This window comes from Nipponia nippon, unplaced genomic scaffold (genome assembly GCF_047370975.1).
Source record: "Nipponia nippon isolate SJK-2023a ecotype South Korea unplaced genomic scaffold, ASM4737097v1 scaffold_17, whole genome shotgun sequence".
NCBI classification, from domain to species: Eukaryota; Metazoa; Chordata; class Aves; order Pelecaniformes; family Threskiornithidae; genus Nipponia; species Nipponia nippon.
In genome coordinates, this window is record NW_028262333.1 from 12,757,617 (window position 1) to 13,010,124 (window position 252,508).

Below are 252,508 nucleotides of genomic sequence, written 5' to 3' on the forward strand. Positions count from 1 at the left end.
CATGTTTGTCATTAAAAGTTCAGGAAAGGAAAACGGTTTGACCCGATTTGTGCCAGATTTCCAGCTTTTTGTGTTCTCTAATTATATCCCCCAGCCCATTAATCTCCCGTGCGTTACAGCAAGCAGCCGCCACAGTACGCAGCAAAGATATTCCTGTGAAACATTAGCGAGCTGTTTTCATATTAACCAGACAGAGCTGGGTTAGAAATGTCACACCCACAGCTGTTGCCTTGACTGCAGCTCACACGGTAACTGGTGGCGGCTTCTTGTACAGACACTATAACTGAGGCACACAGATTTTCTGGAAATTACCAGGTATTTCTTGGTCTTTTGCAAGCAAGGAACGAGTTGCTGGAGGACTGGGTTACTGCAGCCCATCACCATTTAGCACAAGGCTCGTTTGCAGGAGCTGAGCTCTCTGGCCAGCTGGGAACACGGGTGGAGTCCTTTTGGGAAGCTTTGAAAAGGCTTGGAGTGATTTAGGCACTCAGTTTCACTGGGATTTCAATTAAGCTAGGAAAATGACTCCAGGGAGCCTTCGCTGGGAGTTTCTAGGACATGCCAGTGTCACGGGTTCGTCAGCCTGGCTCTCATCGGCTGCCCACGGCCGGCACAGAGCTTGGTGGCAGTGTGGACTGTTTTTAGAGTACTTTGAAGTCTCAGAAAGTGCAAACTGTAGTGGCTGCTTGTTGGCGACTTCCCCTGGGAATCCAGCCCAGGATATTTATTTGAAATAACATAAATATTTTTATTTATATTATTACAGGTCTGCATAAGGTTACATTGTATCTTTTTATGCATGCATTTTCCCATACATCATTTTAGATTCTAATAATGCACAGCCAGACTCCAACAAAACACCTAACCACCTCCAAGTGCCTGAATGCTGATACAGATTCATCCCTTTTGGACGTGCCCCATGAAAAGGCTGGAAAGCTGAGCGCTGTCGATCATGGCAGGCCTCGGTGAGGACACTGTGCTGCCATCACTTGAAAGCCTTCGCCTACCTGGGGTCCCATGAAAACCCCTGCCTGGGGTGCTGAGGTGCTTGCAGCAGCTGCTGAAGCCCGAACCCATCAGTGTGGCCCGGGGATGCCAGCGGTGGCTGGAATATCAGAAATCTGTACCAAGGGAAGCAGCAAGCCATGCAAATGCTGTTACAAGCAACAAGCTGTTTCCTGCCAGTCAGGCCTTGCAGAGAACTGCACTTCACTTGCGTAGCTCCTTTCCAAACCCCCTCTGGAAGTGCTGGCTGGGGAAAGGGTCTAAACGTGCCATACTACTGATCCACCTCTCCTCGTGGTGAAAATAAACCAGACGGACCAAGGTCAGAGTAAAAACGTGCTGTACAGAAGAGTGGGTGGCTGCTCAGCTCCCGTGTTTTCTTCCCTTTGCTCTGAAGACCTCAACTGCACAGAAGTCCAGCTTTCATGTTTCAGGCCGTGGGATCTCCATCCTTTAAAGATGGAGATCAATTTTATTTTGGAAGCTGTGCCAGTCAGTCCCATGGCAGAGCTCACAAAGGACCCAAACAATTTGAGTAAACCTGCCGTAAATGACTTCTGTGGCATGAGAGATTCTTTAATCACAAACAACAGCAAGAACATCCCAGTCAGTTGCAAAAAGAAAACGGATCCCATTTTGCTGAATAAATGATTTGTTACAAACTGCTCAGCATTTGGCTGCTAATCCAAGCTGCCGGCTCACCTGAGACAGGTTTGTCTTCCCATAGAATCATAGAATCGTTAATGTTGGAAAAGACCCTTAAGATCATCAAGTCCAACTGTTAACCTAACACTGACAAGTCCACCATAGCTGTTGCATTTCTTTAATAAAAGAGCTTTGCCTGACTAAAAAAAACCTGCAAGACCAGTTCATGATAACCGTCAGTGGAAAACCCTGCAATGTTACTATTCTCTACACTTTCTGTCATCAGCTGGAGGTGGGCTGTGTTTAGATGTCCTAAGAAATAGCATTCCCAGAGAATAACTTAATTCCTAAACTATTTTCTGTGGTTTGGGTAGCGGGGCTGATCATGGCTCTATTTCTCCGCTGTTGCTGCTGTCTCTGTTTCTTTCCTCCGGGCTTCATGCTTGTTCTTCAGACCAGTACAAAAGCATCTTCGAATATGTTCATGCTACAGTGGGGATCGAGCTGAGTGGGTTTTACTCCATCTGGTCCTTCCTGCAACGCTGGGGTGCGGCGAGCCCTTCTCACCCAGTCAAGGGATTTTTCACCCTGGTGCCAAAGGCCAGCAGCTGTTTCATAACCGTACTTCTTGTGCCGTGCCACCATCTAGTGGTAACTCAACTAGAAATTCTGCATCCAGATAGGCAAAGCAGCATGAGTGGCTCCTCCATTGTCGGTCTGCCGGGAACTCAAGCTCTGCTCGGGGTAGCACAGATGCAAAGTGCAATTTCATCGCATAAGACTGGTGGGAGCACTCTGCTGATGAAGCATTAAAAACCAGCAGATTAACTATGATGAGGTTTCTCCCACGTGTCTTCCTGCTCTGCTTCTTGCTGTAATGAGTTTTAGAAGTGTGCTTGAACTTCATGTGGTTCTGTGTCTGCATTGCTTCAGTCCCCGCTCGGCTTTGGAAAGCTGCTAATGGAGGAGGCATGTGGAAGGGTGGTGGGGAGGGCTCCAGGGGGAGGGGGAGCACAGGAGAGCAATGGACACACACGCACCACATGCACATCCACACGCATCTCCAGTGGGCTTTCCAGACATTCAGCCCCCAGAAGGGCTCTGCACCACTTTTTAAGCCCCTAAAAGCAAAGCCAAGTGTTGAGCCAGCAGCCCCCAGGTGGGTGGCTGGAAATCGCACTGTGCCCCCCGCGCTGTGTGGGATGGGGCAGTCGGATTTGCATGGCACTGTGAAAGACCTACATTCTGCCTGGTGTAATTGAGAATAACCTGAATAACTACTTTCCTGGGCTGGAATTGCTCCTTGAACTGCTTTTTTGGCTCAGCAGAGCCAGCCACGGGATTCCCCGACTCTGCTTGTTTCTGCACCGCCAAGCCATTAAGTCCTTCTTTCAAGACATGAATATTTGCTCAGGGAGGCTCTAGTTTACCAGCACAGGCTCCTTGCTCTGCCCAAACTACTGGTGGTAGTGGGATTGCAAGTGGATTTGGAGGGTCTCTGCTGAGAAACTCCATCCCTAACCCATTCCTCCTGTCTTTCTTGAAGTACTGTCCTCCAGGTAATCCTGCAGCACCTGTGACTGTGCATGAGTAAGGGATGCCCTTGCACATGAGGAAGAGGAGTGCACACACACCCCATAAATTAACTCATGCTGTATATCAAAAAGCTGATCCCCCTGATAATGCCCAGCACCAGCCCCCTTACAGTCTCAGCAGTCCACAGGCCAATTTTATTTCTTCCAAGGCCAGAGCAGTGGTTCCCATGAAGACAGTGGGGTCTTCTCTCAGCACCTCTTCAGGATGGGGTCCTCAGGCACAGAAGACAGAGGCTGCAAATGTTGAGACCCATTTTGCAGTGCAATGCATGGTTTTGGCATTTAGCTTATGGTTTGCTGCCAATGTAGCACACATGGTGGGTTTGCTTTTGTGGGGATGCACGGAGCCAGGCATGGCTTCCTGTTCAGGGACAGGCAAAACACCAGTATCTGGTGTTTATGGATGCTGTGGGAGCAGGATACTGTACGGACATCGTCTATGTTAAAAAGATAGACCATTCTCCCTACAGCTTCTCTTTTCTAGGATAAAGTTTCCTTTCCTTCCGCTGCCAGAGCGTCTGCTTTAATGCACCCACTGCATTGATCTGGGTAAATGAATGCCAGCTAGTGATGTACTCAGTGCTGTTTAACCTGCTGCCATCCTGCACTGCCTGCAGCGCAAGGCTTCCTGGAAGGAATTCATTATCTGCAATGAGACCTGAGCTGGGCCACTCGATTTTGGGGCATGAGCATAATGCCTACAACTGTATGAGGCTCCTGGAGCAAACACTCACGGTGCTGTTCCCAAAGCATGGCTTCCCAGGCACATCCAGCCCCATGGCAGGTACCTGCTTTCATCTTCAAATATGCTTGGAGAAAGAGGTATTAAGCTGTCATGGGCGGTCACTGCATGAAGCAGTGACAGTCCCTCAGCAGGGCCCAGGGGACGACCACAATATTCCCCTTAGAGATGAGGTAGATTTTTAAGTTAAAAAAATTCTGTCGCTTCCCTTTGCATTTGGCATCACTCCCATGCCAGGCAAACGATGCTCAGGAGCTTTGACACCTGGAGGGGCCAGAGCTGCCCCTGTGGGGCCATGTGTGTGTGTGTGTACGTCTGTCCGGGCTCCCACACGGGCACCAGTTATTGCCCAAGTCTGAAGAACAGATGCAAAGGGGCTAAAAAGCTGATGCAGGCCAGGAAAGGAAGAGATGGCCTCCTGGAATTGTCATCCTTAGGCATTTCAGACAGAGAGGAAGACTGGGAGGAGGGAGGGGTGTTGGATGTATTTGAACCCACCATGGGTGTTTCTCATGTCTGGGGTATGGACATGAGACCTTTTCCCATGGCCACTCTAAAAATCTCCAAATCTTTGTGTTGGGAAAGCAAAAGCCAATTAAATATAACCCTTGTCACAGCTCTAAATTGGATATTGTATGAATTGTCGCATGAAATGAAACCCAGGTTTTGGCTGCTTCGCTGTTTTATCAGGGCATTTAAATAAGTAAATGTATTTTTGGTATTGAAAATGCTGAGGTGGTTCGTTACGTGATTAAAGAACATGTTGGACTTGAATGCACTGCATGGTGCTAACTGAATAATCAAGGTAAGCAGGGATCTTTCAAATCCTCAAGCAACAAAATTCAATTAGATGGGAGAGATTCAATTACGCTTTAAAGGGAACCTGGCTATGAGCACGCAGGATATGGCAGGAAAATGTATGCAAAAGATTTCATGGAAAAGAGCAATTACATTATCAATGGGACATGCAAAGCAAAATTTGCTCATCAGTCCTGAATAGAAGCCCAAATATCTGAACCTTTTAATGAGATGATACATGGACCAGGATGGATTTCAGCTGAATGTAAAGGCTGAGAGCCTCAAGCAGGTTTAAATGAGTTTGATTAATTTCCATGCAGTTATCAACTGAGGTTTTGGTCCGGTGATTTCCGGGACTTCTGGCCTTGGATAACAGATGTTGTAACAAGGACGTAGGACTTTGGCAGCAAGTATCCCAATCCCAATTCATTAAGATAAAGTTTTAGAAACTGAATTGGTTTTGAGTCTGAAGATGCTGGTTCTTCCTCCCCCAGCATCTCTGCATAATGTTACTTCAATGAAAAAAGCACAGGGAAAAGTCAAACGCTTTGCAAAAGAACACAGACATTTGAATTTAATAAATTATAAAATTAAAGATTCTAATTTGTATATACATTTTTAATATACAAGAAATGGCTATTTGTTGCAATTTCTGTTAAGGCATATGTAAGTGAATGGAAGTTGCATATAGATATTCAGAAGAACATAGCTAATACTGCACATTGTAGGTGAGTAAATAAGACATTAAATGCATTACGTAATAAAACAAAACATAAACCCCTTTGAGTACTGGTAAAGCACCATTTCTAGAATTCTCAAAATATCTGAAAGCATTCTATGGAGGTGTTGTGAGATCCTAAATATTGAATGGATATATGAATATAAAAAGTGATGCATTCATAATAGATTACAGAAATTTTTAAAGAAATGTTGACAAAAAAAAAGGCAGTAGATTGGAGCCAAAGGAACCAGAATTGGTTTGGGATCTTTTTTTTTTCATAAGGGACTGTCACTTGGATTTTAAGTTTAGACCAACAGAAAAATGACAATTTAGAAAGCTGTGTACTTGATTGGTTAGATCACAAAATGCATTGCTTAATGGGAGCACATTGCTTTAGCGCCCAGATCGCTGAGATGATCTCTGCAGGAATATATTTACTTATAAATCTGCTTTAGTTTCTGGGGATTAGGTTACATTAAAATACCACTCTCTGCTCATTATGTCTCAAAATGCAGTACCTGGGCAATAGCAAAATGGTTACAGAAGACACACTACGATGATGCTCTTGCCCAGTTACAGCATTGTAGAAAAGAAGAAACAGTTGTCGAAGTTCAGCCAACCAAAAAATGACCAAAATTTCCACTGCATGACAAGGAATGAAGATCAGCTGACAGCAAAACCTCATCTATTGCCTTGGGCTGCTTTTACTTTATCAATAGAGCTCTGCTCTGTGTTTTCCAGTAGAAGTGAGGTACATGTTCTTAGGAAACCACCATCATGGGGAACTGCTGAAGAAAAACCTTCTGAAAAACTCATGCCAGCTTGAAAAGAAGGCATCTTTCCTGATCTGAAGAGACTTCTCCCCCCCCCTTATGCAGTAAGATTGTAAAGAGAAAGCAGCTGGTGGCTCTGCTCCATAAGGAGATGGACCAGTCTGTGTCCATCAGCATCTCACTGTCTTGAGCAACCTAGACTGAAGCTGCTCCTTTAAATATCTTTCAGTGTTCCCCAAATAACAGCTAGAGAAATATTCAGTAGAATTAAAATCAGCAAGAAATAAATCAAATTAAATCTCCCAAAAGGTGAGACTGAGAAAGGACCAAGCCCTTCCCAAATGCAGATGCCACTAGGTGTTGCATTGAGTCCCTAATGAACACCAGACCTAGCATGGCACCACACCAGCCTTCTGGGAGGCTGCTCCTGCTCCAAGATGCACCAGAAGTTTCCACCTTATCTGGAAAAATGCTTTTGTTTTGTTGGATTGTGAACTGACTCACTCTGGAGAAAGAACAAAGCAGTCAAGTTTTTGAACTTTGAACCAGCTTTGCAAGTTCAGCCAGGGTGTCCATGCCATGTGTGAGTGAGTGAACCCCTGTGAACTGACTGTGCATGCGCAGCCTACAGCAGTCCTGGCCACTGGGAGACACCGCTGGAAATGCTCAGCACAGAACCACTGAGACCTTTTTAAGCATTGGGCCTCCAAACTGTTTAAACATTGGGCCTCCACACTGGAACAGGCCTTTCCTTGGGCTGCTTGCAGAAAGGTCACTTGAAGTTGCACCAAATCAATTCCTGCCCCACTTGCTATTGGGACACAACTTAGAAGTCCTTTGGACAGAAGAGGCTACTTGTAAGACACCATTTGAGCTGTGGGCACTTCCTTCTGTGCCATTTCTTCACATTGCCTGGTTGACTAAGCCTATTCCTGATGCTAAGGAAGAACACAAGTTATTAGATGGGTTATCTCAGGCTTCTGGAGGTCAGAGAAATAGGCCTCCACAAAGTCCCAGAGAGTAAGACTGGTACCATCCAGGCAGCAAGCCTCTACCTCCCCACCTGCATAACTTCAGGCCCCAACCCCTCTCTACTCTTGGGTTTCTGAGAGTTTTTCCTAAGTTTATCATATGCTTGGATGTGCCTCTAGGCTATAAAAAAGCTGGGAGTTGTGGTTTATTTTTTGTTGTCCACAGAGCTAAAAGCAGAATAACTTGAAGGGGAAAAGATGAGTTTCACACTAACCACATCTGTGTAAAGGAACTGTGGAAGGCAAGAAATACTATGTCTACAGGCTGGGAGCCCAGCTACAGCTTGTGTCTCCCATGGCACAGCAGCTGGAATGATGTTGATTTAGACACATCTTCCTGGCTTATAAATAGCATGGTGGGTTTTTTCCCTTCAGTGCTCATTACTGTATTGCTCTATTTTGCACAGATGTGACCTGACCCTACGCTGTTACTAAAGCTTGGCTTGTCTGTAGGCAGCCACAAATCCCTTGGCACAAGGCTCCTGGGGCCAGCACTGGGCTTGCCTGGGCATTGTGGAAACGGCAGGCAGGCCAGCGAGCAGGGTTGGGGTGAGCAAAGGCTGCCACGTGGGCAACTAAAGATAAGCAACCTTTGACTGCAGGAAAATGCTTAGTGTCTCACAAGTTAAAGTCCGAGGTGAGACTCCTGACACTGCCTCAGCCAACTGCTGCTCAATGCTGCCAAACTGTGGAGTTTTAGTTTTACTTTTCAAAACCAGAACAGATTACTTTGTTGCTTGTGCTGGCTGCTGCTTTCACATCTGCAGCCACATCTGCTTGGCCCAGGAGATGTTTCCTAGTGCTCTGGACTTTTACCAGGCTAGTTATGCTTCCCAATCTTCAGTGTAACTCCCCCCCATACCATCTGAGCTGGACCTAAACACTCACCCAAGTATATCACCCTGGTCCACTGTAAGAAGAGATGCTTGATGCCATCACACCAGCTGAAAACATTCCTTTTCTGCTTCGGCTAGTATCTCCATAAAGTATTTTTCTCGTACCAGGTCTTGTCCTTTGAAGACTTCTGGCCACAGTTCTGGCCAGAACAGTTCAACATCTCAGTGCTGCAAAGACTGCTGCTCCTGCAGGCTCTCGCCTCCTTTCCAGCAGGACTTGCTTGTTCTGAAGAGGAGACTGAGCAGCTCATTCAGCCATGGTGGTCGAGGGCAGAAGGCAGGGTTGCAGGAAGCCATGTGTGATTCACCTTGCAATACTTCTGAAGCTCTTTGCCAGCAGCCAGGCCACAGAACAGCTTACACATTGATGGAAACTCCACACATTTCCAATAATTATGTGACTGTATATACACGTTTATTACTGGCGCTGCTTCAAACTGACCAGCTCAGGCTGGAGGATGAGATCTTACTCTCAGACTGGAAAATCTGAACTAGGAGCCATCAGACCTCCCTAGTGGTAAAAGGAGGATTTCAAGGAAGCCCTGGTCTCTGCAGGAGCTTTACCAGCAAAGAGGAAACAAATGGAAGGGTCCAAGCCAGGAGACAGGAGAAAAACTGCTCAGATGCCACCCGCAGCAGGAACCAGTGCATGTTCCCCGTCTCTGCGGTGTTAGAGCCAAGCTGAATTCATCTTCTGATCTCCAACCAGGAATTCAAAATGACCTATGAAAACCATGATGACCCTGAGAGGAAAGGAAGTACTCAAAGGGTTGTCAGGTTACACATCTTAAAGTTTCTAGCAGACCTGGTAGTGTGAGTACATGTGTGTGTGGGTGGATGTACGTGTATATGTAAAGGGCACAGCAAACAATTGTTCACTTCTGCACCAATAAAGCTCTCTTAAGGAAAGGAAGATAATACAAAATTATTTCCTCCAAAATAACCTCATCCTATGAGAGGAAAAAAAAATGTTTTCTTAACAAAGCACCAAAGAAAAGGCAACAAGAGTCCAGTCATCTTTAAGTTAAACAATATGTGGGTAGAAAAAAAATCAGACCAACAAAAAAAGCACCAACCAACAAAGATCACTGAGGCTGTTGCATTACAGGAGCTTAAAGACTATCAAACATATGGATAATTGTAAACAGAAAGCCTAGGATGTTGTCAGTCCAAGTTGGCCGGATCTACCCTACTAAATGCCTTGCATGTATTCAAAAGTTTTGGAGAATCCTTTGGAATTGTTTATGGAAATATGGAAACTACTGTTTGCCAGCTTCAAATTTACACATAAATATATGGCTACAGAATATTCTATATATTTTCTTACATAGTCCCAGTTAAGAAAGCTATGTAAGCACATGCCTAGCTGTAACCACAGGAGCAGCTCTACTGAAGTCAGCTGAACTCAGTCTGGCATGTCCTTAAGTACCTTCCTGATCCGGGGGCTGAGTTAGTGCCCAGGTTTATGCAATGCACAGAGGCATCACAGGATTGCTGACCACCTGCTTGTCAGTGTTAAAGGGATTTCTTATGTCTTGGGACTTTTTTCCTCCATCCTAAGTGTAACTCCCATTACTATTCCCAAGCAGTTTTACACAGGCATAGAAGACAAAGGCAAAGAGCCCATAAACAAGACACCTGCTAACCTGGCCTAGGTATTACAGCTTGTTTGGATTCAGTGAAACACTGTAATGATATTGCACTAACACTCTACCATACCCTGTAAACCTAGCCATCAAAGTGTTCAGATTAGCACTTATGAAACAATCCGTCATTTCCGTTTATAGTAGGCTTTAGAATTTGGCATCTCTGCCATAGCACCACTTTGATTTTTCCCCATTTTTAGTCTCTATATACTATGATGCAATACTATGATGTTGGTAACATCTCTATAAGAGAAAAATGTTGTTTGCACCATATTTCCATTTTAGTTTATTTTCCTAAGAGTCTCTTTTTTCCTTTTCTCAGCAATCAGCTCCTGAATTCTTTGATTCCTTGTCCTTTCATAAGGTATCCTCCTCCGTGTAATGATGTTGTGCTGTGGTACTTCGTTATCCAACCCATCAATTTTATAGGGAACATCATCCACTGCATTGATTTCTGGGTGCTCCTCAGTTGCATTGGAAGGAGGTGCACGGGTTTTGGAAACAAGAGGAGGGCTGGTGGCAGACTGTGTGGTGAACACTCCTATGGGAGAGCTGAGGGTTGTCAGGGGCTCCTCCTCAATGACATTATTCTTATTTACGTTAGAATCAGTTACATTGCTGTACTCTGTTATGTTGCTGTACATATTACAGGACTTGCAACACAGCTTATTGTAACCGGGAATCGAGCAGTAACGAGAGAGAACCTCCATGCGACAAAACATTGACTTGTCTCCTTGACAATGATCTTCTGAAAGAGAAAAAGGGAACAGATAAATAGAGAGCATCTTCACATTAATCAGAGAAAGAAACACAGCTGAAGCTTTGGCAGCGGGCAGAGGGTTTGGTATTTAAAGTGGGATGGGAAACTGGGAAATGAGCCTTCTATAAGCAGAATCAGGCTTAATATTAAACTTAAAACTCAACTCACTTCAAGGGATGCAAAAGCTGATCTGAACTGTTTGTACCAGCCCCATCCATGCTATAGACCATAACACTGTAAGTTTTGGCTTCGCATTCTGGAAGTGCTACCCTGAAGACCACGATGAATTGCATTCCTGGCTTGACTTAAGAGTTCAAAACAGACCAATAGCGCTGTGTTGTTGCCAAAGCTACATTAAACCCCCAGAAAGGCATCAAGGTTTATATTGAGGAATCTTTTTTCCCCACCTTTCCTCATTTTAATGCTTTTCTGCAATCTAACAGTGACTAACCACGGTCAGGGGTAATTATACTTATCTGGACTGTCTCAAGAAAGTCAAGTCTTATTTCAATGTGTACCATGTAACTCTCAGAATTAATCCATCTCCCATTGGAGTGATATTTTTGCCAGGTACCTCTACTCTGAAAACAGCAGCATTGCCTGAGCATGTCCCTTGCTCGAGAGAAAAGTGGTGCATTTAGCATAAGGCTTTTCTACTCCTCCTAGAAGGGAGCTGATATTTTCAGAATAACAAACTCCAGTGTGATGGAGCCAAGCCAGTCCGTTAATGACTGGGAGACTCAGTAACAAGTCCCAATTTTTGTGTCACTGACTGAAAAACTGTAATAAAAGAGAAAAAATTATAATCAATAGGTTTTAAGCTGTCAATAGCTGTTATGACAATCTGCACTATAATAGAGGTGTTATGGCAGATCCTGATCTTGCTGAAATACAGGTGGCAAAATGTAGGCTAAGGCATCAAAGGTGAACTGGTCAAACTGTATTACTGTCTGAGACATATAAACAGAAGCCTACTCAGAAGTTACTCAGGCCCTTGTGATTTCTACCTCAGAGGAGGTAGAGGACCATATGAATTGGCGGCGGATGGATGGTGAGGGGTTAGCAGGCTCCTTGGAGAGAAAGTTGCTTGTCCTCTCCTATGTGCATGCTCTACAGCTCCTGTGCCTCCAGGCTGAAGTGACGGAGCTGGGAACTATCGGGAACTGCAGTGAAGGAAAAATCCTAACACGCAGCCCATGCTGAAAGAAAGAGGAGTCAGAGGGCTTGTAGGAGAGGAGAGGGCTAAGGAGAAAGGCAGCCTGACCAACACTTGGCATAATCAGTAACAAAATATTTTCTCTGTGACCAGAGTGCTGAGACAGAGATGAAATCACTTCTGCCTCTCTCCCTGCTCTCACTACATCTCCACCTACTCTTACAGTAAAGGATGAGTAACTCCAATTAGTCGCCTTTATTTAGAGCGTACCCGATGGCAGACAGCGTGCTCAAGTCAGCGTGTTACTGGAGCTCGTATTTCACCATCCTGCTACAAACACTGACTTACCCTGTCAGCAACCTTACAGCAAAGTAGAGAACCAGAGCAGATTCAGAGATACCAAGTGAACTCAGAAAGTGTAGGTGTCGCCTCTTCACTCATCCTCAGTTAACAAAATAGGGCTTTATAGGTGTTTAATTGGCAAACATATCAGTCTAAAATAAACTAATAACTGTTGCTGCTGCTTTAAAATGCTAGTGCTGGCTGAGGAAGGTGGAAACACCTTCCTTGCATTGTATTTATGCATTTATGCATTTGTTGCCGAAAAGCAAAATTCTGGTTCCTATTTTCAAATGTGTCAATTCATTTTCATATTTTTCAAATGCCAAACTGAGATGCTGCTGGAAATAAAGAACAACTCCTTCCTTAGGAACCTAAGAATAGTACCTTGGTTTTGGAGACATTTTCAAACCAGTCTTTAAGAGCTGGAACTGTTCATATCTGCATGCACAGCTCTATACAAAGGACTGCATGTGTCTATACAGCTTTATATACACTTTTACATACCACGTAGAGTCCTCTTTGAACATTTTGCCATGACCTTAATGCAAGCTTCTCCAAAGGGCTTGCAAAATAAAAGCCAACAGATATAACATTTAAATGTAGTTCCAACACGGCAGATCTGTTCTTGGCTTTGTAAGAATCACTAAAAGCACCTTTAGAAAAATGCCTTTTTTTCCTATCAAAAATATGTAATGTCAAGCTTAAAAATACATGAAAATAAAACTGCATTATGTAATGTGTTTTGTGACATCTGATAAATTATATAAATAAACTCTGTAACTTATGAATGTCAGAATGAAATTTTTATCCTCTATCCAAACCAAAATATCCAGATTTGCTGAACTTTTATTTATTTTTACTTGCAGTATGCATGACAGACTGGAAGTATATCTTCAAAACATCAGTAAGAAAAAAATAAATCAGTTTCACAGTCACTTTGGTACACATTAGTCTCATAAAAAAATATTGAAAAGCGAACTGAATTGGCACATCTTTAATATTATGTTAAATACATACAAAACACTAATAAAATATCCCTGATAAACCAAAGTGCATATAGACATAGTGCACAATGCCCAGATACCTTATTGCACCATTCTCTATAGCCACCCATCTCTTGAAACATCACTAAACATTGTCTATTTAAAGGTAACAGTCATGAATATATTTATACAGTTAAACACCAATTATTTTACATAACAGTATTCAGTGCCAGATAAGTGTCTTTGCTTTTTCACCTTGTCATGTAAATTGTTAACATGTTTCAGGAAATTATCATATTAACAGCAAAATTTAAATATGTGATCACATGATAATGACAAGTTTGAAGTGCTACACTGTTGACGACCCAAAGATTCAAAAATGCCACTTTTCCAAAGAAGATGATCAATGCAATAAGGTAGTAATTAGCTCCAAGACTGCGGCTTTAAAGTTGATACAATTCTACTATTGGTACTGACTGTCACAAACAGGTTTATGACTTGTGAATTCCAAATCTTCAACACAAACACGGAAGGTGAAGCAAGAATTCCAGTTAAATTTCAGTAAGTCAGGTCACAATCCTGTCTTGATGAAGATATGGATATGCACTGTGCAAATTAACCTCGGATTAAATTTACTGCCTTCTAACAGTTATCATTCAAGTAAAAACACTCCATATGAAGATTAACTCAAGGTACCAGTGTATTGTTTATATTTAAAGCTGGATCTGGTAAATTAATGCCATTTACATTTCAACATTAAGGCATTTTTCTAAAATTCTTCTTCTAAGCAAAAAAAGCAATAAAAATTGAGGTAATTCTGTAGTAGTTCACACTGTTATGTTTGCCAGTTGACACATCTATAGAGTATACACACACACACACACACACACACACACACCCCCGTACCAGTCAAGTCAGACATGCACATGGTGAAAAAAGACCAAAGATGTAATGAGTATAAACAGCTCCATGCTGAGCAGCTGGAGACATTGTACTCGATGAAAACATCATATTGCCTCCGCCAGGTTAAGAAAAACACCACCACGCAACCTTCAATATGGACATGCCTGTTCGGCTTCGTTTTTTTTTCTAAAGTGAAAGTACGCAAAACTGGCAAAAATTGTGCGACGGGAAAAATGAAAGCAGCTTTCCTCAAGGAAAAATATTTCAAACCACCACCAGGAGTTTGGCGAGAGGAGACGGCATCATAGCAGCACGGAAGGTACTGACAGAAACTGAGCTTCTGCTTCCCAGTGAGCCCTCCATGGGTTACAAACATAAATGTGAGGGTCAGGAATAAAAAACAAGCAGCAAGGGTGAGTAAAGCAACAGCACCGCAAAGGAAAATGGAATGAAAAAATTCTTTCACTCATCAGACTACCCTGTCAGCGAACTCAAACTAAAGAGTTATGAGATTTAGGGTTTTTAGATAAAGGAGAACTTTAGCACTACAAGGTGTCATTATTGTGATGTGATCACATTCACAATAAGTTCTCAGTTTTGCTATCAAACTGAACATCATGAACCAGTAAGAGCCTTTTTTCACCATCACCAAGCAACAAGCAAACTGATCCCAGCTCCCTTTCAGAGGACTGCAACATACTATGGAGATCCAACTTCACACATCCAACACTTCAAGACCTCCACCACCAGTGCTACACAAGCTCCAGAGAAGAAAGACACCGAGCACCAAGTGCCTGGTGTGAAAAAAAGATTCAGCCCAAGATTTAAACTTGGCAAAGTCAAGGTAACTTTCCGCATAGAGAGAAGAAGAGAGCAAAAGGCAAAGTCCACATTCGATGTGGCATGCATTTAAGGGCAAAGGCAGAGTTATAAATGGGTCTTTTACTTGAAGATATTTTCTGGATGGGGTAGTCTGGATCAGGTCTTGACAGCCATTGTATCATGTAGGTTTTCTTTGAAGGATCAGAAACATTTCCTTGAATAGAGGAAAAAAGAGATGTAACACAACATATGTTAGCATTAAGCAGTTGACCTGTCAGAAGCAGATAAGCTAAGAGCGTGAGTGGGCTCCAATGATGAAGGAGCCTGGGGGGGATTATGACCAGGCTGTGTAGTTTTGGGCAGAGGGTGTTGTTTTGCCAGTTTGCTACAACTTGTGCCCAGCACTTGACAGCCAACACTGAAGACAGCCTGAAGGCCAGTTCTCCAGTAGTACTTCTCACAGTAGCATTAAGTATGTCCTAAGACACATCCAGTCTAGTTTAGTTATACTGTCTCTTTAAAATCTTTGTATTGGAGACCATAATTGACAGCTTGTTTCTAATTAATTAGGAATCAAAAGCTACCCTGAGAAATACATCAGGAATAAAAGGAAAATATGAATTACTTAATAACAGGCGTAGGGAAAATGATCTCACAAGTATCATTTGCGAACAGCTGAAAAACTAACAGGGATAAAGGCATTAGTGTCCTGGACTAAGTAGGAACAAGTTTATTACAGCTTAAAAAAATTGAGTTAGATAACCCCTGAAGACAACTTGTGCTTAACAGAATGGAAAAGAAGCCTGGGACTGTTGCTGGAGGTTGGTAAAACAAAGAGGCATCTTTATACACAATGCCCTTGATTAGCCACAACCCAGCAGCCTCTTGCCAAGCCCAACACGTCTCAGTGCTTCTCACCCAGGGGAGCTGTCGTCTGCTGGCCAGATCCAGCCATCACCGCTGTGCTGAGGTCTGCCCCAGCCTCTCATCCTGTCCTGGGGCAAGTGGTGCTCCCCACCGTGAGAACGACCATGTGCCCAAGCAGCCCATTGGCCACACAACAGCTCTACATTTGGAAAGCCTGCTCAAAACTGGGGCTATGGAGAACTGCCACCCCAGGCAGATGTAGCACACAAGTATAAATTCGAGGAAGGCATTTCAAATAAATAAAATCAAGAGATTTTTTTTTTCAGCAAGTAATATATGCTAGAGAAGACAAGCACTTACTTGGACATGGAGGTAGTCTGCAAATCCTTACGGTCTCTGGTTTATTTTCTTTACAAAGGCCAATAGCATTGTCCCTGGTCCGGCACAGGACCGGGCGATCCTGCGTGCCGTTGCCACAGCTGACAGAGCACTGAAAGGAGATGCACCAGTTAGACACCCAGCCACCCTTTGGAAACAATGGATTAGAAATTAGATTTTAAATTTTAAACCACTGCCCTTGATTTGAGCCGACATGGTACATTATGTGAACCACCACAGTACCTACAGTAACTAAGCAAGAGGGAGAACCACTGCTTTTTGTGATATACCAGTAATTGTGAAACACTCCAAGAAAGAGCTTATGGTCTGAGCAATAAACAAAGAACTGTAAATGTGAGGCATCTATTCACAGTGTGCACCAGGGACCGCATTGTTTGTGACACCTATTCAATCCAGTGAGGATAAAAATTGTTTGTGCTTATTTGCATGGCACGGTTCCAAAATAAAATGTTGTATCTCCAAATGCAGCCATGTTTTTTAAGCAATTTAAAGGAGAAATGCTGAGATGAACTGTAAGGATCCTGTGTATCAAAATTATAAGAACAATTTAATGTTGCAATATTCTACTCACATTTCTTGCCTTTTGATGACTGCAGAGGCTTGCAAATATGAATAGATGGAGCTTCTTATTGCTCTAGTAAATACTCCGGCAAGAAACAGTCTGTGCACAGTGGCATTGCATTTCTTGCTCACACGGTGAGTTAGCCAAAGAGCCAGCGATGGAAAACCCAAAATGCCCAGCTCTTGACACTTGTTATGGGAGTGACTGAATCCTGTTTTGCCCATAGCAATGGCAAACAAAAACAGGTTCATTAATAGGTGCCCTGTATTTCCATAGTAACTAGGAGAAAAACTCTGTCCTTTGGGTTACGGACAAACCTTATGAGGCTGAGCAGCTAAATCTGCTGAAGGCCTTTACATCAAAGGTGCTTGCACCTTTGAATCTCCATGAGTGTTGGTGCCTAACTTCCTTAGGTGCCCTTAATCATAGTGTCTGAAGATTTAAAGTCTTCTTTACTTGAAAGAAAATAAAACAGTGATAAAAGAATTAATCGCTCTTAACTCAGCTTAAGTCAACAGGTAAATGATTGCGAACAGAACAAAGAGCAGGTAGAAGTCACCGTTTCTGATGCTGACATCTTATATGGGTGGCTCACGGGGTCTGGATCAGCCAGCATCACTGCAGGATGGCTTTACTGGCTGTTTCACTACCACCATCTCTCCATCTAACTCACTTTCTGTGGCATTAGTAGCAGTGGATGCAATACACCCTCCGTGTAGGTATTATTGTGACAATGCATTTGAATAGAAAGCACAGAACAAACGCCAAGATTTTCTCCCCTGTGTTATAAGAAGTTAGTTGCTTGAGACCTCCAGAAAGAGACTGACCTGTGACCAGGGTCCTGTTCTCCACTGCGCTGGGCAAAGCTCCCGGTTGCAAGGCCTCCTGCCTTCTGGACGGTCGTTGTTGCAGTACTTGGTATGAACAGACCGATTTGTATTATCGTGTAGGGGTTGGATACATCGGACAGATCGTACTTGATATCCTGTTTTCCCACAACTTTTGCTGCAAGGCTCCCATTCTCCTGTAACCCATCTGGGTTAGTGAAAAGAGAATAAGTTGAGCAAAATTCTCTCTCTCCTACATTAGATGAGTTCAAACTGTCTGTTGAACCGTAGCTCTTAAACACAGGTTTAATAGGGTGTTAATACTAGTTCTGATATGGAAAACGAAAAAGATATGAACAACCATAAGCAGTTATGGCGAGGGTTATTTGACCGTGACCCTGAAAAATCAGCTGGTTCCCACAGAAGTGAATCCAAAACATCTGGGCTAGAAATGCAGCTCCAACCTGGCCCATATCTGGATACTCCATGGACCATGTCCCTGGCCATGCTAGACACCAACTGCTGAAGCACTGGCAAACCCAGCTACACCGTCAGTGCTGTGTGTGCTGAGCTTAGGCAAATCAGGGTCCTCAGCATCATAAATGTTTGGTTTTGGGGAAGGCAACACTCCACTGAAAATCAGAAGGTCTGAGTTCATAATCTGTCAATCAGTTTTGCCACTGAAAAATGAAACCTATGGTTTGTAATGTGGCATAGTTGAAAACTTCACTGATCATCCAAATTGGCTCAAGAATTACAGCTACAAATTGTACGGAACTTAGAGAAGAGCAACAAGGACAGACAGGACCACAGGACATTTATGTAGACTACTGAAAGGTTCGTTATAATCAAGTAAGTGAAGATATACAGCAGTCTGTAAATATTTACAGACTGCAGAGATCTGCAAGAAGGAAACATTGTTCAATGCAAACAGTATTCATGGGATAAACTTAACCACAAAATATATATCGTCTGAAGAAATATCCCGTTTGAAGCAATTGTCCTAAAGTACTCATAAAATCCTGGGTTTAGAAATAGTCAAGAAATAGCATGGGCACAAGGCAATGCACTAAAGGCTCGAGTTAAACAAAAAGCAAAGTGGCAATTTCACCCAACTTTCTTTGTAGCCTATTGAAATTACACAGCTGTGGAGGAAGGCGAGTGCTGTGGAGCACAAAGCCATGAATCCTAAGGTGACTTCTGAGACAAATGATTTTTTCCCAGCAGTGAGGAAGCAGCATATTAGAGTAGCGGGTGTCACAGAGCTTCATAAAATCTCTTCAATAATTGCCTCTCCTATGTACAAGTGCAAAATGCTCAAAATGGCTCCAGTGCCATTCTATGGAAACAGAGGTGACTGAAACATTCAGGAATCCAACTACAATTTAGGATCCTATTGAGTCTTTGTCGTACCTGGGTCCAATTATATTTGCAGCTGAAAGAAGAATACAGTCCTTTCCAGAGAGCCTGAGATACGGTTAGGTCATTACTTCAGTTTTCCAATAAATAAATGTTAAACCCTGACCCATGCTGAGTTTATGGGGCACAGTTTCTTGACTTTTCTCTCAAATCTTTTTTGAAAGGAAGTTAGGAAATATTGTGTGGTATGTTCTACTCATTTGCTGTGCTTCCTGGAATCTAGACTTCGTCCCCAGAGATAAAAGCTGGGATCAACATACTCCTTTCTTGTTACAGTAGCAACACGAGGAATATATGAGTCCTACATGTGGCAGGAGTAACCTGCTGCCAGTCAAAAAAAGCACCTGTAAAATATGAATTAAAATATTTATAACACTTGACTATGTATAGCAAAGGTGAAGGTACAACAGGCATACCATGCTGTACAAGGGCAGCCACAGAAATCTAGCAGGCCAAATATTTTTCCCTGTGTTTAAATGTTCAAAAATATGCTGTGAACTTTAGGAAGATTTTGATTTGAGAGGCTGTATGACATTGGTTTTCTTATGTAGCACTCTGTAAATTTGTTCTTACATGGTTAACTCACACTACGTAAAATCAACTGGTATAAATTGAATTTATGTCTATTTTTTATTACCTCAAGATGGCCTGAACACAAATGTCTGGATAAAGATAGCACTTCTTTTCTAATCCAACTTACTTCAGAAGTAATAGGAACCAGCAGTCCCAGAAATACTATTTCTACAAGCAGAATATAGCATCACATCCTCACAGTCCTGGGTCTCTGTAATGATGCATAGAGGTGAAGCTTAAGTCACCTTCTTTCAGCTGACAAGTGCTAGCGGGGTATAATGCCTCCGGCAGCTGCCGCCGAGCAGTGCTGGTGGGCAGTGATGCTTACATGGGCTGGGAGCACTCCTGGAGATTGCACACCCTGCGAATGGGCTTAGGCTTTTGGATCAACTCGCAGTAACTCCGATGAACCATCTTGTGGTCCGTCTTCCTCCGGCAGCCGTATTTTGTGAATTGGTAGCCTGAGGAAAGACACTCCTCTTATTTTCAGTACTGGGAGATCTTACACACGACTCAGGTTTCAAACAAACTGCCCATACACTGTTAAAGGTTGCAGGTGGAACTACAGGTGAACACACTACAAAAGGAACTGTAAATTGCACCGAATAAACACTTATTCATGTAGATTTAGCACCCAGAATTGCTCATTTCCTTTATTTTTCACTACAGGCTATCATGAGAAAAACAATAACATCTAACATTTCAAAAACGTTCTGCACAGCCACATTCAGGGGCTGCAACCTGCCCATCAGCCTGCTGAACAGCATCAGGGTATGCATCTGGCCCCAAAAGCAGGGGTCTTCACATTGCAAGGTCCACGTCACAGGATGCAGATTTACTAAGTGCTGCCTCATGGCACCTTGAGGTTTGGCACCCTTGCAGCTTGGAAACCCTCATCCAGATCTTGCACATTTGTACAATTTTTCAGTTTCATAAACACAAATCAGAAATGAGCCACCCCAGATCTGCCCCCAAAACCACTTAAGTCAGATTTTTAACTCCATTTGCTATTTATTTATCTATTTCTTAACTTAAATAAAACCCTCCCATACTCCTGGTCTCCCTAATGTCTTGTGGCAATGAATTCCACACATGGTGTTCATTCTTTCAGTTTTCTCTTCATCAGTTTTGAATGCTTTGGGGGTTTGTTTTTACCTCCTCCACAGGGTTTTGAACATTGGGACCATTTCTTCAAAGCCCATTCATATGACACCGAGTCCTCTTCCAAGACATTATTGTTATCTACATTCAAGGAATCTTCATGGATCATGTACTTGTAAGTCAAAGATACCTTGGCACCACCGTGAGGAATCACCTAGTAAGCAAAAGAAATGTAGGGAAAAAAGATTTGAAAGACTGATATCAGAAGCTATGTGAGATGCCGTGAAATAGCAATCATCATGGCTCAGATATAAAAACATCCCCAGAGGGATTTAAACCTTTTAGCTGCACTCAACACATTTTTTTTTTTCCCTGATGAAAAAGTATCTCTATCCTTATGACACAGAGTTTCTAAACTGGATATTAAGAAAGACTGTTGTTGATTTAGACTGAGTTTTCTTGCCAGCGTTGGACTGACTTCACAATACTAAATTTTTTCCATATCCCATCATAAAGGAAGGAAATGTTGTACAAAAATGATAATGGATAGTTCACTAAAAGACAAGGCAAATTCAACTGCACAGATAACTGAAAGCAGTGAAGAAAATTGCTTATATTTCTGATAAAATGCAAATATTCTTACGATAATCCTGGGAATTCTGTGAAGCTTGTAACTTAATCCTGACAGAAATATAAACTATTTAGAAAGAGTTTTTGCTATCACACTGCACTAAGACAAATCCCAGAAAACGGAACTCAATGTGAATGAAGTGCAAAATATTGGTCCTTTGAAAACATAATATTTATTCCTCCTTTGACATTCAGCTGGTGTAGATCAACATACTACAGCTGCTTTCAGAGGGATTCTGAATCAATCTACTCCTACTCATTGTAGTCTATCATTTGCTGGTTTGCAATGAAAAAAGAATCTAGTCGGGTGAGTTTGGGAACTGCCAAACTGGCTGTGCCCTGACAAAGTGAGCCTGGAAGCACAAGAATCCTGCATCTGCCTTTGCAGGATACATTTTCAAAACGTGGACGGGAGGAGGAGCTATTAGATCTATCTGATATGAACCATTTTGACTTTTTTTTAACTAATGCTCACATCACATATGGTAAGTAAGCTGGAGAGTCTTTACACAGTGGCCATTTGCTAGCCATCCAAAGGAAATTGGGAGAGTTAGTTGCTCAATGCATAACCCTGAGTTATAACAACTCTTGTACAGAGCAATGAATGAATTAGGAAAAAGGAATTAAAATACACCTTCTATTGTCTTATAATTGAAGCAGATGTCTTCTTGTAACTCACAAGTGGAATCTAAAATATATTATAGCACATTATGGCTCTGTAATCCTGACATTGTGTTCTGTGGAAGATGGTTTTCATTTGACTTACCAGAATAACTATTCCATTACGCAGTGGCCCCATGGTCTGCACGGTTTCTCTATCATCGTCGTTCCTATATTCCCACTCCACGCCCATGTCAATAAATACTTTAGAGTCTGGCACATAGTTGTCTTCGCTTAGAATGAATTTCCCCGTTTCACGATTTTTAATTGCTAGGAACAACAGAAGAAAAGTGAATACAAGAGGTTTGCTTCTCATCTCGTTTTGTTCTGCTCTTGTCCCAGTGGAAGAAGCAGAAAAGGCCAGTCTGCATTTTCCCTCCATTCCCTCACAGGTTTGGAAAGACTTTTTCAGGTGTTTCACTGAACGCTTTCCTGATCAGCTCGAGAAACATCAATTGTCCTTTTTTTTCTTTTTCATAGCCTGCCTTGCCAGAGAAATAAGGCCAGCGCGACTGCACTGTGTGTGTCCGTCTGCCTGCTCCCAACTAACAACTTCTGAATCCACTGGCCAAATCCAAGCCAATTTGACAGCTGGTGGGGGTCCCACAGCTACTCAGCTCTTTGACATGTTGTAAGGCAGCTCAGGCGGCTGTTACTGCTCCATGAGAGAAAGGCTACTGAGCTAACCCCCAGCGGGTCCCCACAGTGAGAGAGAGATGCTAGAAACTGTATAAATTCTCCTGCTCAGATCTAGCCCTGACACCGCCACAGCCCTGCTTAAGCTCCTGTTGCTTTGCAGGCATCTGCCATTGCACACAGCGCCTGATTCCTCTGGTTCAGCTGTAATCAATGCCCCATCCTTCACCCGGAGAGACTTCAGCCACCTTTGTATAAGGACTCTTGGTTTTCTCCCGAGATGGAAAATTTGCACTCCTCGTTAGAAGAAGCAGGGACTGATTGTCATTTACCACCAGATTTTAACTCCCTTCTCTCTCTAGCAGCTACCTGAGCATCCTGCTCTCTCAGCGCTGGCCTCAACAGAGAGCAAGCTGTTCATGTTCCTTGTGTATTGCTTAGCCCACACTGAAAGAAGAACCTTGTCTGAATTGACGAGCGATTGCTCTCCTGATCCACGGGGCCGGGCTGCACTGAGCAGCAAGGGAAGTGTTCGCTGGCGAGGAGCTGGGATGACTCACGATACAATTAGCAGGCCATTCACTGTGAATCTTCTTCCAATTAATAACAGCCTACTAGACACTGCTTCGCATTGATTACAGAGCACCGCAAGGAGCGGATTTCAATTACTTTCTAAGCTGTGTGATTGATCAGGCAGCCTTGTGTCGATGATGTTAGCAATGGGGCAGAACCTGAAACGGATTTGGATGTGGCTGGGAAATGACTGAGGATGGGAAGCATGTTATGAGATGCACACAAAGATAATGTGGTGCACCCCTTAATGTAATTCAGCTCTTCTTCCAGCAGCTTTCATGTGTGCACATGCCAATGCAGGGATCTTCCAGCTAGGACACCGGGGAATACAGCACAGGGAAATCAAATTGCCAAACAAGTTTCCTAATTTAACATACTTAAAGGAGGTATGTGGTGTGGGAAGATATTGGGTAAACAAACGCATAAACACATTGCGAAGCTCCAGAGACAAAAATAAACAGCTGAAAAAAACATGGTGACTGAAAATTTTCCAACTTGTTACATACTTACCGAGATTATGACTGGTGGCATCTGTTTCCTGTATAAGTAAATGTCTCGCACCAACAGGAATTTCAAACATCTTAATGTGCCCTTTATTGTAGTATTTGAAAAGATAGTAACTGGTTAGTATGCCATGAACAGGAAGAGTCTGTCTTAGGTTTTTAAATAAATCTTATTTTCTAAAAGCAGGGTGTATTACAGCAAGCTGAACCTAATCCAGTGTCATTCCCATCCCTATTTCTGTGACAGATGATGGAACATAACAGGGACAAAGGGCTTTGGGTCAGAAGAAAAATGCTTTAAGTATCATCAACAAACTGACTTTGCTTCAGACTAAAACAGGCCTCAAGTGCCATATGCACCCACAGAGAGAGACCATGCAAGCTCCTGTCTGACAGTGAGTGATGACGACATATTATGGCAGTGCTCCAGTGACTGAGACGGAGCAGCTGAGTGACATCAGCAGCACAGTAAGTCCATAGCTCTCCAACACGGAGCACTGAAGCCCTCCTCTATGCATGCGCAGGCCCTGATATCAGCAGACTTAACTGCCCACTGGACAAAAGTCTTATTTTCACATTCTAGACACATCTCAAAATAAAGTCCAGAGAGTTTATTGGAATTAGCGATGCCGTAAATGATTTGTGATTGCTCTGGTACTTTCCATGAAACAGAAGAGATCAAACAAAAATACCCTGAATTCCCCAGGACAAAACACACTGAATGCACTGACCTTGTTTCTTTGGTACTCTTGAAAATGTTCCTTTCACCACTTTGCAATGGGAATTATCTCCTCCACAAACACCACACTTATCTTCCTGCTTCGTGGAACCTATGACCCTGTCGCACCCAACTTTCTGTGCACAAAAGAGAAAACCAGTAATTCGTATTTATCCATGCTTCAATTCAAATGACCCTTCACTTCAGATATCAAAACCCAGACTTCTGCTTCAACAAAAAAAAAAATCGTAGTATTTTCCTGGACGACCAACATCTAAACAGGTTTTAATACTTCCAGTTCTTATTATAGCTGTCAATCAGGTGATTATATTTTTATATTATGCTTCACAGTGGTCCTCTTACTGAAGGAAAGCAGCACTGTTAAGGAAAAGCTCTTAAGCCTCAGCTTACCTTAAAGCAGATGCTTAAATTCCAGGAGAATCAAAGCATCTATGTGAGGATAAGCACCTCCACCAGTGCTTTGCTAAGTCAGAGCCTCTAATTCTGTTGAAAGATGACCTGTGGCAGATCTCAACTTAGAGGAACTGTCATTGATCTTTTAAAAATAGCATGATCAAATACAGAGAGAATGCACATCAGCCATATCTTAACACCACTTTCCTTGAAAGCTGTGGCATGTTCCTGTTTCATTGTACATTCCACTCCCACTAAACCTCAGCAGGAAAAGCTTTCGTTGAAAGCTAATGGTAAGAGTTCATCTTAAAATACTGCATTAAATATTACTTGTGTAGGTAGGTGCTGTTGGAATTGAATCACATGCAATGTAATGGCAACTGTGAATATCACACATAATATTGTGACAATAATCCTAATGAAATCTCCTTATTGCCCAAAGCGTTATTATACTTACTTAAATAGTCATTCTTGGAGAGAACCACTCAAGTTACCATTTTAATTGTTTTCACAATACTAAGTTCTGAAGCAAACCATCAAAAGCTTACCAAGCAGTCTCCCCGCACGCAGATGCTGTAAGCGTCTTTGTAGGAGCAGCGGGTCCCATCATGTACCATCCTTTTCATATACACCACATCCCCTGTCTCCTTTGATTCACAATACAGGTGGCACCTTTCCTTAGCTGAAAAATAAAATGACCCAAATTATGCGTGTTCAGCTCTAATAGTTTAGCTGCCGACTTTGTGAATTGTACTTGGAATAGTGTTGGCTCTCTCTTCTTCCTTGCATATATCACAGAACACAATACGGTACCCCATAAATCATTGATGTTTATCCCCTTTCAAAGGCTATGTGATCATTTGGAAACTGCTGAATCATGAAGCACCCATGTGTCATCATTAGGAGACAGTCTTAAAGATAACAGATCGTTTACTTTGATTGGGGGGCCTCTATTTAATCCTTTGTCGCATGATGCAATCTGGCAGAGGTTTCCGCAGTCTGCTACATGACTACCTGTGAGAGATGCAGGTTTCTGCATCATTTTCACCTGCACTGTACTTAAATCTGAAAAAAGCAAAAGTCATTTTGCCATTAAAAGCAGCTGTTCAACACTGAGTGAATCTGGCATCCAAAACGTCTTCAGAGACAGCTGGGCCATACCGTTTGCTCCTAAACATGAAGTTAATTCTCCCTCATTGTTGTACCTGTATTTATGATAGTTTAAATCATTAAACAAGATGAGATGTCAGAGAGATTCAGAAAAAAAACATTTTTTTACTGCTAACACATGTACAAACAGCCAGACAAGCATATCTCTTTCTCCTAATCTGTTCCAAAGAGCTAAGAACAAAAAATAAAGCTGAAATGACTAGACAGTGGCTGAATAAAGTTGTATGCCACCAGTGTATTTCATTTTACCCATATCTCTTGCTGTTCCCAGCCCCATAACAGGATTCACTATGCTTTCCTTGGCCGTGAAAAGCAGATGGCCCTTCTGTTAGATGAAACAAATAAAGATTCTGCTATTTTAACAAGATTAAAAGTTGGGACACTTTTCCCACCATTTAAAACAATAACGACCTTTCCGTTATAGCAGTTCAGTTAAAACAGATCTTCACAGGCCCTTTGCATTCTTCTCCTGTACAGTTCCATGGCCTCTGCCCTCTTTTAATAAAGTCCTTGTTATTGCTGTTGATGTCCTCATGGCCACTGGGTATTGGTATATCAGAGACCTTTGTTACTGCTCCTGAACAACGCAGAGATGTCATTCTAAAAATGTAGGGTCTAGACTATTAAAACAGGTACTTTACAGATTTTTTTTTACAGTACTTTTGCAGATTCTTAATAGGGGACTATTAAGATCATAATAATCACTGATCTAATGTATTTGCATATATTAGAAACATTAAACTATGCACAAGACATAGACGTGTGTACACACACACCCCCCCCCGCCTATGTACCCACACCCACCCCACACATACCATTCACTGTACGTGATTAAATGAAAATATCAGAAGGTCTGACTGGGTGCCAACAATTCTGTACAAGGGCTTTCTTTTAGAGAGGGTTCTCTTCCCATTGCTCCATGGGAACAATAAATGTGCAAGTGTCGTTAAATTGCACCCTGTTAATTGTAAAGAATTATTTTCTTTCTATTCACTGATGTTGGGCATAGTAGAGGTGCAGAAGCATGGATGTGACCATATACCTGTCTGCTCCCTGCTCCCCATGCATTTCCTTCTCATTTAATTGAGGCTGGGAGCTAATAGCCAATGTCACTCTACAGTGCTGTGGCAGATGCATGGCACAGGGGTATGTGAGCCCTGAGGAGGCTGGGAAATGGGGTGCTCAGCGGGCTTGGAGCAGGAGAGAGGCCACAGCACAGTGCAGCACCAGGGTGCTCAAGCACACACTGGGGTGTACCCCAGCTTGGTAGCTTTTCTCTGGCCACAGGATGAGATGCTCCTCTCTGTCCCCATCACATACACAATGTGTCAGACACGTCCAGCTGAGCTGTGTGTCAAGTGTATGGATTTATGTCGCTTTTGAGCCACGACTGCATTATCTGCACAAAGTATGCCACTGATATGCCTTATCTTTACAAAAGGGAATTTTAAATATATTGGAGTTCAAACATAAACCACCCTCTGGCCTTGTTTTCACACAAAAGCTGTTCCCTCTAATAACCCTACACTGGTAAATGTAACTCGCACAAAGGGGGCTGCAGTTATACCATAGTTATATGGGAAACCAGCGGTGCCCAGTGATCAGTGCTCAGACATCAGTGAGCTGGTTTCTGACCCAGGAGCCATTGAATGTAATAGAAAAAACATCTGATTAGTTTCAGTGGTCTTTGCAGCAGACTGTTCCAAAGGCTAAAGCAGAAGCAAAGGTCTGCGGGCCACAGTGTTCATCCCCTCTCCCTGTGCCAGCAAAGCTATTTCATGAAATTAAGCTGTGAGGCTGTGTCTGTGCCTCTGAAAATCTCAGACTGCACAAGATGGCATGAAAAGAATGAGGGAACCCTGGGAATGGTTCAGGAAGAAAGTCAGGCAAATTAATCACAAGGAATTTGCTATTAACTTCTGGCAGAGTATCGTCTCACTGGAATGCAAAATGATTCACCCGAAGTGACCCTTCCCCTCACAGAGATGGTTGCCTGGCTGAGGACAGCTCGGGCGCCTGGTACCTGCCCCTTGCCAGGCCAACCCTGCCCTGGAGCACCCGCCATTCTAATGAAGTGACCAGGTTTAAAAACGGCGAGCAGCCTGCACTCCTCACCAAACAAGCTGAGAATCATTGCCCTCTGCCTTTTTATTTGGTAAAACCTCTTCTTGGCATGTTTTCAGCACAACGTGGCAATAGCACGGCAACAGCCTTCATGGCCCAAATCAATCAGCTGCACTTTCATTGACAGTTAAGCAGAGGCATTAACAGGAAAAGGAACATTTTTGTTCTAAGAGGTGATCTCTGCCATGATGCCAGAACATTAGACTGACCATACTGGTTCAGACCCAGCACATGCCCAACCCAACGCCTGCCTCCAACAGTGCCAGCAGTGTTTGCAGTAAGATGTAAGAACAAACCTGACGCTTTTCTCAGAATATTCTCCAAGTTCTTCATAAACTGCAGCTTGGGGACTTCCTAAGTCATGGCTGGAGCTTGGTGTTTAATAGCTCTTAATGGATTATAGAACTTTCAAGAATTTCTCTAAATCACTTTCAAAACTTTCTGGCATCTGCAACTTCCCATGGCAATGAATTCCAGTTTAATTATATGCTGTGTGGAAAAGTATTTCCTCTTATTTGTTTTAAATCAGCCACCTGATAATTTTATTTGACCTTTCCAGCCTTGTGTTATGAGAAACAAATCATTCCATGTTCAGGCTCTTCATGCCACTCACAATTCTGTAACTCTGCCTTTTTAATCTAAATCATCACTTTTTCAGGGAGAAAAGTCCTAGTTTATCTAAACTCTCCTTATCCAGAAGTCACTGCTTACGTTTGCTTTATTTGGGCCTTTCTGAGTTCAGCTGTGGGTTTTTTAGCAATGGGGGCAGCAGTGAGATGGGCACAACCTGAGCTGCATTGGTGGGGCACTTAAAATGCAGAAACATCATGCAGGTACACAGAGGCAGATCAGTGTTCTGCACCCCTCTCTTGACAGTCACTGAACTGATGTTTTCCTAAAGCTATCCCCAACTCCCACACCTTTCTCTTCAGAGCCCACCTTGTGTATAGACCCATACACATATACACACATTTTTTTATCCCCATATCGATTACTGGCATTTATCAATGCCAAACTTCATTCGCCACATTCAGTCACTTAGCGGCACAATGTCCTTCTGCAGCTCTCACTGTGGGCTTTCTTATTTTAATTAACCTGAGTAATTTTGTATCCTGAGCAGATTTTGTCCTTTGCTCCCTTTCCCTGCTCACTGCCACCCATGCTCAGCAGCACCCATGCTCCCAGCATCCATCCTTCTGTGACACACACCCCCATGCAAGACCATTCCATTTTTTCTCATGATAACACAGTTTAAGAGCAGTTATTGGGGAACAGGGCCCAAAGCTTCTTGAAAATCCGAGTACATTATATGAATTGAATCACTCATACACTGATACTCACCAATCCCTCCAAACAACTTGTAACAGATTTGTGAGGCACGATTTCCCCAGAAGAAGTTTTACCCCTCCTTATATAATTTTTACTTGTGTTTGCAACTGATTTTACTTTTCATAGGAAAAAGGGACCGCTCACCATCGACGTGTTCATAGGGGAGCCAGTGGTGTTTCGTGTTCTGATACTCAAAGTAAGGATCCCACTGCCGGCACTGCTCCTCTCTGAAATCTTCAGAGTCCTTAGGACAGTCCTGACTGTTGCACAGCTGGAACTCATAGCTCGGCCCCACGCACGTGCGGCCTCCGTTGGTGGGACTGCGGGCAGGAGAGAAAGCCATTGTTATTTTTGCCATTGATGCATGAATCAAGCGTCTATCAAATCCTTTGAGGAGTAATTTAATTCCTAGTCATGTCAGTAGGCATTTGATGAAGCCAGTGATGTATTTCTGGTATGGAAAATATGTATTTCCTTTAAAAGCCCACTGTTGCTATTTAGCTCTTAAAAAGCAATTTCTGCAAGTAGAGCCTCAAACCACTTGATAAAGGCAAGAAAAGCCATTTTCTTGGTGTGTCCCAGGAAAGGACACCACGAGCAGATGAAGCGATTCATTCACATTCACCCCCTAAGCCAGCAGCAAATGCAGATACAGAGCCCAACTCAGTGCTGCATCCCCCGGGCAGCCGCGCATCAGATCACTGGCAGGTCTGGCAACGCAGAGCTCAGGAGTTGCAGCTGGGTTTGCACCCTCTTCCAGGAACACAGAAAACATTTTAAATAGTACATTAGGCTTTTCCTACATGAAAATAGATTTTACAACTAAAACCATGCCCACAATTATAAAGGTCACTTTCATGTTGCCAATGTAATAAAGGCTGAAATTAGAACTGGTAAATTTTTTCTTAACAGAACAATTTCCATCAGAAAATGCTGCTTCATAAAACTTGAGTGTTTTTTTTAATCAATGATAAGATGATTTTTGACACTAGTCAAGTTCAATGACTTTATCCGCACAAACTGAGAAAGTCAATGTTAAAAATATTCTGTCTGGTAAAATCATTTAATTCTGACAATTGTTTCAGTTCTTGCTGTTAGGATTTTGACATTTTATGGTATCACAATATAGCAATAATTATATATTTCATATCATTTGTACATACCAATCTATATTAAATATATTATACTACCAGTGTTACTGAAATTAAATCATTCTACATTATCTAGATGAGCCATATAGAAGTTATTGAAGCAAAACAATTCAATATTATTTAAATTAACTTTGGGGAAGGTTCTGATCTCTGGAGCTTTGTTCCAACTTGGAACGAAAACAGTCTGAAAGTATTTTAAGACCTTCTTGTTGAAATATCCAAAAAGGTGCATTTAACAAAAATTTTAAAAAGGTATACGCACTTTTTAAAAAAAATCCAGCAAATCATTGCCATTATTTCATGCTCACATGTTAAAACAAGACATATATAGGGCCCTAAACTTTTACTTGTGCTTTATGCAATAGTGTAATAGCACTTTCAAGATCCTTGTAACTCCATAACCAGCTTAATGGATGGAGAAACTGAGAAATAAAGATGATTCGTGACTGGCTAAGGGCCAAAAGTAGAATTTCTGACAACATACACTGTAGGTCAGATTTAACAAGTCAACATCCTTTATGGCATTACTGCACTAGTAATTGAGCAAGGATTCTTGCCATTCATTCACTCTACATCAGAAAAACATATGGGTGTATGTATACTTACTGCGGATTGTCACACTGCCGTGTCCTGTACTTCACCCCGGTGCCACAGGTGCGAGAACAAGAGCCAAACTTACTCCATGCCCCCCAGTGTCCATCCTGCTTCAGGATGTCTGGTGTTAGCCAGATGCAGTGACCTTTAAAGCAATGCTAAAACAGAAAATTAGATGTCAAAATGATTAGATGATCAAATTATATCATATGAGAAGCTGTGGTACAACAGATTTTATTTTAGGCACAAATTCTGGATTTTTTTTCACCTCTCCAGGGGAAAGTAGTGAGACTCACTGTCAGACCATGCCCACGGTCACACACTCGGATTTTATGAACTTACACATGTTAAGTATGCACTTTTATATGCCTGCAGGATTCAAGCCTACAAAGTTCTCTAAGCTGCTCTCAGCATTACATGCCTTTATCACATGTCTGCAGTGGTGACCTCAACATAACTAATACAGATTCATTTAAGGGAAATGGCGGAGTCCCAAATCTTGGAGGCTAAATGTAAAATTCTGCCTCTGCCATTGCATGCAGCCACTTCAGGCAGCAATGGCGAGAGCTCCTGCCACAGCACCACACTTCCCAGCAGCTCCTAACTCAGCATACATATTCCTGCAATAAATGCGGTCAGCAAAGTCGCATGAAATTAAAGCCAGCTCACATTTTAGACATTATTGCTATTAAATGAAGAACTCTTGCAGTCTTCTTGGAGATCTCATACTAAACCTGACCAAAACACCAGGAAGCATTCATCAGGCAGGAGCCCTGGACAGTCTCACTCTGGGCAATTAATCGTGCCCTACTAGGCTTTCTCTTTTCTTTTACCTGATTTTTAATATAGTTATTCTACAGAGGTTGAAACACGCAATTTGCTGCATTCCCCAAACCTATATGGTGTTTACGCATGTCTTTAAGAGCCTTCATAGCTGCAGTACTGATACTCTCTACTGTCTCCTCTCGTTAAAGAAATCCACCAGTGCCTTTCCACCAATTTCTAATCAAGGACTTTTTTCTTAGCTGAAGTCAGGATGAATTCTTCTCAAGGATCACAGATTCTGGCCCTTTCTAGTATATTTCTGCTTTCATAAAAGTCTACTGATGAAGTGCGGGTGCTGGAAAATATTTCCAGCCCAACAAATGACTTTGCATTACACTGTCACAGTTTGCCTGCGTTAACGGTTACTGTCGGGAGAAGAGCTCTGGCTCAGGCGCACAGATGGCTATAACAACAAGTGCAATCAGTCACTTACTTTCCTTAACATTCAAGTCAACAACAACATTTTACACAGCTTAACAAGCCCTGGAACGCAGGAATTTGGCAGGCAGCGCAGGCCGAGCATATGGCTAAATGCATGCTGCCAGCAAAAACAAAATCAGAAGAGCGTTCTTAAGCATAGAGCGATTAGTGATCTGGAAGACAAATTTAAAAGTGATGGCTAATCATTAATAATGCTGAATTTAAAGAGAGAATCATTAGTAAAATGGTGACAAGACACAGCTTACTGATTCGCTAATCTGCTCAATGACTAGCTCTTTATTTATGTCATTTATTTTGGTGCTGATTTGTGTGGACAAGTAGCAGAAAAGAGAGTAGAAATTAGGTTTCAACTACTCATTCTTTCTCATGACTTCAAATATTCAAAGTCAAAACCTATGAAATAGATGAGTTACCACAAAGCCAATTATACCAATCCTGCTCTGGAGCTGTAATGGGCCGATTTTTCTTGGCTGTTTGACAGAACAAGAGATAATTCGGCAAAGCATGAAAGAAATGCAAAATTCTAATATGTCCTTTGCTTTCTTCAGTTTTGAAGCTCAGCACTGTACCCTTCAGGGACTGTTTACTTATGGCTTTAGAGAGATTTGTTTGAACGAACAGTTTGAGTCGTCAGACCCTGTGTAGCAATGGGACCATTCAGAGACGCAAGGGAAGCTGGCAATGCATCAGCTTGTCAATACAAATTTCAGCTGGGCTTGGAAGCAGATGAGATGTGACAGCTCCTGATCTGTGCTTGCTTACACATCCTTTTATCAGGGTTCTGCATCCCTCAGGTTCCACAGCAATCACTGAATCCATTTCAAGAGCCAGGTAGTGTATGTTCATTATGCGATGATCCACAATCCAGCGCTTGGACTCCGTGGAGGAAAGGGAGAGACATGTGATGGTGTTGTTTTCCAGTCTCTTTTCCCTGTTTTAGCCAGGAACAGGGGGATGTGGGTTTGCAACAACCACTAATAAACCACCTATTTGACACTGTGACTGGTCCCTGAACTGGAAGGCAAACATGGAAAAGTGTTATTGACTTTGCTGCGTGAAGGAAAGAGCAGCACTGATTTTTACTGGAAGAAGCTGGTCATAGGCCGATTGTCGGGAAGCTGAGGCAGAGGTATTAGGAGACAAGCATTTGTATAAAATGAGTCATCTCCAGCTCTGCCTTTTTGTTTGTGGATTAAAAGAAAGGAGCCTACATAAAATGATTCACAACTGAGTCTTACGCTGTGCAGACCCATGCAAGAAAATGCGTGAAGAGGTAAAACCAGAGATGGAGCCATCTCCAGTGTAATAAAGGAAGCTAGAGCCAACCCTTCCTATCACTACTACATTAACTACATAATGAGGTGGAAAAGAGCCAATTTCAACCACTATTCCCTTCATAAACAGGGGGGGTTCATTTAAAGAGTGAAGCATATTAAAGCAATATTTTTGTTTTAAATGAGAAAAAAAAACCAACTGGGTAAATGCAAATTGTTTTCTTAGTGGAAGACAAGATGACTTCTTGCAGTCTCGCCTATTTTTCTGGCAAACAGGACAGTCCAAAACAAGTGCAATTTCCAGGAGAGGAAGCTTAAATCTCTTGCAGTAAAACATTCCACTGCTGTTTTCAGCAGTTCTTTGAAACAACTGCTGTGGATGCCAAAAAAAGAGCCAGTGTGTTCCTGTGGGCTTAACATATCTGCAAGTCAATTTTTCAAGAAAAGATCTGCAGATCTTCTGTGGGTATTTCTGCCTATTTTATACTGGGTAGCAACTGGCAACTCTCCTGTCTCCTCACTTGACACCCCAGTTGTCTAACAGGTAACCCCTCAGCTCTCCCCGCTCTCCTGAGATCGTATCAGGAGAGGGTTACTTATTTACTTGTATTTCCCATCACATGCAGTCTGGCCTGCTCTGCTCCATCTGTTTGAGAATAATTAGTTGCAAGGGATAAACCGAAAGCTCTAACACTAAAGTGTACTGTGAGCCAGTAAAAGTTCCTTCAGTGGAGAATCAAGTCTTCTCACTGTTTCTGTGGACTAACACAGCATACACTTACCCATCTGTCTCCTGTCTCCGAGAGAAGCTGAGGTCAGCTTTCTCAGTGGGAAATTATCTGGATTGCTTTGAGTACACATTAGTGTTCTCAGAAACCTTTTTTCTCGGTCCATTCTCAATAATATCTGTTTATTTCAATATTTAATCATTCCCTTCTTTTCCTGACAGACTGAAAAATCATTCCAAGTTTGACTCAGATTGTCTCATTAGCATGGTGCAAGCAAAGAGGATACCTGCTAGGTTTGTGCTGAATCCTTGGCATATAAGCCAAATCCAAGAGCAACATCAGCTCAGCTGGCAGGGGCAGGTACCTCTTACCTCTCTCCAAGAAAAGAAACAAAGGAGGCTGAGGTGGTGCAAACCTTTGTGGTAGTCACTGCAGCAAGCAGATGGACTCTAGCATGCAATATCCTTGCACGAATGACTTTGGGCTTTATTTCTGTCCTATGGAGAGCAGTTAGCTACCTCAGCCAATATAAATGTCTCCACAGAAGAGTAATAGTTTAAAAAAACAGAACAACAAAAACTGATGATATATTTCTGAAGGTTGCCTGGCTTCAGAAGCCCGAGGCTAACAGTGGAGCTGACATAATTGTATACAAGTAAATAAATTATCAGCTGAAAGCATATGTTTTCTTTTAATCCACAGAATGTTATGCAGAGTTAAGCTTTGCACAGTTATGCCTCGTCTGCATGGTTTAATGGAGCAATTTATGGAGTGTCTTTGACTTCACATTAAGACTCTGACCCTCCATGTGCTTAATTTTACACAGCAGAGTTATTTCATGGAAGTTAATGTGACCATTCAGACACAGAAGTAATTGCAAGTTGCTGCATCATCGAAGCTTCACAAAATTGACAGAATCTTCCCTCTTGCTACTGAAAAATCAATCTAGTTGAAAAAAATCAGGCTGGGAGCAAAATAAAACATTCTATTTCCTTTAGGATTCTATCAAAATAGTAGTTTTCTTCTCTGGCTGGGAAGCTCCAAGAGAATATTTTATTTTTCTGTCCCTAAACTGAGCAAATTATTAGTTTGCTGCCAAATAACATAATGGTTGTTCAATGCCTACATTTGCACAAGGAGACTTATTAAAAAGTCTTTGAAATGGCAGAACGTCATTCTTTTGGCAACTTATTTCACATAACAACATGCATAGAAGAGCTTACATACATTTACATATCTTTACTTAAATATACACCTATATGTATGCATACATGCATTCATACACACATATAGACAGCATCAGAAAGTCTGATCTTCCTTCCATTTCTAAGGGTCATTGCCTAGGTCCAAGACACAACCTGGGCATGCAGAGACACAGCCCTTATCAGCATGCTTGCTGAAAATGTGCTACAGATCTTGTGTCTCCATAGGTGTCTTGCCCCTTGATTGTCAGTTAGGAAGGAGGCAGTTGGACGGGATTCTCCTCAATAGCATCTGCTAAGTTTGGGAAAGTGAAGAGACCAGTTGTCTGAACACCAGGTTTAGGTGAGAACCTCTACGCACCATACGCCGTGTTAAGTCTCCCAAACATCGCTTTCATTTCTGGCATTCAGTCTCCTCAGCTGCTGCAAAGCCAGGATGTTTCTTTGACGCATCAGCAGTGTTGTGACTGGTTTGAGCTTAAAATAGGCCCTGGGAATTAGTGGTATGAAATCAGGAAAACTGCAAGTCCGTAAAGTGGGAAACACTTTAGGATCTTTTTGAATCAACATCTTTAACTACTTATGTTTCTGTTCTTTTCTGGCATTATTCCAAAGAAAACAGTGGATCAAGTTTGAAGTTATTTTCCTCTTCCTCATGTGCTGACGAAGTATCATGGGAGATGTATCTTAAAGGACACTGCCACACTGCAACTGAGTCCCAGCTTTGGGCAACATATGCATTTAACAGTCCTCACCCTTTCAAATAAGAGTCTCTGGTATTGTCCAAATCGATGAAGAGAGTAAACAACGGAAAGGCCAAATCAAAGGCAGGGATGAAAAGGAAAGGAACAGGTGGAAAAGGACTGATCTGATGTGCCTCTATTAAAAACACCAACAACTAATAAATACACTGGTCAAATGCTGAGCTCAGATATACAAAGTCAGTTGTATAACCTTCATAACTCATGCTATTTTTTAAAAAAATGTTTAGCTCAGACTGCTGAGCCTTATCTAACAAAATGGTTTTCATTTTATATCATTTTCTCGGGCTCTCCTGGAAGGTTGCAATAAGTTTATTTATCAAAAAACTGGGACAGCTCCTCTGGGAATAGAACAGTCATAGTCCTATCATCTACTGAAACTTCAGAATGTGCACATACTCTCTTGCATCTCCACTGAACTAAAAAGCCTGGCTGTCTGCCTTGTATTCCAAGTTTCAGTCCAGAGAAAATTTTTACAGCTGACTTGCATAATATCCTGACAAACTGTTTATAATGGAAGCACTGACAGATCCTTAACTGTATCGTTACAAGTTTTTTTTTTCTTCTCATTTCTGACTGAATGGCTTGGGGAAGAAGGTGATACAATAAAATGGAATAAAACTGTATTTTTCTGGGGGTTTCATGAATATTTTTAATGCAAAAATCAAGATATAGAAAAGTGAATCCAAAGAAACTATCTAAGGTTTTGGATTGTAATTTAAATATATATATATTTTTTAAACAAAAACCAAAGTTGTTACAACAGGAATAGTCCAAAGACGAGAAAACCAGAAGGGAGTGGTTTATATAGAGCGTGACTTGCTAGGGAATTAATTTAGCATTACATTATGTTTTCATAAAAAAGATATTTCAAACCATAACAGCAGCTGCTAATATGGTTCATTTATCACATAAATGATGTCATTCATTGGGTTTTACAAAGCATCTTTCCAAGTAGCGACATCTTCCTCTCCCCCTCAGTCACTGCATCCAAAGCCCAAGGAAGCCAGACTTTTTCAGCAGACTTCAAAGGACTTGGAGTTCATATCCACTATGAGCGCAGCATGACCTCCACAGAAGGATAACTGAGACCTGGAGCAGGTCCAGCATGGTGGCTGAGCGGTTGGAGCTATCTGAGCCCTTGCCACCTTGCGCCTTTCCTCCACAGTTCCTCATGCCTCCCTTGACGCTCATCAAGTCGGCAAATCCACCTCCGCAAATCTGCCTTTCTCTCGTCATAGTTCCTCGCTGCCATCGTGTTGGCTCCCTCTAGCTCGCACTCGACTCCCACATCCATCCTTTCCCTCAGGGCAGCCACAGCAGCCTTAGCTTGCCTGTCGTCTCCAGGACTTCACTGCTCTCTGCACCCTCAGCGCCAGGGAAGCCAGTCAGCATCACTACAACATCACTGATACAAACACAACCTCCCTGACCTCACACAAGTCGTGGGCAAGTGGAAATTTCCCCATTTTTGGTTCTGTCACAAAGACTTGCCAAGAAGTCCAGGACAATCTGCAGACACTTCCATGACTTGCATGAGATGGTCACAGAGCTGCCATGCAGGACACACCAGCCCTGGCCCCTGCCTCCTCCCCTCACGCTGCTCAACAGCCTTACTTGCACTCATGAGTTTTTGCCCCACATCTTAGCGGACTTCAAGTCCTCAAGATAGGTTCTTCTCGTCTTCCCCTTGATTTTAAGGGGAACATCCCCACCTGCACACAAACACACAGGAGCACACATGAGTGTGTGGGTACATGCAGCACCTGCTCTCACCTTTCCTGGTGCACACATGGTCCCGTCCAGCGGAGGCCCTTTCTTTGTTTTGCAGAAGTAGGGGTTCTCAGGGTGGCTACACCACAGCTGCTTGCAGGGATCAAACGTACGGAACTGAAACACAAGAAAAATCAGAGCAGATGATGCTTCAAGACAGCTCCCATTAGAAACTGCAATAGAAGCTGCAGCACGGTGGGGTTTTTCCTTTCCTAGCCATAAAATGCCAGCTGTTATCACTGATTCCTGAGGAACACCACGGTGTCTATGGATTGAGTATATCTGAGCTTTCATGCAAAATCGTCAGTGACTTTGAAGTGAGATCCCACCTGCATTCGATGGAATAAGGTTGGGCAAAAATACTGACCAAAGGCAGACTGGGCAAGGGGGAAACTAGTTCCCCCGGCCAGTAGGACACACACTGCCTTTTCTTACATTTTCTCCAAATGGTGCTGCTTCATTTGGCAAACAAAATATAGAATACTTGAGTACTCATGGGAGAGAGAAATGAGCTGCTCAGACTGTAGCTCAGCTGTTGCAATCACCTTCTTAGGAGCATGGGAATTTGAGCTCAGGACCCTGATCCAATGAATAAATCGGCATTTTACCTACAATGCAAGAGCTTGTGAACCACCCACCACACAATATACTAAAACATGATGTCTGGACATGCTTTTGGCTATTCTGAACAAAGAAGAATAGAAAGCCTCCATCTCCCAGGCTCTGGAGAATGGCTGTAAGAAAAGACCCTCTTTGGCTGGGACATTCTTCCAAGGCAGCATCAGTGGGAGTTGTGTCAAGACACAATACTACAGCTGATGCTTTAAAGGTTCCCATCCATTATCTAGAGACACCACTCGAAATACATATTCCTGCAGATGGGAATCAAAGCAGAAATGTTATGTGCTAGCAGCTGCCACACCAGCTGAAAACATCGCTTTCCATTTAATATTTTGTCCTACTTGAGGAGCTGGAGGTGGGAGGCACAGCCTTGCTGCAGGAAACTCTGCTTTCCGAGGCCAGTCCACTGAGAACTGCACTAATCTTGCCTTGCTTTAAATTTAGACTTTGTCTTTGTTTTCCCGGTACAAGAGAGCCAACCATGTCATCAAGAGTCCTTGCAAGTTGCTCTACTCACTGTCATGCTTATTTTCTCATGGTACGCATCAAAATGCATCATGGTTTCCGTAAAATTGGTTCATAAAAGTGTACTGCCCCGTGTTAGCACTAAAAGATGTGCTGCCAAATCCATCTCCTTCATATCTGGGTGGGACTTTTGTAGCAAAATAACTAGCTGCCAGCAATAGGCGGCTCAATAATGCAGCAAGCTTCTTTGCTTGAAGTCTACAGCTATTTATGAAACTACAGAATAATTATTTCTGTAACTCCAGTTTAAAAAAAAAAAAAGACAGAGATACTTAAAATAACATATTTGTCAACATTCAGTTGTTATTCCTTGCTCACAGCTAAGTGGCCACAACATCTTTCCTTGTGGGCTTCACTACACTGTCCGTATTAAGGGTATTTCAGAGACACTTACAATACTCCTGGATGAGAAATAGCAGAAGCCAAACGTAAGTACTCACAGCTGTGCACATCATGTAGCCCAAACCAAAATCAAAGCGGCACTGCTCATTCATGGAGTAGTGAATTCCTGGCAGCTGTGGAAGGGAAGGCCAGTCGTGTTCGAAGGGATCATCACGCAGACAATCATAGGAACTGCAACAGGCAAAAATTACCGTAACAGATGGGGCTGTGAGATTTGCGCAGTGTTTGTGGTTTCAGTGCCTTTTTGTTCTAAACAAAACATAGCCTACGATTTCTCAGACACTGGTTGTGAAGAGCAGCTAATATTGCAGTTACACTCACATTAACTTCATCACGTTGTATCCACCTTTAATGGATTCTATGTTTTTTTTCTGAAGGCCTTTCATTGTAATTTCCATTTAGCTTGCAGGTAAATTCCTATCAGTCTCCAGGTGCCTTATGTGAAAGGAATCAAAGGGAGAATGAGACCAAGAAGAAAAGAAAGTTTAATTAATTTTCCATTTGTGGAATTTCTTGCTGCCTGCAATCGTCTTTCAAGTGAATTTTTAGAAGCAGAAGCCAGGCTAACCATATGAGATTACCACTAAGCTTGCAGTTTTCCTGTGTCCTTGCTGAGAAGCAGTGACTCATTTACAAGCATGTGTACTTTCCTGCCTGCATTAAACGCTCAGGTTTGTTCCCTGTCTGTTTCTCCTGATAGCTCTCAGCTCCATCCATAATTTGCACAAAGTTTCCGTTCTGTGTGATGAATATGGGAGTTTCTCCTCTTGTCCTAAATAGTGAGGACAGCCTGCAACGTACTAGAATCATGTTTGACTAAAAGTCGCATGGAGAACAGAGGACTGATGCTAATATCAATGAATGGTTAACATGGTATGATCATTGGTTAATTCACAAGACCAACATGATCAACAGTATCTCTGAAATGTCCCCGAGTTATTTAACAGACATGAGGACACCATACAGGACTCTATTCTGGCAGTCATTCAGGTTGCCTTGAAGATACCAATAGTTGAAAGCAGAATTTTGAGGTTAGATTTACTTCAAAGCAAACCACCGTTCTGCTTTGTTATAAGATATTTAAAAATAGCTGTACTTAAAAGAATGTAAAGCAGCCCCCCAGGCCAGATGATTTTTATTGAATGACTAAAGCTCTAAACAATCTTGCTAACTGAAACAATCACACATCTCTCAGAATATTTTTATTCCTTATTGCCATACCTAAGATACCTAACATAATAAAAATATTGACAGAAAGACTAACTCATGTTTACTTCATGTATTTTGCCGCATTTTTTTCCTACTTATTTTCAGGTTTTGCTGGGTATCCTAGTAGTTTCCCCACATTTTTCCATACAACTTGCACATAACAACAAGGGAAAGATCTTTTCTATAAGGAGCAAAAACATGGTCATAAACATCAGTTTGTCAGGGAACTCCAGCGCAGGTCAGGTTCAAAGGGAAGGCAGGCGACATGGATGAAGCTGTTACAAGGACTGGAGAATAAAATGGCTTTTGTATTTAGGGTACTTAAAGAAAAAGTGACAACTAAAGAATTAATTCTGGAACCACGCCTTTTCTTTAGATATCTAAGTCAAGAAAAGCCCTGAGCACTTAAAAGATAGACTTTCTTCTTTAGGCAGCACCACCTTATCACTGACAGGTATCATAAGCAACAAATGGCCCTTGAAGCCAAATTTGGTATCTGTAAGATAGACACCATGCTGCTGGGTAGCATAGGCACTCTTCCACCTAGAGATTACATTAGGGAGGGAGGAAAGTTAGCAATGAGATTTGTAATAGTGTCTTCTCATAACCACTGAGAGGATAGCATATATACTATCAATATCCAGAAAAGGAATAGACATAAATGAAATAAGAACAATTTAAAATGGACTGAAATCAAACTAATTGAGAACCTGCATTGTTATTTGCAATTGATGGGAAAGCATCTCGTTCCCAATAGGATGGGGGAGATTCTTTGTTTATTTTATTCAACCCCATTTGAGTAACTAACAAAAGGAGAAAGCACAAACGCTAGATGCAGAATTGTTCTTACATGCTTCCTAATCAAAGGAGAGAGGCTGCTTAACAGCTACTCACTGGAGATATCGATTCAGCTCTTGCTGGCTGCAACGAGACCAGTGGAAGCGATGAAACGCAGCTTGCACGAGGGGGGCCATGATGCTCCCCAGGCGGACTTCGTCCCCACATCTGTTCCCTTGGCCGTCATGCTCCATGCCTAAACTGGCCCGCACAGAAGAGAGCCAGCACAGTTACATCGCAGGTGAACTCTGAGTGCCCAAGTGCTTTCACATGCCAAATGTCACCAGTGGTTGATTGCAACAAGGTTCTTAAGTCCCATGACCCTCGTCCACATGAGCAAAGTCATGAGAAATAAGACAGGGTGAGACAAGCTGAAGAGCTACTCTGTAGTAGCTCCCACATAGAAGCACTGACCCTTGAGAGTACTTTCATGTGATTAGCTTAATCCACTTTCAAGGTAAACTAAAAATGCTTTCTTTCGACTTCTGTGCACATCCACATTTGTGAATAACTACTGCTAATTGAATCCATTTCTGGATTAAGGATCTAGTCCACCCTCCAGGAGTATTAACAGAAATTTATTCATACTCCAATCTGGAGCTATTCAGGAGTTTATCTAACTTTTAAAAATCACACCTTAGCTTAATTTGAAGTAATTTGCAATTGTAAACAAGTCCTTTCGATGGAAAAAAAAAGACACCACACTGAAAGCCAGTTTAGACTAGCTGCTGCTATTGCGCAGTAGCAATTCCACATTGTTTAAATGTGGAACAGCTTGGAAAGTGTTGGGTGCTTTCTAGAAAATTACCCCAAGTTACAGATATGTTTAAATTTTCTTTTTGGCTTTATTATGAATATATTTTCTCTTTTCCTTTGTTAGGATCTTATATTGCATTTTTTCTACGAGCACTGTTTGACTAATATGGGCAATGCCTGTCCATAACTTAAACCAAATTAACAGATTGGGGCTGAATGTGATTTGAGGGATTACAAACATTCTTCAGTGGTGGCTCTTTTAAAGCTCACTGTGCATTCTTTTTAATCCTAATTCAAAAATTCTGGAATCAAATACCATCTGGATATCAGTTCTATGTCCCTGTCTCATTAAGATATGTTTACAGTGAGATTCAATAAACTTTGGCAACTTTTTGTTTAAAGCCCTTAATAATTCTGGTACAACAAAGAGAAAAGGGCCTACAGGCTTTCTTAGGGAAAACAGAATAGATTGAAACTGTTCAGAAAAAGCCTTCTGGGAACTGTTATTCTACCAAAGAGAAAATAGGAAATCTGTGGGTTTTCTCTGCAAACAGAGAAACTAAAATGCTCTGGGAGAAACCAAAGCTCTGACAACTGCTGCCCGGTCATTGGTTCTAATCACATCAATAAGTAAAATGATTGCATTTTTTATATGAAATATATAGAACAGTTGTAACCTCAGTGCTTGGCACCTCATTTCTATACGGTATTGTATCCTTTACCAGCAGTAACATATACAGATGATGTGCTTATTTAATATGGATTGTTTTCAAGAATCATGTATTCCACTGACTCCATGAATTCATATATCATTATGAGTACTTTACATTTCCACCAGGAGACTATAATACATCATTCAATCTACTCTCATAGCAGCCCTGGAAGATATTTTGGTATTAGTTCCTTTTTCCATTTGAAAATACCAAAATATAAAGCTTATTTAAGACTATAAAGAAAGCCTTGAGAGAGCTGAGATCTGAAGCCAAGGCTAACCCTGAATATTGATTCTTAACATAAACTGCATCTTTCCAATGTCATGGATATTTGTCAGTACCAAAGACACTATAAGGTAGGACACAGGATGTCCACAGTGCTACTCACACATGTCCAGTTTCATGAGCCACCACAAATGCAGATGAAAAACCATCTTCATGGTTGAGAGTGCAGCTTCGAACAGGATGACACATTCCAGTGACTGGAGCGTAGCCTGTGAGAAATATCCCGTGTTCCAGAAAATGAACAAGTATGGAAAGGCAATGTGGTCAGAAGCTCTAGGACAAATATCTGTCTTCTGTTGTGACACAAATATAGTTGAAGTGGTCCTCTCAAGAGACCTCTGCCCCCGACCATTTAATAACATGCTCCCTCATCTACGAAACAGATGAAACCAGCCTGTTGAACAAATTAAAGCTATATTTATATAGATTTTTATAGATATAGGGTTTTTATATATATATATTTTATATATATACACATTAAAACTATATTTTATAAACCAGAAAACTGCTGTCACCTCTAGGACCATCCTGCAATTGCCTTCTCCAAGTGCATGAGGCAACAGGGGAAAAGGACACCACACACTGCTATGTCACAGCTCATGAGGAGCCCAGTGCACTTCCAGCCCTCAGGGAATGCACAAGCGAAGTCCCAGCCCTGTGCTGACAGCAGATCTGGCCAACCCAAAAGGAACGGGAAAGCTCTGAGATTTATCCCCTCCAGTGAACAAACCTGATCTCACAGGAGGCAGAGCCCTGAAAAAAGGAAAAAGTGGACAGCACTTGGCCCTGCTGTTCCAGACCTCTCTGTAACAATAGCTCTGGGCAATCCTGCTGGAACACGGCAACAGCTTTGGAGACTTTTTAAACACAAAATCTATTCTTTAATCTTCGGGCATGTTCAGGACGGTTTACATAGGGATCCCATTTGCCTGGCTTCAGCACGAGCAAAGAAGTGATCCAATAAATAAGTAACCAGTAAGAAAGGATAAAATAGTGTAACAGTTACAACTGAAAATGGCTGTATGCAGAGCTCTCACAGAAAGAAAATCTTGACCAAAACTAAGCAAAAGATATACTTTGCATAATTAGCCTTGCTAAGTGATAAACACAAAAGCTGCTCAGAAGTCTTGACATTTACAAAAAAACCCCCGATGAACATCTTACCTTGCATGCCAGATGGACCAAAATCCTGCCTTGTGAGAAAGATAGCATGGTCATGATATTCTGCATGCCCAGTGTCAGGTTTCTGTTGCAAGTAGGCCCAGCGACACACATTTTCCAGGCTTTGTGAAGGGTTCCCAATCTCTATCAGATTCATAGACTGCATATGTGCAGGAAAAAACATTTATTTATTAAATGTGTCGCAATTTTTTTCCCAACTTTTTCAGGCACTTGAACAAACATTCCATGTCCATTAAAAGTCTGTTCTTAATAAAGACACAATTACACTTCGGAAACAAATTTTACTGGATCAAGAAAGTAAGAAAATAGCTAATGTTCATGGTTAGATTAAATGCAATTTCCATGACATACTCATGAGGTCTAAGATATAAAAAAAGACAAAAAAAATTGTATTTATTGTACTGTGCACTGTGTGTTATTATTTCTGTGCCACCATGGCACCAGCTCGCACCATCACTTCCAGTCTGGATATAGAGTTTCCATTGCAGCCTATTGGAACTGCAGCTGCTGTTGGCCAGCGGAGACTAACCCGGCGTGGGGAAGGGTAATGCCTAATGGCCAAGGTTCACCAGCCACTCTTGCCATGAAACCGAGCTGTTAGGGCTGTTTTGTCAGACCTTTGAACACTACTGGATGTTTTAAGCATAAAAACTAAGTGCGCTGTTTTCAGCTGTGTACTTTCAGAAACAGACTTTCCCAATGACTGTCTTTTAAAGTGCATTTTCTTTATCCCATTCCATATCTGAAGATGGTTAGCACACGTAACTTCCCACTGTGGTACGCCATTTGCCTTAGAAACTGCACATGGCTGGCGCCAACACAGCTTAGCTGACTCAAATGAGCTAACCTGTGTTAGGTGCGGTGCAAAGGACTATTCTCCTGAACAAGAAGGAGAAAGGTATTTTAAAATTCAACTACTACATTTTCCTTTTTTCAAAATAGTACTTTCTTAAGAATTCCCAGCTAATTCTGCTTAATACTGTGCGTTGCTAAGACTTAAGAAAGCTTATTGTATGTGGGATGCTATAAAATGTATGACTAATTGACCTATCCCAGGCCTTCCAGGATTTGTAAGAACTACATATGTGACCTCTGGCTTTTCATTTGCAAAAATTATATTACCATGACAACACTGTAATCATAACAAAACCCACTACAATTTAGATGCTATACGGTACTGTAAGCATCTGCCATTCCAAAATATTTAATGTAGAGCAAAACCTACCCTGGGCCAAAAATAAGAGAGAAGAAATATAGTTCATGTTTAAATACAGATGTATTTGACGTGTCCTCTAATTGAGTGCATGATGAAGTACACAGAGCATTGACTACATGAAAAAGAAAATCCTCAAAGGGCTGTGGAATAACAACTGGAATTGATAAAAGTCTACCAAATTGAGGTCTGATTTTGGCAAAACTGGGATATTACAATTCTGCAAATGTTCAGAAAAACAAATTAATAAACCAAATAGAGGCACAGTTTGGATTCTGATGCCACTGTGGAATGAAAAAGTTGTAATATAATCCCACGCTGGATCATACTGCTTCCAGCCATAATTCCCTTGGAAATTGAACCAATAACCATATTAAAATGGTGGGACAGTTGAGGTGCCTTTATTGCATCTTCGTATATGTCCTGGTTTCAGCTGGGATAGAGTTAATTTTCTTCTTGGTAGCCGGTATGGGGCTGTGTTTTGGGTTTAGGGTGAGAACAATGTCGATGATACACTGATGCTTTGGTTCTTGCTAAGTAGTTGCTAAGTGGCGCTCACAGTGGTCAAGGACTTTACAGCTGCCCGTGCTCTGCCGGGTGCACAAGAAGCTGGGAGGGGGCACAGCCAGGACAGCTGACCCAGGCTGGCCAAGGGGCTATTCCATACCATGTGACGTCATGCTCAGTATATAAACTGGGGGACTTAGCCGGGGGAGGGGCAACGATTGCTGCTTGGGGGATGGGCTGGGCATCGGTCGGCGGGTGGTGAGCCATTGTAGAGTATATCGCTTGCTTTGTATTACTATTGTACTATTATTACTTCTTGTTGTTGTTGTTGTTGTTGTTGTTGTTATTATTATTAGTAGTAGTAGTACTACTACTACTACTGTTCTATTTTTATTTTACTTTAGTTATTAAACTGTTCTTATCTCAACACACGAGTTTTCCCCTTTTGCTCTTCCGATCCTCTCCCCCGTCCCACCGGTGCGGGAGTGAGCGAGCGGCTGCGTGGTGCTTAGTTGCTGGCTGGGGTTAAACCACGACAGTATATTTATAAGGGCAGACTTAAACAAACTTTGGGTGACTATTACAGGGTAAAATCCTGGCTCTTCAAGCAAAAATTCTATTCATTTAAACAAGGTTTGACCACTATTGAGGTCTAATGACATCCATCAGTGGTAAAAAAAACCAAAACAACAAACCATACAAGCAAACAAACAAAAAACCTATCATCTACATCATCTCCACCTTGTTCTCATTTCTTCAGAGCTTCACAAAATAAACCAATCCCTTCAAGGAGCTCAGTGAGAAATCTTACTGCAAGATTCAAAAAGCAAAGACTGCTGTAAAATGAAGTTGAAAAATCTCAAGTTGTGTATCGTTTGCTAACAGTTCGTTGTCTCATAATGACCTCCTGTACATTCTACCAAATGAAAATCATCACATCTTCTAAGATGCATCGATCAGAAAACATACAAAAAATACGCAGTATCAACATGTGCTTTGTTTAAGGGTATCCAAATATTTGCAAAGAAATCTCTGCATGATCAGCAAACAAGCATGGAATATAAAAAAGGCAATGAACTCTAAATAACCACTGGTTTATAGCTCTCCTCTGTCATATGTCACCTCTTCCCTATCCCCTAAACCTTTGCAGGGGACCCCAGCACAAAAGCAAAAGACTAGTCTCTGAATGAACTAACACAGCAGCTTGCAGCACTTGCCTGATGAATGGCGAGTCTGCCAGAGACCAGATCGGTCTGCCGCAACGTACCCAGCAGTTCCCACAGTGCAGGCACTGCATTGGCATTTGGCATGAGTCAACAACTGTTTTCACTGTATACTGAAGTCCACTCTGAGAGCAAAACCACTGGCTCAGTCCAAGAGCATCTCAATGCTTATTTATCAAAACAGTGATTTTGGAGTTTGTCTTCAAGCAAACAAAAGGAGAACCAATGGGTTAATGTGGAGCATTGTGGGGTTTTTTTTGCATCCAACGCAACAGGGAAAATGAAGAAAATCCCTTTGGCGTAAGAGGAGAAACTGAGAATGCACAAGTCTATAAAACACTTTTCAGCTGATGGCCCGACTTCTTTGCCAATGACACAATTTTACACCAAAATATGGCACATGTAAAATTGAGCTTTACTGCTCTTTAAGTTGGGAAACGATGCATCCAGTAGGAAGTCAATTATTCTAGGTGCCTATGTGCTACAGATATAAATAGCAAGTTGAGGTCCTGTGTCAGTGAGGAGGACTTCCAAAGAGTAAGAGGAAAATCTCAGTCTACCTGCTGCGTACTCAAAGTCCACTGAGCACTCAAATCATCTGGCCACTAATCCCTTGTCTGTCTTCACTGTAATGTAGCAGCCTGAAAAGAGAAACCCACTTGATTCATAGCAAATTTTCACCGAAATTCCCACTTTCTGCAATTTGCAAAGGACTTCCAAATCAGAAAGGCTCCAACAGTGAATACTGCATGGCCAGGGAACTGCAGATCTGGGGTCCGAGTCATCCTCACTGTGCTACACAATTGCACTGATTCAGACCAAAGAGCCATATAAGCCATGGTCCTCTCCTGACAGTAGGCAATGGGATGCCCAGTGAAGGGAATTAGAGGAGTGCAAGTATAGTGTAGTATTTGCTCCAAATAATCTCCAAGGCTCCAGTGGTCTTTGGATCAGAGATTTCCTGAGCCAGACATATCTTTATACAGCATTTTTATTCACTTTTTCGGCTGCCTTGCCTTTAAAGATAAATGCTGGTGTCCTGCAAGAAAGGAGCTTAGGAAATCATGGGACCAGGCACAGCTTGTTACTAGACAGGGCAGATGTAATATGTTTTGGAAGGATGTTGTCCAAAAATTTACTCTTGTAGAGATATCAGATAACACTTGATAATATTTTCTGTTGGGAGTCAACGAGGAGCTTTCATCAGACTTGGAAAAGCCCTGCCCCTTATTAAATGGACAAAGCGAAAGGAGAAAGAGGAAAACAGATGAACTGTGTACAGTAATAAGGATTATAAACAAAGGTAAAATCCGTCTTTGTCAGTCTTCAAACAGAGAAAGGTTGGGGGCTAGCAGGCTGCATATGGAGAAGAGGTGTAGGTGTTACTGTTGGCCAGCAAAGGGCCCACACTGCCAGGAACACGCAGGTCCTGCAGCTGGCTAGGAGCTCAGACCTGGCTGGGAAGGACCTCTTTCCAAACAGGACAGCAGGCCTGTGGAGAGCATTACTCAGCTGATCAGCAGGAAAACTGCCAATGGAAAGAGAAACTTTCCTTCTCACAGCAAGAAAAGCAAAAAATCTGTGAGCATTTCAGAGAACTGCTGATGGAAACAGATGAAGATGTTGGCCAAGAAGTGGAAAGGCCTCAGCTCGGAGAACATCCCCCATGTGAGGAGACAACACAGAGGGTTACGAGGACAGTCTGCCCTAAAGAATCAGCCGAGATCTTTGCTCTGGAAAACTCAACATCTACTAATGCCTCCCATTTTCCTTCTTTTTCAATTCTGCTTTCATTTCTTCTCTACTCCCTTCCTTCTTAGACGGAAGCAGCAGAAAAAACTAAACAAAAATGGAAGACAAATGAGTTGCAACTACCACTAGTACGAAAAGGCAAAGCAGGGCAGTAAGAAATGGTTGAAAGTTGCTACTCCCTTGATCCAGAGGCCTTCGAGCCTTCTTTGCTGCCTGTCAAAGGTAGTTACCAGTGTGATTTTCAGTTCTCTATTATGAAGACACTGAAGAACAAGAATTTATGAAGCTGACTAGAAGGTCCTTGAAATACTTGTGGAGATTGTTTGGAAAGTAAGAAATATGGCAATTTTTTTTTCTTTAACAATTTAAAATACAAAGTTATCTTAGAAGAAAACTGCAAATTTAGTCTATAGTCTACCCAAACTTCTAAAGAAAGTTCAAGTTGCCAGTACATGTGAAAGACACACTGGTATCCCACATAGAATGGCAGCTTTCCTTAAACAACTCTTTTATTTATCTGCCATTTGGCATAACTGGGTACAACTTTGCAATGGTGTTGATGAGTAGGCACTGATGATAAGAACACAAGAAATTTAGGCTGTTCAGAAGCTTGCCGGAAAAGGACCTTTCCTAACTCATCCATTAGGTGGTGCTCCAAGAGTACCAACGGAGAAGGCTTTGCCACTCTTCAGTAGCTCCAGAAGGAGCAGAAATATGCTTAACTTGATAGGCTTCAAACTATGGTAGCAAAAGTTGGACCATAGCAGTATACGCATTCAGGAAAAAAATTTAACATATGACTTTCCCTTCCTGAATGTGTGAAGTCTCTGCAAAACACACTGTTTCCATTGCTTCTACTTGGCACTTCTATTGTTCATTGTGTATTGGATTAGATCTTCTATATTCTTGTCTCATCCTGAAGCAAGCAAAAAGTAAATAAATACAATTATTGAGTGTCCATGGTAACTGAACTAACAAAAACAGCTCATTCAGCAAACTGTCATTTTGCATTCAAAGGATTTGTGAAGCTTTCTTATGGCAGCAGTTTGTAAACATTTTTCAGTCTCTTATTCTGTATAAATGTAAGCAGATCAGGAATACAAAGTACTGTTTATGCTATCAGCCAGCTCTACGCTCTTCAAGGTCCCAACAAAACACATTGGGAAATTATAAGCTGAGTCTAATACATAAATAAGGCAATTCAACAATTTACCCAGATAAAAAATAAGAGGGACAATACCTCCATCCCCACCCTAAACATATGAAAACAGTGCAAAAATATGAACAGCAGCAAAAATGCTATGTAATATGTAGGTTCTGGCCTTGCAACTCAGTCTGTGCAGAATTGGTTACTGGAGATGGCCAAAGGCTGGGGTCAAGAACTCCATCTTCAGACACATTTGCATAGCACGCTTCAAGATCAGGGCTTGATTCCTGCTGATACTTTCAGGTCTTCTGCATCTACCAATGTCAGTGGAAAACTAGATACTCAACTCACATTAGTGACCTTCTAATACAAGCAGAGGCTGGAGAAGAGGAGGTTTGGGGGGATCTTGTCAGATTTAAGGGATAAACCTAGCTTGTCCTTCCATCTCAGCTGTGTCACCTGTGCCACCCTCTGGGAAACAGAGAGAAGAACCTGGCTCAGACCAAACCACTGCTTTCATCCTGGCTGAATTGAGAACATCTTCCCTGCTTGCATCGAGCTTAGACATGAAAAGGTCAGATGGCAGAGGTAAAGAGAACACCATTTTATGAAAACATCGAAGGTAAAATCTTGTCTCAAACGAAGGCAGCAGGAGCTCTGCTAATATCTCAGACATACACAATTGAAAAATCCTTCTCAGTTGAACAGTCCTGTGTTATAAGATTGTAGGCATCCATCCCATACTACCTTCTTCCTGAAGTGCCATCTTAAAGCCATTTGGGTTTTCTTCCCTCCCCTAATCTTTTTGAAAGGCTCTCTGCCTTGATGGTCAAGTTCCTCTTTCAATTTGACCAAGTTAACACATGGCCAGAGTACAACCACTTGTTCTGGGGCCAGCACTGGCCCCAGTTTATAGCGAACACGGATTTTCTCTCCCTGCTGGTTGCCATCCCAGATGCGTACAGAGCAGACACAGCATCCCTCAGCCTATACCACCCTGTTCCATCTGAATACAGGTGACTCGAGCTGTGCATGTTGCTCCAAAGGAGAGTTCAGGGGTGTCCTGCACTGCCAGGTTCACATTTCCCAAGAAATAACCCTCATAAATCCTCAGGTGGCTGCATTTATTGAAACCTCTGCAATTCCTGCAAAAGTCTTAGAATCATAGAATCATAGAATGCTTTGGGATGGAAGGGACCTTTAAAGGCCATCTAGTCCATCCCCCCTGCAATGGGCAGGGACATCTGCAACCAGATCAGGTTGCTCAGAGCCCCATCCAGCCTGGATGTTTCCAAGGATGTTTCCAAGGATGGGGCATCTACCACCTCTCTGGGCAACCCCTTCCAGTGTTTCACTACCCTCATTGTAAAAAATTTCTTCCTTATATCCAGTCTGAATCTACCCTCTTTTAGTCTAAAAGCATTCCCCCTTGTCCTATCACTACTGGCCCTGCTAAAAAGTCTGTCCCCATCTTTCTTATAAGTCCCCTTTAAGTATTGGAAGGCTGCAATAAGGTCTCCCTGCAGCCTTCTCTTCTCCAAGCTGAACAACCCCAGTCTTTCTGCCTTTTTTTATTAATAACTGTCTTAATTACACACATCCCCGCTAACGTGTATGCTTTTCTCTGCCGATGTGCAAGGGCAGCTCATCTGCACACAAAGTCACCATTGTCGATGGACAGAGCATGGGGCTGGAGCCAGGAATTTATGAGGCCTTATCCCCAGCCTGCCAGTGGCCTTCCGTGTGGCCTTGGAAAATAACACTTATCTTTGGTTTTTTAGCTGTAAAATGGGAATAATAGTCTTTATTCATCCACCTCAAAGAGGCAATGAGAGGATTTTATGCAGTGCTCAGAATTTAAACATTTCCAAACAAATTTTATAATAACCAGTCAGGGTTTTTAAATCCATTTTCAGCTCATCTTTTGCCACCTCCTCTGCACTTGGTGTTAGTGGTTGCTTTGCTTATTCCCCTGAGTATTCCAGAGCTAGCTGGATTACAGAGCCGTTACAACCAAAATAGGTCTAAATGGAATAATTTTCCCAAATGTTGAATTACATTAATCTCAAACGTATCTGCAGTTTCCAAAATTTGGAACCAATCTTCCTACTACTGAAGTCAAAAAGGCAGAAGCAAGCCAGCTCATCTTTTTCCCATTTGAAGAAAAATGCACTGCGTGTACCTTGTTTACTTATTTGCAGTATCACATCACATCAAAAAAGCCTGTGACTTTGGGAGTCAATTTAAAGAAAATGCAGAGAAACTCATGGTATCTTCTGAAGCCACCGCAGATATGGAACAGCCTTTGCAGAACACGTTTTTCTATCCTATTGATGGAATTGATAAACAAGCGGGCAGCAGCCAGGCATGGTCGAAGCCTTCATATCAGCCCCTCTGGTACATCAAATAGAGTTGTGCATTTGTTTGAAGTACTAAGAGACAAGTGGGGAGTCAGGAAAGGGCTGGTAGCTTCAGCACACCTACCCCAGACACGGCACAGCCACACACTGCCCTCTCCTCAAACACACCACCCAGCCAGTGTCCAAGCCTGGTGCTCCTTGGCAGGTCTCAACCTGCCATACCCTCAGTCTAAGCCCAAAGGTGATAACTTACACGAAGTGTTAATTCAGTAAAGCCTGTCAGATCTTTTGAATTTGCCCCTGAAGCAATTTCAACATGTGATCACCATGGAACAGATTCCATTTTTTCATCTTACCTGGGCAATTGATGCAATTACTGAAATTATTGAAACTTTTGAATGTACAGTTGCCTGTGTTTGAAAATATTAAAAAATAAGTACATTTCAAGGAACGGAGTACCTTCAAGCAAGATTCACTGAAAAGCTGGTTGCTATGCAACTCAAGTATTGTCCATATTATTCTTATCAACAGATGACATATTGTATAAAATAATATAATCCTCTTTAAAAAAAAAAAAACACAATACAGTAGAGGGCTGTTCAGGGGTGTAGAATTGGCAATAGCTCAGAGTGCTGTCATAAACCTGATGTTGATGGTATATGCGTCATCAGTTACAGAACCATAATGTAATTATTATGAATATTTAAGTGGCACCCTTGATAATACATATAAATTGCCTACAGTGAAGCAAATGAATCTGAAGATATCATTTCAAAAGAAATGTTTGCTCAAACAAGACTGAGATAATATTTTCACATTGTGAAGCCAACCAGGCTGCTTCATTCATGCACTGCCTTAACTTGGACATGCGCCCTTCCTTTCATTATGTAGTTCAATATATATTCCTAAAAATTGCTAGTGCTGGTGCGTTTTAGTGTGATATTAAAATATTGAAGGCTTTGTTCTAATTCCTCAGAACAGGTTCAGAAAGTAAGAACTATATACCTTTTCTTCTGCTTTTCCACTGCTAAATAATCCCAACCCTCTGAAGAGAATCCTCCTCACCTTCTACTCCCTGGTACTAGTCCTCTGATCAAGAGCTTTAAAAATATGAACATAAAAAAATTTATTCTTATACATCCAGGGCATGCAGGCCCCCACACCATAAGGTGGAGGAGCTCTGAAATTATACCTTTTACATTAATTTTACTTTTTTCAGAAAGCCATAAATTGTCTTTCATGTAAATAAGAATCAGATATAGAAATGAAAGAAAAATTATTTTCATGGTTATTTAGGGCAAGCTTGTGATACTAAAGTTATTCCATTTTATGCCCTGCTGAAACCAACAGGATAACTCAGGAACTAAAACGTCATCCACTGCAGATTACGGATCTAGAATCCAGAAGTAGACTATCCACAAGCAGATTATATAGCGCTACCTGCACTGGCTATTTTTGTGATGTGGCCAAAGACCCACCAAGAAGTGAAGGTGGCCGCACTCCACCCCACTCTCCTCTCTAAAGAAGATTAATATGAAATCGCTAACTTTCAAATTATCAATGGACAACACTTTATTCTTCACAAGAAAATAGATTCTTAAGGTGAAATGAGGTCTTTTGTAGCTATTGTCTGCCATCAGAAAAACAGCAGAAGTTATCACAGTTCAGACTACTGGTGCAGATTCGTAGAGCTAAAGATGGACATGCATAAACAATTATGAAATACTTATGAAATGAGGACAGCAAAGTGGTGACTAGCCCATGTGATAATTCTGCCAGCTTCTACCATTACTGCAATATCAGAATTTTTTGAGAATTATTAGTCAATCTGCAATCCCACAAATTGCTGTCATTACAGCAATCACAAGGATATTTCATTTATTTTGTAATTTAATGTTAACTACACACACCATGAACTTTCGATCACAGAATTCACAAAACAACAACAAAATGGCAAATGTGACCTTTTTTACCTTTTCTTTTAGGACACACATCTGATTGATTAAACTTATCCAAAACACTTAACTACATCACCATCTACATCACTGCAGGAAGAGAGGAGATGGATCGGTGTGTTTAATTCTCAGATGGGGAAACTCAGACAGAACACGGTATCCCAAATCCAGGTAACCGGTCTCCAGCAGAGTCCAGACTAAAACTCAGAGCTCCCTCATTTGCACCAGGGAGGAAAATTCTTAGCTGGTGTCAAGCAGGGTAAACTGGTGAACGTCAGTGGAGGTTCACCACTGACACCATCTGTGCTGGCTCTTCAATGACAGCATTTCAGCAACTTGCATGAACATACATGGAGTCTTCCAGAACCCAGGTTTATTCCATGAACATGCAAATGCCAGCAACTCTGGTCACAGAATGGGACATGAGATTTTAACACTCTGCTTTGAGCAGCTGGGCATGCATGTCCTTAACCAAAGCATTTATCAACATACTTGAAATGTCCTGTTCCTGTTTCCATGGAATTTGATGTTGATTTGGCAACACAGATACTAAGCAGTTCAATACTTTTGAAAACCATTTAGCATTTCATTCCTCTTCACATGAGTTTTGCTTGTAGAGTAACCCCTTCCATATTAACAGCAAGAGAACACTTGGTATTCTTAATTACAGATTTGATCTGCAGAGCTCTTGCCTTCTGGCCCCTATCCCAGAGAACTTGCTTAAAGAACTTTAAGCACACGTGTAGTCCCACTAATGTTAAGCCCAGGTTTAAATGAGTTCTTGGTATGAGGCTGCAGCCCCCAGCATCTTGCAGAACCGATCTTGTGTTTATTGTTACTTACATACAGTTCTACCACAACACCTCGTGTTTTCTTTAGGAACCAAAATGTTCACTATGTTTCATGGATTATTCCAAACAAATCTGAAAAGATAGACTGCCAGAACTAAGCAGCAACTTACTTAAAATGACACAGGGAAAACCCAGAAGAAATTGAAATTATTTGAAATGTGAAGATACAAATACATATAAACATAAAAGTTCTTTATATTCATGCACTGGTAAGGACAATGTATGAATTAAAATACAAACCCAATACATGTCACCAGTAACTACATTGTTCATAAAAGAATGAAGTTCAGAGATATTGATACCCTCCATTTAAATTAACCTTTACTTACCTTGCCATAGCTCAGCAGGATTATCCTCACCAAGACAACGTTAATGTGAGCACCCAGGGACTCATCATGATAAATTTCATTGACCTGCAAAAGAGTTCAGCAGTTTAACCACGGTACTGGCAACAAGTAACTGAAAGCAGTGATACAGCCGTACCTTTTATGCACTGTCATTAAGCCAAAGATCACTTTGTGATCATATATAAAATGGGGAAAATTCCACCAATGCGAGAAGGAATGTTTTATTTTCTAAACTCTGTTGTAGCCTCCCAACAGACCACAATTCAGGAAATCATTTAAAATCAACACATCATCAGAGACTTCATATTAACAGGTATTTAAGTATCAGCCTAAACCAACTTGTACGGCTCATGATGCACCTACACGATGCAACTGAGCTGATCTAACAGCTACTGTGGCTAAGAAGGAAGATTCCCAGCTCCTCCCTACCTCATCCCAGCTGTGTGTGCCCGCTGGAGCCCAGAGCACAGTAATCCAAGCAAAATCCTGAATAGCTCTCTGCTGGGCAAGACCATGCATGGGGAAGGGGACGAGTGAGCAGAGGGACATCATCTCTCCTGAGAGCCATTTGCTGGATTGGCTCAGCTGCACCCTGTAACTCTTCCATCTGGGACCCATCACATCACACTCTGACAAGAGGATATACCTCCCTCAAAAAGCATGGTCGGCCACATGGGCTGGCTTTATTGTGTGTCAAAACTAATTAATGTTAAACTTTGCAAGCAGAACAAAAGCTACAAAATGCCAGCAAATTAAAAGCTGTCTTCTTTTTTTATACGAGAGCTACATAACTGAACATGCACATGGGGAAATCACCCTAGGAACACTGAAAAGAAAACTGTAAATATTTAGAGTAGAGAATGAAATGTGGATGTATAAAGATTAGGAAACTTAGGAAACACTGCTACAAGCAAGCTAGGCAAATATTAACTGTTAAAGAGGCTGATTTAGGTATTTGGTGATGAAGACTGCATGAGACTCAGCCAAATGGCAGGGGTTCAGCTTTACAAATTAGAAGAGGCAGATGAGATTCCCTGCAAGGCAAGCATCTTTCCTAAAACCTCCTTCCCTTGGTAAAGGTTGCACCAAACTGGACTGCTTTGCTGGCTGGACCTAAATTTCTTTCATTCCTACAAAACAGATTCATTACTACAAGCTAATAAGTAACTTTCAGAAAACATTTCATTAGAAACATAGTAAATAATGTCCTGTTTCTTCAATCAGCCCTAGTTTTAATGGCCCATCTTTTATCTCTGTAAAAATCATTAAAACTAAATACATCAGTGTAAGTTTTGCTAAGCAATCCCCATTGACATCTTAATGTGAATTTTAATTCATTTTATCAGTATTTTTGGATATAAGCCTAATTTTAAGCCTGGTAAAAGTCCAAGCTTTCAAAAGTCCTAAGCATCCTGCACTGATGGTTAGGAGACAGGGTGGCTGAACTGTGGCTCCAGGAGCAGACTCGCACCCTTCAGGGCATCTGCATGGGCACCTGGGGAACATGCTGTGGGATGCCCAGGATCCAGGCTTGTTACTGGTTGATGAGCAGAACCTTGGCTGGAAGATGGTGAGTGAGGAGCCCGTGGCTATGACTGGCTTCAGGGGCTGCTATTTTCATTGCGGTGTAGCAGTAGCTGATCTGTTCAGTTGTAAACAATACCTCTGGAAATCAGATCACTTATTTACATATCTAAACAAAACTTTAGAAGACTAACTTTATATTCCTGTATTTAAAAAAATCTTTTACTTTTACTTTGAGGACCATTACTGAACACAGATTATAAAGAAGTAGACATAAACATGCATTTTACTTTACAAAAATTCTTTCACCCAGGAAAAAGACCCTTGTGTGTTGTCAAGGGAGGCAAGGATATTAATTTGCCTCACTCTTTGTGTAGTGGGAAGAGAGCACAGGCATCAAGGATATAAGGCTGAAATAAACTGTAAATTACCTATACATGAAATGAGTACTGAACAAAACCTCCTGTGCATAGAGGACAGTAAACACAGCATGTAAATAAGTATTTAATTAGTTCATAAAGCATAATCCAAATTGCTGCACACCGCTCTCTCATTAACTTCCAGAATTTAACCTAAGCCTCTTTTAACAATAGTTGAGTAACAGAACAACCATATCGCTGTTGCATGCCAAAATGAAACTTGGCTTGAAAACGTTGATGGAACAGAATTGAAACACTGTTTGACTGTTCATGCAAATGACATCTAACAAACAAACTGTGAATGAACAGAAAAGCACAAGCACTGTAAAAAGCTACTTGGTTCTCTTGGGATACTGGATTTTCTGCAAGACAGTGGGTCAATTCAAAGCTCTGGGTCTTGGTTTCATTAATAAGGATGAGTCCAACCCCTCTTCACACAGCATATGAATTGAACCCTCTGCGCCTTTCTCTAGGCTAAACTGTGGCTTTAGTAGTAGTGTCTCACTGCACATAGATAATAACGCTGAAATAGATGCTTTTCTTTTTTTCAGCATGGCCTAAATTGCACCTATTTGTTTCAGGACATTATTAAAGATATGAGAGCCAACTGACTGAATGTAGTGCTCTCAAACGCTCATGAAAAGTGCACCCACCAAAAGGGCCTCCACAATCCCTAGCTCAGATTCTCCATATTTCCACCTGTTATTTCAACAGGAAAGCAGAGTTAAGCTAGTGCAGTTCATTGTATAGGGCACAAAATGACCAACCAACCTGTGGAATAGGAAAGTTCCAGGCTCTCATCCAACACAACTGCTGAAATGTTTGTTTCAAAGCAGAGATAATCAGACAATGGAGATATATGTTCAGATGTCTGTGTAATAAATACACACAGGTGTGAAAATGATTACATAGTACTTTTACAGCACTGCATCTCCATGTACTTCAGTAGGACATCCTGGTTCATATGAACACAAGAAAAATCAGAATCGATCTCCTGTTGTTCTTAGATCAGTAAGTCTAGAATTCTGTTGCTGCATAGGAAAAGAAAGTACACAGAGATCATCCCAAAATCACAGCTCCTGAACTGAAGGCAGTGAATGCATTAAATCTTGTTAGATGTCCTGCAGTGATTCAGCAATTATAGAGGGTGATGAAGAAGGCTGGGCAAATCTCAAGGAATTCAAAGCATGGTGGAATACTGTAAAGAGACTTTCATCAAGCTATTGTAGTTCACAAACTATTTTGGGATAACTTTGGTTTATTTTTCTGGGATATCTCAATCAAAGCAAAACATGCATTTCTATTTCAAGTTTCTGTTCAGAAATCAGGCTGGCACAGAAGAAAAACAGAGTCTTTATTTATTTTTTTCTTCTGTCCCTCTCTGCTTATTTTATAATTCTTCTGCCCTAGCAAGTTTCAAGTCAGCACAGTAAGCACATAGAATACATCACAAAAACCCAAGTAAAGACAAGATAAGCACCTGTGAGATGCACCATGCTTTGTGAAAGAAGCACTGCAAAGGTTTTATTATTGAGAAAAGCAGGGTCCAATCCTAAAAGGGAATTTTGAAAATAATAAATGGCCTGCAGTTTTGCTAGTCTTTGTGCAGAGTGGGTTACCTGCTGATACAGATGGCAGGATTTTTTGGGGAAGTCAGGTGATTCCCTGAATCTCTAATTAAACCAGCACACAACAGGAGAAAGAATAATCTGCATGCTTTGGCAAGTCATCGGCAAACTCATTCATGCACTTTGAAGGAGTTCCCAGCCTTGCAAAGTTTGTTAGTATCTGCTATGCACAAGACAACCCACTTCAACACAACATGGCTCCATCCTGCTGAACCATAAATCATTGCAGCTGAGTTCATCCCGAGGCGCACCCTCTGCGGCTCCATGCATTGCACCGTACGGTTGGGTAAGCACCACTTCCTCAGGCTCTCTGAGCACACACCCCTGACAGACATCTAATAGTTTCAACCTCTGGCTACTATCAACCTCAAATGGATCTGATCCAGCTACAGCAGCCATCAGAGGGCATATCTAACCATTTGGAGAGGGCACAATACAAGATGCAGTTTATGCATCTGGCTTTTCAGCCACCACAAATTGCTGATCCATCCGACCCAATTAGACTACTCTTTGATCACCCAACATCCTTACGTAACTACTGTTGCAGAAACTACCAACAGCTAAGTGCTCTCGGGCAGAGCGGGAACCATGTGTGGATCTCCACCAGAGTGATAGCGGAGGAGCCGGAGAGCATCAGCGCCTTCCCCATGGGATGGCAGAGCTCCTGGCAAGCCATTGTTTGAGCCCAGCCGGAGATGGAGCTCATTCATCAGATCATAATTATCTGCAGCAAAGCCTCAGTGCCTGGTGGGCATCCAGTGATTGTCTATTTCTGTAAGAAACGGCTGTTTTGAATTACAGAATAGGAACCAGAAATGTCATGGTGGATACTGAGCACAAACTTTTGTAATCTGACCCTCCCAAAAGCGTTCCTCTCTCACTTTAATTTTCTGTGTTCCCACTTCAAACACCACTATCCTCTTCTATTTTCATCACCTCCTTTATGCTTTTGAAGATCCCAAACTAACATTTCTAACATTCCCAAAGCTTCATCTTAATCCCACAGGAATAATATTACATCAGTTTCTCGTGTGGATAAACTATGGTCACACAGAAAGTCATCAGGCAAAATCCAGGGCTCCCAGTCTCCCTTTCTAGTCCCTACAAGGCATTTCCTCATTTCCTCAGAGAGGAACTCTTTTTTTCTGAAATCTTTGTTGAGCATCACAAGGAAAAAAGTATAATGAAAGCACACAACACACATGAAACTTAAAGGTCAAACTGTGATTTCAGATTTGGAAAATATCTATCATTCTGCTCAAAACCACAGGCAACAGGCAGTTTTAGAAGAACTTGGCAATGTACATTGCAAAATGGAGATAAGAATCTGGCATTTTGTATGCAAATACGAGTCCGAGTCCTGATTTACCTTCCCTGGTGTGAGAGTCAGTAGATGTCACCAAGTCCAAGTTAGCTGCTTCTGATCAAAATGATAAACATTCCCCAGAGCAGATGTGTTGGCAAGGCACTAGGTAGCTTCATGTTATGGGTCTCTATCTCATCTTCAACTGTAACATTGGCTTTAGAAAGGTCATAGACTTTGTTTTCTGACTTTATGACTAATTTATTTTTCTTAGTTCCTCCCTCAGGTTCTTGGAACTCCTTATTCTTGCCCGTAAACCACTGCTCTGAGAAATTTCTCTAAACACTGTAAATTACCTTTGCACCAAAAGACTCAATACTTCCTGAATTACTGTCTCAAGATCACTTTAATAAAATCAACTATAGTATCATAAAATAGTTAAGCAGATTCATTTATTATATTACTACAAGGGATAGGGGTGTGGTGTCAGTGCAATAAATATGGTGACCTCTTCAAATCTAAGTGGTTTGGTTAAGAAAAGCATCCAAAATTTGAAAGTTGATACTAATTATCCATACTCCATCACACAAACCACACTGTCACAACTCAAAAGGCCCTGACTGTAACCTTTACGGCTAAAGTTCATGTTGGTATTTGGAGTAAAGGAAAAATCTATCTTTTAACAGTAACTACCCTCTACCTCAAGGATGATACCAAAACCTATGTAATGCTCTGTGCTATGTCCAACAGGGCACATTCCAGTTAATAATAATGAGCAATGCTCACCTAATTGACACTAGAAATAATACCTCTGTGAAAATGAGTAAAACCTGTAAGAGTTCAGAGAGGGTATTTCCTGCAGGACCTCCTGAATGCCCAATCACAAGTACAACTTCCACTATAGTGTGGCAATCAAGATAATGAACAAAAATAATCTCATGAGGCCTCTTCAGAAACTGTTCTTAGAATCATAGAATCGTTTAGGTTAGAAAAGACCTTTAAGATCATCAAGTCCAACCGTTAACCTAGCACTGCCAAGTCCACCACTAAACCATGTCCCTAAGCACCACATCTACGCAGCTTTTAAATATCTCCAGGGATGGGGACCCAACCACTGCCCTGGGCAGCCTGTTCCAATGCCTGACTACCCTTTTGGTGAAGAAGTTTTTTCTAATATCCAACCTAAACTTCCCCTGGCGCAACTTGAGGCCATTTCCTCTTGTCCTATCAGTTGTTACTTGGGAGAAGAGACCAACCCCCCACCTCGCTACAACCTCCTTTCAGGTAGTTGTAGAGAGCGATAAGGGCTCCCCTCAGCCTCCTCTTCTCCAGGCTAAACAACCCCAGTTCCCTCAGCCGCTCCTCATAAGACTTGTGCTCCAGACCCTTCATGTTGCCCTTCTTTGGACACGCTCCAGCACCTCAATGTCCTTCTTGTAGTGAGGGGCCAAAAACTGAACACAGTACGTGAGGTGTGTCCTCACCAGTGCCGAGTACAGGGGGACGATCACCTCCCTGGTCCTGCTGGCCACACTATTCCTGATACAAGCCAGGATGCTGTTGGCCTTCTTGGCCACCTGGGCACACTGCCTGGGCACACTGGACACACTTCTCACTAGTCACAGCCAATGGTTTATAATGAACAGTCTAAACATGGAGTTAACTCACATAAATATATTTAAAAGTCCCTCAGATGAACAGAGCTGGACTTGCATTTGTTATTTGTGGAACTTCTTAGAGTTAGTTCAGATCTGAAGTGTTCATATTGAAAAAACTGATTTGAAATAATGAGAATTGGTGCTTATGAATGTTTTAATTTTTTAAAATCTAGTCAATTCTATACTACTGAAATATCCTTCCCCCCTAAAAAAAAGCTTTTTAGTTTAAAAAGCACGATTCTGAATACAGGCTGCACCATTATTTCAAAATATTCAATCATCAATTTCTTTTTAACAGCTTGAATTAGGCATGCTTTCAGGTTTTCATCCAACTGCCAGATAGGAACCAACAGCATTTCTGCCCTTTCCTCTCATTAGGGACTTGCTGTTCTGTACCTGCAAAATCTTCATCCCTCATCAGCCAGAGATACGAAAGCAGAAATCTCATCTATAATAGTAGTATCATGTACATCCTATAAAAGAGGACAGGTAACATATTCAGAAGTGCCTCAGGGCCACAATTTCAAAGACAGACGTGTAGTGCTGAAAGATGCAGGTGAAAGACTCCGGGGACTTTCCAAAGCCCCCAGCAGCATAACTCCCACTGATTTCAGTTATTCAAATGAAAAGTTGTTTAATGTATTTGTTCTGGAGCTGAAGTTTCACTTAAAGTCTGGAAGAGACATAATCCTATGGGATAATTTTTAAAACTGATTCTCACTGGTTTCAAAGGCAGGTAAATGACTAAATACTCAGATAAGTCTAGGCCAGAGTGAGGTATAAAACCTATTTAGGGTCTATATCCCTTTGAAATAATGGCACTTAGGCACCTATCTACTTTGAGGAGATGGGTTTTAGCATGACAAACATTTTGGCCATATATCCATTACACATACGTAACAGAGGCTAAGTGCTAAATATTGCAATATCACATCTTCTACAGTAACGGAATGGAAAGGAAATTAAAGATTTTTTTGCCCCTGGAAATTGTCCAAAAATCAAAAAATGTGCATACTTTGTAGATAAATTCTTCCAAAAAATATACAAGGATGACAATCGCCAGCATTAGAAAATGAGGTAGTTGAGGAACTGAGGAATATTGTGGAGGAAGAAAGACAAGCAAAAGCTAAAACAGGGACCTCACTGGGAAAAAAATCCACAATTTGAAGAGGGGCATGAAAGTTGAAGACTTGAAGTTAAGACAGATGGAGCTAATACATTCAAAACCATTTACAATTGAGCTTATTTCATGAGACTTTGCTATTTGGAATGGCCAAAATATTCTAAGATCACATATTCTACCTCTGCCTCTTTAGGAAGTCTGTTTTGAAGATATCCATCCTGGATGTGACCCTAAACACAGGGTTGTAGAGGCTGAAATATTCACCCTAATCAATACTGCAGGCCTAGCCAGGTAAATGTACTGGTGAGTCTCAGGTCTGCTGGTCTTCCACAGCAGGCGGCAAAAGGCCTGCTGAATCCTGAAAACTATTTTAAAGAGGGTTATGAAACGATCAGAGAATTTCAGCCCCAGGGCTGGCTACCACCAATACCCACTTTAGCTCAATAACGTGCATTCAGCACCCTGCTCCTCCTCCCAAGGCGTCCTGCAGTGAAATCCTTTTGTTTCCCAAGGAACAAGATAATTTTCCAGCACTGCTTCTAGCCTTGCGCTTTTCTAATATTTCCAAACACTTGTACGAGCAGATAAAATCCCTGGGATTTTTAGCCTCCTTCTTGCTGAAATTAAATTACCTTCCACGTTCTTGAGTAAACTACAGAGCTGCAAGATACTGCCCAAATATCTCTCCTCTGTTGCAATGCTCCTGCATGCTATAAATACAAAGTTAATTTGTGCAATGTGTGGGCTCATGCTTGGAAATGCAGAGGACTGTGCAAGCTAATATCCTTCCCAAGAAAAAACACAGCATGACGTACGAAAGAAAATGATGCAAACAAAAGGCAGCCAAGGGTCTCTAATGTGAAAACGATGGCATATTTTCCGAAGAGGGACTGAATGTCCTGACGGTACTGAGCAGAGAAAAGAGAGGATGTCAAGAGAAACCTGAGTTTTTGTACGAGGAAATGTCTGGAGGATGAAAAGGGGGTGGCAAGAGGCCGAGCTCACTGCGGTGAAACGGCTGGCGTACAGTCAGGCGATACGTGGCTGCAGCCCAAAGTGTTAAAAATCCTCTGGCGTCTATCACCATTTGTTTGGGACTGACTTCATTTGCAAACTTTGGGATAAATATCAGCACAGCTATTCAAGATAGCCAGAACACCCAGCCCCTGTTTCTTCTCGCTTTATGGCTTTTAGGTGTGGACTGTAACACATCACTTAAGCAGCACAAACCAGATTTACTGAATAACTCATTGCACTGGGCTTGAAAAAAAAAAATGTTTTGATTGGGTTGGTGGTAGGGTTCCACCCAAGATCCCTGGGAAAAGTTAATTAAGGACAACTGCTCATGCCATCACACACAGTGAAATCAAGCAAAGTGGGGAGAAGCAGCCATGCTGGCAGTTGCTTCTGGGAAAGTGATGTCATGCCTCCAGGAGCCTGGGCATACGGAGGATTCACCTGGGATTTATTTCATTTTTAGAACCACAGAAATGCAACTATTTGATCACCCTCTTATCTCCATTAAATACTTCCACTATTATATTATTTACTTACTATGCATTCTTTGATTTTATGCTTACTAGCTTGTTACCGTACGAAGCTAATTGATTTTATGCTTAATGCCTTGTTATTGTACAAAGCTAATTGATTACATCCATAAAACTAGCATGGTACACACAATCTGATGGTTACGGTAGGATCTTCCACCAGATTTAAAAAGACATCTGGAATTTTTTGTAGCTGTCTCTTCTTTTTCAGCTACCCTTGGACCTACGCATCTCATTAGAAACATACTGCATACATGTAACCCCTAACAGCTAGAGACCCCAAGGCCTTTTATATCAGGCCCATTTTCTGCAAACCACCCCCCCAACTACTCAAAGAGGTAGAGGAGGACAACAGGGGCATCACTGTGAATTTCAGCAAAGGAGACCAAAGCAATGGTCTACACAGAAATACGCCTTGCATCCATCTAACAATGAGGGAAAGAGGAGCTGCTAGTTGGAGTTACACTGCTGAGGAGAAGTTCTGCGTTGCGATGACCCTCAACACGATATGGGTCCCCAGCATCACCTGGTATCTGCAGTAACAACCCCCTCTTGCCTCTCTATACTGGAGCAATGCTTGGACAGCTGGAAACAGAACTGGTTACCATCACCCATCCCTCTGCTAAAATACAGACTCTAGAAACCAGCTGAGTTTTGAAGAAGGAAAGGACAGGACAACACTGATGATTGCCAAAGACTATCCAGAGCCTCCTCAAGAGGCCTTGTGGATTTCAAACAGCTCCTCGTGTTTGGGCACAAGGCAAGGGACACAGCCTCGGTCCCCAAAAGACATGTTTCAGGTGTCCCAACAAAACAGCTACTACCTCAGATCTCCCAACAAAACAACTACTGCCTATGCCAAGAGCTGCTACAGCCCTGTGGGTACAGTTACAGAGGCTGCACTTTCTAAACCACTTGCAGAGACAGCATGCTGAAGAGCTGTTATTTCTTACAATTTGTGTGTTGGATGGTTTGCTAAAATTAGGAAAAAGTATATTTCAGAGCTGGAACATTTATGGCTTCTTTATCATTACTGTATATTTTAATTCTTAAACATAGATTTAAGTGACATGATAAGTAAAGAGTCCTGTTTAATCTATTTCAGCCTGTTTGCCACATTCCTGGTTTGGCCTGTTTGGCTTGTTAATTTAGAGATGTATAAAACCATCTGTTTCACTGTAGACTTTGTTTTAAGCCTCAGAAGAAACAAACCACACAAATAAATGGAATTCACTATGTCATTTCTGTTAGAATATATGTATTTACAGCCATCAGAGCAGACACTAAGTACCCTATAACTCAAATGTTAGTGCATGTTTTTAACTATTTACAATACTGTTATAAAAAGTCAGTGTAACTGAATTTGTATCACACAAGGGATTTTCTCAAATTGTATTCCACCTCTCATTTAAAGTGAAAAACAGTGACATTCTACACATTGTTAAAAGAATGTAATAAAGAAAGAAAAAAACAAGCTTCACAATTAAAAAAATATATCCTGGAAAAAATACATCCCAGGCAAATGCACATAATAGCCTGGATTTCTGTTCATATATCTGCCTCTATGGTTTGTAATGCCAAGAAGTCACCTACAGACGCTCATCCTCTTGACACAACTGTAAACTTCAGCAGTCATACTCAATTTGTCAAAAACAGAGCAGACCTACAATTTTTTATTCAACAATATTTCACTAAGAACACACATTCACTGAACCTAAAGTTTCTATAGAAGTGTGTTTTATTAAGAGACTCCTGTTCCAGATGAGAATGAGAAAGAAGAAAGTCATCTCTGTATCAGTTGCCTATCAAGGGGGTTACCACTCACTTCCATTTTTTGGCCAGAAGAATAAAATGTATTTTGATCTATAATAGGGATGATTTTTCAAAACTTGATTCTTTTCCCACAAAATAGAGTCCTTGCTTACTGACCGGGGTATAGAGGGCTGCTGTGTCTGCTGTGCTGATATTTAGAAAGAAAAAATGGTTCTTTCAAATATAATATTCTCTAGCGTCTCTTTTCATCACTACTACACTGTATAGTCTGTTGCACAGACTATGGTTCTGAAGATTAAATATTTAACTAAGGAAACCTAAAGATGTCAGTCATGGAGTAAATAGTATTTAATCAATTTAAGAAAGTTCAGTGACATACTGCATAACATTTTACTGCAGCGTGAACAAGGAGTAGGTAGGTGGCCTGAGACCTAAAGTGGTTGTTGAGGAATCAAAGAATTTAACTCAGTAGTTTTAAAAACGTATAAGCCAATCGAAGTTTCTAATAGAACCTTATTTGAAGACAGTTCTCCAAACCATGTTTTTCAGCAGGGAGCTTAGGTTAAGGGAATATACAGCTAGAATGTAATGACTTCCAAAAACCTGAGCCCCTGACCCTATGCCCCCATCCACCAAAGCACATAAGCAGGACTTTGAACATTTTAAGAGTCCCACAGTCAGCTTCTTCCTTGGCCCCTTTTTCTTCTTTTCCTTCTCCCCTTTTGGCTTTTCTGAAAGTGGCCTGGATTTTCCTCCTAAAGTTATTTTATCTTCTGCCGTGAGAAAAATCTGTTATGTCCTATTCAAATGGATAAACCAACCTACATTCACTGTCCTTTCAGTGCCTTCCCACAGTGCAGTTAGCGGGGTTGTACTCACAATATTCATCAGGGTCAGCAGGTACTTCTGAACATGTTCTTTCCCGTGGAATTGAACAACTGAGTCATCAACCCCCAGAAGGACTTCAATGTTGTAATCATCCTCCGTCGCATGCCTTCGATAGCGCTGCCTCGATCTATGCACCCGGTCTTCAATAAAGCTCAATGCACTGTCGAGACTATCCAAATTAGTGAGGTTAGCTGCTGAAATCAAACAGACAAATGAGTTATCAGCCAAGAGAGGTTCAGGCTCAGGTCTCAGCTAAGCTGGTATAAATTTGAAGTAGCAGCGTTTGTTATGTTCTGTGGGTTTATATAACAGCATTAGTTTCACTTAATGTCAATTAAAAATGACCTAAATGAGAGAAAAATCTGACCCAAAGGATTTTTACTTTGCAAAGTAAAAGGAATACTTTCTACAAAGTAATACTGCGTAATAAATACAAGGCCAAAAGGAGAGCAAGTCCTGCCAATGTCTTGACGAGAAGAATGGAGCTGTTTACAGTAAAATACTTGTTGCTTAGAAGTATTTGTAACAAAAATACACTGTTTGGGGGTTTTGTGCTACCAAGGATATCCTCCATTTCAGAACAATTAAAGATAGACACCATACTTCAAAATCTGATCTTACTGCCCACAGAATCCTATTTCAAGGCAAGTGTAGTTGCCAATATAGCCTTTTTCTATCTGGGCAGGTAGTAACAAATCAATCCCTCCCACTTCAACACATTAGCTCCTTTCCTAGATACACACATGCCATTCAACAGTAGTAACATGGATCCTCTTTGTCATTAAAACTCAGGAACACATTTTAGATAAGAAATTAATTAATTTATAGCTATGTTTTCAATTTTCTTAACACCTTTTCATCCTTCATTCCCAATTTGCCATGTCACTTTGCATTATTATATGTCAAAGACCAATCCATCAGGCACAATAGTATCCAACTTTATTACTAATGATTTCTAATAGTCCCTGTGATATGAAAAGCACGTTCTCTGACAGGACGGGATACAGTTAATGTGGCACCTACCTACTAAAAATTAACATGAAAATATGGAATCTTCACACTTCACCTTATAGAGTAACAATTATTAGCATTAAAATCATTATTATCATTTGCATTACAAGAGCCCTGGAAGCCCCACCGAGAACCTCTTGATTTCAGAGAATGTCAAGAAAAGACTTGCTCAGAGAGGTTGAAGAAAGGCAGCAAGAGCACTGTGCATTGATTAAAGGCTTCCAGTGCTTAGTTCACAGAAACATAATAGGAATCAAAGGGAAGAAGCTAAAGCCATCACCTTCAAAGCAGAAATAAGAAACAACTCTTGGAAATGTTACAAAAGTGGGTTCTCCATCTTGATTTATTGAAGTTTTCACATCAAAACTGGCTTCTTGGGAAGGGATGAATGAGTCACCAGATCACTGGGCTCATTACAAGAACATCTGTGCTCCTGCCTTAAGACCGCTGCCTCGGGCTGCCATTTCAGCAGGTCCTGTGCAGCCTGAGCAGAGCCCCCCGCAGCTCCTCACTGTGGAGACAGCAACGTACCGACCTGTACAGCCTCCTGCCAGGAGGGACGCACACCTGGCCTCCCTGGCCCCCATCACAGTGTTCCTTACTGCCCCATGCTTCAGGCTGTGCCTTGTGTGGCGAGATGCTTGTCTCTGTGCCTCCTAGAAGAGACCTCCAGTCAAAGGACAATCCCCGAGAGACACATTTGCATGGGCAGCTTCTTACCATTTCTCCACCAAGCTTCAAGGACATGCTTGTCATGAGACCCCCCAGCTGCAGGCCACCGCACTGCACTGGCAGAGCTCCCCTCACTCTCCAGACAGACAGAAGGCCCCCCGTGGTGGTCATACAGCCCCATGGAGCCACAATGTCCTTCTCCTGGGAGGGCAGCATTTAATGCAGCTAATAAGCACAACCATTCTCATTGCCAGCCTCAAGGTTCCCAGCAGCTTCTGCTCGTAGGGCTGCAAGTTTTTAAAATTAGTCTGGTCAGAATCCATGATTCAGCATGAAAATTCACTCTTCATGCAGAGCCCAGCTGTTGCTCCCAGGTTTAACGTGGAGGGGGAACGGGTCTAGCCGTGCAGCAATGGAGACAGTTCTTTATCAGGGCTCAAAACCTGCCAAGCAGCCAGGTCCAGCCCTACCTCATGGTTTGCTCCACCAAGAAAACTTCAGTGTTAATCCTTGCTAGTGCCCAGAGGTAATTACCTAGCTATCACAGTGGTCTCAGGGGATTTGCTATGGGATCGTGGGGCAATCATACATTCATGATCTATACGGCAAATCACAGTTACTGTAAATTTGACCATAAATCTTAAAAGCTCTCTAGAAAAGTAAGACTAGGCTGGCAGGGGCTGCAGGTCGTGTCCTCTCTCTGCTGCTCACCAAAAACTACAGTAATCAGCAGCAAGGCCAAAGCTGTCACAGCTGCTTTTGCAGAACAGCAGTGCTGGGCAGGCGGGGAGAGCCTGAGCCCTGCACTGCCGCTGCAGACAGGCAGCTCTGCTGGCTGGGGGTGCTGTTATTTTGGTGGATGGTTGGCTGTCAAGGTATCTGGAACATTTGTGCTTTCATTTCTTTCCTTTATGTGTCGAAGTCAAACTAACTCCTAGTGCGGTATCTTTATTCCTGCTGTGAGTAAATCAGCCAGAGGCAAAATGTGATCCTACCATGCTGCATTTACCTTCCTGCAGTGAAAACTGCCTGTCCTCCCTCTCTGCTCCTTCCTTCATCACTGTCACACTATAACCCTTGCAGTCCTGCCAGCTCCTGAGAAAAGTTATCAGGAGGTTCCCTGGAGTCATCTCGTTGTCAATGGGTGCCAACCAACGATTTTAAATTTTGCTTGGAGCATAAAAATTCTCCACACCGACATTTACCTTCACCCCTCGAGTGTTACCCCCTCAAGACAACAGGCCCAGTGGGCACTGGTACCTCTGAGACACCAACCTGATGTGCTTCCCAGCAGAGAGCAAGCCACACCAGGTCCAGCTGGCACTGAAATCATCCCAAGACCAGCAGCACAGCTCAAAATATTTAAAACATTAGCTGCAAGATTTTTGATTCATATCCCAACTTCCCACCAAGTGTCCTTTCCCAGGAGGCTCTCCTGGGACAGGCAGGGATGCCTCCACACACAGCCTGACCACACATTGCACGGACTCCTCCTCATGTGCTGCTCTGCCTCTCAGTCTCTTGGATGATGAGTTGTTGGATTTGATGGCCCATGCTGTGTTACTCAATGTTGGATTTGCTCCTAAATGACAGTTACATCCAAATCAAATTAATACCTGTATCTTACCAAAGAGGAAGTAAAACAAAGTTGCATCTGTAGTAAATGAGAAATTTGTCATCTTTTGGCATCTCAGCTTTCCTTAGTTAATATCAGTGACTTTGTTCTATCATTGTACTGCTAACAATATGCTAGAAAAGCTCGAGAGAAAAACTCAAAGAACTGAGACACCAAACTCCTCCTTCACATTTTCCATGTTACCTTCCTTCTGATCGCCCCTGCACTTTGCACAATAACATCCCAAAAGTCATCTCAAACTGCACTGTGTTTTACTAAATCATCCCAAGACCTCTCCATCAGATGTTCATTTTCAGCAACTTTTGCCAAATCAGTGCATCAGCCACTGATTATCGGTGCCAACTTTGTTCTCCATCTCCCAAGAGCAGACACTTGGCATTTGCAGGAGCTAACAATAGCCTGTGTTGAAACCTTCTCCTTGCTCCTGCTAGGAAAAATTCACATTTGTGAAAATTAACCACTGAGAGACAAGGTTGTATTTTTCTCTTGTGCTGCTCATCCAGAATAATTCAAAAGGACAGCAGCACTGTAACAGTTCACCCAAAAATCCCACAAAACCCCCTCTTTTTTCTAAAGTCAGCTAAAAACTCAGTGATATTTCAGTGATTTTCTCCTAATGCTGCAGACCATCTTCCAGTGAAGAAATAAAAAGTGCCCAAGTTGTCAATAAAAGGGAAACCTGTGCTTCTGGCTTAAGCATAAAATCAGGAGCAAGGCAGCCTGGCTGGTGCTCCTGCCTCTGACACAGACTTTCCCCGCAGTGCTGGGAGATGCAGAAGGCAGCCAAGAGCTGGGTAGCAAAAAGCTGAGGGAAAAGCATGTGCACAATCCCGCTTGATGCTGCAGCCTGGGGCTTTTTTGGGTGTCCTCCATTTTTGTTTGCAGTTAATGCAGGCAAGTGATCCTAACTGCTCCTAGGTAGCAAAGTCCTAGTCGTTTGCTGACTCAAGAACCAGACAATGTCCCTAGCTGTGACAGCCCCAACGACGCATTAATATATGTAGAGTACATCAAAACCTAGAGGATAGGTCTTTATACCATGCAGGTGCAAATTGCTCACAGCATTATACGTCATACAAGATCCTTCTTCTCTGCTCCCTTTTCCTGAGCCATGTGCAATATCCCAATCTTTTACCTAAACTGCTCCATTTTTCAATCTGCTAGTTTACTTTTTGTATCCGGGCTCTACCTGAGCGTCCACGTTTGCTGGGACTAGAGGTGTGAACACCCAGTACCACAGCAGCATCATGCAGCCTGGCTCCGATCCCCATCTCGAGGACAAGGAAAATTCACATTGACACAAACATCAGTTTTGCCTTTGCAGGTCTTCAGAAGAATTCTCCATCTGTGACAGTTTGAGATGTCTGACACCACCTTATTTTCTGGGAATTTTTGCCTTGCTCATTAATCTTTGATATCATGTGCTTTACAGAAACGTAATTACATGACATCTCCTGATTCTGCCTTACCCATTGTGGCAGGCAAAGCTCAAACAGATGCTGCGAGTTACTGAAGCATGAATGTGCTGCCTGCCACGAAAACTGCCTCTCCCTGTGTTTTCTGTCACTCCCTTTAGGACATCCACCAAAAACACAGTTGCTGGCTTGTGATCTTGTTTTGTTTTTTCATGATCCCTTTCAAAAAGGCTCAGGGAAATACGGCTGCACCTACAGTTCTTAAAGAGTCTCTTATGATGCTAATGCACTTTAAGAGTACCAGCTTTAGGGTTCCCCAATCTCACAGCAGCAATATTGTCCTAATAAAGCAGTTTCTAATTTTTTACCTCCTCTTTCTGGTAGGGGGAAGGGGACTTTCTGGCAAGCCCAGAGCAGAGACCAGGACAGGCAGCTGGGAGACTGAACTGCATGTGGTGTTCACAGCCATCATCTGCGGCTTGTCAGCACAGCAACTCCCTGGAATTTCGTTTCAAATATGAGTGTGCAGCATTCAGACCAGCCAGCCACCATTTCAAATGCAGCTTGTCTGCTTTTGCGGACACTTCATCTGTCACGGCAGGAGCAGACAAACACCTGAGCCGACTGCTGAGTATCTTCTCTGCAGCCTCACAAGGATCAGCACTTCTGACGTGCTGTTTTGCCACTGATCTCCATTCCTGGGACACACTCCCGAAGCGACTCCTGGCTTCCCATTCCTTCATGTGGCTTGCTGCAAGCCACGAACTTTGTTGGTGTTTGGGTTTTTTTGTTTGTTTTTTTTTCTTTTTAACGCCAGTGACTCAGACAGAACACCAGTGAAGCACAGCTGAAGCCCGGTCTGTTGCAGTGGCAAGCATATCTGCATGTGCAGCGCTGCGACAGCACAGAAGCACAGGGCACGCACTCCTGCTCAGCTGCACTGCAGCTGGTGGCAATGCCACTCCGAGCCTGGGACTTGCGATCACAGCATAGGTGTGACGCCATCCATCACTTGGTGTTGCAAATGCAGGAGGAACAGGCTGTGTGGTAGGCAAACAGAAGGAGGCAGGGTGGACTTGCTTTAGCTCTCAGCTTCCCACTGCTCAAGTACATCTGCACCTCTGGAAACGTACCAAATGCCCTCAACAGCTTGACAAAGAACTGCTCTTTTGGGAATTGCACTTTAAATCACAAGTCATCTTTCTGTAATGCTCCCTGCCACTCGTATGCTGTAGGCTTCTGTCATGTCTGGCCTCTGTGATCAGCTGACTCCCCGATTAGTCCCCAATTAGCCTGTTCGTGTATTCCACGAAAATCCTCATTTGTCTTCCATGGTAAATTGAAGCCCAACCCGTGGAGGTTGGAGGCAACAATGAACAGTCAACAAATCTTGCTTTTTATCCCCTGGCAATTTTTTCTCCCATTTTTAAGTTCCTCAGTTTGGAGTTTTGTTATTCATTCCAGTTGCACACAATTGTGATGTGTTTTGTTCATTTGCTAATCAATAGTTTTTCTGATTATTTTTTTTTTAAACGTTTTTTGTGCTGGTTTTACAGCCCAGCTCACCACCTTCTTTGCTTTCTATTTTGTTTTCCAAATGTCACCTATTTGTCTTTTTTCTCCCCCTTAGCCATCCTGCTCAGCTACATTGGTCTTTCATAATTTATAAATCCCTTTCCCATACTACAGTCTGCATTTGGACCCTTCTGCTATAGATCTTTCATAAGAAAACTGGGTAAATCTAGCAAGGTGAATTAAAATGGAAGAGAACTCCTGTGAGGTGAAAGCAAATTGCAAATAGCCTAAACAAGAGAAGGAAATCACACACAGTGCACTGGGTACATGATACAAAGTCAGCCCTGTTTGAAAGGCATCCCCAGGAGGACATTGCTTCAACACAATTTTAACTTGGAGCTCAATTTTCGTAGGAGTCTTGTGATTTCTTGAATCACAGGTTAACAGAGCGGCTGCTCCTTGGTAAATCCTTAACCAAGAGCAATTACTGCAGCAGAACTCTCTTTGGGTGTGTGTTCAAATTCCTCCTCTTCCACTTTTTTATATAAACCAAAAGCAAGATCACACTAGCAGTCTAAAGACCAGGCATGCACCAGGCATCCTCACCAAGGTTACAAATCCTCATCCTGCCCTTATCTACAAAGAAGCAGTAATTTAAAAGGAAACTTTTGGGCTGAATGCCTTGCTAACCATATGATCTCATTAAGAGCTCCCTGCCTCTTAATTTACGGTGAGGCCTTTTCTAGCCAAATCACATTTTAACACAGAGCCTGCTCCACCTTTCATCTGTCCAGGGAAGTTTGCCACGGGTGTCAGGGTAAGCTGGGTTGGGCTCTCAAAAATAGGTCTCAGACTCCAGCTGCAAGAAGGCCAGCAGATATGGCAGCTGAAATTCTGCTGGAACGATCTGGTTGTGGCATTTGAAATCAGGAGGACTGCAAAGTATTTAACAGTATTTCAAATACCGTATATTTGGGCCTTTATATGGCAATTCTTGTAAACTTGATGAATGCACATTCTTGCAAACACACAGGCACAGTCACCGTTCCTTTTCTTTCTTGTCACCTATGCAACAGCACAATGATTTTAAATCTCAGGACATGCTCAAGTGCCTGCCTGAATAAGAGTTATAAAGAATAACGAAGTTGAAACCTACCAAAGTGGCAAAATAGAGGAGAACTTTCAAAACTGAAAAAAAACCCTTGTCTTTTCCGAAGGATAAACAAATTAGCGCAGTGACAATGGCTAGGTGGATGCCATGGCAAATGGCCAGGTGAGAAGCACTAAGAATAACCACAGCTAGATGTTGCCAAGGAGATATTTTCTGGCATGTCACAACAAAGAGAAAAGGTATTACAATACTAAAAAAGAAAAGTTGAAAACTAAATTGATCTCATCAGGGCCACAGTCACACAATGAATAACATAAAGATGAGAGATAATTGCACTCTTAAAAGATTAAGTGAGAGCGAGGTAATAGAATACCTTGGGCTAAAACTTTTTTTTTTTTTTTTTTTGCAAAATGGTTTAATAGATTGTGTTACAATTTTAACTTTCCTATTACAACATAATAGTCAAAAAGGGGAAATGAAAGGAATGGCAAACCAACCAGGCAAACCAATCTGTGTGACCTGGTTGAAATGGAGCTTTTTGAGAACTGAGCATAAAGTTTTTCCAACACCAAAACTTATCCTTTGGAAAATTTTCAGCTATCAACCTTACTAATGCAAACACAGGTTTCACAATTTAGCACCAAATAATGAATGAGCAAGATGTTTTTAACTCAGTGCTTAAAACTAAGCTCAAAAAGGGGCAAAAAAAGCTAGTCTGTAGAAAATTAATTTATGGGCCAACTTCTAAGTTTCACTGACTTAATTGGTTGCATCTGGGAAATGCTTATCTTGCAAATATTTTGGCAAGTCATTGTAAACTGGCCTGTATTGCAGAGCCTGTGACTTGTAAAACATGTTGCCTGATTTACCACATCCCACCAGTTTCCAGAGCCCACAGCTGCCCCAGGAAAAGGGCTCAAGTGCATGTGTGCACCCGTGCAAAGCGGGCTTTGCTTTATGACTCACGTGGAGCTACAAAGGGAGCTCAGTGCTCTCAATCGCATTTGCAGCTATTGCGTAATTAATTAAACTGCAGAGTTCAGCCACATCCCCGTGCAGGCGCTCAGCATAGAGCCATGGCTCCACGACGCTGTACGAGCCCCAGAGATCCCACCTGAAGTCACAAACACAGAGCCTTCTTGCTTCCCTTTGAGCAAGGGATCCGGATCTGACCCACAACTTACTTTCCCCGACCAGGCTTTAACGAAGTGTTTATGGGCTATTTGAGTCCAAGTCTGCCACTGGGATACTTGAATGTCCTATCCATATTCCAAGCATGATTAAATTACAGCAAATTAGCACATTAAGTAAGGTGCCTAGCTGACCCCCTGGCTTTGTAGGTGACATGTCTAACAATCCCACTTGCATTTTTAACAGAATGAAATGCCAAACCATGGTACAGGACCTGAATAACAACAGGTTACTGCGGATGGCAGATGTCTTTCCATAAGCCAACTATTCTGCAAGAAGGGGAAATTAAGTTTAATTACAGTTTAACACACAAACATTAAAAACACACAGGTAAAAAAAAATTCAAATTCCTAGCCAGGGCAGGGGGGATGAGAAGCTGGAGAAAAGACAAAGAAATACATACAATAACCATACATCATTGGAAGTACTACTGAAAAATAATGGCTGAAGCAAATAGGTATCTTTCCAATGCCTTTTAGGCGTAACTACAGAAAAACAAATCTTGCCCTTCGGTAATGTTGCAAAGCAGAATTATCCCATCCTTTTAAAAGGAAGCTCTTTTGTCAGGTATAAAGTCTCACAAAGTTGTAAATAATCCAGTTAAATGTTTTCAATGTCAAGCATAACGAACACAGTATAAATCTCATCAGTGTAAATAATGTATGACACAAATGACAATGCAAACAGCCCCTGTTCTTCTATATAATCATAATGATCTTTTAATTAGACAAAGTAAACAGTCTGCTCATTTCACCTTGTGAAGAAAAGCATAGGAAGAAAGTTTAATAATTCTAGGGTGAAAAATGCGTGCAATTTGAACTACCTTTAAGTTGAGCCAACTTCTTGTACATCTCAAAATATTTCACCAGAAATCAGCAGTCAGTCAGGAAAAAAAGGTTAATTTGAGTTTCACAAGAAGAAAACATCATCCAGGCAGTCTGAGCAAAGGCAATGCGATGAACGATGCCTTGGCTACTTACACTGGCAGGATTTGAATCAGAGCAAGAAGGAGTTATAGTTTTACCTATGTTTTGAAAATATTTTTGTCGCTAAATCTGCTTGGACTTTCTGCAATAACCAAAACAGCTGCAATTGATTAGAAACTGCAGGAAAGACAAAGCTAAGTAAGTTGGAGGACGCAGGAATTTCTTAAACTTCAAAATGACAGTAAAAAACCCTGAAAGAGAGAATCAGTCTCTGCTCCAGTGAAAGCGCACGAGGTTTGTTCCCAAGGCGTTTCAAAATCAAGGGCAAAGGCTTCTTTTGTCATTTGTACAAGAGCTCTGAATCTGTCAGGCCAGACAAAAGGCAAACTGCTAAATGCTGCCCTATTGCAGTGTGTGGGTGGGAGACAGGGTCCCAAAGACAACGGCTGAGACGAGATGTTTGCAAAACGCAGCATTTCTCATGAGCATGTACTCGGGATGGAGAGGGGGGAAGGAAGGGAGAAAGGAAAGAAGCTGGATGGATGCATGGATATCAAAACCCTCTGGGAAGAAGGCAAATCAAGAGGCAGAAGATGGAACAATACAAATGCAAAAGAGGGAAGTAAAAAGAAATCATGGTTGGCCTTCCTACTGCAGTTCCCCACTGTCCCTAGGAAGGCAAAGCCAGGGCTTGCTCCCACCTCCTGCTCCCCAACCCTGAGAGCTGCAGCCTGCAAACAGCCTCCAAGCTTTAGGGAGCGCAGGGATGAGAGCTTAGGTTTGCAAGGCAATCCATCTCCCCAGCACATGCAGGCAGGGCTTTAATTTCTGTTTTTCAAGATAAATTTAGCATTAATATCTGTGGCTTTAGAGGGATTAGAGGCAGGTCAACATGCAGTTGTTTAGTTCTCTGGCAGGTCCAAGATATTTTGAATTCCTTTTGAGTCAAATGGACTTGGAATACTGATTTTTTTTTAAAGTGAAGAAACAAATAAATCATTTCAGTTCATCTGAAATCACGTTTTACTCATTTGATATGAAATCAAGTACTTCAAGTCTCAATTCAGAGAATAATTTCAAAATATAAGATATTTCAAGGCAAAGAAGGGAAATGGTTTGTTTCAAACGGACTGCCATGAAATCCTTCAACATTTTCAGGGTTTTTCTTTCTTTATCTGTGTGAAGTTCAGTGAAAATTCAGTATTTTTTATCACCAATAAAAAATTTCACCCAACTCAATTGCAAGTGCCAGGACTAAAAAGAGTTTCCATTTGCCTCTTTCCACCATCTACCCCCCTTCCTCCAAAGGAATGATCATCATTTCAGAACTCCTGTATTTTTGTCAGGTTATTCACGTATTATTGATAAGCAAGCTGTACTTAGTGCCGTCTGACTCGTCCTTGAGATTGGCTTCCAGCCTAATCAAACAGAGGTCGTTTGTCTACTAAATGAGATGTAGCTGGTAGGATGTAATGCTCCTTGGCAGGCGATAGAGAACTCTCCTATAGGGACAAATCAGACACAACGCACCTCAAAATAAAAGCCTTTCAAGAATTACGTAGCAAGGAATTTATCTCCTGAATTAAAGACAGTATCATCTTTGTCTGTGTAAATAAGGCTTAAAGTGGTCAGAAATTGCATTTGTATTCACTTTGCAGAGTGTTATAAAATTGCTTTAGTATTAATGACTACTCTGCTCTTACTACAGAGAATAAAATCAGACTTTGGAAAGTAAATGCACAATGTCCAGTAAGAAGGGCTGGGAAGCCTTTTACATATATATATATATGTACACACATACATAGGTACACACACATGTAATAATTGCTAAAAAGAAAGAACTCTGTATTTTAACAAGGTACAATGGTGGTTGGAGGGTTGGTGGACAACTCGCTCGTTAGCTAACATTTCTATTAGAAATGTTTTTAAAAGCTGTCAAACATATTGGAAAACTATCAGAAACAACAGTGAATGGAGATATTCAATTTTTAAAGATTCAATTACATTCTCTTTAAATGGTGCTAACTCAAATTGATGCTAAAAAGGCTAGACAAGTCAATGGCTGTTAGAGAAACAGTAGAAGCTGTTAAGGGGAAAACCAGACAGTTGCTCCAAAGCTTCAAGTAGTTTCTGCCTCCTGAACTGGAACGGTGTATAAAGACCATTTAGCCTCTAACCTGTTACTTTTGCAGACTAAACGGGAAATGTTAAAGCCAACACAAAAAAAACCCTTTCAAATCGCCTTACAAAGCAGTTGCTAGAGTAATCAAGAAGTTAACTGAGCACTCTGCTGGTGTTAAGTAGTAAAGGCTACCAGTCATTAAGACATTCTGTCTAAAACTGGTAAAACCAGAGTCACTCAAGATCTGAGTTTCTGCAATGGACTTGGATTAGTTGAATTCTATCATCTATTTCTACCTAGTTAAGAACTGGCTAACTAAGCTGCTCCTGGTTTACTTGATTTTAAAAATGCCTGTGATGAGTTAAACAATGACCATAGGAAGAGATGGAACAAATACAAAAAATTTCCACAAATCATCGGCTATAACACCATAGTTTATGTTTCATTTTAGGAACCAAAAGGTAAAAAGCTGTCCACAAGTATAACCATCTTATTTATTCTTTAAAAAAACTAAATGTTTAGATAAAAATACTGGTCATACAAACACTGAAAATATTAACACATACTGTGCTAACAGAAGTAGTAACATGGTCCCCTCATCTGAAGTCAGAACAGACTCTAGCCTCTTTCAATTCTTGCTGAGCAAGAGTATTACTCCTTCAGTTGTTCAACAGAGAAATTCTTTAGATTTTCCCATTACCCCAAAAAGAAGAGAAGTCTACAAAGCTAAACAGCAAAGCTAAACACTAACTGAACTTACTTTAAAGAAATAAAGTGCCATCTTGTAGCATGGGGGAAGCAAGGCTGGAGGGAAAAGTAGTATCTTTTGGTAGCTGAAGAAGGCACACTTTGGGTGTCAGGGTCTCTTCAACAGATTATTGTATAGCTCCCTACCTGTCTCCTGAGCAACACGAGTACCACAAATAAAGTCTCCTTCAGTCCTCCTATAGTATCTGTTCACACAGACCTGAGACCATAAATCAGTGCTGAAAAGTAATGTTTTTGAAAGTCAGACAACACAGCGTTTACTTGTCCAACAACAGTGCTATTCAATTATGCAATAAGAAAAAGACGTGGAAGTACCACAGTCAATAAAGACTCTGCTTGGCTTTGGTGCCCTGGAAGCCCCCATGAGTCCCCAGCAATTATTTTGGACTTGCAGGACTCTGCATGATCTTCTGCAGCGTGGAAGCTGGACATGTATTTATTGAAGCTGACACTAATCAATACCCATCACTTTCTCACTGGTTTCAACTTTATTAGAAAAATTATATCAACACCTGCTACTGTCCCACTGAGCTTCAAAAGAAAGCAGAGGGTTGGTGGTATCTAGGCGCTCTCATTGCCTGGTTCTCCAGCTTATCTTCATCTGAGCTCCAGGCTGCATTCAGTGCAAAATTTTCCATTTGACCTTTCCTATACTTCTCTTAGGATCAGAGAATTTTCATTTACTACTTTTTCACTCTTTCCAATCTATTTCTGGCTAATCTTCTCTCAAATTTCTGAAGCATTCATTCAGAAAGGTTTCTTACATTCTGGTTTTAGTCCAAGGTGCCTTAGTCTGAAATACTGCAGTGCAGCTGGGCACCTCTTACGTTTTGCTGAGTAACGGGTTCACCAAAACCAAGTTTTGATTGTTTTGAAATGATTTTCAAATTGAGCCACAGGCTTTTTGAGGAGTTAAAAAAAATAAAATAATGGAGCAAGGACTCATGTTTCGTTTCAGTGAACATCTATTCCACAACATGAAAGCGCCCAACCAGCTCAGGCTACAGCAGAGAGGAGGAGAGGAGGACATGCACCCATGCAAGCACCTCGGGGTGTTTATCTTCCAATGACAGAAGCCAGCTCTAGCTTGTCAAGTTGCAAATGTTGCAGTTAGTCCATGCCTTAGGTCTCTGAAATATAATGTGCATTAAAGGAGTCAGTTCACAGAAAGAATCGAAGGGCTGCACCTTGCCAAAGGACTGGAATTTTTGGGAGTTCGACACAACCAGGCAATATGAGGGAGATCTTCAACCCTCCAGCCCGAGAGCTTGTTTTTTGCAGAGATTGTCTAGCTTTAAGCTCTTACCTACTTCTTGACCCAGAAGGCCATTTGAACACAAGATTGTTATCCAAGCCTTTAGCAACATTTCTCAGCCTTGCTAAAAATCAGGAAGTACTGATTCTGAGCAACCAGCTGTGGGGGAAAAAACCCCACCACAATGAAAAGAAATCACAATATGAGAAGAAGGGAAGCAAAGCAGCTAGCAAAGGGAAAAAAACCTTTTAAAGGTGAAACCACAAAGCGGGAGTGTCATACTGTAGCTGTGGGCTCCGCACTGGGGTTTTTATGTTTGGGGGACTAAATATTTTTGAACAATTCCACTGAAATTGTGTTTAAAAAACTTATCTGGAAAGCCAAGGTCTCCCAATGCTCTGGGAGACAAAAGACAACATCAGTACTTGGATGACCTAAAGTATGAGAAGAGTCAGTGAAGAACAAAATGTCTGAAGCATTAACCTGCCAGGATTATTTCTTAACGTCACAAATTTCAGGTCCATTTGAAGTCTCACAACAGAGAAACTAAGGCAACCCATTGAACTTCCTTGTGAAAAGATTAAAAAAAATCCTATAGATTACAGCATGTGGTCTTGCAGATATGTCCTGAATTCACCCAGGGAGATCGACGTCTGTTGCAGAAACCCGCTGTTGCCATTAGTCAAGGCAAAGAGAGGATAAAAAATATACTTTCTTATCAAGCTGCAAATGCAGCTCCTCTCTCTTTGTTTCCCAGTCTTCCAGGCCTGGATCTAGCTCAATCCAGACATTACCTACAATTATCTATCTCATCAAGGCCAAAACCATGCCCGGTGGCCTGTGAGCAATATCCTGCCCCACTGGTATCAGCAGCTTAGTTCAACAGAGCTGCATTTCCACGTTCTCCTTGGGACCCAGAATAACCTCCAGAAAACCAACACCCTTCCCCAAAGACAAGCGATGGCAAAACTCCAACAGGTTCTGTAGATAATTATCTGGGCAAGGAAAGGGTTCACGCCAAAACACCTGTGTAAGGGGGAAGAGGGTTGTTTGGGTTTGAGGAGAAGAGTTGCTCTGTTTGGTAGATACACGTAGAATATGACGACGGAGCGAGAGGGCTTTGGGAAGAGACATTCAATGTGCTTCCAAGTGCTGGACCATGGATAGAAACACCTGGGAAGAACTGCAAGAAAAGAGGCAAAAAAGAGGTGCTGATGGCATAGAAGTGCAGGGGTCTGAAAACACACATTTGGGAGGAACAGGTGACTGAATAGGGAGAAAGAACCAAGTGACAAAGAAGCAACGCCCAGCTCCCAGAGTGCGGGCTGCTGACAACTGGTGGTTTCATGCTCTCCTGCACAAGCAGCTCATCTTTTGCAGGCTCTGGGTAATGCAGGGTAGAGCCAACTGAACACCTGCTAGGGATGAAAATTTCCTCTAGGAAACCTAAGCAGCTGGTGGATTGGCAGGTAATTCTAAAGGAAGGAGCAGCATTAAACCCCTGCCCCTGAAGCAGGTGCCCGGGGCTGCTCATTCTCACTGCAGGTGCCCAGGGCCTCACTGCTGCTCCTGACAGCGGTGAGCAAAGCAGGAGCACCTCTGCAAAGGGGCAGGATCACAGGCAGTGACACAAACATCTTGGAAGACTGACGAAAAATGCTGAGGAGAGAGACCACCACAACAGACAAGCATGGTGGCAAGGATCAGGCTGACAGGGCCAAATGGAGCCTTTTCGTGTATGCAGGATTATCACAGCCAGGCTGGCACCAGCACAGCCTTCTTCCTACCCCTGCTTCCAACACTCATTATCCTGGAATAATGTCCACGTATAGTCACACCAACTCACGGTTTACAGAGTTTGCCCAGATTTACTGCTCCCTGGGAAAGGAGGGGGCCACTACAGGAGTACGAGATCCCAGCTAGCATCCTCCACTTCCCGCTCTTCCCCTTGGCACCTTGGGAGGAAAGGGCAAGAGGCCAGGAAGAGCCAGGAAGGGACTGAGCTTGTACCAGGGCAGCTAACACAGGGCTGCAGGCAGCCCACGTGTGCACTGGGGTCTGCACTGCCTTTTCTCTGCTCCATGATGCGTGGCTGCTGCTAAAGCTCATTGAGGATGGGCTTAGACTGTAAATTCTGCAGGGCAGGGAGCGTCCCCCGCTGTGCTGGTACTGCATTATCATGAGGTGTTTCCAGTCCAGGCTGGGCATTAGGTATAACCATCATGTAAGCAGCCAACAGCAACAAGCCTTATTTTCCCTGAAGTCAACTGCTTCCTCAAACTTCTGTAAATCTCTGCCTCCTAACATGAAGTTAGCACGGCTCTGTAATTATGGATGTAGCATAAGGAGCGGACAAGCTGAATTAGGCTTCCGATTGCATGTCTAATTTATGTACAACTGCAGCAATTACAGATGCAAATTAAATAACTGTGCAGAAAATGGGTTTTATTAGCCATAACTAAAACCCAATAGAACTCAGTAGCTCCTGCACATCTCTGCACTGAATGTGCCTCTTTAGAATGTCAATTAGAAATGTGAGAAACAACTGGGATTTTCTATTTCCTAATCTGAAAAAAAAAAAAAAAGGATAATCTGTCAGAGCACATGTCTTTCTTCCACAACAAAGCAAACAGGAGCTCTCATTGGCAATTTTGGAGCAACACGTTGTTTTACAGACAGCAGTTCTATGCAGCTTTTAAACACATTATTTATACCCAGTCTTTCATGCCTGACATGGCTGAGAAAAGTCTCATCTAATAAAACCATATGCTAAATGTAATTCAGCTTCAGAAGAGGCCCACTCTGAGTGCCTGGCAGGTTGGGATTTAAAAGTTTAAACTCAAAGCTGAGGAACACCGTGCTTAACTTCGCAGCCCTTCGACATCTAGGAAGTTGGGGGCTTCTTAGCATCATGTCAACTGGGTCCAGGGCTGTGAAAGGCCTCTCTGGATGTTTTAATGCTGAAACCACTCAAATCTTCTGTCATTCAGACTTAGCATGACTGCTACCATGTCTAAGGAGCCAGCGCTAACCTGTCAATTTGTTTAAAAGCAATAAAAAAATTGTTCCCTTTAAATCAAGGTTAATCCTCCTGCATAGTTCTTATACAATTCCCTGCTCGGTGTGATTAAACCCACTCCATATATACGTAGCACAAGCACCTGGATAAAAAGTTTATATATACCATGGAGTGTCTACACTGTCCATTTGCTTCATTCCTTGTTTTGCAAGGAAGAGGGGATTTTCCTGGCTGGCTGCATTACATACACACACGAGTTAATCACTCTGGCTCTGACCAGGAGTGACTATTGGCTCTCAGCATGGGAACCGCAGCGTGTTCCTGCAGAGCCACCTATACACAGCAGGTCAGAGCATACCACCGATGCACAGCATAAAGACAAGCCAGGATTTCCAGCTACAGTATAGATAATTCCCACTATACATCACACATCCTTCCTTCCTTCCCCACTCAGCTGCAAGCAGAGGCTTAGGAAGGGCTCTGTTCCTTCCCAGCCACCTCTGTACGTCCCATGCTGGGTGGGATTGCCCAGGTCCCTTCCCCAGGGTGCTCTGGCAGCCACTGAGCAGGGCCAGCTCCTGGGCACCAGGATGAGACAGAAACTCCCAGCTTCTCGCATGGGGCAGGCAGCAGATGCCAGAAGGGGAGCAGGCAGCATGCCACAGTTAGCAGGTGGCCTTGTCTCCAGGCTCCCTTGCATGTGGCTTCCACTGGTGCCCTCTTCTCCCACTGATGTCCACGCATGCTCTCCACTTCCTCAGCTGTCCCACTTCATGATGCATTACTGCCAACACAGCCCTTCCCCAACGCACACAGTAATACAGGCAGGATCATTGCTATTCCCGCGCTGCTTCCCAGTGGACCTAGTCCTGCATGTGGTGCCTTCCCTGCCACTGCCCTAAGCTTCTCCTGCCAGGCCACAGCATGGACACTCACTCTGAATGCAGAAACCTCCTTCAAAATTTAAATATACCACATCCACTGACTTCCCCTTATCTCTTGTGGCAGTTATATCCTCAAAAAACTCCAGCAAATTACTTAAGCATGACCTCCCTTGACTGAATGTCTGCCAGGTAGTCTTAATTAAACTGTGCATTCCCATATACATTCTCCACAGCACCCTGAGGAGAGGTTTCCAAGATTTCCTCGTTTTGTGTATTCCTTTGGATCATCTATCATTAAACAGAAATAATGATAAGCAAAATAAAAAAGACGAGAATAGTTTTGTATCTGCAGGATGATAGCACAGAAAAAATAAATAACTAGAAATCAGTTATTAGACTGGCCACTGCGCCTCTCCCCAAATAGAGATCCTGAGATGCTGAGCACATCACTACAGCTACTGAAGTAGAAGATTTTCAAACATTGTGGTGATGAACATCTGAATAAAGTCTAAAGAAGATGTGTTCAGAACAGGTCTTATCATAGGAAGGATTATTTAAGTTGCTAAAAGAGAAGGCACCCCAGAAATATTGATTCTGCTTATGATTTAAATAATAGGAGCACGTACATGGAATCATTTCCAGATTTTGTAACAAAGAGACTCATATTAAAGGCATGATCATTTCATAATTAATTTTTTATGTTGCAGTTCTAGATTCAGATGTTCCAGATTCCATAAAAAGCTTTAAAAAAACCCAACACTCAATGAGCCCACTCCCCTTCCCACACTGGTCCTCTCCTCTTAAATCAATGTTAGATCTACAGCCAGTCTGAGCGGGTGCAGGAGTGGGGCCTTTGCGCCAAAGCCCGGCAGCTCTCCCGAGCGAGGCAGATGGGGCTTGGGCGTTGCCGGGAGCGCCAGCGACCAGGGCACGGTGTGGCAGTTTGCGCAGGCAGCCACCGAGCTCTACTTGTGGTCTTCGCCCTCCTGGGAGAGACCTAGCCATGGTTTCCGCTTGGGCAAAAGCCATTGCCAGAAGGGATGTGGTGACGCAGACAGAGCTCCCACTAAAACATGCAGCCAGCCAGGTCTCTGGCTGCAGGGAGTGCCAGAGCCTTGCTCTGGTAACAGAGGGCACCTGAGACAACATCTGCATGAGGTGTGAGCAGGTGGAGGATCTGCTCAGCATGGTGGCAGAGCTGAAAGAAGTAACAAGATTGAGGAGTATCAGGGAGTGCGAGAGGGAGATAGACTGGTGGAGCCACTCCCTACCATCCCTGAGACAAGCACGCCAGATGGAAGCATCAAGAGGAGAGGCTCCCTCACCCTCTTGCCACCAGGCAGAAGGAGGGGACCTAAGAGACGGAGGGGGATGGAAACAGATCCCTGCTCGGTGCAGCAGGCGAATCCTCTCCCGGCCGACCTCACTCCCCCAGGTGCCCTTACACAATAGGTATGAGGCCCTGGAACTTGAGGGCCAAGAGGATGATGATGCAGACAGTGATCCATCCAAGGGGTTGACTAGGGGGAGCCAGTCAGCCCCACGCATTACAACGGTCACTGGTAAGAAAAAAGAAGGGTAATTGTCATAGGTAACTCCCTTCTGAGGGGAACAGAGGGCCTGATATGCCGACCGGACCCATCCCATAGGGAAGTCTGCTGCCTCCCTGGGGCCCGGGTCAGAGACATTACTAGGAAGCTCCCTAGGTTGGTACAATCATCTGATTATTACCCATTATTGGTTGTTCAGATTGGCAGCGATGAGGTAGCTGATAGAGGTACAAAGACAATCAAAAGGGACTTTAGAGAACTGGGGCGATTGCTTGAAGGATCAGGAGCACAGGTAGTGTTTTTCTCCATCCCTTCAGTAGCCGGGAGGCATACGGAAAGGAACAGGAAGACCCACCTCATTAACACATGGCTCAGAGGCTGGTGCCAGCGGTGGAATTTTGGGTTTTTCAATCATGGAGCAGTTTACATGGCACCAGGCCTGCTGGAGACAGATGGGTTCACCTGTTGCAAAGGGGGAAAAGGATTCTAGCTCAAGAGTTAGCAGGCCTCATTGAGGGAGCTTTAAACTAGATTTGAAGGGGGAAGGGGATAAAACCAGGCTTGCTTGGGATGAGCCTAGGGGTGGCATGCCTGTGTTGGAGATGAGATCAATAGCGCAACTGAAGTACATTTACACCAATGCACACAGCATGGGCAATAAACAGGAGGAGCTGGAAGCCACTGCGTGGCAGGAAAACTATGATGTAGTTGCCATCATGGAAACATGGTGGGATGACTCGCACAACTGGAGTGCTGCAATGGATGGCTACAAGCTCTTCAGAAGGGATAGGCAAGGAGGGAGAGGTGGTGGGGTAGCCTTGTACGTTAGAGAGTGTTTTGATTGTCTAGAGCTCAACGAAGGTAATGATAAGGTCGAGAGCTTGTGGGTAAAGATCAGGGGGAAGGCCAACAAGGCAGATATCCTGGTGGGAGTCTGTTATAGACCACCCAACCAGGATGAGACAACAGATGAAGTATTCTACAAGCGGTTGGCTGAAGTCTCACAATCTCTAGCCCTTGTTCTCGTGGGAGACTTCAGCTTACCAGATATCTGCTGGAAATACAACACAGCAGAGAGGAAGCAGTCTAGGAGGTTCCTGGAGTGTGTGTGAGATAACTTCCTGATGCAGCTGGTAAGCAAGTCAACCAGGGGAGGTGCCCCACTGGACCTGCTGTTTACTAACAGAGAAGGCCTGGTGGGCGATGTGGTGGTCGGAGGCTGTCTTGGGCACAGCGACCATGAAATGACAGACTTTTCAATTCTTGGTGAAGTAAGGAAGGGGGTCAGCAAAACCGCTACCCTGAACTTTAGAAGGGCAGACTTTAGATTGTTTAGGAGTCTGGTTAACAGAGTCCCTTGGGAAGCAGTCCTGAAGGGCAAAGGAGTCCAGGAAAGCTGGATGTTATTCAACAAGGAAGTCTTAAAGGCGCAGGAGCGGGCTGTCCCCATGTGGCGAAAGACGAGCAGGCGGGGGAGAGGACTGGCCTGGCTGAACAGAGAGCTTTGGCTGGAACTCGGGGGCGGGGGGGGAAAGGGAGTTTACCATCTTTGGAAGAAGGAGCAGGCAACTCAGGAAGACTACAAGGATATTGTTAGGTTACGCAGGGAGAAAATTAGAAAGGCAAAGGCCCAGCTAGAACTTAAACTGGCCACTGCAGTTAAGGATAACAAAAAATGTTTTTACAAATATATCAGTGACAAAAGGAGGGCCAAGGAGAATCTCCATCCTTTGTTGGATGCAGAGGGAAACATCGCCACAAAGGCTGAGGTACTTAATACCTTCTTTGCCTCAGTCTTTAATAGTCAGACTGGTTATCCTCAGAGTATTCAGGCCCCTGAGCTGGGATATGGAGATAGGAAGCAGAATGAAGCCCCAGTTATCGAAGAGGTAGCAGTTAGCGACCTGCTCCTCCACCCAGATGCCCACAAATCTATGGGGCCAGATGGGATCCACCTGAGGATAGTGAGGGAGCTGGTGGAGGAGCTCGCCAAGCCACTTCCCATCATTTACCAGCAGCCCTGGTCAACCAGGGAGGCCCCAGATGACTGGAAGTTAGCTGATGTGACACCCATCTACAAGACGGGTCAGAAGGAGGATCCAGGGAACTACAGGCCTGTCAGCCTGACCTCGGTGCTGGGGAAGGTCATGGAACAAATCATCTTGAGTGCCATCACATGGCACGTGCGGGACAATCGGGGCATCAGGCCCAGCCAGCATGGGTTCATGAAGGGAAGATCCTGCTTGACCAACCTGATCTCCTTCTATGAAAAGGTGACCCACTTAGTGGATGAGGGGAAGGCTGTGGATGTTGTCTACCTGGACTTTAGTAAGGCCTTTGACACTGTCTCCCACAGCATTTTTCTGGAGAAACTGGCTGCTCACGGCTTGGATAAGTGCACTCTCCGCTGGGTAAAAAACTGGCTAAATGGCCGAGCCCAGAGAGTGGTGGTGAATGGAGTCAAATCCAGTTGGTGACTGGTCACGAGTGGTGTTCCCCAGGGCTGGGGGCCGGTTCTGTTTAATATCTTTATCAATGATCTGGATGAGGGGATTGAGTGCACCCTCAGTAAGTTTGCAGACGATACCAAGTTGGGTGGAAGTGTTGATCTGCTGGAGGGTAGGAAGGCCCTGCAGAGGGACCTGGACAGGCTGGATTGATGGGTCGAGGCCAACTGTGTGACGTTCAACAAGGCTAAGTACCGGGTCCTGCACTTCGGTCACAACAACCCCATGCAACGCTACAGGCTGGGGGAGGAGTAGCTGGAGAACTGCCTGGCGGAAAAGGACTTGGGGGTGTTGGTTGACAGCCAGCTGAACATGAGCCAACAGTGTGCTCAGGTGGCCAAGAGGGCCAACAGCATCCTGGCTTGTATCAGGAATAGCGTGGCCAGCAGGACCAGGGAGGTGATAGTGCCCCTGTATTCGGCACTGGTGAGGCCGCACCTCGAGTACTGTGTTCAGTTTTTGGCCCCTCACTACAAGAAGGACATTGAGGTGCTACAGTGTGTCCAAAGAAGGGCAACGAAGCTGGTGAAGGGTCTGGAGCACAAGTCTTATGAGGAGCGGCTGAGGGAGCTGGGGTTGTTTAGCCTGGAGAAGAGGAGGCTGAGGGGAGACCTTATCACTCTCTACCACTACATGAAAGGAGCTAGTAGTGAAGTGGGGGTTTGTCTCTTCTCCCAAGTAACAACTGATAGGACAAGAGGAAATGGGCTCAAGTTGTGCGAGGGGAGATTTAGATTAGATACCAGGAAAAATTTCTTCATGGAGAGAGTGGTTAGGCATTAGAACAGACTGCCCAGGGAAGTGGGGCAATCACAGTCCCTGGAAGTGTTCAAAAAACATGTGGATGTTGTGCTTAGGGACATGGTTTAGAGGTGCACCAGGCAGTTAGGTTAACGGTTAGACTCGATCTCAGAGGTCCTTTCCAACTTTAACGATTCTATGATCTATGATTCTATGATCTAAGGCAGAGGGACGGGCAGAGCTCAGCACAGACTGCCTTGGCATTCAAAGGAAACACCTTCTCTTGGAGGTGAACTGCTCTGGAAATGGTGATTTGGGAACAGCCAAAGGACAGAGACTGAACCACACTCTCCAAACCTCCAGCCTACAGTCACATCACTGGGACTGTAACACAATAGCAGCAGCATCCTTGGCCCCAGGAGCCTGCCACAGAGCATATAACATCCAAAGAAGTTGAGCAAGGTAATGTAAGGCACAGGCTTATTAATCCTGTAAAAAAACCTATTTTAAGGAGATTTAGGATTTATACTTCTCCCATGCCTGATTTAAAAAGATATTTTAAGTCATGCCTTTCTTTCTAGCTGTATTTTGTAGCTGACCTATTTCTGTTCATAATTGACACTGGGGTTTTGTTTTACTCCAGGATCAAGATATGTACAGAAAAATTATCTGGGTTGTATTTGGACTGATGCAACAAGATTGTTACCGAAGTTCTGAGTACAAGACTCTGTTGTTGTGATGAGTGAGCAGGAGAGAAATCAACTTGATTTTGTGATCCAGGTTTGACTTTGCATAGCTCAGCACTCAAAGAAATGCTCTATTTCTAACAACGCAATGAAATTTGATAGCATTTCCACAGCAAAGTATATGGAAGTCCACTATGTCCTCCCTGCAAAGTCATTTTTCACAAGAGAAGTACCCCCACAACTGAGCCACGCCATCAAAAAATTCCTTCACTGCAACCTAGCCCAGGGAATGTTAGGCAAATAAAAACCCAGTAGGTCAGATCACAGCTGTCCCATTCATATAACACAGGAGTAGCTGAAGAGAAAAAAATTATGCTTTTAACTGAAACTAATGTTTTAATAATTCAAGAAACTACCCGCTCTTACGCCTGCTGCTGGTGGTCAGTTGGCTGAGGACACCCATGTGGGGCAGAGGGTTAGGATGTTGGGGGAGCAGATGAGAGGCAAATGATGGAAAAATGGGAGGAGGAGAGTTATATACATGGCCAGACTTTGCCTCCTTAAATAGATGAAAAAATCAGGGGATACTATTTTATGGAGCAATGGATCTAATAGGAGGATAGTTAGTCATTCATTGTGTTCTAGAGAACAGGAAACTCTATGTGAGATAAATTAATTACACCACAGAAAATGCATGGGTACATCCATTTTGGATTTGGACCTTGTACGTGCAACTGGTGTAAAACCACAGACAAGACTTGGTATTGACACCTGTGGTTTGTGGGCAGCACTTCCATTACACAGGCAGGATACAGACTCACTGCAGCCAGAAGACATAATTTTCTTGCATTGCATACAGTGCATCTATGTTAAAAATTAATGAAGACTCAGGTACAGCTATCAATAAAGATGGACAAAAGTGAATACTGTGTGCAAGAGGGTTCTGTGCACCTGAGGAAAAGAGTCACTTTCAGTCTTTCAAGCAGAATACCACACACAATTACTTTGCTAGTGCAGCATTCCCAAAAGTCAGTGCACCACCAGATGCCATCGATCCGTGCCAGGTTATGCAAGGTCTAGAGCACACTTCCTACAGCAACTTGCCAAAACAGAAATCCTTTTAGTACTTAACTTGAGATTTTGTTAAGATTCACTTAATCTGCCTTCTTAAAGTACATTTACAAAAGCAAAAATGATCAATAACTCCACCATTAAATTGCATTACTTTGCATAAGTAATTTGGGACAATACATTAAGTAAATGAATGAATAATCCTTGAAATCTACATACAGTAGGACAACAGCTTTAATAGCAAATCCATCCTGGAAGGAAAACCAGCAATTCAGAAGACTCACTCAATCTACAAGGCAACTTACGAAAACCAGAAAACAGTCAGTTTCATACTGGAAGCAAGTGGATTAACTTCAAAAGACACCAGCATAGCAATTTATAGCTATTACAATTTTTTTGACAACATAAATTTCCAATTTCAGTAGCCAGAGTAGGTGAAGCTTTAAGCACAAAGAGCTCATTGATTCAATGTCTGTACAGTTTAATTCTGAAAAATCGATCATTGTGCATTTCCTCCAATACTTTTTTTTGCAGCATCCTCCTATACAATTCATTATTATTGCTTATTGCTAAAATAGAAACGGTGATTCCACCACTCTCAGCCCTTCTAAATCATTATTTAATGTTGCATGGCTGCCCTTCTGATATAAAGGGATATCTTGGTTTATTATGAAGAACATTATTATTAAACATTTCTCAGTTGTGTTTATAGTTGGTAGCTATTATTTTAAGAATTCTCTGTTTTCTTTGAATAGATTTCCCTTGCCCCACCTATGTTGTGTCGAGCTCTTGGAATCACCTCTAAGGGAAAGGGTCACTTTTGGCTTATGAAGTATTCCTGGGCAAAAGCCAGAAGCTATAAACATGAATTTTTCATTATATTAATTGTCCTAGTTCAACTATGCAATATGACTCTTCAAGATAACAGATACAGAATTTTAATTGTGTGTGAAATATTCAGTCTTTATAAGCCCCCCTCCTAACCTTTTTTATACTGGAGGGAGCTTCTGCCAACAAGCACTGCCTCTTAGCTAATGTTCAACTTTCTTTGTAATTCACTTTCCTAACCTTTTATTTTGACATTTTCACGTCATATATTAATTTCTGCTTGCACTGAATACTGCAGCATTATAATTACTTACATATAAAGCTTTCATCACATATTTCTTTGGACTTTGTTAGAAGATGCTCTATATCAAATAACAGCAAATTTCACATTAATCAGCTGGCCTTTCAGAAGAACAGGCTGCCAGCAGCCGGGAGATGATCACACCTAGAGCCTCTGTGCTGCCGAGCATGGGTCAGAGGAGCCTTCTGCTTTGAGAGAGCAACACAGGGCACTCGAAAGAGAGAAACCAGCCTTCCCAGACCTCCTGTGGCGCCTGCGGACATGTGCCCAGCCTTGGCCTCACCCAGCTTTGGGGCAGCTGTAAGTTAAGCAGGACACCGAGCACCCTCCCTGCACATCCCAGGAGCCCCACCGCCCCTACAAGCCTTCAGACAGGCTTGAGAGTTACCTTTCTCATCTTGCTTTCTGCATTAATGGATATTATGGGTAATTTAAACCACATTTTCCAGTGAGTTTATTACCCATATCAAGAAAAAAACCCACATAAATCATGCAGGTTTTATTGTATATTTTTATCTATGGCATATTCACACACAGTCTATGACAAACGGGTAAGATGCAGTGACACACTGAAGCAGTCACATTCAATAAACATTTTTCTCACCCCGTTTCCACACTAGAAACAAGGAACAGAAACTGCAACAAGGAGTAATTCAGGTGATCAGCTCTAGTAAGCCAGTGTCCATTGGACCTGACACCTCCTAAAACCAGCCCAGCAATCCACCTGAGGGTCTACTGCAGTAAGGTGACATACAGCAAACAGTGCTTTGTGCATCCCTGTACACACCAAACCACCATGCGCAAGTCCAACGTGCCTCACAGGAGGAGAGGAGACCTGTCCCATTGGTAACAAGCACCCACTTCAGCAGTTGTTCTCCATGGTATTTCTCATTCTTCAGGGTAGAGATGAAAGCCTCCAGACTGCCCAGGTGATTGCAATATCCCACAGTGGCTTCCATACACCAATGTTGATTTTAGCCCTCCTCTACCTTGCTGGCTCCTCTTCCCACAGCACAGCAGTGTTTAAAGTAGCATCTTTCCAGGGACAGGCACGTGTTGGGGTGACAACCCACGGCAAGCAAGAGAGAGATTTAATTTCTCAGAGTCCCAGTCTAACTTCTTTCTAGTCCTGTCCCATAAGATATCATAAAAAGCATTTAAATTTTTTCCACAGCAGAAGCCTTCAGAAAGTCTCTTGGATGTGATTGCTCTAAATACAATTCCAGCCTTTTTGGGTTTTTAATCTTTTAGTTGCACTGAAGGAATTGTAGGACCTTCACAGCTGTCACAAATTTTTGATACCTAGACAGAAGAGATTTTCAAATACTGTGTGCAAGCAGCACAGATGTTCTTGCATTGTTCTTCCAGCTTCCATTTGGCCAAGGCCCTTAGTTCTGTTATTTACCATGGAGACCAGTGAAAAACTAATCCAAATATGTGGGTGAATTGAAGTAACCTTGTCAATAGTTCTGAGAAGTGGGTATGTGCTCAGCGGAGCAAGAGAGACAGAAAAACACACCAAAGCCATTTCAAACATCATAGAATGTGAGCTGCAGTCACACTGAAACTATGCATCAGTGGAAAATATCCACAATTCTGTTATCCATCCTTTTATTTTACTAGCTAATAAAGATATAATCCAATTGCTTGCAGGCAGACACAGCTAAGTATTCTTCACATAGAGAACTAAGTCATCATCTAGTACTCTGAACATTAAACAGACTGAGATTCTGGAGTGATGCTTGATATTCAGGATAAAATTGCGCAAGAGAGAAAAAGAAAGATGCAACAGCTAATTATGTACATGCTGCCATATATTAAATAAATTTTCTGCAGTAGAAAAGTATATAGGGACAACATCACACAGATGTTCCTGGGTTGCTCAGCCTCTCCAATTCCCATAAGGCATTTCACATTTATCTTCCTTCCTCTTGTCAAGGTCCTGTCTTGTGCCCAGTTTAGTGCTAGTCCTTAAACAAAATCTCTGCTCCAAAATTTACAAGCACATTTTCACCTCCTGACACTAATAAGAGATTTTCCCACTAACTTAGAGACCCACAGTTTCATCCTAATCTTTGCAAAATAACCAAAATGCAACTATCATCATAAACATTAGTAAGCAGACATCCTCTGTGCCAGAGATAATCCTGTCGCTGAGAGGACTGTGAAGTATTTATCCCATATTTTTGCTCTCCAAGACCACCCGAATAGTGTTTTGTTAGTACACTTGGAGATATCATTAGCTCAAATGACATGCTATTTTATTGGTCTCAAATTCAAAGCTCAAAACTCCAACCATGATCTTTGCTTCTAACTTGCCAGGAAGAAGCAGAGAGCTCACAATCAATGTCCCACTATGTTTTAAATTCCATTTCAAATCTCTCTGAGCAGATTATTTCAAAGCTTGATTCCAGCTCACCACAGAGTGATGCTCTTGTGGAACTCCTGGTAATGGGAAAAGAACAAGCAACACAAAGGCTATTTATCAGAGCACATTGTAGGAGAGAACTTTGTGCCCATAAAAGCACAGCCAGGCCCCTTGGGTCTGTCCAGACACCAGCACTGCTATTTAATCGCTGGAAGCTGGAGGAACATTCAGAATCCTGGAATGCAAGTCAGTAAATTAAAGTGAAGCTTCTCTCCTCTTTAACCATTACAAGGAATTTTCAGCAAAATTCTGAAACCCATGCAATATGGATGCTTTAATCCCAGGACAAGGAAATGGTAAGAAACTTTCTCAGGCTTGGCAAAGGGCAAATGAATTAACCATTTTGGGGTTTGCTGTGTGCGTTCAGTGCATACCTGCACAGTCTGGGGGACATTTCAGAAGTCACAGCTGTGATTCCACACGTTAGGCTGAGCCAAGTCTGGAACTCGGAGTGAAGCTCCAGCCATCTCCATATAAAGGATACAGTATGTCATGCCCAAAGTTACAGAACTAAATCTCTAAGAATAGGACCCTGCCCTGAGAATGTAGAAGCAAATTAACTTACAATTAGAATGTAGAAGCAAATTAACTTACAATTTTAAATTAATCAAAAAGTTGGCCCTCCAAGACCCTTGGCACCACATATCACGCCAGATATTTGTTCTTTCTTACTAAACAATTGAGCTGTTCTCTTCAGCCTTCCCACTTATACAAAACTCACATCTTATGCCGTTTTTTGTTATTTTGTTTAATTAATATGAAGGGACATTTTCCTCTGTTATTCTTCAAAGACAAAAGTCTCCTCATAGAAGAACTAAAGCAAACAATTCTAATCACACCAACCTCCTTTATACAGCAGTTTGACAGAGACTGATTAGCAGCACTATGGATATCATCGCTGCTGCTGCTGCAGGTAATTCCAAGACAAACCCACATCCTTAGGAAAGGTTGCGTTCCCTTACAGCATGGAAATTTCCAATGTACCCCCGGCTATACAGGACAGGACATCAAGTGCCACAAATTATATCCTGTCACTAGCCCAACACTTCCCCACTGTCCAGGACAAAGCCCTTGGCATAACAGGCCACCTTCAGATAGGCGGAAAGCGGATGCTCAGCAGGACGCCAGGCTTGCTTCACAGAACCGTCCCCCTTTCATTGCTCATGATGAGTACCAGAGCAGCAGTTACAAGGAAATGGGCAGGTGGTGCCTCACAGCAGAAATCTCTTCCATCTTTTCCCGGTACTATCTCAAGGGAAAATGGATGTTTTATACTTCCTTTACATTTCTGTGTCTTCACTTGCTATGATTTCTGAGTTTAATCTCAATATTGGCTATACCTCATTTTTGTTACTTCTAATTTAGGGATAATTGCATCACCGCTAAAATATACCATCTTTTTTGATTACTCCCAGTTGTAATTGTAATACACTGTCATTTTTGGCAACATGCTATTACCAATCAAAAAATACTCTGATTCTTTTCTACCAGAGTTGGGAGTAACTGAAGTCAGTTAAATTGGGGCTAGGGAAAACCAAGGTTAAACTTATCTATCCTGAAATGCAAAAAGATGCTGTCTGCGTGGCTAATGAGACACTACTGAAAACCAGGAATATAACCTGTGCTATCCCAACCCCATATATTAACTAAAAGTTGGCTCAGTAACAGCATAAGCATTTTGTTTTGTTTAGTGCAGGAATGGCCTACAGTTAAGTGCAGTAACAGAGATTGTATTCTGCACAGAGGGTAATGAGCCCTGGGAGAGGCATACATAAAGCCATCACCATAAAGCAAAACTGTCTGCGCAAAAGTTTGTTAATCTCTGCTATGAGACATTTCCATTAAAACATGTTTCATAAAGCCACAGGTTCATTCTGCCAAAACCAGACAGCTAGACCGACTCGTCAGCAAGTAATGCCGTGGAAGACCTCAGTCTCTGTTTAACAACCATTTCAACAAAACTTGTATTTACCCAAAGACCAACAGCAAATCATGTTCTGCACCACTTCCCAAGCCAGATACCTGAATCCAAACCTATGTGCCCATAGACTTTTCTTTATTTTGCTATAGAAGCAAGGGATAAAGTCTTCTAAGACCTGGATGCTCATGAATCAGTTAGAAAGAGCACTCCAAAAGCAACTGATTTTTATATTCATCATAATATTCAACAAGATCCTTAATGCAGACTTTACTGTAGGAGATATAGTATAAATTTAAGAGAGTGAATTAAGATAAGGAATAAACAAGACACAAGACAAGGCTAAAGCCATTTATTACAAATGCACAAAAGAAATATCACTACAGCTTCTAGAAATGATAGATTACTTTTTTTTCAACAGGCCCCAAAGGTCAGTCAATTTGAATGACTTTGGAAAAAGGGAACACGTTAAGTCTGAAGCTGACAATCCACCGCAGAGAACGTCTAGACAGCGAGTCTTAAATCTCACTCCTAAATCAACTGAGCTGCAGCTCAGCCGTCCCTGCCATGCCGTCATGCCGGGTGAGAGACAAGTCTCAGTGAGGAGGAGTCCCCAAACACCACCGCAAAGATGAGCTCTAAGCGCCTGGGGTGCTGCCCCGAGGGCTGGCGAGAGCCCGTCCCACCCTGCAGCAGAGATGCTCTGCATAAACGGTACCATACTGTTTGTTTTTTTTTTTTAAAGAGTCAGTAATGTTCTGCCTGAGCTTCCAGGTGGATTTAACAAGCACATCTGCAGCAGCAGCAAAAGCAGAAGCAGCAGCCAACTTTTTAATCTACAGATCTCAAAATACTTACAAAAGAGACTTGTATTGTTACACCATGGTATATAGAGAGAAAAAACGTGGCCCTGGGAGGGGAGGTGACCAAATGGAGAGCTGATGTCCCAGCCCAGTGCCACCACATCCCCACCTTCACCACTGCACGTTCTCTGAAGGTGCCCACTAGCTATTCTCCACCTTTAGTAACAGCAGATCTTCCAGCTCATATTCGTTTCAGGTATACTCTGAAAGCAGCATAAGAAAACTCAACATCATCAGAAGTTTAGTGTATGTTTTTCCCCACAGAAAAGTATATATAAGTCCTTTTACTAATTTCTAATTCCACTGGCTTTGCAGACCTCCTTCAAAGATGCAGATACAAAGTTGTGTTGTATTTTGTACACCAGAGGGTAAAAGCTGTAAATTGTATCACTTTGGGTGCTGTCTTCTTCAAACATGATTTATCAGACCCAGCTCACCATGAGGAATATTATGCAAGGGAAGAAGAGTGATAAATGCCATTAATGACTGGCCTGAGAACACGCAGGACAAAACAGCAGAATAATGATTAGTGTGGGACTCCCACCTCTTGCTCATGGCTTTAGACCATTAGACAGAGATATTGTTTTATGTTACAACAGGTTCAGACACACTCCATTCTTTTGTTTAACCCATGAAAAATAGATTCAGCAGAGAAATAGACATGCAGTAACTCAAAAGTAACAGAGCAGCTTTTCCTTTTTCCCCCTTTTTCTTTTTTTTTTTTAATTTCTCCCTTCTATCCATCCCTTTACTTGTTCTTCCTCCTCTCCCCCTGCCAAACATATCCTTTTGTTGTTGGTGGTTTTTTTTCCCCCAGAAAAAGACAGAAAGAAGTCATACCATTGTTACTGAGCCTTAATCTTTGCCAGTCCTTGGTTTGACTCTCTTTAATGTCAGAAAAGATCCCGAATAATAAACAATTAAACCATAGAGGAAAGCCACCTGGAAGATGTATTGCAGAAGGAATTAAACAGTGATATTTTTTTTTTTTCGCTAAACAGCCAGAAAATGCAAAAATATTCTGAGCAGTCTGACGGCTTTGGGATTCATGGTAGCAATTGTATGCAAATATCAATAATTTCGTATAGCTGTTCCAGTGAGGAGAAATATATATAAATAATAATAAAAAAAATCTTAAAGAATAAATGGGAGAGAAAGAAACTAAGGGGTGGTACAGAAATCGAAATGTCAGAGAATGTCACAGGCAGAGGGTAGGTATGGGAATAACAGATCCAGAGCAAATCTGCCGAAGATGTTAAGAGCTGGCAAAAGATCAAAGTGATAAGAAGCAGGAATGGAAATAACCTTTAATTCTGTGCCTATAAGAGGACATGAAAAAAACGTGGCAGCAAAGGTAACATGGAAAGGGGCCTAGTCATGCGCTGGGAGTTGGGCTCTTCTCAATCCAAACCTAAGGCTTTTGTCCTACTTTAAAAAGCACTCTGCTAAAAACATAGCACAGAAAAGCTCGGAAACAAAGCTGAAATACTTTGGGGTTTTTTCAGTAAACTGAAGCTTTAATTGCAGTTTTCTAACTCTTCAGACATCCCAGCTCTGCAAAGATGCGTTTTCACTCCTCTTCCAGATATGGAGGCAAGCCTGTTCCAATGTCTATAAGGAGTGCTATTTATGGCACCGTGTTTAATTAGGTGACACAGTAGAGAGACAAATGACCAAACTCTGTCTTTCCTCCCAGGACCCTGTTGCACTTCTGAAGACATTCAGAAAGCAGTTACTCATCAGACACCAAATACCCACTGTTACTGAGAAGCTGTACACAGCCCTGACTAACCACTATTTGCTTACTAAGACAAGCAATGAGTAGATTGTCTTTTCATTTGATATATGGTCATTATTGCTTTGCTACAGAGCAGGTACAAATCTGCCCAGGTGCTTCACAAGTGAAGGTCCTACAGCCCAAGTCCCCTTCTTGGAGTGCACACAAGCTCAGCGATACCCTTATCTACTTGTCTTCAAAGTGGAGGAATGCAGCTTTGCTGGAGCACAGGCAAATGCTGATCTTCTCTAAACTTGAGCTAAGATTTTCCTGAATTCAGAAGAGTGTATGAAGCTGATACAGAATATAATCTCTGATCCAGGCATGTGTCTATCTTTGAAACACCTGTTTCTACCTTCCTCATGCCCATCCTAAAGTGTCAAAACACTGCCAGGGAATGGATGAGGATTTTACAGCTTGATCCCAATCTAGAAATCCCAAAAAAATCTTAACTTTACTAGAGTAACAAATCCAGTTTTGCAAAACTTGAGATGCTGCAAAAAACCTGGCTAAAACCTGGAGAATTGCTGAGCTTTTGAGCAGTATCTGAACTGAACCACAGGGAAAAACTGAGGTTCGTTCATCACTAATTAAGGGCTTAACTGACATTACCAATGCTTAGCATATGTTCTTCCCTATTAGCTTCCAAGAACAACAACAGGCCTGCAAGATTATTTTGAGCTTGAGTTGAAATAAGGTGAACCATACCTTAGGCCAACAAAGTTTTCCAGAAGGAACAAACATTTTGTTTACTCTGAAGTCAATTCTAAGACACAAGGTGTTTACCCAACTTCAGTACACACAGCCACTGATCAACCACACTTCCAGCTAACTGAATTCAGCTTTATTCTTACTTCTTCACTTCAGAAATTTCAACTTGCTCATATAAATCTGAACTGTGATACAAGATATTACAATAATGCCCATTCCATTAAATGAGCACATTTTTTGTAGTTGCAAAGTTTTTCCACAAGATAGTTGTACAGTATGCTGCTGGTTATGATAGGGCTGTTTCTGTGTACCTGCACAATGTTTGCTCATAGATTTTCACATAGATGCAACACACAATATGCAATACAATATACAATATATGCAATATATATTTGTGATGGGAACCACCTACGCCGAGTCCTATCAAAGAAAGACCCCAAAAAAGCTAAAATGAGGCTCTGTGCAGCACAAAACTTGCTCCCCAGGAAAAAGTTAATCCTAAAGTGGATTTCTTGCCATATTATGGTCTAAAACTACACAGTGCTCACTAATGTCCTTATCTGTAGGCACATATGGAGTTCCAGAGAACTTGCTATGATGCTTTTATATTTAGAGGTTTATACGGTCAGAGGCTCAGATGTTATTATTCATGAGCAAATAAAATTTCAGAACTGCAAGGCACTATGGAAAATGTCAAATGCAGTTCGTCTCATTTTCACGTAAGTTTTTATCATCATCATTTCATCAACATAATTTAATGTTATTGTTTGTTATACAGGGAAAAAATATCACTCCTATTTTTAAAATGGAACACTCAGTTAATAAAACAGCATATTTATTTATCTAGTTTTAAAAATCAATCTGGATCCTACTAAAGCCAGCAGAAAATTTAATTGATTCCACTGGGAAATAGGTCAGGTCTTCAAATACAAGCCAAAAAAGTAAGGTTTTCTACAAATGTAGAATAGGTATATCGCTGAAAGGCCTAAAGCCATCAGGTGCCAGCTCTCCTGCAAATACTGGGTGATGAGACAGGGTGGGATGGGAGGTTTCTCCCCTGCCTGGTTCAGGATCACCTGACTCCAGTGCAAGGGGAAGGGCTCAGATGGTTTTGTAACGCAGCCCGGACTTAGTACGTGCACCTGAACTGAAAGCAAGCAAAAATCATGTAATTTTCTTCAGGGATCAAAGATTTCACCATTCAAAGGTGCTGACATTTATTTTGTAATGTCCTGCCACGTACCAGCTTAATACGCTTACAGCTGAAATCCTGCCAGCCCTCCCTACCACCACTCTGGTATCTTTTGCTAGAAAACCAGTATCACTGGCATAAATAAATAGTTGGCACCAAGCAGACTTCCATCCACTGTGAAAAGGTCAGACACATCCCAGACTTTTTTTAGTGCATATTTAGGGCCCATTCAGGCTTGATTTATGCCTCCTTTTAATTCAGAGAGTTAAGAATAGCATAAAGTTAAAGTACTTTAAAACTCATTTAGGAAACATCTAAATGGAAAACCTAATGACCTTGCAGTGACCCAAGACGGATTCAAGTGTCACTAGTAACAGAAATGAAAATTCTTTTTCGTGTGATAAAGGACAGTTGGCTTCATCATTATGATGTTATAATTTAGTCTTAAACCAATTATATTTATAGCCTTGCTGGTGTCTTACGCCATGTCTGGTGAAATAGTTTTATCTATCAAAACCCAAACACAATCTCCGTAGCTAGGATCTTCTCAGGCAGCAAGTGTTTTTTGGTGCCTGAAATGTCTTCAAAAAGCCTGACTTCTCGAGCAAGCATGGCTCAGCAGCTTTTGAAAATGAGGCCTTTACAGAAGTATTAAAAATTGTAACACAGCAGCTACCTTCAAAAATGTAGGCCACCTCTTGCATTCAGTGTAAAAATAATCAGGAGGTTTGGTCTCCAATCTTCAAGCCAGCCAAACTGGCTACAAAATATGATTTCCATTCCACAGACTGCCAAAGTCAACTCTCTGGTGTAAGAGATGCTCAGTTTTGAAGTTGCTCCTGTGGGGAAAGACTGCACTAAGAACAGCTCAAGGGGACTCAACTGCAGGTATATCCCAGGACACAGTCCTTTGCGAGAGAGAAAGACATGCTGCAAAGTTACTTTGCCTGAATTCAGATCTGAAGAGGCATTCAGCATGATTTCAGGGGCTGAAGGGAGAAAGAGAGGGGGAAAAAGTTTGTTAAGTGATGTAGCTTGGCCTTTTGGGGCGGCAGATGAAATAGAAAACACAAGATCAGTATATACATCGATAAAGCTTTGAGATACTGTAATGAAATCCTGACCACTTAAGTCAAAACCATGGTTGTCTACCCTAGTATTTGCCATCTGACCAGGACTTAGGAGCCATGTACTCTAGGGCTGTCCCGTAGCAGCATGGAGGAACACTGGTTATCTTACTGGAAGCCCGTGTTTGCAGCTTGGCTCATGTTTTATGTTTAGGAGATGAGGATGTCAAGCTGAAGAGTGGTGTACAAGGCCAAAAAAGTCCTGCAGCTCATCAGTGCCTGAAAGATGAACTAGGGAACCTCTTTTTCTAGTGAGGCATAAGAAAGTTTCCATTCCCATCAAACATATTTCAAAGCAATTCTAAAGTAGAACAGGAAAAAAAAAAATCTCAGTTGTTGTATTCCGTAGTGGGGAAGGTGGGGAAAGATTAGAAGAATTCAGATTTAGTCCTTGAATGGCAGTTATCACACTAAAAAGTTAGCAGTCACAAGTGGCCATAATAAAGGGAGCCAAAGCAGTCATTTATCTCTTCTCTTGGTAGTCAATTTGTGCATTTACCTCTCTCTGAAGAGGTTCCTTTTATTTTATATATATACACATATAAAATATATATTTATATATCTAGTATATATATAACATATATGTCTAGGAAACAGTCTTTCACCCATTCAGAGCAACAAATGCCAACAACCTTAAAACCTGCCACCGGAGACTTTACCTGTCTCCCAGAAACTGTAATTGCTTTCTTGGTATCACTAATGAACTGAAACTCTGTAACCTACATGCAAGCTGTCAACTCTTGCAGCATACTAATATTCACAAAACCCAACATATGTCTTTTCTCTGCATACAACATACACTATTTTCACTAATTAAACTCTAGAAAACAGAGGCATTTTAACTGTCTTTTCATTTCTTAGACACATGTTGCTTTACTTGAAGAAAATATTTTTTATCTGAAAAAACTAGACTAACTTTAGGAAAACGACCATGAAAGCAAGTTGGCAAATTTATATGATGGAATACAGACAAGACCTTTATTAAAAATGGCATTTCTAGCAATGAACAAAAAAAACTTTAATATTAAATTTTGTTTTCACATATCCACAGGAAACATAGCTGCACTGCCCTCCCATACTGCCAAACATCCTTCTGCCACTTGCATCACATGAGTCAAAATACTTCACTGAAATTCATGGCAAAATAAGTAAGCATAACACTACTTATTTGGGGGCCTAAATGGACCTACATTATTGTCTCACCGAGTTTGTGCACACAGGGAAGGATTCTGGTGATACAACAACCTGCACTTCATTTTCCAAACTAGTGGCCTGATGGCCTCAGAAACCCACCACATCTCCCTAAAGCAGATATTAGGTAGAGAGAAAAATAAAGCCATTGAAACAAAATTCTGGCAAAAAGAAACAGAAGGTAAGGGCTTAGCTGGCTGCTGCTGCTCGTCGACTGGTTGTTTCACCAGGATGCACACAAGAGAACAGATCTGTAAAATTAATTGGGTGGCATCGCAGGTGAGCTCTGCTTTGTGTAGGTCTTTAAAAGCAACCTGGTACCAGGGTAAGGAGCCTCCTCATTTCACCTTCAACTAATGGTTGCACACTGCGTAACCAGATACACAAGCGATACTCACCAGTTAGCATTTTAATAGCTCTTTACGGGTAAATATGACATACATTTAGGAAGCTACCGTCTTGGCTATGTAAGCTTTTATAATTCAGCAAAATTAGCTGTGTGGAGTAAGAAAGAGAAGCTGCAGGTTTTTAACTCAGAAAATGAGATGGGGTGGTTTGCCTTTATTCCTTTCTGCACACTAGTGATTTCTGTTTGACTTCTCTGTCTTTTCAGTAATCTTTACCAATGGCCTTTGCTCAGTAGTTCCAGGAAACTGGCCTTTGGGTTGAAATCCTGCACAAACTTCAGGCACCCACCCCTGTGAGAAACCCTTTATATATCTCCCTGATTGTATATTTGTTGCACAACCCGTGCTAAAGGACCATCCGCCCAGGACATCCAGTAGGAAGGTCAGGTCACTCATGTACAATTTATGAGACCTTAGCTTTCATAAGCTCCTTTCCATCCTGGAACCTGTCATATAAAAGGTTCGTCCTATAAAAACACTACGTAGATATAGTAGAATTTCCCTGATGTGCCCAGCTCCACTGCTGCTGTTATCCTTACAAGACTCCCTACATCTCTCACATACCTTCCCCTGCAGACAGCTCAAACTAGGTCACTATCCACAGAGTGAGTCATCCTGCCTAACTTTAGCATCTGATGCAGATAGCTGTTTAAGAATCTACTCACCTTAGACCCTATAAATAGTCAGCGAAGAAAAAAAGGCATCTCCAGACGGTGATTCAGAAAAAGAAACCACCCTAGATGCTCTGAGTCCTTTTCCAGAGGAATTTCTCTGTGTCCACTGACTGTGTAAGATGGAAGCCAAGGGACATGGGGTGGGCGGCTGTGTGTCAGAGCTGGCTGCCACGCAGGGTGCTTTTGTATTACAGTGATAGCAAACCTGATATTAACCTCCATTTTAAACTCCTGGGGACACGCATAGCAGGACTATTTTCCTGTGAAACAAAACTCAAAGGGTCTATACATAATAACCATGCTCATATGCTTGCACTTCTTCCAGGATCCACACTGCTGGCTGATGCTGCTCCCCGCTCCCCAGCTGCTCCAGCGGCTGGGGCTGCACTGGAACCTTGCCCCTGGCACCACTTTGGGCAAAACAGACTCCCACCATCCCCTACTACAGCCTCAACAGCTTTTCCCACACAAAAGAAGTTCCTCCCAGGCCCTCTCCTACCCCCATAGGTTCACTTAATGGCATCATTTTCTTGATGGACAACTAAGTCCATTTGTGCATAAGTGCTAGACAGCCTAATGGTTGCCCAGTTTTTACAAGCAACAAAACAGGAGGTAGAAGGAAATAAACCTGAACAGACATTCTCCATCAAGCCCACATTTGCTTTCACTGGACAGCCGTTAGGACTTTGCAATTGTTTTCGTTCACAGGCGTGACTGGGGGCCTTAACTGGTGTGTTTGGTTATAGCATGTTATATTATGAAAGCAGAATTTGCCCTTTTCAACAAGCTGAGACATTTAAGTAAATTTTCGAAAACCAGAATATTCAGAAAGATTCAATTATCACTTCTTTTCAACCAGTATCTGTGTTTCTGCTCAGTGATGTTTCCATAATCTCAAGTCCAGCAAATTTTTACAATTGCTGCTGCATAACCCAGTGGACTGAAACACTGGTTAGTTAGTCATGTACCATTTAGCTAACGACTGTATGTTAACATGCCTCACTCTGTCCAGCATAGCAGATGTGATTTATTTTTTCAGTACATTTTCATCACATCATTCAAAATACAGGCTGTGGAGAGCAAGTTCTGTCTTATGGCAAATTCTAGTCTCCGTTAAAATCATGGAAATTTCATACAAATTGGTATAATTCAAATCTCCGAAGACAAATATCTGCCCCACCCTAGGACTGTAGCAGTCACTGTCATCAAAATTTCTAGAAACTTATCAGGGCAAAGAAAAACCTCAGTGACTAAATATTTGACTGCATAGTCTCTTGATATTGTCTTTTAAAGAATAATGTTTCTTGAAATAAGGAAAATCAGTCAAAGAAGCCTAAACTGGCATTTATTAAATACCACTTATCCATAGCAGAGATATAGATTATTTAGGCCTTCTCCAGCAGTCTGGTGCTAGAGAATACCAATGATTTCACTGAGCTTTGGATTAACTCCCACTGGAAGTATTTCAGGAATCAATCACTGCCCAAGTATCCATCAGAAAACACCTCAGATTGCATCAAGTCGAGTAAGAAACAGCAATAGGTACAGATTGTCCTTCAAGTCTCTAATACAGAAAAATAGAAATCCACGTTTAAATAGCATTTCTAAAGCAGCAGTGTCAAAGGTTGCCTCAGCTACAAAGGTTGCTTAGTGGAAATGCCTTAATTAATGATTGTGCAACCTTAACCCTGGTCCCCAGTGCTTATGTATTATGATACAGACTTTAACTTTTTTCCACTGATCCCCCGACCACACAAACTATAAGCATGTATAGACATGAATCAGAATCAGTGAATAATTTTTCGTGGAATTTCTTTTATCACATGTTGCAAAAGATAAGAAGTGTGTTGAAAAGTGTCTAGTGAAGCAATACAAAGTGATGTGCTGGAGAACTGAATTCCACTCTACTGCACACACCTCAAAGGTTTTTCTTTGCAGGTACCACTAAGTATGTGCTCTTCATTTCGTAGCCATCTGGCTTGAAACACCAGCCTTTGATTTTCAAAAGCCTCAAGCACTTCTATCTGCAACTGGGCGTTACAGTTGCTCGGTGTCTTCTGAACATTTAAATTGCTTAAAAAAAGGTGCCTCAAATGGGTCAGTCAGAATACGAGGAAAGTTTAAGCTCTAACCACTGGCTACCCAGTTCCCTCCTCAGTAAGATGTGGAAAAAAACACTCTCTTTCTGCAGAGGGCTATGAAAACAGATGCCTTAATGGCTGTGAAATGTTCAGGCAGAGCAGTGATTAGCATCAAGGAAAAACCCTGGAGGAAGTTCAGCCATCAGAGCAGGGTCTGAAAAGCGATCAGGAATGAACACATGAAGGGACACCCTGGGCAGCAAAAAGAACAAAATCCTGAGCAGATGCTCTCCTGGACAGCCTTGTTTACTCTGTTCATCAAGTAGGACACGAATAGCATTGCCAAAAGCCAATCTGGCTGAAGTCTCCAGTGTAACTTGGTCCTGGCAGACACCTGACACAAAAAACTTCAGCCCAAACCAGTAAAGTTTGGCAAATCTTTAGCAAAATTAAATCACAGTTCAATAATAGGAAGCATCACGTAAACTCAGTGACAGCTGATACTACCCACTCTGCTTACAACTCTGCCATCTCTCAAGATAAACCGCCAGCTTCAAACTGCCCACATAGAGATTCATTGAGACGCCCGGAGGAAAGTACCGTGTTGCTTTGTTCAGGGGAAAGTGTGAAATTTATCATATGCCTTTTTTTTTTTTGCTTTCCCTTTTCCCCTTACTTCAGACTGACAAGTGCAAATTAAAATTTCACACCCAGCCTCAAGCAGAGAGCATGAAATTCTGATTTGGGGGATTTAGGTAGATTTCTCTAGGATTACACGGGCAGCAGCTGCCCAAGCCAGTGCCACCAAGCCTGCCCCAGCCAGCCTGCCCTGCCCACAGGCAAAAACTTCTTGGTGCAAACGTTTAATGGGGAGAAAATGCAGATGTAGCACTGTCTAACAGCATTATTGCACATGCATGTTTCTATTTTTATTATTGATAATAATAAAAATATTTATACCGGAAAGTACCCTTACATCCATCTAATTGAGGCCTACACGAATGGACAGCTGGTTCTCAGTGTCAGAGCAATAGGGCCACTTACAGGGTAGCCAAAGATAACCAGAAGGTACTTATATCAAAACATGTAAAACTTAATACATGATCAGTACGGAACATAGATTTTTACTGTGCCCTTTCTAGAAACCAGAAAGGATTTATTACTTTGGACCATTTTTGAGATATTCCCTGTCCTTAGAAGCCTATTGTTATTTTCTCTCTCTGTGGAAGCCCCACTAACCTACTCCATGTCCTGGGAATGGCTGAGGACAGCAGAACTATTGCTGAGATGCTGACCTTGATCTCTTGGGCATGGTTATTCCATGCCAACCTGAAGAACACTTCTAGCATTGCTAAAGATGAGCCATGGAAAAGAGTAGTAGGAGACAGAAACAAAAAAGATTTATAAATTTTGGCATTGTGAGGTACTGAGCATCTTCAACTCCTTTGTTATCCTTTGCACCTCTTCCCTTAGCCTTCAGAGACCTCTAGAGATGCACAGTGAACACCATCTCCATCAGTGCCTTCTATTTCCTTCACAACTTTGTTGGACAATTCATCACCTTGTCTCTTGTTGAGCCCCAGGGTCATTTCAGTACCAACAAAGAGCAGCAAATGAGGGAAGAGCTTAGGAAAATTCATGAGATGTACTTTTAGATGCCAAAAGCATACCATAAGACTCTACCAAACGGGAGTCCCTGGGAAAGTTCCCAGTAAGCTCAGAGGAGCCACAGCTTCGCTCAGGTTTGAGTCTCCCAAATTCTCTAATATTTGTTGAGTAGAAGCCTGTGTTTGGCATGGTGGCATTTCTGATAGTCAATTTTTGACTTTCCAATCATTTTATTAAGCAAAAAAGTGATTTCCAAAGCGCTTGGATGAATAACATTAATGCTTTGAACTTCATAGATTCAGTCATATCTCCATTGCCAAACTGCTGCAACACGCCAGTGCCAGATGAGAGAAAACGTGTGGATGTTAGCAAGTGCCACTCGCTTCTGGATTTTTCATTACCTTGAACGGTGGAGCTCCATTTTTATAATGTTAAATTCCCACCAGTTCCTGCTGACATTCATGATTTAACTGGCAAGGACTGCAGTGAAATGCTGAGCAATCCATTTAGAGAAATAGGTTGGATGTATTAGCTAGGAATTTTCTGGCACCAGTTCCTATGTTTTGGTTAGTATATACTGCAGCACAGACATTCAGTGATCTATTTCCCTTTGCAGAGGATGACATTCTCCCCATTTTTGGAGGCAATCTAGCACACAGAAAAGAAAGAGGTGGGACTAGAGTCAACTTTCAGTTGTGCTGGTAGATAGTTAGTGCAATTGCAATGAACTCAATAGCTTTGGAGAGTTTTGGACCATTACCAGTGTAGCTGAGAGACATTATTGACTCAGTAACTCTTAAAAAGCCTCCGTATGACACAGACCTAGGAATTCAACACCTGCATTATTAAGGTTTTTGTTTGTGATTATATTTGATTAACTCTGAAACCTTTTTTAATTCAAGTCAGGATGTGATGCCATTCCAACACCACACAGCCACAACACTTCTAGAAAAGTATCCCTTAAAGAAAATAACTACACCCAATGTCAGGACAGCACTGCAGGATTAACAGCATCCTCCACATTTAAATATTGCTTTGTCCCAATTCTGAATCTATAAAAAACAGCCCTGCTCAGTCAGGGTGTTTTAATCACTGAGGCTTATTCAGGAATACAAATGTATGAATAAGAGTCATTCCTCCTTCCAAACACCACTAAACCACAGCAGAACATGAACTCTGCTCAAGGACACACATTTACTCAGCTGATGACTATGTTGCCAAGCTGCCTACCCATTTGCTTTATTTTTCTTTTTTAAGAGTGTGGAAATCTTTGTTCACTTAAAGGCATCCTTCTGGTTTATTGTCCTACCTTCTGGGTGATGATTATCAGTATAAGCAACAGCATGGGTACTGGGTTAAAGGTGCCTTATCCCAAGCAGAATTTGTCTTCCCACAGAACCAAGTTACACAACGACACAAGCAAGGTTGCATCATTTTAACTACAGAAGGTTACATTAGTACGTTTTTTGTATTTACATAAAGATGAAGACGAAGAAAAAAAAATCATCTACAGGAACTAAAAAGTACATCTTGATTGAAAGATGGCTGAGACAACCTGATAACAGCTTATGTGTCTAGAAAACACTGGCACATGGAAGGGAAGGAATTTTTTTAAAGAAGAAAGTGGGGGAGGATTAGCTACAAAGGCTAGATTGTGAAAAATTATTAAACCTAGACCCAAGAAAACATTTTTAAGCAGTGAGATCATTTAGACTACAATGTAGGCTCCAAGTGCAAATTGTTGAATTTTTTCCTCTGGAATTCTTTTAAATAAGTCTGAACAATGCACAGGAGGGAGTGGTGGTACACGGGCTCGGGGTGCACCAAAGAACCAAAGAGATGATTTCCACAGTAGACAGAGGATACTGATACTGCTATACAAGCGACCTCAAAGATCTGCAGTATTTGGCTTCTGAATCATAAAGGATGATAAACATCTCACATTCTAACCACAATTCTAAGGTTTTGCTTACACTGAAAAATCAGACATCAGATGGTACGCAGAGCGGTGCGAGGCAGAGAGGCAGATGCGAAGAGAGAGGAATCATTTGTAACCATTGCAAAGCATCTCTCTGCAGGGAATTCTGTGTTTCTCTGGGTTACACAGAAATTATGAAGTACATTTCCTGTCCATTTGGTCAGAGGGAGTGAATATGCAGAATGGAAAGTAACAGCCTCTCAAGACAAGTAAAATTTGAGAATACCAACCATCAAGAAACAGATTGGAAATATCAAGTCAAAACAGGACTTTCATTTTAATTCAGCAAACACTCAAAACCTATCAAAACACTCCAAACCTATCAAACACTCAAAGCTAGGAGAAAAATACAGCCAAAACCAGCTAATAGCAAGGAAAATGCCTTCAACCAAACAGTTTGACTGAATGCTTCTCCATGCTCACGTAGAGAAAGGCTGGTATGTCTGAGTCTGTCCAATGAAGAACTTAGAGCCCTTCTGATAAATCATTTGCACCAAATTTTCAACTTCATTGTAACTTTTTTTTCTTTCAGCTAATTATACATTACTTGGAAAATTCAAACTACATTTCACTCTGTCTTTGATAAGAACGGTTATAAAATGAAAATAGGCTCTGATTTTGGCCAAAATTTATTGTATTTTTCCAGAGGGGAAGAAAAACCAAAACCAGAAACAGAAAAAAAGAAGATGCACCTTTGTGGGTGGCCTCCTGCAAAACTGGCAAAAGAAATGCACTGCTTTCCAGTTTCACTTCTATATTCAGACATGTTTGCATAACTTTTGCATTTGGAAAGGATCTTTCATATTTCAGGGTAAGATGGTTCTAGTAAGAAAAAATTCTTTACCCAATAACAAGATCCTTTTGTATTCTTCATTTTTAGTTCAGCAAAGGAAGCTTCATCTCGTTCAACAACACAATCCAAAAACCACTGAAACTTGATTCTTATCAAACACAATCCTAACAAAGCTCTTGAGAAAGAGCACATCCTTGAGACTAAGGTTTTGACAGTAGTTTGTTCATCCAGGTTTCCTCCTACTTCTGCTCTTTATCTTCCCAGAAATTTTTCCCAGGTGGAATTAGAGAACACTGGCTGTTTGTCTCACATTTCTAGATGTCCAGATGTCTGACCAAGCTACTGGTATTCTGGACCACTCCTCCATGGAAGAGCACTGGTCATGAGGTAACCAGTTCCACTAGTGCAATAAATCGAGCACAGCTGCAATGTGTGAGCTGCAAATCTAGTGAGACACACACACCCAGTAGATTTGAGATGTCCTTCAGCACTGTCTCACATGCAGAGCATGTTCCAGAATTTCCCAAGCACGCAGCAAGCAGGACACAACTGGTATGTACCAGGTTTACAGTGTGTAGGCGGACCAGCAGTGCAGGACATGCACACCAAGTCCCACACATCTTGCATATTAAGTCCCACACAACTTGGACGCTGCACATTCATGCTGGTCAAAGCACACACACATCCTTGTTTGGAAAATTCTGGACAGAATGATGACACCCAGGGCCTAACAGATTTGTCCAAGTCCTAAAATGCATCAAAAATCAGATGACACTGAAATTCTTCATGAAACGTGATCATTTAGCCATAAGGATATAGACTTCTTGCAAGATACAGCTAAATCAGCAAAGAACAACACTTCAGATTGGAAGGCAGATTGGAAGAATCGAGTTTTTTGACACTGCTTAATTAAGCTATGCTGCTTTTTACACCAGGACTGCCAGCAGAAGGCAAAACATATTGCAAGCATACAGTTCTTTCTACAACCAGACACTAAATGGCACTCCTTCTTTGCTTCTTGCTTCTTCACTCTGCTACGTGCCATTCCACCTTGCCTCCCAACCATCCTGGCAGGGATCCATCGTTCGCTGAGCATGCACCAGAGCTGCCTTCCCCAGGAATAAGGTGAGTTGTGCTGCTCTCCCCTGCCAGTCTGCCCAGGGGCCAAGGGAGCCCCTCAGCTGGCAGGGACAGGGCACTACGTGTCCATACTCTAAGCAGGAAAGTTTTCTCCTGGCAAAGGGCAAGAGCACCAAGGAATGAAAGCACTTGCAGCAGTGGTGTGGGTCTTTAGACCCCTCCGCAAAGGGAGAGCAGATCCCAGCCTGGATTTGCACAGCAGCCCCCTCCTCCAGACTGAGCTTGGCACTTCCAAGGGAAGGAAATTCACCCTGAGCTCTTGGCAGCATTTCTGAAACATCCTGTTAATCACTTGGCGGTTTTTAAGAGCAAAAAGTGAAATGAAATGAAGTCCAAGGGCCTACCCTGACTGTGTCATTAAGGTGATTCCGAGGGGGAGAAACAAGAGCAGCTAACAGGTATACAGAGGTCAGACCAGGAGCTTCAAAGTGTGTACGGGCCTTATTGATTCTCCCTTCAGATCCTGAAACCAATAAAATTACCTTCTTGAGATCCTTTCTAGAGAGGCTGAAGACAGTAATTTCTCCTGGGTTTCTAAAGAACTTGAAACTTGTTTTGAAAAACTTGAACTAGTTACATTTATTATAGAGGAAGTAAGAAAGGTATTTGCAGGTGACAATGACATTTGGAAGAATGGGGAGAGATCAAAACTGCAAGATTCTTTTGGTGTTAGTGCACAGGGAAGTGTGTTTGTATCCTTTTCAGCTCTAACAGAACTGACAGGTGCTTTGCTTGGGTTTAATGGATATTTTAGGATTTGGGGAACAAGGATTGCCTCTTGATTTTGTGTTTTGACTCAAATTTGTCCATGAAGGAGAAATTCTCCTAACTGCTAACACAGTGATATCAAATTCTTACAATAATTTCACTATAAATTGGAAGAAAATGAGAGCAGCAAAGGCCTCATGCAACATGACATCTTGGTATGCAGTGGTTGAAATATTGAGGGGGTATGACTGGTTCCTTGAAAAAATGTGGATGAGAAGCCTGAAAGATACTAGGATATCTGGGAAAGATGGAAATCACCAATACATCACCTGGAGACCTACATTAGTCTTGGTTGTTAAAAAAAAAGAAGTGGCTCAGCTGGATGAGACAAAAAGAGAGGAACTGGAAGAACAAACCAGTAACAACAGAGCTGAGGAGTAAAAATTTTAGACTTCTTCCAGTTACACTGTGGAAGTTGAGATAGTTTTGGTGAACTGAAGAAATATACAAAAGAACAGCCCAATGCTAATTCAATTAGTTATTGAAATCAGTTGGTCCGTTTTTAGAAAATTGGAGCAGAGGGATGAGAAGAAGGTACTGCTACATGAACACAAAGCAGGGATTTTTGGAAAGTACTATGGGAAAAGGAAGGCATTATGTATGTCCTGCAAATTGGATTAAAAACAAAGTAGGAATGGAATAATGAGATTAAGCACAGTGAAGTGCATATCCCAAAAGAGGGCTATACAAAGAAAATTCAGAAAATTATTTAATCAGAAAGCATCAGAAGGAACGGAGGCACAATTATTACTGACAGAGCTTAACAAAATTACATCCCAGCTCTGAATGTATCTGTAACAAACACTGGAGGAAGGCATACCTGCCCAGGTGACAGGAAGAAAGACTGCACTCATTCAAAAGAAAAAGGAGCGGCTTGCTCTGAAAGCCCAAGACATGTAACTTGGTCGCTTATGATCTGGAAGCTTCTTATCAGATTCAATAACACCAAATTGGTTGAACTGGTTGAAACTAATGATGTGTTTCTTGAGATGAGGAAGGGTATCGACAAAGCATAAGTGGGGAGAGAAAAAAAAAAATCATCTCATGGTGGCCAAGATGCTGAAGGCAGAAAAAGACTCTGCCTGAATGCTGGGCAAATTACGTGAATGTGCATGACATTGTCATAAGCCTGTGTGCTAAGCAATGAAAGCACATCTGTTGCAACTGTAAAATAGCACATAAAAGCACACAGTCTATGCATGCAATACAGTGGAAAAACAGTAAAAAATAAGAATATTTTCCAAGGGGTTCTGATAATTTTTCACGATCAATGAAAGATGTTGCTGTCTCTCGACAGACATAAAAGGGGTGTCAGGGAGTGAGGAACTGTGTGGTTCGCCTTCGTTAGGAATACCTGGGTCCATTCCATCACGTCCATAGGTACGCTCCACCATTAGGAAGACACAGGTCATATTCTCAATGCTGAATTCTTAACTTAATTTCAAGTTACAGATTAGTTTCAATGTGTTCAAATGAATCTCAATGTAAATCACAAAACCCAGAAGGTACAAAATTAATCAAAACAGAAGCAGACAAGGACACTTTGCAATTCAGGCAAATTCAGCCGCTTAGTTTCCCACAGCCTTGCACTGGGTCTGCCCCCACTAAACTCACTGGGAACTTTTCCATTAAAATCAGTGTGAACGGGGTCAAGTGCATGGCTCGGCTGAACTCTATCCACTTGCCAACCGGTAATTTATTATTACAAAGGCATTCGTGTAAGGTCTGTGAGAATTAGCTATCACATAACATGTGTTGCCTACGGGAATTTTGAAAGCGACACTGTAATTTATTTGGTGGGAGTACAGTTCCATCTCTCATTGCAAAGACTCTGAGCTCTCCTTTAAAAACTTCAAAAAATTGAGAAGAAATAATCTTAAGGAAGAAATGTGGCCTTTTAACTAAGGGCTTCTTTCTCCCAGAGATTCTTGGAAATGCCCCCGCCATCACTTCAGAAACAATCAGGCTTTCCAATTGTCTGACCCGAGACCCGTAGGGACTGTAAATCCTACTAGTGCAATCAATCTTATCTGCTGCAAATCTTCAGAGCTTAGATGTATCAGTTTTCTTGCAAGGAACGCTCTGCCCTTTGCCTGTGCTTTCCACCAGGGTTTCAGCAGCACAGAAGACCATTTAATTCTCTTCAGGACATCTGATAAGAGGGTCCCAAATGGAACAGCAGGCGATCAGTTATTATGGACCAGTAAACACCTCCACATAGATCTAATGTCTTAACTAATTCAGGCTGTGCGCCCTTCCCACCCACATCCTACCATCATCACCAACAGCCAGTATAACAGTAGCATGAAGGCAGCCAGGTGAGGCTCTCTTGAAGTCTATTAGCACCTCTAATAAAAGCGTAACAGGAGTTACTAAAACATTTTTACAATCATCCTACCTCTATCACACATCCAGCCACAAATACAAACCAGATCCACAGCCAAAAAATGGCAGAAACTAACCCCTCGGGGCTGTCACTTGATGTTACTCACCATTAGTGGCGTCTTAAAGAAAACTTCCACTTAACTTTTAGCCTAGACTTTATTCCGAAGCCTTTATTCTCATCTGCATGTTGTTGCTATGCTGTTGCCTGTACATTTTGCAGTAGACTGACAGATTTTGCCAGTCTTCCAAAAATATTCTGCCTCAGTAATTTATGACCTGCAGGTCAATATCTGAAACGCTACAACGGGTTGCCATGGAAATGTCAATACAATCAATTTCTCTGCACACATGTAATTGGGATATCCAAGAAAAATACCTGGAAATTTAGAAATTATATTCAAGTCATCTTATGGTGACTCAAAATCAGATTTTCCCCCTTTGTTATATTTTACACTGGAGATTGAGCAGCATTTTAGGGCTGCCTAGGACATTTAATATCCCTAGCCTTTGGGCTGCCTTTTTCTAACCATTTCATAGTTTAACAAGTCTCCAGAGGCTCTGCTTAAAGAAAAACAAAGCAAAAGAATATTTCAGCTTGCAAGTAGATTATAAAGTTAAAATGTATGATTTTCAGTCTGCTCTTTAGTCAGCACTTTCTTAAGAGGGATTGTGAAAAGGCTAAGTCGAACTGACAGGAAGAATGGCCAGTGAGCCTGTGAACAAGGATTCGAGCCCAGATATAATCTATGGCTTTAGACAATATATCATTTTAAGCTCAGATCCCTGAAAGAACTGATTCCCCAATCCCCATGAAATCCGTTTTTTGATGTATTGAAAAAAAATCTGCTTTAAAAGCCACCTAACAAATATATTCAAGCCCCAAATATCTAGGGTTTGGCATACCCAGCTTCAATGTGAATAAATGGGTACGAGAGCATTGAGACTCAGAGAAGATCTCTGTAAAATGGGAACCAAACTTCTGCCCTACTCCACAGGGAGAAAGACATGCACAACTGTGATATGTTCATTACTATATATAACAGTGTCTCACTAAAAAAGGAAAACCCCGAGAAAGAAAGAAACCCAGTAGGATGAATGAACTCTGAACACTATGATATAGCGAAGCTCAATTAGACAAACAGGTTTGCTGCCCACTCAGCAACAACAAAACACAGCTCATAGATGAAATTCTCAGTGCAGTGTCTGTTAATTTCATATATATTAATAGTCAGGCAAGGGTAATTTCTCATGTCACTTGTCAGTTACTGTTGCTACCAGTCATACCAGATGCTTTCCCATGAAGTGACCTGGGTTTGCTGACCTATGGAAGAACAACATTTCCAAAATGTCACCACTTCCCACATTCAAGGACTCATTCAAAACCCCATGTCACTTAAACCACACTGCCAATTTATTCCAAAGATACTTCACAAAAAAAGAGATCAGACACAGAAACAAAGCAATGGTTCATGTTTCTTTAAAACTTAAAAAAAAAAAATCCCTACACCACCAAGGTTAACTTTCTCTGCTGACTTCCCTGCTAAGCGTGCAAGGTGGTTTTTGAAGGGAGGTGCAGGGATGGGCGTTTTGGAGGCAGCTGCTTCAGGCATAAGACATTTCTCAGTGTCTCTCACCATTCAAAGTCAGCAAGCACCTTCAACAACTGTAATATGCCTCCACATGTACAACAGGAAAAAAGATCTCCTTGACAGGCAAACAGACATGGTCATGAAGTGCACAGATACCTGACAAGATTATAAGTTTAAAAAATTCCCACAGGTGGCTTCACAGAAACCACTATTAGGCTTTTCAGGTTACTTTTAGGACTGAGCATGTCTTATGTGTGACTTGTTCTTTGGATAAAAGAATCCATCCTCAAATGTTCTGTAAATAATCACTCCATGTTTTAAAAAGCTACGATTGTTGAAGCAATGTTAAAATATTAGGGTTACTGGGGAAAAAAAAAAATCCATGTCTCTCTTAAAGTTGACACTCTGCGGTGGCCAAACCCTGCAAAATGGAGCAAAGCCCAGGGAAATTAATTTTCTTCCAAGGACAACTGTCTGAAGCCCAGCAGTGCTAAAGAAAGCAATCCTTAGCACTGCAAGGCTCCTGCAGCATGACAGCCTCCGGGCGGGCCAGCAGTGAGGAACTGCGGAGGCTGAGCCGCCAAGGACCGCTGCTCCTGACTCCTCCCTGACGCTTGGTTCTTCAGGATTTCTGGCCGCCTTTCCTCACACACCCATCAGGCAGTACTGCAAAGGGCTGCTGAGAAACCTTCTCTGAAGAACTACCTACCTGTGAAAGCTCTGGAGTTGAAATAAAACCGATCCCTAACCCCCTCGCCATCCAGATTGTGATTAATAATTTTTCCCCTTGAAAGCACTACACATTGCCAGGCAGGCAAGCTGTGCCAGATGGTCCGAGCACACACAGAGAGCTGGAACAAGTAAGTGACTGCATAAAAACTCACAGATAAAAGGAAGAGCAAAGATGCATACCAGGCTTTTAATCAAAGAACCTGCTGAAAAATAAAGTACATGGTATTTAACCCATTAACAAGCACTGCAGTTCCAAGAGCTGTGCAACATCACATAGTAAAAGAGGAACCTCTTGGTCTGCAAGAGACTTCACCCTTTGCACAGGGATGGGACAAGCGAACAACAGAACTGGGTGTCACTCTCTGTGAGGGTCTCTTTTGAGACACGCAGCCAGTGGAGAGCAGGGTCTCCACGGGCACTGAGGAAAGCAATGCAATGATTCAGTTGCCTGCTCTGGCATTGTTGGACCATGCAATAGCCTCCAGCTGGTGACTGCATCCCTTTCAGCAATGTGGCTCAGATAGCAACAGCTGGCAAAGGGACCGCGTGGCCGGCGAGAGAGAGAAGGGCTAGTCTGCCATTAGCACAGTGTTAGATTGGTTTAAACCAATTACCAAACCATGCCCTTGTTCTTATTACAATAGCAGAGTTTCAGCAATAGAGTATCAGGATGCAGGTCTGTGCAGGCAGTGTTGCAGGGTTCGAACTAGGCAAGAGCATCACACCACGTCTGGGATGACAGGTAGTCACTGAAGAAGCTAGTGGCTACTGCTCACCTGTGGGCCTTTGACAGAAATGGTTCAAATCCAAGAAGGCACCTCTGTGTTAACAAAATAGTCATTCTTTGGCTTAAGAGTGTATCATGGTCCAAGTCAGTTCTTCAGATAGAACATTTTAAATCTCATATGCAAATGTTAGGTAACACAACTCCTGAGGTTTATATTCAAATGAGCGAAGACAATTAAATTCAAACTATTACCAGCAAACATGCGTGTGGGACTTTGTGCCATACACAGTTTGTGATGAAATATTTGGAAAAATAATTATAAATAATTTGTAACATGATCATTTAGAAAAACCAGAGTATGCGCTCTTAGTTTGCAATAACATAGTTTCTGCTACTGCTTTATCCCGCTTATCCCGCTGTTTCAAAACAGTGTTTCTGCTCTATAGAAAAGCACAAATTTTCAAGAAGAAATTAATTTACTACTATACCAAAGTGCAGATTCAAAGCAACTGAAAGAAAAAATTTCACTGTTTTGGTTTTTTTTTTCCTGGGCTAAGATCCTCTTGCCTTCTATAATTTCAGGAAAGCACAGGGGAAAGACATGCACTAGCTGAAAAGAACATTAGCACTGCTGTTGCTTGCTTTTCAAGTGAAAGTTATTTTTACCTAAAAAGTCCAGGCAGCCCCAAGCACTGCTTAGGGAATTCAAAACACAGAGAATAAATAAGCAAGAGTTACTAAACGGCTACAGAAAGTTACTGCCCAACACAAGCTCTAGCTACAAGCCAAGGCTCTGTAGTCCAGGCACCTAATTCATACCAACCACCAGGTTACTGCAGGTGTCCTCCCCAGCTCCCTGCAGACAGAACACATGCTTTGCTAAAGCGTAAGCATCAAAGCAGCAGGTGATTCCTTGCTCATCACTCCACCTGCACACACCACAGGAAGAATCAGGCCCAAAGAGCTGCACCCCCCTCTCTCCCTATCTACAAAAGGCAGGTGAAACGCTCTGTATCCTTTCCCTCTGGCCAGTTCACCCAGCAGGTAGTAGTGGCGAGCAGTAGTTGTCTGTACTGCTGTGCTCCCCCAGCACTGCTGCATCTCACTGAGCCACGTGGGACCTGTGATTGCAACGGGGAAGGGAGGCAGGATGAGCAGTGGTGGCTATACTGGGAGATGGGTTTAGGGCAGTGGGAAGAACAGCCTTTAAAGGGAACAGTGCATAATGCAGTGATTAAATGCATTACATCCTGCATAACCTACCATATACACGGTCTGCTAAAGAAACCAGCCCTTTAGCTCAGGCATTAGCTTCCCAGGCGTTCTCTTTGAATGTGCTCGATGACGACTGTCTACGCAGCACCAGCTCTGAGGCACTGAAATACTCTCCCTTTAACCGCCGCTGAGCTCATGAGCAACGCAACGTCTGGTTGTAGGGACGCGCTTGGTGTACAGTAGCCACCATGAATTAAATTAGTGCAGAGAAAGACCAATCGATTTGTTTCTTGTTCTCCAGCTGGGTCTTGCACTGCTATAAACACAGCGACCCTTCCAGTGCCCCTTCTGCAAGCACCAAGATACCACCACCAGCACACAGCATTGCTTCAGTGGCCAGCCACCAAGGAGCAGATTTCACACAGCTGAGAACAGTCAGAACCAGCTGGAATACATTTTTAATCCCTGGAACACTTCATGAGGCCTCACATGTGGCTCTTCTGTTGCAAGAAATGACAGAAATGTAGATGTTTGAAGGATATCCATTTCCCTTGCAACTCTGGGCTTGCCCATTGCTTTCATTTGATGATGCCTGAGGCTTTTAGCTTGATCAAACCACTTATCATCATTATCATGGATAGCAGACAAAATTTATGCCGCCTTTAGTCAGAAAATATTTTAAACAGAAAATGTTTATCGGCATTTTCTACTAGAGCCTATTTTAGTGACGCATAGCAGATGCTATTTTGTGTATTGTTATTAAACAGAGAGTTTGAATCCCATGGTACAAAACACTACATGCTACCCATATTTTTGAATTCTCAGTTCCAGAATCCATTTCCTAAATGGAGATATGGGTTGCAGAACACTTTCAGTTTGTCAGGACAGAATATTAAGGTCTTTCTGTGAACAAATTTCTCCTCCTTTGTGCCTGGCAGAGACATTAGAACCCGCTGGATCATTGCCATCCTCTGTCTTTCTCAGCAGGTTGAACAACATGAACACAGCTTGTAAATAAACAAACCCCAATAGGATAACACTTTGCAGAAAAACTCACCAGTAAATGTGAAATTGCAAAAACCATGTGGGTGTGCACATACATTTTCATAAGCAAAAACTCCTCACATGCCTGTGGGCGGCTGCACACACTCACACATGCAAGCACTCACGTGGGCTCTGAAGGGAAGGTCTGACTTACGAACTGCTGCTCCACTGAACTCTGCTCTTACACTGGGCTATTACCAGCAAGAAACAGGATCAGCTTTCAGTAAAAACAAGGTTTATGTTACTCTTGTCCAAAAGGCAAATATTTTGTTCTCTCTTTCCTCCCAGGAGACTGAGAGGCTAAATTCATTAAGGATTGTGAGATCAATGGATATTATAAGGAAGAATAAAAACGAACCTTAATGAAATCTGTTGTAAAATGTTTTGCCTCTATAAATGTATCTATATACAAATAAGTGTTGACTAAATGTAAACATCAACAAACAAGTGATTAATCAAGCTTAGTTTCACACACCTAGTGCTGAATTAACTGATAGAAAAATGTGAAAAATAAAATGAGCACTTTCCGCACGCTTTCATCAGAGCTTCTCACAAAAATTTTGCAGGAGTATTTGCATAAGAAGTGGAAACTTTTGTTTTATAGACCGATATCAGCTCTATTATCATTTTGTTACATTTAGCAATATTTGGTAATATTCAGCTCCAGCTGTAAGCTGTTCATGACGATCACTTAGGAGAGCCTTATCATAGTGTCTGAGGTTAGTAGAGAGGCTAAAATGAACTCATCAGTTGAGAATGAAATTAATTTTATTTTTACCTTAGCTAATGATACAAGCAAATCAGTGGTATTTAAATAAGCACAAATAATTAAGTTGTTCACCTTTAATTCATGCATAGCTGAATGGAAGTAACTTGCTCCAGTAACTTGCCTCATAACCAAAACAGTAACCCACCTCAATTCAGAATAAAAAACATTTAGCCTAAGGTACATATCTGAATCTCACGGAAATCAATTTGACTTAACTGCCTGCTTAAAGTGTCCTGCCCTTAAGTGTTCCCTTGAAGTCTACATGGATCTCAAACTACCTAATGAGAAAGATGGGGACAAATACAGAAACTGAGCTTCTTAGCGTATTATTATGTTCCTGTATTCCATGTTTAGCAACAGTTTATTACAGGAATGACTGCAGTTTTGTGGAGTGTATGGGAGAGGGAGATGACAGCGCAGCGCCAGGAAACCATAGCAGAGCTGGCCCATGCGGCAGCCCTCGCTCCAGCCTCTCCCTGCTCCCTGTCCCAGCCACAGCATCGCCGTGCAGCACGGCGCTCTCTGCCGCTCCACGCCACCCCACCAATTTTACTTATCTACGAGGGGATTTGTGTTACTGGTGAAATAAAACAGTGCTGCAGCAACTACAGCATTTGACACCGTGAATAAATAATAATGCGAAAGTATTTCATGCACGTTCAACCTTTCTGAAAGCGATTTTTAGCATCTGGGAAAGAAGATGTTTTTTAAATAAAAGCAAAAATCCTTTGAAGCTGCAATATACTTTCCAAAGCACTTGAAAATTCGAAAAAGCCCACTGTAAAAGTAGCCCACACAGCTTTACTGTGGTCCTGATATGCATGCACATAAAAATGCATCTTTACTTACATGAGCACTTCCCTTCCCCCCACCCCACCAAAAAACACAGCAAAATTACTAGTATTTAAAAAAAAGTTCAGTTATCTTCATTATAGTTTTATTGCTAGGCAAAAGAAAACTGACTGTCCCGGAAGCAAGGGACAGGTTGACTTTTTACCTGAGACCATTCTGTGGCCCAGCTAAGGCCACCCGCTGGGGAGGTCTATGCTAGAGAATTCCATCAACTCTGGAAAAATGAGGCTATTCCTTGTATTTCACACCAAGCATATGTAAGAGCATTGTTCATTAGCATTCACCTAATCATCTCAGATGATTTATTGCACTGTTATAAAAATAGAAACCTTTAGATTTGTCCTGAAGTTTCATATTAAAATTGCTGCAAGAGTCTTATTTGCCTGTGCTAGCAAAGAACTGCTTCATCAGCTGCACCTGTGGCTGGGAAAGGTGACATCCAGTGGCCTAATACCACTCTCTGGAGACTTGTTTTTTCATGAGTGCATAACCTTGCTTCTTATTCAAAAGTTGAATCACAACTGAATTCTCAATCTTTCTCTTCCCAGAAAAGCCCCATGAATCTGCAATGTGAAATTCAGAGAAAACCCAAGACAGGAGAAAGACAGATGTATTTATCATGCACAGATGATGTAGGAAGGAGACAAAAAATATTGTCATCAGTGCCTTACTGACTGCAAAATAAGCGAACAGTAATTAATCAGCAGGAGTACACGCTGAGAGGAAATATTGATTGGATTTGGAGAAACTTCAGTTTCCTGAAGGAACTGTTCCCTGCAAAGGTAACCAGGAAAGTTTCTGTAAATTAGAATGGCAACCAGCCAGCCTGCAGCCAGTTTGAGTGTCGTTTCAGGCAATCCAGAAAAATATACACCAGATGCACGTTGGTTTCTAAAAAGTAATTTAAATACATCAGTAAATCAATGGCATTGACAGTTTGACGGACTATGATGGAGGAGTCTTCCTCTGAAATATTATCTTTAAAATCTGAAAAGCTCTGGCAACTGAGTTGTTACAACTTTATCATATTTTTATCTTTCTTATCTTTTTCAACATCTTCTAGTGTTTGATTATTTCAGCTTGTATCAACATGGATTTCTCTCCTGCTGAATTGGCCCCCAACCCCTCAGGACTCCCTGCCGTCCCATCAGCGTGAGGAGGAGGAAAGGCTTTCGTCTTTTTTGCGTCATGGAGGGGCAGGAGATGTCAGTAACAGGACTGAGGAGCAGCTCTGCTCTGACGAGGTTTGAGTATCTGTCAGAAAGGAGCTGGTTGCCTCTATTGAGTAGAAGCAGCAACTTATTTCTGTCCTTTTACCTGACTGGTATGCCGAGAGACGTTAGCCACCCTCACCATAAAAGAATGAAACAGCAGTAGAATTAAAAAAACATAAAGAAAAGAATGTTTTCTGCCCCAGGAAGAACATCACAGGGTCACGCAAAATGATCACATCTTTCAGCACCAGGCCACCACCCCTTTGAAGGCCTGACCACAAGCAAACCCAAGTATTGCCATGGGAAGGGGTCACAATTCTCCAGCAGAGGCTGTGACTCTCTTCATCCCGTCAGCCCCGAGTATATTCATGATGAGACTTGTGTCAGATTGGGCTTGGCCATTCCAAAGGATTTAATTAGCAGTTAAAGAAACAACAATCTGCCTGGTTTAAGCACATTTGGAGAGTTACCTTGCTGTCTTCCTCAGTAATAAACTGTTCTTGGCTAAGGTCATCTTTCATCTGCACAGTAAATAAAACTGTCAACTAAAGTTGAATTTCTGCTTCTCATCAGTCAAGCAATACAATAAAACTTCGAGCAGTGTATTTAGACAATGATTTTGAGAGAGAAGGCAAACCTTAAGGAAGTTTTAGTATAATCATTTCCTCTCAGTTGATCAACATAACAGACACAGTAATTTAGCTGGGGAAATGTGATATTAAAGCTTACAAGCCTGATAATCAGATTGCCTTTAGAGACAAAAATCAAGCTGGTTTTCCAGACCTCACTATAACCATTTATTAAATACTTACCATCTCTTCACTAAACATCTAAAGAATATTTAAGCAAAAACCCAGCGGTTTCAAGAAAAAACAACCTCCTCTAGCTTGCCTATTTAATTCTAGTTCTATCATGTAGGAAATTTTACTGCTGTCAAGCAACATTTCTCATCTTTGTAAGAAGGAATTCAACTGGAAATATTAAAATATTTTCAACATTCTGATTATTCTTATCTGGAGGAAGATAAATTATTATATGCATGCATGTAGTAAATGCAGTTGCCAGAAAAAATAGGGTTTATTCCCACCATACCTGCAATACATCAACCACTACATCAAAATATTTCTCTTTCCAAAACAATTAGCCTAATTTGTACTGAGCTCACCCAGACTTTCACAGTACTACTCTGCTGCAGATTATTACTTGCCTAAAATATGATGCTTACATTTCTCCAGTACATTAACGAATAGTATTGTTTGAGAGAGCAAAAACAGATAGAAATATTATACCTTTTACTCTGTGATTCTCGCAAACACCAGATAATCCTACACCAGTCAAAACACAATGATTCAGGCTGCCAAAACAAGTATTTACTTTTCCCAATATTCTGATAGAGTTTTACATAAACACAAAAGCAAACCTGGTACAGTCTGAAATCAAACTACAGCTCTGCCGCTCGTTTCATGCCCATCCTCTCCCAGCACATTCCACTTATTAAAACCCAGCATGTCGGCAGAGGCTTTATAAAAGAAGATGCATACCTTGATCTCTCCAGGGCTTAGGAGGGTGTGTCTTTTTTATGTTCATATTTTTTAAACAGATGGAATAAAATCTCTGTTTCCCTTACTATAATATAAAGATAGATAATAGCATATGGAAAATGCTAGAAAAACCCTGCTGTCAGGACCACCTCACCATACCTGTTAGCACAAACTAGAATTTACTTCCACGATTGGGAAAATGCATTTATTTTTCTTTATGCATGAATCCACCCTCACAATCAGTCAATGGATCTTCCATTAGTCCTAGTTGTCTTTTGGGGAAGATCAGCTGCCCATCAGCTTCAGGGGCCTCTCTCTTTCTGTCCTGCAGCTCCATGTTGGAGCCCTCTGCCTGGGCAGCCATGGGGGCATGCATGTTGACTCGGGGTACTGAGATCTCCAACAAACCACCATCCAGAATAACTGCATTTAGGAGACTATGTCCCTGTATAAATTCATTACCAGAATAACTAAAGCTAGAGCAAGTTTGCCCCCGAAGTCTCAAATGACTAAACAAGATCACCTTCTCAGGCAGCACCTTGGGCACGAAGAGCTCTTCACATCTGCGTGGAGACGGGAGGTGTGAAGAGTCCCCCTAGCACTGCACTGCAGGAGGTCCCCTGCACCCACCTGGGATTTTCTGCTCCACAGACCAAGCCCCACTTCTGCAAGTGAGAGTCTGGGGAGTTTTCCCTAACAGCAGCATCCAAAGGGACCCACCAACTGTGGGAGTAAATCCCAAAGCCCTTGTGTCGTGTGAGGTCCGGCATGACCACTGCCCAGAACAAGTCCCAAGTCCTTGAAATGACGACTGACCCACCCAACTCCTAGTTCATGGAGCTTTCACTTTCTTGACCTCCTGTTTCACTGGGGAGAGAACAGTTTGTCCTATTTCTTGTGAAAAGAGTGCCAGAGATAGGAATATTTATAAGGAATTTGTATCTATCTATCCAAACCCAAACATTCAAAAATCATGACTCACAATCCTCTCCCAAATCATAGGATTAAATTAACATATCATGGGATTTTGAAAGATGCTGTCTTAAAAATTATGGAATACTATATACTTTGTGTTACTCATTACTTTAAAATACTTACACAGTCAGAAACTACAAAGTATTTATCAACAGTTAAAAGAGCCAGAAGCTCACCTAGGGGAAAGAAAAAAAAAATAATCATCACATATTCATAAGATTCCTGGAGACTGGACCTTTAAAAATAGTCCAAGCGTTACAATTCATCACATGTAAATTTATGGGACTTGGCAACAATGCAGTTGTCTCCAGGGATGGTGGAAGAGGAGGAGTGCTCTTGGTTAACTCTTTTTTTTTTTTTTTTTAATAGATACAGCATGCTGAAAGTGCCCTACTAAGTATTTCCTAACTAAGACCATTGATTAATTTAGAGCACTATGGAAACACGCAGCGCAGCGTGCTTATCAATGCCCAGTCACTAAATATTTTGACGTTTGTTAACCAAAACTAGATGCATTCTGGAAAAAGACAAACTGGAAAATAAAATTACAATTCTTGAAAGCATGTCCTTTCCATGCTTGTTGCATAGAGCAAATCAGAGGTGCAAAGCCAGGTTTAATAAAAAGTAGAGGAGAACAGACCCGTTTTGGAGTGGCTGTTCACTTTTTTTGTTAAAGGCAAAGAGAATTTCATGGGAAAAAAACCATGTACAGTATATCAGGTTTTTTTCCAAAATAAAAACTAATCTTTAATCAATTTTACAAATCAAAAGATGGTGGATGGAAGGGAAGATCACTACTCTTTGCATTTTTTCCTTATTTTAAAATTTGAAATATGAAAAATCATGACTATTCCTACCTACCACCGACACCTGCTGTTCCAGACATGCTTAGTTCTACATCTCAGCCTGGCCTGCACAAGTTCAGCCTCGCTTTTGCTTTTTAATCCCACCGTGCTGGCTGATGGCTATTATTACTTTGTGCCTTTGTACCAGAGCCTACAAACTTCAGTCCTTACGCAAGCACACAGCGCAGGTGAGGTGACAGATGCAGAAGTCTGGTGCCATCACACACCGCATGTAGCTTTGCTGCCAGTCACAGTGGGCAGCCCACGAGCAGCCCCGCCGTCAGCTCCACGAGAAGCCATGCAGCATGGTGCTGCATCTCAGAGGTGTTTTCAGATACTGCTGTCGGAGCCTTCCTCTAGCAGGTACCACATGCCAATAACTGGAGCTGATCTACAATTTATGCTTTTCTGTGTACCAGACTCCTACTCCTGAGGAATATTTACCATCCAAAAACAAAAATACCGCCATAAGGTGTGAATAAAATCAAGCCTCTTTTGTTTAAGAGGAAATACAGTGACTGGCTGATATTTTCCAACACTGCAATAATTTCATAAACATCTACTAACAGAGCAACTTCCATCCTATGATTCTGGGATTGTGGCGCTCAGACTCCCGTGTCCCCCATCTCTGCTCCAGAACGAGTACAAAGGCAACCAGAAGAGCCCAACACAGCACTGTATCAGTCATAAAATTCATGGGTCATTTTGATGGCCAAAGGGGAAAAAAAAAGTTAGTTGAATGCTATTGCTTGCTTTTTTTTCCCTCTCCATTCCAACTTGAATGTTGAGAAATTTATATTGTTCACTTGGCCCTAATTTCAGTGCCTCATCTCTGTGACTATCTGTTCCTTCAACCGGTTTCTGGGGATTACAATATGAAAGCACAGAGTAGAATTTTTACAACACGTACCATAGTCTTTGTCTTCTGAAAATTATTAAAATTATTAAAGTGGCATAGTAGAGGGTTATGGATCACTGGGAAGATTTCTATAAAGGACAGTCTAACACACTGCATTATACTTGAAAACGTATTATACGGAAATAAGATAATACTAGGGTATGAGTAGCAAATAACTCTGCAGTTTGGTACACACATTTGGAACAAAAATGTAGTGATTTTGTTGTTTCCACTCAAACGACCCAGTTAATCTCAGTGTTATCATCAGCTGTCAAAACATCCACTTACCAGATTTGCATCCCTTATTTATTCAGAAAAAAAGGTGCAACATCCGAGCAGTTACCACAGAAATAGAAAACACTACACAGAACAGGTGTTTATGTTTAGCTCCTGTTATTCCATCACTGTCTATCACATACTTAGTACGTTAAATACCACACTTGGAAACACATAAATAAATCAAGAAAGTTTGTGTTCATATCTGAAGATACCATTATTTCCCTGTTGGAATTAAATCCAGCCCAGCGAAGACAGTGCAATGAGAAGCCCGTATACCACATCAGCCTTGTGTCCTTGCTGCAGCCTTCTAACACGGCCTTTGCAAAGCCAGCACTGGTACCTGTCCCCAGCGCACACAGGCGCCTCTGCACCGCTGCTCCATCCACCATCCTCTTCCTCCGGTCTGACCTGGGGACTCAGTGGAACACACGACTTTATGCTGGCTAACTCCAGGGCCAAGGAAACTGCTTGAAGCGTACACAGTTCCACCATCCTGGAGATGGTTTTAGCTGCTGCAATGCTTGCTTACCCCAGGTAAAGTGCTCAACTCCTTGCCTACCTTTTCATCCACAGAGGGAGAAGAACACATTTCCATTTTCAAGGATAAAAAAGCCAGAGATAGCAGATCACACTGGCTACGTGCCTTCAGCTACACTTTATACATCAGCTGGCATTAACATCTCTGCCTTACCTTTATGCAGGGTATCCACGTTCTCAATAGGAAGCTGCTTCTTGGCAGCTGCTCTGCGATAGACCACATGTGTTCTGCCTTCTCCTTCCTCCTCCTCCTGGACCCCCTTCTCCAGAGGTTCAATGAAGAACTCGTCCTTGTCTGTGCGAATCATGCCAGCCTGCAGCGACAGGGCAGAGATCGAACATTTTGCGTTACTGCACGTACAGCAGACATTGTAAGTAAACAGTTACAATATGCTTAAGCACACTTTAGTGCTCTCTAGAGAACAATTAGGATGCAGAGAGGAAGCCAGGTGAATTCTTTATTAGAGCAAAATGAAGCATCACTTCCCCAACTTGACAAGAAAGGACAAAAGGTACAACTCTGAACCAAAAGGACTTCTCCTCAAACCACATGAGCCAAGCACAGGTCTAAGAACCTTTCTAGGAAATACACTCCCCACTAAAAAACAGCTACAATGAAAGTTACTATGACCTTAGCTATCTGTCAGGCCCAGACCGCTCCAGTGTTTACTATCTCTGCTAAATAAAGGATCAATTCAGTGCCATAAGCTGGTCCTGATGTGCAGTTCAACAGTCAAAAAACGTAGAGTCAGCCTTTCTGTTCAGAAGCAAGAGGAAAAGTACTACGTCTTAACACGCAGGCAGCTAAGCTTTGTGATTATTTCCCCCTTGACACAAAGGGTTCAGCTGACAAAGTACTCTTTCAAGAATTAGCCACAACTAGTTTTAAAAAAGGTGTCAGTAGTGCATTGCTAAGAAATAAAAACTTATTCAGACTGGATCAGATACTCTGGTATGAAAAAAAGAGAAATTTGCACTTCTACAGAGCACCTCAAAGGAACCAAGCGATTCTCACTGTGTTCAGGGGAAACCCTCATGAAGACTGAAAACTTTAAAAAGAAAAAGTCTTTTCATCATCTTCATGCAGGTGAAACAACTTGGGCACCTGGACCACCTGCATTTGTTGCCTCTTGCAGTTCTGCCCTACTGCAGAAGGTCACAGCAGCCAGTAGCTGGCTTGCAGATATGGTTGGCTTGAATCAATTTTTCTGCATATGTTTGCACATCTGTGTTTGAGAACTTAAACTAACGAACTCTTAGCTTGTAAACAGAAAGTCTTACTATTAACGTGAAAGAAATTGTTTAGATTATTATTGAGAGAAGCCCCAGATCCAACCTTCAGAAGATCCTTCATCATGCTTTTTCCCACTCTTGCCCACTGATGATCCTGGAGTCATTGGACTTTCAAACTGGGCACAGGAGAACATCTTGACACTGTGACACACTTCATCTTGCTATCTAAGCTTCTGGGAGCCTAAATCCTCTGCTGGGTGGAGCCCTACCTCAAGCTTCTAGGAGAACCAATTTGGCTCCTTTGAACCCAGTATCCTCACTTGAAACAAGTATCATCTAAACACTCTTTTCATAACCCAGCACTAAAATTCTCATACAACGCATATTTTTCTTCTACAAGCAGCAAACTATATTCCTGCTGCTATAAATACGGTATGTTCTTTGGTTCCCTCCTTGGAAAACTGTCAGGTTCATTTGTCATGTCTTAACTTACATTAGGCAAGATTTCCAGTCCCAGATTTCATATATATAATGTATACAAAAACAGATTGAAGGGGAAGGATTAAAGAAACAAAATTATATCAAAGCAATTTAAACTGATGCCATCCTGCCTGTATATAGGAAACTGAATTTGAAATCCTGTCCTGTTTCTTCTTATCTAATTTAGATTCTACATCAGACACAAAAAAGGTGAGACAGGCTCAGCAGCTCAAGGAAGCTAAGACAACCAAGAAAATAAGTGCTGAACCCAGAGAGAGAGCAACTGATCTTTTACTGGAAAGCGGAATACATGAAAAATTCAGAATTGATGTTATTCTCCTTTTAATATATATTTTAATTGTATACACACACACTTCTTCTGGATATTAAATATTATATCCAGAAATTTTAGTCTGTTTATGAGAAATGCACAGCTACAGGTCAAGAAGGAACAAGCATTTGCATGCTCAGCTGCACAGAGTACGATGCACATGCCATACATACGCCCAGGAGAAATACACAGAGCGCTTGACTGTCATGTGAAAAAAAAAATGTGATTTTGCTTTTTGCGAGTAAGCTACATGGTTGCGCACATGTTCATATGTGTTTCTGGATTTATTAAACCCACTGTTAACTAGGCAGCTAATGCCAGATCTTAGTTTAAAATGCAGACGATACTTCAGGATCCTGGGGCAAACGCTGCTGTACGCTGTATGCAGCAGATGGGAGTTTGGAAGAATTTAGATCTTCTGAGAAAATTAACAAACAGGCAACTTCTACAATCAATAGTTGAACTGATTAGACAGAAGAACAACTTTTATAGGTGACCTTTAGCTTCCAGGGCATGATGGCCTTTTGGAAAAGAAATCATCTGGTCAGAGTGAAGATTGCCCCCTGAGAAGATGAAGGCAACACCCTGGGACAGACTGCAAGACTAAACGAAAGAGAAATACAAATGCTGATTCCCAAGACACAAAACCAGTGGTCAAATGCTAATGTTTCCTGCAGATCATTGTGCCTGGTGCTGGCCCTTTTGCATGCAGGGAGATTCATGTGGCACTGAATACTGCCAAACAGCAGGCCATCCATCAGGTGCTCTTATTTCACACTCTGCTTCTCGGATAGACATGACACCAGGCTGTACATCTCCACGGCAGTATCCTCCCTAATCCTGTTGGAGTGTAGAAAGGAAGGAATTTAACCTTGAAACATGGCTGAATATTTCTTTTTGTCATTTTAATCTTGGACTAAAGTAACTTTGTCTCTTGCACTGGAATTTCTCTTTCCTTAAGTCCTGAGAGACACATGAATTATTTTTGGTCAGAATTACTAAGAAAGAGTTAGTGTGTGTTTGAATTATGAAAGAATTATATATTTTTATATATTGTATAACCTACACAGTCTTTGATTTAGCCAACATAGTCTCATGAAATAAAATAAGAAAAAATGGCTGTTTAAGACTTTAAGAAGAAAATTCATTTAGATGGCAAGGCAGAGTTCCTACAGCAATCCACAGTTCAAGCCATCTGCCTAATAATATACCCACAGTTATAAATGATTTATTAAGAAATATGTGGGGCTCCTGAATGTCTCCACCACACATTTCCTTGCTGCTCTAAGCCAGACATTTAACCTCTTTACTTCCATTTCTCCACCTCTGAACCAGCATAACAACAGTCTTCCAGGATAATTACAAGGGCTGATTTGTTATTTTTTTGCCAAGTGCTTTGAACATGAAAAGCTCAACATGAATTGCCTAATGCTTTTTTTCTGATACTACTCAGAACACCCTCAAAAAGCCACCAGGAAAGGGAGATTGCTTTTAGTCATCAACTCAACACCAGTGTTGCACACAGCCAAACAAGCAACATAAAGGCATTGCTCCAGCAGCACGGGTTTGCTCATGCCCTTCACCCATCAGTCCTGTTCTTATCCATGGATGCCATCACCCTTGTGCCAGCCTGTCATGCCAAGACAACTGTCAGACAACCACCAAGTTTATGATGACAACAGAGAGCATTAAAGTTGCTGTGATTTCCTGGAGAATGTCTCTGGATGACTGAAACAGAAATGTCATGTTGTTTGAGCAAACTATGCCTTCCCTTCAACATAGATTAGACTAGAAGGACTTCAGAAAATTCTTGGGCCATCGTCTGGACATTTACACCACGGCATGCAAAAGCAGAATTAAGCCTTTCAATTACCAGTTTCCCCAAGTTCTGAACAGAAGAACAGTAGTTGCTTTCATGAACTAAGAGCTCAAAAGTAACTGCTAGCAACAGCATTTTTCTATCCTGTACTGCTCATTGCCCATCCCAGGACTGCTGTACTTCCAGGAGTTACGGATTAGCAGTGCCTCCCTGGCACTACCACCCTGCAGCCACATGTGCTGTGTAATTCAGAACTAGGTGTGGGACTGAGCATCTCCGTGGAAAGGACTTCCAATTCTGGAAAAAAAGCTGAGCTAACTGTTACCTCTTCCCTTCCTCTTCCAGGACTTTTTACTTGAAACTAAAGTGAATATGGGAATATTGACAAATAACGATGGCAGCAGCGACTGTGTCCTGTGCCTAATAAAAACATAATTTAGTTGAAAAAGTGTTTGCCTTTGGAATGCACCAAACTGTAGCAAAGAGCCTATAATATCCCACTATTTCCCAAAGCGGGACACCCCCAGGCCTTCCTTCTAAGAGTTTTTAGATCCCAGCTGCAAATTACTCAAGTCAAGCGCTGCTTAGCACTCATTAATATGCACTAAAGACTAGAGCAGAAGACACTTAATCAAAAGGAAATTGCAGTTCAGAGAATCAAAACCTCTGCTAAGGTTCACAAGGCGGTTATTTAGAAGTGAAAGCCACACAGGAAAAAATTCACAAGGAAGGCAGAGAGTGACTGTCCTGTCTAATTAAGACAAGAATTACATCGATAAGCCACAAATTAGTCCATTGCAATACACAGGGCTGGGGTTTAGAGCTCCACTAATCTCTTTTGGGGGTAACAGGGCTCCTGCACGTCCCTGAAGACCTGCTTCCAAGGCTTTCAAGGACCACAGGATCTACAGATACTGGCAATGGCAGTGGCCACGTGGAACCTTCTCTACCACTCGAGCTTGACAAGGCAAGTCCACCGTACCATCAGGTCACCATCTCCACTTGGGGCTTTCTGCCCAAGGTAATTACACTAGTCCCATCCACCATGATGGAGACCTCCTCTCCAGCCCAGGAGACCTACCAACAGGTTGCCACCCCTTCACAGAGCTCAGCTGAAAAGCAGGTCTCTTCTCCAGTCTCCTTAACATCCCCAAACATAAACCCTCTTGCATTTCTAAAGACATTCTTTCAAAATCTAATTTGACAGAAAAACCGCCTGGCATATTTAGATCTACAGAAAACTCCAGGTTTTAGAGCGTTAGCTCCTGTGGATAATTAAATGTCTCGCTGGCTCTGCACTTGGTGAGCGACTTAATTGTCTCCTCATTCCCATTCCCATCACAGCTCCCTGTTCTAGGCTGTAATGAAGTAACCCATCTAGCTGCTGCTTCAGGACTCCAGAGCCTCAGCCCGTCCTGTAACTGCAAGTTTAATTAATGTTGATTTTCTCCCTCATTAGTACAGCTTTACAAAGTTTTTCATTGCCATATAAAGGCAATTTACTTCCCAGTCTCCAAGCACATGATACAGATAGGAAGCTAAAATTAAATGTGAACAAACCTGAAATTAATATAAAAAATCCAAGTACCTGCTTAGTTAATTAAATCAGTAACCTAGAAAAACAGAGTTTTTCAGAAACTCTTAGAAACAGTATTTCTGACAATAGAGAGTGCTCTATTTTTTTGAGTATTTGATTCTGAAAAAGGCAACCAGCCACATGACATACCTGTGCATGAACAAACCCTAAATACAGTCCTGAATTACAGGTGATTTTCTTGAGACAAAAAGGAGGTTCAAACTATCTGATATTTAACCTCAGTGCCTGGGTTAGGAGCCTGCACTCCCTATGATGTCAATGAAGCCTCCAGAGAGGAATTTGCAATATGGGATCCTCCCAACAATCAGTTCACAGAGAAGCAGAGACAGAAGGTTTGCATTTCACTGTATAGTTGCCAAAAAATACTCTGTAGATGATTTGAAAGAGAAAATACTTATATTTGCAGGACAGCATATTGGACAAGGTCTTATTCTATTTTTATATCAATGTGCCTGTACCCTAAATACACAACTGCTATATGTTTGACCAAAACTGGCACTAGTATAGCAGAGAATTTTAAAGCAAATTCCACGTTATTTTTATTTATGATCCTTCTCTAGATCTTAGAACTGGAGGAACATGCTTTTTTCCAAACAGCAACAGATGTGTCCTCCCAACAATGAAGTCAAGTACAGAAATATTATTAGTTCAATTCCGTTAGAATGGACCTGATGCACTAGGAGGTCCGATGACTGGAGCAAGATCACCCAGGAAGTCTGCGGCAGAACTAAGGACATAACACAGACCTTCCAAACTCATCCCTGCCCATACGGGATCTCTCAACATTTTCAGTTTTGCAAAGCATTCATTCCCAATCATACAGTACACTGATTCAGGAACAGACGCGCTTGGTGTTTTACTTCCATTTAGCTTCATTCATATAGGTAACAGTGAAAAAAAAGAGCTTCTTATGTCATATTTGCATTTGATTTTTGAGAACATGCCTGGAACTACTGAAGCATTGCAGAGGAAGAATTGTGCAGTGCTGCAAATTCATCTTTCTTTACAGCGAACGGAGGTACTGAAGGAATTGCAGCAAACATGTGGAACGCGTTGCCACTTATTGTGCTGTATGCTGCTGCAGCCCAAAAGCTACGCTGATTTATTCAGTCCCAGGCTGGATGGGGAAGGGGAGAAAAAGAAAGTTTTTAACTGCGCATATATATTTTTATTACTGTTAGTCTAAGGGAGTATTTTTCAGCTTTTTTTCAAGTCAGTTTGCAATTAAGTTGCTTTATTTTCACATATCCTCAAAAAATTAAGAGGAGAAATAATTGTGTATACACACAGGAATTACATAGACTGACAGAGAGGCAGAGCCTGCTGGGTAACCCTGTGAAAGCTGCATGTTACTTAGGGCCCCATCTGTCCTCTGCAGAATGGGGATACGGTCACATTTTTAATGCACTTTGAGATCTATTAATGAAAAGCGCCATACAATAGCTATTTGTACTAAGAGTGCTTTCATGACAGGCTGCTTTACTACAGTCCTTGTAGCTCAAAGGAGGATGGGTATCCATCCATTCATGCATCTATATGCTTCCACTGCTACCAAAAATAAAGTTTTGTCCCTGGAGCCCAGCTTAGTCACTACACAATTGCAGGTGTGATTAATAATAGCAGCGGGACAAATCTGCAGCTGATACAACCTGAAGTTAAGAGAACTGCATTAGTTTATAGCAGATGGGAATCCGGACCCAAATCTTGCATTTGTATGGTATAACTTATTTTAGAAACTCACAAAAGGGTTTTTTGTGGTTTTTAAGAGACACAATAGTGAGACATACTGTGTCTCATTCTCACTGAACCACCAAGAAAACAGACACAATTAAAGTGATTTCACAAAGCAATGCCAGCAGATTTCAAGACAAGCATCCCGGCCACAGTGCCTGGCTTTTACCAGTGGACAACAGTAAAAAGATTGCTTCTAACTTCTCTGCCTGTACAAGAAAATTACCAAATTCTCACCTCTGTCACTCACTGCCTGCGAGGGCCAGCAGCGGTGCAGGAGAACAGGGCCATGACCCTGAGCACCACTTCCCTTCAGTAAATCTCCTGCCTCTGTCCCCCCACAACCCACCCCACCCTAGCAGCCACTCATCTCTGAATTGTGGTAGATCACAAGAGGTAAAGCTCATTTTCAAAAGGTTTAGGTAATACACAAAAACATGGCTTTCTACTAAATTAATATCTGCAGCAAATACAGAGTACAGCCTGCAAAAGTACAACAGACGCTTTGGAGCAGGCAAATGCAGACCATATTTCTCTGCAGCTGCTATACAGGGAAACAGCATCGCACCTTTGCCAGGTTGGCTTCCACCTTTCGGACGCCTCCACCACCACCACCAGGAACCTCGTTTCCAAAGAGTTCAGTTACAAGAGCTGTTACAATTCTGTAGCTTTTTAAACAGAGACAAGCAGTTCTTTTAACTAAAATAATGCTTAAGCAAGAACATTTTGGGAAGTCTCTAGGTGTGATGTCCACAGGTATGTGTAATTCCAAGTGGGAAAGAGGTGAGTTATTAAATAGCTGTTAAGAATGAAAATGATAAATGTGGCAGATCTTGCAGACTCAGGGGATTGTAAACTTGATTGCTGTTGTTGCAAGCAGGGAATAGTAATTGCAGTTCCCTGCAACAGAGTTTCTCAATTTTAATCTTTCAGGGAGGAAAAGCATGAATATCAAGTCCATGAATTTGCTAACAACAAGATCCAAAAGGATTAACTTTCCCAATTTTAACACAAGAAAACATTTGAAATAAAGCGTTTCTGAGGTCACTTTGACAAAATGCGTAGTTGAGTCCTACCTTCAGCAATAAAAATGAATTGACATTCATGGGGACAGACTTTTTAGCAGGGCCAGTAGCGATAGGACAAGGGGGGATGCTTTTAGACTAAAAGAGGGTAGATTCAGACTGGATATAAGGAAGAAATTTTTTGCAATGAGGGTAGTGAAACACTGGAACAGGTTGCCCAGAGAAGGTGGTAGATGCCCCATCCTTGGAAACATTCAAGGGCAGGCTGGATGGGGCTCTGAGCAACCTGATCTCGTTGTAGATGTCCCTGCCAATTGCAGGGGGGATGGACTAGATGGCCTTTAAAGGTCCCTTCCATCCCAAAGCATTCCATGATTCTATGATTCTGCAAGAAAACAAAACCAGTCTGACTGGAAAGCTCTTCAGCTCAAACTCTCACAAAATGGGATGGTTACTATGCAAGTTTCTTTTCAAAAATATATTTGCTTAAGGCCCAAATCACCACCCACTGAAGTCAGCAGGTGTCACATTCATAAATCTCAACGCCAGGATTCATAAATGGATTCATAAATATTAAAGCAGTTTACCCTGACTTTCTGTATAAGACAGGCTGAAGACTTTCACCAAAGCATTGCTGCAGCCTCCCAAAAACAGTCTTCATCCTGAATTCAGCAGGGCTGGATCAGATCCATTAACAGGTAGGAAACGGAGTCTAGGTCTTTGCTATGGTAAACCAGATAAAACGATCCAGACCACACACTGGAGAAAAAGGTTTACTTTTTAATATATTAAAAAAAGTTTAATATATTAATCTGACTTGAAACTTAGTATTTAAAGTAATTTAAAATTACATTATAGAAATCCTGAATCTTCCCTTTAGAAGATGTTACTGCAGCAACATTTCATATTCCAAAGGAGTATGTGAGCAGCAGAGTGCAAGCTGCAGGACAGCCGGAGCCAGCTCTGGCCTGGGCCATTCCCATCTCCTCCTCCTCCGCTGTGCTCTACCACCGCTTCTCGCACAGCAGCCCTGGTGCCCATGCAACCACACAGTGAGCAGGTTCAGGAAGCTTACCCCAAAATCACCACCTTAGAAAGACGTGCACCTTGGCAGAACCAGGTCTTCCTGGTCTGCAGCTTCTGATGTTAGCTACTCCAGTGAAAGCAAGATCCCTAGCAGGTAAAAATTCCCAGCTGGGAGACAGCATCTCACACCCACTTCACGCTGTTCCATGCAACGGCTTAAACCCCAAATCTGGCCACAGGTCCAGGGGTGACCAATCCAGTTACCCAGGGCTTGGAAATCAGATAGGGTCCTTCTCTGCTAAATGCAAGTCTTACTTAATCTGGATGCCCTTAAGGGTGAGGGGGAACAAAAGACCAAAAGTTTGCTACAGCTGGGACTTGTTTTCCTTTCCACATCCTATAGTCCGGCTTATTTTAACCTTCCTTCTCTTACCCTCTATTGGAGGAATGAACCTGGAAAGGGGTTATCCAAATGAGAGCATGAAAAACAGTTCAAGGAACAAGATTTCTTGTTTGCACAACAACAAATACATTTTAGCAGACTTCTGCAGAGGAAGAAATAAAGAACATCAGCTGAGCCCAAACCAGGCTCAGGGAACTCGGCAGTAGCTGGTGATCTGTGTCCTTGGAAAAGCAAAATCAAACATGAGCTGGGCCTCTTCTGTGAGCCCCTTGCTTGAGCAAAGGGAGCCCAGCCTGTCCCAAGGCTCTGTTTCGTCCTGGCAAGGCAAAGGGGAGTTTCAGGGCTGTGGGAGTTTGGCTGTTGCTGGAAAGAAGCTGGAGGCTCTCCATCCCTAACTTCAGAGGCCAGCCACAAAAACAGAAGCCAGACAGACCACCCACAGACACCTGAAGCAACCTCCTCACCTCTACAAGTGAAATAAAGTGCACTCTCATATAAATGAATACCGTTCCTTAAGGGCAATATATATGCATCCATATGGCAATCTGATTGCTACAGTAAATGCGGTGGATCTCACAGCATGTCTAGAGGGTCTCTTAGGAAGCACTGTGGAGGAGTTGTTGCTCATGGTTATTGTGGGCATGAGGACAGAGGTTCTGGATGTCAAGTTGCAAGTTGAAACCAGGAGTTTCATCATTGCATTGTTTTAATGTTCCCAGTCTGATGAAAGGACAAGTCAGAGATACAGTGCATGGCTGAAGAAATGAGCTGTGGATTCAGTGGGTATGGAAACAAGAGTTTGGGTTCACCAGGCATTGTGAAAAACTTGGGACTGGATAAAGCCTGTACAGGAGAGATCAGTTTCTCCCATGTCATCACTGTATTGTGTACTGGAAAGGTTGTAAAGAGTACTTTAAAAAAAATAGGAGAGGAGGGTACAGAAGGACAAGTTTGATGTGTACTGATAAGAGCATATCAGACACTCAGTGAAAAGAAGACAGTCTGGGGACACTGTAACAGCAGGATAGGAAGCACACAGGAACATATCAGCCCACCAGTGGAGAACAGAGCCTAGAATTAACTCAGATAAACCATTTAATCATGTCAAAGAAGAATATAGAACCCCTCTAGATTAAATTTCTAGGTGTATATAGGAAAAGAACAGTATAGGGCGATACTGTCAACTGCTTGACCAGGACAGCAACAGCAACTGAGATATACAGAGGGAGAACAGAAGTGCCACAAGGGCAGGAAGCACATAGTGATGGGAGATGTCTACAACCCCTATGGAGACTGGGCAAATATCATCTTGGGGATTGGTGCTGAGGATGGATTTGTAGGTATCATTAATGATTGCTTCATGAAGCTCTTGAGACCAAGCCCTGCAAAAGGGATGCAGCCCTCAGCTGTGTAAGCAGTGTAGTTGAACTGTTGCTGTTGAAGAATACTCAGTACCACTGACCACAGTGTGCTTGTGTTTGATGTCCTGACAAGAGCAACAAAACCTGTAATATTTCTGCTGCAGTGTTCACTTCCAGAAAGGATGACTACATAAGAAGAAAGAAACTTGTTAAAGAAGAATTAAATGGGCACCTAAAAGAGAACCTCATTGCAGGTAGCATTCAACTATTTAAAGACAGCGTATTGAAGGGCCAGAGCAAGTGTATACCATCCACCAAACAAGTTCAGAAAGAGAAAATGAAAGTCAGCAAGGTAATGAAGGGCTACTGGAAGCACACAGGCATTCTTCCAGAAAAAAACAAAAACAAAACAAAAAAAAAAACAAACAAAAAAACCAAACCAAAACAAAAAAAACCCCGCAAATTAGGAAAACTGAAAGAGTCATAAACTGGCAGATTAAAGGTAAAATCACAATAAAGCAAGCCAAAAGAAAGTCTGAGGAATAACTTGCAAAAAGCATAAAAAATAATCATAAAACCTTTCTGAAATACATCAGGAGCTGAAAACTCATCAGGGTACCTGTAAGGCCAACAGATTATCCAGGTTTAAAGGAGCACAGTACCATAACAGCAAAATTAAGTAAGGTTCTTCAAAACATGCTCACCCTGGAGAACCTGGAGGAGGCCCCTATGTAGGAGCTCTCCCCATCTAAGGTTGAACTGAAGGATCTGCCTCAAACTGAAAAATCAGAAGAGGAGGTTATAGAATAAAATCTACAATAAAGAAGAGGACTTGATCCTGACAAAAGTAAGAAATGAAATAGTCTAGCTACTGTGTGTGTCATGGTTTGCTCAAAACTGCTTCAAAACCAGAGGACTGAGTGCAAATGAAAATGCAAAGCCAGGTTCTAAGAAAACCTCCTAAAGAGAACTTGGGTACAAACCCCAATAAGCCTGACAGACGATGGGGGTACGGCTTCGTACAACACACATTTCAGTTTTGGAACCCCTTGCCATAGGAAGTGTCTACTAAGAAAACAGAAGGCTACTAATGCTAAGACATCGAAGACAATCACTCACTACTGGCCAGTTTTGAGGACAAGATAAGGACTACATGGACATCTGGTCCAACACAGTATGGCTGATGTGATTTTGTCTTTCCCTCATCTTGATCACCTTCAGTTTTTTATGTTTTTTGCTGTTTGTGCTTTTCCTGATGTTTTTCTCCTCCACTGCCTCCAAGGCTGCAGCTACTAATAAAACAATTTAATATTGTCTGAATTGAAGAACAAGAATCTTCCCTCTGCCTGTTCCTTAGACTATGGCTCCAGTAACCATAAACTTTTCACCAAACTCCAAGCAGCACAAAAGAACTTAAAATGCTCACATGCACACACAAAACTCTAACGGATACAACCACAGTTAGCTAATAACTGTAGAAACATGAAAAAGTAGCAAGTGTTGAAGTAGAAGGTAGACTGTTAATAACATTTTATTTTGGAAAGCAAAAAGCACCTATGCTCTTAGGCAAAAGTTAAAAGAAAAGCACATTTTCTCAAAAAAATAGAAATGAAGCTCCAACCTTTTTGCAGCAACTAGCAACTAGATAGTCAGAAGTTGGACACAACATACACTGAGTCAAGTGGAGCCTAGAAAGGATGCACTGCCTGAAAATAAGAGAGTACAGAAAATAAATGCAAAGAAAGAAGCATAAATCAGCCTGTAAATCTTTCAGAACTACTAAAAATCAAACTACATACCATATGTCAGTGGGCTCGTATATTCACACCAGTAGAGCTGGGTTAGGGCCACCACACATTCTGGTAAGATTACAAGTGGCATGTGTTTATTTGGACAATACTATTACCACAAAAGATATTAAGGAAATTCTTCAAGAGGTGGTTTCCATACTTTACATGTCTTCTATAAAACAGTGTGGCTTTCTTATTTAAAGTTGCTTGTAAATCTCATGAGATTGCTTTATAATTAAACAGACATTATTAATTTAGACTACTAGGCAGAGAGAAAAAAAAACATTTGTAGCTCTTGAGACAACAACAATGCTTACAAACTTCTCAAAGTCAACTGTCCAAACATAGTTACAAGAACTATACAAGCCAGCAATCTGGATCAGAGGAAATATTACCGTAAGAAAGCCAGTTATCTCCCCTTATAAATGCAAAAAATGTTAGTTTTCAAAAGAAATTATCAGATAATCTGCATCAGCTCCACCACCCAAGCCGAAGTCAGTTATTGCAATCATCTCTCTAGGTCCTGCCTAAAGGAGGAACAAATATCCAGCACAGGGCAAAACATAGCTCCTCTGTGTTTCTTGAGGGCATCCAGAATGCTGATGAGGATACCGATCGGTGACATGGGGGATCTAGGGCCTGATAGTGAAATGTCCCTCATCCAGAAAACAGAGATTCCTATCAACTCATGTGCATCCCAGACCACACAGATGAACACACTGGTGGTAAGATGTGGCCATATGACCAGTGAGCCATTGAGCTTCATGATGAACTTCCAACATTACTGAACAATTACAAACGAGGTCAACAAAATCCTCACTTTTCCACTTTAAATTCACTGCTAACTACACAATTCAGGTTAGAGATAGTGCTATCAGGAGCCAAAGAGACACAATTCAGGAAGATCAGGGAATGAACACACAAGAAACCATCAAATGGAAGCTAACACTGACAAAAAACTAAAATGCTTTGGCAGGAGCATTTAACCAACCTACACATCTTAAAAAGTCCTAAATTAGCTACTTCCAACTCAGGTGAGGGATGGATGACTATTGCAACAAGTTCAATGAAGATTTCCTCTCACTCTACAGTCCAAGTCAACCAGCACCAAAGGAAAAAAAAAAAAAAAGGATGTTTAAATGTGGGATAAAAAAGGACAAGACAGATGGCATTATTATTCTGTTACACAAGTCAGTGGCATAGCTGCATTGAAAACACTGGATTCAGGATGCCTGCAAATACAATCAAACTTAAACGTTTCCAAAGAATTTGAATGGGAATGACCAGGACCTCAAAACCACTCCCATTTCAGCAGGGATACTGAAGACATTAAATATTTGTTTTAATATGAATGAGAAAGGCAGAGGAAAACAATTCATGGTGCAATATGGAATACTTGAAAGTCACCTCTTCATTTCACAATAAAGAGTAAGAGAGTATGAATTAAATTAAAATATGATTTCCCCTGCCTCCCTCTGCCTAAAACAAATCACAGAGTAACTCCACAGTTTTCATTCTCCAGCTGACATCTTATAGCAAATTAAAGACTTTCAATACAAATAGTGAGGAGCCTCAGAACCTCCAGGGTGCCCCAGACAGAACAGAAGCAGGTCTGGATTTCTTGGTGTTGGACTCCTGCCAGACCAAAAGACTTTATCAAACAAAAATGCCCCAAGGATCCTAAAGAGAAAAATCTCTTCTAGTTTATTTGTTTAACTAGTGATATTACTTCATATTTACAGGTTGAATTTGTACTGGTAGATTTTTTGTTTTTACAAGTCTATGTTCCATCTGACCCTGGTTTCACAGTACTTACACCTACTGTGACAGTTTTACAACCTGTTGTAACTGCCCCACGCAACATGGCCAAAGCTGAGCTGTTCTTCTGGTAACACCGTCAGGTTTCATAGCTCTCCTTCAACAGGTTTCAAATTCTATTTAGGTACCTCATATCTATGGCAACTGCCAACCCTACGGAGCCTCACAGCACCGTGCTGGAGGAAAGCAACCCCCTATCCCTTGCTGGGCAAGCAGGATGATGGAAAACTGGGTGACTTGCCCAAGGACAAGCAGAAACTCTGTGGCAGAGACAGGAAAACAGATGTCCTGAAGCCCAAGTCCAGAGCATGAACCACATGATACCCTTTCCTCTCCTACCAGCAAAACCTCACGCTCCAAGCGGCTCTCAGCATCAGAGTCACTTCCAACCATACCGTCGTTCTCAGTTTACAAAGCAGGAGCCTTAAGGGATACATCATTACATGTGCCGTCCCTTTGCTACTCTGCTGCAAAGAGTTGGTCAACAAATAACCCTCTCTTCCAGCTGCTCACCGCCAGCACGGCCACCAGCCTGGGCCAGTCACTGCAGTGCAATGAGGAGCTTAATGCAATTAGACTTTCACGGGATTCATCTGAACTCTGGGGAAGCAGGAATTTCACAAAGCTATAAAGGTTGTTTTAAAAAGTTTTCCAGATTTTATCATTTTTCACACAGTCTGCAATTCTCGTCCCTGGCTTTTGAAAAATGACACACAGCTGTGCTTTGGATCACAGCTGTGCCTTTTGGCAGCAGGCAGAGGAGGCCCGATGCTAGGCTGGGGTAGCCAGCGTCACCCTGAGCTGCTCGGTGTTTCTCATCAGCGAGGAGGGACAGGTCCCCCTCACCAGCATGGCAAGGTGTGGTGTTGCGGGGTCCTGCTGTATCACGACATTTCTGAACTATTAAATACCAATTTGGATCTGCTCTCCTGAGTAGAATCAATGTGAGAAAATGAACGCCCACATGAAAGGCAGTGGGGAAGATACAGAAGAAAAATCTAATGAGTGTTGGATTTCCCCCTTTTTAAGGCAGTTTTCTTTCTTGTATTTTATACTTCAAAGTTTTGTTTTGTTACTTTTGGTCTGTTCTGGTGTTATCCAGGCTCCTACCAACTCTCAGCATCTTATTTTCACATCCATCTTTTCCCCAGAGTCTGAACATATTTTCTGCCTTTTACCAAAGACCTCACTGGGTTTCATGTAGTTGGCACAACACTTAGATGGCACAACACTTAGATTTCCTTTAGTAAACAGACAAATGCAATTCCTTTGTTCTTCTCCACTTGCATCTGTGCTCAGTGGAGAAGTCCGCCTCTGCGAGCCAGGCGGCCGAGGACAGCAACGCAGCAATGCTGTGGCCATCAGCTGGCAGTGGGGCAGGACCCGGCGCTCGCCCAATCTCCTGGAGCTGAACCAGCACTTGGGCAGCATGGGTGGGCGCAGACACAGCATCTCCCAGTTGGCAGCACAAGAACCAAATGCAAACGGCCGCCTTTGCCCCAGGTCTACAGGAATAAGAAACCTTGGGAAAGCATTAAAGTGCAAGGGGAGGTAGGGAGAATGAGGATCACAAAAGAACACGATACATTGACTCTCCCAGAAGAGCCTGAGGACAAGTACTGTCATTTTTAGCCGTATTTCAACCTCTTAAGCAGCTTTCCATCAGTCAGAATTACAGTATGTGGAAGGAACTTGTTCCATCTTGTGGCCAGAGGCCACTCAGACTCATGACAGCAGACTGTGATCAGACCTAGCTTCTTGCACAGAGTACAGAGCAGTGGGAATTAACCTCTGGCCTGCCAAGTGCTCTCCTGTGGTGGCAGACACAGGCAGCAAGTCATCCCTGAAAGTTTTGACTGGTGATGGATGAAACAATCCATCTCTTCTTTAAAAATCCAGGTATGGCTCAGTCACATCATGCCTATATTATAAAGAGGACCCCACTTATTCTTCGAGTGGTCTCTCATGTGCTCACGAAGCACAAACATATAGGGCCCACAGTGGTATCTCCAGGGGTGTCCCTCAGTTAGATGTCCAGAAGAAAACTGGACCAGAGTGCCTCATGAGAGAGAAGATGATGATGAGTTCATATCTCCAACTGACCACATCAGTAACCAGACATGTGTTTGAAAGAGGTCTGGGCTATGACAACATTTCAGGTCACCCCTGCCTGGTCTTCCTAAAAAGGGTTAAAATTAAATGGCAATTCTTCTAGCCCTCAGATGTGATGCTTGTCTTCCTCTTACTCTGGGCTATCAGCCTTTCCTCCTTCTCCACAAAATCCCCATCCCATTTCAGAGGGACCAAAGGGAAGTACTTCAGCCCACTTTGATTCATTAAAGAATTTTCAGATACCGATTTTTGGTTTCCATTTGGGCTAATATCCATTTAGAAATATGGTAAATTACCATGAGAAGGAGATGTCATTTTTCCACCCATGGGGATAATCTCAGAGGAGGAAGAGAGGAAGTATAAGGAAGGTTAATTAGCCCTGACGTCTTGCTTTGGGAAAAAACATACAACACGAAGAGAGGGATTATTAAAACACCTGTGTGCTCCCAGAGCTCAGACTCCCCCTAGTTTTACCCCTCAGTTTTACATTGGGGTTGTGATCCTCGACGTACTACATTGGGATCACTTTATCAGCCAACATTAATACAGACAAAATTTTAAACATACTAACGCATCCTTCATTATAAATGCATCAGTACATTCATGGGCACAAAATGGTTTTAGCATGCACCAACTTGTTCATCCACTCACTAACTTCTACATTCACAAGTGTGTTGTATTGGTAAAACTAGTGACTATGCATAACAACACTTAACCACAGCTCTGACAGAAACAATCTTTGGTAGCTACTTCCTACCTTGGGCAAAGAGGAGGAAGAAAAGAGAGCAGAGTACTGAAGGTCAACATTTTTCTATCAATCAATTTCTATCAAGGGTTTTCTTACAGAGTTTCCACCCAATTTTTATAGTTTATTGGAGGAAAAGAAAAAGTAATTTTAGTTCAATCTCACAGGAATTGAAAACTTCTTTTTTTAATTTGACTCTCTCCAAGTCCCTTTATGCGTCTTTCAAGAATGAACAAAATTTTGCTTTTTTCCACAGCCTGCAGAGATTTTAAAAACTTAGCATAATGCTTTAAAATTAATCGCATTTTAAAAATAAGAATAACTTCAGCTTTCTTGTAGGCAGCTACTGAAGTGAATCACATGATTATGCAAACCACAACCAATATTTTGGTGCCAAAAATACAGCTCAGCAGAGAGATGTATAAATACTGGCCAAACCTTGTAAAATAAGGGTTACAGAAGTAGATAACAGAACTCTCCTTTCAGCAGCTATTCAAATTTCCTTCCTTTTTAACTTCCTTGGAAAGGAATCAATTAAGGAACAAACATTTCTTCAGCTTCTGCACCATCCTTTTTTATTGCTTCTGTCTCATGGGGGAAACTAAATCACACCTTAAAAATTCTCCTAACGTTTCCTTTCGGAAAGCAAAGTCACTTGCTATGGCCAGAGCTCTCAGTGCTCAGCTCCTGTGCCGGAACAGTCATGGAGCTATAAATGCAAAACCTCAAGAACTACAAAATTCAGGTAGCAGCAATTGGGAGTCTGTTCTTCTCCGAGACTTGCACGTGACTCTACAGCAATTAAGACACTTGGCACAAGTGAAAGATGTGTGCAAACAGAGGGTTTTCCTATTTTGCAAGTGATTCATAGAGGAAAAATTGCCGAAAGACCCCCTTTACTTTCAAATTCCTTTTTGTGCTCTGCCAAAGTAAACTTGGGCATTTGTACATTTCTGTTCAGTACTTGTACAAATTTTATAGAGGGCTAAAATTAACATGCAGGGACTCTTAACTACACCTCATTAAAAAAGAGCTGAAATGTAATTAAATATTTGTATGCATAACAAAGTAAGTAAACTTGCTTTTCAAACCTGGACCTAATGTCTCCTCAGTGAAGCACGAAGGCAAAGAACAGCCAGATATCTGGCATGCGCATGTACTTCTAAAACGACAGCTACGGCCTGATAATAGGAAGCCCCTGTGAATTTGTGCTGGAGCGTGTCCAAAGAAGGGCAACAAAGTTGGTGAAGGGTCTAGAGAACAAGTCCTATGAGGAGCGGCTGAGGGAACTGGGGTTGTTTAGTTTGGAGAAGAGGAGGCTGAGGGGAGCCCTTATTGCTCTCTACAACTACCTGAAAGGAGGTTGTAGCAAGGTGGGGGGTTGGTCTCTTCTCCCAAGTAACAAGCAATAGGAGGAGAGGAAACGGCCTCAAGCTGTGCCAGGGGAGGTTTAGGTTGGATATTAGGAAAAACTTCTTCACCAAAAGGGTAGTCAGGCATTGGAACAGGCTGCCCAGGGAAGTGCTTGAGTCTCCATCCCTGGAGGTCTTTAAAAGACGGGTAGATGTGATGCTTAGGGACATGGTTTAGTGGTGGACTTGGCAGTGCTAGGTTAACGGTTGCACTCGATGATCTTAAGGGTCTTTTCCAACCTTAATGAATATATGATTCTATGATTCTAATTTAATGGAAAAAAAAATCATTAAATTAGAATATCAGACCAACTTGCAGTGCAAATACATATACAGATCAGCAGAGACAATATCATCACACTATCTAATGTGCCTACAATGTTTTCAAAAGCATTTGATTCATATGGAAAACATGTGGACAGAGAAGCCTAGAAAGAGACTCCCCCATCTGCCACCTTTTCTTCCGGTAACTCCTGTCTCACTCACTAGTCATGCTAAGCCTGCAACTGTTCTTAGCAAGGAAAGCATTAACCATACTCTTAATTCTTGCTGGCAATGCCTAAACCAGAATAGCCAACATTCTTAATATCAAGACACATGGCTGCAACAAAGACCTTGGACACTGTGCTTCAAAAAGCACGTCCCTTCATGCAGTACACACCTATGGGTGTCTGACCTCATTCTACTACTCTACAGAAGAAGATGAGTGAGTTAATTGGCCGAATTTTTTCCATTTGTTCTCCACTGATCTGTTTTGCATCTTTTTAGTTGAGCAATACAGATAAGATCTAGGTCTTCTTGAGGGAACTAATGCTCATTAATAATACACATAGGTTTATTGGAATTTGTGCTTCCTCTTTGCTTTGACCCAAGTGTAAAGAACTCTGCACTGAAAAAAATATATGGATATGAATATTTTTGTCTTTTCATGCATTTCAGACACCGCAGTGTGCCTCCCCTACACACCCCATTTAAGGATGTATAATGTCAAATCAAAACAGGTTATGTTCATCTCATCTATTATTAACCAAGAATCTTCTGTACAGATTTGAGTGTATGTTTACTCTGTGAAAACCTACATATTGCAATCTACAGTTAAGAGCAATACTAGACACCTACATAAACAGAGAAAAAGCAGTAACAATTCTGCAAAGCAAATGAGCAAATGCTAAATAGATTCTATTATATTGCTCTGACTCTGTTGCAGTGGAAAAGGGAGAATAAATATTGAACATGCAGCACTTATTTTTGCTGAAGTAGCTCAGGAGTAAAGAGTTAGGCATTGCATAAATATGCATCCCACGAATTGCTTACAATCAATCAAACTACAACCCTGCACAAAAGGACTAGATACAAAAAACAAACCAGGAGTGGGGTAAACATCAGGTAATTAGAAAGAATTTTGATCTGCCAATACGCAGCATCTGGAGAACTTGAGCTCGCATAAGTCAAGTGTAGTTACCCAGGTGCACGTGGCAGAGACCGCATCATTCAGCTACGCGCTGCTATGCATCCCGGGACACTGCAGCTCAGGCGCCTGCCTCCCACCTGGTGCAGTCTGCATATAGAACCATAGAATCATTTAGGTTGGAAAAGACCTCTGAGATCATCAAGTCCAACTGTAATATGCACAATCCAGGGCACAGAGCCCCGGAGGCTGACTCCATATGGGAGACACATGTCAGGCTGAGGGCATAACCGTGCAAGAAATGATGAAAAAGCAACATGGGTTACAACAGACTGCCAGTTATCAATTCAAATGCGACAAACGATCCCTGTGGGCAATGCTATTTCAAGAAGCGTCTACCTGGCAGGGGAGCAGCCGAGTCCGGGAGCGTGGGCTGCCAGGCTGTGCTTTCCTGGAGTTGCACTTTCAGTGCTCATCCAACAACATAAAATATAGTTGGGGTAAATTACACATGTTTCTTGAAGTTCTTATGGGATTTTAAATTGCATTTATAATGACAACTTGATCACTGAGACAGACTAGAAAGAGAGGCAACAAAACAGGTTGTTTCATAAGGTCAGCATTGCTTCCCAGCTTGTAGGAGTGCCCAACCTCAGCACAGTGTAATAAAGACGTGCAGCCAGAGCGATTACAGCCAGCAAACCTGGTGTAGGCAATATGCAGCACCTTGTCAAATAAGCAGCAGTATACATGTCTAATGCCTTTAATTTTGTATATTGCAATCTGGTGCATTAATAAAGCCCTATTATAATGGACATAAGAAAGATTGGAGCAATTTCTACAGATCAGTGTGCTTGGAAGTATTACAGTAGCTTCCAGTTTTTGAAAAAGTGCATGGTTCTCATTAGCTGATGAGGTTTTTTTAAATTACAGAAAAGATATTTGAAGGTAACTAATTCTTGCTACTGTGTGACTGCATCAACATTGTTAAAAAGAAAAAACAAAACAAAACAAAACAAACAACCCACAAACCAGCAATCTACTTATATAAAATTTTATAATCTCTGGGCATGACATGGACTTCTTCTGACCCATTATTAGGAACAGAGAAACAGAGAAAAAAAGGCAGAGTTCCTCTTCATTCACTCTGCAAACTTAGGCCTGAAAGAAGTCAACACTAGAGTCTGGTAACGTTGCCATGATGGAGACAGCCTTTGTATATTCCTTACTATGAAAATCAGAAGTTAAGTTTCAGAGTAGGTAGAACACAGGAAGAAATTTGACAGTTTATATTTGTTAATGCAATTTCTTCATCTGCCTTCTAATGAAATAATGTTTTGGCAGAACAGCTGGCCAGAACAGGAAATTCTGGCAAATACTGCAATATTCTCATATGCTCATGAACCAGTATACTCTGGAATCTGAGTCAACTCTTTCAACAAAGCAAGAATCAGCAAGTTATGATAATCTAATAAAAAAAAATGGAAAAATAAATCCTGGAATTTCTGTGTCCAGTGTAACAGCTGAGCTTCTAAACATCGGCTGCTCACAACAAATTGCTTGTGAATGAGCTACAAAGTAAGGATTGCTGACAGAAATTATTTGATGCATAATTTTAATTAACAACTAAATTCAACAAGTCATGCTTTATTCCCAGGCAATTCACAAACAGAAAAAGGTGACATTCATAAAATAAATTACTCTTTATAAATTATTCATTCAGTTCTAATATCTTTTTCAGAATTTCCAATCTGTTCACTAAACCCTACTGTGGAAAGTTTAATACCATATTTATTAAAATAAACTTAACGGAATGGAACCCTGAAGGAAAGCGTACAAGGATCAGTCATTACAACCAACTGTTCTGCATCTGAATTCCTGTTTTCACAAATGCAGAACATGTTATCTGACCTGCGGTTTAAAAGACGTATCAACACCTGGATTACAAGTGCTATCCTTCAAAAGAAACCAAAGGTATCTGGGCGTGACCTACTGACCTACTTCAAGACAACCATTGGCAGACTTAAAAGATGTCGCCTCTCGCCTGACAGTAGCTGGCTGTTGTAAATCTCGGGATGAAGCCCTGATCACAGACCTTTTCCCTTGCCATATGAAAGAACATGCCTAAGGTAAGGTGAGTCACGGGCTAAGGGAGTAAACCTTCCGTGTCCTGACCCTCCCCTTGCACTAAACCACCACCTGGGTCTGTCCTCCAGCAAGAGCAGGAAAGAGGCATATAGGCTCCTGAAACAGCAACTCTCTTGGTCCGCACTGCCAGGATGCAATCACAGACCCTCCGGTGATTCATGAACGTAAATCCTACAATGGAGGCAAGAAAACCAAATATATTCACTGACCTTTGCTTGGGGAAAGCAGTATAGTGATGAATGAAGAGGAACTGGAGCTGCCGTTATCTGTATTACTCACCACGGACAGTTCACTTCTCCCCCATTAGTAAATACAAAAATATGTAGTTTTATTGGCAGCCAAGGCTGTGGTCCTCAAAGGATAATCTGGCAGTCATTGTTGCAAAGTTTCTCCATTTGGTTTGATATTAAGTTAAATAAGATGTCTCAGATCTCTCTCATAACAGTCATCTGGTGTGTTATCTCCCATGTATATTAGGAGGGCTGTTTTCCCAAAACCTGATGTATCATTGTAACTAGCATATGTCAGGGAATTGCAAATCAGCACATTACAGAGCATCACTGTAGTCCCAGCCCTGAGAACAAAATACAGTACTATACCAGAAAACAGGACTTTACGCCAGCAGAGAAGTTTCTGCTCCCAAAGGTCAGGCAGCATTGAAGGAATGGGACTCATGATGCAAATCCAATATTTTTATTCTTTCCCAGAATCTTAGCCAGATTGTCAATGGTTTGTTGGTAGTTCAAGGAAACCCATGGAAGTATATAAAAGCAGGAAAAGAAACACGATTCTGCATTACCTGAGAATAAATAAGAGGACCCAGAACAGGTCGTGATGTACCTCAGAGAGACTTCTGTCCCTCCAGGTCACCATGAGGAGGGGGAAGCCTGTGCTCACAGAGGAGAGATGAGTGATGTTGAGGTGCTCGGTGCTTCTATGCATACGTCATGCAGAAATGGAGAGGAGAAGGAGAAGGAGAAGGAGAAGGAGGAGGAGGAGGAGGAGGAGGAGGAGGAGGAGGAGGAGGAGGAGAGGAGAGGAGAGGAGAGGAGAGGAGGAGAGGAGAGGAGAGGAGAGGAGAGGAGAGGAGAGGAGAGGAGAGGAGAGGAGAGGAGAGGAGAGGAGAGGAGAGGAGAGGAGAGGAGAGGAGAGGAGAGGAGAGGAGAGGAGAGGAGAGGAGAGGAGAGGAGAGGAGAGGAGAGGAGAGGAGGGTGGCTCTTTAAAAAGAGAAAAGGAAAAGAGAAGCTGGAAAGGGGCTCCCCATCCACTTCCTGAGAAATGTGTCATAAATAAATTAACTCTGTTCTCAATTAAATAAAAACATTTTAAATACCTGAGCTCTCTACAAATCTCAAAAAAGTTGCTTTTTTTAAGGAAAAATCTAAATTTTACATAGACATTTCTGAGCAAATTTACGGGGGGGCGGGGGGGGGGGGGGGAGTGTTCTTTTCAGAGGGAAAATGGACCAAAAACTTCCAACTAACCCTAATGGATCTACAGCTGTGGTCCCTCTGCTACGTCACCACACCAACCCTACGCAGCCCCAGTCTCTAGTTTGCATCCAAGAAACATGACTAACATGCTGGAGGAGTAATCTGATGACTCAAAATTCTGGACAGTGACCTCTCAGGGCAGCATGGTATAGTCTGAACACAGCACATGCTCTGAGCTACCAACAGGTCATGCATCTCTTGAACAAGGACAAGCTGCAGAGGCAGTTAGCAGAGCAAAAGGAAAACAGGCCCCCTAAGTTGCTGACCTGGTCCCTGCTGCTCTGTCCACTCCGTGCCCAGAAAACATTTTCCTTGGAGTCTCAGCAGACCTGCAGCTGAGAAACGCTTAAGATATAGATCCTCTATTTGCTCTGAGGAGGAAGGAAGATGGAATGGGAAGGCGCATGACTCAAAACACCAAGGGGAGGAAAGAAAAGAGAAGAGATGGGAAAGGCAGAATAGGAGAGAAAGCAGAACCTACAGTAAGGGGCAAAAAGGTCCAACAGAAAAGGATCGAGCAGTGAGATGGAGAAGAGAGTTTCAACTGAAATGTCACAAGTGGTTTGCTATCCAGCTGCCACCAATGAATTTTTAGAAAGAAGAAATTTATATCACAGGAAATATGAGGTGATGAAAAATGACCAAGCCAAAAACATCATTCAAAGTTTCTTCCTCACCGCATACATGCCTGTAATTATTTCTTATTATTCTTATTTTTTTAAAGGAGAGGGAGAGAGAACCAAGCCCATCGCCCTGTTCTCTGAGATCATTGCCTGGGTGCAGCAATACAACACATCCAGTAAGAATTACCCGTGGCAAGTGAACACTCATGTGCAGTTCAACAGCTACACATTGTTTTAAAGATGAACAGAAACAGACAAAATAATACATTTTGTGTTATTTTAATATCTACATATATGAATATATCTAGTAGGTAAAGGAAATCAAAATCCAAAGTGCTAGCAGACTGCCAAAAGTAAAAAAATGTGGTATTGCTGTTGGCTCCAAAGAAAACGGTTTGTCTGCCTTCTTCCAGGAACTTTAAAAGATAGTGATGGAAAGCAAAAGGAGAGGAGGAAAAAAATACATAAAGAGAAGAGAATTACCATGAAAATTGAAACCACACATGGGATCCCATATGTGTATCACATACTCCAGCTCATGGTAGGTATCGGCTCTGGAACTCACAACTTTAGGTCAACACTCTCCACTGTCACCATTCTCTCTCTAACACACATCTGCTCTGGGCGTTATTACACTCCATGGCTTATTTGTTCACATAGAGACAGAGGAAAAGACCATCTGTAAGTAACAGTCAACTTACATTATTAACAGTACAAAACCAGTTTCCCTGGAAAGCTTCACAGACCAGAGATGAAGGTCTTATCTCCTCTCTGGCAATGAGTTTTGTGCTACCTGAAGGAGCAGGTGGGGAAGGCTTCTAACCCAGAGGAGCCTCTCACTTGTGATCAGAGGAGCGGAGAGGTGAGAGGCTGATGTGACCCCATTCACAGCCATCAGTCACATCTAGGCCGGCATTTTTTGTAAACCAGATTATTTAGAAAAAAGTAAAATTGTGTGTTCTGATTTGTGATTGAGCCGTGCCTCCTTCCCCCAGGCTAACGGGGCTCTGAGCCTCAACAGCCCAACGGAAGGGGGACAGTAGACATTGGGCAGTGTGGAGGCGTTGCAAGGGGACCACTCCACGGCACCATGTAGATGTTGCTGCAACTGATTTAACAGAGCTGTGGGCACCAGTCGTGAAAGGAGATGTCAAAATATGTGTAAGGACAAAATTTATGTGAGAGATGTTTCAGATGCTTGGAGTAGTTTGGACAACAGTTATAGCTTAGCAGGCTTCCTACCAGACAAGGAGGCTTCACAATCCAAAGCTAGAAGGGTGAGCAGAATAAGCAGAGGTAAATGCATCAACTAGTGCCACAAAGTTGATGCACATAAATTAAAGCTCATTAAGCCCTGGGGAATATGCTCATCTGGAACAGGCATTTGCTCATCATAACCTAATCCTACCCAGAAGATGACATACAGCAACTACACCCACTTTACTGCCAGACAAGACCATTCTGGCAGAGGCTTGACATGCTTTAGCTAAGCCCCAGTAACTTCACAATTTTAGTGAGTTTTGATCAATTTTTTGGGTTCTTCAAATAAACAATCCACAAGCATTGTTAAAGAAATCTTAAGGCTACTACACCAAGTAAATAAATCACCAGATTTCAGGGCAAAAAGTAACCACTCACAGCTTCAAAGTGGGATGACTTTAATCCTGCTATTAATCTTCATGTATGTGCAACTGGGACATTCGGCTTTGGCCATTTTCAGGGCAGAAAAACTGACTAATGGGAAAACAGATGTTAACTGATATGATAAAGCACTTATTCCTGACGCACAGAAACGACACAACCTCATTTACATACAGTGCAACCCAACTCCCCCTGCCATTTGCAGAAGCGCAGTAGAATCACAGCTCCTGCTCGACAGCTGTGTTTCCTCAAGGAAGAGGAGAAGGATCAAGAATGTGAACACGCAGAATTCCTATTAGTAGAGAGAGAACAAAACCAAGATTGTACAGTCTGTGAATTCAGACTGATAATCTAAGTTTTTGCCACCACTTTTCCTCTCATTGCACCACCAAAATTAAATGAACCTGGAGCTGGAGCCAGTTATAAATTGGCCTTTATAAAAACAGGATATGTTTTCTTTAAATGCGCAGAGCTCTACTATCCTGTGATACATGAATTGTGCAGCCTTTGCACTTTAAGGGACATTAATTCAAATGAAGACAGTAGCATACCACTGCCATATATTACACTTTGTTTTTACAGATGTACATAGTTTTCAAATTGAAAGATAAAGTAATGCAAACATAGGCAGGAGAATTAGGCATGCAGGCAAAGTTGACGTACAGGTATGAAATATAAAGTAGGACTGGCATGCTGACAGGATATTGCTATTCTCTAGGGAAAACTAACATTATAAGAGGGTAGAGTGTGCAGCTTCAGAACATCTGAATGGCTGAACAGAGTTTCCTGTTTACATAAATTAATAGAAGATGAGTCTTTTCCAAGGTTTAAGTTCAGCAAGTGACGTGTAAATTCCTTGTGACTCACAAATCCTTTGCATATGACCCAAGCACCTAGGATTTTCCATCCCGGGTCAGAACTTGGGCCCAGCATTTTCCTGTAATGGCAATTTCCAGGAAGGGGGATAGAAACTCTAAGACATGGCAATCTTTTTTTCAATCCACCCTTCTAAAGGCACATGCGACTGGTGTGCCTTGGTAACTTTGTTTTGTAGGAGCAAGCCTGGGAAAAATGCACACCAGATGGAAATACATAGCTATTATGAACCATCCTAAGAAACACACAGAATCTTCTCAGTCTGAGGCCAATGTCCCTGCAACATAGCAGTTGGTATTTCTCTTGGAGAATGGTGAATGATCTTATCTACTCTGTTCCCAGCATAAGGGTTAGAATAAAAGTGGGAGGACTCTACAGATGGCAAATAGTCTACGTTGCAACCACAAGATGGTAAGAAAGATGGGAAGTAAATTCTTACAATATTGGGAATTGCATCTACGGTCTGTATTCCTTGAGGAAAATATTCATATCAAGCTCCGCTGAATTTTCAAGCCTCATGCATGCCACAAAAACCAAGTAAGATCAGAAAAGCCTCATGGCTTCATTTTCCACTGAGGCCAAGCGCTATTTACTACAAACAGGGACTCTTTGATGATTGCCCCACTGCCAGAGTGGAAAAGGCACACTCCCAGCAAGGACAGGCATCACACTTGCTATACGCTAATTGGAAGAATCATCTGCTGGCTGTTTTAGCTGGCCTTGCAACCTCTTCACACACAGTCCAAACACTCCTCACGGGAAAGCTGGCAAAAGCCCCAGAGAATTACAAAATGATGAATTTTGCTTGGACAAGAGAGATTGCCAGAGTTAATTATGAACCATTATTTAGACATATTGGTGAGGAAGACATAACAATTCTTAATACTCAGACTTATTATCAGGCCTGCCAAATTCATGCCTCTGGGTACAACACTGCACGTAGACCAAGAAATTTCTTCAGAAATTGGCATTGATGAAGTTTTATGAATAAGCAAAACATCCCATTAGCAAGGGGTCTCTGAACATCCATTAGTCAGAGCACCAATAAAAGCATGGGATGGAGAAGCCTACATAGTCACTTCTTGCCCTGTCCCAATGACATGGATTGTGAGAAACAGATATTTAGCCACAAAAAGACCCAAGAATGTTGATAGCTTGGGAATAGGCTGAAATTTTGCACTGTTAACTAGAGGGACTGGGGAAATGAATCTGCACATTGCCAAGAAATTAAACCAATTTAATTTCCCATCTTGGGATTTTTTGTGTCTTCTCGACTTCTTGCAAATCAGTCATTATGCCAAGAAAATATCTTAAAAATATCACAATGAACACAAACCCCATACTGCTAAAGCAAATGGTGAGTTAGAAAAAGAAAACATTTTCTCCAATGTCTGAAAAGCTTTGATGCCAACTAACAGAAGATGGGAGAAGTAGTATAATAAGAAACTGAGAAAGGTTAATACATGGAGAATGATGGGATATTTGGACAATATAAAACTGAGAAAGGTTAATACATGGAGAATGATGGGATATTTGGACAATATAATACAGGAAAGCTACTGAGTAATTTGCATTAACAAACTTTGCATTAACAGCAAAGCTCCAAGCCACTCGTAGCAGCAATAATGGGGTGTGTTGATGGGACTGTGTTACGTTATTTTTTTTCATAATATATGATGAGTAAGATCAAACGTCCATGCTTACTGGACCAAAGACAGACACAGAGTTTGTAAGTATTTCTGTCTAAAGAGAGGATGCTAGAGAAAGTTATGACAGCAGTGTCCATGAGCCTACTGATTGCCTGCAAAGCCCCAAGGGTCCCCAGTTGCAATAACATAAGAACATATATTCTCAGTACTCTGAGACCCTGAGATAAAAGCTCAATATCCTGTTTCCAAAGGTGTTCTATAACTGCTTCTTAAGAAACTATATATGAGTAAGGCAAGCAAGTAGCGATGTTCTCCAGAATATACTTCCTAATTCCAGCAAAGTGCTAGCCAGGGATTTCCTGAAGCAGTGCTGGTGACTGGATACTTCCCAGCCCTTAATCAATTTTTCTTCTGTGAGCCTCTAATGACTTTTTGAACTCACACAACACTTTAGCATCCACAGTATCACTCAGCAAGTAGTTCCATGGCTTTATTGTGCTCTGTGTTGGCTTCCTTGTGTTTGTCTGAAACTGCTTTCTGGAAGTTTTATTTGATGTCCCTTAGTAGTTATGTAGGAAGAAACATGGGTCAGTGATTACCTATTTGCCTTCTCCTGACCACTCATGATTTTATAGACCTCAGTATCTCCATATCTCTTTCCACCTCCCCTCCCCTGGAATTCTGCCCTTTGCAGCATTCCTCAACTGCCCTAAAAGGAGATGAGTACGTGGTAGTCCCCATCCCGCTCCCAGGGTCCAAGAACACAGTTTTACTTCATTCCCATACTGCTGTACTGTCTGACTTTCCAGAGGCTTGAATGAGTAAGGGTTCTGTGGAAATGCTACATATTATCACGCTGACTCACTAGTTGTTCCTGTCTACATGCTAAGTTTTGTAATAGCGCTGCATTTCATAGCTTTGTTCTATATTATTTGGTATTACACATCATACCACCTGCAAACTCACTGCAAAGATCCCATCTACTTGTTTAGTCTCAATTCAAGGTTAAGCTCCAATCTGAATACAAGATTTGCAAGTTATAGTTCAAGGTGACAGAACACTATAGTAGATGAAAAGTGACAGACAGCAAAATTAGCGGTTTATCCTACACAACTACAGTCTCTTCTATCCCAGTGAAGTCTTTTTTCTACCACTATAAAGTTCAAGCAATTCAAGCTTAGAGGAAAAAACTCATTTCACAATTTTATCACTGTTGTTATGATACCAGCAGGGGTTTCTTTTAAAGCCTACTCTGGCAGGAACATAACTCCCTGTGATTCTCTCCCTGCATTTAAAACAAAACAGCTCTAGCTGTTGTGGTTGCAAAGAAATGTTTGAACTTTAATGCAATCTTAGAAGCTCAGAGGAGGCAGCAGATATAAACCCAAACATGATGAGAAATTAAACAACAAATCTGAAGATTTTTAACCAAATCTCATTTTCTGAGCAATTGGATTTAGTGCATGAACCTCCCTCTACACTCTACAGATTGTCTGCCTGCTTCCTAACATTGTGCCTACAGCTCATGCAGGCTAAGACTGAGTAAGTTTAAAACAGGCTCCTTGGTTATTTATTTCACCATGAAGTTCAGCTCAGGCTTATCACCCTTTTGGGGAGGAGGGAGGTTGCAGTTACAGGTTGTTTTGTTGCAGCCTCACCATCAAGCTCTTACTGCCTCAGCAATACTATTACCAATACGCAACTCAGTTATTTTAAAGCTAGTGCATATGTAGTCTACACAAGCTGTAATCATACCTTTGACTCAAGAGCAATGCACCTAAATGGAGTTCAGGAGGACCCCAGGTTGGATTTAGCAGCTCAGCCCTTCCCTCCACTGCTTTCCGCAGCTCAGAGTACAATTAAAGCATCTTTTTCATTCTGTACATTGAACCAAGTTACAAAAGAAATTCACATGTATTCTGAAATTCTTGTTGTAGTTTGTATCCAACTTCCATGTAGTCGTGCCTGTTTATATGAAATTGTTATTTTAATTGATATTTTAATTTATTTAATTTAATGAAATTAATTTATTTAATTTATTTAATTGATATTTTAAGGCTTCACATAAGATGGGAACGTAGAAATGCTAAAAGCTGCTATAGGAAATAGGTATTCACTTACAGTTTGTTTACATTTGATTCAGATCTTCTTTTCAAAAGCTTCTCTGAATTATTATTAGCAGCTTTTATACAATGTTGAAAGCATACAGATCATTTTACAAATAATACGAAGAACATTCTCTGTCCTGAAAACTTAATCATGGACTGAGTTATGTTGGAGACAGATTTCACAATCATCTTCTCAATTTGAGAATATAAATGGCAATATGCACTCATTTGAACAAAATGGCTTAGAAGTCAGCTAAATACATGTTTAGCTGAATCAAGCAGGCATTTATCTGACAGTCTTGGGATATGTAAAACTTATTTACAGCAAATGAAAAAACCATGGGGTTTGAAGGTAAAAAGCTTCAAACATTCAGCATTACAAAATTGTTCTACAGTTGTTGTCGGCAAGATCAGTGGCACATTCACCAGCTACGTTTCGCGCCCAGCTCTGGGAACTGACCCTACCCAGCTCTCTTAATTTGTTTTTGGCTTGTGACTTGGCAAACTCTTAGTCTGTTGCTTATTTTCTGGTTTCCAGTCACGTCTGAACGCATTCACAAATGCCACTGGGAAATTCCCTCAGATGTTTCAAGGTAGCTCTCTGAGGAAATACTTCAGCTGTGAGACAGCAAATTTTTTTTTCTTTTTTCTTGCCTTTTTTTTAAATACAGATCACATTTCCGTGCTCCCACATCACTTATTTTAATTGTCTCCCTTCTCTAGATACACTGTGACTTGGCAGAAGACAACTCTGCCTGGCTCCTGTTCTCACGCCAGGCTTTTACATTCTATACGTTCCACTAAAAACAAAGGCTTTTTTTTTTTTTCTTCATTTTAAACATTGTGTGTTTGAACACACATCAGTACCCTCTCACTGACCAGACAGCCTAGACTCAAGAAAGCCCTGATGGAAACACAGCCTACAAACAGCTCTTTAAGCTGTACAGAAAATTTGCATCTCACCTGCAGCTCACCAGGAAAAGCCACAAAATGTTCAACAGTTAAGACTGCATTAAAAAAACCAGCCTCTTTATGAAGCCTTTCCACTATTTGATGGAGACTGCTTTATTTTTTGTAATATAACCTAAAGAAAGTCTTTAGGTATACATACTTACAGGTAGGATGTTGAAATAAAAGCTGGATTGGCAGCTGACCATAACTTCTCTAGGAAAAAAACTGAATGAAATATCATTAAGTGAGCTAATGAGTGGATGCTGCAGGTCAGAAGCGGCATTAAATGCAATTTCCACAAACTGTTCAAATTTGGTTCTTCATAAAGTAAGGTCATAGACAGTACACCACCATCCCTAATCAGGTCCTATGATTGCTGGAAAATCACATGTGCTTCTAAACGTACAGGAGAATGGGACCTCAGCTGAACAGGCCACATTCAAGGAAACAGGACTACCAAACCACTTGAACCGAATATAAAAATACTGTCCTTCATATAAGGAAAAGATCCTCAGTCTGACATACCATGCCTAAACTCATACCATCACAGGCTCCCAAAAAGTATAAAAGGATATGTCGTACAACACTTATTCAGTCAAATACATTTCATTTGGATATTCTCCAGCAGACAAGGGGGGCATTTAGCATTTTGCAGCTGCTCTCTGCACCCACTCCCTGAGCCCAGAGTTCACGTGAAGGTGTTTCCACAGGATGTCAAGGGGAAGTTGATATTTGGAAAGGGAAGTCTACTCTCCAATTTTACCACTTTAAAGCCTGTTTGGTCCTTCTGAAGGAGAATGTCATGTTCATGGCGTTGCTGGGTAGGAGACGATAAGGAAAGGAATATCTTTTCCTGAAGGCTTTCTGGTGTGCCTTTCTGAAGGTACCAGAGGAAGAGGAGTTCTCCCATCCATCTTCCACAAATGTCAGCACTGACACTCCTATGTGTTACTGCTTTGGTTTAAGTGTCAGCGTATCATCACCTAGAAGCTCTTAGTAGGTGCATGAGCTGCAGTCAAAGCAATCTAGACATCTGTCCCAAGTGGCCATATATGACTTACGATCCCTGACAGTTTCTATTCATTTAGTAAGTAAAAAAGAAGAAAGAAAAAAACCCAACCCCCCCATATACACATATGCCTTAAGAACCAGCCAAAAAACAGAGACAGGCAGTACCCCGTTTATCTGGAGAATGTGACAACTCCTGACATGTAAAGCTGGACTTTCTAATCTAGTCAATTTGTAAAACTACAGGAATTCATTCCAATGCTACACAGCAAGCACACTCCAGCAGAAAATCAATTCCAACAAGCAAAGGACTGTGGAAAGCACAGAATACTTATTTTAGTGTTTGGTGAAGGCTGAGGTGGTTATTAATTTTTGTTTTACCATTATTACCAATATATTTTCCGATGCATGCATCTAACAAATTTCCAGGGAAACAGGGGGTCAGATGACACAGAAATAACCTTCCTGCTCATAGGTTTGCTGGTTTTAGTACCTTTGCGGACCTCTTCAAAACAGGTCACAGATCCCAATGGATGATGGACTGCAGGGAGAGAGACTTTTCCAGTGCATTCACAAAACCGCACAATTCTAGACACAGAGCCTAGCCCTTAATTATCCTACAGCTCCATTCTATCTACTCTAAATCATTTTTATACTGGTAATACTTATTAGTGCTTTTTAAAAAAGCATGCTTTCTATGTCTCATTTATGGGACAGATCCAAGTATGAAGCCATTTCATTCTCCCACCATTAAGTCAGGTTTTGCTGCTTAACACACCACTATTTCTGAGCACTTCAAATTTTACAAGGAAATCTTAGGCTTAAAACAGGACAGATCAGAATCACAGATCCCCAAAGCCCAGATCTTGAAGGCAATCAAAATCCTAAGTCAGACTGGATTCTCACCTTGAGCTCACAATGTGAACTGAAACACTTACATTTAAAAGCAGATAGTTTTCTCTATGTCATTAAATATTTAAACAACGTATTATGGTGGAATGTTTTGTGTATTGTCCATCCACAGCAAACAAATGAGAACTTGGGGAAAAAATCCTACCATATCCCAAATATTTGCTGGCAGGCTGAGAAGTGCCACTGTCCATCGATGGACTCTTAAAAAAGCACAGCTCTGGGACGCTTGACAGATCACTATGTCAAGAAGAAACTCCCACTGCAAGGACCTTGCCTGCGGGGTTGAGCACTGGGCAGCACTGAGCTGTGTCTGGCAGCCCGTGGTGGGAGCACACCCTGGAGATCACACTGAAGGAACTCTTCTACAGCCCTTACTGATTATTCAAATTACAGAGGTATTTTGAGGAACTGAGTATCCACCAGAGTGCTTGCTTCTCCCGTTCCCAGTGGGACCAGGCTATGGTACAGAAGGAATCTAATAGACTCCCAGACCTAAAATCAATTTCTAATTATTGAAGTATTTGAAATCTATTGTGTTTTTAATTGTAAGCAACTGTATGTTTATTCTCCTGGTTTTATCAGAAGCCTCACAGGATCAAGTTTCAGTTCCTGTCTTTAAACATATACGATCATATTCATACAGCGGGCTTTTAAGGAAAATTTAAATAAAGAAGCAGTCACAATACGTAAACAACAACTTGAAAATACAACAGAAAAAGTATGCTCAGGGTCAAGAAACAAAAAGAGAATGTGAATAACTAAAAAATGGTACTTTAAAATTTTTTTCTACATGACCCTGTAATTGAGGGGCGGGGGAGCAGGACTGAGCCAGAATGCTTTAAGTTGGCTTTACTGCAACACATCTCCAGAAGGATTTAAACACAGCAAATAAGAGCAGAAGCCTTGGTGCTCAGCCCAAGAGCTGTCTGGATCAAAGGCTACAGAAGATATCACGAGGCCACATAAGCATTTCTACTTTGACATGCAGGACCTCTCTTACACCAGGTTCTGTCCAAATTCTCTGCAAAATAACTGTTAACAGTAATGATATCTATAAAATGTGAGAAATCTTAATCTTTCCATTTGTTTTACAACCAAATAATAACTGGTTTAGCATATTTTTTTCCTTTATGTTTTGCTTGATATTGGAATATCTTATACACATGAAATTCGCTCTTGTCTATGACCCCTGTTACCCTATGCAAACTGCATACTTTAAAAGAATATTTAATTATAGGCCAATAATACCAGCATGCCACGATGAGCTTATTTCACAACACCCATTTGTGTTGGAATTTTGATCAGTTATTTTTCACGCTTGCTTGGTGACAAGGTTACGGCACAAAGAACTCCATCAAATACACCTGCCAAGGCACAACAAACTGCAAGCAGTGAGAACAACACTAAACATCCTGTTTATAGCACTAAGTATATATGTTTAATGGAGCCTAAATGGTAAAGTATCATGTCTCCCACATCCTTCCCCATAAAGTCAGGTAAGCGTTAGGAGCAGCTTGCTTTGTCTGGAAGTGAAACATGCATTTTTCTATGGCAGTTTATCTTAAATTCAAGCTTTCAACCTTAAGGGGTAAATAGTGTGAGGATTTAAGAACAAATCTCAGTGAAACACATGGAAGAGTTACTGCAAACTATTTGAAAGAGGAAAGAAGCATTGTGACAGAAAAATATTTAGGTCACTGGGATAATTCATATTATATGCCCTAGAATTGACAATGCCACTCACTTACTATATTGTATGTATACATTAACAGGTATATTATACTCTTACATCGTAATTCTGACACATGTACTTCTCCAACACTTTTATAATAAATCAAGAAACATCTTTATACTGACATAACCACATTTACTTTTTACCCTCTCCGTGTGACTGCTTCTCAGGAAGGCTGTCTCTAATTCTCATCCTAAATCTGAAATAAATTATCACACCCTTCATTTTATATATTGCTTTTGCTGAGCTGGAACAGTTGTGTGTGTGTTATACAGCCAACCTCTGGCGATTTTTTTGTTGTTTTGTTACCCTTCGAGAGTTTCTCAGTAGCATTTAAGAGAAAATGGAAAGCCTATATACTATTTTAGAAACCATTTTGATACACAGAAATGCAAGCTTGGGCCACAGTTAAACAGTAGCGAAAAAGCCACATCACAATGCTCCACTTCGAGAACATTTTATTTTTCAAAATTGAGACATACTGGAAATGCCTGACTGTGAGGGACAGTGGGGTCAGGTCCTGACCAGATCTCAGCACAATTCTGATAGAAAGAAGTGTCTGACAGGTTTCATTCTAAGATTAAAATAACAGTAAATTATCCAAACTCTAGAATTCACAATATACAACAAAGATTTTCGACGGATTTACTGTTGCAGAGGGACATAAACTAAAAATCAATTGGCAAGTGAAATCAGATCATGGAAAAGAGCTCAAAAGACACAGTTTCTGTGGTGCACTCCACTCAGTCTTGTAGCTGATAGAAAGCATACCTTGACATGTACTCTAATAGGGCACACATGGATTTGATCTGGAGTTCACATATGACCAAGCAGATCTCTCTCTTCATGGAGGCATGGCCAACAAGATCACCCTCACTAGTCAAACCAAACCCTGCATATTGCAAATGCAGCTGAGAATTATCTGGAAAGCCTGTGCTGGCTACAAAAGCCAAGACGACCAACCATACACACAACTGCACTTCTAAAATCGTATGACCGGTTCAAAGTCACACTCTGCCATTAATCTGCTTACTAGAACCAAATCTCATCAGTCATACTAGTGGCATCCCTCCTGGTCTCAAGAGAGTTAAATCAGCCTAAGAGAAGACATCTTTTCCTGTGTTTTTAACAGCCAGCAACGTTGTTTCTTTTTTCCTATGTCATCTCTAGTACTGATGAATGAAACCATAACAGTTTCAAACCACTCTGTAAAGTTAGCTGCATAACCCAAAAAAAAAGGGCAACAACTTCCAGAGTTTTTAATTCTCCTCATACCTCCTACCTGCTGACCACACAAAACACTCTCATTCCTCAGTGTCACTTCCATCTTATCCAAGTGGATTTTAAGATCAATGGTTTTCATCACATTTTTACCTTGATATCAGGCAAGAGAACCGTGTCACAGTGCCACCTGAAAAGGCATCTTGCTTAATTTGAGAATACTGGAGAACAAACATACTCCCCTCTGCCTTCCAGTCCCTTTTCCAATCAGCTCCACACGACTCTAGCAGAGGGAGACTGTGTGCAGGAACAGAAGAAATTTTGTTCCATATTTTTTCCATTAACATCCATGGGATTTCAGAGTGCTTTACACTTCCTAAAATCAGGTCCAATGTCAACATTTATACCTTCGGAGACTAAGGAAATTCCTCTAGCCTGCTCCACGCTACTCAAGTGTTGCGCTGAGAGGTTAGCAATCCATTTAAAGTCACAAATCAGGGTGATAACCCTTCAGGAGCTCTACCAATAGCTTTGACTGCTGTTAAAAGAGCATATACATACTGGTAAACTAGCTGCAAAAAAGAAGCTGATCAGAAAAATTACTTACTAAATGCTTTGCAAAAATTTATTATATTTTTCAGCTGTTTTCCAAAAGCTCTAATACTGAACAAATGAACTACAAAAGATTCTTATCTCCCCCTTCTTTTGCACTTAAATTTGCTAATTATCCCCAGCCCAAGAGGCAGCCTCCTAATTAAGAAGTAAATCTCTTGGTTTGAAAGGACACCAGCCAGTAATTATCACTGCATGTTCATTTTCATTCTCTGCAGCTTTCCGTGATGTTTGTCAACACTTCCTTTGCCTTTGGATATTTATTCTTTGCTATTTTCACAACAATGAGTTACCTGTAAGGAGAACAGATGCCACTTTTATTTAATCTTCTCTTTCTGTCAGACTCTTGCAATGCACAGAGTCTGCAAAACCAATGCAGCGCTGGAAACAGTGGGTTTCAGTTACTGTAGTTTCTGAATGAGCAGGAAGCTCATAATGACTTGTGGCTTCACGTCTACTAGACAGAACTCTATCCTCCAGCTCCCCATGCTTCCTAAACAGACATGAGATCGTAAAATGGGCCATTAGGCTCTTCATATTCATGTAACGATTTCACTGACCACAGCAGAGTTACTGCCTGTATTAATTAAAAAAAATCATTTAATTGAAGCTCTTTGTATAGGACATTTAGCATCAGTTCCCTATGGGGCATAAAGGGGAAAGAAATAATTTTTTGGAAACATTAATAAGAATATAATCTGACTAATGTTCTTACTATTTTAACTTTATCCCCATTTACCTTGTTCAAAGCAGACCGATAAAACAGGTAGTCTATTGCAGTGGAAAAGTGTAAGCATACAAAATAGAACTTAACTTTGTAGGTACAGTTTAATAAAAAGAACCAAACCCAAGATGGATATATATGCAGCCTATCGTTACTCCAGGTGCCACTTCCAACCCATTCACAAGCCTTTCCTAACATCAGTAGTTTTCAGTGAAGTTCCATCACAGTAAGCTGAGCTACGCAGAGAAGTTTAAATTTTGAGAAAGTGGTAAACACTGTCCTTCAGCTGCTTTCCTATAAAAGCAAGGGCCAGCTTCAGCTTTGGCTAATCCAATTTCAGAAGTTCTTCTAGTTTACAAGGAAACTTCCTTTCCACAGAGCAAATTCGAGCTCCATGTGTCACGCTGGAAGATGACACCCAACACAATAGTACATTCTGTGCAGTGCGAGTAATCTGCACGGACTGAATGTCAGCATTGTGATATGCAGTATTTGGCCATAACAGCAGTTACTTCAAAATTCAGAAGCAAAGGAAAATATCTTGAGATGAAAGCCTTAGCAGTTACAACAAAATAGGTAATGCTGGAGGTTGTGAAATCTTTGTGATTCTTATGGATAGATTAAGTTCTTACAATTGGATTACAAATAAGCATTAAAAAAGCATGGCTCTTGGGGTTTTTTTTTTGCTTTTGGAGGAGGATCAAAGGAGGAGGAAGTGGGATGAGAAACTGCCTGCAAATCTCAGTGCAACAGGAAAGGAAAAAAAGAAACTCACGCATAAAGCCAAGAAACAAATGGATAACTGGAGAGAGAAGAATCCCTCCCTCTTTCATCATCTTCTCCTAAGTTTCAGGCAGACTTTCTCTTAAACTGTAGGCTGGGAGCAGTGAAGAAAGACACGGTGCATTTATAGTCATGATGGAAGCAACAGAATATATCAAAACAGCTCTAGGCACAAATGCATTAGTTGGGGCAGCAAGCCCACTGCCTAAGCCTCCTACCACAACTCTCTGCCCTAGCCATAAATTAGTTTTAACATAACAGGCTTTCAGTTCCCGTGCTCCTCCCACACTCCTGGGTGTTCCATTTTTTATATACATATCTGCAGGGTATGTAAATACATTTCAGGAGCAAATGGCTCTCATCTGCTCTATGGCTTTTACAGCAGGAGGCGTCATCGTCACAGAAGAGGCAGACCTTGCCTCTGGGAGCCAAACAGCAAAATACACCAAGAGGAGAAGAAATTCCAGCACTGATCTCCAGCGATGCTCTGTTGCTAGTGCCTCCCATGCAGGTTGCGGAGCTGGGGCTCTCCTGCTCCTTTTGCTAGTAGTACAGATGCTCCCCGCAGCCCCAGGCAATGGGAGGGACACATGGATTTGGCAGTGCCTCACTGTGGTCTTTTTAATATTGTTTATTCAAAGCCTTTCTGAAATCTCCTTTCAAACTGCAGCAGAGCAAGGGAAGGGTAATTAAAAGTAAAAGGAAGTTTTCATCTGTTTCATCTTGATCAAAGGAGAAGGTAAAGGAGCATGCGAGTCCTGAGGGACCCATGTTCCCCACTGCTGCACAGTCAGTTATTGTCATAAAACATGGATCTGTATTTTATTCAGGCAGTTTTGCTTAACAGGATATTCTAAGATGCAACATCTCATTTTCATGAGAGGCCTCAGGGGACAGAGTAAACACACCCATCCTGACCAAGTAAGAGCATTTAAATATCAAAGTAAGAGGAAAAAAAAGGTAGAGCAGAAAGCTTTGTCCAGCTATGGAGACTAATGAACGATGACCCTGGTTCATTTACCATGAGTTAACTGAACTTTCTTAGTTTAAGCAGGGCTTGGGATATATTGGGACATTTATTCCAGATGACAGGACCAGAGTAAAAAAATAGATGCTTTTTAATTTCCCCTTTTACTTAGGGGGCCATAAAAATTCGATGGCAAAGAGACCTCACAGGGGAAGACATAGAAGATTTAGATTAGCACAAGAAATATACCATTGCCATCTGAGCAAAGGTTTGCCTTAAGAAACAAAAAGAAGCCTTTTAAGTCCAGAAGGGCTCATCCTTAGAGAAAAGGATAAAGACTTTTACCCTGAACATTATATTCCTTGTACACATCCCTGCTCACCTCTCCTTTCTGCCTGCATGCCAGTGTCCTGAGCATCCCTTACTCCTCTCTTCACAAAAGCAGCAATGGTTTAAAATCCTTTCACATCTTGTGAGGAAAACAAAACAAACAAACACCATCACCCCTAGTTAAACTAAAACTGGAACACTCAACTGTGTATGTGTAAGTTTGGCTCTTCAAATCCCTACTTGAGCACTTAAAAATGACCTAATTTTAAAAGCTGCTTGAACACCCAACTTGCTTTCATTCTGTTGAAATTGTGGAGCTGGATTAGCCATTACATTGACTGCAGCTACCTGTATCATCAGCCTGAGGAGATTACAGCCCTGATCTGAAGCAGCACTTCTAATTCAAAGACAATTAAAGAAGGGGTTCAGGATACCTTAGATACTTTATCCTTGAGTAAAATAACGCCACCCTATCTCATGCAGCAAAGCATACACCAAGCAAAACCCATTATCAGCATGCTATGCATGACTATAACTGCTAATTAGGACCAACAGGATATCACAGAAAGCTCTATCCCATCGTCATTTAAGAACAAGAAAATTAAGCAATGCGGTGACACGCAACAAGGACCTTACACAGAGCATCAGGTTGTGCTATCTATAGGAACTGTTTCCTTTATTAAGGGTAACGCCTTGTTTAGTACATGGCTCTCATGAGTTATATAAATTTTTCATAAATTTTATCTCACTTCTTATTGCTGTTGTTTAAGCCTTAGAAATCAAAGTTTTTCCAAAACCTTTCCCTAATTCAGAAAAAAGCCAAAAGCCTTAGGAGTCTACTGTATACTATACTTTCCTTGCAGCTCTCTCATTTGAAGGCTTTTTTAATTACAAAAGGAAAATGGCTTTTGGAAGACACAAGAGTGGTTCAGCAAATTACTGCCTAGAGCACAGCATAAACCCCACTGCCAACAAGGGGGCACGTTCAGAATTTTGGTCTTAAAGGTCAGAAATACCAATTGTAATGAAAGATGCTTCGATTTCAAAGTGCTAAGTGATGTCTGGAGCCCAGAGATTTTTGTCAGATGTGCAGGAAGACAGGCTCCAAAAAAGGAGAAATTGGTGCATGCAGATCTGGTAGAACAGCATCCAGTAATTTACTATGGGCATAATAGGGCCTTAGCTTTTAAGGCAATATAATTGGACATGTTTGGCCATGGTTTTAAAAGGCAGCTTTCAAAAATGCACAAAAAAAAGACGTATCATACATATGAAACCTCTATATAAGTAGTTAAGAAATTCACTGTCTTTGTTTTTGGATCTGCTCCAAAGCCTGGAGACAACTGTGGAAAGCCTCACTTGGCATCAGTGATCAAGGTCTGAAGAGCTGCAGTACAGTGAGAGGGAAGAACAGGAACTCTGCATGGAGCAACCTTTCAGATAGATAGATATAAAATTCATTTTTCATATGGGAGGAGGGGGAAGAGCTCTATCACTCTGGGAGAACTTGAGCCAAAGATAAATACTATTATTAAGAGTAATACTAACGCATATGATTGATCCTGCAGAATTCTAGTCATCACAAAAATAAGAAAAAAAGACAGTGGAGACTCTGGAACTTTACAGTATAACTTTTGCTTTTCAGATTTTTTTTTTCTGATAATTTGTGATGATGACCAGATGTATGAAGCACCTCTGATAAATGCAAAGCAATTTTTTCAAATTAAAATTAATGTTTTTGTTTTAGATCCAACTCAGCATACATTTTGTGTTAAGAAATGCTGCCAAATTTCATAACTTGATTTGAAAAAACGATCTTTTTCCTTAATGTACAAATTGCTACATTCCAAGCACATCCTACACAGCCTGGCCAAATTAAGATAGTCTAATAAAGCTTAGCAGATACCGTTTTCACTTGTCCTGGCAAGTCAATATGACAAAGATGAATGTTGCCTATGATGCTACTAGAAATATCTAGAAATGAAGGTACAAAGCATGGACATGAATAACTCAATGTAAGTAAACTCAATAGTATAGGACACAGCTCTTTTTCTTCCCCCAAATCATATTCTTATCCACCATTTTTTAATATCAGAGCATCTTGTCCAACAGATCATTTGTAATTTTGGCCTTTTAGTTGCAAGCTCGTCTCTTTTGCATTTTAAGTCCATACTATTTCAGGGGGTTCTGCTCCAGTCTTTCCTCATCGTAGTTTACACACTTGCATAATGCAACCTTATTAAAGACTACAGTCTGCTGTAAAAGGCTTTCTTCTTCCTGGAACTACAGACAGGACTGAACTAAGGCTGGCATAATTTCAGCAATAAGTCAGACTATTTCCAGCAAGGCAAACTAAGTAATTTTCTGTCTTAATTACTTTGGATAATCTTGAATTTAGCCTTGTGCCATCTCTCTATGTAGTATTTAGCCATGAACTGGAGACTTGCTAACGCACCCTGACCTGCTTAATTGGAAGCTGAATCATAATTGATATCAAAACAGATATCAGAGGAAAACGTTAGCCAGTTCACCAAATTTCCCATCCTTTCCCATGCCTGAAAAAACTTCAACTGACTCATTAAGAAATTACTTCAAGAAATGAGATATGGAAGAGCAGAGACATCCTAATTAACAGAACAGGAAACACATAATCAGAGGGAGAACCATTTTGTGTAGTGGGTGCACTGTCAGATTTTTCAAGTAAACCAGGCAAACGCTGTGTTCATACTCATGTTACCCTGCATTGATGGTGCAGTTTTCTCAATACCGCATACTACTGTGAGTTTAAATAAACCTGCCCAAAAGTCAAGTCTTAGAAATCTGCCTACCAAAGGCAGGTGAGCTTAAAAAGTGTTCAAAATCTTAATCTCATCTCTTGAGATTATAACCTCCTCCTGTCTGTTTCAAGGTTTTTTAAAAAAATACTTTTGCTCCACTGCAGAAGAATGTATTTTAACCAGAAATAGGCCAAGACTAAAACATTTCTTCCAAGTCCTTAACAATTCAGGTGGGGCGCCCATCCAAATCTGCTTTGGATGCAAGTCAGATCCAAAGCTTGAGAAAAACTGTTTTCTTGTTCCAGTTCAAATATGGACAAAATCTCAAAATCTGTCTTGAGACAATGAACATACGCCTCAGATGAAACACGATTAAAAATACTGTTCTCCCTTCATCTCTTGCTTTAATTCTAAGTAGATGGTCCCACTTTGTCCTCTTGCAGCATTACACCCAGCTCTGCTGTTAGTCCACGTGACACTGAAGCAAAGCAATCTCCTTTGGCCAGCTACAGACTTTCCACCACTTTCTCCTGTTCCAACCCAGATTTAACACTTTAACGAAATATGGTTTAGTCCCCTCCATTTCCCAAGTAGATTCCCACAGATTAATACATGTGGATTTATGAATCAACACATAGGAGGTTTAGCTTGAGAAGTTTCTCCCTTTGCCCTCTCTTTCTGTAACTGCACTCCACATTCTCAGCTACAGGAACTACATTAGAAAAGAGTTACTTCCAAAGTCATTAATTAATGCCTTAATCCATCCCACAGAAAACTAGCAGAGGATTCTTTTTCTGCAAAACCCTGCTGGTAAGGAAGGCTGATCTATACTTTAGAATCAGCAGCTTTTCCTCCTCATTTACCCCTCATTCATTTTCACTTCCACCTCATAAATATAGCTTTCAAAAAACAAAAATATCAAATTTAAAAAAAAAAAGCAAATCTGACTTGCACAGGGTTTCTTACAAGGTGACCACCTTTCTCACACCAGCAACTGTCTCAGAGTCCAAGCAGACCAGACCGCACATGGGTGATGTCAGACACCTCCCTGCATCCCACAGCGAGCCCTTCCAACACAACCGAGCCAGGTTCTGCGAATGGGACAGGTAAAGTTATTCTTTAACAGACCAAAGTTATCCATCACCCAAATATGTGTGCTGTACTCAGAGGCACTGATAAGCAACTTGTTATTTGGGTGGTAACTACCTTCTTCTTTAATGTTATAGAGAAAATGGGTTAGCCCAATTCCTTAGAAGCTTAAGAGTTCAGCATAACATATAAGAAACACTTTTTTTCCTACAACAATCTGCTCTCTGGCACAGCCTCAGAATACTTTACTGCCACGTCTTGAAATGGGAGGATGCCAAGAATGAGATAAGTGCAGACATCCATGACTGGGAAACACAAGTAAAAGGCCTTCTCCAGAGCCAATGACAGCCTTCAGCAGACAAGCACTTAAAAAAAAAAAAAAAACCCACAAAAACAATCCAAAACTAAACAAACAAAGAAAAAGAAACAATAAATTTGTCTCTCTGTATTCAAGTAGAAACACAGCATTTATTTCTTTAGATTAAAAGGCTCTCCTTTTTTTTTTAATTAAAATCTCCAAAATACCCAGCCAAATTGAAATAAAGCCTTTGTTTCTTCAGAGCTTGAGTCTGAATTCTCAAAAAAATATGAATGCCCACATTATTACATTAAAGAAGAGATCATTCTTTATCTGCTATTACCCATTCAATGAATGGAAACCTAGACTACAGCAGAGACTTGCCATGAGATATATAACTGCTTTAGTGGCCAGATTTGTCTCCCGCCAGCTCCATTTAGCTTTTGTCTTCCTTAGAAGTCTGGTAGCGTTTTATCATGTAGTTTTATCAGCAGTTTTTCCACTACTAAATGTTGTAATCAAGATGAGGCAAAAATGCCAGTGTGACTACAGTCTTCATTTGAAACCGTATAGTTTGGCATATTTCCTTTTGGAAAAGTTAGTTAACTTAAGTCCATTAGGCAAAACATAGTATGAATACCATATAAATCATCAGGAGAGAAAAAACTGAGTGAAATTAAATAAGCCACAGCAAGCAATTGACTATTTAGATTCAGCTTCATACACACTTAAGCCTACCAGGATCCCAAACTGATCCATTCTGTACCCACCATTCTTGCCTGGTTAGAAAAATCCAGGTGTGTAAAGCCAGCATCTTGCCAAGAAAAGCCAAAAGAAAGGTAAAGGCCAAAAGGTAAACTGCAAAAGGGATTTCTTTTGATGATACAGGATCATTTTGAAGCTCAAAGGAAGATCTTGGAGAAGCAAGCAGGGGAAAGACAACACCAAGGTATCAAGTCACCCAAATAAAAGAGCAACTGAAAACAGCTCTGAAACATCCAACCTCAAGGAAGTTCACAAGTGAATGTGTTTCAATCAAGTCAGTCCTAACGAAACTGAAAATTACCTTCAAACAGCACTAGAAATGCACTTTAGCTCCTCTTCAATTGCCTGACCTGTTCACGTTGCCTCATGCAAGAGTTCTGGCCTCTTCAAAGTCCTTGGCTCCACTTCTCCTTCTTGGCTAGAACAGGGATGCTCATCACTGCTATTGCACGTGGGAAACATAAATCATTCTTTTAAAAAGCATTAAAACAACTCCAAAGCATTTTGAAAGGGGTTGGAACCAAATTCAGAAGAGGACAGTGAAGTCCAGCACATCTTCACTTCCTGAGGAGTCTACAAAGTAGATCCAACAAAAGCCAACAGCTCACAGTTCAGAAACTCAGTTGTGTGGGATTACATATCCAAAGGTATTTACATATCAAAGAGGCAGTTAGTAGAATATGCAAAGCCCCCCAGCCCCAGTGAGTTAGATACTTTAAACTCATGGGAGGTCAAGCAGGTTAAGACCATAGCTCAGGTGCATGTGGAAGTTTCACTAGGTGCCATGTATCTTTTTTAGTTCCCTACATAACTCTACTAAAATTTGCATTTTGGACTGGATTATGGAGAGGGTAGGTATATATGGAGTAGTTCAGAAAATGCACCATAGCCTTTGGTATCAGCGGATGTTTCAAAATCTTATTTTTCTGAGAAGGTTGTTTTGGGTCTCAGACACTTTATTAGGCTGGCTACAGGCACAACTACATGCAGTTTGTGTCGTACAAGAGATCAGTCATCAGTGTCATAAACATTCCCGGTGATATCAAAAATAAAAGCCAAAGGACCATAGCAATATTTTTATGAACATCTGCAAAAACATTCATTGCTGACAATTTAAACTACTGAACTAACTTCAGCTGATGACTATGAACAATACAGAAGAAGCTAATGTTCACCACACCTCTCTCAGTTGTTGTACCATTTGCACAGAGGTGGCAGGAGCACTGATGAGAGGGAGAATTCAAAAAATGATTGAATCGGTTTTGTCGAAAGTTTCCACACAGAGGAGAGTTTACCTTTGGCCTAAGACCAGGAATGAAAAACTCTCAGTCCAAAAAGAATGCTTTGGCCAAAGCCGCGTACAGCTTGAAAAGGGGGCTCCTCATGAGAGCTTGAGCACTGTGGTTAGTCTGGCATCTGCTATCACATGTTTTACATTTTCCTTTCTTAATTATATTATGCTCCCTGTAAGTACTGAAACTAAGAAAGATTTACTTATTTTACCCATTTTTCCCATATGCTCTAGAGGTGCATTAACATCATTTGCCAATTATTTACTCCATTTTTTAAGTATTTTAGGGATTTTGAATGTACAATAATCAAAACTATTCAGCCCAAATTTCATTTAATCAATATTTTATGTTCAGTTTCTGTGAGTTCCACAAAAAGGTTCAACTGTCTTTTGCAAAAGGTGGTACTTGGATTATCTTGAAAATACAATATAATGTTACAAGTATAGTGAAATGTAATGATATACACAGACTACTCCAGGAAACCTCTCTTTTCCAGTAGCTTCCATAAATCTTAATCCAGAAACCAAAAAGATTATTTTTTTTCCAAAGAAAAGAGCAATATGTACTTGGTAAGGTAACTACGCAGAGGATTAAAATAAAGGATGCACACAAATACATTGCTGTATTGCAGCTTTTATGCTCTCTTAAGCCCTTCTCGGTCTCTCTTAATGTGAAATTATTCTGATAGCATTCTCTAAAAACCAGCTGAGTAGTAGTGACCCAAGGCAACTACAAATACAAGAAGAAAAATGTGAACCTGACACTTGATAAAAAGAAAATTATTGTTACATTCATTTTCATCTGTTAGCTTTTAATTGTACTGGCCCAAATACTTGAGCAATTCTCAATTTCAGAATTGATGCAACCACTATTTTATGTAAGTAAAGTAATATTACAGTCACTTATTGCTGAACTCAGCTGAGCTAACCTCTTTTGAGCCAGCACTGCATTGCCACTTCAACTGATTTTCCACATATGGGAAAAGGGAGAGATGCTTTACCTACCTCTTCCTCAAACAGCTCGTATCTACAGTCTGGGGAAGCTTAAAAGAGGGAGATAAAACACTGTCTCTGAGGGAGGAAGGTGTATATGCTGCATTTGGAGCACTTTCCCTCGCGACCTAATAATTCTCTCTCCCACACCCCCAACTTTACCCCCTCTTTATGTGGGGAGGCCTTGCAAGGAACCGCGCTGGTTGGGAAGAAGGAACCTGGGGAACTGCAGCTCATCAGCAGCTCAGAGGGTAACAGTACCAGCAAGAAAGGGTAACGGACACACAATAACAGACACAAATGCTGGGACATGTTCAGTCCTTTGGAAGAGGCAGTCTGATTTCCTTCATTCAGAAGCAGTGAATGTGGTGGGTAATGCTATATTTAGTTTGGGACTCAGCATGCAGAAGAGGCATAAATGAAATAAGGAGACGAATCAAAGAAGGGGTAAATGCTTCAGAAGAGTTCATGTAAGGACAACTCTGGAGAATAGGAAACGTTTCTTACAAACCAGGGGCAAAAAAAGGGAATACTGAAACTCAGTAATTCCCTCAGCAACAACAAAACAGAACTTTCCCAGTCCTCCAAAGAGGATTTGAAGGTGGTATTTATTGGATTACACTTCAGTGAGCAAAAGATGCAGAAAACTAACAGAAGAGAGCAATGTGTGTATTTACACACCTTGAATTTCAAGAGAACCAGCTGTCTTTTGAAAGGAAGGAAAGGCCACTCTCTTGTCTAAAACAGGATTTAAGGAACACAGAGAACACAAAGCTTTATGTTATTTGTATTAAATGTTTGGTTGGGTCAGAAGCAAAATAGAAATTCTTTATCTGAAAATTGATGTCTGCAAAGTGACCAGAAGGCTTTTATTTTTTCCAGAAAAAGACTTTTTATATGAATTATCTAATTTCCTGATTAGCAAACTAAAAGTATGAAATTATTTTCCCCCTGGCTATATCCCAGCTGGATCAAAGCACGGGCCCAAGAACATACTGTACCAGTTTAGTTATTGAGAAAGTCCAGGAGAAATTCAAGCATCTACTTCTCCTCTCTCCTGATAAAGTTATCAACCCTGGAATGTAAACATAGGGCTGGATATGTAATATACGGCCAGATATCTGGCCAGATAGTTTTATACCTCGTTTTTGTTGCACTGTTACTCGTTCAGCACAAACAGTACCTGCTCTGCTTTTGGAGCAGAGTCCACGTCCAGTCCTAGATGATAAATCACCGAAGTTCATTACACCATCACTTCTCTTCCTAGGTCTCATGGGGAAAGGTTTGTTCCGTACCTGAAAATACCACCACCTCTAATGAGGACCAGAGGGCTCCAGCTCACATAGGAACTGTGTGTGCGTGTGGGCCAGCAGGCCAGCTAATGGCACAGGGACACCCTCTAAGGAGCAGGGTATGGGTGGGGTGCTTGAGCACAATTCCTAATAGTTAAACATCACTGCAATATGTATTTTCAGTAAATACAGAGAAAAGAATCCACACCCACATCTTCTGAATGCATAGCATCATCCATGAAAGGAGTCTCCTGCTCCAAGCCGTAAAGTCACAAATCAAGACAAAACAAGCCATTAACCTGTTTTTATTTTAATGTGGAGATACACCATTGGAGTAAAGGGTTTAAGGTCATGAGAAGTTCTTCTGGGTAAATCAGCTCTCTCCTATGTAATCATGTGAAAGATAAATACAAATACACACTGACAGCCAAAATAGGAGAGCAGTATTCCTCTCTGTTTGGAACAAATAGAGCTATCCTTCAGGAAGGTGTCTGTATAAATACTATGATAAGGGAGAATTAATTACTATCTTCCAAAGAGTAATGTTAACATAGGCTTTAAAAAGAGATCAATAGGCACTTTTTTATTAGTCACATTTTTGGCAGCTTGCCCATATCTGCAAATATATATTTTAGAAGCTCAAATCAGCAACCAAGCCATGCTACAAACAGAAAAGGGAAGACAGTAAAAGCACATCTCATAGAATTCTATTAGTGCTCCCTCCTACCTGTGAGAGAAAGTTTTAAAATTATGTCTGGCCAGTCAAACTAATTCCTCTGTACAGCTCACTAGAATACCGTCCCTTCTATTCCCTCCTAGCCAACTAGGTCTTTTCCATCCCCCTTCCTCACTTCTTTTATTTCATAAATGTTTTGCAAATACATTGTCAGTTGGATTAGACTGCACTTAACCTGAAAAGGGTTCACCATTCACTGGGTTTAAAATACAAAGCAACTCAGCAGCAGAGGGAGATCTGGTGCACATCACTGTCCAAAGCCTATGTGTGTCCATGGTCAAGAACAACTCCACTGAACATGGTACAGCTTGAGAAGCAGGTGTACCCAAGAAAAGTCAGGAAGACAGCCCAAAAACACACAGTGCAGAGAATCAGACACAGAACCCACAGACAAACAGCCCTAGGAAAAAAACTAGACTTTGAGTTAGTTGTTGGGTGAACCAGCCTTTGAGCTGGGAGCAGGAATCTGTATCCCGTTGCTTGATTTATTTTGAGTTCAGTGAAACAGGACTTCTTATATTCTTTGTAAACAAGCAGGAGGTATGAAGAATGTCTGACTCCATCACCTTTCCCTAACTTGAACTACCTGCAAGAACGCAGTTTTTGGCAAATCTCACTCAGGTCCAAAGAGGTAGCAGTATGTGTAAATGCTTTATAGTTTAAAATGTCATATGTTGATGCTGACAAGTTCAAGTCATGAGAAGAGGGTGCTACGGAAACACACGCTGTATTGCCTGGAACATAAGGCAACATTTTACATTAAAAAAGGAAAAAAAATTTGGACCAACAGTTGCCAAATTAGGGTTTGTGTGGGGAAAAATTAGTTTGTCATTTGTTCTCAGACAGAAATATTTTAATTTAGAAACAATGAAGCTAAATGTGATGAAAGCATTTACATTATATTTTGGATTGTTTCTCTCGCCTCAGAGCAAAAAGCCATTTTATATGGAAAGACTTTCTTTTGCAGTCCATATACAGCAAATCCATCTCTATATTCCCATGTGCTGGAGTCTCCATCTAATTTTCCTTTTATAATTAATGAAATCACTTTAATGAATGGTCATGTTCTTTGAAGAGTTAATCCTGTAACTCTTCTATAACCTTACCTGTCTGTGTACCTACATGGGCCAACAGAACTAATATAGGAATAGAGTTGATCAGAAATGCACAGAATTGCATCCTTGAACAGTCAAGTGGCTCTTAGTTGCTTTATAAACCCCCTTTAAACCTGTCACTGTTACAATTTGACGCCTGCCCTTCTGGGGTACCGCTGTGCAGTGGCATCCTTCAATGACAATCTCTTCTGCTTCATTCCCCTGCCCTCTCAACAAGCACAAGAACAATTTTAACTGCCCCAAACAACAGTTTCAGTCTGCAGGCTCCATCAAAAGCCTGATTTTAAGACACAATTCGCACACACCTATTTCATCAAAAGAAAAAACTTCTGTCCAATTAATATTTCCTACATAAAACATATAGCCAGAAGAATTTTTTTCTGGAAACTTTCTATTACGTAACCACTGGAAAGGGGAGATTTAAAAAAGGGGGATGTCGGGTTCTACTTCAGCCACTTTATTTTTAGAAGCAGAGAAGAAAGTCTGAGTTGTTAAGCCTGAGACTGATTCCTCTATCCTTTCCTATTTTGAGTATTCTAGGAAATTTCATTTTACTAGGGCATTTATTTGTTTTGGATTTTTGACTACCACAGACGTGACAAATCTACAAATCTACAATTCAACTTAAATATCTCCAATCTGCAGCTGATGCGACCTTCGTGATTTTTGGAAATAGGAGGCCAAGATATACTTACAAACACAGAAGATGGCATCATGGTATCATGGTGTCATCATCAACATTTTTTCTTGATAACTGTAATAAAAATCTAAAACAAACTGCAGACAGTATTTCTTCATAAATACTTGAGCAGCAAAGGTGGGGAAAAACTCTTTTTTGCTAACTAAGTTTAAGAGAGAGGATGTTCAGTAGACATTAGCAAGCCTGAAGACAAACATCTGAAATGGAAATAACCTTGTGAACTGGCGTGAGAGCACCACCCTTCACCATAAATGCATCAGCAGGCAAACAATGCCAGAAAGAACTTTTTAGAAAATTTCTCATTTAGGGTTGTATTTTCAAGGACACCTAAGGAAAACTGACATCCAAACACAGATGGGCACCTAGTCTCCTCAGAACTTCAGCTTACATGGTTACAGTTGCATTCCAACACATCCAACTTGCTTAAAATGTGGGGTTTTTTCCAACCATCACATTGTCACAAGCAAACCCCTGTAAATGCTTTTTGGTGGAGTGCTGACCTCGGTGTCTCAACAGTGCTGTAGGCTACTGAATTCAAGGGCTACTGCTGCCACCCAGGCAAAACGGGTCACAGCAAAAGAACGAGAAACAGCATTTCTGAGTTTTAAATGACAGATCATTTCTGCATCCATCCAGCAGAGCACATAAATTCATTTATTATTGTATTTTTAATCCATCTGTACATGACTGATTGTGTGGCTAGTTCCACAATAGCCTTTTTAAAAAAATTTTTTTTTAAATGTAACCCTCTTTTTATGTAGACCTTCCAGATGTGTAGTACATGAACTTTTCTCCTTACCTTCTACTTATAGCAACAGTAGCACTGAAAAATTATTTCTCTTTTCTTTGGAATCGAGAAACTCTGTGTTCCTTAAAAACCTTACAAGAATATTCAAGTAAAGTAAGTGTAAATTATTAGCACCTGACTTCAATATTGTTTAAAGCCTATCTTTTTCTTCTGTCACACCTCACTTCCCATTTTTTTCTTATTATTACCTTCGCTGAATAAATGTGTCTATGGAAACTTGTAAACAGGCAGGACAAATGTAAGGATCTTTATAAATTTAGTCGTCTTAAAATTCTACAGTTCTATCTTTTTCAAAAGGACTGAGACAGAGACATATGGAAAAGCTCCTCTGTAAAGATATTGAGACTTTGGCTGCAGTTCACTCAACTTCACAGGGTTCATCACAACAGTATTTGTTTCTTCTCTCTTCTGTTTTCTTCACTGCTAATGGATACTTTACTATTTAATTAGTGCAGCATGATCCAAATTCCATCAAAGTCAATAAAACTCTTTTCATTTATGTTAATGGACTTTGGACCAACTCCTGAATTAGTTCCAGAATCAAATAAAACACCCTTAGGAAAAGAATAGATACACCAAACTTACACTTTAAAGTACAATCTTAAAACCTTCCTACGGTTTTTACTCGCTTTAAAGTAAATCTCATTATTGAACATCTCATAAAACCAGCTGGACAGCCCTTTTTTACCAGTCTGATTAAAGCATCAGAAGGAATCTAAATGTATGCACTGCTTCTCTGTGAAAAACCTTCCCATGATTAGGACAGCAAAAGGTTATATCTTCCCGAAGCAATTTTTGTGGCTCCTACATTGTGCAAGGATGTGAGAGTTCACCCTGTGGGAAGACAGATTTGGCAATACAACTGTATTTAAAAGGTCCTGCCCCAGACACTTGTTGTTTCTCTGGTATCACCTCAGTTGTGCCAATACAGCTTATCTGTTGGGCTGCTCTGAAGAAAACTCACCAATGTGCTTAACCCATTAAGGCTATTTGGCCAGACAACATCCAAACCAGACCAAACCATTAAGACAGTCAATGCTCGACTGAAGAAGGCTCTGTTCAGTGGAGCAGTCAGTATTATACATAACACAGCTGAATTTCCATAACCACTTCAATCAAATTAGCAGGAGAGAGCACCAGCTATTTTTATCATACAGAGAGAGAGGAGGCTTTCTGCTCTTAGACTATACCCTAGTCACCGCAGAAATTAATGAACCACAAAGCAAGCAAACTGATACTATGTAAACAGGGATATTAAACCTTCTTCTGATACTTTTGACCCATTTTGGCAATACCAACCAAGCTGCTCAAAGCCCCTGCATCATTTCTTACATAGCAGCATGCTTTAATTGACCAGCACATTAAACATCAAAGCTTTTTGCAAAGTTTGACCACAGAAATCACATTCAGAAATCACATCCCACCAGTGCTGACTCAGCAGCAGAGCTACAGAATACTTTTTAAATTCCCAAAAGCCCAAACAGAAGAACCAAACCTGTGCTGTTGGTTTGGACAGGGTTTTTTTATTTCACACTAGTCCAGCCAGGCAGCACAGCACACTGAGAGACAACTTTCCTTGAAAACAGCTTTGGCAGAATATTAATAGAGAGGGAAGAAAATTCAGGATGAGGATGAGAGGTGCTTTAGTCCCTTCTGGGCTGGAGCTGTGAACCCTTCCCATGGAATTAATCACAGCAGCTCTGGAGGGGACTGTCCTGCAGCACATGGGACACATTGGTGATGTGCGCACGTGGCTCCAGCTCTCTGCTCCCATCTGCCCAGTGCCTCTGGGCAGGCCTGACTCACCTTATACCATCATGTGTACTGGTTTGTGAGGTGCAAGAAACTCAGTTTGCTCTCAAATGGAGTCAGTATTCCAGCCCTGCCCTGCAGACTAGCAACTGAGGAGAAATGGGGACATCGCTTCTTGCTTCATTCTCCCTTCTGGAGGTACTTGTTAAAGGAGAATATTCACTGAACAAGGATTTTGTTGTGAATAGCCAAGAAATACGGTGTTTTCTGCTCATTCCTGCTGCATGGGCTACTCATAAGCTATTCTCGTCACCTCAGCACTCCAGTGCAGCATCTTGCCCTGCTGACACTGATCAGACATTTCTAACTGCTCTTTCCTTTGGCCTTTTTTCGGACCCATCCTTTCCTCTCCCCCAAATCACACCCAGAGACAGCCATCTCACCGCTCTGAACACTACGCTTCTCCACAGGAACTACAGTGCATTTTTCTCCAGTGAAAGAAGTATTGCCAGCTCATGAAAAGGAGAGTGGTACTGCGCACCTGCCCAACAGCAGCCTGTGGGGAGGCAGACTTTCAGACAATCTGTAGAGCTGTGGAATTCAAACCTGTTAACTGTGGTGGAGCGCATTAACCACTTCTTGGCAGCAATTTCAAAGATGGCCATTTGCTCCACATTCCTCAGCAAAGGAGCGATGCTGACAAGGTCCCTGGCTCTGTGAAGGCAAGGAGTGAGAACCTACAGGCTCGACTACCCCCTAGAACCAGCTTCAGGGAGGACATCATCACAAGGAGAAAGCTACCTCCACACAGACTAGAAAACACAAGTATTAGGGCTAATCTAGCCAGTGCACCGTGCTGCCCTCTGGCAATGCCTAGTGCTTTCATGTTTCAAGAAGCACCAAAAATTATAAATAGTATATTGGATTACCTGTGCAGTACTCTTCTCAGAGTAAGTCTATTCCCAGAATCAACCATATTGTTCTCTGTAGCTGTCCTCTGACGCTGTAGCCAAATGCAGCAGAAAAAGCAGCCCAGGAAGAAAAAAAAAATCTTTTCATCAGGGACTAAGCCAGGTTCTTAGTGATATTCAAGCTATAATCAATACGTGAAGGGTTTGGAGCAAAGGTAGCTGCCTGCCCACTTTTGTCTCTCTGCTTTGCCCCCACTGCCAGCACTTTACAAGGCTGGGAAACACGAACGGGGCCAACTTGCATGGATGCTAAAGAACCTTACGGAGACCAGCTACTGAATAACAACAGGACTCTCTATATCAAACTTCAGGCAACCGGCACTCCTCCTATAGCCAATGCCAGTGGTGATGGATATTTTTCTGATCAGTATGACAGAATGCCCCCAGCAATATTCACTAGGTGGTTCACCAAAGGTTAAGTTTAACAGAACTTTGTTTAGTGCTTTTTTAGAAGGCTAGGCAAAAGGCTGGCAAAGTAGCATTGAGCCAAATGGAAGCTTTATGACAAGACGCTCAATGTGTGTCTCTGTCACTGTGTTCTGCTCCCTCATGACACTGCAGCATCACAGCAAAGCTGTAAGGTCACTTCTACTAATTGGAAGTAGTCAGAAGTGCAACTCCACGGAAGCATCTCAATGCAATTTCAAAACTTCTCTGAGTTTCCAGCTTGGTAAAATGTTCCAGCACTTTCTAATCCACGTTCAGTTGCCTTCTTTGATTGCTAACAACTCCTCCATAAAGCAGCCTACGAAAGATGAGAACTTCCTCAGAGGAGAGAGGGGTCAGTCTGTCTTCATCATTCTTTCAAAGGATACTTTAAAGCATCTCACGATTTGTCACCAATAGCATATAGGTCACTAAGCAGCCTCTGTATATGAGGTTCTGCCTGTGACTCTGCCTTTTTTAGTTAAGAATGTGATGTCCTAACAACAAAATAAAATTTAAACTTAAGGATTTAGTAGACTCCTTGCAAATGTCAACATTGTATTAAGTCAAAGCAACGGCCTCAGTGGCATAGAAGAGATATATAGAGGATTACATTTGACCTGATAGGTCTCAGATCTAAGTGAAAAGTGGTCTTAATGTAAACAAATATAAAACGAAAAGAGAAAAAAAAGCAGTTTCCCACAGTGGGATAGCTAGAACATACTGTGGGACTTGCAAGCAGTGATTCAATATTCCAAAATTATATCCTTGGGTTAAAGACTGCATGGAGTTCATTCTGGTAGTGCACTATAAAAATGTTACCTAGGCACAAACACTTCTTAAATCCACAAGTCAAAGCAAACAACTCTTTCAATCACCCCGAAAGAACACAAAATTGCCAGAAACAGCTAAACCCTTCAAAGACCTAAGTATATCCACCATGGATGAATTTCACATTACTAACATCGTATTTAGTCAATAGTTTTGCCAGTGGTGTCATGATTTCTACAGGCTTGCATGATAACATGAAAATGTCACAAAAATTACATCAGAATGGTAATTCAGAGACAGGAAGCCATGAGGCTTTCAGTAAGCTCACACTTTTCCGTGAGAACAAACAGTGCTCACAGCTGTGTCTTTAACCCATCTACCCATTCATGATGAAGGACCTGGAGAACCTTCAAAGATGCAGGGATCCCTGGTCTCTTCCAATGCATTTTGCTATTTCCAAGTATGTAAACAAATCCTGAATATATTACTTAACAAAATCTCATGTTAATAGTGCATATGCATTCACAGATCTTGTGTGTCCTGCTGCCTCCCAGGAATGAGCATATCTCTTTGCAAACCATGGTAGCCTGCAATCCAGACTGTTGGAGGAGGGCATGTCACCAGAAGAGTGTGAAAACATCTAATTACATAAGGCCAGGTCCTTGGCTAATGCAAAGTGACAGAGCTCCCAGAAATCCACGGAGACACGATGATGCAGATTAGCAGAGGTTTGACTCATTATAATTGAAAAGACCCAACTTCTAATTTTCCCATCTAGTGACAGATTGTTGGAGTCCTGACCACCAGAATCTCAGAGGGCAATGGGGAGTTGAAAGGAGATTGCATCAGAGAAAGTAAACTCCAGTTTGGCTGAAAGCATATTTACGATCCAGGAGTTTCAATTAGCTGTTGCTGAATTATCACAAAAGTCTGCTGAGCAGATGTGCAATTAGAGTTTTTCTCATGTTGCTCTCTCTCATGACTTTGGCTTTTTTTGGTTGGGGGGTTGGATTGATGTTTTTGGGTTTTTTTTGCAAGTGATGCTAGTTTTATTGAGGTCAGAGCTAATAATCTCAGATAGGCAGAGAAAGCTCTTCCCGCCATCACACCTCCAGCAGTGCAGAAGCAAAGAGGGGCAACCTCAGTAAGCAAGAAAATCTTTCTCCTTTCTAGCCCCATCTTCATAGGAAGAAAGAGACAGAAGAGCTGTCAGAATGAGCCTGCAAATTCAAGGCAGCTGGAATTGCCTCATCCTCCTGGCATGGACAAGAGGAGGGTTCCTCCTGATCCCTCCCCTCGCTTAATGCATCACCTCTTTTGTGGTGGGGATGTGGTGTGAGGCAGAAGGGGAAGAAGGTTTAGCAGAGCTATTTCAGTTTTAGAAGCATGCAGTCCTGTCCTGTTCCATCCAGCATACGGGGTATAAACAGCAGTGGAAAAGCTGCACTTGAGCCTCTCGTACTCACCTCCCTCACCACCACCACCGCACCACGGGACAGAGAACACGGTGAAAGGCAAGGTTATGATGTGGAATACTCCACGGCCTGCTTTTTGTCCCAAATTCTTTGCTAATCAACGTGCTCATACAAAGCCAAATGAAGTCAGTGAAATTAAACACAGTCCCTTCAACAGCTTTGGAACAAACCCAAAGATCAACCACTTGCCATGGGACCTCCCAGGCCTTTATGCAAAATGATGCTGGACCATGGCATAAAAATTGACATATAGCTATTTTTTCTGTGTGATTCTCTGTTTAGATAAATGCAAGATTATAGTATATTTTCATAGGTTCAGCATTTTTATTCTATTTTATAAGATGCATATGATTATTGTTGGCCTTAATTTAACTGCAGTGAACTAAAAACTTTATTTTCATAGTAAATTCATTACCCTTTCCTACTGAGATGTTTATATGAATTCAAAACATCTTGTAAATTGTCTTGTCTTTCTTTGCTTGTCTATTACTTATCCAGACTGAGCTTCATATTGCTCTTTCAGAGTGGTAAATCAGCCTTTGATTAATCACATTTTTACACTTACTGTTTATGTCAGCCTTAATGTGCCATAACTTTGCAAACAAATGTAATATTGACAGACACCTCCAGCATTTATTTGGGGATTAAATATTTTGGTTTACTGATGAATGGTGGATCTGCCATTTTCACAATGAAACGTAAAACTATTGGGAAACTCTGATATCAAGCTTTGCTATAAATCTGAAATCAATCCAAATTCAACCCTAAAACTTCTTCATCCCTAAGCTCTTTATGGGTATTGAACTCAGGTGGTGTAAAATTTGTGCTTCTGGGTTTTGGGGTTTTTTGTTCCCAATAGGTAAAAGATTGTGACCTTAGGTAGGTTCACACTGTTCTACTGCGAGGTGTTTTGAAAAGCTTCAAAGCCATATTTTTATCTAGCTATTACTTACTTTGTTTAAGTATATGAAAATTTCTAGACATTTTCAGCCTTGCAAGCTTCAAAGCCTGTCAGCTTCCAATATAACTCCTGTCATGTGAGAGAGCGCTGGCACGTGAAAGACTTGGCCCAGCTCAGCTGTCTTCATCATCAGGTAGTGATTATTTCTCAAAGACTGTTTTTAAATACATTCTGGTTTGCAGAATGCTTTCCAAACAACTTCTCTCACATTCCTTCCACAGCTCCTCTGCTTGGGGAAAGAAATAAGCCTAGCAGTTTTAACACTCTAAAGAATCAAGAAGTATATTCTTCTGCATATGAGTTGGATGAACATGGTTTACCCAAAAGCCATGATTTAAAACAAATAAAACCACTATTAAAACAGTAACCACAGCCTGTGCTGCCACCTATCCTTAGTTAATCTCTGCATTTTCTGCAGACTCTTTTTCCACTTCCAAACTACAGACTCTGTCCTGCAAACAGGTCTCCCCTTCAAATGATGTAATGGCCATGGACACTGGCCCTCGTACCAGCCTTGGGAGCCACACACTTGACAGTGTGCGAACATGCAAGATGCATCTGCTTAGAGCAAGTATTGGATGGTGGTTCTGGTTTTTGCATGTGGGGTAAATACCAGCAAAATTAGCAAGTCTTTGGAGTAAAATCTGCTTTCCCCTCTTCCCTTCTAAATTGTGTCATTTTACTCTATTTGTATTAAAATTTGAATGATTTATTACTATGTTTAGCTCTTGAAATATTTTTACTCCCAAGAAAATAAGCCTTTTCTTTCCTGTTGGACTTGCTGTATTATTTTGACTTTCTCCATCCTATACTGAGTATAATATTAATTATATCAAGCCAAAAACCACATGTTCAGAAGCACAACTTGAAAAAGAAACTCCTCCTACAGGCCAAACTGTGCAAGAGTAGCACTGAATCTGCAGTCCCTGTGTGAAGGTACCTTTGGATGAATTTGCCTAAGGTGGCTAATACATGCCCACCGGACATGCTGGAAGCTGCTGCTGCTGCCCAGCAGCCCACAAGGCACAGAGGGAGGAGGTGGGCATGAAAGAGGGACTACCCAGCAACAGAGGCAAGCAGACACAACAGCAGGCTGAGAGATCTACACTTGGGGCTCCTGTAGAAACATGCTGTAGTGGATATAAAATCCAGTCACTGCTGCTGTTTCATGGACTGCTTCTTGTAAGCACTGCAAGTGATGGGGTAAAAGAAAAGAGGTCAGGAAGAGCTGCTGGCCAGCCTGCTAGTTAGCCATGAAGTTTCTTCTCCTCCACATGTCAACTTCATTATTCTTACAGTGGTAGTAAATCAGAAAACACATTAATAAGGGCTTAAAGACTCAGGGCCTACATCAAGATGTGGCACTGTGCCATCCTAAAACCTCAGAAAGATATTTTGCTTTTATGTCTTTAAAGACCAGTTTAAATGTTGACCGGTTACTTGCTTCTAGTTTTCTTGTTTCAAAAATCCTGTAGAAATAGTTCACCTTCATTAAAGGGCAATAACAGCAGCTACCTATAGTCAATACACCTAGTGAAGAGAAATAACTTAAATGTATTAAATTAGCTTTATTTAGTTACAGATAGAAGGAGGTCATCTTCTCCACAAAGATACCAATGATGTTCACTGACTCTTTCTCATTACAGGATTAGTAGGTTTCATGCTTAATTTCAGTAGAAAATGGATTGTAATCTGTCCCCTGAGGTCCACTGGGCTAGAGGTTAAATGCTGGGAAAAAGTGGTCTGACCATGTAATGAAATTCAAACACAGGTGGCAACAACAGGGAAAAATAAAGGAAATGACAGTAGGAAGGAAGTTGAAGTAGCTTTATTTATAGTTCACCACATCAGAAGAAAAATTATAATATTGTGCTTTGCAGGTGTAAGAGTCAGAAAGTACCATGGACCCTGGGCAATTTTAACCTCTGCATTCTCCATAGAGAGATGTGCAAGTAAAGAATTAATTGTAATTATTTATTTTGAAGACAAAGGTCATGAGTGCAGCAATAAAGAGGCAAAACATAAAATTTGATATAAACCAATATAAAGGGAATAAGAAAGAATATAAACCTGAAGGGAACACTGACAAACTATAACATGCTTAGGATACCAAGACCAAAGAGCAACAGCAAGTTGTACAAATGGGACTTCAATTTTAGCAAGGCAAAGTTTTGGAAAGCAAAGTAGTAGATACTGTCCTACAAGGGACAAGAAGAAAAAAAAAAAAAAAAAAACAACAAGTATATAAATTAGTGGTCAAGGCAGGTTCTCCCTGTGGCACCAGAGAGCCTAAAATGATACCGAAGTTACCACATTCAGTGACTGAATCTCCCCCACTTGAGCGGCAGCCAGCCCACATAACACATGCCAGTGGACAAACTCTCTCAGAAGTACATGCAGGGCAGGAGAGATCCCCGTCTCTTGCTTTGTGTTTACCATTCAGCAACTTGCCTTTGTCTTCCGACTGCTTCTCCCACCCTCCCTTCTGCCATCAGAATGACTCTTCTCCTCCCCACAGCAGCAAACTCCATTCCTTTCTCTGATCCCAGAACACTACGCTCCAATGGAGGTGGAATTTTATTGCAAAGTACATAAAAAATCAAGCAGAGCTACAAAGTGGAAAGCCATCATCTGCAGAGAAGAACAGTGTGTTTTTCCAAAGCTGCGGTTCCAACTTCTGATGCTCAAAAGCACAAATCAGGCTCCCTTAAATAGACCCATTTCAAAACCATGAGAATAAGGATGTGGTTTTACAATACAGCTTGAGTCTATCTGTTACTGAAGGAGCAATCTCACTTTTCTCCTCGAGCCCAGCTGAGGGTGTTTCCACATTCATCCATTTGCCTATACAAATGTTCGTCTTACCCCACAGAGAACCAGTTCAAGCAGCTAAACTGGCAGGCAGCAATTCACTGGTTTGGCCACTCACCCACTGGGTTAACATATGGTGGAGTAAGATGAGCAGGATGCTGGAGCAGGGGAGGAATGGGAGAACAGCACAGGGAGCAGCGAGGGGAACAGGATTACCCTTCTCACTAGCAATGAGGTGTTAAGAAAGACCCATCTGTACTGTAAAGTGACACCTTCAAAACAACATACTTCGGATGAGTTTCACTGGCCTGCTGATTTTTGAGACTTCAAGAAACACAACTTACGTTTCTCTGTCTTTTGCTTGAGAGAAACTCTTACTTAAAAACACTTTACTTCAGGAGAAAATGTTAAGAAATTGATGCTGAGATTCACACTTATGACTCCAGGAACTGGAGGTATGAGGAAGCAACATGCTCTTCAGCACTTGAAGAGGACACTCTTCTTTTCAATGTTACAGTTTAATAGAATGGTGCTGAAAATAGCATGTGAAATGTGGGCCTTTCATTTTGCAGACTATTAAAACTGGGAACCCGCTGTGTCAAGACTCTGCAAACAAGGATGAATTTAAAACACACACAGATAAAGAGGCTAAAGAAACCAGATGTGATGTGTTAAAGAACTTATTGAAACTTTGGAAGAAGGAAAGCATTAAAGGGAGAAGGTGATTTGAAAAAGAGGGTGTGCACATCAGAGCTATTCACAGGAAGCAAATGCAAGGTTGTGCAACCTCCTACAAGAGACTGAAGAGCTGCTCCCCAATTCTCTGTTTTAATCAGACCCAGTATGAGAAATGTCCTAGTGCACAATTAAGTAATGGCATGACCTACAAAGCAACAGTCACCATTAATAAAAAGTGCTCAGAAGTAGGTTGAATGAAATACTACTGTGATCTGTGGAGAAAAGATCCTGCTCCATGCAACAGCTGGAATTCTGGTTGATCCACAAAAATATTTTCCAACCTTCTGTAGCAAAAGGTAAACATGTAATTAACTCAAAATGTGGGAATGTCTTGCCATTGGCAGGAGTCTGTACTGTTAAATTCTCAGAGAATACTGGAAAGCCGTGCTGCACCATGATGAAGCACTGAGCTGGTAGCTAAGTAAGCTAATAGCATTTTTCAAGGGACACACCTTTGGAACCTGAAGAGGGACAGACTTCTCAAAATAGATGTTCTGCTTACCCCAGAAAGTAATTATGACCTTATCAAAATTAGTTACTATATTTGGATCTTTCAAGATGGAAAGTAGAAGGAGCCATTAGGCACATTTTCTTGGATGTACATGGTTTAATATTCTGGTTGGAAAATTAGTTCTTGTGTGGTCGAAGAGAATAGTACAGCTGAGATACTACCACAATGAGGACAATGCAACACAAGGTCAAATAGGACATAAGGAAATACCTATCTTTTATCCAAAGGCCTATAACATACCACAAAGACACCGGTTTTGATTGCCTGAGGATATTCTGTCCAGATGGTGGCCACCTGTAGGAAAAGCCTTACTCTGCTCTCAGATAAAATGTAGGTGAGATGATCCATGAACAGAAGATGCAAAGAAAAAAAATAGTAGTTACTGATGACAGAGTCTCTTTTAAGGACAGCAAAATGAGGATCATTTACTCCAGTTAGAGGCTGAATCATAGTGTTCACATACTCTGTGTTTCAGACTATAACATTTAAAAGGGAAAGTCTCTGCAATTTACACAGCAGAAGGGGCTGTCCAACTAGGCTAGTGTTGGCCAGGGACATGAACAGTAGAAACCCAGAGAATGGGTTATGAAGCAAATTCTCTGTCCTGTGAAAATGTATGGATATGCTTGAGTATCAGGCATCAACAGCTCCATTGCTTTCTGTCAGGCAATGCAGGTGTTTCATATCATGTGTGTGGATGTGGATGTGCAGTCAGGCTCTGATTGTGCTAAAATTTACACACGTGCTTGGCTTAAACAGGTAGAGACCCCAGCTGAATTCAAAAGACCATGTGGGTGAATGGAGATCCCACTCTAATCATCCGCAGAGGAAGGGCTGCTGTTTTCTTAAAGAGAATGGCTTTTAAATTTTGATCTGTACTGTCACAGGAATTATTTGAATTTCTCCTGCCACCATATTATAGTTCTACTTGTCCAAAATGAAAATGGCCTACAGTAGTTTTTGCCATTACACAAAAAACAGATGGCAACTTTGGTTTGATTTTGTTTTAATTTAAAGAGAAAGTGCTCCCAAATGAAGAGATTATATATGCCAAATTTTAATCCACTAAAAGTGGATGCAACCTGATCATAATGTAAATGCTAAGAACTTAGAATACAAAAAAAGAATTACTGGAATTATTTATAGCAGGCATCTGTTTTAACTGGCAGGCACTCAACCTGACCAGACTTTGAAGATAATACTGTACTACCTTGAGTTCTGCTTTTTTGCTTTGTGTGAGTTCTGCTTTTTTTTTTTTTGTGTAATCCAAAAAACAGATAAAACAGAAACTAAACTAAATTGTAAATCCATATGAAAGCAGGAGACGGATCTCTAAAAGGAAAAATAACACAGTTATATAAGCATGTTTGTCTTCTCCTGGTGTATTCATTGTGAGCAGATCCTTCACCCTCTTATCCAGGTAAATTACATGATTCACCTAACGTGAGTTAGACTCAACTTCAGCTCTATGGCCAGTTCCAAGAAAGGATCTCTGTCAAGAAGGTATTTAAGAATATAACCTTAAAACTCACTGACTTCAGAGCTCAAGCTCATACTCAAAGTGAAGCAGGATTCTAGATCTATCCTAAACAAGGATAGACTTCACAAGGTATTTAAATGTCTTCAGGAATGCACAGAATGTGGTAGGAAGAAGGGGGGGAAATATTCCTCCAGGAAGGCGAAAAGTGGGGATTTCACATGAGTAGTTGGAATTGCTCTCAGGAAACACCATTGACTGAATCTGGAACCTGGGTTCCTACATTTACAATTTACATGATGTGCCTAAAAACAGATTATATGAATACTTCCCTGTAAAATTAAGACTGCAGAAAATAAAAATATTCCATTATCTGATTTTAAAACAGTGAGGAAAATACTAATAATAAAAATAATATATAACAAAGTCTTGGGACAGTTGACAGACATGCACTTACATTAACAGTAGTCAAAGCACCAGTCAATTCCTGAAAATTCATGACTGGCTAGTAAAATGAATGTATCACCACAAACCCACCCAGGTCAGCCCAGTACTACAGTTACTATTAGTATTGGGCATGAGTCTAAAAAGCATTGCTGGCTTCCGAAGCATTTCTAGAAGAAATAGCATCTGGGCAAGCAGCCAACCGAAATGCTTCTCTCAAACAATCTGGGAGGGTTATTACAGCATACAGTGAAGACTGAAATGTTGTAGGGCAAACCCTGCCTATTTCACCACATAAGAAGAAACACTTATGTCCATTATACTAGTAAGGTGACTACGGCTTTGTACCCCAAAACATGGAATCATAGAATCATAGAATGTCCCGAGTTGGAAGGGACCCACAAAGATCATCAAGTCCAACTCCTGTCCCCGCATAGGACAACCCTAAAAATCACACAGTATGTCTGAGGGTGTTGTCCAATTGCTTCTTGAATGTTGTCAGGCTTGGCGCCATGACTGCCTCCCGGGGGAGCTTGTTCCAGCGCTCCACTACCCTTTGGGTGAAGAACCTTTTCCTAATGTCCAATCTAAACTGCCCCTGGCATAATAGAATCATAGAAGAAATGTAATGCTTATAGTTCCATAAGAAAGCATACAACCATAAATGTCCTGAATAGCTTGCTTTCTAAAGTCCACTTCTAGTAACTTCCCATTTTAATGATACTACAGTGAAATTTTTGGACATTTTTGGAAATTTTTTAACTTTTAAAAAAGGAAGAGGATTATTAATGAAGCAGAGCATGTTGTGTTATTGAAACTGATGTTCCTCTATTTGCTTCAGTGGGTGCTAGATCATACTGATTATTCCACATGAAGCTGTGATCCTCAGTCTTTTAGGATCCTGTCAGTAAGTTTGACTCTGCACTGCAGCCTAATTAACTCATGTGCTCATTATCCATACCAGATGTGGTGTTGATATTGTGTTTCTCCTGTAACTGCTTGTGTTTAAGCACACATCCTAGCCCACACACTAGAAATGTTATGAGGAGACTGAGAGAGAGTTTATGTCTCTTAAGTTCCACAACCAGACACTGTCTCCTGGTTTCAGCTGGGATAGAGTTAATTTTCTTCCCAGTAGCTGGTATAGTGTTGTGTTTTGGATTTAGGATGAGAATAATGTTGATAACACACTGATGTTTTAGGTGTTGCTAAGTAGTGCTTACACCAGTCAAGGACTTTTCAGCTTTCCATGCTCTGCCAGGTGCACAAGAAGCTGGGAGGGGACACAGCCAGGACAGCTGGCCCAGACTGGCCACAGGGCTATGCCATACTGTATGACGTCATGCCTAGTATATAACCTGGGGGGAGCTGGCTGACAGGCAGCAATCGCTGCTCGGGGACTGGCTGGGCGTTGTTTAGCAGGTGGTGAGAAATTGCATTGTGCATCACTTGTTTTATATATTCTATCATCATCATCATTATTATTATTATTTTCTCTTTCCCTGCTGTCCTATTAAACTGTCTTTATCTCAACCCATGGGTTTTACTTTTTTTTCCCTGATTCTCTCCCCTATCCCACGGCGAGGGGGGCAGGGAGGGTGAGCGAGCAGCTGTGTGGTGCTTAGTTGCGAACTGGGGTTAAACCATGACACACTGCCATCCTGTCAACCGGAAGAAGACATTTTTGGCACATCTGCCTCAAGCATTGCAGAAGTATTTATAAAAATAAGAAATCCAGATGCACAATGGCAGGTTCATGGAGTTCCCATAGTTCAGGCAATAATCTGGAAGGACTGCCATAATCCTAACTCTTTATTGGTTTTTTTTACAGCCTCCAAGCATTTCTTCACAACTAACCCTTGGAGAGGATAGCCAGCTCCCTCATCCTCCAACTGTGTCCACAAGTAAGGATCTGGCCAAGGACCAAGAATGTACTCAAAGTTCACTATCTTCCACAACAGTCTGCAGGCCACTGACAGCTGACCATGTTGGTTCTGCCCACTCAGTAGAAAATTAGTTTGAATGCTATCATGCCAACCAAGATGGTACCGCATTGTCCAGAGTGTTTTTATCTTAAGTGGAAAAGCTTTTTTTTTTAATATGGTAAAAATCACATCCATAATTCAGAAAGCTATTAAAAAAGCTATTGATTAGCTTTAACTTTCCAATTATTGTAAAGACCCATTTCAGCTCTGAAAACACACCTAGATTGCTTACTTCAGAAGTTCTCTTCATCTGTCTCTGATTTGATTTTTAGGTCAATAAAATTAATTCTGTCACTGACTTCTGTTACAGAAAACTGGGAGGACCCCAACTAACTGCGTATCTCCTCAGTCAGGGCAGCAGATAATTCTGTATATGCATTCACTGTACCTTTTCATTTTCTACAATTATTGCAGATTAAAAACCTTCATCATTTACAGTACAGTTCAAAAATCTGTTTGCAGATCTATTATTTTCATGTAAATGCCTTCCAACAACTTCTCATTTTGGCAATACCAACACCACCAGACAGACTCTTCTCAGACAAGAATTGGAAAATAAGATACAGTTGGCAGTAAAGTGCAAACCAAAGGGGATGTTCAGAGGAAATAACATCAGAAGCTGGCAAGGTGGCAGATGCATTCACTGACTTGAACCAGATACAGTCAACAAAAGTTTGCAATGTAAAGATCAAACTATGAAACTTCAATTCAAATATTATTTCAGCCCTAATGTCTGGATGCAAAAGCTGGAAGCCCATCAGAAACATAGGCAGATGTCAAACCACCTTCAAAAGCAAGCACTTCAAGAAAATACTAGGAATTAAATGAAGCAAGTTTATAACAAAAAACTCTAACACTTGCCAGTTGACAACTCAGTTGTCAGAGAGCTCCACCATCCCTATCTCCAGAGTAATCCAGAAAAGGAGGTGGAAATACGTGGGGTATGTTAGGAACATTGGCCATGACGTATATTGTTAGGCAACTAAAAGAAAAACCATGATACTATGGAATTTTTCCACTGAAGTAAACTAGGTGTGAAAAAAAACCAGACATAGAAAACCATTTGAGAATAGCCTTCTCCATGTCTTCATTCACATCTGAAATACCAATAAACCTGAGAGTAACATACAGCCCAGTGGTCTCTAAGAATGTTTTGCTAGCAATACACTGCTCCAGAGACTCATCAATACTCCTTGCAAACACAAGAAATAAAAAGGTAAACCGAGAGACAGTTAAGCGCAGTATTAACTTCAGTGGGTTAGTTGCTCATTATTGCTGTCCATGGACCAGTGGCTTTTGGGGAACCACCAGTATCATTTCTTAGAGTTTGTGTAATTCTATTGATATCTGTTTTAAACTTTCCCTCCACAAGAAAGAAAGAAACTGAGATGGAGGGAATGGGTAGAGATGGAACACGGTACCCAAGGGACTGGAGTTCAATTTGTTGTTCCACAACAGATTTACTGCACAATCTCAGGGGAATCGTTACAGCCAGATGCTTAAAGGTATTGAGGTAATGCTTCCTGCAGGAAGGCTTCAGTGACTTGGGCAAAAACAAACGTGGTCTCTGCCCTGCAACCTTTACAATGTAGATACACACTGGAGGAAACAGTAAGCCATTTCCAAATGTATTAGCAGAATCACAGAAGTTGTAGTGCCATGTGAGAAACAGCATGACCTCCAGATTAGAATATGGCAGCTCCCATGCTAGACCAGCTCTTGTGCTTCTTCTAATAAAAACAAGAATGCTGGAAAGAGGCAGGCACACAGATTGTGGATACAGGTTGAAAACTAAAATTCTTTTGGTAGCTTTCTGGATTCTAGCTATTTCTGAGTGCCACTGAATTGAGGCCTGGCTTCATTCCCATGCATTTGAGAAGTTACAAATGTGAAAAGAGCAGCATTTTATAAACACTTTTTGTCATTTGCACATGCAACATGAGGCCTTGGACCTTTAGAGTCTTATCAATACTTTGGCTTTAATTCCTGTTATATTTTATCATAACTTTCTTCCCCAAATATAAGGAGCCAACACTCTGGCTGACACTGGGAGGAAGAAGGAAGAAGCTCCCCCGCTGCCCTTACAGTCAACCCCTGTGCTGATGAGAAGAGCCAGCACAAGGCAAGCAGCAGCCATCAACAGGATCGTCCTCCACCTTTCAGCACAGATGAACAAGAAGAGCAGCTTTGGCTCCACCGCAGTTCTGCAATGCCCAGGGCAAGTAAATTTTGCCTTACACAAAATGATCTGTGCTAAGTATGGGGAGAGCAAAGTACTTCTGTTTCCCCACCAGAGGCCGACCTGCAGGCTCATATTCTGCTTTCTGAATTGCTCTTGTTGCTCATTTCTGGTGTTCCTCTTGCCCTCAGACAGCTGCCCACATCAAACAATCACAACATTAAAACCTGCTCTCAAAACAGGAATGCACATGGCTAGGAGAAACCACAGGAAAGGAACGAGTAAGGGGAAAAGTATTTGATTCCCTTCCATTCTCAGCCAACATACTATCTCCGTACATGTTACCTTCTTGGTACAGCAAATTAACAACTTTCTATGATTAAACAAATAGAAATACAACTGGCTCATACTGGCTTTTTACGCAGAGAACAGAATGCATTAAAATTAAGTAAACTCAAAACTATAAATTCTTAAGGGTATAGCAAGAAAATACTGGCTGGATAAACTGTTCATTATCAAAAATATAGCCCTTTTCTCACTAAACAAATTGCTGTGCAGTAATTACTGTTCAAATGATAGTATAACAGTTTCGGATGTCAGGGACAAACAGTTATAATTTCACTGCTGAACAGAAAGCTGCAGCAAGTTTTAAAACACACAGCCTTGCAAAATCTATCACAGGGAGCTGTTTTGCTTGTAGAACTCAAACTCTTTTGCAACTTTCCATCAATCACTTGATTAGGCAATGAAAGTCACCAAGTGAAAGATCCACGAAAACAGGCTCTGAATAAATTAAAACGTTGAAGGGCAAAAACATATTTTACCGATCAAATTTGTTTCCAGGGCAGTCCTGCCCATTATTTGGGATTAACTCTTCTAAAATTTCCTTTCGCAGACTAGGAGTGAAAAGTGGCAGAGGATGATGAGGACATTTCATCCTCTATTTCAAAGCGTCAGACACCTCAAGTAACTTTACCACAAATCAACATAAATCCTGGCTTCAGCTGCTCTGTTCCAGAGTAGCTACCACAGAGCATGTGCTCAAACTTCTAGTGCCACTGTCTGTAAAGAAGCGCCTGGTGCAGCGCAGCTATTCCTACACAAGGGAACATTAGTTAATTTGCATTCACAGTTACCATATGAGGTGTGAGTTTCTGACAGTCCACACATTTTATATTTAAAGACTGTAGGAAATTAATGTAATTATCTTTCATATAATAACAGAAGTAACTTACCAGCCCATCGCAATTGCTGATAGCGACTGAAGCATTTGGCAAATCAGTGATATCCCCAACATAGAGGCAATTCCCATAGAGAGGTTCAATGTGAGTCTCGTCAGAGTCCTCCTGCCATTCAACTGTTGCTCCAGGGGCCACGAGCCTGGAGTTTGGCCGCAACCTGAAGTGAAACTCTCTTCCAAAAACAGTGACGTTGTAAAATATTTGCTCATTTGCTGCTTCATGTTGCAAGTCCTCCACAGCTCTCCTGAAGCGTGCTTTTGGCGGTCCAGACACCAAGTGGGATAGGAACCTGCCCTCTGAATCGGTGCTGGTGGGGATGACAAGGCTGTACTCCTCTATATTCCTCAGAATTGGATCTTTACAGGGAGAAAGCAAGAGAGGAGAGAGATAGTAGAACTAAACATATCCTGATGCTGTGGGATTTTTATTCCATTATTCATTAGCACAGCAGACACTTACATAAGGCAGATGGACACTGCACTCTGCGCAGGCACTTCATTCACCGGCAGAAGTGTGCAGAGTTCATTCAAACTTCCCTTTTGCTCCCCAAAACACCAGACAGCAGCGTGAGCCTCCCCACCCAGCAGGGACCCCGCACTCCTGCCCATGCAGCGGGGTCCCGGCACCCTCTGCCCACCCAGCTGGGACCCTGCACCCCTGGCCACCCAGTCAGTGCCCGGGTCGCCTTGGGAACTTTGGGGCTACCCAGGTGGCCCCTCGATGCCGAGAGGGCACTGATCCACCTCGGGACTGTTCAGAGCAGCAGGGATAGGGGTTGGTGTGCAGGTGTCAAGCCTGCAAGGGAAAGGCACGTCCCTCAAACTATCTCCGATGCGGCGGGGATGAGTCGGCCGGTGACCGGGACGCCACGGCCAGCGATCAGCAGCGGTGCCAGCGGGAGCCCCGAGAGTTTTGGACGGCGGCGATGGCCGGGGCAGCAGGAGGAGGAGGAGGCAGACAAGCTGCCATGTGCTTCATCCCGCACGGGGAATTCCAGGCGCCGAGCCCTGCCCGCCGGCCCGCCGAGGCTCGCCCCCTCCGTGGGACAGGCAGCGGGCGGCCAGGGGCTGCGGGCACCGGCGCAGAGCTGTCACTGCCGGCGGGGCTTCCGCCTCCTTTCCCCGCCGGCGGCGCGGGAGCCCCCGTCCCCGCCTGCCGCTTGCAGGAAACAACTGGAAACCCGGCAAAAGTAGCCGCAGAAGTTCAAGGGGAACGGAAAGCCGCGGGGCGACGAGCCGCGACTTCAGATGGGCCGGCTGCAAGGCACCGGCGGCGGGGCAAAGCGAGCAGCCCAAAGGCGGCGGGGCGGCCGCGGCATCTCGGCGGAGACCTACCTCTGTCGCCGGGGCGCCGCAGGGCGCCGGCGGGCAGGGAGAGCGCGCAGCAGAGCAGGACGCAGGCGATGCCCGCGGGAGGGTCCATCGCGGCGGCCCCGGCCCGACGCGGGGGCCGGCGCCCAGGCTGCCCGCAGCCGGCCGAGCGCCGCGCCGCGCCGCCCGCAGCCGGAGCGGGCCAGGCGGCAGCCCCGTTCCGCGCCTCTCCGCGCCGCTCAGCGCTGCCCCGCGCCCCGCCGCCCGCGCATTCGCCCAGCCGCAGCCGCAGCGGCAGTGGCGGCCGCGCTCCCGGCTCGCAGCGAAGCAGAGACACCAGGAGGCGGCAGGGGTATAATACTGGAAACACAGGGCGTGCAGGAGTGAAGTCAGGCTGATTGACAGAGGCGCTGCCACACGGCGCAGCCGGGCCGAGGAGCTCAGGGACTGCCCGCCCCGCCGCCCCGCCGGGCGGCCCCGAGCACCGCGCCGCGCCCCGCCACCGGGCTTCCCCCGCCGGGACCCTCCGCCCCCGGGGGCGCCGCCCCGCGCCGGGACGGGTTCGGGGAGCGGGGCTGGGAGTTGGCCAAAAGCGTTTTGCAGCAAGAAGAAACCCGGGCCGCGCCGGGCTCGGGACCCCCGCGGCGCTGGGGCAGCGCCCTGCCGTCGGTGCCCGCGGGCTGCGCCGTCCCGGCTCCCGTCTGTGGATGCAGATGGAAACTGGTGGTCAAGAAGAACCGGAGCCACACTACGCAAACTTAGGGCACCTCAGCGTGAGTTTTGTTGGAGTCCTGGGTTCCCGTTGAAAGCAAGGACCCAAATGGAAAATGTACCCCCAACATAGGCAAGCCATTGATCAGAGATCTTCATCTGATCAAATAAATTACTCTAAGCAGCCATTGCAGAGGAAAAATCGTTTGGACTATTTGCTAATAAGACTGAAATCACTTGCTGCAAAACCATCTTACATTAAATATCTGCAAATGGAGAGATAGACCCTGAAAACATTCAGGAATACTATAAATATGATATAGAAGAAGATTTTTTAAATAATTAAATAATCGAGAGTGGCCTTTATGGAAAAAAACAAGTTATATTTGTTTCCATATGGCCAGGATAAATGCCATACTGCTTATTCCTTTCAGATAATGTATGTATTTACTCAGCTGTTAAATTATTGGGATCATTTGCTGTTTTCACCACTTTACTCTTTAACCTTGCAGAATCCTAATAGCCCTTCTTGCGCTCGAGCCGTCCTCACCAGTCCACAGCCTGACCTAGCACAGACTGGCTCGCACTCTATCCGCATGTATTTTACCCCTCTGGAAATTTGCATGCAATGGCTTCCTGCAGGAAACTGGTCCTCTGCCAAGGAATTTTCCTGGGTATCCTTAACTATTCTTGCTCCTGTATGACTAAGAGTCCAATTATTACCTTCCACCCCTGTATTATGGACACAAGTGAAAGGTATAGAAGAAAAATAACAGCTAGCTAGTATTGCTGGATGCCAGTGACTAGGCTTTACTGACCCCAGGCCTGATCAGTTATGGCAGTACATGATTTTCTGCTTGCTCGGTTTGTTGTCCTGGTTTGGTTTTCCCACTTTTTAGGTTAAGGACCCACTTTTTAGGTTAAGGATAAAAAGGGAAAGATTATTCTCAATAATGGAGCAGATCAATTTGTACATTACATTCAAACATCCCTTTACTTATCTTTTCAAATGACCTCTGCTTGGGATTGCTGTCTGCACTGAGCTTCTCCCAGTTCCTCCTTTTGGTTTGTTTTTTTGTTGGCTCATTTTTTGTTTTGTTTTGTTTGTGAGTCCATATTGAGCAGTTTCTCTTACTTAAAATCTCATATACTTTCATCAGTACACAGCTGGTAAAGTTCCAACTTCATTTTTATTTGACTTGTATTTTAAGCTGATGATGTGGCTTTTTTATGTTCCATCCATCCCATCCTACTCAAATTGAAATAACTTCTGCTCATAAACTTGAACGGGAGAGGGGTGGGCCCTATATTTGAAATCAAAGTTCTTATTTGTATATGATGCATCCAGAAAAAAAATGAGACAGAGTATATTGTAGAAATACAAAACAACCCAGCCAACAGTTCTACTAATTAAGATGGATTTTTATTCTTGAAAAAAATGGAGGTTAGAAAATATGCTTTAATATGGATAAGAGCTGTACTGCAGAGTAATGATATAAACAAAAAGAATCAGTAACTGCCTTCATGTAGAAGTTTATTTCTATACAGAAAGCAAGTTCTCTGTGCATGTAATTATCTTATCACATGGGGTCAAGACCCCAAAGCTCCACAGGCTCCAGGGGTTGATGGAGCTGTTTTACAACCTTCTTTAAAATTTTCTCTTAAACAAAACCAAACTGAGAACAAGTGTCAAACAATGTAGCCAGATCTGCAGTTGGTAAAAACTGTGCTTCCACTGAACTCGCTGGAATAAATCCTGATTCCCCACTGAAGTCAGTGAGAGTTTTGCCATTGACTTCAACAGAGCCAAGATTTTCTGCAATAGATTCACAATGACAATTTAGACGTACTGAGGATGCGCCACATGGCGCAGCAATGAGCCTGTTATCCTTCCAGAGAAAAAACGGATCCATGTTTGACCCTGAGGAGGTGGTGGAAAGCATGCCAACCACCACAGAGCCTGAATGGGTGAAACTCAAGAAGAGAAGTTCTTACATCCCTGTTCTTACACCACTATAGCAGAGCAATTCAGGGGAATACCCTCCTCAAAACTCGTTCTTCCCATTTCCTAAACTATTTGCCCAGGATTCTTGACACAGGCAGCCAAGGTCGCTGCCTGGGTTTCCATGGTAGGGCCTTGCCATGGCTGTCTCCAGCAGGATGCTTCAAATTTTTTTTTAGAATGAACTAGAAAAACTCAACGTGAAATGTATGTAATGCTGCATTACTCACAGTCCACAAACCTCTAAATTGGTGTGAATGATGTCACATCACATTTATTTTACTGGAATGAAGGGAGGAGGACTAGATACTGCAACTCTGATAGTTTGATCTCAGGGTATGCCTATGCTGCTGCCAAACATGACTACAATCACACAGATGTTTGCCTTTTCTGGAGACAGGCATACAGAAAGGAGAAAATGATGCTCTGTGTCTTGAACAAATAGCCAGACTGAAGGAAAGGTTTCTAGCAGCTTATGCTGAAATACCCAAAGTAGCTTTAAACAAGCTAGCTGAGCCACGAACAGCATTGTAACTGAACCAATATGGAGTTCAGCACAGACGGTCTGAGTATTTACTTGGATTTACAGATCTTGACCGCACCAAGTTTGTGCTATCAGTTCCTGTTCTAGCTAGGGTACATCTGTATAAACTGCAGTCAGACCTTCCCTGTGGGCATGTTCTCTCAACATTTAATTTTGCTTAGTAAAATGAAAAGATCCTAAGCTTAAATCACCGGCTACTGCTATGAAAGTGTTCAAAACACACATAACTGCACATTGCGATGAGAAACCTTGTATCTGAGATTTCTAAGATCTCTTGCTGTTTTCAAGGGAAAATCAGTCTTTTCCCTATGTTAGTTGGGCTGTGAGGGGAGATGCTGGACTGCAGCACTGTGCCTTCTCCAAAGGGCATGCCATCACCTGAGCACATAACTTACAGTCCACTTACAGCCCTCATGATCCAAAGTGGTCCAAGCTCTTATGCGAGAGGCTCCCCAGAAAGGAGAGTTCTCATTTCTGACCTCGCTATGGGGAATATGATACCTTTCTGCAAAAGGATTGTACATTGCCTGCTTTATGTTTCTTACACAGATCATTGTCTTTGCTTTCACCCTTAACTGGTATGCATACTTTGTGGCTATGCAACATTATAAAGCTTAATAAAAAAGAAGAAAAATTAAAATAGCATGCCAGTTCATTTCTTCCACACTTGAAATTTCCAGGCTCTGTATTGTTTGAACCCTTTTGCCATTACGTGGCAGTATTATATACTGCCTAGAAAAAAATGCATATATTTAATGCTGATTTTGAAGCAATATATGCTAAAGAGCAGTAACTAAAACCGGAACAGTCCTGCCTTTTCCCCCCTTTACCTGAGCACAGTAACGAAACAATCCATCACACAAAAAAAACAGACCAATGTAACAATTAATAAATTACCAAAATATCAAGCTCTTTTTAATAATTTCACTTCCACTCTTTTTTTAAGAAAGAAAGTGCCAAAGAAATATTCTAAGAAAAATAAAGTGACAAGAAACTAAATGAAAGCAGAAATACCCAGGCTAGTCACTTTGATTCCTGGAGTAAGAAAGGAGGTAATATACAAAAAATACATACATCTTTAATAGGTAACTAATAAAATCCAGCCTACAACAGGAGAGCTGCGGACTGACTATAAAAGTGGAGCATCTCCTCTGCCTGCTCATCCTGAGATTTCTGAAAACCAGCTCCTCGGTCTTTACCAGACACACTCAGACTGCCCAGGCAGGCAGGTCCTCAGAAGACTTGGATGATTCTGCCGAGACAGGAGCAGCACAGGACATGCCCCAGAACTTCAGGGGCTTAAGGAACTTTATTGACAAAAACTTAAGCAGTTAGACAGTAGTTTTGAAACCTGTCATTGTTGCACTACGAGACTTAACTCTCACTTTAGCTATCTAAGATTCAGGTGTACAGTCTTCCAAGACAGAACAGAGCAGCAGGCATTCTTCCCAGCCTCGCTCCATGTGTCAGTGCTACCCATGCAGGATACCTGCAGCCTGGGCAGTAAAATGGTCAGGCTGCCTGCAAACTGCACAGGCCAAGAGATTCATCTGCCAGATGCTGGCCACATAGGGACCAGCTGTGGACGCCTTCTCAGGTCTATGCTCATTGATAGCACAGGTTCAAATTCCTTCTGCACATGGCCCAAAGCACCCGACCACAGGCTTGCAGCTGAACTGTACATACATGTGACTTTGCATTCAGGGAAGGAAGTAACAGAACTAGGGGGATGGATCCAAGTTTCCTTCACCTTCTCTATTTGGTTTAGCCACTTTGTCTTGATTTTGTGGCCCACAGTGAATGTTCCATCTTAATTCCCCTTTACATTTTCTCTGTCAGCATAACACATAAAATTTCATTGTTACCACTTCTTTCACTAACCATCTGTATTTAACTGCTAGTGTAATTGTCTTTTGATAAATAGTACAATCCCTCCCCTACGTTTTCACCTTGATTCTTTCTGTGCAGATTTATTGCCTCGCTATTAATATTCCAGCCATGTGATTTATCCCAGCATGTTCCCAGAATACTTGCCTTCCCTATATAAATATTTGAATGATCTTAATTTCAACTAATTAGTACTGGGACATTTGATTTCCCTCTTGAAGAATTCTCATTTGTTACTAACCAGTTCCTTTCCAGTTTATGAGATATCTGTTTTGAGGGGAGAAAATGGAGTCACAGACTGAACCAAACACTTTTTCAATACTGTTCTACCCTTCTTCATATTGTTCATGTCAGTCTGGTTCCAAAATAACTCTTCTAGGTCTGAAATCTCAGAAACATCAAATGCATAGGTAGTGGCAATAAAGCATTCCTATCCTGCCTATCAACATGCTTCGGTCTTACAGAAAGACAGGCCTTATTTAACATCTTATTAAGCCACAGATTTGGGCGAGTCACCAAGTTCAGATTTGTGCAAGATCTGGGAGACAAAACAAAAGTTAGATGGCTCGAAGATCTGTCACCCTCTGGGGCATCAGTTTCAGTGTCAGCTTTACCTATAAAGGAAGCTGAGGGCAACTAGGCCCCAGTCAAGGTTTTTTTTTTCCCCAGTGCAAATCTAGCTATACATAATTTTCCCTGAAAAACATTTAGCAAGTTTGGCCCAAATATTTTGGCTTTGTGCATCATGACTTTTTAAAAAGAGAAGAATCAACATCTTCCAGAAGAAACATTTCTGGAGGAAAAACATGTTTCTAGTCAACGTACTAATTTATTGTTGAGAAACAATTTTGATGGAGCGGTTTCAACCAGTCATACTTACAAATTGTTCTGCTAGAAAGAAGTTGTCTCAGAAGCATTTCAGCCATGCAGATTTCTTCACCCTCCAGAAAAACCACACCACTCATTTTTACTGATTCACCCACTGCTGACAACATTAACCAGTTGTTCAGTCTAGGCATTGTTTTAGTGAGTAAGGATACACATAAAGAGTATATATTAAGAAACAAAGCAAAAGTATTCTTTACAACTACTAGAAAACGCCTCAAATATTTATTTATAAATCTGAGTATAGACAAGAAGCAGGATTTTCCCCAAAATAGGAGATTTAAGAAACATGAGAAGTTTTTAAAATTAAGCCTTATCAAGATCTTCAAATTAAATTCTTACATCCAGTAAAACAAATTCTACTGTCCAGTTGCCTGTTTCACAGCTGCAGCTCTGATAATAGGACATCTTAGTACTTTATATCTTCACTAAAAACAAATACCCATTTAAAATAGACCGGGAGATTTTCCAGCCTCAGAATCATTATTTGTATAGTTGTATTGAAGTAATGCCTAGAAGGCCCAGTGGAGACTGAGGTCTACTGAGTTAGTAAGATAGTGAAGAAAGTGACCTACCTAAGTATAAAGTTCAACGCAGCAGTTCAGTGAAACAAGTAGAAATACAAGGATTCCCATCCCAAAATCCTGACAGGTGGTATAATCTTTCAAAAAGTCACCCCTGCAATCCTTATCTATTACTTGTAGACACACTTTTCAAATAGTATTTATTCTTTACATTTACAAACAATTTATCTGAATAATAATTCCCTTTAACAACAGAAGTCTCAAGCTATTTCCCTTCTCACTGCCTACACTACAACCTCGAGAGATGCCATGCATTTTTTTTTTTTTTTCCTTAATCATGCTTTCTGGGAGCCGTAAAGCTGAAAGGGAGAAAATTGTAAATAATTGCATCTTCAGAGAAGAGTTTAAGCTTTAAGCAGCGGCAGAAATACTGAGTTCATATGCTAGCACCACGCTTGATCAGAGAAGTCCTTACAAATTATGTTAAGGAAAATTTGCTACTATCCAGGATCCTACATTTTAAGACGTTTTTCATCAGTCACAGAAATGATATAATTTCTGTAGCTGTCATTAAAGTATATAAGTAACACAGAAGGAAAAGCACAGCAGATTACTGGGATCCTGTCCAATACCGAGTATCTGCAGCCTCAAGTCAAACAAGCTCAGAAGATTCATGGAATTTGACTCAGTGAGAACTGCCAACTCAGGGGGAAGGTCACAATCACAGTGCCTAACAGATAAAGGAAAACACTTCTCAGGCGGTCAGGAGATGCAAAACTTTTGGGAATGTCCATTTTCCACCTTACAAAAGGAGGTTTTTGTGGAACTTGTAAATTGTGCATTTAGGTCCAGTCTCCAAACCTGCCAAATTAAGCAACATTGCCCATGGAAGTTCTACCTAATCCTTCACTCATTCAGATGAAGGAATGAGGACAGGGATTCTTTACGAATATTTGAAAGAAAGCCTCTTGCATCATTTGTCACTAATGAAAACTCAAAACAAGGTCTAGGACTAGAATAATTCCTACTCACCTTTGTAGCACAGAAATTGAATCCCATCCCTACCTTCTTTTTAACCCCAGAACAGAACTTACTTGAGTGTCAGCTGGCACTTTTAAGAGTGCACTGTAAATTGTGTCACACTAGCATCAAAGGAAAATAGCATGGAAAATCTCTAGTAAGCCCAGGGCTGTTATTGAAATACATGCAGTAAAACAACTGAATGTTTCTGGCTGTTCTTCAGCTTATTCTTCAAATGCCACATTAGGATCCAGTCTGTAATACCAATAGCTCTAACTTGGGTAGGAACACTGTATGTTTGCCTTATAAACTAATAAAACTTGGGTTATACAAAAAGTTGTTGCAGTTTAAGGAAGCCCAGTTTAGTGGGAATAATAAAGCAAGTTCACAGAAATGGAAATTTAAGGAAACACATTCAGAAAGCATAGTAAGAAACAATTTTCACCTGAAAATTCAAAGCTGTAGAAAGCTGGCTTGGTGCAGCAAATGCAAATCAGGCATTAGGCATTTCCCCAAGGGAATAAAGGGAAAATCTGGATGTTTCTAATGACTTTCTTCATTTCACAAATGTAATAAAATCACTTTCAAACAGATATCTAATGTTTAGCAAATTTATAGCTGGCTTTTGCTCCACTTTCAACCAATGGCTGACAAGTAGACTGCAGCGCTCAGTCCATGACCTGAAAGCTTGTTAGCAGCCTTCCTTGTTCTTTGGTTCTTTGTATTGATTTCAGAGTATCACAGGGAGTATCTTATGATTGTTCCTGTCCTTTATAGACATATAAATCAAGAGTAAATTCACTGAACTCAGAGCTGTGACCCTCATGTGAAATGGATGTTAATACAATCAGAATCACCTACTGGCAATGCATTTTTTAATTATTTCAGCCTGCTGTGCTTATAGTGTCACAGCCTCTAACAGTAGTAGTTTTTGACAATTATTTAAAGTACATTTCATAGTCAGATAGCAAAGAAACCCTAAACACAGAAGCAGGTGAAAAACATGAAGTATGTCTACTAAATGTGATACCCTACAGTTTATTTCTTCAGCCATCGTGTGGTAATTTGGGGGTTTGGGGGCTGCCTGAGTTTCAAAATAGTTAACCAACTGCAGTGTAGTATTTTATTGATCTGTTTTCATGCTCACAGTAATGATGTGATACTACATAAGGGATACTGTATCAATGACCAAAATGCATATGCTTTGCATTCCCTGACAACCTTTTCCACCTACAATAACTTCTGGGTTCTCTCTTCTTTAGGCAGTGCTATACATGAATTACTGAACTTTGAAAGCAGACCGTGTATCTTGCCTATGTCAAAGATGAATTCTTTAAAAGCAGGAACAACTCTTTAATTTCTAATCTGTCTGTGTTCACGAATGCGAGGCCTGGTCATTTCTCCAAAGCACTTCTAAAAACAGCACGGCAGACCTGCAGGACTCCCTGCAGCTTTCTCCAGCTAGAAGGCATGTTTTGGTTGAGTGGACAGAGCCAGCAGCCATCAGAAATAGCTGTGCCTTTCACTTTGTGTATTTGCCCCTAGCATTCCTGTTTACAAATGTTGAAGATACTGTTGCATGCAGTTCTGCTATGGCAGTGCCTGAGTACAAAGATGATCAAACTCTTCCAATGAAACAGTAGGTAAAATGACATCTGCCTCTTACTTACAACTGAGGCAAATCTTGATAGAACATGTCTATTCAATGTTTTACAGTTTAATAAAACTGTATAAAATATCCATCATCATTAGATGGCATATTACAAAAGGATTTAAACAGGACTAAATTACAAATCATCTCTCTACACTGAGCTTTGGGCAAGCTCTGTAGAGACTGAGAACACAACTTCCATTAAATAGAGTACAGAATAACATGCCTTCTGCCTAAACATGGTCAGTCTCTCATTGCTGGTCAGACTGAAGACACCAGAACAGGCCTATGCGTCAGACTCTATCAGTTCTGTAGACCCCAGGCTTCTGGCCCTCTCTGGAAACATTCCCTCTCTGGAAACACCACGGAAGAGAACTAAGTTGTTTTTCTTTTAAAATCAAATTTACACAGGCTCGTAATCCATCAGGCTACTTCACAGCATATACACATCTGCATAATCCTCCTGAAGTTGCATAACTCTCCAGCTGTCCTTGTAAGAGGGATTTCATTCTGTGCCTGACAGGTTTTGCAAGAAGTACATGTTCTGTAGAATATGCAGGTACCGATGTGAGTGATACTGGGGAGGATTCTTAAAACTAATCAGTTTTTAATCTCTATACCTTCCTTTTGTAAAACCTGCATTCACTCTGGTTGTGTACACGCAAATACAGATGAACAAACTAAGGAACAGGCATCAACTCCTTTGGTTCTAAAAGTGACTCCAGTTAAATATTTTAACAAGAGCCAAATATTCGTCTGAATTGTATCCTCTCTTAGAAATACTCTCGAAATAGTCCATAGAAATGTCATATTTATCATGTCAACTGGAAGTAGTTAAATTAATAATTTAGTATGATGGTAATCATGGGGCTTCTCATATACATATAGAGTGCTAAAATGTATGTAGGATCTTTATATTTTTCAGTATTATAGCCATTTCCTAATAATGGTAAAGCCCAAACTCTATTCTATTTTACGGACGTTGATCAAAAGTACACACTTTAAAAAATCTTCTCCCTAGTTTATTATAGTTCAGGGATCTTACAGACCATTCAGGCACTACCACTAGTAGCAGTTCTTTTCTTAACCCCAGAGCCATACTACAGGTTGTATCTGAATAGTTTTTCAGATTCCCGACCCACTGTCTTAAGAAGAAATAACTCTGACTGTAGATTATGCTGATTATGAAACACGTTACACCAAGAGCAAAAGTGGAAATGCAGCTGTAGCATAAACCATACACGAATCTGACTTTGTCCACATGGAAAAAGAATCTCTTCCTAGAGAGTTGCAAATACCATCTCCATGACTCCTTCATTTCTTCACTCTAAGTCATTACTCAAACATTATTTGCTACTGGATATGTATGTATCAAAAATATGAGCAATTCTTGTTTTGAGGGACAAGGGAAAGAGAGTTGGTTTTTAGTGTATTAAAGAAATTTACAGTATTTCTTCCTTCAGTTGGCATTTTATCATAGCTAGTAGCTGCCACGTTCCATGGGAGAAGAGAAAAAAGCAAATGCTCCTTATGACCAGACTAAGTATTTCTAAAATGCTATCTTTTCCAAGGTTACTAAGACAAAGAGTTGTTTCATTCTTCTCCAAGTTTGTTTAGAAATTTCCCTATTCCAGTGTTACACCTGTCTTGCTTACTGATGGTGTTCCACCTGGCTTCATCCTTTAAATGCAATTTTAGCACAGACATTGCTATGGTATTGTACAAACTTGAAGCTTCTCTTGAAGTTGATATTCTCCTATTTTCAACATTGCAAGCAGGAGGGGAAAAAGGAAATAGTCTTCAAAACAAAATGCAAATCTGATGGAAACTAAAGGGTGGGCAATATCTGGCAAGTTCTTAAAAATTCTGCCCTCAAACTGAAGGGAGGACTGAAGTACAACCTGAGCTACTGGTGACCAGTGTTACTACATGAACTGATATTCCCATTCCTCTGACCTTTACTAACACCTAAACCAAATAGTTCTCAAAGCTCACTGAGGCCATTAGATAACTAGATTTGAATTTTGTAGTTCAACCTCTTACAACTTTAATATCATTACAGCAATATCAGTGTAAGAGAGGATTAATGTACAGATTCCCTAAAGAAAATGTGCCATTAGCGATTGCAGTGAATTAAGAGCCATGATTATAAGTAATTATTTGAATCACTGTAATGCCAAGCAGATCCAAACAAGACCAGATCATATTGTGCTAAATCCTATTAAATACAGTAAATGACTCACTCTTTTGTAAATATCTTACAGTTTACATAAACAAGACATGATAAACATGGTAAGAAAATCACTGGCAGGGAGTAAGGGTATAACTTGTCTACATTCATACAGCAGGGCAGCTGAAAAATCAAGAACAGAACCCAAGTCTTAATGGACCATGTAATCATTACTTCAGAACATAACCTAACATCACCTTAATGAATCTGCATTACACTTGGATAAACATTTGTTCACTGTTACAAGGTTTGGTAATTTGGTACATCAGAGCAGTGAAAGAACATGCAACTTAAACATTTGTATTCAATCCTTTCTTAGATATTACTTCACGTTAGATGTTGATCAAACAGTATTGCAAGAAATGAAAAAGGGAAAATGTACCCCTCGTATGCTAAATACTTATACACTCAGAAAAGCAAAAAAAAATATTGATTCTTGTTTGAAGGTCAACCATGTGCATGTCTTCACTCTAATATGGCTAATTACAAACAAAAAAAGTTGGTCCCTGCTGTTATAATCATTAAATGCTGCTTAGACAAACTGCCACTTATGTCATAATGAAAAGACACTATTTTGCTTAGTTTTATATTTAAGTTATTCCAAGATATCCAAATATTACCACTTTAGGTACTAATGCTCCTGCATGTTACATGGTGTTTCTCTTCAAAACAAAAGAGAAGTTGAGCTCCATGGACCTGCACTCAGAAACTAGAGAGTCTCACATCATACTAACTTGACATGGGATTTCAAGGCAAAGGTTACCTCCTTCTCAGCACCATCCCCATCTCATTCAACAGGCTTCTGAATCCACAATTTCAGTCTTCTTCCTAGGAACTCTTTTTAGCTGTGCAGTGATTAATATTTTTCATTCCTGACATGACATTTTAAATTGTTTAAACTGAGGGACCAGAGAGATTGTTATTGTAACCAATCTGCAGATATTGAGACCTCTCACATAGACACCGCATGGCTGCTTGGAACATCATGGCAACAGCAGTAAGAGAAGGCTGGATAATACTAATGAAAAAAGGCCTGCATATTTATTTTAAAATATGGCATCAAGGGAAATCAAAATTGAGCTGAAAGTTCAGCAATCAATTTGGGTTTGAACACAAGATTGTTTGGAGGCTCATCCACTTTTTACTCTGCAAGCTGACGTTGCATCTGCCTGTTTTCTTTCTTTGCACGCTGTTACAGCTATTGAGACAAAGATACAGCTTACTGTGAGCAAGTCCATGATGTGCACTCCTCTCCAAAAGAACTGGAAGAAAATGTTGGGGTTTTTTAAATTAAGACAGAGGAGCAGACATTTCCGACTGAGACACAGCAGATGGCTGCCAGAAAATGGTAAAGAATTCAGGAAGATGAAGGGTGAGGCAGCCTGTGGGCTTTGGAAAAGAGACAAGAACCCAAGAGCAAATAAAGTGCTCAGTATATGTGGGGCAGAAAGGTTTTGAGTGGCAAAAGCTTGTAGGAGTCTGCCTTCATGCACTTTTGCTGGCATCCTTTTGGTCCTGCTGCAGTAAGCTTCCATTGCAAATTCAATTCTAAACACAAGTGCTGCACGTCAGCAATAACTTAACATTCCACATAAGACAAGGAAATGTGTCTATAAGTGCTCTGCTCTGGCCCTTTCGGCCTTTTTTTCAATACAACTGTAACTGGAGCTGTATTTCCTGGGAAAGGTGGCCTTATTCTGGTACAGCACTTCTGCAAATACTTTTCTTAATATTGAAAACAGTTAGCATTGGAAGGATTTAGACAATTCCACAGGAAACCCATCTAGCTGTGGAGCTTAAGAAACATTTTATTAGTGGTACTAACAACCTTTATAATAATAATAGGCAAAGTCAGTATTTCCGTTCATTTATGTTAGGAGGTGTTGATACAGATTCTTTCTTTTGCAATGCACGTTATTGTAATGATCACATTTCAGGAGGGCGGGAGAGGAATTTCTTCTGTAACTATCTAAAAAATCTTTTTGAGATATCCCTGATACAAGCATTTTTAGCCTCTCATTCTGAACTGTTGTGCAATGGCTTATCAGAAGCCTCAAAACAAATCAGATGCAGTAGCACAGGACTGCACATAACAGTTCAAAAGTATCAAATATGATCATGGCTGGGGTTCAGTGTGTTGTGATTAGAATGTGTCCCCATTCTGGGGACTTTGTTGGAACTGATTTCTAGGAGTTCATAGCATCTACATACAGAGCTAGATTTTCAGCATAGCTCAGCTCCTGTTTCAGAGTCTCTGTGGAATAGCCATGTTTTCCAAATTGTCCAGCACCCTGACGTCCTCAGCCTTCTCCAAGGCAATGGCAAGCTGCTTTGTAATCCAATTCCTTTTCATCAAAATATAACAAATCCAGGCATTGCTGACTGGTTACAGCCCCAAACAATCCCTTGCAGTAAAAATACACATTCAAAGTATGATTGTATGAAAAGAAATTGTTTCCTCCCTAATCCATTTGAATATCTAAGGTGATTATCTCAAAATTAAGAAGAAATGCTATGAATGCAAAATACAAAATTCAGCAGCTCTGTGAGCTGTTTATTAAACAAGTCCCAAACTTACCATACACCAAATGCAAAGAATAGTTATTGCAGGGGGGAATATTCACCACTTATGAAAATAAAAAGTCATAAGGTTTCACAGTCTTCCTCACAGACCACAAGGTCTCATCAGTATTTACTATTCCATTTAAGGTAATTTTGTACATCTCTTTTGGCACACACAGAGAAATAAAAACACCTTCTATACATCTTCTGAACGTAATTTAGTAGCTGAAACTATATCATATGGTGAGTCAGCTCTTTGAAGGTAGCTAGTATGTACTGAATTGATCCTCTTCAAGACCCATGGCCTTGCACGAGATAGATTAAGGACAACTCAGCGGTGTGCCTGCTTTTGCATATTAACTAGAGGAAGTTCTCCATTAGCTCGAGGGAGATATGCACATGGTTGGAAGATAAGAACAGCCACTTTCACCATCAATTGTGAGCAATTGCATTCAACCAAGAAGCAATTCTTAAATCTCTGAATTGTCCATACTGCAATATTTACAGAAATAATTTGTTCACAGAGTCTCTAGTGTTTGTTGGAAGCTATTGTTGTAAAAATTATGCTACGGGGAAGGTTGCTAGATATCCTCTATAATACAGAACATCCCACATTACAATCCCAAATCCTATGTTCCTTCTTAAAAGCAAGCAGAATATTACTTTCCCCATATTTTCTCATCTGCAAGTGGCTGCTCAAGGCCTTCAGAACAGTATCGTGAAGCTGATTTACATTTCTGCATTAGAAGAAAGGCAGATCTGGGTGAGGACTGGCTAAAAACACGCACACACCCTTGAAACTGATTTTCTTTTTAGTTGGATTTCATTTGTGTACAGTTTCTTCTTTCTGAACTAAAACATTTCATTTTATCTATCAGAAGTGCACTGCTATCAGGAAAGCGAGAGAGGGAATCTAAAACTCACATAAAGGTAAAGGATATCAGAGGCTCACAAACAGCAGGAATCAACTGTTGAGCAAGCCTATGCCTCATTTTACTGGAGGCTGGTGGAGCAACAGCATGAGACACACAGCTCTCACCAACTTCATAGAATAACACGGAGAAAACTTCCACAAAGACACTCTGGTCCTGCCTCCCACTGTTGTAGGAGCACAGTCTGAATCTGGACTTTTGTTTTTATTGGCATCTTGATTAATTCTGTAGAGCAATCAAAGTAATTTGTTCCAACTGTTTTCTTCCAAAACAACTCACATTCACTGCCACACCTCTGACAAAAAAACCAAATTGTTAACAAATGGCTGAGGTCTCAGTCACAATTAAAACAACAATTGTGAAGCGGAAATAATAATAACACAAACACGGCCCCTTCCAGTTCTTGCTGGGGTAAGTTATTCTTGCAGAGACATGGAATTGTAAGCCAAGGGTATGCAATGACTTTTTGTTATTTGGCTCAGTGGTCTCTCACAAACGAAGAAGTATTACTGCAAAGTAGTATTTATTAGCAACAAAGCCCTCTAATAGCTGGTGTAGACAGTGAGTGGTATAGTACTTTTCCTGAGGAGTTCTACCTTAAAAACACAAGCTTTTCCTGTTCAGTTTAAAGCATGTATGACATACAGTGATTGCTTATCTTGATTGCAACATATGGTTACTGGTGAGCCCCTCCCAACAGCTGGCATGATCAACTTGTGGCAAAAGATTTTAAATCAGACATGCCTGTGTTTCAAATACTTGTGTGCACTTACTTCTCAAAAGATGTCATTTGCATCATCCACGCTGAGACACAGCCAAGCATCATATGAAAAGTTTGGGAATAAACACACTGCCTTTCTGACAATATGAGATTAGCTGCCATTCTGTTCACCTACAGAACAGATGTTCAGCTTCCTAGTCACCTAAAATCGTCCTCCAGGAATACATAATTTATATCTAGCTGCCTGTGGATAGTGGAATTATTAACAAATTCAAATAGTTCACAACACACAAGACGGAAATTGTTATTTTTGTATCTATGTGCTTAGTAAAGAAATTACTGAAAAGTATATTGAATTGCTGATGTTTTTAATGACAAGGGACAAGAATAAATGTCAAGAACAAAGGATATAGCCATAGTGAAAAAAATATATATCATTCTGAAATATATGCACTTGATACTGAAAAATACATTGAAAGTACCAACTATAAATGAATTTTCAAAATTAAATACCTTGCAAGGCTCAGGTGCCCTGGAAAATGTTACCTTTCAATTCACCAAGTTTTTGGCTTGAATTACACAATGACCATGGCAGATAAACTTTTCTCTTGTCCATATGCAGTTTTAAAATATAGGGAATTACTCAATATATGCGATTATAGAAATGTTTATTGTGCTCATTTTTATTAAACATTTTATAAATATAGTCTAACTTTAGTAGGAGAAATTGGAATTAATTTATGTAAATTTTAATCTGATCAAATATAAGCATAGTAATCTCTTTAGACCATTTCACATACAAGCAATACCTTACAATCAAACAAACATGTGCCATTTTGATCACACGTGCAAGAGAACCTTCCACCTTCTGTTTCAAAACCGCACCCTTCCCTCACATTCTTTTCTGAGCACTTACAATCCTTTATCTCCTCTAGCCATTAGAAACAAAGTAAATTCTAGGTAATAAACACACAAGCGGCCCAAATACCCATGGAATAAGAAATTAGAGATAAAATGTTCCGGTTTTCTTTCAAGACTGTCCTGATGCTGAGGCAGGCTTGTTCCATGGGAAATAGTGTGTTTCCCATGGCTTCCTGCACTTGAGTTTGGGCAGTTCCTGTCTTTCAACCTTCTTTTCCTTTGGGTTGTCCTCATTACCTGTTCATCTGAACACTAATTATATTATTTATTGGGCTGACAATAGGAATAGATTCTGGAATACCATGATCCCCTAACATTAGCTAAGTAGGGGATTCAGGCCTGCCCACTTGGTGCTATTCATCTTTCTGCAGAAGTTACTCTGTCTTGCCTCTTAATCATTTTTGTTGGTCGTCTCTAAATTCCTTTCATATTTCTGCTATTGAGCTGGCCAGAACTGAATTTATTATATCCTCCAGCTTGCACTTCTCCAGCTTGAATCTCATTTTGCTTCCTGCACGTATTTCTGAGCTCTTTAGATCCCTTTTTATTATTTCTCCTTGCTCGCTTACGTTTGCAACACCTGTCAGTTTAGAGTATGATTGCACCATTAGAAAGCAGGGCAGCTGCAGGGCAGGCAATGCCACAATGCCCTAGGGAAACTCCAAGCAATACTCAGTCTTAAACTATTGGAAATTTACCCATGGCAGAGAGGAAGCACCAGGAACAGGTGTAGCTGAGCTGGGGCTTAAAATAATCTGCCTGCAGATGAAGGGTGTACAGTGTTGCTTCAGAGAGATGGAGAGTGTCTGTTGCCATCATTTTGTCTGAAGTAGCTGCTGTTGCCTGAGTATGATGTTACACAGGTGTGAGGGATCTGAAGCCTGGTCATTACCCAGGGAACACTGCCAGGTGTTGGCATATGCCCATAACATAGGTGGGCCTCTGCATCCTCCCACTGTCTCCTCTTTGGGGAGCACTGAACTACTAGACAGTTCCCTAAAGCCATGATTCAAGCGCGCCTTTTTTTTTTTCTTTTCTCTGTAGACATTAAAATATTTTAAGACACTTAGGACTTAAAAAATTGGAACAGCCTGTAAGTTTGGTATTGATATTCTGAATTCCAGTGCTATTTAACTCTGAAATGGAAGCACAGGGATTAAAAGTTTGGGAGATTATGTTCACACTGAGTACAGACATTCCTTTTGCTTTGTGAATTTTTAACTTTTATCTGAAGCCTGATTTTCAGTTTTTCCATGACATTTTACACAGAATTAACTATTCTCCTCATGTTTTATTATTTCCCATGGCAGATCTCAGGGTGATTAAATTATAATACTGACAGCTACCTCCAGGGAGCACTGAGTTTCTATACATGTGACTAACTGGGTACTTTATCTAACCAGCTGCAAGCAGCAGCTCACCTGGCAGTGCAGTGATTTTGCTTACCTTTGAGGAAAGTCATTCAGTTTAAAACATGCACATTAGCTCTCTCTGAAGAGAGGTGCCTTTTCAGTGAGTTCATGATACTGTCTTGAAAAAATGTCTCCCCCAAAATTTACATTTGTCCATTTTATTCAGGATATGATCAGGGGTTTTTTTTAATATCACTTTTCTGTATCTTACTAATCCAAATGGGAATGAGAATTACTGAATCAGTTTTCTAATCAATTGTAATTTCAGCTGCCATTTCTTCCATACTAAAACCTTGGATTTATAAAAAGCAAACTTCAGTGTAGGAATTTGCTGTGAGTAATGCCTGTCAGGAGCTTTTTTCGGAACCATGCAATTGTGATGGACAAGCCTGCACCCTGCCCTTTCTCAGCCCTGCAATAAGCAGTCAGGGCCCCTCCCTTATTCTTTACACTGGCTGTAATTATGGTCTGAGTAAATTAGTCAAAGATGTTGATCCATTGACAACAATAAGCTTAGAATCAGACTACTTGAGAACTGAGGACTATGTGTAAAATGTCCCCTTTAATAACAAAATAGAGGAAATGATACCATTCCCTTAACAGCAGAGTCCTCATTCAAAAATAGAGCATTTAAGGAAAAGCTAAAAAAAGCTCTAATTGTTCATGTCCTTCTTTTTTCACAGTTTGGATAACAGCTTTTATAAATAAATTATCTGACTGATCACTTAACCGAATCATCTACCCTAATTAATGTACAGTACATGGTATGGCACACCTATACATAAAGATGGTGAATAGAGCTCAACTCCTAAAATGATCCATCTGTAATAAATCTATATATTTATATGTTAGAATAAATATCTTTGTAGTATTAAAAGGAGTTTCCCTGAGTTTTTCTTTCCCGTCATTTGTATTCAATATTTTACTATGGTGATTATATGAAATGAATTGTTCTCTAATCAGTATTAAGCTAAAAGAACAGTTACTTAATAAACAGGGCCCTTACTTTTAATTGGTTTTTAGCCTGACTTCACAAAGTGACATTTAAAAAATTCTTTTAGTTCTTAAAAATTATTAATGATTTTCTTTTCCTTTTAAATAGTGACTGTGGCAGATAAGCCAGCTGCTCTAAAACATGCTAAGTAAAAACCTATTTCACTTTAAGACATCTCTTTTTCTTTCTGCCTCACTTTTCTTTAGAGACCCAGTAACAACTCCCACATTTCCAATGACTCTTCATTTTAGGCAGCTATCTAACATTAGGCAACCTCCGTAGTATGGACACCCAATATAGTCAATGGAGCCTGGAGAGGGCAATTCAGAGCATCCTCACTACTTAACTCTCTTCACAGTATAATTTCCTGATTATATACAGACTCAGAGGTCCTATTGCAGGCAACTGAATTAAATATCTACATTTGGATGGTATGAGTAGGTTAACCTTAACCTCTTGTTTTTGCCATACAGGAAGCTGAAGGAGACATGCATTTTACTGTAGAATTGGGGTCTTCATAAAACCAGAAATGCTCAGCAATCTGTAGCTGAAAAAGTATGGCTTAATTCAGAGGAAATATGATGTTGTTTAAGAGTCAGGAGAGCTGATCTGAATTCCTGTTCTGCCACAGACTTCCCCCGTGACCTTAGGCAAGTCACTCAGGGCAAGATTTTTATGGGCATCTGGACATCTGACTCCAGGGGATTTTAACTAAGTAACTTTGCAAATCTAGCCATTGAGCTCTAGTCTTTAATTTTCCATTTACAAAATGTAGACAGTGTTATTTCCTCTCTCACCTTTTACCTACAAAAGCTTCTAGGTGGAATTCTCTGTTAAAAGAATAATGTAAGGCTGAGAGACCATGCACTATGGTGAAAAATTCCACTGTTTAAAAATATTCTCTAAAAAGATTATGACTTTCTCTAACCCATGGTTTGTAAGTTTCGGGGACAATTCTTCTGATTCCCTATAGCTGAATAATTGAAGTTTCTTCACAAGTATTTGCTATCTCCATCTGAAAAGGACAACAGCCATCATGAAAGCAGTCAGGTAAAGTTATGTACTATTGTTTCAATTCCCAAAATGGAGTGCAAATACTTGCAATTCAAATATCTGCCATTTAAATTTAAAATTTAGTTTCCAAGATCCGCCAGCTAACCTAACTTGAGTGAGAGCCTCACACCAGAATTCTCCCATAGCTAGGGCAACTCCAAGCAATGGTGCTGCAGCCTCTCTCCCACTCTTTGACCCCATGTATCCTTTATCTGCCAGCCACATTTGTGTCCAGGGTCACAGGGCATGGAAGGGGACACAGCACTGAACCTGGCACTGCAGCTTCTATTGGAACAGCTTCTTCAAATGGTCTTGCTAGATGGCACAGAAAGGTTGTACCGCAGCATTACATCCACTCCCATGTCATGTATGATGATATTTCTGATATGCTTCCGTTGACATGGCTCAAGGCTGCACTGTTTCAGAAGCCAAAGCAAAGGAAACTCAGAACATTTCCATTAATGCTTGCCTATGTCACTTGGATTCACTTTCTGCAGAAATTTTGCCAATAAAGCACAACACAAGCCAGATTTCCTCTTGCCATACTTTCTAACGAGCAGATGTCTTGTGGATATGTCGTTCAGCTGGATTTTCACCTGGAAGAAAGCAGCACACTGCCTACACTGAAGTGACTTATTACTAGCTTTAATTGGCACATACTTCTTTTTGCATCATTCTGTGCTCATAGGCATGCCTTGGATGAATCTGATGGAATATATTTTACATGTATTAGCACTTCCAACATACTGAAAGTTTGCAATACATATGCTGGGCATCACTCCAAATATATATGACCTCATAAGGTTTCTTGAATTTTGGACTAAGTTATTCTTAGTATATAGAAATGGAAGGTTTGAATAAGAATACCTATACTAGCTAAGTTATAGTCATATTTGTAATACACCAAAGGGATCATAGAAACTCTACATAATAAGTGAAGCTTGAAAACTAGAATGATTTCAACTAAATGTATGTAAAATGACATTTTATTCACTAAGTTATTTGTCATCAACCCTTGCACAAATTAAACAGGCCCCCAGAAATGGCTTCTAATGTATTTTAGCAAGCTACTGCATTATAGTTAGCAGTACCTTGCCCTTTGAATAGTCCTATTGATTTTAGTTCAGAGTAAGGTTGGCAGAATGGCCACTTAGCAACTGCAGATGGACAGCAACTCCTTTCTTAATTTATATTCACTGGGCCATGTTTGACAACTTTTTTTTTAAAGGAGGATCCGTCTCCTCTCAGAGCAAATGTAAATCTCATCAGTGCATCTAGTCTGGACATCTCTCCTAGTTATTTCCCACTGACTTCTGTTGGAAGATGTTGATCCCACTCAATCAATGGCAAAAGTTCATTGGTTTCCATAAGGCAGGGTTTTGCCCTTATTCTCTGGGCATTATTGCCTATTCTAGTCATCTTTGACGTATTTCACCATTTCTCTGTCCCGGACTTCATTAATGAAATATTTGCTTCTAATGAAGCTCTGCAGGATAAACCACAGCATGTTTCCAGGGCATATTTCTTCTTTTCCAAGTTTAACTTTTTGGCAGCAGAATCCTCGCTTTCGTTTTTGTTTTAATCCCAAATCTATTGCTGCTATGATCCTTGCTTTAATGATTCCCCTATTATGTAGTCAATTGTACCGCCAATATTACTTAATAGCATACTAGAATTATACTTGTCTTTGTCATCTGATGCACATATTAATTTGGGAAGCAATTTTAAATCAGTTTCTGTGTCACATCCTTGATTTTCAATATCAATTATGTAGTTCAATGTATACCTCTTATATACTACTATATTGTACATGTTGGCATAAATACTGTCTCAGATCATCTGACCATAGCAATGAGTTACAGCAGCCAGCTTATGCAATACTACATCGTCAATTCTCAGAAGACAAAAAACAACAGCCTACCTCTTTGGCAGCATATGAAGGAAGTCATGGTATATTTAAATTGCTCTAACATACTTCTTCCCATGTGAAGGTTCTCAGCATTTTACTGTAATCTCCACCGCTGAAAAAGGAACTTTTCATTCACTATTATGTAAGCGCTAAAAAAGCAGGGAAGTTTCTGTAACATCCTAGGTCAGTTTGTCCCTTGGAAGATAGTAAAGCTTTTTATCTTTGGAATGGATATCTAAAATTAAAGTTCATCCTTCCTATACAGTTCTCTGCTGGTTTTATTCCAAATGTAGCAACAAATGTATTGACTTCTAGGTTTAACATACTCCCTGTAGATCCTACATTAGTTGGGGGTCTGAGAGGAAAACTCAGCTGGCTTTAACCCAAAAATGTTATTTGCTGTTTTATGTTGGGTTCTGCCATTGAGGAATATGTATTAAAGGTTTCCCTTGGAGTCCAGACTGTAGAGACTATAAATCCTACAACTTCATGCAGGGTGTTTTAGTCTTTCAGGCAAATTTATCTGTTTTTTTCACTCTGGAGGACCTTGATTTAATCCATAGCAAGATGCCAGCCATCGTATACATATTTACTCTAAGAGAAAATTCTTGTCTTCTTTATCTCCTACTACCTTCTTTTTAAAAATGTTTGCTCCATTAGCACAAACATGAGGAACCAACACTACACACTCCTCTTGGCAATATAAATAGCTTTCAATACATCTTCTGTCCCTGTTTTTTATCTTTCTGTTATTTTTTATTTATGCACCACTAGCATCTGCAGACCTCTGTCTGCAAAGATGGTCATGACATTTTCTTGACAATCCGCTCAATCCTGAGGTTCTCCATCCACCAAAAGTTAGTCTATTCTTTTTTTTTTTTTTTCTGCTCTGCTACATCACAGTCCACTGAAAGGGTACATCTTTACCCCAAATAAGCAGAGAAAATATAAAATCACTAGTTAGATAGTTCTCTTGCTTTTAGAACACGTTTTTCTTCCCTAATATTCTGGCAGTAATACCATATTTTATTTGAAATCTCACTTCATTGTGCTTTGACTGCACTCTAAATTCCCAATTACAGCCAAGTACCTCCTTCCTCAAACAGTCTATTGATAGACTGCTACAACAGGTACATATTAAAAAAAAACACCAGGGAAATCTTGTTAAAAACAAAAGGGAACACCACCATTTCCACATGCTGCTTCCACCTGCCACATTTTACTTCTGCCTCTCACTCTCAGTTTCCCAGCAACAGCATGTTCTCTCAATCCCCCAGTCAACAAACAGCACTGAACCCAGCAAGGAATTACATCAGGTGCTTCAACCAAAAGTCTAGAAAACAGAACAGCTATTGAAGTGACAACTATCACTTTTATAAAATAACAACCCTTTGCATAGGATTGCATGTTATAAAGCTTTGATACCACAAATGACCTCCTGTTCTTTTGTGTGTGTGTGCTAAGCGTATTTGACAGAATTTAATACCACGTAATTATACCAGAGATCAAGTTGATCCATGACTATTTTTACAGGAAGTATCACACCAGAGGTAGTCACACTCAGGTATAACTCTGTTTTGGCCCCGGATAAAAACTAAATTAATGAGATAACTTTTAATCACATTTTCAAAGTGTCTCTTAGAATAGATTTTTACTGCCTGATTTTCAAAGCTGCAACATAACACAGACTAGTTTTTTATATTTTATGTTCTATTACATTCCTTTTCAGTTAGAACAGGTTGTGCAGACAGTTTTCATTGCTTCAGTTCTGGGCAAATCAGCATCTATCAAACCTGGAGAAGTGCTGCAAAATTCTACTTCCATGCTGGCATCTCCAGCCTAAGTAATGGTATGCTATATGAATAGAAATAAATTACCCATAAGAAAATCTGAAAATTTAAATAGTTGGATCAGACCCTGTAATCCAGGAGATCTGACCTGAAACAGCCAGTGAAAAACGTTTCAGAAGAACACATAAAAATGTTAAATTAGATATATCAGGAGTAGAGTCTAGCTCCTACAGAAGAAAGATCAGTTTATACATGTGCTTTAAAGACTGGAGTAGTAGCTTTCAAAGCTACTTGAGGCTTGCAGTCTGACAGCCACTGTAAGAGAGAGCCTTTAGAATTTCATGCTATTATTCCTGCCTTGGAGCTCAACAATTTCTGTTACAGGTTGCAGCTACCAGAAGGATGACCAGCATTGCAAAACAGTTTTGCTCTGTTAATTGAGCAACCAAAGATTTCCAAGTAGGATGAAACAGCAAGATTTCATGGAAATTCTACTGGTCTCTGTAGAGCATATTTGGAGAACTATTGATTTTGCCAGAGAATTCTACATTTTTAGTCAGCCTTTTAACTTCTCTATGCAATTTGATAGGGATATAATTCCTCACTAAAATTTATAAGATGTTTCAAAAATCTTACAGAGATTAGCTTTTCACTTAAGGTTGTAAAATGGTTCCATAAGGAAAGAGATGAGATACAGAAAATTTTTCATTTAAGCCAGCTATAATTCAGAGTCTGTATTTCTGTCAGTACTGTATTTTAAGCAGTATAAACACTCTCTCAAAGGCAGATCTACTTAAGTGCTTTGTGATACCCAGATGAAACACTATGTTTTTGTAAGGCCAGTTACAAAATGTAGTGAAAGTCAACTGAAGGACTCCTATTATTTGCTCGGTTTAGTAAGTGGTGACAGAATTCCTATTGAATGAGTCTTGTCCTCATTTTTTCTTCTCAAACCCAATCAATTTCTCAGTGAAATTTCTGGGAATCTTGCTAACCATGGCCAGTGACTTTTACCTCCAGCCTCCAAAGTGTGATGGGATCAGCAGAAGGGCTTTCTTATTTCTGTGGCTCTTGCTCTTCTAGAGAGGGCATGAATCACACTGTAGAGAGGGCATGAATCACACTGGCATTATTATTTTTTTTTTTTTTACTAACTTCACAAGGGATAAAAAGGAGAGCTGGGTTCAGATGGATTCATCTGATTTAAATGATCTCCCCAATGTGTTTTGTGAAGCCCAATGAAAATGAACATTGCTCACTTGTTCCTGGCCAGAGGAAGCCACAACCTTACCTTGGATAGCAGCTTCAATCCATTTAAAAAAGAACTGTGTTTTGTCCTATCATCCCACTCCAATAATCACGATTTTTATTTTAGTTTCTACTAATTGTACTTCAGATTTTAATCTGGTATTAGTGAATCTCAGTCAGGGGGATGTTTTTAGTGAGAGTGGCTATTTGACTGCAATATAAATGTAAAAGTCTCTTTATTATGCCCATAAGAAGTCTTCAACTTTATTATATTTGTGTAGAGTGACTGTGACTTTTATCATCTTACGTAAAACCTTAATGAGGTTTGAGTGTAAAATGAGATCAGACAGAGTTCTACTCTATCCCTTTTTTCCTTTTCTTTTTCTGACCAGAGTAGACCTGATAGATACAGAATACTGATTTAGCTGTTACCTTTCTTTTTATTTTATTGAAAGATCTCTGCAGGGATAAACATACCCTTCTGGAGCTTTTTTTTTTTTTTTTTTTTAATTAAAAGTGAATAATAAAGTAGAATGATCTGATAATGATATGGACATAAATTCACACTCCTCTGAAATTTATATGAAGTTATATAACAGTGGAGTTTTATGAAGTCCAGCATATTCTTCCATCTTTCTACTTTCAGTCTGTATGAATCCTGCATCACTACAGTCATTCCTTTTAACTACATTTTTTTCCTCTTTCTTTATTCTCTGGAGTATTAGAACCTTTCTTCACTACTATTGTGAAAATGCATGTGATAGCAGTAGTTGGAGTGCAAGGAAAGATTATCCCTGTGCTATGCAAACACAGAATAAAAACCATTCTTGCTTCAAAAGGCTTTAGCGTCAAGCAAGGTGTGAACAGAGAAGCAGGTACAAGACAACAGCATGCAGGCAAATGAACAGCATGAAAAGTTAGAGTATATTTCTAAGAAGTATGCTTCTTGTTCTGTTACGTTTTGTTTCCTTAATAGGGATGTATTACAAATAACTGGCATGGAGAATTAGGATAATATGAGGTAAAAGAAGGCAAAGAATGAATAGGACAGTCAAAGCTCACCAGCTGGCTCTGGATGCCCAGAAGATACATCAAGGCTGAAAAGAATCTCTGAGAGATTTAAGAGAGATAAGATGGAAGCTGTAATGATGTGACTTTGTCCTTTGTAGTAGGATTTCCAAAAAAATGATTAGGCATGTGAGAGAACGGTATATTTTAAAAGAGCGTTGCCTACTACATCACATACTCTAACATGGGGAGAAAATCTTTGTAAGATTCAGATGTATAGGTTCAAAACAGAGAAACCCTTCTGGCTTTTCCACACTGTTTACAATCTTGTCTGCATGGTTATATTGACCAGGATAACTACAGACTAACAAGTATCAGACTCTAAGTATTGTCATGTATCTCCTTTCTGCAGACATTCTATTTTAGAATAAAGGATTTAAAGGATTATTCTGGAACAGAGCATTCCCACAGGAAAGCAGAGGCACAATGGCATCATTACAGAGGAATAATAACACCCTGTAAACATGGCCTATGTTTTACCCCACCTTATGTCAAGGCATTCAAAATCTCTGTAGAAACATTCAGGTGCTCAGCAGCCAAGCAATTGTACTCTTGATCTCTGCAGTGCCCTGCTCTTTCGGAAGGTCTCCCTTGCTGCAGTGAAGCCATATACTCTCTGGAAACTCAATGAAAAAAGAAATATTTATAGCACGAATCCCTGTCAGCTGATTGTGATTCTTAGACTACGCACAGAACAAGACTGGACAATAAAATGTATGATGCAAACAAGGAAAAGGAAGAAAAGTCAACTGAGAACTGCTTCAAAGATGCTCAAACTAGCTTCAGCAAAATTGTTACAGTAAACATTGCTTTAATAGTAATTGGATTTTGCACAGCAAGTTTAAATGCACTAAGAATCCCATCTTTCAAATGGAACAAGGCATTTCTGGGCTGTACTTCTGTTTATATTCAGTTCTTGAGATTACCCACTGCTGCTGAACATCTTAAATTTGACAGATCACTTACCTTGTCCCATCAAACACAGCATCATATTGGAAACAGTGAAAACTTGATGCTGCTACATACTTTTTTTTAAAATCTGAATCGCTACAGTTTCACTGGAGTTATTCTGATTGACACCCATGTGAGAGAAGAATTAGGTGTTTACACTTGTAGAAACAGTTTTCAGTTCATTCATGGTCAGTTCTGGTCTTTAAAGTCAAGTTGCCATTTGGCAGTTTGCTACTTCTGTTTCACTCTTATCATCCATAATTCTACTAGAGAAAAACACGCGCAATGGAGAAAACTATCACAGGCAGGACAACCAGCCAAGTCATAAAACAAGACTTTTATTCCTCCCTCTGTGCAAAAAGAACATTATGTACGGACTGAGTCCCAAATCATAAAGCCCTAAATTCTATAAATCTTCCCAAATAGAATTAAAAGTGACAAATTTATTATGTAACTCAGATGATATATCTGCCACTGTGGCTAGGGACCAGCCTATTGGAGTTCAAAGCAAAAATAACCACATACCACTCTGAGGAATTGTCATTGACCACTTTCTCTTTTAGATTAATCTTCATATAGTATAATTTGCAAAAAAGATCCCAGTCAACTAGAGAGCACACATTGACTACCGTCTAAAGTAAAAGTCTGATTGACCACTTGTAAATTGGCCATTCTTCAAAACCATACAGAAACTGAACAATGACAAGGAGTATTTGTGCGTACTCAAAATGCAGACACCAAAATGAGCTTACCGCTGCAAACAAAAATGAAAGAAAATTGTGTCCACAGAAGGAAAAATTTAGAAGGAATTAGGGATTCTGTGAGGGAATTTATGCATATTTATCTAAGTGAGGAGTTGAAAGGAAAGGATTATTTGAGGTTAAAGCCTATTTTTTCCTAATCAGATATTGGGATCTTTTGGGAAAAAGTTTTATTATACATCCATGCTACCCGGGATGTTAGGAATGTCGCTGGAACTGTACTACAGTGAATGGTAGACTGCAGGCCATGGAAAGACATGTGCTAGGACAAACTGAAATTTGGTATCTTTATTAAATAAAATAATTTGCTCATTCATATGGCAGTGCAATAAATCGCTTTGTACATCCCTATTACACTGTCATTGCTGTGTAAGGATGTGGTTTCATAATCATTTTAAGCCAATCTAAAGCTGCATTGTCACTGAAAAGGGCTGTCCCACCTTCTGCCCTGGGCTGGCTGAAGAACAAGACAGATCAGTGGCAATTCGTTGTAGATCACCTCAACCAGATCATGAAAATGCATCCTGAGTAAAACATCAGATCCACCAATATCAGTAGTAAACACTAACTTCAATGGGTCCTAGATCACCCTGTTAACTTGTTGTATTGTGATCTGTATTATGTATTTGGCCATAAAACATGTGTTTGCATGGATATGCATACAGACAAAGTTTCTGAACCAGCTGTGGGCAGATCAGTCACAGTTTGTATCACCCACTCACGGTTTAACCTGTTTTTCTCTATGAACCAGCAGGCTTGATCTCTGGTGCTATGAATCTTATACTGTCACAGGCAACACTTAATAACACTGAACTAATTTTAGATGCGTGGGTACAGAGGTGGTTTAGGCAAATTATGCTGCTGTTTCACTTTCAGAAAAAAATACGAACACCACAGATTCACCATAAATATGCACAGACTAGAGAAAGAGCACCTTTTCCCAGACTAAGTCTGCCTGATTGTATCCTTGGGGTGTTCCCAAGCTGCCACATACTATTTGAATTTGTCCATGGTGAGTTTTGAACAGTAATTTGCATACAGAAACCAAAAATAGTGGTTTGGGGATACAATACAGCTGATTTCTGTCAAACATGCTGTCCAGGGGTTTAGTTGTAAAATTTTCAGCAGTAGTTGGATAGTGTAATACTTCATTCCCTAGCCTGTATTTATGACAGTAGGAATCAGCATATAAAAGGAAGTACTGTTCTTTACTCACTCTCCTGTATGGCGTGCTTTTAAAGTACAGCTGTCTACCAGCTGCAAGAAAATTAAGACATTTAATTTCCTCTCTCTGTGCATACCTCCTATTAATGTTAATGGCAGTGAAGTATGAAAGTAGGAAGAGAGGTACTGTGAACAGATGGAATATAATAGCTTGCCCATTTCAAATAAATCTGATTGTTTCAAGAAGAAATGCAGAAAAACAGTCACATCACATTGCACCTATCCTTCAGCATGAGACCTACAAATTCATACTTGATTGACTTCACAGCTGCAGTGGACATGATGTGCTGAACACTGCTAACCCTTAAATACATCACCTCCAAACTCAATAAAATTTTGAAGTTAAGGTATATAAAACTGCAATTCTTGACTGCATGTATTTTAAACTGCAGCTCCCATGATGGTTTCCTGGAAATTATTTTAGAAAAAAAAAAATCTTTTCCCTGTTTTGTCAATTGTCCTTCTTAATTTACTTGGATTATTAGGTGTTCTGTTCCCTTTGTTTTGTCAAGGGGGCTCTCAGAAGTACTAATAGATGGGGCAGACTAGAAGCAGACTAGTGCATTTAGAGTTTGCCATACACCTATGCTTTTTGCTAAAAGGCATAATTTGCCAACCATGGGCATAACTCCACCAGTTTAGCCAGTTGAGGGAACTGGTAGAAAAGCTTTGCCATGCACAGAATGCCATTATATTTGTACTCAGGTTGCAATACTACACTTCACATTGCCTTATCTGAACTACACAGCTGGATTCCAGAAATGGACAGGAAGACTGGGACATCTTTATCAGCACCTTATTTCAGGCAGAATTGTATTAATGCCTCTATTTTACTATTATCCTTTGTTTTATACTTAGTTCATGCTAGGTGGCATCTAGATGTCATTAATGAAAAAATGTAAAACTTTGGTTAGTCTCATTATTCTCTGCACATTTATTTCAAACCAACTTTTAAATCATGGAATAGGAACAATGAGAAAGATCTTTCCAAATGTCCTTAGTTATCATTCTTGAATTTCTGTTACTATGAGGAACGAAACAATTATTGGCTCCTTTGTGAATCAGTGCTAATTTCCTGAGTAATGACTGAAGTGGGAACAATGTGGCATTCCACGATACAGCAAATAAAGTTCCTTTTTCAGTTCCAGTTGAAATTCTGAAGCATGTACCAATAAAAGAAATTAAAATCTGTTTCAGAGTGCTTTTGACAAATTTAACAGCTCTTCCAACCCACCAGTGACTCATTAATAATCAGCTATTATCATATTTCCTTTTTGTTCCATACAGTGTTTACAGTTAAGTAAAAAGTGTTTCTAAATAATATATACTTGTTAAACAAGACATTTCTGTCCATCTTATTTGATATGGGTTTTGAACAGATTAAGAATTTCATGGGGATCATTTACTATGACCTAGAGATTAAGGCTTGTGACACAGAGGATTAAAATTCCTGTTACAGATGCACTAAGAATCCAACTCATTGCTATGTTGAAATCTCCTGTTCTTTTATTCAATGCACTATATTGCTTGTTCATGGTTGATTGAGGTATAAAACCGGTTAATCTGCAGTTCTACAGAGGCAGATTTTAAGGTTAATTGCAGAATTTCACTGTATCATCTAGACTGTTTAAGGCTCCAAGTGATTAGTGTCCTAAATTTGAACTCCATTTCCTTTCACATAAAAAGTATATGCTGTTCTCAGAATCCGTGGTTGAAGGTATAAGCCACACACAAGTTTTATCACAGATTAATTTTCTCTGTCTTTTAAATAGTGCATATACATCCTTGCAATATAGAAGGCTTTCAAATTCAAGAACTTAGAAGAAGTCATGTTGCCTAAATAATCTTGTGTGACCAGTTTGTGTCTTTGGGTGTTGTATAATTCAATGGCTACAAATACATCTTTAAAGTCATAACATTTCTTGGTGATTTTTAAAGCTTTCTTTTAGAAGATACCTTCTGTGAAAATTCAACTTCCACATTATAAAATCTTTACAGGAGATCATAATCTGTCACAAAATTGGGGATATGTGTAGAAGTTCTAGTATTAATAGAACAAATGCAGGAGACTTTGCTTCCTCTGCTAAGTTTCTTCATAGCAAGGATTTAAAAAAATCAGATACCACTCTCTGCAACAAATGTTCACCAGGGCTTTGATTTTCAAAAAATACTAAAGTTCAATTTGAAGGATTCCTCTGAATTCAGTGGACTTAGGCACTCAGTTGGCCAAACCACCCTACAAGCCTATCCAGAAGAAACACGCTTAAGCCCTCTGCCATACAGAGAAGACTTTTCTGGGAAGACTGTAGCCAGGGTTGCAAATTAGCCAGCCCTACAAACTGTGTGAAAATCTTCATATGGCTGATCTTTGGTAACCAAGGGAAGAGGTGACAGGAGGTGGGCATGCAGCTAGCTCTGAAGGAGACGTGGTACTGTCAGTATTCTTGGCCATTCAACTGCTGGGTTTTTTTCCCATAGCCAGAGATCAGGGTTACACAGCACAACCTGCATCAGCACAGCTCCAGTGCTTGTTCCTGAACACAGCTTCAGTATGGCAACCACCCACAACCTGCTCTCCAGCCGCACGCACCCCAAGCTCCGAAGAATGGGCCACCCATGAGAGACAACAATCATTAATATCAAAGTGACTGCAAAACCAATACAAGGAAGCAGCTTTCCTGCAGTACACACACTGCAACAGGCCATATCTTCAAGTGGGGAGAGAAAACTGTGTGTTCATGCTACTATAGAGGACACAGGACAATATCCTGGGCACAGTGTCCCCAGACTGAAGGCCCGCCAAATGTACCTGCGGTGCTTTTATTCAGGTGATATTGGGTAGTAAATTAATCTGTGGAAACCTTCCTAGATGATAGTCCTAACTTTGTGTGCTGTAAGAATAGATGGGACCTGTGGGCAGCTGGACCATGGGTCACACTCTTAACACTGGGGCTGTGCTCCACCATTCTACACAAAGTGTTCCACACCGTTGCACAGGGATGTATTAAACTGGGTCCAGGAGTGCACTGGAGTTTTAGCTAGCGTCCTGGATAGGCCGCTGCAGTTATAACATAGACTCTGTTTCTACCTCATTGTGATGGGTGGCAGCTCCTGAAAATGACTTTTAAAAAGTATAGATACCTTCTGAAAATTTATAGCCCTTTAAGGCTCTCATTAATTGCATCTGTTAACTGGGTGGGGTTTTTTGTTTTCCAGGTTCTGAGCTTCCACAGAATAAGGCTTGCAGCACCACAGAGACAGGATAGAAGCAGCCAACTATTTCTGTATAGCCTTTCAAATATGTACTCATGCATCCGTATCTAGATCTATGATAATGCTTTCGTGTTTGCTCTTCCCATTGCCCACTTTTAAGCTGGATCGATATAGTCACACAGGAAATTCTAATAATCCACCACAGTTAGTGTATAATTGCACCTCAATGGTCAGGTCACTTACAATATTTGTAGTATTCTGGCATATTAATTTTTACAGGCTAATACTTGGAAGCTTCTTATGTTTTCATTCTGCCATTGCTGAACGCACACATCAGTGTCCCCAGAAGTGATTGCAAAGGAGCCCATGGGTACTTTACAAATCCCCAAGTCGTTATGAAGTTCCAAATACGCTATACGGTTATTAGCTTCAGATTGTTCATTGATTGCCATTTCAAAACATAGATGAAATGTGTTATTATTGTGTTATTAGCTGTTTACGGCTTGATAAAACATATTAATTTCTAATTTTCAGAGATGTGAAAACACAAATCTGGAATATATATTTGTAAATGTCACATCTAAAAAATCCTATGAACCAAAACTAGATTTTTTTTTAATTAAACTGATTATTATTCTCCATATCACTAAGTATCACATCAGGTTTTAAAGGCAAGGTATAAATAGTCCATTCCAGCAAGTACTTTTAAAGTCCACCCTGTATTTAGATCAGAAAGCATGACATATTAAATATGAACTGACAAAAACAGCACCATAGAAACACATGTATTACTTTCCAATATTCCTATATTCTATTACATTTTCTTTATATCTAATACACACATGCACTATATAAAAAGATGGAAACCTGCAGGCAAAAAAGCATAGAAAATTATAAGGAACTACATTACAACAGCTGAGCAATGGTAAATATTTCTATCTTCTTTTACTGACTGTACAAGAGCACTCAATGTAATTGCTCATATTAAAGTAGAAACTCCACTTAACTGTCTGACAACCTAACCTTTTGCAATTTTTTTACAGGATTATGAAACAGTAATTGATTTTTTTTCATATTGGGGAATTGACACAAAGTGTTTATTTGTTAAATTAAGTCTTCCAGCAGTTTTCAGGAAAAAAATATATTTGTGAGACTTCATTATTATATCAAATAACTTTAATTCTATCCTAATATGATCCAGTTAATGTAGATTAGAAAACTCAGAGTTAATCACTCTAGTTTAATATGCTTATACCAAGGACAAGAAAGGCCCACTGCTTGTGCTTCCTTAACTTATATCTCAGTTTATAATGTTAGCCTGAAGTGGGATGTAGTCTGATTGCAATTTTGACAAAAAGAAATACTCCAGCTACCAGGAAAGAATAATAAAATACATTTTTCATTATCTGTATCACAGGTAATTCAGCAATTGCTTTGAACTCTATTGAAACAGTTTAAAAATGTGGTTTTATCCATCCCTTCTGGTCCAATGTCCAACACTCAGCACACTTACAATCTATTCTCTGCCACCATATGGATCTTAAAATATTTTACCTTCCAGCTTCACCAAGAAATACATTTAGGAAGTTGTGAACTCTGCTACCTTCTCCTTTGGCTGCTGTTACTAAGTCAGCTACAGTTCTGCGGAATACATCAGTTTAAAACCGTATAAAGTAATTCTTAAACAAACATTGCTTCCAAAACCACCATCCACCAAAAATTTATTTGTATATGGTTCATTTCCTTTACCTTTTCCAGTAATAGAAGATTTACTTTATTAGCTAATTTTGTTTTATGCTAAGTTCCTATTACAGAAATTTTTAATAACTTTATTAAACATGCAAAATAAAATAATTGCTTTCAGATTATTTTTAAATGTAAGAGCTGTTAATCTGTAAGAAAGACTTTAAACACAGGAAGTTTACATCAACAGCCCTTTGCAGAAAATTATGGCACCAGGAAGTTTAACATCTATGAACACCCCGCAGGTATAATTATTCGAACAATTATAAAGCCTGTGGCAGTGGAATCACCATGAAAACACATGAACACAAAACATAAACAATGAGTAAAACAGAAAGAAAAATCACATTTAACAGGTCAAACATATAAAAAATTATTTTAGAGTAGCAGTGTCTTTGTATCCTTAGTCTCAGACAGAAGAGTTCAGGAGAAAAAGCAGTGAGACTCAGAGTGCTTTGAAAGAAATCAGACAATACTAATCCAACAGCAGCAGTAAGAAGACACTAAAACTCCATGGTCAGGACACTTACAAGAGGCTGACTATGCATCCAGACTCCTCCAAACTGGAACAGTTAGACTGCTTCACCACATTTCAGTCCCATCCTTCAGAATCTCACACCACACTTGTGCATTCCTTTTCAATAAAGCTAAACAGAATAATTCTAATCTAGAATGCCATAGATTATTTCACATAATTTAGTCTCTTCTTTTTGGTAGGTTGCCATCAACCTATAACACTGTCATTGTTACTGCAGGGGAAAAAAAAATAAAACACTATAGAAATTTAGCTATTTTGATGAGGATTCTCCAGTCTACTGATTATCAGTTCCTAATGCATCTAGATTCCTTATTTATATTTAAAATATCAGCCTTAAATATTACTGCAAGCTTTTGACTTGTTCCCAATGGCTTATCTACAGAGTGATGTGTGCAGGAAACCATCTGTTCTTTGAGATCCATTTTTAAATTAAGGCCCAAATCACAGATTTTTTCATAAGATTTTGACCCAGAATGCTAGAAATCTTCAAGATCAAGTACTGCAAAAGAATCTGGAGTAATAAAACCCTTCTGACTTCAGCACAGAATCAATTATTCAGTGACAGATTTGAGATTTTTTGATTGACTTTGAAAATCTCACTGATGAAATCAGAAGGTGTGAACACTGATACTCTTGTCACAGCTGCCTTCCTGGTATTGAATAAAAGCAAAACAGCTAGTAATACCATGAAAATAAAAACAGACAAACAAACAAACAAACCCTGAAACACACAAAATTACAGTAATATTGGAAATAGGCGTGAAAAAAACTGAGTTCCTAGGAGTCTTCAAAATCTGCAGTGTATAATCTGTGTAATACACCAAGTGACAAAATAAAATCTCTACCAGCTGTAAGAATCATCAAGATGTGAATTGCAGCAAAAAATAAAAGAAGAAATTCCTGAGAGACAATGTAAGTTTCACCAACGAAGTTGAAGAGCAGAGCAGCCCTGTCCAGGGTGTTCTGGGAAGTTTTCTGGCCAAACTATTTCCAGTTTCCCACACAGCTAAAAGTGAAAAATTCAAACTCTGTTGCCCAGAAAGCTAATGATTACATTGGGCAAGTAATGTGCTAGTTTACTTTGATCTGATTCCACCTTAACAAATGTTTCTCATTTTGACCTAATGATTATACCCTGCAAGTCCAAAACAGACACCACATTAGTATTGGCACTGCCAAATACTGTCTGCACCAGGTTGCAATTGGTGTTGAAAGATCCATATGTAGCACATCTGTACGTGATCTGCCATAAGTGCATTATCTCAATTCAAATAGCAATTGATAACTTTGTAATATTATCTAGTATTATGAAGACTAAAGGGAAACATTATATATAAAGTTCAAAATTGTCACCAAGCTATCATTTCTACACATTAGATTCAGAGTTGAATTTGTGTTAGTAAAGATTTTTGCACAGAGAAGGGTAAAAGTTTTGCCATGTTTAACCAGAAAAAAGAGAAAGGATGTCAGAGCTCTGTTTCCCAACTTGTCTCTCTCTGGCATCAAGCAGATCAATGTCTGTCTCACATTTGCCAGCTGTACTCTAGACAGTACCTACTCCTGTAAAACACTTGCAGTGCCTCTTTAGTGAAGGCAAAACTGTCCCAGGGCTTCTCAGCACAGCAATACAAGGAAGAAGTACTGGCAGCTGAAGGGAGAGTGACTGAGTCACACCTTTCCCAGGAAGGGGAAGAAAGGAGGGTAAAACTGGCCAGAGATCTGGAAAAGGAGTAAAACTTGGGATGAGGTGATATAAGATGGGGTGACAGATTTTTCAGAGGGGTTTCCTGCACTCACAGCTGAAGTGACTGTCTTATATACACTGGCTTCTCCTTAGGCAGCAGGAAGAGCCAGCTTGTCAGTGCTCTGGCAGTGGGTCAGGGCTGGTTTTTGCTGCCCCTAATTATGTTGCTGCCTTAGGTGACTACTGCTCTGCCTGTGCCTCCTGTGGGCCCTTAAGAAAGGTACAGAAAATGCAGCTTCATTACAATTATAATGAGAAAAGTCTTAGCAATTCATCATGTGAGTTGCTTGTTTACCATTAGAGGTCACTGTCCTGCTTATGGCATAACCATTAGCTACATTTCATTTTACAAAGATGTTGTACACAAATGGGTAGGCTTTTTAAAGCCTAAAAAACAGTAAGGATACAAGCCATTTTTTAAATCAACATTAAAAAAATCTTGTTGATATACGACTCCTGTAGAAAATTGAAAAATAATCAAGAGAAATAAAGAATATCTATTGGAATATGACAATTATCTGTTCTTAAAGGTCCAATAAGATATTGAGTAGATGGCCTTAGAATTGTAATTAAGAAAACTACTTAGCCAAACAAATATTGTCTTTAAAAGGCTTCTCTTTTTAACATCGAGTTTTAATTCTTGAATAATTATCAATTCTCTTCAATGAAATCATCTTTTTCCCAATGGCTGTCTGATCCCATAGCAAGATCCCCTTGAAACAGGACAGTAGGCTTGTATGAACTGGCTCTTTGAGAACTAAGAGGCGGTAATTAAGAAGGAAATCAGTGAGCTGATGAGTGTTTTGCAGCTTTGAAAGATAGACCTCGCCATACTTTCAGCAAGAGATCTGAATCCGATAGCAGTTTCTTAAACGCGTACAGGGGATATAACAAAAATTAAGATGGTGACTTTAAGTTTTGTGTGCCCATCCAGTAAGAGCCAACACGAAACTGGAAATGTGAAAGCCAATTTCAAACCAAACAGGAGAGCAATGATTACTGCATTTGGTCACCTGCACCAAAGACAGAGGGAAAAGGATATTTCCCTTCTGGAAAGGCCTCAGTATGTAATCTCCTGTAAGTCATTCCTCCTGGGGGAAAGAGTAGAGTTGGATCTGTTTAGGATGATAGTACTGTTATACGGTGTTCTGTGCCCTCCTCTGGCCCCTTCAGTCTCTCTAAAAATTGCTGCTGTTGTGCTCAGTTCAACTGCACCTTACTTCAAAACATACCAATTACTGAGAAATGTTGAATGAACATCCTTTTTCTCCACTTGCGATCAAATGACATAGCACTGCAACAGCAATCTCTGCTTCCTTTTACATCTGGCCAGTAAAACTGCGTCACCGTGCTGCTCCTGCGATGTCACAGAACTAAATCTAAATGATGTTTCTGTGAGATCATAAGAAGCTGGAAACACACTAGACGAGACAGTAACTTTCGTATCTCTAAATTGACTTCTCTTATGAACAGACAGCAATCAGATTAAGAAAAACACACAGTTGAAGATGTGTGATCACTAACTCTCTCTTTAGTTCCCTCTAATGTCTTGAGAAAAGGATTCTGTAGTTACTGCGGTTTGTATGCAGTATCTCACATGTACAACAACATGGAGAAAACTCAATATTTGTTAGTATAAAGAACCATTTAATGCTTTATGATACTCTGGATTAAATGCAAAGTTACTGAAAGGAGTCTTCTGAAATTCATTATAACTATTGTAAAATACTGTCATGGGTTTATAATCCAATGATTACCATTTCTGCCATTTATCTTCAAGTTTTGTGGTCCTTAATGAACTTTATTGAAGCATGAATGCACATCATATAGGTTAAGCATGAGAGCATGAAGATGGCAAAGATGGCATTCACTTGCTTCTCAGTTTTAATTAGGCCAACTGGGAGTATTTTAGCATAACATATTTCAGCTGTAAAAAATACCACTTTTAGAGATGTACATCTCCTGCATTTGCAATATTTTATCATCATACTCAGGATTGTTTCTCAGCAGTGACTACTTCATCACTAGAAAGAAACTCAATAGCATTTTTTAAAGCAAAGGTCATGAGCCCTGCGCAGTAAGTCCTTATTATAGGTTGATGATCTTTGTAAAACTATAGTCACTCTCATTCTAGTAGGGAGTAAAATCCAGAGAAGACCGAGCCATCTCCTGTGCATGTAACAGTCCTGTCCTCTGTTAATATTCTGATGCCTCATCATATTCTGTATAATTCACTGGCTGAAGTACGCTTTCATGACGTCCGCACAAATGCTGAGCTGGTGACAATAAAGAACATTCATGTTATATAATGACACAAAATTTTCCATAACTTTTCAGAAAGTGATGTTGGCTAGTGGTACTTTCCCTGGGAAAAGAGAATCAGGAACTGCCATAATGGTCCCGATTAAGTGTTCTTGGAATATAGAATCATAGAATTGTTTAGGTTGGAAAAGACCTTTAAGATCATCAAGTCCAACCGTTAACCTAGCACAGCCAAGTCCACCACTAAACCATGTCCCTAAGCACCACATCTACGCAGCTTTTAAATATCTCCAGGGATGGAGACCCAACCACTGCCCTGGGCAGCCTGTTCCAATGCCTGACTACCCTTTTGATGAAGAAGTTTTTTCTAATATCCAACCTAAACTTCCCCTGGCGCAACTTGAGGCCATTTCCTCTTGTCCTATTGCTTGTTACTTGGGAGAAGAGACCGACCCCCACCTCACTACAGCCTCCTTTCAGGCAGTTGTAGAGAGCGATAAGGTCTCCCCTCAGCTTCCCCTTCTCCAGACTAAACAACCCCAGCTCCCTCAGCTGCTCCTCATAAGACTTGTGCTCCAGACCCTTCACCAGCTTCGTTGCCCTCCTCTGGACACGCTCCAGCACCTCAATGTCCTTCTTGTAGTGAGGGGCCCAAAACTGAACACAGTACTCGAGGTGTGGCCTCACCAGTGCCGAGTACAGGGGCACTATCACCTCCCTGGTCCTGCTGGTCACACGATTCCTGATACAAGCCAGGATGCCATTGGCCTTCTTGGCCATCTGAGCACCCTGCTGGCTCATATTCAGCTGGCTGTTGACCAGCACCCCCAGGTCCTTTTATTTTGAACATCTGTTCAAAAGACTATTATAAATGAACACTAAGGTGACTCTGCAGAGAATTCAAGAAGCCAGAAATAAATATTACTGTCATATTAACAAGTCCCTAAAAGCGGAGAGGATAGATTTAAATTTTTTCTTCTTTGATGTTGGTCTTTGTACTAAATTACAGAATCTTTCAAGAGAAAGAGAAAAAGAAAAAAAAAACTTTTGGAAGCTGCACCCTTTATTTATCTTTTTTGCAATGTAACAAATACTTGCCAGGCTTTAGCCTGATTACTTATACTAGGAAGAATTCAAAATATCATTCCAGCTTAAAACAACTTCGAAAACTGAGAGCCTTTTGAGGATAGGCCAAAGCATTTAGATAAGTCAAGTATGTAAAGTTCATAGATTTTTTCAACTGCTAATGGATTCGTATGTTTTTAAAAAGTCATTAAGAGTAATGACTAGGAAATCTGAGGCCCAATTCTGCTAAGGAAATCTTGCCACTGATGACAGCGGATAAAAAGTCAGGTCCAGGAAAAGTATCTCCTCCATGTAATTTTGATCCTCCACATGTTAAAAATCATGTGCATCAATGTGCTAGGAACTTTATCTTCCATTTACTCCACTGGGAGTAAAGGACATGTAGTAACCAAACAGACAATTTTATACTTTTCACACAGTTTAAACTCCCTCTTACTTTACGAGGGTAGAGTGATTAACAGGCATACTTAAAATGACAATTAGAAGGTCTAAAACTAAGGTCTCACCGTTTCTAAAGATAACCAGCAGAAAATAAGGGACAGGATCTGGAAGTCTTCCTCAGGACAACATTTACTTTTCCAATTTCAATTGAATTGCTGTATCAGTGAGGACTCTTCCCAAATAAGAGGATGAGGATTTTGGGCCCTGAAATTTAACTCTGAACCTTTGACCATTCAGTGCAATGCTAAGTAATTATGAATTGACTCACTTGCAAGAACTCACAGTGTGATGGAACGCTCTTAGTACAGGTTTACTACTAAGCAGTTACTGACACGTGGACAAATACACACACATCCCAGGCAGGGCAATGAAATGGTGATGTTGCTCAGGAAGTACCATGACTGACAAATTTCAACCTGCCTTTCTGCGATCTAGTGCTGTTTTGAATTATATAAACCCCCAAAACACTCCACATTAAGATGAAACCAATACATGGAGCAGCTTTATACTCTGAAGCCTTTGTTATTGTTTCCCATGCTACATTCCAACTACTAATAATGTATACTTTTACAAGGTGTTCAAGTTGTACTTACATCTGAAGAAGAGGACCAGGCAAGGTGTCAAAGGGAGTCCTTGGCAGATTGCTAAAGCGAAAGCAGAAGGGGAGGAAGAATACATTTGTCCTAACAGTTTTGTCTACAACAATTGTACACCTTGTTTTAAAAATTTCCTTGTTCAGTGTTAGCAGAAAGAAACTCTGTATGTGCTTCATTATTATGAAAGGAAATGTAGAAGAAGTACCTGAGCTTAATGAGATTTTGGAAAAAAAAAATATACATCTTGAGGTGTCTGTGTGGTGGTGCTTTTTAATGAGTTTAACTTTTGGTGTATAAATAAATATTCTTTTAGATACCATCTGAATAATGTGCAAATTAAAAGAGGCATAGGGTAAGCGCTTCAGTGCAAAATTTCATTCTTTCTGCAGTACAATATTTGTTGTTTGTTATCTTCTGTAGGCAGCAACTGATCGTTATTTCCAGGATGTGCTCAGGGAAATCATGAAGTGTTTGTTTTAGATAATGATGTACAGCTTTCATAGCTACTTGTGACTTTCAAAAACTGAAATTAAAGATTCTGAAATATCAAGCATATCATTAAAAATCCTTCATCACTCAAGACTAGCTTCATTTTCATGTAATTGGGAAAAAATATTTTCTTGAATGCTTTGCAATATGATTTAAGTTAGGCATAAGTTCACTTAGCTGAGTGGATGCAATTTGATTTCATAAGAGCTGAAGTACACTAGAAAAAACTAGTGACCTCCTCTTCTGACCTGCTGAAGGCTGTGCATCAGTATGCCAGAAGCTTCCAATCCCTTTGACAACCGAGTAAATAAAAACAGCCTCATTTATAAAAAAAAAAAATTCATCCATTCTCAGTTAACTCTTCCAGTTACTAAATTGTTAATTAACTGGCCAGGGTCTTTCTTCAAGACTTTGTATGGTGATAATGTGAAAATGTAAACAAATTACACCAAGAAAACTGTCATCTTTTGAAAGGTGCTGACTGAGATTTTGGCCATATGCAAGTACCTTCAATGCTCTAATAAGAAGGAAGCTAAATACAAGTCGGCTTGTAAACACTTTCTTAGAACGTAGAGAGTATACTAAACTTTGTCTTTTATCCTGAGGAAGGTGACCAATGGCACTTCTTAGGTCCACTGCATGGATTTATGCTTTTCTTTTTTTTTTTCCCCATACTGCCATGATTCAGCAAAGCACGTAGCATTTGCTTATGTTTAATATCTTACAAAGAGATTGACTTAAAAAATCTTTGATTTTTTTTTTTGTAATAAACATTGAGTTATTTTCATTTGCTTTAATGCTTTTTGAGTCTTTATGGTTCACTTTTTAGTCCACATCTTTTCTACAACTAGCTGTTCAATTTAATGGAATTACTGTCACTCTGATAAATTGGGTCAGTGAGGGTCAGGAGTCTAAAGCAGACAAACTTAGCCCAGAAATGGCAGCATAAATTCACTGCAATGGGCACAGGTTAGAGGTTAGAAGGCTCTGAAGCATGGCAAAGTTTAGCAGTATTTGAATGGCATTATCCTTGTTGTGACACTAAGTAGGATTCTTAGCCAAGGGCTAGGACCCAGCCAGGTGACGTGTGTAGCAACACAGAATCAAAAAATGGTCTCTGTCCAGAGAGAGCTTACCATCCATGCAAAGAAACAGAAGACAAGTGAATACAAATAACCTCAAGCAGACCACAGTGAAGCAAGCAGATACAGATATTACCTGTTAGTATCATAAACTGTGGTGCAAGTACACCAATGACCTAATTGCAGCCAGTATTTTTTACAAGCATCGCTGGAAATCAGATTCTTAAAGAAAAATACAAAGTTGTATTTGAGGGCATCCTTCTGAGACCTGATTAATGAAAAGATTTCTCCCAGCTATATTAGAATTACAGAATTTAAAAATGCATTTTTTTCCTCCTTGGAGAGCTTTCAAAGTGCTATTCAAAAGTAGGCTCATTTCCCATAAATTCATAAAGGAACATCTGGACTTAAAATATCCTTTCATCCTTTCACATCATTTTAACACTTTCCCCTGATACTATTTTTGTCTTCCTTCTTGGATTTATTAGCTCCTAAGTAATTACCTTTTGTTTCTCTTACGTGTAATCATTGCTTGGGTCAACATTTTCAAGGAGCTCTCACAGCTTTAAAAATGTGGTAGTCAACATTTTTTTATCATTATTTGCCGTGCTCTTCATCCTTGACTCCTCTGCAATGACTGCCGAAGCATTTCTTCTAGCTTTCTGTGTTCTGCAGGTGCATTCAAGCACTTCCTTCTTTTCATCTTCCAGGGGTTGAATATTCTCTCCTTTTAATTTAGAACTGATCTCTCATCATTATATTGACTTGAGCACATGAGAAGAGAGTCATAGAATCATGGAATGCTTTGGGATGGAAGGGACCTTTAAAGGTCATCTAGTTCATCTACCCTGCAATTGGCAGGGACATCTACAAGGAGGTCAGGTTGCTCAGAGCCCCATCCAGCCTGGCCTTGAATGTTTCCAAGGATGGGGCATCTACCACCTCTCTGGGCAACCCCTTCCAGTGTTTCACTACCCTCATTGTAAAAAATTTCTTCCTTATATCCAGTCTGAATCTACCCTCTTTAAGTTTAAAACCATTCCCCCTTGTCCTATCACTACTGGCCCTGCTAAAAAGTCTGTCCCCATCTTTCTTATAAGCGCCCTTTAAGTACTGAAAGGCCTCAATAAGGTCTCCCTGCAGCCTTCTCTTCTCCAGGCTGAACAACCCCAGCATTTTCAGCCTTTCCTCATAAGAGAGGTGTTCCATCCCTCTGATTGTTTTTGTGGCCCTCCTCTGGACCCTCTCCAACAGGTCCATGGCCTTCTTGTACTGAGGACCCCAGAGCTGGACGCAGTGCTCCAGGTGGGGTCTCACCAGAGCAGAGTAGAGGGACAGAATCACCTCCCTCGACCTGCTGGCCATGCTTCTTTTGATGCAGCCCAGGATAGGATTGGCCTTCTGGGCTGCGAGAGCATATTGCCGGCTCATGTCCAGCTTTTCATCCACCAGTACCCCCAAGTCCTTCTCAGCAGGGCTGCACTCAATCCCTTCATCCCCCAGCCTGTAATGATACTAGGGATTACCCCGACCCAGGTGCAGGACCCTGCACTTGTCCTTGTTGAACCTCATGAGGTTCACACCGGCCCTCTGGATGGCATCCCGTCCCTCAGGCGTGTCGACTGCACCACTCAGCTTGGTGTCATCTGCAAACTTGCTGAGGGTGCACTCGATCCAGCTGTCTATGTCATTGATGAAGATATTGAACAACACTGGCCCCAGAACGGACACTCATCACTGTTCTCCATCTGGACATTGAGCCATTGACCACTACCCTCTGGATGCGATTATCCAGCGAATTCCTTATCCACCAAACAGTCCACCCATCAAATCCATATCCTTCCAATTTAGAGAGGAGGATATTGTGGGGGACCATGTCAAAGGCCTTACAGAAGTCCAGATAGATGACATCCGTAGCTCTTCCCTCGTCCACCGATGTAGTTACTCCATCATAGAAGGCCACTAGGTTGGTCAGGCAGGACTTGGCCTTGGTGAAGCCGTGCTGACTGTCCCAAATCAACTCCCTGTCCTCCATGTGCCTCAGCATAGATTCTAGGAGGATCTGTTCCATGATCTTCCCAGGCACAGAGGTGAGGCTGACAGGTCAGTAGTTCTCAGGGTCCTCCTTTTTACCGTTTTTAAAAATGGCTGCAATATTTCCCTTTTTCCAGTCACCGAGGACTTCACCTGACTGCCATGACTTTTCAAGTATCATGGAGAGTGGCTTAGCAACTACATCAGCCAATTCCCTCAGGACTCTGGGATGCATCTCATCAGGACCCATAGACTTATGTACGTTCAGGTTCCTCAGGTGGTCACAAACCTCATCTTCTCTTACAGTGGGAGGACCTCTGTCCTCCTGATCCCCATCAAATGGCCCATTGATTCAGGAGGTGTGAGGAGAGAAGTTGCCAGTGAAGACTGAGGCAAAAAAGTTGTTGAGTACCTCAGCCTTCTCCTCGTCTGTTGTTACCAGCTCACCACTTCTGCTCATCAGAGGGGGTACGCTTTCCTTAACCTTCCTTTTCTGGTTAAAGTACCTGTAGAAGCCCTTCTTATTATTCACATCCCTCGCCAGGTTCAGCTCCAGCCAAGCCTTGGCCTTCCTGATCCCATCCTTACACAACCCGGCAGCATCCCTCTACTCTTCGCAAGATACCAGTCCCTTCTTCCATTGCCTGTGCTATCTCTTCTTGCCCTTTAGTTTGACCCACAGGTCATGGCTCAGCCATGCCGGCCTCTTCCCTTCCGTGCCCGATTTCCTGCACCTGGGGATCGAGAGCTCTTGTGCCCTATGGAAAGCATCCTTGAAGACCTCCCAGCTCTGTTCTGCAATAAGTCAATAAGAAGGAAGCTGTGATGGAGAATAGGCAAGATTCTTCCACTTACACATTCAGCTGATGGCTATACTATTGGTTTATGCAAAGATATCTCCCCAGAACTCCCTCTTCTTTTATCATACAAACAACGAAAAAGTCCCATAAACCTCCAGAAGTTCACACACAAGGTTCTTGCAGCACTATTCCTTTGCAAAGCAGGTATTTACAAGCTTTGCAGAAAAGCACAGAGAGCAACTGTAAAACCCTTTAGCTATCCTATGAGATCTGTGGCCATGGTTACACAGCTGCTTTAATCCAGCATAAATCTAGTCTGCCAGTGAAATGGGGTACTTCTAAATTCCCCTCACTATGAAACTACTCCTTCTCATTGCCTTTCTAATGCTGGCGTTAGCTCTCCCAAGGTTGCATGGTGAGTATGATAAGGGAACTGATGCAACTGCAAACTAACCCAGCAAAACCCTCCCAAATATTCATTTTTAGTCAAATTACCTCCCTGATCCAAATCATTGTATAGCTCTACAGGCACTGACACTGGAGAACAGTGGACATATGCAGCTGAGGGTAAAGTGCAAGGGCTGAAGATATTGCTCTGTTTAGTTACAGTGAGCTGAAAATCAACTGAAAGCAAGTATGAAGCAGCAGCCCAGTCTCTTCCTTTCTGTGCCTGAAAGTGCAGCTCCAGTTCCAAGATTACTGCTACTGGTTTGTTCTCTCAACTCCTTGTACTAACAGTTTGAACTCATGCTAACACTACCTTCTGCTGAACACAGGGAAGAACATGCTTCAAACAGACTCAGCTCCTGGTAAACAGCTCTCTAGCAATGTGCAAACATGGAAGAGTGCTCAAGACTCATCTCTCTCAAAGCATTCTCATGTGTTCAGTCATGCAACAGGAGGAGGAAGGCACTCGCAGCCCTCTGCTGCTGCTGAGGTTTGTAATTTTCACTAGGGTTCTTAGGAGCCTGAGCTTCCACCCTGTAAGCAAGACTTCAGCCTCTCTCCTGCTTTCCAACCCCACAAGCCAGATGCAAGTCCTGAGTCAGGTCAAGCAGATCCAATCTGCCATACAGAACCATGAAGAAGCCTCAGTGTTGGGTCAGATACAGCACTAGCTGCAAGAAGGCACAAGAAGAGAGCCAAGCCATGTGCCTCATGGTGCATTAGGCTTGACAGGTTTGGCACAGTCTCAGCAGATGGCTGGTTAAAATATTTGCATTAGATTAATTTCCCATTTTTTTCAGTGTGAGGATTCCTAGCTACTTTCCCAACAAAACAAAGACATTACTAACCATGTTGACCCAAGCAAGTGACAAAAAGCTGATCTGTAAGAAAATATACTGACAATGTTATTCTGTTCTAATGACATTATAACAGATACCTTGTTATTTTGATGTCTGAGAAAAGGAACAGCACAGAAACCACTGACTTTAGTTGCAACACTTACACCTCTTTCCTAACTAAGTGAGAAAATGCAAGTTGTCAACTGGATTTAACCCATCATCCAAAAACTCATCTACTGCAAACAATGGTGAACAATAGAAAAATCCTTCTAACAGCCAGAAAGAACCCTTGTTTGCTCCCATAAAAATCAACAGGATCCTGCTTTCAACAGAATCAGAAAAACAGATTCAGTAACAAAGGATAATCCACAACCTCATATTTACTAAAAGTAATTTTAAAATTGACAGCAATCATTTCTTCTATCAAAAATAGCAAATAGTACCATTAAAATGACTTTGATCCTGTTCCCATTACAGTCAATGAAAAAGCTTTCTTGAACTCTCTGCCACAGTGGTGCAACATCAAGTCTACAATGCTGAATCCTATAAAAACTTAGGTCCAGTTAAGAAAAGTTTCCTTTTTTCGCATATGCTTCGTTCTAGTCAAGTCCAGGGAAGTTAAAGATACCTCCACATTGTGAGCTCAGAGTCTCAAAGTTCAGATATACCTTTACCGAATTAAAGGGTCAGTGGCATCCCATTGACCATACGTGCAAATCTTACACATATGTTTTATCACCTTGCTAGATTATGGCCATATTATTCACAGGATCAGTTCAATAAAGTAAGTATTATAAGTGAAAGTTTTTGCTATCGTCATTAAAAATTGACACTGAAGAATAAAACATTTGGGATTTACATGGTTTTATGGTCAAGGTTAAAAATTACACCCATTTTGAAACAGTTAATAGCAGTTAATCTACATGAAAATAATTCCTACAGCACTCAGTTATAAGGTCAAAAGAAACATGTTGCCAACTTTTATGATATCTAGACAGTTGAGGGTTAGCAGGGTTAAGGAGGAGGGTGAATCATCTCAAAGCTCCAACAAGCCGGCAGGGGAGAAGACTGGCCTGGCTGAACAGAGAGCTTTGGCTAGAACTCAGGAAAAAAAGGAGAGTTTATGACCTTTGGAAGAAGGGACAGGCAACTCAGGAGGACTACAAGGAGGTCGTGAGGTTATGCAGGGAGAAAATTAGAAGGGCCAAAGCCCAACTAGAACTTAATCTAGCTACTGCCGTAAAAGACAATAAAAAATGTTTCTATAGATACATTACCAACAAAAGGAGGGCTAAGGAGAACCTCCATCCTTTATTGGATGTGGGGGGAAACATAGTGACAAAGGACGAGGAAAAGGCTGAGGTACTTAATGCCTTCTTTGCCTCAGTCTTTAACAGTCAGACCAGTTGTTCTCAGGGTACCGAGCCCCCTGAGCTGGAAGACAGGGACAGGGAGCGGAATGAAGCCCCCATAATCCAAGGGGAAATGGTTAGCAACCTGCTACACCACCTAGACACACACAAGTCTATGGGGCTGTATGGGATCCACCCAAGGGGACTGAGGGAGCTCGCGGAGGTGCTCACCAAGCCACTTTCCATCATCTATCAGCAGTCCTGGCTCACTGGGGAGGTCCCAGTCGACTGGAAGTTAGCAAACATGACACCCGTCTACAAGAAGGGCCAGAAGGAAGATATGGGGAACTACAGGCCTGTCAGCCTAACCTCAGTGCTGGGGAAGGTTATGGAGCAGATCATCCTGAGTGTCATCACACGGCATGTACGGGACAACCAGGGGATCAGGCCCAGTCAGCATGGGTTTATGAAAGGCAGGTCCTGCTTGACTAACCCGATCTCCTCCTATGACAAGGTGACCCGCTTAGTGGATGAGGGAAAGGCTGTGGATGTTGTTTACCTGGACTTTAGTAAAGCCTTTGACACTGTTTCCCACAGCATTCTCCTGGAGAAACCGACTGCTCATGGCTTGGACAGGTATACGCTTCACTTGGTAAAAAACTAGCTGGATGGCCAGGCCCAAAGAGTTGTGGTGAATGGAGTTAAATCCAGTTGGCGGCCGGTCACAAGTGGTGTTCCCCAGGGCTGGGGGCCAGTTCTGTTTAATATCTTTATCAATGACCCGGACGAGGGGATCGAGTGCACCCTCAGTAAGTTTGCAGATGACACCAAGTTGGGTGGGAGCATTGATCTGCTGGAGGGAAGGAAGGCTCTACCTCTGTAGAGCCTGTTGATCTGGACAGGCTGGATGGATGGGCTGAGGCCAATCATACGAGATTCAACAAGGCCAAGTGCCAGGTCCTGCACTTGGGTCACAACAACCCCAGGCAACGCTACAGGCTTGGGGAACAGTGGCTGGAGAGCTGCCTGGCAGAAAAGGACCTGGGAGTGCTGGTCAACAGCCAGCTGAATATGAGCCAGCAGCGTGCCCAGGTGGCCAAGAAGGCCAATAGCATCCTGGCTTGTATCAGGAATCGTGTGACCAGCAGGACCAGGGAGGTGATAGTGCCCCTGTACTCGGCACTGGTGAGGCCACACCTCGAGTACTGTGTTCAGTTTTGGGCCCCTCACTACAAGAAGGACATCGAGGTGCTGGAGCGTGTCCAGAGGAGGGCAACGAAGCTGGTGAAGGGTCTGGAGCACATGTCTTATGAGGAGCAGCTGAGGGAGCTGGGGTTGTTTAGCCTGGAGAAGAGGAGGCTGAGGGGAGACCTTATCACTCTCTACAATTGCCTGAAAGGAGGCTGTAGTGAGGTGGAGGTCAGTCTCCTCTACCAAGTAACAAGCAATAGGATGAGAGAAAACGGCCTCAAGTTGCGCCAGGAGAGGTTTAGGTTGGATATTAGAAAAAAATATCTTCACCGAAATTATTGTCAGGCACTGGCACAGGCTGCCCAGGGAAGTGGTCGAGTCCCCATCCCTGGAGGTATTTAAAAGCCAGGTAGACGTGGTGCTCGAGGACATGGTTTAGTGGTGGACTTGGCAGTGCTAGGTTAACGGTTGGACTTGATGGTCTTAAAGGTTTTTTCCAACCTAAACAATTCTATGATTCTATAAAGAATTCACACTCATACACCCTTCAGAAAGCAGATATATGTATTCTTTAGGAAAAAAAAAAATCAATTAAAAATCTTTCTAATAAGAACTTTTCTAAATATGTGTATGTTTTAATTTTTCTGTTTTCTTGCCCCATGTATAAGGAGTTAATGTATGTTACACAAGTACAGTTATATAACTACAAAAAAACACATAGCAGAATTAAAAATTATGTGAAACTGTATTATTTTTAAATGTACAGCCACATACCCATGTATGATGGCCCAAGTACAAGAAATATTAATAAATAGTTTGAACAAAAAATATATATTTTTTAAAGCAATAAGACATATTACTGCTTCCCTGCTGCACCAATTCACAAAGCTGGCTAAAGAAACCTGGGTAATTTTAAAGAGCAAATCTGGTGTTGCTCAGCAACAGCACACCCTGATAGAAAGGATGCAGGATGTTGGAAGATTTAATATTAGGGAACTGCGCTGGCAAGGGGAAAAAGAAGAACAAATACAATTTATTCATACAACGTCCATAAAATTGGGATAGCTTAAAAAATAATAATCAGATGAAGTGATCATGCTAATATTATTCTTTGTATAGTAGAGCTAAGTAAGAAGTTATTGCCTGGAATCAATGAGCTGGCATCACGGTTCATTAAATGGCATTGATGTTTGCACTGTCTTGATATGATATGATGAAAAAAAAAAAAGCAGTGCATTTTATGAGAATTTGAGAACAATCACGTGGCTGAAGACTTTAGTTCTGGCACGAGCTTGGATGAGTATTTGCCAAAGTGCGGCAAAGTGAATAAGAACCTAGACCTCTACACTTTCTCATGAATTGGAGGAAATCCGATGCTCTCAAAGGAGAAAACGTCTTAGGCAATACATGCTTCACCTTTGCTTTGGTCCCACAGAAGCATCTCTCTTATTCCTGATCAGAGTAGCAAGCCCTTTTTTTGGTGAAAAGTACTGTGATTTCTATTTTGAAGTGACTCTGGCTGTTCTTACTGAACACAAAAAAATCCACAGAAAATTAATTTTCTATCTCTCTTTACTCAGCTATCCCTTCTACTACTGTTGGACATTATTGAGAACAACTACAAGAGAGACTGAGACTGCTTAGATGACAGAAGACATGACAGGGTCTAAGAAGTAGCAAAGATAGATATATGACAGAATCGGACTAAGTGCTTTGAAAACTAAGCAGCTAGACCTGTACAACGGAGAGAGAGCACCACACACTAGAACTCAGTTATAAGGCTGCTTACAAAAAACATATTTTGGAAACAGTGCCATTTTATGTCAGCAGCTCTGAGGATATGTTACTACAAACACATACTGTAGTCCCCATGTATGACAGACTACTAGTGAATCTCCATTGATTACACCAACTCAAAACATACAACTTGTAATCCAGTATGATGTGGAGAGAAATTCTCTGCCTTGGTCAGTTTTAACACTAATGACTTTTTATGGCAAAATACAGGACAAATGGTGTAAATGTACTTCTACTTACAAACCCTGAGAACAGAATTCCAGATGTGGAGCTGGCTACAAGACCTCAGTCTTCCCATCAGCTGGCCTGAAAGAGACTCTCTTTAATCATTTGCCTCATTACCTTCTACATAAAAACCTTTCTTGCTCCTCCTAGACATATTATTAAGTGGCTACTTAAAACAGGCTATAAAGTCATAACTGCTTGAAATTCTATCAGCCTACTCAGAAAACAGAAAAGAGAGACTTTCTCAGAAATAAACTCTGCAGGACTCTACAAGTACACCTGAACAGGACATTAACTTCTGCTCATCAATGTGCTGTTGAAAGAGAATTATTAGGACTGAGCAAAAAAACTGTTGCTATAATGTTTGATTCTTAGAGATCTGGTCGTAACAACATAGACATTAGGCAACTGCATTACTCTTCTCTCTGTCCTAAAAGTTAAACGTCAAATACTGTAAGATTCTTTGTTGTTTCTCTGATGTAAAACTCATTTTATTAAACAGGAGCGATACCATCTTGCCTATTAAATGATGGGCTGCATGGGAAAAGAGTCTGACAGCACTTCTCAGACAAACTGTCCTCTGGGTGACTACCTTTGGTATGACCCAGCTATACCCTTAGCTTGTCAGAAGCTATTTACATCAAATAACATCGAACTTTCATGGAAGATACAAAACAAAAGCCCTTCAAGCACCTGCTGTCCCAAAATGACAAATAAAAATGTAGACTAGAATGAAAAAGGATAAATATTTCATAAAAATAAGCATTTCATTAAGATTTCATACTTATAATTTCTTTTCCATCCTGGGAAAGGGGTTTTAATTAAAATCTACAAGGCATAAGTGTAAGGTGAAAGGCAGAACTAATATCCTCAGGAGAAAAAAAATAGAAAGAAGAAATAATTTCCTAGGGAAAATCTGTGATCAAAGTAATACCATGCTGAAGATTTGACCCCTCAGATTTCCCCACTGACGACATTCCCACTCTCAAAAAGGCCCAAAGATCTCAGCACCTTCCTCTAAGTGATATTAGAATTTTGTTGAATCTTTGTTTTCAAAATGTTGGGATGTGTTTGCTGCAATCTTCAAAGCAGCCTGAAGTAATTTTTATACCAGAGAATGCCAGGCCCATGATTGAGCCCTTAGCTACATATGTCAAGAACAAATCGCAGTTTACTGAATGGTAATTAGTGATGAAAGGAACTGTGAGAATGTGGCATTATGTTATAACACAGAAGACAATTGTTGAGATGAAGTGGGAGAACTAAAAAACAACAATGCTGGAAAATATTAGTCTTTATTGTAAGTAGAGCTCTTCTTTCTATCCTTTTCCTACCCCTGACTTTGCAGTGTATATTT

General features: G+C 41.2%; 1 protein-coding gene across 3 annotated transcripts; it reads right to left on the reverse strand.

Moving 5' to 3' along the window:
- Positions 1-5,398: 5,398 nt before the first annotated feature.
- ADAMTS2 (ADAM metallopeptidase with thrombospondin type 1 motif 2) lies at positions 5,399-200,422 on the reverse strand. 3 transcript variants are annotated; one of them, XM_087753711.1, is made up of 22 exons: positions 200,297-200,422; positions 198,957-199,318; positions 129,442-129,601; positions 67,812-68,011; positions 55,940-56,023; positions 44,585-44,741; positions 43,524-43,629; positions 41,724-41,867; positions 39,659-39,791; positions 38,076-38,189; positions 31,081-31,226; positions 29,468-29,643; positions 25,249-25,382; positions 24,300-24,423; positions 23,576-23,656; positions 21,963-22,126; positions 20,621-20,780; positions 19,794-19,926; positions 17,474-17,681; positions 16,046-16,175; positions 14,943-15,032; positions 5,399-10,600 (listed from the first exon to the last, which is right to left on the reverse strand). In XM_087753711.1, the coding sequence occupies exons 1-22, from the start codon at positions 200,382-200,384 to the stop codon at positions 10,134-10,136; spliced, it is 3,561 nt and encodes a 1,186-aa protein (XP_087609837.1). In that variant the 5' UTR covers positions 200,385-200,422; the 3' UTR covers positions 5,399-10,133. The 3 variants fall into 3 exon arrangements, with proteins under 3 accessions (XP_087609837.1, XP_087609836.1, XP_087609838.1); XM_087753710.1 differs by having other exon boundaries at positions 67,812-68,014; XM_087753712.1 differs by lacking the exon at positions 41,724-41,867 and having other exon boundaries at positions 67,812-68,014.
- Positions 200,423-252,508: the final 52,086 nt, after the last annotated feature.

Bases quoted from the DNA above. Each gene is read 5' to 3' on its own strand.
- ADAMTS2 (XM_087753710.1), bottom strand. From the start codon at position 200,384: ATGGACCCTCCCGCGGGCATCGCCTGCGTCCTGCTCTGCTGCGCGCTC. The intron at 43,630-44,584 runs GTAAGATGTTCA...TATTTCTCACAG, and splicing joins TGGTCCATCTGGCATGCAAG to GCTACGCTCCAGTCACTGGA. The intron at 29,644-31,080 runs GTAAGTATACAT...TCCTGCCCGCAG, and splicing joins CGGCAGTGTGACAATCCGCA to TCCCACCAACGGAGGCCGCA.